This window comes from Hemitrygon akajei, chromosome 1 (assembly GCF_048418815.1).
Source record: "Hemitrygon akajei chromosome 1, sHemAka1.3, whole genome shotgun sequence".
Taxonomy (NCBI): Eukaryota; Metazoa; Chordata; class Chondrichthyes; order Myliobatiformes; family Dasyatidae; genus Hemitrygon; species Hemitrygon akajei.
Genome location: NC_133124.1, coordinates 62,247,323 through 62,535,680, shown reverse-complemented (window position 1 = coordinate 62,535,680; position 288,358 = coordinate 62,247,323). Strand labels below are relative to the sequence as shown.

At 39.9% G+C, this 288,358-nt stretch overlaps 4 protein-coding genes across 11 annotated transcripts; 1 reads left to right on the top strand and 3 right to left on the bottom strand.

Moving 5' to 3' along the window:
* Window positions 1–30,437: 30,437 nt before the first annotated feature.
* Window positions 30,438–46,416, bottom strand: LOC140727039 (carbonic anhydrase 13-like). The gene is made up of 7 exons (XM_073044230.1): window positions 46,263–46,416; window positions 45,481–45,681; window positions 40,765–40,883; window positions 39,050–39,145; window positions 36,477–36,539; window positions 33,274–33,429; window positions 30,438–31,490 (listed from the first exon to the last, which is right to left on the bottom strand). Exons 1-7 carry the CDS (start codon window positions 46,294–46,296, stop codon window positions 31,380–31,382), a joined length of 780 nt encoding a protein of 259 aa, XP_072900331.1. The 5' UTR covers window positions 46,297–46,416; the 3' UTR covers window positions 30,438–31,379.
* Window positions 46,417–108,195: 61,779 nt separating this feature from the next.
* On the top strand, window positions 108,196–124,268 carry LOC140727032 (ribosomal biogenesis factor-like). Of its 2 annotated transcripts, none has more exons than XM_073044214.1 (4): window positions 108,196–108,344; window positions 110,920–111,049; window positions 121,876–121,986; window positions 122,648–124,268. In XM_073044214.1, the coding sequence occupies exons 2-4, from the start codon at window positions 110,936–110,938 to the stop codon at window positions 122,714–122,716; spliced, it is 294 nt and encodes a 97-aa protein (XP_072900315.1). In that variant the 5' UTR covers window positions 108,196–108,344; window positions 110,920–110,935; the 3' UTR covers window positions 122,717–124,268. The 2 variants fall into 2 exon arrangements, with proteins under 2 accessions (XP_072900315.1, XP_072900306.1); XM_073044205.1 differs by having other exon boundaries at window positions 108,207–108,466.
* A 12,615-nt stretch (window positions 124,269–136,883) lies between these two features.
* LOC140727021 (transcription factor E2F5-like) lies at window positions 136,884–154,799 on the bottom strand. 2 transcript variants are annotated; one of them, XM_073044193.1, is made up of 9 exons: window positions 154,595–154,799; window positions 150,500–150,609; window positions 145,836–145,997; window positions 145,008–145,051; window positions 143,817–143,881; window positions 141,327–141,588; window positions 140,935–141,135; window positions 139,419–139,463; window positions 136,884–137,996 (listed from the first exon to the last, which is right to left on the bottom strand). In XM_073044193.1, exons 1-9 carry the CDS (start codon window positions 154,748–154,750, stop codon window positions 137,914–137,916), a joined length of 1,128 nt encoding a protein of 375 aa, XP_072900294.1. In that variant the 5' UTR covers window positions 154,751–154,799; the 3' UTR covers window positions 136,884–137,913. The 2 variants fall into 2 exon arrangements, with proteins under 2 accessions (XP_072900294.1, XP_072900285.1); XM_073044184.1 differs by having other exon boundaries at window positions 136,884–138,029; window positions 154,595–154,797.
* A 955-nt stretch (window positions 154,800–155,754) lies between these two features.
* On the bottom strand, window positions 155,755–287,073 carry lrrcc1 (leucine rich repeat and coiled-coil centrosomal protein 1). 6 transcript variants are annotated; one of them, XM_073044146.1, is made up of 22 exons: window positions 286,984–287,000; window positions 284,901–285,008; window positions 276,304–276,401; window positions 273,351–273,556; window positions 271,881–271,946; window positions 269,957–270,124; window positions 268,481–268,650; window positions 264,618–264,836; window positions 259,653–259,840; window positions 249,293–249,491; window positions 248,457–248,605; window positions 233,697–233,901; window positions 215,114–215,253; window positions 207,201–207,402; window positions 197,853–198,038; window positions 184,431–184,605; window positions 176,327–176,490; window positions 174,122–174,330; window positions 163,794–163,931; window positions 160,515–160,650; window positions 157,215–157,363; window positions 155,755–156,270 (listed from the first exon to the last, which is right to left on the bottom strand). In XM_073044146.1, exons 3-21 carry the CDS (start codon window positions 276,360–276,362, stop codon window positions 157,241–157,243), a joined length of 3,102 nt encoding a protein of 1,033 aa, XP_072900247.1. In that variant the 5' UTR covers window positions 276,363–276,401; window positions 284,901–285,008; window positions 286,984–287,000; the 3' UTR covers window positions 155,755–156,270; window positions 157,215–157,240. The 6 variants fall into 6 exon arrangements, with proteins under 6 accessions (XP_072900247.1, XP_072900228.1, XP_072900255.1 ...); XM_073044127.1 differs by lacking the exon at window positions 286,984–287,000 and adding an exon at window positions 286,707–286,977; XM_073044154.1 differs by lacking the exon at window positions 286,984–287,000 and adding an exon at window positions 286,707–286,977 and having other exon boundaries at window positions 284,957–285,008.
* Window positions 287,074–288,358: the final 1,285 nt, after the last annotated feature.

The window sequence follows — 288,358 nt, the reverse complement described above, 5'->3', positions numbered from 1 at the left end:
GCAGGGATAAGTGCCGGGAGAGAGATGGTTGGTCAAGGGAATCATGGAGGGGATGATCAAAACAGAAAGCAGAGGCAAAGATACGTTTAGTGGTAGGATCCCTTTGGAGATGTCAGAAGATATGAAGAATGATGTGTTGGATGCGGAGGCTCATGGGATGGTAGGTAAGGACAAGAGGAAATCTATACTGTTAAGGTGGTGGGAAAATGAGGTGAGCACAGATGTTTGGGAAATGGGGGAGATGCGGGTGAGGGCAGCATCAATGGTGGAGGAACAAAATTCTGCAGAAGTCTTCAAAAAGAAATGTAAACAGGATAGGTAGGACACTAACCCAAGGGTATGTGTCATATTGAAATTTCTTTCAGTGAATTCTTGTGATTTGTCTGTCAACCTGAGTTACTAATCAACAGATTCATAGCAACCAAGTACAAGGGTCCAATTCAATGAATCAGCCAATGCTTGGCTTGTAACAACCAACAGGTACAATCAGAAAATCAGCCTTGGTGGTGGGGACGTGATGGGGTGAGGGTGGTGAGTTGTTGTGGAGGAAAAGAGAAGAGCGATTGTTTCATCAATCAAACTGTCATTTATGTAATTTTGTATTGGAAAGGAATTTTCAGAGAAAAGTTTAGCAGCTTCTGGGGGAATAGTGGAAAGGATTGATCACCTGAACACAAAATATATTGGCTTCTGAGTAATTGTTGATGTGCACCTATCATCAGGCAGAAGGTACAGAAGCCTAGGTCTCACACCACCCGGCACAAGAACAGCTACTTCCCTTCAATTATTCAGCTGCTGTTCAAAAGAAGCAAAACTCTAAACACTGGAGTTTAGCAGCACTGTATCCACTTCAACCATGTTGCACTAAAATGGACTTGAATTTGCTCTAATTGTGTCTTCTTTTAAAAATTGTGTGTAATTTATGTTTTTCTTGTGAATGTTACATATATGATGTTATGTGCCTATGATGATGACACAAGTAAATTTTTCTTTGTGCCTGTGCATGTAGCATGGTGGAGCATGGAAGCAATTAAGTTAGTCTCTATTAAAGTAGAACATATCATTGTCCCCAATCCTTTTCTTTATCTCACTGAAGACCAACCTCAAACGAGTTGGTGTCATTGACCCAACCTTTTGTCAGCTCTCTTGCCACAATATTATATATCACCTCCAACAAAAATTGTCAGGAATGGAGCTAATTTTCTGAACTAATGGGAACGTATTCAATGCTCAGCAACTACACTCCAGAAGTGAGATTATGCAAATTTCAGTAGTCAAGATACAGAATGCAGAGGATACTTGTATTTGCATGCACTCGGGCTGAGATCCAAGCCATTTCTGGTGCTTCTTTTGCAGCAGTTGAGTGACTAGTTCTTGCACTCAGAATGTGCGAGTGCATTCTGCCACTGAAGTAACTATGCTGTCCAGAGATGGCGCTCTAACATGCTAGAACAGAGGCAAGGCACTTCATGTATTTCAGAAAGTTGGGGCACGTCTGCTCCATAGTCAGATTGACCCCACAGCATTCTGAAAGTTTTTTTTTGCATTGACGATTTTATATCAATGGTTTAAAATCCTGATACCTGAGAGTCCCTCAGCTCAGCTATCTGAGAAGATAATCACAACTGGCACCTGTTGATACTTAGGTAAATTTGAAAATCAATATCTAAAGAAAGATGAGCTCATGTTGGGATTTTCATGCACTTTGTGACCAAAATTACAACAACACACAGACACTGAACAATATTTGAGACTCACACTCAAAAGTCACTCGCTGAGGTTGGTAAAATGATTCCCCTGAAGCCTTAACAAAATAAAAATCACCATCGTTCACTGACTCAAAAATCTCAGATTTTCTGGCAGGTTGTAGGTGCTTTGGAGGGGATTTCAAGGCCATGCCAATTATTAGCATGGGTGGTGGACCTTTCTGCAGGCAGCCCATATAACAATTCACCTGCACTGTTAATGCTTTCTCTGCCACCTCAACACCAGCTAACCTTGAATGGTTAGTGGCAAACTCTGGGGCAATTAAATCTAACACAAATGTTTATACTTCTCTCAATGATCCTTCAATGAAAACCTTTTCCATTTTGTAAACATGTATTCTCTTCCAGTATCGTTATATATTTATCTCTTTTCTATCAAGGATTTCTGGAAAATCTATGCCACCACAGTGTAACCTCCCCTTTCTCTATTCAGGTGATTATAAACTAGTTGTGTTTGGTTGAAATCCTAACCGTTTCGCTCTTTTAGGCACTGGCATTAGGTCAGAAGCAGAGGCTGCTTGGACATTAACAAAGGCATACATGTATAATTTTTGATCATTATCTTTAGGGTGATTGAAGTTACAATGTGGGTCCAGGAAGGTAATTAATACTTTAAAAGTCACACTCCCTTTAACTTCCTTATCAAGCTTGCTTAGCTTGTGCATATCAAGTTGAGTTCAAAAATTTCTAAAGTAAAATCAATACGTGGCATAGAAAAGAGGCATAGAAACGCCTTGAGTACCAAGAACATTCAGATAAGAAACCTTTTAGTTCGCATAAGTTAATATGCAACATGAAAGGTGATGATATCCTATCATAAGTTAATAAGTTAGCTCTTTTGAGTAACTGTAGATACAGAATTTTGTGAAATTCATACACAGTTTATTTAAAATTTCCTATTGTTAAAATTGTAAGATGTGCCTGGTTTTGCTATGACCATATCATATTTAAATAATGCTATACAACCATTAATCAAGGTGGAATATATGTACACAATTGCAGACCAAAAGAGGTTGTAAAATAGAAATCACTAACACAAAAAGGCCCTCAGGTAATTATTATCCCAGAAAAACGATTCTGAAGTTTGTTTTGACTTCCAGGAAAATTAGCAAAAGACATTTGATTTGTTTTGGATGAGTAACATAGAAATGCTTGTATCAATGGTGGGAAAATGTTAGGCTGATTCTTTGGTAAGGATTCTTTCTCTTAGATCTTAGTCTATTACTGAAAGTGCTCTTCTGTTCAGCTAAAGTGGCATGCAGAGGATGAGAATCATTGTCCAGAATTCCCAGGACTTTCCATAGGGTCCTTTGTTCTACCACAGCCTTCAATGTGTCCAGTTTGACTCCTATAACAGAGCCAGCCTTTCTAATCAGTTTATTGAGTCGGTTGGCATCACCCATGTTGATGCCATTGCCCCAGAACACCACCACAAAGAAGATTGTGCTGGCAACAACAGACTAGTAGAACATGCGAAGGAGAGGCCTGCATACTCCAAAAGACCTCAGTCTCCTCAGGAAGTAGAGGCGACTCTGGTCCTTCTAGTACACTGTGTTGGTGCTCCACTCAAGTCTGTCATCCAGGTGCACCTCTAATAACCTGTAGGTCATCACCACATCCATGTTCTCACCATCAATGGTAACAGGGAGCAGTTCAGACTTAATCTTCCTAAAGTCCATCACCATTTCCTTTGTCTTACTGATGTTGAGCTGCAGATGATTCAGCTTGCACCATTTGACAAAGTCCTCCACCAGGGCCCTGTATTCTCTGAGTCATCAGAGAATTTCTGCAGATGACATGACTCAGTGTTGTATCTAAAGTCCAAGGTATACAGGGTAAACAGGAAGGGAGCCCTAGGGTGCCATAGTGCTGCTTATAGTTTTTTCTGACATACATCTCTGAAGCCACTCAAACTGTGGTTTGTCAGTCAGCTAGTCCATTATCCAGGATACAATGGAATGGAGCTTTTCCCTCAGCAATGAAGGCTGGATGTTATTGAAGGCACTTGAGAACTCAAAAAACATGATCCTCGCAGTGTTGCCCTGCTTATCCAAATGGGAGTAGGCTCTGTTCAGCAGAGAGATGACAGTATCATCAACTCCATTGTGCTCCTGGCAGGCAAACTGCAGGGGGGAGTGGGGCAAGGGCTGATCTGACTAGATGTCAGAGGTGAGTTAGGGCCAGCCTCTCTAGGGTCTTCATGATGTGTGAAGTCAGGCCACTGGACAGTAGTCATTCAAGACTTTTGGTTGGCCCTTCTTGGGTACGGGAACACACATGATGTTTTCCACACAGTCGAGACCTTTTCCAGATTGAAGATGTGCTGGAGAACTCCACACAGCTGCTCAGCACAGTCTTTCTGGACCTTGTATCAGATCATGAGGGGCATAGACAGGATGAAAGCACATACTCGTGTTCCAAGCAGAGTGTCCTAAAAATAAGAGGGCATAGACTTAAGATCAGAGATGAGATATTTAAAAGGACATCAGAGACAGCTTCCTCGTGCAAAGAAATCTGCCAAGACAAAAGTAGACTTCTTTCCTCATAGTGATCAGATTTTGTGAAATGCTTCTGTAAACACTTTTCATTCGGGGATGGCATGGTAGCGTAATGGTTAGTACAACAGTTTACAGTACAGGTGGTTTGGGTTCAATTCCCACCGCTGCCTGTGAGGAGTTCGTAAGTTCTCCCCATAACCACATGGGTTTCCTCTGGGTGCTCCAGTTTCCTCCCATATTCCAAAGACATTCTGGTTGGGAGGTTAATTGGTCATTGTAAATTGACCTATGATTAGCCTGAGATTAAAATTGGGGGATTACTGGAGGGCACAGCTCAAGGGGTTGGAAGGGCCCAATCTGTGCTGTATATCAATAAATAAATACATTTGCCATTTTGTGTAGATTAAGTGAGGCCAAATTCTGCCTCATCTCATCTAAATCTACTTCATTTTTAAACTTTGCTTCAGTTCTTATAACTTTCCCTGTGAAATCTGAAGATGTATTTTAACAACTGAATAAAATATTGTAATTATAATGATAATTTTTGTGTTGAAGGATTGAAGGTTATATTTATATTACAAATGTTACCTAAAGCCAGATGTTTGAAAGCTGAACAATATATTTATAAAAGAGCTTTAGTGGACACATGTCCAAAATACTGTTGCAAATTGTGATATAATTTCATCAGATAGGAAATACAGAATATTCAAATAAAAATTGTGGTAATATGTGTCACAGCTAGTGGAAAAGAAATCATGAGAACTATCCTATAACATTGTCAATGAATAATTAATGGGTGCAATGTGGATCATGGCATAATCTGGTACAGTAACAGTTACATTATAACTCAAACCACACACCATATATGACCTGATAATTATTTTATGACAAGGAATAAATACTGTTGGTGACACCATCGAAAAGGCTTCTGTTCTTTGACATAATATTGTGGAATCTTTTATGACAAGTAAAAGCTGAAGAGGTTCAAAGTTCAAAGTAAAATTTATTATCAGAGTACATAGGTGTTACCACATGGAACTCTGGGATCCTTTTTCCTGTGGGCATACTTAGTAAATCTATAAAACAGCAACTGTAAACAGGATCAATGAGCAATAAACTGTGAAAATGCAAATATAAATAAATAGCAAAAAATAATGAGAACATGAAATAACAAGATAAAGAGTCCTTAAAGTGAGACTATCTGTTGTGAGAACACCAGAAATAGAATGAGTGTAGTTTTCCCCTTTTGTTCAAGAGCCTGATGGTTGAGGGGTAGTAACTGTTCTTGAACCTGGTGGTGTGAGTCCTGAGGCACTTGTACCTTCTACCTGATGGCAGCAGCAAGAAAAGAGCATGGCCTGGGTGGTGAGGATCTTTGATGATGGATGCTGCTTTCCTGCAGCAACGATTCAAGTAGACGTGCTCAATGGTTGGGGGAGAGGGGTTTACCTGTGATGTACTAGGCTGAATACATTACCTTTTGTAGGATTTTCCGCTCAAAGGCATTGGTGTTCCCATACCAGGCCATGATGCAGGCAGTCAGTACACTTTCCACCACACATCTATAGATGTTTGCCAAGGTTTTTGATGACATGCAGGATCTCTGCAGACTCCTGGGGAAGTAGAGATGCTGTCATACATTCTTTGCAATTATATTTATATGATGGGCCCAGGATAGGTCCTCTGAGATAGTGACACTTAGGAATATAAAGTTGCTGACCCTCTCCACCTCCGATCCTCTGATGAGTGCTTGCTCATGGAATTCTGGTTGCCCTCTCCTGAAGTCTACAATCAGTTCCTTGGTCTTGTTGACTTTAATTGTTACTCAGCCAAATGTTCAAACTTCCTCTGTATGCAGATTCATCACCACCTTTGATACAGCCCACAATTGTGGTGTCATCAGCAACCTTATAGGGTCTTCCTTATAGTGTGATTCTCCTTCAGTACAGCATGGGAATAGTCGAGCCCCTATAGTGAAAAGATCACCTTCCTTCTTGGATAATTGGGGAAAAATAGAATATTTGTTATAGAGTCACTGAATCACACAGAGTGGAAACCGGCCCTGTGACCATTGCTTATCTCGGAAATCTCATTTTCCTGCATTCAGCCCAATGTGTTTTACTGCACACTTTCTCAAATCCCTTCTGAATTTCCTCTCCAATACATTAAACCAATGTTATACCGTTATGGAGTCAGTTATACAACACGGGAACGGGTCCTTTGACCCACCATGGTGAGCACCAAATACTCATCTATCCAAATTCCAACTTCCAGCATTTGACCCAGAGCCCTCTGTGCCTTGGCAATTGAAGTGCTTTGCTAAATAATTCATAAATATTGTGAAAGTCTCTGCCTTTTCTACCCCGTTAGGCAATGTGTCCCAGATTTCAACCATCCTGTAAGTGGAAAAGAATTCTTCCTCAGATTCCACTCCTTACCATAAACTTATGCCCTTGTTTTCAGACTTTCAGCTTCAGGGAAAGGAGTTTTATGATCCACCCCTATCATAATTTTGTATACTTCTTTGAAGTCCCACTTCTTCCATTCTAAGGAAAACAAGTTTACATATTCTGTCTCCCCTCATGACTGAAAAATTCCATCCCAGGTAATGTTCCAGAGAACGTCCTCTCTGGTGAAATCACGTCCTTCCTATAGTGTGGCAACCAGGAGCACATAGTAATCTAAATGAGGCCTAACTAGCAGAACCATAGAACATTACAGCACAGAACCAGGCCTTTTGGCCCTTCTTGGCTGTGCTGAACCATTTTTCTGCCCAGTCCCACTGACCTGCACCTGGGCTATATCCCTCCATACACCTCTCATCCATGTACCTGTCCAAGTTTTTCTTAAATGTTAAAAGTGAGCCTGCATTTACCACTTCATCTGGCAGCTCATTCCACACTCCCACCACTCTCTGTGTGAAGAAGCCCCTCCCCAATGTTCCCTTTAAACTTCTCCCCCTTCAACCTTAACCCATGTCCTCTGGTTTTTTTCTCCCCTAACCTCAGTGGAAAAAACCTGCTTGCATTCACTCTATCTACACCCATCATAATTTTGTATACCTCTATCAAGTCTCCATCGAATAAACTCCCTAAACTCATTGTGTCAGTAGGCAAAGCCAGCTCAAGTGATGTTTTATGAAGTTGTATAATAAGCTATATTATCTAATATACTGTTAATGAAGGTAACTATCCCATAAATCATATTGTTATAGACAATCTGCTGAGGGGAAGATTTTCTAACCTTCTAACTATATTGGTTGAAAACTTTGACAAATATGAGTAGGTCTGAACAATCTTAATAATAAATCCATTGTTTTATGGTACTATAATACTATTATAATACTATATTAGAATTTGTGAAAATGATTTTCTATAGTTTAGCACTAGAAACTAAAAAAATATGCAGTGTATCATTCATTTTTTCCAGGTTTTCAATATTCTCCTTCTACAATTAATATATGATAAAATATACGAACAAATATCACAAATGACACAAAGGTTGGGGGTGATGTGGATAGAGTGGAGGGTTGTCAGAGGTTACAGTGAGACATCAATAGAATGCAAAATGGGCTGAGAGGTGGCAGATGTAGTTCAACCCAGATAAGTGTGAAGTGGTTTATTTTGGTAGGTCAAATATGATGGCAGAATATAGTATTAATGGTAAGACTCTTGGCAGTGTGGAGGATCAGAGGGCTCTTGGGGTCCGAGTCCATAGGACGCTCAAAGCAGCTGCACAGGTTGACGTTCCAGTTAATAAGGGATACGGTGTATTGGCCTTCATCAATCGTGGAATTGAATTTAGGAGCTGAGAGGTAATGTTGCAGTTATACAGGACCCTGGTCAGACCCCACTTGGGGTACTGTGCTCAGTTCTGGTCGTCTCACTACAGGAAGGATGTGGAAACTATAGAAAGGGTGCAGAGGAGATTTACAAGGATGTTGCCTGGATTGGGGAGCATGCCTAATGAAAACGGTTGAGTGAACTCTGCCTTTTCTCCTTGGAGAGACGGAGGATGAGAGGTGACCTGATAGAGATGTATAAGATGATGACAGGCATTGATCATGTGGATAGTCAGAGGCTTTTTCCCAGGGCTGAAATGGTTTCTACAAGAGGACGCAGGTTTAAGGTGCTGGGGAGTAGGTACAGAGGAGATATCAGGGGTAAGTTTTTTACTCAGAGAGTGGTGAGAGCATGGAATTGGCTGCCAGCAATGGTGGTGGAGGCGGATATGATAGGGTCTTTTAAGAGACTTTTGGATAGCTATGTGGAGCGTAGGAAAATAGAGGACTATGGGTAAGCCTAGTAATTTCTAAGGTAGGGACATGTTCGGTGCAACTTTGTGGGCCGAAGGACCTGTATTGTGCTGTAGGATTTCCATGTTTTCTATGTTTCTATCAAATAGGTAATTCAAACCTTAATAACCCACAGAGTAGAAAGAATAAGGAACTCTCTACAAAAGGCAGTAATTGAGACAAATGCATTTAACAAGAAGATAGATAAGCATTTGAGGAAAAGGTTATTCTCCTGGATGAGGCAGAATAGAAAGAGGATTGAATGGAAAATAGAATTAGTGGCAATCATTATGTCAAAGATTACTGCTTAAGTTCCTATAAGTTTTCTCTTCCTGGTTGCTTTGCACATACTTCATATTTCTAGATGCAGTGCCATAAGATCCAGTAATCACTTATTACTGGAACCATGTAAAACCAGAAAGTAGTAATATCATACTCTACGTGTCATCTTTATTACAGATGTGTAACAATATATTTGTTTAAATGTGCTGTTGAAGTAGAATCTGAAACCTACGGATACATTCCAATCAGCTGAATACTGTCGTCAAGCATTGCCTAATTATAATGTGACAAGAAGCTGTGTTACTATAAGCTGTGATGGCAGTTCTGCATTTTGGCATTGATGAAAGTCTGCAGTAGAAATTATTTTACTGCATTTTAATCTGTATCACCCCACAAGTATAAGTTAAAGGCCTGTAAAAGATGAAATGTAATTTGCAGGGTCCTCAGAACTGTGTGGTTAAGTTGTGTTTGACAGAGCTGTAACTGTATCAGTTTCTGCCCGGCAGTAATCCCATTGCGTTTTTTACAGCTGCTAGCATTGGCCAAGCAGTTGTGACCTCAATAGCCAACTCTTAAAGACACATATCACATTACAAGATGCGCTCTTCCAGTCACTCGTGGTGTTGGCATTTAAGGATTGAATACTCTAACATTAGAAGGAGGTTAGAAGAATGTGCCAAGGGTGGTTAAAGGGAATTAGACAGGGTGGCAAAGAACAATACTCAATGAAGGCAAGGTCCTTGTAAAAAAGAGCTCAAAAACTCAGGGGTATGATGATGCTTGTAGGAGACTGCCAGGAACTATCTGTGAGAAGTGATGTGACGAGTGGTCGAAGAATCCCTTTTACCTGTTCCCATAGACTGAAGTCTGCTGATGACACCACTGTCATTGGCTGAATCAAGGCAGTGACAAGTCAGCATATAGGAGCAAGCTTGAAGTTCCGGCTGAGTGGTGGCACAACAACAACCTTTCACTCAATGTCAGCAAGACCAAGGAGCTGATTATTGACTTTAGGAGGAGGGAAACAGAGGTCCATGAGCCAGTCCTCATATGAGGAGCAAAGATGGAAAGGGTCAGCAACTTAACATTCCTCAATTTTATCATTTCAGACGATCGTCCTGGGCCCAGCATGTAAGTGCTATTACAAATTTTCTAAATAAGATTCAGCATGACATCTAAAACTTTGACAAACTTCTATAGATGTATGGTGGAGAGTATGTTGATGGTGGCATCACAACCTGATATAGAAATACCAATGCCCTTGAAAGAAAAATCCAGCAAAGAGTAATGGATACAGACTAGTCCATCATCAGTAAAGCCCTCCACACCATTAAATACTGGCGTAGGAAAGGAGCATCCTTTATTAGCAACTCCCACCACCCTCGCCATGCTCTCTTCTCACTGCTGTCATCAGGAAGAAGGTACAAGAGCCTCAGAACACACACTGGCAGGTACAGGAACAGTCATCATTAGGACCTCAATCATCAGGCTCTTGAACCAGTGGGGATAACTTCACTCAACTTCCCTCACCCCGTCACTAAAATGTTCCCACAACTTATGGACTTATTTTCTAGGACTCTTCATCTCATGTCCTCAAATTTGTTGCTTATTTATTTATTATTATTATTTCCTTTCTTTCTTTTGTACTTGTACTGTTAATTATCTTTTACACATTATTTGTCTGTCTTGTTGGGTGTGGTCTTTCACTGATTCTATTAGGTTTCTTGGACTTTCTAAATATGCCCAAAAGAAAACAAATCTCAGCATTGTATATGGTGACTTTGAAAATAGATTTACTTTGAACTTTGAACTTTGAAGAGGTAAATATGATCTTCTCTTTTTGATTATTGAAGATTGTGCCACTTCCCCAATGCAGCACTGAATTGTAGTTAGATCTGTCATGGCTCAGCAACGACAGCTAGAAATGATTCTGAAGTATAGAAATTGAGTGTGACCATGGCATTGACCTTGAACTTTGAGGACATTTGTATGGCAATATTTGAGGTCACAGGTTACCACCTATGTCAGTGAAGACAAGGCATGCAGTTTTTTTCATGTTCGCCCTTTATAGTAACATTTCAGGAGAAAGAGGGCTGCAGAGAACTGGTTGCTCTGTGAGAGAATAAGAAGTCAAGCTCGAGAAATACTTTGGGCACTGTATTACTTGTGCTGTCATGTGAAGGAATTTTAAACCACAAGAGAACAATGCTTGTTCAAATGAAGTTTTCATACCAAAAAGTCAGATGTTAAATGTCTAAGACAGACAGAAGTTGATGGAATAGTATCCTACTCCAGGTTAAACAGCACAAACAAAATGCTGGTGGAACACAGCAGGCCAGGCAGCATCTATAGGGAGAAGCACTGTCGATGTTTCGGGCTGAGATCCTTCATCAGGACTAGGGTCTCGGCCCAAAACATCGACAGGGCTTCTTCCTATAAATGCTGCCTGGCCTGCTGTGTTCCACCAGCATTTTGTGTGTGTTGCTTGAATTTCCAGCATCTGCAGATTTCCTCATGTTTACTTCAGGTTAAGTTGATTTTCAGCAGCACAGTATGGCTACTTTGCAAGAAATTTCTGGGCATCTATTTACGTATTTTAGAATGATTCAACAGTACAAAAGAAAAAATCTCTGATTATCAATGAACACTATTACCCAACTGTGCAAAATTTAAAATTGTTTCATCAATTCTAATGTATAAGAATCGGAGCATCTCCAATGGATTTCCAATTTAGACACCATTTGGACATTAATTAAATTATCATGAGTGTCAAGCCGAACAGTTCTCAAATGTAATCTGGTAGATTTGGGTTTATTTTAATCAATTAGAATTTGTGGCCTTAATGAGTAGTAGCTTATGTTAGAACACTCCAGCCCCCATATTCCAGCATTTCTTCCTCAGAAAAAAAATCAGCAAGTACTTTAGGAATAAATAAAAAATGCTTTGCTATTCCATAAAGTTGTTGCATATTTAAAGAAATAAAGCAATCTTAAAATAACAATGGGGTGACACGTGACTTTGCTCACTAATGCTATTCCACTCAGTTGTACCAATATACGTTATCTTTTACTGTCAAAGTACAGCCAGCGTATTCAATGCCAGCAACCAAATACTCATTTCCCTCTTGGTACTGCTGAATGGCGCCTTAAAATTAAGAATATAAAATTAACGTGCATTTACAAGGGGTGATTGATAAGTTCGTGGCCTAAGGTAGAAGGAGTCAATTTTAGAAAACCTAGCACCCTTTTCACCCTTCCCTAGTGTTGCCACCATGTCCTCGTGGACCTCCTTGGGTGATAAGCCCTTGAGACCGAGGTAGCGGATGACTGCACGAAGGCCGATGTCCATTTTCTCAGACAGTGCTTACTTGCAATTTTCAATTATCTGAAACAGAAATACCACAAAAGTTATTAACTTCAAACTTTCTGCATAATCACTCAAAGAGTTGAGTGCATGTTATGAGAGCTGTATAACTCATCTCCTTCTACCTTAGGCCACAAACTTATCAATCACCCCTCGTATATTGTACTCTTAAAATAAATGAAGAGTGCTTGGTAAGAGTAACAGAAAACTTCAGTTATGTGATAAATAGTGGAGAAAGGTTTAAAAAGTGAAGGGAAATATGAGGAGAATTGAGGGCTGGTGTTATGACAATTAAAATCCATGGAAGAGACATTATATCATCTCTTCACACTCACCAAGAATCCCATGTCTGAGACCTGAATTAAAATCAGCCTTGGGGCAGAACACCAAAGGCAGGCTAAATATCTTAGATGATTTTCATCTTAATCTCCTTTTTATTGAATATACCCTGCTGAGGTTATTCTGGTACCAGAGGAACGGGAGTAAATTCAGTCTGAGTAACAAAATGGCTCAGCCTGCTGCTGTATGTTTCCTTCCAGCAAATGGTTCATGAAGAAGATTGAATAATCTGGTACGAATCGCTTTTGTACAGTATTGTTTTCAGCAAGGTGTTGAAGAAGTTGTTGGGGATGTGTAGCATAATCAAATAATCCATAACTTTGCCTTGCAGAGCAACTATTTCCCTGATAGGATTCTAGTGGAACGGGAGCTGCATATTGGCCTTCACAAGAGCATTCTTTTACGTGTTGGTACGTTAGTTTCTGCTCTTGCCAGACATGCCCAACGGCAAGGTTGTGAATCAGGATGAGAACTCCTATGCCTTGAACCTTTTATCCGATGACTCTGAGTTCTCAGTTGCAGTTTCTGAGATAGCCTGGCCACTTCTGAGGGACAGACCATGAATCAGGCAAAACAAATTCTTCCTAATCTATAGGGAGAAGCACCGTCGATGTTTTGGGCCGAGACCCTTCGTCAGGACCTGATGAAGGGTCTCGGCTCGAAACGTCGACAGTGCTTCTTCCTATACATTCTGCCTGGTCTGCTGCATTCCACCAGCATTTTGTGTGTGTTGCTTGAATTTCCAGCATCTGCAGATTTCCTCGTGTTTGCTTTTTAAATTCTTCCTGATAACCACTTACCTTCCACCTTCAGCTGATGAAGCAATCCTCTCTCATGTTGAACTGCTCTTCCAAGGTGGATTATGAGTAGCTAGGGCATGAAATCTGCTCTAGTTGGGGTTTCAAGTTCATCACCAAGATTGATTCTCACAAAGAGCAGGTCAGACAGCATCTATGGAAGGAATTAGACAGTTGGTGTTTTGAGTTTAGACTCTTCATCTGGACTGAAAGAACAAGGGAGAAAGCCAGTCTAAAAGTGTGGAGGGAAGGGGTGGAGCAAGAGTTGGTAGGTTATGGGTAGGTCCTGCTGAGGGGAGGTTGATAGGCAGATGATAGAAAAGATGTCATAAGCAGTGGAGTGTCAAGTTGAAGGGAAATGGGGATGAAGATGATGGAATCAGGTAGGAGATGATCGGGGACCATGAATAAAGGGATGGAGGTGGGGAGACTAACCAGTTGGAGGAGTGTGTGGGTGATGGTCAAATGACAATGAAGGAGGGGAAGCAGGTAGAGTGATGGGGTCAGGTGTATCAAGTGGAGAGAGTAAATTCCAATGAGTACAAGCCCAAAGCTGCCAAGAACTCCTCATATGTTAACCCCTTCATTCCCAGTATCATCCTCATGGACCTCCTCTGGACTCTCTCCAATGACAACAAATCCTTTCTGAGATATGGGACCCAAAGCTGTTGACAATACTGTGAGTGTGGCCTGACGAGTGTCTTATAAAGGCTCAGCATTATCTCCTTGTTGTTATATTCTATCACCTTTAAAATAAATACCAACCTTGCATTTGCCTTCTTTACCACAGACACAACCTGTAAATTAACCTTCTGGGAATCTTACACGAGGACTCCTAAGTCCCCCATACCTCTGATGTTTGAATCTTCTCCCCATTTAGATAATAGTCCGCACTATTTTTCCTTTTACCAAAATACATTATTGTACATTTCCCAACACTGTATTCCATCTGCCGCTTTTTTTTGCCCATTCTTCCAATTTGTCTAAAGTCCTGCTGCAATTGCATTGCTTCCACCTCACTACCTACCCCTCTGCCTATCTTCATAACATCCACAAACTTTACCACAAAGCCATCAATTCCATTATCCAAATCATTGACAAACAATATGGAAAAATAGCGGTCCCAATACTGACACCTGAGAAACACCACTAGTCAATGGCAGCCAACCAGAAAAGGCCCCCTTTATTCCCACTCGCTGCCTCCTGGGTCACTTCTAGAGATCAAAAGGTTGTTTGTGAGTAAGGTAAGCGCCCAACCAATATTCTTTGTTCAGCTTCTTGTCTTCAATGTTTAATGTAAAAGGGAAGCAATAATCAGTGTGGTTAAAACGATAGATTTGCACTGTCTATTGAACACAGGATGCTGGCTCACAGCACCTGGGCTGTTTTCCCAAGAGTTGCAGTGTAAGACAATGCTTTTTTTTATTGGGCTAATTTCAAACTGGACAATGTGGAAAATTATTTAGTTCAAGGAAGCTTGCAGACCAGATTCATACCAGATTAGCACATCAAATAGATGATTTGTCAACAATGATATGGTTTGTATGCTTCAGAGCATTAATTGTGGGAACCTGGGAATTCTGTCTCCAGAAGCCTTTAAACTGTTTGTGTAAAAGAAAGTATCTGAAACAATATCAAAAACATGTGAAGTCATCCAAGTAGCAGAAAATAGTCAGGCTAATTAGGAATGGTCACAGAACATCAAGAAGAAAGACAAAAAGGTGGGGTGTACTGGAATCCATTCTTCTACCTTCGATTTCTGCAATGGACAATTTATTTGTTCATCTGCAAGTTGTTGGTATGTCTTTTTAGATTATAAGAATTGTATTTGTGTTTTGGAATCTTTTGTGTTTTGGAAATCATTTGAAATTTGGAAATCTCTTTTAAGATATAAAATCTCTGAGTTTTAAATGTGCTTTAAGAATTTTGTCTGGATTAAAACATGTATCACTAAAAATAAATGAACTGTGTTTAAGCTACTTTGTTATCTGGATGTACTTCCTTCTTGGTAGGGAAGGGGTACCCACGGTTCAAATAGTGGGTATTGTCAGCTAAACTCACCGTAAAAGGAAAAACAGCAAAGTAGCTTTTGAAGAATAGGTGGCTATAGTATAAACTCACTTCATTGAGGGTACCCATAGTTATCTATATTGGATAGTGCTTAAGGTCTTCATTTGAGTTTAGAACTCGGCAGTCAACAAACCCAATACCACCACAGTAGTTCATATATCTATCAGTTTCCATCTTAAATACCTTCAATACTCCACAACTGTCTATGGTAGATCATTTTGATGAATGAAATTGCTCGTCATCTCTTTATTCTGAAACAATGTACTTGGTTTAGGTACCTTCACTAGGGCAAATATCCTCTCTGCACACTCTCAATCAATACCTTCCAGAATTTAAAATATGTTTCAAATAGATCAACTTTCATTCATCTAAAGCAATGGGTACAGGCTCAACTTGTTCAGCTTTTCTTCAAACATCAGCCCCAAGATTCACAGGAATCAACCAAGTGAATCATTTCCACACTGCCTCCAATGAGAGTCAGCACAGTGACCAAGTTCATCAGTTCCCTATGAGATTGCGTTAAAAAGTCCCTACTCTTGCTGTCCATACACTTGCAATAAAAACTAATATTTCATTTGTCTTCCTAATTGCATGCTGGATCTGCATATTGACCCTATGCATGTCATGCACCAGGATGCCCAGATCCCGTTATGTCACAAAATTCAAGTTGGTCAAACTGAAGTTGAAAGTATTGATGCTGGACAAATTTACTCCAAAATACTTACTTGCAATGATATTTAAATAATAAAACCTGACCACAAATTTTCCAGAAAATGCAGCCGAAGGCAGAACAGGCAAGACTGTCTCAGTCCTGATTCTATTTTAAAATAGTTTATCATCTTTGACTTCGCAATCACCTTGTACAAGCCACTGACAGGTATTTACTTTCAGTTTGATATGGTCAGAAAACATCTGCTGATGCTTCTCTCTTGCCTAGGAGAGCAGGAGAGGCTGTTTTGGTAGAGCTTCAAATTCCCTGGCACTGTCCATTAAGTTGCATATGTGAGACATAATTATGTTTACAACTGTAGTCTAAGACTCACTGAAAATAAAAACCAGTAAACTTAACTACCATTGAATATGGGTTAATCTGTATTTTTTTTCCTTTTTTAAATCTCTATGTGCTAAACCTTAAGCCATGCTGATCAGCTCTGGGATCTGTTAGTCCAATTCTCAAGCCTATCAGTTTGAATTGCCTTGGCTTTAAATTTTCAGTGAAGATGAAGCTGACCATTGTAAATATTTACTTCTGGTTAGGGCAAATTACCTGACCAAATGTAGGGTGATAGCTTGCAACAAATTATGGTCATTCACATACTTACTTGAAATAGAACTGCTTATTTTTGTGATGGTAGAAAATTAACGCTATAACGTGAGTAAAAGGCAAACAGATGACAAATAGTTGGAATATTGTCATAAGAGAGTAAGATTAAAATTTTTTGCCAATTACAAAAGAAGACTGAATTAAGCTGAGGACAGACCATAGGGTAGAGTCCTGTTTCCTCATTTCAGAGGCTGAAACACAACAAATTATGTTGATGCTTCAGTGCCATATTAAGTCTATAAAAGGTGATATATATCATGTTCAGACAGATGTTCAAGCAGACCCATCACTCCTGTTGCTATGGAACTACTGAGCAATGCTACTACATAGTAATATCTGGTGTCATCCACAGAAATTTCTCGCAGCACAAATTGGGCCTCGGCTTGTATAAAACAAACAATGCCTTTTCGCTCCCAAACCTCTAGCACTTTCAAAGCAACTGTGTTGGCTGACAGTTTGAATAGCTCTGGAATCATCCTAGAGCAGTGGTTCCCAACGTGGGGCATACGCCCCACAGGGGGGTAATTTGATTTTTAAGGGGGGCAATTCAAGAATGAGTTATTAACAGTGAATTTTTTCTAGTAAGTCTGTGTGAGTATGAGTGTGTGTGCGAGTTAATACATATGTGTATATAGTATGCATACATAAAAATACTTGTGTGTATGTACATGTGTAATTGCGTATGTACTGTATATATAGTGTATCACCATCATTACAACCATCAAATGGCTTTCATAATTAAATTAATGAATTGACTGATGTAGGAAGGAACGAATGAACAAGTCCAAACGCGTAAGAAACTCGTACGAGGTCGCGCCAATGCTGCTTTTTGCAGTAGCTTTCGGTTCTTGGTGGTGTGAAGGTGTGTACATTGCGTCGTCTCTTTTAAATGGTGTATCTGTCTTTGTATGCTGTAGAAACGAATCAGCATTGTTTTTTTTATTTATTATTATTATTATTTTAATATCACTTAATGTTCTTTTTTTTTACAATTTCTTAGTAATTTCTTCCTCAGAACTTTAACAGTCCTTTGGTTCTTTTATTTTTCTCTTTCATGAATGCCATGTTCTTTGGAAGCTTGTTTAAACCAAGTTAATGGTCTTTTAGGCTTCCTCCAGGTGAATAGGAGTTCACTTTTTGAATAATAAGAATTATATATCACCACAGGGGGCATCAGGATTTTAGAGGTGATTAGGTGGGGCATGGCCAAAAAAAGGTCGGGAACCACTGTCCTAGAGCATTGGGGTCACCAATGTAGGTTTATGTGAATAAAACGGCAGAGGCGTTTTAAATTTAAGGGAAACTCTAACAACTCCTTTATTGTAAACCAAACACCGAACATAAAGTGTATCAAAAAACTTGCATCATTACATCATCATGTCAAACCAGCCAGTTAAAGTGAGCCCCAGCTCAATGCTAGTTGTTGTGAATTATGCATATGTTTCCACCATTGCATTACCCAAGGCTTTGAAGAGCATGCAGAAGAGGTTTGCCAGGATGTTGCCTGGATTAGAGGGCATGTGCTACAATGAGAGCTTGGATTGTTTTATGCCACTGAATGTCCAACAGTGTTTTAGAAAGTTTCCTGGTAGTAAACATTTGAATCCTGTTGTTCCATGAGCTTTGCTACTAAACTGATCTCTCTCCACATCAATACAATAAAAGCAAGGATATAATACTGAAGCTTTAAAAGGCATTGGTCAGACCACACTTGAAGTATCGTGAGGAGTTTTGAGCCCCTTATCTGAGAAAATATGTGCCGGCATTGGAGAGGAAGTTCTTGAGAATTATGCTGGGAATGAAAGGGTTAATGTATGAGGAACATTTGATGGCTTTGGGCCTGTACTCACTGGAATTTAGAAGTATGGTGGGGGATCTTATTGAAACCCTATCGTACATTGAAAGGCCTAAACAAAGTGAGTATGGAGTGGATGTTCCCTACAGCAGGGACATCTAGGGCCAGAGAGCACAGACTCAGAATACAAGGATGCCCTTTAAAACAGAGATGACGAGGAATTTCCTTTAGCAAGAGGATGGTGAATCTGTGCAATTCATTTCCTCAGATGGCTGTGGAGGCCAAGTCATCGGGTATAGTTAAATCAGAAGCTGAATAAAGTTCATGATTATTAAAAGAATCAAAGGTTACAGGAGAATTCAGAGGGATAATAAATCAGCCATGGTGGAGTAGATTCAATGGATGAAATGGCCTGATTCTGTTCCCATGCCTTATGGTCTCATGCTCAATATTACTTTTGTAGTGCCTCCAGCTGTGTCATTGAGTAACGGATAAAAAGTTCATTTTAATTTGAAAAACTGAATGTGATAAGAGAACAATTATATTTTGCAACCTGCTTTTCAAATTGAGCAGTGATTTCCAGTAATCACACTAGGACTGAAATACACTTTAGAACAATACAATGAAATTATAAATGAAAATCACAAAAACTGCAGATGCTGGCAACCTGAATCAGAAAATGCCAGAAAAGCTCAGCAAGTGAGGCAGCATCTGTGGAAAGATAAGCAGACATCATTATGGGTCTAGTCACCTTTTTCAGAAAGAGAATATTGTAAAATAAACATATGTTACACTGTTACAACTGTGCAGAGAAGCAGCTAAAGTACTTGACGGTCATCTGTGAAAAACGAAAACAACATTGCTGTGAAGGTGTCATTATCAGTACAAATACTATATACACAAGAAATTCTACAGATGCTGGAAATCTAAAGCCACATGCACAAAAATGTTGGAGGAGCTCAGCAGGTCAAGCAGATCTGTGGAAATGAACAAACAGTTGACATTTTGGGCCAAGACCCTTCTTCAGCATTCCACTTCAAGATCACCTTCTGTAGAAATAGCCTTCTGTAGGTTGTACTTGGACTTCTCATGTAGTTCTGGATCATCAGTCTTGAATGCCACAGATCTACCCCTTAGCAGACTACAAAGCTCCTGTTTTATCTACTGCTTTTGGATGGGGCATGTCTGATATGTTCTTGTTTCGTAGCCTCATGTGTGGTTCCTTGTCAAAGGTGATCTTGGAATCCAAATACACTACATTTCCTTTGTCTATTCTGCTTACTATTTCTTCAAAGAATACCAGCAGATCTGTCAAGCAAGATTTTCCCTTAAGGAAACCATGCTGACTTTGACCTATTTTTTCATGTGCCTCCAAGTACCCAAAATCACACCTTTTACAATCAACTCCAAAGTCTTCCCAACCATGGATGACAGGCTAACTGGCCTATGATTTCCTTTATTTTGCCTCTCTCCCTGCTTGAAAAGTTGAGTGACATTTGCAATTTTCCAGTCCTCCAGAACCATGCCAGACTTTATGTCCTTAAACACTCCCACCAAGTTGGCACAGGTTTTCAGTTCCCTACCAGATACATTTTCAGGACCTGATATCTTGCGAGGTTTCACCCTCTTGAAAGATGTTCTGATGTTGGACTCCAAGACAGAGACCACAGGGTATCTAGATGCTGCAGGGATTTGCACAGCTGTGGTTTTATTATCCCTTTCAAAGCATGCATAAAAGACATTGAGCTCATCTGGGAGTGAAGCATCACAGCCACTCACGATGTTAGGTTTTGCTTTGTAGGAAGTAATGGCCTGCATACCCTGTGCCAGAGCTGATGCACACCCGATTCCATCTCTAACTTCAACTGGAAGTTTCACTGTTAAAATAGCCTTCTGTAGGTCGTACTTGGACTTCTCATGTAGTTCTGGATCATCAGTCTTGAATGCCACAGATCTACCCCTTAGCAGACTACAAAGCTCCTGTTTTATCTACTGCTTTTGGATGGAGCATGTCTGATATGTTCTCGGAGGCACACATTCATCCACTCAAGTCTTGACGAAGTCGGTCACAACTGTGGCATATTCATTCAGACTCGAAGATGAAATCCTCATGGGGTTATGGGGAGAAAGCAGGAGAACTGGGCTAAGAAGGGTAGTAAATCAGTCATAATTGAATGAAAGCAGATTTAATGGACTGAATTCATAATTCTATTCCCATGGTCTTTTGGTCTAAATTTCTTGACCTCAGGGGTTAGTGAAGCTTTGGGATTCTCTAACAAGAGGGTTGTGAAGGCTTAGATGCTGGATATATTGAAGACTCAGGCTGATCATGTTTTAGATGAAGAAAATGTGGTTAGTGCAGGGAAGTGGTGCTGAAGTAAAACGCCAGTTATGTCAGCTCATTTTTCATTGTAGAATCGGTGTCTCATCTGGTCATAAAATTTCATTCATTGTTTGAATTAATTAGTCCTAGTCATCAATGTTCACAGGAAGTAGTTTTAATGGAGATTACTGAACCATGATAACTTCACGGCAGTGGGCACATGAAAATTCTGTGCAGAGAAAGCAAATAAGTAAATTGCTTCCTTGGATTAGTATTCTCTTTTTTCAGATTATTCAGGTTTTGCTTAATTTCAAATGTTTCTTTAAAAAATCATACGTGGAGTCTATTGGACAGCTGGGATAGTAAAATTGTTCATTTTAAAGTTGCAATGACCTTTTCATTACAACTTCTTGAATTCAATATAATTCTTAGAGGGGTACAGATACAAAATGGTATATGAGCCACATTTGTTTCAGATATTGTGATTAGCCATGTGCTATTCCCTAGACCTGCCCTCTCCTGTGCTTTTGACTAGTTCCATATTTAGAGGATAGTTCACCAGTCCAAAGGCAATAGACAGCATTTCTCTAGAGGTTTTCCTGCTCACTGCTCTAACTTCACTGACAAATTCACTGCAGGGAGGTGCCTGCCTTATTTGACAGGCAAAGTTAGACAATCCTTTCCACACATGAGCTTAAACCAAGGTAACTGATTAATATAAAAGAGAAGTAACATAATGGGAAAGTCAACTAAGCTCAACCTTAAACTCAGGGCTGCAGCTACTTTTTCCTGGAGCTCAATTAAAGTTCATGTTGATGTATCCTGAAGAGTGAAAGCACAAGCCATACACTTTTCTCTTGTGATTTTACTTAAATACTGGCAAAACAAACATACTAGCAAAGAAACTGAGATACAATGATAGAAAGTTTACGTTTGCACCAAGAGTTTATCATTGCTTTTAGTGGTTGTCTTTCCTTAATGCGATTCTGTCCTATGCCTGCATGCACCATTAAAGACAGGATAAATTTCATGGTGCAGTTTACTGTGACCATTTCAGACCAGGGCCTACTGCAGCATGATTCAGTTGTGTCAAAGTTCAACGTCAAAGTACACATGCTGTATGTCTCCTTATACAACTTTGAAATTCAATTACTTGCAGGCATATGCAGTAAATCCAAGAAATGCTATAGAATCAATCAAAACCATAAAAAACAGGATGGACAAACAGCCAATGTGCAAAAGAAAACAAACGGTGCAAATACAAAAGAGGAAATAAAAAAACAAACAAATAAATAAATAAGAAATACCGGTAAATATCGAAACAGGAGATGAGGAGCCCTTGAAAGTGAGTCCATAAGTTGTAGGAAGTTCAGTGATGGGCGAGTGAAGTTGAGTGTAGTTATCCACTCTGGTTCAAGAGCCTGATGGCTGAGGGGTAATAACTGTCCCCAAACGAGGAGGTGTGGGTCCTGCACCTTCTTCCTGATGAGAAGAGATTGTGTCCACCTTCTATTGTATAGTCTGTAGTACTTGAGTGAAAGTTGGTGAGTGTGTTACTAGTTCTGAAAGTTTGGTAAGGAGACACTACCAACTGTCAGGAGCTCACTCGGTACCTGGAATTCATGGACTGGAGCACTTGTATGCCCAGACATCAGAATTTTAGTGAGGAGCAGAATTAGGGCTTGACTGACAAGGGGGTTGAATCTCTAGGTGGTCTTGGGGCTAATAAGCCAAGAAGAGCTATTTTAACTAAACTAAAGGGCCCTAACTGAGTCTGGCTCACAGGACCAGGAGTTCCTCAGAGAAATCCTTCTAACTCACGTTAGTGCAGAGGTAAGAGTCCTACTGAAATATGCTTACTCTAGAATTCACAAATGTCAGGCTCTCCCCAAAAGAATGAAATCTAGATTGCTGTGCAATGCTTGGGAATGACATAATTCTGTATGCAAGCTTTGCAGAAGTAACATCATTGGCATAAGGTAACTAACAACTGGAATTGTCCAGTCAGATATCCACAGAGCCATAATTTAGCCAATAAAATGAATGCAATCAAATTATCTGCAGTAATAAGTTGTTTTTAGAATAATACCACTGGAAAAAAAAGTACAATATGCTTGAATTTCTAGGGCTATGTCTCTTTCAGATTTTGAAACTGGATGGAAGCTCCACAACAAGAAAAACTATGCAAGTAGTGGGAACAATACTACAGTGCACACTTTGGATGGAAGGAGATAAGGATCTACACAAAAAGAACATAAGCTCCACACCCAAGATACCAGGAACACCATGCTGCCCACAAATTTCTGCAGAAAAAAAAGCAGAAAACAAATACACGTATATTCTATGAAAATTCAAATGGAGGTAAATAAGGGCATGGAAAAGCAAAGGGTATCTTGGTCTGTACAAATAGTGGAAACTGTATGCAAATAAACGGATTTGAAACCTGAAAATCTATTGAACTATTGTGTATAGTTCTTGGAAGTATATCATTCAGATGGCACTAAACCCATATGGATTGTGCAGAATAAATCAGCAATGTGTTGCTAGAAAGAAGAGATGATGGATACGAGGAGAAATTTGAAACAGGATAAATTGCACTAGATCAGGGAAGATTAAATTGAGCTGTAATAGGGCTTTTAAAATTATAAAATATTTGATAGCGAATGGCATTTCCTTCAGTTGAAGTGATAATAAATATTTGGCAATTTAAAATTGTTGCTGAGAGAGAGAGATAAGAGTATTTTTTTATCACAAATGGTTTGCCTTTGGGCCTGGTGTAGATGACTGATTGTTTACAGGAAAAGCGAAGATCTATTTAGAACCATGAGATATATCTTTGGTAGGAATAAGCATTGTGGGATTGAATTCAAAACATCAGCAAACAAAGCTGGCCTCATCCTACGGGGTGAAAACTGCTTCAATGGAAATATAAATTGAGTGATATTGAATTAGCAGCCTATTTTATGTACTCTTTCCTCTGTTTTATTGAGATGCGAACTACGGAAAATCTAACAAAGTCTGTTTTGAATTAAGAAGTACATTATTTGTAATTGAAGAGAACTGGTGAAAATCACACAATTTAATTTCTGGTCGCTTTACTTAGGGGACAATGAGAAATTGTTCAGGAAATAGGACATCAAATTGCATTCGCCGTCCAAATCATCCATTCAATGACTTGTAATTACCTACATTGAATGCATCAAAGGTTGCGACTCTGCACCCACCTGACTCTCACTGAACTTGAATAGTGGCCAAGAAGTGAGAAAATTGCTGCCTAGCAATGCTTCAATTCTGAATCTATGATTTGCTGATTTTTGTTATGAACAGAAATACCACGGAGCTGATTGTCGTGTACAAAGGATGGCAAGAAAGGTGCAGTTTGAGGAGTAGCACAGGTCTGCAAATACTGGCAGTGCCATGCCTGTACACATGTTCATCCACGTGTAACATGTGCATTCAGCGGGGATGAGCACTTGCTCAGTAAGTGTGATGGTGGAGGTGAAAACTGAAAAGTATTGATGCATTTTCCATTTTTAAGTGACTGCAGTGATTATGGACTACATTGACAGGATGCACCAGTCATTCTCCTGAACAAGAAACTTCAGAACCTCCACAGAGCAGGCTTCTCCAAATCAAACTAGCCCAGTATCATTTATTAGAGAGATTATGTTTCCTTCTCATTGAATTTTCCTATTTATTGGAGATCTGGACCAAACAGATTAATAGTTTTAAAAACATAATTGCTAGCATGACAGCCAGTTGCCTGAAGCAGATGAAAGGAGGCTCCTGCCTAATTAGAGATAGGCAAAACTGCAAGACTCACAGATTTCCTATTGTCAAAAGTGGGTGATGGAAGACCATAATGATCCAGGACATTTTAGACATGGACATGATAGACTCTAGGACACCAAAGAAGCAGGCATTTTTTAAGCTGGTCTGTTTTTTTCTGGCTTTGCTGACTGGTCTTTAACCTCTTTAAGGTATCCTGTTCTTCCAAAGTTGTATAGCAAGACTTTGGCTGTCAAAATTCCATAAATAGCATTTATGGAGCATGTAAGACATCACAGAATTTAATGTAAAACCAAGATGGTGGCAGGTGAGAATGAGCAGGGATGCAAGTCTTGGGTTTCTGAAAAACGGTTTTAACTGCACAACCCAGGCCAGCACAAAGTGGGAGAAATCTTCCACACCTGCCAGAATTTCCCTATCTAGAAATCTTAGTTGGATCCCATTTTCATTCTGAGCAGTTAGAGGTCACCAGGTAAATGATAAGACCGTAAGACTATAAGGCGTAGGAGCGGAATTAGGCCATCTGGCCCATCAGGTCTGCTCCGCCAATCAATCACGGCTGACCCTTTCTTCCATCTCCTTCTCAACCCCAGTTTCCGGCCTTCTCCCTGTAACCTTTGATGCCATGTCCAATCAAGAACCTATCAATTTCTGCCTTAAGTGCACAGCTGCACAGTGGCAACAAATTCCACAAATTCGCCACCCTTCCGCTAAAGAAATTTCTCGGCATCTCTGGTTTGAAAGTGTGCCCTCTATCCTGAGGCTATACCCTCTTGTCCTAGACTCTCCCACCATGGGAAATATCCTTTCCACATCTACTCTGTCTAGGCCTTTCAACATTTGAAAGGTTTCAATGAGATCCCCCTTCATCCTTCTGAATTCCAGCAAGTACAGAGCCAGAGCCACCAAATGTTCCTCGTATAATAACACTTTCAGTCCTGGAACCATCCTCTTGTGAACCTCCTGTCTGGGCCCTTGCCAATGCCAGCACATCTTTTCTAGAGATGAGGGGCCCAAAACTGGTCACAATACTGAAGGTGAGGCCTCACCAGTGCCTTATAAAGCCTCAGCATCACATCCTTGCTCTTGTATTCTAGACCTCATGAAATGAATGCTAACATGGCATTTGCCTTCCTCACCACCGACTCAACCTGCAAGTGAACCTTCAGTGTGTTCTGTACAAGGACACCCAAGTCCATCTGCATCTCAGATTCCTGGATTTTCTCCCTGTTTGGAAAATAGTCCACACATTTATTTCTACTTCCAAAGTGCATGACCGTGCATTTTCCAACATTGTATTTCATTTGCCACTTTCTTGCCCGTTCTCCTAATCTGTCTAAGTCCTTCTGCATCCTACCTGTTTCTTCAACATTACCTGCCCCTCCACCTATCTTTGTATCATCTGCAAACTTGGCAACAAAGCCATCTACTCTATCATCTAAATCATTTACATACAGCATAAAAAGAAATGGTCCCAACATCAACCTGTGGCAAAAACCACTAGTCACTGATAGCCAACCAGACAAGGATCGCTTTATTCCCACTCACTGCCTCTTACCAACCAGCCAATGGTCTAACCATGTTTGTAACTTTCCTGTAATATCATGGGCTCTTAACTTGGTAAGCTGCCTCATGTGTGGCATCTTGTCAAAGGCCTTCTGAAAGTCCAAATACACAACATCCACTGCATCCCCTTTATCTATCCTACTTGCAATCTCCTCAAAGAATTCCAACAGGTTTGTCAGGCAGGACTTTCCCTGAAGGAAACCATGCTGACTTGTACTGTCTTGTCCTGTGTCACCAAGTACTCCATCTCCTCATCCTTAACAATTGGCTCCAACATTTTCCCAACCATTGAGGTCAGGCTAACTGGTCTATAATTTCCTTTCTGCTGCCTTCCTCCTTTCTTACAGGATGATGACCTCAACATATATCTTGCCCATAGCAACTTGCGCAAAAATGACGATGTAACTGCTACATGAGAGAACCGTGGCTAACAAAACTCAAAGCCAAAGAGAGGGCATATAATAGAGCAAAAATTGACAAGGTGCCATAAATGAGGCTGCTTATCAAGTTATGAGCCCATGATATTACAGGAAAGATTCTATCATTGCTAAAGCAGTGGCTGATTGGCAGGAGGCAAAGAGTGGAAATAAAGGGAGTCTTTTTTGGTTGGTGAATAGTGGTGTTTCACAGTGGTCTGTGTATGGACCAATTCTTTTTACGTTATATATCTATGACTTGGATGTCTGTATCGATGTCTTTGCTGCAAAGTTTGCAGACAATAAGAAGATAGGTGGAGGGGCAGGTAGTTTTGAGGAAGTTGAAAGGCTACAGAAGGACTTTGACAGATTAGGAGAATGGGCAAAGAAGTGGCAGATGGAATACAGTGTCAGGAAATGTATGGTCATGCACTTTGGTAGAATAAATGAAAGGGTTGACTATTCCCTTTATGGAGAGAAAATACAAAAAGCTGAGGTGCAAAGGGACTTGTGGGTCATTGTGCAGGATTCCCTAAAGGTTAATTTGCAGGTGGAGTCTGTGGTGAGGAAGGCAAATGCAATGTTAGCATTAATTTCTAGAAGATTAGAATATAAAAGCAAGGATGTAATGTTGAGATCTTAAAAAGCACAGGTGAGGCCTTGCTTGGAGTACTCAGAGCAGTTTTGAACCCCTTATCTTAGAAAGGATTCGCTGAAACTGGAGAGGGTTCAAAGGAGGATCAGGAAAATAATACCAAGATTAAACAGCTTGTCATATGAAGAGTGTTTGACAGCTTTTGACCTGTATTCACTGGAATTTAGAAGAATGACAGGTGACCTAATTGAAACCTATTGAATAGTGTCAGACCTTGATAGAATGGAATTTTTTTAGCCAATTGTAACTTCAAGGTGCCCCATATTATAACTTAAATCAATGTGAATCTAAATAGATAGTAATGGAAATCTTAGATGCCCTGATTATTACCTTGAAAATTCTTAAATTTCTAGAATGGCTCCTACAAAATGTAAGGCAGCAAATATCACCCCACTCCTTCCCCTATAAGGATTGTTAGACAAGAAAACTGTTATCCTGACAACAATGGTTAACAAAATGTGAAACTGACAATAAAGGTTAAAGTGTTAAGACTTGAAAATTAATAATATAAACAGAGTCAACATAGACTTAAGAAATTGAAATCATTTTTGTCTATTCTTTTGGAATTCTTTGAAGATGCATTTCGTATAGACGATAAGGAATGGATGTGGGGGTTTTGGTAGATACATTATATCTAAATCTTCCACATCAATGTTAAAAGATGACTTCCTAAAAATAAGACATTAATGAAAGAAACAAGAACTCCCTCTAAAACTCAGTATCAGATTATTTCAATGATATTTCTACTTAATACAGTCAGCCTGACTCTGCTGTCAGCTGACTCGGAAAGCATCCAGTGAATCAGTGGATATTTATATGGAGGTAATCCAGGAGCTGCTTGGAATCATGATGGCTCTCCAGAGACAGGAAGGCAGTCAAGTTGACATGTTCAGTCGATTGGTACTTCATCCACAATTCAGATCATGTATTTCCTTCACCACTGGCACAAAGTGGATGTATATCATCCACAAAGTATATTGCAGTTACTTATTTAGGCTGCCTTCCTGGCATCCCCCAACCTTCAATCTCCCACCACCAAAGAAGAGGCAGGCAGAGGGAACATTACCACGTACAGATTCCTCTTCAAGGCATTAGTTATCTTTTGAATATATAGTGCCAAACCTTTCTTGTTGCAGAGTCTAAATACAGCAGTATCCATCCAACAACATTATTCAAGTTGCTTCACCAGAACAACTACAATAATTCAAGGTGACTCAGTACTTCCCTCCCCAGGACATTTAGGAATGGGCAATAAACCAACCTTGTCAGCAATGCCCATAACTTGAATAATGAATAAACAAAAAAAACAATAAATCTGTTTAAGAAATCTTGTTACCTCTCAATGTCAAGGTTAAATGTATCCCATTGTTGCAACTGTAGGAAATGATAAGTAAATATTTGTTCTGGAGCATGACTATCTACACTAACAAATCGACAGAGATATAGGAGCTTAGAGACAGAGTACATCATCACAGGTTAAAATCCGTGACAGAATTTCTGACAATGTGCCAAGCTTCCCAAGGATTCAGTTTGCACTTTTGACTTATGCTTTGTAGACAGTGGTAAGTAAGGGGTAGTCACTGGAAAGCACTTTGAGTGGCATGGATGGCTCATTTTCATGTTGTAAAACTCTTGAGTTGCCTCAGGAAACCCAGCCACTAGCTGTTCTTATGTGACTGCTCATTGTTGACCCTCCCCAGATAGTGGGGCAACTCTGTGAAGGATATGGCATTGAATGTCCAGCCTGGACATTGGGATGACCCAGTGAAGGAAATGGTGTTGAATGTCCAGCCTGGATGATGAGGTAACTCCGTGAAGGAAATGATATTGAATGTCCAGCCTGGACAGTGGGGCAACTGTGAAGGAAATGGCAATGAATGTCCAGCCTGGATGGTGGGGCAACTCTGTGAAGGAGATGGCATTGAGTGTCTAGTCTGGACGGTGGGTTGATTGTGAAGGAAATGTCATTGACTGTCCAGCCTGGACATTGGGATAACTCAGTGAAGGAAATGGTGTTGAATGTCCAGCCTGGATGATGAGGTAACTCCGTGAAGGAAATGGCATTGAATGTCCAGCCTGGATGGTGGGGTAACTCCGTGAAGGAGATGGCATTGAATGTCCAGCCTGGATGGTGGGGTAACTCCGTTAAGGAGATGGCATTGAATGTCCAGCCTGGATGGTGGGGTAACTGTGAAGGAAATGGCATTGAATGTCCAGCCTGGATAGTGGGGTGACTGTGAAGGAAATGGCAATGAATGTCCAGCCTGGATGGTGGGGTAACTCTGTGAAGGAGATGGCATTGAATGTCCAGCCTGGGCGGTCATTGCCTGGTGCTTGTTATCTGAATATTGCTCATGCATGAAAAAGTCCAAGTTTCTTTGAACACAGCAAAAGGCTGCTAAATGTATTGAGGAGCAGCAAATGGAAGTGCATTTCATTCAAAGACCAGTGAATATACCCACACTCAGTGGCCACTTGCACCTAATAAAGTGGCCAATGAGTGTGCTCATGCTCTTCTGCTGCTGTAGCCCATTCACTTCAAGCTTCACACTTTATGTATTCACAGATGCTCTTCTGCACACCCCTGTTGCAACATGCAGTTATTTGAATTACTGTTGCCATCCTGTCACCTTGAACTTCTGACCCCTCTCATTAACAAGACACTTTCACCCAGAACTGCCATTCACTGGATACTTTTTCCTGCTTTTCACACTATACTCTATACACTCTACAGACTGTTTTGCATGAAAATCCCAGATATCATCTGACCACCCAAATCACCCTGTTCAGCACCAATAATTATTTCATAGTCAAAGTCACTTAGATCACATTTCTTCCCCTTTTAATGTTTGGTCTGCACACACCCAAACCTCATGTATTGAGTTGCTGCCACATGATTTGCTGATTAGATATTTGCATTAACAGGTAGCTGTACTGGTGTAGCTAATAAGGTAGCCACTGAGAGTATTTTTGACCTTACAATGAAAGGAAGGTCACTGATAAAGCAGTTACTCACTTGGCCCTCAGTTTTATCCTCAGAGATTGTTTGTACAAAACTTTTAGTCATGTGAATGTTAATAAATGTATGAGGATTCTTTACTGACAGCTCAAAATATATTACTCTAATGATTTATGACATCCCATTAACAAAACAGAGCAGAACAGTTTCTCAAATTAATTTACTCTGTATACACCAAACTTACAATGACTCCACTACTGTTATGGATCAACTAATCAAAGACTTTGTTGATGGCATATGATAAGCAGAAGCTTGACTAAAAACTTATTCCACCAAATGTACAGAAACAGAGGGGAAGGAGAGCAGAATCAAGTTTTTTTTAATCACTTGGGAAGATTAGAGGTTCTATTATTAACTAACTAAACATTTAAATGTTTTAAAGTTAAAGTCAGAAGTAAGAATAATAAGATGTGAGTAATTAGTGAAAGCAGTAGCAGGGCAAATTTAAAACATCAAGAGGCTTGTTTTGGGAATTGTTTTATGCAAGGATAGGCTTTGTCAAAATACTACTAAAGAGTCATTCACTGCCCCACCACAATCCCCATTGGTTGAAAAATATAAATAAAACTGCTTGGTATCAACAAGGGTCAAAAGTGGGAACTAAAGAATTACGGACCAATAATCTACTTTTACCACATGGTGATAATTTTGTTCAAAGATAACAGCACAATGAGATAGTGAAACATTAATTTACTTATTACAATGGCCTATAAGTTATTGCATTGATCAAAATAATTCTATGAATAAGCTCTTCAAAAACATTCAATATAATTAGCATTGTAAATTATCTTGCAGTCAACTCAAAAATACCTTCATATAAACTTGAATATATTCAGTGCTATAGCTTAATCCTCCAATAGATTACTTTCAAGTCTTATTTGAATACAACTGATTGCTTTACATATTGCTAGGTGGCAAGGTTACAGGAACTTTGTCATGGCAGCCAGTCTATGATGATCAAATTTATTCATTTGTGCTTGAGGAAGGCTGCCGATTCCATCTATAGTGCAAGGGAATAATCACTAGCTATTGCTTAGATTTGTTCAGGAAAGCAAGCTGCTGACTGTCTGCAAATCCCAAATCTTATTGGAAATTTCTTTGGACCACCCTGTTGTTCAGAGGCTGGGGAGGTCTGAAGTTGTCCTGCATGAGATTATCTGGTCCCGTGAACTGCAGGGTGCGGAACTTTGCCATCTGGAAAATACGAAGATCAGATCAAGTTAAAGTCTGCCTCAGCCCAAACCTTTTCCATCAACATTCTTTCAATGCAAAGCAACCAAAAGTGGCCACCATTACTTAACAATGTCAAAGTATATGCTCAGATTTACTTTCTGCCGTAATTAAACTTAAAAGCCACAGATTTAAGATGAACGCACGAGAAGTCAATACTGGAAGCCTGTGATTAGTGGTATGCCACAGGGATGAGCACCGAGTCCATTGTTATCATCTGTATCAATTATCTGGATGATAATGTGGTGAACTGGATCTGTAGATTTGTGGATGACATCAAAATTGGGGGCATTGTGAACAGTAAGCAAGGCCATCAAAACTTACTGCTTGATGTGGACCAGCAGAGAAAAAGGGCTGAGAAATGGCAGACTGAATTTAATGTAGACAAATGAGTTATGTATGGTAGGACACTGAGGCGTGCAGTAAACAAAGGGAACTGGGAATACAGATCTATAATTCCATAAAAGTGGCATCATTAGATAGAATTGTAAAGAGCTTTTGGCACTTTGGCCCTTTGGCCCTCAAATCAGGGCATTTAGCATTGTTCAAGCTGTTGGTGAGGCTAGACGTGCAGTTCAGCTCATCTACAGGAAAGATACAAGTTGAAAGAATTCAGAGAAAATCTACCAGTGTGTCTGATGCACCATCAATAACTCACTCTGAGACGCAAGAAGCAAGATATCAGCTTTTATTGACTGGAAGAATGAACAACACTACATCCTGGAGAATGAGGCCGGGCTCAGGCCTCAATCGCCTTTATACAGAGGTCTGTGGGAGGAGCCACAGGAGCAGTCCAGACAGGTATATGCAGTTCACCACAGTGTCAATGGTTAAATGGCTTAGGACCTCCTTCCCTGGAGCACAGGTGAATATGGGAAGATCTTATTGACGTACACAAAATTGTGTGGGGTACAAACAAGGTGAATGCGCGAGGGCTTTTTAATCCCCTGAAGGTGAGTGAGAACAGAACTAGAGGTTTTGGGGAAAGGTGAAATATTTAAGATGAATATGAGGGGAAGCTTCTTCACTCAGAGGGTGGTGAGAATATGGAACAAGCTGCAACGCAGAAGTGGCAGATGGAGGTTCAACTGAAGCATTTAGAGAAGTTTGGATAAGTACATGGATGAAAGGTTTATGGTGGGCCATGGTCTGTGTGCAGGTGGATAGGACTAGGCCAACCAGGGCAGCAGACAAGATCGGCCAAAAGGCCCATTTCTTTTCAATAAATCTGAAATAAAAACATTAAATGCTGGAAATACTCAGAACAGGTAGCTTCTTAAATTTCTTTCCACGATGCAGTCTGACCAGCTGAGCTTTTCTGGCACTATGCTTAGTAGTTGAAACAAATCTCTTAAATGATGACAGTTAAATTACTGTGGCACTCTGGGGGCATGGCTGACTGCTCACCCCAGCATTCCTAGTGGCTAGCGCTACTTATTGTTCTTGTTTTAAAACTTTCTGGTGTGCGTGCTCAGTAGAATTATAGTGAGATGTTCAAGTTCATTTATTTTAGCTCGGGTTATACAGTTGTTTGTGTGCCACCCTGAATGTAAGCAGGGTGTGTAATCATCTCCTCCCCTGCCTGTATGTGACTGAGTTGGTTCTCACTGAGCGATGGCGCTCTGTTATTGAGATAAACAAGCTTTTCCCGTCAGTCATCATGGGCCGAATACTCACCACATTAGCTTGATTTTATTGTGTCCCTGAGTGGTAAGTTTTGCAGACATCATGTGTCTTTTATATTTACCTGTTCTTTGCTAATAGGAATAGGGTCCTTAAGCACAATCCAGATGACACTCTCATATAGAGGAGGAGTTGTCAAGGATCCCAGATAAGTCCAATAACTGAGACTTGATGGCAGCAAAGTGCTAGGGTTGAAGTCTTTGAACTCAATTCTTGAACCCTAAAAAATGGAAGTATATATAGCTGGAATAAATACCAAAGCAGCAATTTAGTCAAATTAATAATGCAGTCATCAACAATGCCTTGTGCTTTTCAGGCATCATTTTTTCCAAGGGTTACAAATAATTACTGCGTGAAGCCAGATGCTGAACGTGTAGTGACTGATCAGTTTTCCCCCCAAACGCCTCAGTACACGACTACATCTTCAACAGGAATGCTTGTCAGTAGCAGATATTGAAAGGCATGGCAATCCTGTTCAAAACAGTTCCTGCTCCTTCATTTAACTATTTGTACCACCCTCAACAGCAATTTTAATCCTATTTTCTTTACACATTTCAAAAAACTTAGAAAATTGAAGCTCTCTCTCTCCTCCCCCCCCCCCCCCACCCCCCGGCTCATTTTTCTTTGTTACATGCATCAAAGCTTGCAGAAAGGAAATCAGCAAGTTCAACTTGAATGATAAAGACAGACAGGAAAGCATAGTCAAACAAACTCTGTAAAACACAGAATAAATACAATCACACTTGTTAATATCTCATTAAGCAAAAATCTGTGATGTAAAAACTTCTCAATGGTGCCATTAATTAACTCTTGCTCGTCAGTAAACTGTTCATGATGCTGCCTTTCCATCTGGTCAGAACCATACCCCACAACTGCATTGTTCCAAACCCATGGGGAAAAATGATTCAAATTCCAGAGAGAAGGTAAATACATGAGCATCACATCAAGGAGCTCGTAGGACTGAATGCCACAGAAATCAGATCACCTTCAAAGTAAAAATAAGGGATTTAGGAGGTCACCCTTCTCAAATTATGAATAGCACTGCATAAATTCCTTAGGATGGTGCCTTAAGCCCAACAGAAAAATAAGTAACCACCAAATAGAGAACGTGAAATGAAGAGTCCTCAAAAGGGAGTCCATAGGTTGTGGGAGGAGTTCAGTGATGGAGTGAGTAAAGTTATCTCCTCTGGTTCAAGAGCCAGGTGGTTGAGGGGTAGTAACTGTTCCAGAACTTGGTGGTGTGGGTCCCAGGGCTCCTGCACCTTCCTGATGGTAATGAGAGGAGAACATGGGCTGTGTGGTGGGGGTTCCTTGATAATGGATGCTGCTTTGTGTTGATATGCCCAATGGTGAGGAATGCTTTACCTATGATGGATGGACTGTATCCACTACTCTATGTAGAATTTTCTGTTCAAGGGGATTGGTATTTTCATACCAGACCATGATACAACCAGTGAAAATACTCACACACATCTATAGAAGTTTGTCAAAGTTTTAGATGTTATACTGAATCTTTGCAAACTCCTAAAGTAGAGGCACCACCAGGTTTTCTTTGCAAATGCACTTGCGTGTTGGGCCCAGGACAGATCCTCTGAAATAATAACACCAAGGAATTGTACCTCTGTTTTCCTTCTCCTGAAAGTCAATAATCAGGTCCTTGGACTTGCTTTCATTGAATTAGGTTGCTGTTGTGGCACCACTCAGCCAGATTCTCAATCTCCCTCCTATATGCTGAATATTCACCACATTTTATTTACCCTACAACAATGGAGTCATCAGCAAACTGAACTAGGAAATTGGAGCTGTGTTTAGCCTTACAGTTGTAAGTATAAGCAATTAGAGCAGGGGGCTAAGCACTCAAACCTGTGCTGGTGACTGGAGGAGATATTGTTGCTTATCTGAACTGACTGGGGTCTGCAAGTGAGGAAGATGAGGATCCAATTGCACAAGAAGAGGCTAAGGGTGTTAAAGATCTAATGAAAATGGATGAAATTTATGTACACCACTGTCTACAAGTTCTGCTCACCCAACAATCCACCTTGGATAAAAGTCGGCATTCTTTTGCTGTGTTAAAATGCTCTAAAGAACCACTACCAAAATAGCACTTTGAAAATGTAGAACATCATCACTTCAGAAAAGTGAAAGAGGGATGGGAATAAATATCAGCTGTGGCATGATAGTAAAATTGGAGAATTTTTAAAATGCAAATATTAAATCATTAGTTTCTACTCAATGTGGACACTAATTTAATGCAAATTTAAAGTCAAAATGCATGTAATTGCAATGAGGGAACTGTGGGCCCTAGTTCACTTATTCCAGTCATTCTTAATTGGAGGGTTAAAAAGCAGGAAATGTTGAGTGGCAGCACAGTATGGAGCTCAGACATCAAACTATCATAAAGAGAAAGGAGAGATCTATGCAAAGTAACTTTCACACCCCCATATGCTATGTTAATAGTTATACAAATGCAAGATATCCAAGACAAGGCTATTTTCTTTACAGAAAGACAGCTGGGTACCAAATGTCACCAACATACAAACTAGCTCCAGACTTCAATTAAAGATTGTTGAAGATAATAAAAATTGGAAAATAACATTCAAAATTAGCAAATAACTGAAATAGAACTAATTTGAATGTGTTGCGATGGAGACCTCTGGTTCTTGGGGATATACTAAAAATGCTACACATGCTAGATTCAAAGTGCTATTATGTGATATGCAAATGTAGTGCATTTCCCCACTGATTTAACAAGGGTTGTTGTCCAAATATCTTAAAACTCATAAATACAAGGACATGTGGACAATCTGACAAATGTTAATTTTTTTTTTAAATCTGAAGATAAAGCACAATAGGCTCTTCTGGCCCAATAAGCCTGTGGTGCCCAATTACACCCATGTGACCAATTAACCTACTGTAACATGGGAGGAAACCAGAGCACCTGGAAGAAACCCATGTGGTCACAAGTAGAACATGCAAACTCCTTATAGATAGTGGTGGCAATTAAACCCAATCGCAGTCACTGTAATAGTGTTACACTAACCACTATGCTACTATGCTGCACAGTTAATTAGTTAATACACAAAGCATGATTTCAATTCTTAACCAACATTATGCCAGATTTCACCTTTGCATAGGATAAAGGCTTACCACAAAGGTAAGTCTTCACTTGGTCTGGAACAATTGCATTGTAATTATAGAATTAAGCAGGTGCCAATTCACATTTCCATTAATACATCTGAAAGTTGTACAAAATGGGATTCAATTTACCTTTACTTTGACACTCTCCAGCGAACTAATAAGTCTTTGCAAGGCTGGATTTTCATCTGATACCTGAAATTCACAAAAAATATTTGATCAGACAACTACCCATCATGATTCCTGTGGTGATTCAGTTCATACCCAAGAGAAGCTGCATCACCAAGAAAGGAACACCACTACCATTATGGCCATGTTTCATTACTCAGCCAGTTTAATTTGCCCTCGCTTACAGCAGATACTATATGCTTTTTTTAAAAAAGCTTTTAAGGTTATTCTTGGTACGTAACCACTCTAAACAATTGTGTTGTTATAATGTCTGGTATTACTGAGCTCAGATGGTTACTCACATGACAATGTACTAAGGAATGCTCACAAGTTGTATAAAAGTTTAAAATAAACTCCATGAAAGAAACAATTATGCTGTGTAACTGAGGATACTGTAAATTTCAGGCAACTTTACTTACAATTAGTATAATATAATTACAAACAGGCCACCGAAAATCTTCAAGTTTCAATATTTAGATTCAAAACATTGATTAAAAAAATTGCAAGTGAAAAGAGTCACAAAGCCAGCATTCAGAGTGCCTGGTTATAGATTCCCATAAGCTGAATGTGGGTCTTCCCAAGTTTCTGTGATGGTGATGGGGAACCAGGGAACACCAAGTTAGATGTAATTGCAATGAAAAATGACAATAGATGTGTTGTTCAGGCTGGTGGGTGTCCACAGCATCAAGGAGGTCAATTGTTTTTTTTTTTATAAAAAAAAGCATTGAGCTTCCTAGCATCGAGAAACTGATTTATTAGAGTTACTGTAAAATAGTTCCTGTATAGCATCCTAGCAATATATATAGCTGTATGATACAAGTGAACAAAATCCATAAAGCATTATTACAAAACTGTCTTGTATCCTAGCTGAATCATTTTTGGTAGAGTGGGTCAGATTCCAATGCCTCCAAGTAAAATAATGAAGTAGAACCACAGGGGAAAGAATATTTAAGTAAACAAAAGTTAGTCTGAAACATTCTAGTTCAGTAAGTGGATTCAAAAGCAGCATTTGTAACAACTAGGTAATCACAGAAGGAAAACATTGGGTTTTGAGGAAAGCAGGGCTAGTGGGTGCCAACTAACAGGTGCAAGCAATATTCTAAATGGCTGCCTGTGCTTGGGCATTCAATGAATTGAACCAATTACTGAAGTTGAAACTAATTAATCACCTCAGTTTATCTGAGAATGGCTCGCATTTGCTTTATTATAGGATAATGAGATGTATAAATGTTCTTTATTTCTGAGTGTTCAGTTTGGTCAGACATTTATGAAGAAAGCATGGCAGCAGCTCTACTTCCTTTGAAATTGACAAAGATTTGGCATGACATCTAAAACTTTGACAAACTTCTATAGATGTGTGGTGGAGCATGAACTGATTGGTTGCATCATGGCCTAGTATGGAAACACCAAAGCCCTTGAATGGGGAATCCTGCAATAAATAGTAGAAATGGCCCAGTGTATCATGGATAAAGCCCTCCCCACCAATGAGCACATCTACAAGGAGCACTATCACAGGAGGCATTCATCATCAGCAAACCCCACCACCCAGGCAATGCACTTTTCCCCAATGCTGCTATCAAGGAAGTGGTACAGAAGCCTCGGGGCTTATACCACCAGGTTCAGGAACAGATATTACATCTCAGTCATCAGGCTCTTGAACCATCAGGACAGCTTCACATGCCCCATCACTGAACTGTTCCCACTACTAATTGATTCACTTTCAAGGACCGATATTTATTGCTTATTTATTTATTTTCTTCAGTGTTTGCAGTTTATCTTTTTGCACATCGTCTTCCCTGTTGGGTATAGTCTTTCATTAATTCTATTATGGTTCTTGGATTTACTGAGTATGCCCACAAGAAAACTAATCTGACAGTTGTATACAGGGACATGCTGTACATTGAAATTTGAACCTGTGATGGTAAACTACTTCAATTGTCGGTGAGTACAAGGCAGGGTCAACTGGTACTGCACAACTCCACTTCAAAAATAAAATCAGAAAAATATCAGGTGCTTTATGTTAAATTCATAACATTTTCCAAGTTATTGGAATGGTTTTCCAATATGCACTGGATGAATGAGATAACAATCTTGTGTGGAACACATGCTTATTGTCTGAGAACAATTTGCCTGCTGTCTTTGCAAAACACCACCTAGTTTCTGCATCTGTATCCATTTCCTGTTTGTGGTCTTTTGTGGATCAGTCACAAGTTCATACTACAGACTTAACCTTTGATGACCTTTGTTACTTCTGCATTGGTAGTTGATTGTAGCAAAGCTAAGGCAGTATGTAGATAACAAGTACAGAAAACTTGCAAATGAACACAGCAATCATCAAAACAGCCACAATATTCAAACTATAGAAATACTGTATATTGAGCAGTTTTAACAAGTGACCGACAAACTTAACTTCTATAAAACCAATTTCACCCCATGTAGAATTCTACACAGTACAGAAATTCCTTGTATTTGGAAAAAAGTTTTGGCTTTTTAAAAAAAATTTAATATAAATTAACATATTGAATATTCACTTTTACCTTCAGGAAGATACCAACTACAGCCAAGCCATCGGGTTCTTTAGCAGCCACTTCAAAACTGGGATATTTTTCTGCATTCCAGTGTACCAGGTGAAGCTGCAAATAGAGCAACAGACTTAGCTGAAACTTGCTTCTGGCAAAGAAAGAATTCACACTTTTCAAACACAATCTAGCTCGAGCATGTTTCATGACGATACCTCAGCCAGGGCTGAGCTGTTGGCTGGTTGAGTGACTAAACCTTACTCAGATGTAATGACGCTGAAAATTCATCATCAGGGCCAATTTATGAAGACCCATGTTAAATCACATAATCACACTGTTCATTTATACTTTCATTTTGGTGGCTTATCAAATATAGCATTGCTGCAGGAATAAACATTTCAGATCTATGTCTTTTCATCACAAGTGGACTTCTGAGATGAAAACCAAAATAAATAGAAGGGAAAGAAAAAACAAGTGCAGTGAAGGGTCAAGATTAATTGTTCCAAGATAAAAAGACTAATGTGGCTCCATATGAAATGGTTACTGGGAGATAGCAGAAGGGAAAGGAAGCAACTCACCTTTCTTCTGCTATTTCCCTATGCCATAAAGACAATTTCTTTGCTAGAGTTACTACATTTACTCATTCTCACCAATTAAATGTGACTTGTACCCTCATCCCACCACTTTCTATTAACAAAATTGCCTGATCTGATTAGTGTTTCCAGCATGTTTTTTTATATTAATCCAGACTTCCAATACCCAAAGCCTTTTGCCTTGACCTCCCCTTAGATTTGACATGTGTTTGCAGTTCAAGTTAATCAAAATCTGGCACAAACTAGTCCCTTAGGTTACAGTATATCCTTACTTGATTTTTTTTTTCTTCTTGAGTACTGACTGTTATGGAGGAAATATAGATACACTGAGGATTATTTACTCAAAGAATGATTTAGTTGCTGTGAAATTCCAGGCTGAGCTTTTAATATATATTAGCAGCAAACACAAGAGGGATTTACTCAATTCATACAGTAACTGCACATTTTGTCAGTCACTATTAAGAGGGGAATTACACTGGATGCCTGTTTTTTTGGAAAGATACCCTGATCCTGTAGAAAATCATTTTATCTTCCCAAAATTATCTTCCAAAAGGTTAATCCAAATATGAACAGCCAAGGTATGGCAGAAATATTCAATGTATACCTCAAAATATATTTATGTTATCAATAGGTTGTTTCTTAATCTCAGACACTGAACAGAGAGAAAGAAGAAACATGAAAACTGAGCAGAAAGAAAATAGAAATTACGAGAACAAACATGTTCCTTCTCTCTGATGTCTTCTTAACTACTATTTTTTTTATAAAATTTATCCATACTACATCTTCAATTTAATCAGCTTGTGTTGAACAATTATTATAAAGGTCAGAATATGGTTTTGCTTCCCCTAGATTCAGTGTTCTAATGTACTCCACCAGCAAAATTAGCTCTGAATACAACTTACAATATCCAGGAACAAATACGATTTTGTCATATTAAAATATTCATGAAGGACTCCTGTAATTCTCAGCCAAACAAAGATACCCTTTTTTTTTTTTTAAACTGATTAGTTTGGCAAATACTGTCTCATTTTAATATTTGTATTTTCAGCTAGCATTTTTAGCAAAGCTCAACTTCTTCATTTCTTATACAAATCAGCGGCACCATTTTACCTACAAGCACAAGCATTTAGGCATACTTACCTCTGCAGAATAAGATTTTCCATCTACTACATGTTCACTGCCATGCTCATCACCGGCTCCCCAGTGCAAGTGGAACTGGCGTAGCCGATATTTACCGCTAATGGGGCCACCTGACAGTACTGAAGTAACAGAGGAATAAGTATTAACAAGATAACCAAAAAACATTACAATATATCTAATTAATTTATCATATTGAAGAACTCATCTTCTGAATAAAAGTATGATACATCCAAATTTAGTTTTTTTTTAAAAGAAACATGAATCAATGGCTCCAGGTGCTTCATGGTAAACTTATCAAATAAAATTTGACACCAAGGACAACAATTGCAGTGGAGACTCAAACAAGAGAAGGAGGTCTGCAAAGAAGTTTGAGGGAGGAACTCCAGAAGTGATGCATTTGGCATCCAATGACAACCTCCAATGGAGATAGATTAGATTCAGGAATGTTTACAAGGCCAAGTGGAGGTGAATGGCACACTCAGATATCTTAAAGATAAGAGGCATGATAACAGAAGGATATGAAAGCAAGGACAATTTAAATTACATTTGGTTGGAAGCCAAGTCACATGGAGCACAGAGGGGAAGATGCATGGAACATGTGAAAAGTTAAAGCTGAAGCAGCAGTTTTGGATAACCTAGCGTCAGGGGCACAAAGTACAGAAAAAGGTCATTAGGACCATGTCAACCATCAAGTACCCATCTGTACAATCCTGTTTATAGCCACTTAGTCCACTGCCAGTTATGCCTTAGGAATTCAGGTACTTGCACAGATACTACTTAAATGTAGCAACTACCTGCCTCTACCGCCTTCTCAGGAGGATAGAATGGTACAGCACACAAACAGGCCCTTCAGCCAACAATATTGTGTTGATCAAATTAAATCACTAATCAAATGGACAACCTAACTAATCTCGTCTGGCTATACAATATTCATAAGGTTCAGTTTTCCCTCATTCATGTACCTACCTAAATGTCTTAGAGAAGCTTCTACCATCACTCCAGGCACCCACCCCCGAATTAAAAAAAACTTGTCCTTCACACCTCCTTTGAAATAACCCCCTCTCATCTTAAATGCATGCCCTTTGGTATTAGGCATTTCAACCCTGATAAAAAGATGCTGTCTGTCTGGGAAACACAAAATTCTGGAGGAGCTCAGCAGCTCAGGCAGCACCTAGGAAAAGGAATAAACAGTTGATATTTCAGGCTGAGGCCCTGCCTGTCTACTGTCTATGCCTCTCAATCTTATAAGCCTCTATCAGATCTTTCCTCAAAATCTGCCACTCAGGACTAAACAACCAAAGTTTGTCCTACTTCTTGTTGTAGCACATGCCCTCTAATCCAAGTAGCATGCTGGTAAAGCTCTTCCGCACACTCTCCAAAGCAGGGCAACCAGAACTGTATGCAATACTTCAGATACAGCGTAACTAGAGTTTTATAAAGATGCAATGTAACTTACCGACTTTCCAATTCAATGCTCCGACTAACAAAGGCAAACATGCCATATGCCTTCTTAACCACCCTATCAACCTGTGTAGCCATGTTCAGGGAACTATGAACTTGGACCCTAAGATCCCACTGCTCATCCTCACCCTTAATAGTGTACTCTTTACATTTGACCTACCAAGGCGCAACACTTTACATTTGTCTGGTTTAAAATCCATTTGCAATTTCTCAGCCATATCTGCAACTGATCTATATTCTACTGTATATGACAGTCCTCTACTCCATCCACACCATCACCAATTTTCATATCATCTGCAAACTTACTAACCCAACCACCTACATTTTCATCTAGATCATGTATATATGCAGAGGTCCTGGTACAGATTCTTGCAGAGCACCACTAAACACAGATCTCCAGCTACAAGTTCCTTCCATAACTACCCTGTCTTCTACAGGCAAGCCAGTTCTGAATCCAAACAGCCAATCCACCATGGATCCCACACATCTTAATCTTCTGAATGAGTCTACCATGAGGGAGCTTATCAAACACCTTAGGGCAACATCCATGCAGAAAACATCCACAGCTCTGTCATCATCAATCACCCTGCCCTGCACAAAGCCATGCTGGCTCTTCTTAATTAGGCCATGATTCTCCAAAGGTTCACAAATCCCTTCCCTCCAGTAGCATCGACTAATGAGACTGTCTATAATTTCCATGATTATCCCTGGTTCCTTTCGTGAATAATGGAACAGCACAAGATACTCACCAGTCCTCTGAGACCTCACCTGTGGCTGGAGAGGACACAAAGATATTGGGCAAGACCCCAGTAATCTCTCATGTCAGACATGGACTCCCCCCCACCCCCCAAGAACAGCTGTTCTCAATTAACTCTCCCTAGTTCCTGCCTGGTGTTCACATAATTTGTCCTGCCGTAGTTCAATACTCTCACATTGGTCCATACTTACCCTCATCTATAACTATCTTAGAACTTAGGGAGTTGTGTTCAATGCTCCCCAACTCTTCATCCACTGAAGGGTTGGTCACCTGGCGAGGCTCATTACCCAACACTAGACCTAGTAGAGCCCCCTCCTGTTGGACTATCCACATATTGATTTAAGAAACCCTCCTGGATGCCCCTAACAAATTCTGTCCCATCTCAACCTCTTGTACAGACACTCAGAAGGTCCCAATTTACACAAGGAAAGTTGAAGCTCCCCATGACAACAGCCCTATTGTCTTTACAACTTTCCTTAATCTGCCTGCATATCTGTTCTTCAATGTTGTGTGGCTATTAGATGGTCTGTAGCACAATACCATCTGAGTGATTACATCTTTCCCATTTGGGATCTACCCATACAGACTGAGTGGCTAAGCCCTCCATTACGTCCCCTCTGAGTGCAGCTGATATTGTCCCTGATTAGTTATGTAACTCCCTCACCACCTTTTCTAGGAGATCGAAACCCTGGGTCATTAAGAACCCATTCCTGTCCCCTGTCCATCCCCCTAACCTCCCAGGGTGACACTACTGCGTAATGGTTAGCACAATGATTAGCAACCCAGCAAGGCTCAAAGGGCCTGCTCCGTGCTGTACAGCAATTAATAATAACTGTTTTGTCTCCTATCACGATCACTCTACCCGACATTACCCTTTTCTGCTGAGTCTCAAAGTTGACCACAGCTTCACTGGCCTGGCTGCTGGCATCAATAGGTCATCCCGCGGCAGTATCCAAAGGGCCATACTGGATGCTGAGGGGAACCCTGCACTAACTGCTTACTCCACTTACTTCTCCTAGTGGTAGCTCATCAGTTATCTGAAGCCTACACGCTGGGTGTGACCAATTCAGTAGAAGTTTCATCTGTAAGTTTTCAGTCACTTGGGTACTTTCAGCTCCAGTTCCTTGACCTTGACAGTCAGGAGCTGAAGCCAGGTGCACCTTTCTCAGATGTAGTCGTCATCCTGAAGTCTCACTCCTTACGGGAAGGGAATTCCGCTGCCCTAACTGCCTACACTGAATTGGGGACTAGGGACTATAGACAACAAAGATGCTCACCTGGTCTTAACTATGCCTGCCCCCTGAAACCTGTCAGTTTCACACTGACCTAGGTCACTTTCACAGCCTCTTCCTGCTGAGCTTCTTATACCTTTAGCTCTAGCTTCTCAACCCTAAGTGCTACAATCAAAAATAAATGACAAGTTACTCAGAAGCACCTGTAGCCTCTGCCTGTTGCCAGCTCCAACAATAGCCCGTTCTGCTTACACCTCCCTGCCATTTAGTGGCTCAAATAAAGTAAAAAACAAAAGGTATTCCAGACTTTACCTACCATTTAGGCGAAAATAGCAGTTTGTCCGATCTCCTGCAAATCTCATTTTAAAATCGATGGCCTCTGGTCTTGGATACCTCTGCCATGGGATCATTTTACTTACTACCTACATTACCGATGCATTTTGTTTTGTATATTTTCAATTGGGTTCCCTAACCTCCCACCCCACCTTCATCCTTGTCAATTCCAAAGGAACAAACACCCTTGCAATTACTCCTCATAAATGAACCTGGTGAAATTCTTCTCTACCAGTGTAACCACATCCTTCCACACTCTTGTTTTGCTGAAGTCCTCTGTTCAAATCTCCCTCAGCATTAATAGTGGTTGGGTTGGGAACGCAGATAGACTAGGACTCTTGTGACCAAGCAGCAGAGGGGGAGCAACGGGGAACTCTAAAGCAGGTGTGTTATAATTTTGCAGGGCAGGCAAACTTTGTTTATAATGAGTGTATTTTTTTTATTGGTTGCAAACTGTTGAGTTATGCCTGGGACAAATCAATTACACACTCAACTTCAAACTCAATTATTTTTCCTCTTAGCAACTGCTGCGATGATCCGAGTCGTTTTCTTTGTTCACCCAAAGCAACTCTGCAACCCCTCTAGGATTCTCTGCAGTCCAACAGAATTGCAGGTACACCCTATCAAAATCGGGCTTCATAATCACTATTCACGCCGTCTACCGCTCGCTACATTCCCGCCCTCAATCATTATGAATGAAGCAAAGATTGGTTTAGTGCTTCCACTGCCCGACTAAATACCGCAGCAGTTAGAAACTATCCGCCAACGTGCTCTTTATTGTGAAATGTACAGGAGCCGGGTTAGAGTTCCTGATGACTCAAACCCGTCCTGAAGGAGCGTTTCACGTCTTTCCTGAATCCAAGACGGCAACATGCAATCTGTCGCATTCTGGTTCGGGAAGCATTCTTATCCAAGCACAACATCTTTACTAACCAGATTGTCCTTTGCTGTCGTCGAAATCCACCTGGACCGACATGCCGCTGTTAACGAGGCTCTTTGCGTTGGATGGGTCATAGCTGGGGCTCAGCTGCTTCAGGCTCGGGTCGTACTTGGTTTCCGCATTCTTAATCTCGATGGGTGACTGCCGGCTGCCTTCCTTCGCCACGGGGAAATTCTCAGCCCAACGGGACGGACCTGCATCGTGAGATGAAAACCAAGGTCACCCACTGCTCCTTGATAGCTACAGCCCGAGTGAAGGAAGAGGGGGCGGAGAGTTTCGATTTTGTAACCGGAAAGCAGTTACGTTTTTTTCTCGTGACTGTGAATCTGCCACCAAATAGTTTGCACTAATATAGTTAATTTATAGAGCGGAAGGCAAATTGCCTCAATGATTAATTCTGATCAGGCATTTGAATTTGACAACAAATATCAAAGTGCACTTTCCTACAATGTTAGTTAATCTTAAATCATTGAACCCTTTACCCCTGATAACAAGATTTCCTTGCAATAAATATATTAACGTTCTTTCTTGTTTAAACGGACATTAACTGTGGAAATTGGCATTTAAAGGCAGGGAGGAAAATCTCAAACAGCGGCTCGCCACTGGAAAGAGATCACAATTCGGCAGACAGAGCGTTTCTTTAAACCTTCCCGGAGCCGGGCCGCTTGGAGGACAGAGCCAGCGGACCGTGACAATCACTGGCCAGATTCGGGCAGCTGCCACCTCAGCTTTGTCCCCGCCGAGGCTGTGCGCTGTCGCGGTGAGCAAAGCTAACCGTTGTCTGCTCCGTAGCCCCAGGTTGCCGACATGGTTGTAGCCGCCGAGTGCGCTGCTTAGCTTGCTCGCTCTGATCACACGAGCTGATATCTGGCGCGCGTCTTGGCTACGGACCAGCTTTTATAGGCTGCACGGTTGCTCGCCATTGGATCAGCGACGTCTGAGGTGCGTTATGTCACGGATGTAATTGGGGAAAAAGGAATCCAGCTGCGATCTTGACGGGTGCGGGATGAGGCTGGGAAACGCGCACTTTTGCTTTGCATTAGGCTTTATCTCTGATCTGCGGCGGAGTGGAATTGTAAGAGTACCGGGTCTCCAAGTTAATCCTTGGCTTTCACTGCAGTTACGAGGGTTTGCCTGGCGCCTGGTCAGGGGACGGTGAAATGTGTGCCTGACCGACAAGTATTAAGTTCATTTCCTTTGCAAACTCTCCCCACTCTGATCCGATCCGGACTTTTGCAGCAAATCTCTGCTACAGGGACCTACTTGAAATGGTTGACAACAATTTGTAAAGGTGCGCTTCGCTAGAAATTGTCAATGCCAAATATAAATTCTAAGGTTCACATTTTCACGTTCAATCGCCAAATGCATCTTCTATCTTTCGAGTTACGTGTTCTGTGGGAAATAGCATTAGTATATTTTGACCTAATATTGATTCGGCTATAGCGGGTACACAAGGCATGCTGGAATCTGGAGCAAAAAAAACGCTGGAAGAACTCACTGGGCCATTTTTGCGCTGGTTATATCGGAGGTAGGGTGGTTGTTTCGCGTCAGGTAACGGGTCACTGTCAACCTAAGTGTTCGTGATATAATCTTGTTCCCAGCTGTACTCTTGATCTGAGCACTAATTACCTTCAACTGATCTGAATGCCCAGTGTCGGACCTGACGTGTTCCAGTACATTTTGCATTTGAGCATTTTGGGGTCCGCCGGGCGAAAACGCAGCGAACTGCTCTGACTACGTGGCCAAGCTGATTTATGGCAGTGTTGCAACTATCGTTCCGGCACGTTCTTCAAAATAATAATAGTGTCAGGCAGCATTGGCCAAAGTTGTGGGTTCTTAGTATTTCAAACGTTAAACTTCAAATAAAACAGTTTTAAAACTGGCTTTCTGACATGGAGTTTCTTAGTTTTGCTGGTAAACCATCCATTGATCATGACTGTTGTAATGTTTAAACTTATATATTCCATGTTTTCTCTATCAGGGCTGTTCATATTAGAAATTTATTGGATAGGATTGAGCAATATAGTATTGTTACAGACTGAACGTTCTGCAGCTTAAACCCTTAGCATAACACGAAGAAGTTTCGGTGTTTAGTTTAGCAAATACTGATCAGCTGGTTGGATACACCATGTCTCAAGAGCAATCACTCAAAAGTCTATAATATGCAAAAATTGTTGAATTTGCAATCTATAAACAGCCATTACTTTACTGCCACCTAGAGGGAGATGACAATGCAAAGAAAATCACAGGGCGCGAATGAGCAATCACGCTAACTTGGCAACATATCTCGAGGGGCTGCTCTGGAGCATTATCGAGGCATACCCCATGAAAAAAAGGCTTTTCAATTACCAAGCACCAATTTACACCAATCCCAGTTTTCACTCTCAGCATCTCCCTCCTCACCCTCAGTTCTACTTCACACCTTCACACTGGGGACAATGTACAATGGATGATTAACCAAACAAACTGCGTGTTTTGTTGGATGCGAGAGGAAAACTAAGCACCCTGGAAAATTCATACGGTCACGGGGCATGCGTGCACACTCCGCATAGAGATCACTCAAGGCCAGGCCAGGGTTTACTTCGCTATGAGGCAGGAGCTGTGCCACTGTGCTGACTTGATGTGGTCCATTCTATTCAATCTCAACTCGTATAAAAACATCCTAATAATTAAAATGATGAATCTTTGATTAAATCTCTCTCAGGCATAGGAACTGGAATTAATACTTACTAATACAAATTTGGTCTCAGCAGATCTACTGTCAAGATGAAGCCACACTCAGGTTGGAGGAACATAACTTTATATTCTGTCTGGGTAGCCTCCAACCTGATGGCATGAACATTGATTTCTCTAACTTCTGTTAATGCCCCTCCTCCCCTTCTTACCCCATCACTTATTTGTTTATTTATTTATCCCCCTCCCTCTCCCTCTCTCTCTCTCTCTCTCTCTCTCTCTCTCTCTCTCTCTCTCTCTCTCTCTCTCTCTCTCTCCCCCCCCCCCCACCTTTTTTCTTTCTCTGCCCCTCTCACAATCACTCCTTGCCTGCTCTCCATCTACCTCTGGTGCTCCCCTCCCCCTTTCTTTCTTCTCAGGCCTCCCACCCCTTGATCCTCTCCCTTCTCCAGCTCTGTATCCCTTTTGCCAATCAACTTTCCAGCTCTTAGCTTCATCCCTCTCCTTCCTGTCATCTCCTATCATTTTGGATTTCCCTCTCCCCCTCCCACTTTAAAATCTCTTACTATCTCTTCTTTCAGTTAGTCCTGACGAAGGGTCTCGGCCTGAAACATCGACAGTGCTTCTTCTATAGATGCTGCCTGGCCTGCTGCGTTCCACCAGTATTTTGTATATGTTGCTCATCAGATTTAGATTATTTATCATATGTACATTGGTAAGTACAGTGAAATGTGTTGTTTGCATTAACAACCAATAAACGGGGCCAGCACATAAGTGCAGTTCACAATCTAGTGCTAACGTAGCATGCCAATAATGTTTATCAAAGAATTGAATTGACTTTATTTCTTACATCCTTCACATACACGAGGAGTAAAAATCTTTGCGTTATGTCTCCTTCTGAATGTGCAATGTGCAATCATAGTAATTTATAATAAATAGAACAGTCAGTGTAATATAGAGTACTCTCAAATCAGCGTGAGTTAATCAGTCTGATGGCCTGGTGGAAGAAGCTGTCCTGGAGCCTGTTGGTCCTGGCTTCTATGCTGCAGTACCGTTTCCCGGATGGTAGCAGCTGGAATAGATTGTGGTTGGGATGGTTTGGGTTCCCAATGATCCTATGGGCCCTTTTTACACACCTGTCCTTGTAAATGTCCTGAATCATGGGAAGTTCACAACTACAGATGCACTGGGCGGTCCGCACAACTCTCTGCAGAGTCCTGTGATTAAGGGGGATACAGTTTCCATACCTGGCAGTGATGCAGCTGGTCAGGATGCTCTCAATTGTGCCCCTGTAGAAAGTTTTTAGGATTTGGGGGCCCATACCAAATTTCCTCAACTTTCTGAGGTGAAAGAGGCACCACGTGAGGTCTTGGTGATGTGGATACTGAAGAACTTGAAACTGTTTACCCTCTCATCTCCAGATCCATTGATGCTAGTAGGGGTTAGCACGTCTCCATTCCTCCTGTAATCCACAACCAGCTCCTTTGCTTTTGCGACATTGACAGAGAGGTTGTTTTCCTGACACCACTGTGTCAGAGAGATGACTTCTTCCCTGTAGGCCACCTGGTTATTGTTTGAGATAAGGCCAATCAATGTAGTGTTGTCAGCAAATTTATTAGCAGATTGGAGCTGTGGGTACCGATACAATCATGGGTATACAGAGAGTAAAAGAGGAGACTCAGTACGCAGCCCTGGGGGACTCCTGTATTGAGAGTCAGAGGGTTGGATGTGAGGGAGCCCACTTTTACAACCAGCTGGCAATCTGACAGAAAGTCCAGGATCCAGCTACACAAGGCAGGTTGAAGGCCGAGGTCTCTGAGCTTCGTGTCGAGCCTGGATGGAACTATGGTGTTGAATGCTGAACTGTAGTCCAAGAACAGCATTCTCACATAAGCTTCCTTCTTCTCCAGGTGTGTAAGGACGGTTTGTAGAGCTGTGGCTATTGTATCATTATAATTGCTACAAATTTTCCAGAGCAGAACTTCATCCTCTGTCGCTTGCATTGGATGTGCATGCTAACATCCTTCTCAAATGTTCTGAAAGCTAACACTATAAATGTATGTTTAGCACAAAATGATGGAGACAATTTGACACTGAACTGCACATGGAGATATTGAAGAAGATGGCCAAAAACCTGAGATAAAGAGGAAAGCTTTGAGGAATGTCACAAAGGAGCAGAGACTGCATCAAAGAATGCGGGTGATTGCCAGCTGAAGATACACTCACTAATGGTGAAGCAATTACCTCAGTCGCCAGAATGAAGGTGTACTAATGTATGAAAAGAAAGCTTTGTAAATAAATATTAAAATTGACAATGTTAAATAATTATCCTGATAAATATAGATACTAACATTCAGTGCTTTCCTAAGGCAGAATCAAAGAATAGGCTTGAAAGGCTGCAGGATTTTTCTTGTAAGAGTGTGTGTTGACTTAAAACTCGACGTATGTAATCGACGTGGAGTGGTAAAGTCAGTCATATGCTCAATGAAATGTGTATGTCATGCAGCCACAAAGCAACAAGTTTTAGTACCATCTGACAGTGATATTAAACCTAATTCTGATTCTGGTACAAAAGTAAAATAGCAAAGATGCAGGAAACTTGAAATAAACACAGAAAATCTGGAGATAAAAATCATTTTACTGCAGTCTATTTCCAATATTTTTGGTACAAAAGAGTAAATGAGGAAAATTGTGCCCATGGATTTCAGCTTCTTATGGATTTATTTATCTTTACTTTGCGTTCTGGCAAAACTAGAATTGTACAGCAAAAATGAAAATGACAGATTGGTGCTTGTTCTGAGCATGGATTTGTCATAACAAATGTAAAATATTTGCAATACTTCAAACAGAATGATAATTAATTAATTTGAAAGTTTTAAACAAAACAATCAACTTATATATCAGTTGTCTTATCAATAAGATTAGAAGAGTACAGAGACAATTTACAAGCAATTTTGAGTATTGGGTACAGTTCTGGTCACGTACCTACAGGAAATATATCAATAAGATTGAGAGTGCACAGAAAATTTACAAGATGTTGCTGTGTCTTGAGGACTTAAGTTATAGGGAAAGGTGGAGTAGGTTAGTATATTATTCCCTGCAGTGTATGAGAAAAAGGGACAATTTGATAATGGTATAGAAAATTATGAGGGCTATTAACAGGTTAAATGCAAACGGTCTTTTTCCACAGAGGTTGGCTGAGCCCAGAACCAGAGGTCATGGCTAAGAGTGAAAGGTAAAATGTTTAAGGGGAATATGAGGGGAGCTTCTTCACTCTGAGGACGTTGAGAATTTGGAATGAGCTGCTAGCAAAAGTGGTGGATGCAGATTCGATTTCAACATTTAAGAGAAGTTTGGATAAGCTCATGGATGTGAGGAGTGTGGAGGGCTGTGGTCCAGCTGCAAGTTGATGCAAGTAGGCAGAATAATAGTTTGGCATGGACTAGATGGGATGATGGGCCTGACTCTTTGCTGTAGTGCTTATGTTTAAAGCAGTAGAAATACGATCATTGATTCCGTTGTCGCTATTACAAGATTAGGTTTCTTTCAAACTCTGTTAACACTTGGGCTGAATAATGGTACTGTCCTATTTTCATAGTGCTATTGTCAAACTAAATAAATGAAGCGAGAGACTTTGCATGGCAGAAGGGCATTTCCCAGTACATTATTCCTCAGCAGGCAATCCTTTAGGATCAAGACTGACTTGCTTTCACACTGAAGTGACTAATGGGATCAGTAAGGAAAACAGCAGATTCTTCAAAGGAGGGAGGATGAGGCTCCTGACAGGACGAGCAGTAAACCTATAAGCTAATGAATTCCTTTCTCTGCTCTTATATGGCTCTGTGTACCCTTGAGGTTCTCTCAACACCATTACAAATGAACCTTCTCCATTTTAAGTGATCATGAGACAGAGGTTCCCAGTAGGCAACAGGACATTAAACTTCCTCAGGAATAACTTGCGTCTTTCTCTGCCTATGTGATAATCTTGATTATCATAATGTGTCTGCTTCTGAACAAGAAACAGAATGCTGGTGGAACTCCATAGGTCAATTATCTGTGGAGGTGTACGTTGATATTTTGTGTTTTGGGTCAAGACCCTGCATCAGTGCTGAGAGGGAAGAGGGAAGATTGCTGGTATATAGCCATGGAGGGGGTTGGGGAAGGGGATTTGAGGCTAGTAGATGGGGGGGGGATGAGCAGGTGAAACCTGGTGGAGGGAGGGTGTACAAGAACAAATTGAGAAGAACAGGTGAGTGTACATTGGAGTAAAGCAGTGTGAATGTGGGTTATCTGAAACTGGAAAGTTCAATGTTCATATCATTGGGCTGTAAGCTACTCAAATGGAGTATGAAATGTTGTTCTTCCAATTTGTGTTTGTCTTCTGAGGCAAAAGGGAAGGCTAAGTATAGATAGGTCAGTGTGGGATTGGAAAGGAGAGTTTGAACGTAAGCTCAAGATGGCCAATGTGAAAGAAAAACCTCCAATAGATATTTCAGCATTTGGTGGGATTGGTGACCCATTGATGATCTGGTAAGTGAGGTTGCAAGAGTAAGGAATAGCATGTACTATGTCTAACATCTTTTTGATTCATTTGATAGATGGCCCCTGGTCTTGCAGGGAAGACAGCCTCTATTATCATCTTATTTGTTCTGTTCTATATTGTCAAATCAGTTGATAAAAAGCAGAACCATTTTTCTTTTTTTTTTAGAAAGAGTAGCTTTGATTTGCAAGAGATGCAGGTTGCTTTTATTTGCTGTAAGTGGATGTGCATGATACGGGGCTGGCCTACCTCATGCAACCCAAGCTAAAAATAATTCATGAATGATATGAAGATTGCAAGATAATTGGAAAATTGAATAGCCTGGTAAGTATGTCATCACAATAGACAATTCTTGGAAATTTTGCAGGACCATATCTTCCAGTGAGTTCACAGGGCAGTTGTGGTAATGACACTAGTAAAGGAGAGTGCTTAACAAATAACAGACTGGTGCTTAACAAACAACAGGTGAGGTAACACACACACAATGCCGGAGAACTCAGCACGCCAGGCAGCACCTATGAATGGCAGCACCAGTCATTAGTCCTGGTGAAGGGCCATGGCCCAAAATGTTGACTGTTTATTCATAGATACTATCTGAACTGCTGAGCTCCTCCAGCATTTTGTGTGTGTTGCTCTAGATTTCCAGCATCAATTTGTAACAAGTAAGGATAGAAAGAGTGGATCTGAGGGCTTGTTTAGCATGTACCTTTCAGATATCAGTGATAAGGACAAAGGAGCAGGTAATGATTAACTGCAAACCTTTCAGGAGCAAGTACTTTAGCCTTTTTTATTGTGACTTTAATATATTTGCATGAAAACCCTTAAGTTCTCATATGGTAAAATAAGCACCCACTCACATCCCTTTCCATAAATGCCAGAAGGCCATGGGGCATTCCTAAAGATCGGATCTTTCCAAGGGATTCCCAGTGTCCGCTAGCAGTTAATCTTCCAAAAATATTTTTGATTTTAATTTGTGAACTCTCTGACTAAACTACCTCAGCCTCACCTTAAAATCTTACAGACCTACTTTAACATTTATGTCCCAAACCAAAGGAAGCCACACACTGCAAGCTAGGGGATTGAAGAAAAAGTGAGTGGTGATTGTGCAGCATCCTATCATTTGTAGAATTACTATTCAAAGTGAGGTTTTAAAGGAGTGAAGAATTTAAATTGACAAGTCAGAAATTGAGAGTAAAGGCCTGTCAGGGTGGAGACATCCATCCAGATAAGAGGCTGCACACAAATGCAAGTACTTAACAGATAAAGCATGAGTTTGAGGTGCAGACATTCTGTAGTTTGAAGGCTACGATGAAGTCTGGTCAAAACTGATTGCCAGTTAAATTTTTCATGTTGTAGGATCTTTAAAAAGGACCATTTAGAAAGGGAGTGCAGAAGCAATATTGGTAAAAGGAAGTTACACCACATTGGAAAGAAGGGATTTCAATTAGGGTGATCAGGCTGTGATCAGAGTTAGTGACAACATTCCATTTTGTGGAAGTGTTGGAATGAGGAATGTTCAGCTATATTGATTATAATTAGGGAGTTGGAGGGACAGAGGGGAAAGCACTGAATGCTAGAAATGTGAGCGAGATGATTCGAATGACTGATTGTCTAAGGTAATTGAATTCATTGTAGATCTGGAAGAACTTGTTGAAAGATGAGGGTCTGTTCCAGAAATATAATGGCCCTTCAACTTTCAAGAAAAGCACATTATGAACACAATAGACACCACTGGCATGGTCAGCCCTCAATCTGAGATAAATCCACCACAATAAAGTAAGAACAACTAATAATAGCCTGACTTTGAATAAATCTCAATGAAAATAATTCCTGAGTTTGAGGTGTATAATAGTTGCATGATGCATTGAGGGCTCCGTTGGTCATGATCAACCTTTGATGTTGTGTCCTAGCTGTCTAGCTACACAAGGCTGATCAGTACGATATGGAGAGCAAACTGTTGCCCATGTAGCGAGCTCCCCCTCTCCATGCATCTGATGAACCCGATACAAACCGATACAGTTTGGTACCAGCAGCGTCGCAGGAGTTGCCAGTCGGCATTGAACCGAACGTAGCACTGCCTTAGGGACTCCAACTCTGGATTTTTCCCCTTGGAGTTTACTCCCGAAGCCTTCCCCATGACTGGGTATAGCCGCAAGGCAGCCGAGGTATGAGATCAGAATTTTCCTTCTCCTAGATGAGCTGCCAACCACGGCTGTCAAGCCCCATCTGCCCGAAGCGTCTGTTTTTAAGGAGTCAGTAAACCTGCCTTTGCCCCTTCTCCTATCAGTAGAAACGGTTTAATCAGGCTTAGTAGCTAAGCCACATGTGAAGGCCAGGAGCTGGACTTGGTTGTCATTGGGAGCATTTAATAGGTAGTGGGAGCTTGTCCCCACTACCACCCCTCCCCCGCTATAACAAGTTTAAATAATCATGCTGCTTTAAGCTCATAGAATTATCTGAACTTGTAACTCCTACAGGAGATTTTTGCTGCAAGACAACTGATCTGTGAAGATTTTGTTCTTTACTTAATTGTGTAAGGGATCAGCATTATCCATGCAACTAGAAGACCATAGTTTCAGAATTTTGGTTGCCTCCTGTCCTGTTTGTGGACTTAGCACGTTCTTTCTGTGATTGTGTCAGTTTCCTCTGGGTACTCCAATTTCCTCCCACATCCCAAGGACGTGTGGGTTGATGGATTAATTGGTCACTGGAAATTGTCCCTAGTGTACAGGTAAGTTGTAGAATCTGAGTTGAATGAAGTGGAATAAAATTGGATTTATGTAAATTGGTGCATGGTGTTTGTCACAGACTTGGTGGGCTTTTTTCATGCTCTGAGATATTCTGATCATGAAGAACTTGATGAACAATGCCATCTATAGGCTGGATGTAGTTGGAAAATAAGCTGTTCGCTATGTGAAATTCACATCCAAATGTAAAAAATAACGATAAAGAGTCAACTGACATCCAAAACTATAAAGAATCCTAACATATGCATAATATATTAACATTTAGTCAACACTTCTAAGTGAGTTTAGTTTGGATGTTTAATTAGCTGTGAAACTCATTATACATCCTGACATTGATTTGTTTACATCGATCTTCTGACATCAAATGTTAGCCAAGGTAACTCCTGCAGAATACTTCCTCCGCTGAGCTTTAGATTATCTCGCATCTGTTTGAAATGCTCTTTCCCTTTGAAGCACATAGAACAAAATGTGAAGCCAGCATCTTCTCATTGGTATTATCATTGAAATGGGTTGGGAAAAGATCATTTTAGGGAGTTGGGGGGGGGGGGTGAATATGAAATCCAAAAGAGGTCCAAAAGAGTGAGAAAATTTGAAGATATATTTACAAACACAAATTGATAATATAGAACATCTTAAATAGAAGGTAGTTCCTCTGTAATATTCAGCTCTTTTAACCAGTCCATTTCTTTGAACAATAGTGTAGCATTGTCTTGCTCTACTTCTGCTGTTCAGCTCACAGTTGTACTTCAGTATTGGCACAACTGGCAACGTTTACACAGTCTATGTACATCTCCCAAACCTTTCATGTTAAATCTTTTAATTATTATGTTTAAATTTATAATGCAAAGAAACGTATGTATGTTGTAGCTTCATAAATTTGTTCTAATTTTACCCAAATCTTTTTTCATAAACGTCTCAGGCTTCTGCCTCCATCTTATCAAAAGTCATTGCACTCACTGTCTGTGATTGTGACAAAGACAATCCAAGTCTTACCATTTTTTTAACCTTTTTGATTCAATTGACCTAATCATTATCAACCAAGAGCCCCCAGCTGTCGCCACTAAAGGTGGGAGTGGACTTGCCTAATTAATTCTTATCTTCCCTTAATGACTTGCAAAACACCAGAGGCTTGTCTTTCTAAATCTGCCTTGTATCCCCAGAAATGGATCCTTAGCCCATCTTATTTCCTATCTGCATGTTATCACAGGTCAGTATTATCTCAACAAACAGCCTCAGTTCCCACATTTTTGCTGATAACTGCCTCCCTTCTAAATTTTGTGATTGCTTATCTGACACCAGTACTGGACATGCAAAAGTTTCCTCCAACTAAATCTGAGAAAGGCAATGTCTGGAAGCATTGCCTGGTTCCATTGCACAGTCCAGACCCCAGCTGCTGACTCAACCCATTCTGTTCACAGTACAAAAGTGAGCCACAGTCCTTAATCTTTGTCCAAGGTGAATGGTGACCTCTTGTATCAACAATAAGCAATGTAATGCTATATAAGTGATAGAAAAAGGAGTAGGCCATTCTTTCCCTTGTGGAGACACAAGAGTCTGTAGATGCTGGAAGGGAGCAATACATAAAACAATTCAGGAACTCAACAGGTCAGACACCATCTATGGAGGGAAATTGACAGTCAATCTTTGGGTTTGAGATCCAGGATATCAGCTATCACCTCCTCCACCATTCAACAGTTCAGGCTGACATTTTATTTCAAAACCACTTTCTTGCACTAACCACATATTCTTAAAACTTGATCAGCCTCAGTTTGAATATACCCAGCAACTGAAGCTTCACAGAATGCCCATGTTGGAGAATCACAAACTTCTGGGATCAAGAAACTTAGACCATAAGACATAGGATTAGGCCATGCACCCCATTATGTCATTTAATCATGGTTGACTTATTATCCCTGTCAACCCATTCTCCCGCCTTCTTTCCATAGCCATTGAAACACTTACTAATTAAGTACCTATCAGACTCCAATTTAAATATACTAATGACTTGGGTCTCCACAGCCATCTGTAGCAATGAATTCCATAAATTCACAACCCTCTGGCTAAACAACTCCCTCCTCAGCTCTGTTCTAAAGGGACATTCTTCTATTCTCAGGCTGTGTCCTCTGGTCCTAAATTCTCTCATTATTGGAAATACCTTCTGCACATCCAGTCGATCTAGGTGTTTAAATATTCAACAGGTTTCAATGAAATCTCCCCACATTCTTCCAAACTCCAATGAGCTCAGGCTCCGAGCCATCAAAGCTGCCCATGTGTTAATCTAATCACAAACAAGAGAAATTCTGCAGATGCTAGATATCCAAGCAACACACACAAAATGTTGGAGGAACTCAGCAGGCCAGGCAGCATCTATAGAAAAGAGTACAGTCGACATTTCGGAGCAGGACTGGAGAAATAACGCTGAGGAGTAGATTTAAAAAGTGGGGGGAGGGAAGAGGGAAACACAAGGTGATAGGTAAAACCAGGAGGGGGAGGGATGAAGTAAAGAGCTGGGAAGTTGATCAGTGAAAGGGATTCAGGACTGGAGAAGGGGGAGTTTGATAGGAAAGGACAGAAGGCCATGGAAGAAAGAAAAAGGGGGGGAGGAGCACCAGAGAGAGGTGATGGGTGAACAAGGACATAAGGTGAGAGAGGGAAAAGGGGGTGGGGAATGGTGAAAGGAGGTGGAGGGGTATTACCGGAAGTTTGAAAAATCAATGTTCATGCCATCAGGTTGGCTACCAAGACAGAATATAAGGTGTTGTTCCTCCAACCTGAGTGTGGCCTCATCATGACAGTGGAGGAAGCCATGGATAGATATATAAGAATGGGAATGGGAAGTGGAATTAAAGTGGGTGGTCACTGGGAAAACCCGCTTTTTCTGGCAGATGGAGTGTGGATGCTCAGTGAAGCTGTCTCCCAATCTCATGTCGGTGAGACCCAGAAGAGATCCCAATGACCCAGAAATCTGAAACAACACACAAAAAATGCTGGTGGAATGCAGCAAGCCAGGCAGCATCTATAGGAAGAAATACAGTCGACTTTTCGGGCTGAGACCCTTCGTCAGAAATCTGAAACCCTGCCCCCTGCACCAGCTCCTCAGTTACACATTAATCTGCTAAATCACCCTATTCTTGCCCTCACTGGCATGTGGCATAGACAGCAGTCAAAAGGTTACTACCCTAGAGGTCCTGCTTTTCACCTAACTCCCTATATTCTCTCTTTGGTTTCTCATCCCATATGGTTGGTACCAATATGTACCATGACTTCAGGCTGCTCACCTTCCCCTTTTACAATACTGTGGACACAATTCTGACATCTGGGAAGCAACATTCTATCCGAGCATCTCTTTCACATCCACAGAATTCCTTGTCTGCTCTTCTAACTATGGAATACCCTATCACTACTGGGCTCCTCTTCTTCCCCAACTCCCCTCCTTTCTGAGCCACAGAACCAGACTCAATGCAGAGACCCAATCGCTGTGGTCCCCCCCCCCCCCCCCCGGTAGGTCTTCCCTCCAATGGTATCCAATTGTACTTATCTGCACTGGCTTCCTATTGTCTTTCCCTTTCCTGACAGTTATGCAGGTACCTGCCTCCTTGTAGCTAATCTATCACCTCCTCATTCTCCTACATGAGCTGAAGGTCATCCAGCACAAAGTTCAAAGTAAATTGTATTATCAAAGTCACCATATACAATCCTGAGTTCATTTTCTTATGGGGATACTGAGCAAATCTATAGAATAGTAACTATAGCAGGATCAATGAAAGATCAGCCAGAATGCAGGAGACAACAAACTGTGTAAATACAAAAATAAATAAGTAGCAATAAGTAACAAGAATGTGAGATAATGAGTCAAAGTGGGATCACAAAGAACATACCACTAACTCTGGATCCTTATTAAGCACACTAACTATGTACTAATAGACAACAAAAGGGAACCTGCCCTTCCACCTTTCTTTGTATCATCTGCAAACTTGGCCACAAAGCCATCATTCAATCATCCAGTTCATTAATATATAACACGTAATGAGCAACCACACACTGACCCCCGTGAAACATCACTAGTCACCAGCAGCCAACCAGAAAAGGCCCTCTTTATTCCAGCTTTATTGAGGAAGAGACGAAACAAACTGGTGAAGCTACAGCAGTGGATGTGATGTATATGAATTTTAGAAAGGCATATGACAAGGTTCCCCTTGGTTGGCTCATTCGGAAATACCCACAGAATATCCAGCAGGGCACAGGATAACCACAATAAAAACTGATACAAAATATTTAGTTTGTCCACCATTTCTTTGTCCCTCATTACTACTTTTTCAGCATCATTTTCCAGTGGTCTGATATTCAGTCCTTCCTCTGTTTGACTCTATATATCTACAAAATTTTTAGTATGCCCTTTTATATTATTGGCTAGCTTATCTTCATATTTTGTCCTTTCTCTCCTTAGCACTTTTTAGTAGCCTTCTGTTGATGTTTGAAAACTTCCCAGCCCTCTAGCTTCCCACTGGTTTTTGCTATGCTGTATGCATTCTCTTTTGCCTTGATGTTGTCTTTGACATCCCTTGTCACCCACAGTTTCCTCATCTTCCCTTTAAAATACTTCTTCCTCTTCGGGATGATCCAATCCTGTGACTTCTGAATTGCTCCCAGAAACTCAAACTATTGCTGTTCTGCTGTTAACCCTGCTAATGTCCCCTTCCAATTAATTTTGACCAGTTCTTCTCTGCAGTCAATTTTACTCAACTGTAATAACAATTCATCTGATACTAGCTTTTTCTTCTCTAAATGCAATGTGAATTTTATCATATTATGATCAATGCCTCCTAAAGGTTCCATTATGTCAGTCTAAACTAATATCATCTGCCTATACATGATCTATGTCCCCCCCCCCCCCACCATTTCCTGCTGTTCATATACCTGTCTCATTTGGCCTAATATAGGATCTCAATCCGGTGAAGTACTTAGGGCCATTTTCTCTTTTCAAGCAGATTTCCCTCAGAGTCTTGCACAAACAGGCTCAGTGTTTTTTCTCTCTCCCCTTATTTAATGCTTGTACATTTAGTTAGTATTCCATAAAATACAACTTATTTCTTCCCTTCATGCAATACTATTCCTGGTGCTCGGAAACATTCCCAACAATATGACATTTTAATTTAAAATTCTCTCCCCATCCTGCAGTTTATTGTTCATTTGCAAATCAAACAAAAGACAACTCCCAAACATCAGCCAGCATTGGGCTTGGCATGAGACATGGGAAAGGGTTGAGAGGAGACGTGAGCAAATAGCTGCTGGATGGTGAAGATACTGTTGCTTGTGTTTGCGTTGGAGGAAGCAGGGACACCAATATCACCTGCTTTCTTTATGCTACTCTCCACTGATAACTGTGCTCGCCTTGGAATGGGGTGGAGGAACAGTTACACATAACAACTTCATCAGATTGTATGCACTTGCTTTATTCCTACTAATCACTGAATTTAATTACATTATTAAATTGAATGACATACTTAATACATAACAATGGAGATACTTAAATCATAAGAAATAAGAGCAAGGATAGGCCTTTTAGTCCCTCATGATAGGTCTGCCATTCAGCAAAAACGTGGCTGATCTGATTTTGATCCTCATTCCACTTTCCTTCCTGTTCAACCTAACTCTTAATTACCACAGAAATCTCAGCCTTTTGTTAATGAATTCTGTTTAGTCACAAGACTCTTCTGTCTATAGTCAGTGGTTTGTTTACTTCTAAGTGTTTTCACCAACATCTCTAATTGCTGGGGCAGAAAGCTCATCATTCATCGAGAATTCACCATTGTTGCTGATGTGAGTGACTTTTCTGGCACACATTCTTTAAATGAGATAGGAGAATTTTTAATGTTAATGATGATCTTTTTGATTGTTTTTCTTACATGAACTGACCCTGGAATACCGCAAAGCCAATTACTTTATTCTCCAACACGAGACTGAGGCTGTAGCTGTCAATGATATTTAACTGATGCTTATTTAAATGTTACCTGGAGTCCTGTCAAAGAGAGAGTGGGTGAATGAGAAGTACTGCGCTGAGAAAGAGGAAGAAGCTTGAAAATTATAGTGCAGCCTTATCTAATTATTGTTCATTTGGAAGGTAACATGACATTCTTCAAGACAAGTTCCTACAGAAGAAAGCATCAAGTTTTACAGAAAAATACAATCCACCCATCCATCATAAAAAATAATGACTAATGAGTAGGTTGTGAAAGGATTAAAAAAATTCCTAAAGGGGTACACCAGGAGAAATGTAAGGAGAACAGAATTGTAATCAAGATTTTAGATGTTTTTTGAATTATATTTAGAAAATAATGTGTGTGTGTGTGTGAGAGAGAGAGAGAGAGGGAGAGAGACAGAAGGGGAGAGAGAGAGAGGCTGGGGTTGTACCTCTAATAAAACAAAATTAAACATGAACTTATAAATGATATTGTGTCAACTTCAACATCCTTAGAAATATAGAGTTGTAACAGAAAAAGATTTCAGTAACCACTAAAGCTAAGATGACACACTGGCCTTAGACCCATTTCTTTCTTGGATACTGCGCTTCATCTAAACTTCTATTTGTACAAGATAGGTTATATACTACTTTTTTTTTAGAGTGATAATTACTTTGGACCCTAGAGTGTGTTTGTGATGTTTCCTAACAGAAGTTATTTGAAAACTACACTTCATAGTCATTCATCCCACTTTTGTAGGTGTCTTACTTTAATTGCTTCTTGGCAGTGTTACGTACCCCGTAACTGGGTGTCTTACCAGCAAAGATAGAAGTATCCATTGGAGCCTGGTGGTACTATTTTCAACAGTGTTTATTAGTAAAATATACAAATCAATATCAATGCAAATATACAGATAATACACATTAGCAATACTAAACCTAAAAGTGTGGGTATAATAATAACCGATAATAAACAAGCTCTATCATTGTCTAGGGGATAATGAATTGTTATATGTGAGTATAAAGTTCAGTTCAGTTCATGCAGGCTGAGGTGGTTGTTGGTTGATGTGTTGTAATTGTTGGAGAGAGAGAGAGAGAGAGGATGATCAAACAGTGACAGCTATTGTCTTGCAAACCTTCCTTTATGATCTTGATCTGTTGATTTGTTTTTGTGGCCATTCAAGTATGACCCCTCTTTCCTTTAGCTAGACCATTCTTCCATGGTGGACTTGTCACCCAGGCAAGGGTGGACACACACACAAGCTCCCACCGGCCTCGCTATAAACACTGTGAGTTAAAATTGACTGATCCGTTCGGTCCCCGATGCCCCACCCTTTCTCATGGGTTTCTATGCTCACTAGTGTGTCTCATGGTGCGTCTGAGGGGTGTCACCTCAGACCTCACTTTTACCCCCACTCACGGTGTCTCCAGTGTCAATCAGGTTTGAATGACTTAACCCATCAAACCAGCCCACTCTGGCTGTCCACTGAGGAATTTTAATGAGCAGGATGGTACCCACGTAAACAGCCCTCTCCGCAGCCATAAGTCTTTCGGGAGTCATAACATGGTGGATAAACATAACTCTCTCTCAGGCTGTTATCAGTAACAGATGTCCTTGCATGTTCTCTTTTGTCTCTCTTACTCTCTTGTTAGCAGCATCGAAATAGTACCTGTTTGCGATTCTCCAAAAAGGGGGGGGGGCACTCTGCACCCTTCTGCCCATCAGAGTTGTTCATCCTTCGTAACACCCCCATCCTTCTAGGAATTTTCACCAAAGGGGAAAATTAACTAATACAGAGTCTTAGAATTACAGAATCTAACAAAATACAGAAGGGTTTTTTTTTACTACAGAGCAATACAGATATACATTCAACTTAGCATCTAGATAAACAGTCAGCGATTACATTGTCACTTCCTTTAATATGTTGTATCTGAATATCAAACTCTTGTAGCATCAGACTCCAATTTAATAACCGCCTATTTTTTTTTCTTTTCGTCAGCAAAAAAAAAAACTAAAGGGTTGTGATCTTAGCTTAAGTGTATATTACAAAATGTGAACCAATACATGTGTGATTATACTGTGGTACATTACAAAAGTTTGTGCAAATACTAATCTCTATTTTACTTTTAACCTTAACAGACAATCTTCCATGGTGTTGTCTTTATTATTTTACATGCTGCGTCAAATTCCCTCAAAACCAGATCCTGTGGCATTTGTCAACCTTTGCCCCTTTTCCACTTAACTCTCACGTGGCTAGCTTGGTCACCAGTGTGGAATAGGCTTTCACATACTCCTTTCATAGGAGTATTCTTATCACCAATGTTTTCCAAACTCAGCCTATTTTCTGAACACAATTCTTTATTTTTAAGCAAGTCATTAATTTTATCTTTAGGACCCTTCATTCTATTAGTTTTCAGTTTAACATCTGCAAGTGATCCCTCTTTGTCAAAACAACATTTTTGTTTCTGTCCCTCCAAATCACATCCTTGAATAACATCAGCAAGTTGTTTATCTTTACATTCCAAAACAAACTGTAATTGATTCACAGGCACCTTGTTAACAAGCCATTGTTCCTTCAGCCTGGTTACTGCTTCTAAAACAAATCCAGACTTTAAATTTTCTTTATTCAATTTAGGAACAACACTTTTCCCTTCTCCTTCAATAATATTCACATCACCACCTTTTATCTCCTCACTAACTTTTAACACACCTTCTAACACAAACAACTGAGAATTCTCACTCTCCACTGGTACCAAGGTTAACCCTTTCTTCACTGAACCAAGTCCATCTGACCCAAAAGGACTGCATTCCTTTCTCACTAAATCAGATATCTCAGACTTTTCCTGGGTTTCATTACTAGGTTCAGTACCATGTGCATCCACATCTTGAACACACTCAAACGGGACATCTACCTCTTCCAGGCTTTCCATACCAGTCCCTTTTTCAAATTCTAAGTTCCCCTGACCCTCCCAGTTACTCTTTGGGCAACTCCCATCCGGAGTAAACTCAACCCTGCAGGTTAAAACAATTTCATCTGCTAACCCAGCAGACTCCTTCAAGGTAATGGCATCCTTTTCATCTAGGACTGCCCTTACATCATTATTGGGAACACATTTAAAATTTTCAACTTCTTCAAACTGCTCTGTCAAGCCAGACAGATCATTCATGTCCAACCCTGGACCTTCTAACAGCCTTATCTGTTTCTCATCTTTACTCTGTGCCTCTATAAAGTCCTTCCTGGCTAAGGGTAGGTCTACCTCCTCTCCTTTACTCTCTTTCACCTCCCTATTCTCCATTTTACCATCCCCTAACCCCGCTTGGTACAGGGTCGGTAAAAATGTCTCAGCCAAGTCAACACTGGACTCATTTAAACTGTCCTCTTTCTCAGCTGCCTTTCTCGACATGCTGCGAGTGATCGCACATGCGGGATAGATCTTAGAATCCAGGGGCGGGTCCTCAGCACTCACAGGCTGGCTCGTCAGCTTCATTGCTGACCACACCTCACCACCTGCTAAATCGTTACCAAGAAGGACGTCCACGCCGTCTCTCGGTAATTCTGACCACACCCCTATTTCAACTGGTCCAGATACCAGGTCACAATTTATAATGATCCCATGCAAAGGTACAGCTTCTGTTCCTTTTCCTATACCTCTTAAAACTACCTCTCCAGTCTCAGGACCAAAATCTAGCACCTTACTTAGGATTAATGACTGATCAGCCCCAGTATCTCTCCAGATTCTCACTGGAACTGGGGTCTCTCCCTCTTTTACAGACGCTGTCCCTTCTGAAATAAATTTCTCACGCCCCTCTCGTATTTTATCTACCTTGGCCTTTCTCGTCGATTTGCTGATCGACTCAAAACACCCTGTAGGGACTGCTGCTTTCCCTTTTCCTGTCTCCTTCTTCAGAGCAAATTGCTTAGATGCAATATGACCAACCTTTCCACAATTATAACAGGTCAAGCCAGGAACCTTCCTGCCAACCTGCTTGTCCTCCTCTTTACCTTTACCACTAGCTCCCAGCTTATTGTCTACCCTAGCCGGTGGACTTTCTTTACCATCCCTACTACCTTTCTGGTAACTCTTATTTGAGGAAAACTTTGTCTTGTGGGTTAGGGCATATTCATCTGCGAACCTGGCAAATTCCGATATAGACTTATTCGGCTTCTCGTTCAGATACATCCGGATATTATCCGAAACACAACCTTTAAATTCCTCAATCAGAATTAACTCTCTGAAACAATGGAAATCCTCTTCCACCTTTTCTGCAGCACACCAGCGATCCAAGAGCACACCCTTTTCATAGGCAAACTCTGCATACGTCTGATTCCACACTTTCTTTACATCTCTGAACTTTTGTCTATATGCCTCAGGTACCAACTTGTAGGCCCGAAGGATAGCCTCTTTTATTTCCTCATAATCTGCAGACACGTCCATGGACAATGCCGCATATGCCCGTTGAGCCTTCCCTCTTAATGCACTTTGTAACAACGCCACCCACTGATCTCTGGGCCACTTCTGATTCACTGCCACCTTTTCAAAATGCAAGAAGTAACTGTCAACATCTGTCTCCTCGAATGGAGGTACTAACTTAAACTCCCTACTAACATTAAACTTCTCCTCTCGGTCTGTCCCTTGGACTCTTCCCTGTTGCTTTAACTTCTCCATGTCCAGCTCATGCTGCCTCTGTTTCTCCTTTTCCTCCCTGTCAGCCTGTTCCTTCTCCCTTTTCACCTCTAACTCCTTTAGCTGGAGCTCATACTCCCTTTTCTTCTGTTCTGCAACCAACCTTAACCTTTCCAACTCTAACTGAACCATCCCAACAACTGGTTTCTTTTCCGGGAACAGATTCAATACCCCAGCCGAAAACACATCCTTATCCATATAATACTGAGCTATGGCCCTTTGTATCTCCCACTTTTTCATTGACGACTTCACCTCTGTGAGATTTAATCCTTTCGCAATATTCACCAAGTCCATCTTTTTGGCATCCTCTAGCGCCTTCAAAGTCGGATTTGCTAAAAGTTTGTCTATATCCATCTTTGTTGGTTTCCCATCTGGTTACCCATGCAACCAGACCAAAGTCTGGACGTATAGCCCGATTCACTGCCCCCCCCCCCCCCCAATTTGGTATCAAATCCCAAATGAGCCCCCAATTTGTTATATACCCCCGTAACTGGGTGTCTTACCAGCAAAGATAGAAGTATCCATTGGAGCCTGGTGGTACTATTTTCAACAGTGTTTATTAGTAAAATATACAAATCAATATCAATGCAATTATACAGATAATACACGTTAGCAATACTAAACCTAAAAGTGTGGGTATAATAATAACCAATAATAAACAAGCTCTATCGTTGTCCAGGGGATAATGAATTGTCATATGTGAGTATAAAGTTCAGTTCAGTTCATGCAGGCTGAGGTAGTTGTTGGTCGATGTGTTGTAATTGTTGGAGAGAGAGAGCAAAAGAGAGAGAGAGAGAGAGAGAGAGAGAGAGAGAGAGAGAGAGAGAGAGAGAGAGAGAGAGAGAGAGAGGGAGAGAGAGAGAGAGAGAGAGAGAGAGAGAGAGGACGATCAAACAGTGACAGCTATTGTCTTACAATCCTTCCTTTATGATCTTGATCTGTCGATGTGTTTTTGTGGCCATTCAAGTATGACCCCTCTGTCCTTTAGCTAGACCATTCTTCCGTGGTGGACTCATCACCCAGGCAAGGGTGGATACACACACAAGCCACCACCGGCCTCGCTATAAACACTGTGAGTTAAAATTGACTGATCCGTTCGGTCCCCGATGCCCCACCCTTTCTCATGGGTTTCTGATGCTCACTAGTGTGTCTCATGGTGCGTCTGAGGGGTGTCACCTCAGACCTCACTTTTACCCCCACTCACGGTGTCTCCAGTGTCAATCAGGTTTGAATGACTTAACCCATCAAACCAGCCCACTCTGGCTGTCCACTGAGGAATTTTGATGAGCACGATGGTACCACGTAAACAGCCCTCTCCGCAGCCATAAGTCTTTCGGGAGTCATAACATGGTGGATAAACATAACTCTCTCTCAGGCTGTTATCAGTAACAGATGTCCTTGCATGTTCTCTTTTGTCTCTCTTACTCTCTTGTTAGCAGCATCGAAATAGTACCTGTTTGCGATTCTCCAAAAAGGGGGGGCATGGGCAACTCTGCACCCTTCTGCCCATCAGAGTTGTTCATCCTTCATAACAGCAGATATTACAAAATTAAGTTTTCATCAGATTTTCTTGGTGTGAATCCCAGCTTCATGTAGATATGGTTTTCAAGCTTCTCCTAATTGAATGAATCTGGGATTTAGTACATGAGCCTCAATGAAGTAATATTCTGTCTTTGTTTATGAGTAGGCAGCATCATGTTCATGTGTAGGCAGTATGAGTGACCTTAGGCAATAGAATTGGACACTGACAAGTCAATGCATTATTGTAATACACTTCATCAAAAACCACTAGAGAAACCAAAATTGACAGGAATGAATAGTTTCTGGCAGTTTTCAGTAAAAGAAGATTATTTGAAGCTTGTCACATTCAATTTGACATTGGGGCCTCCAGTTTAATGAAAGCGGAGGATGTTGGCTAGTGAACAAGCAAATGGCTCTACTCATAGTAATCAAATGACTCATAAGAAGTTTGAGATGGAATTGATGTGTAAATCACCACATCAAGCCAGTAAAAATGCAAAATTTTAAGTCAAAGAAGTGGCAAAAGTACAGATGTTTGGAGTTGATCTTGTTAACAAGTCATTAACAAGTTATATTACAGATTGTTACAAGTTGGGTAATTAACAAGTTGTATTACAGTTTGTGGAAACATTCATTTGATTTGCTTTAGAACATAGCAGTAATTTAAAGTAATTTTTGTTTGGAAATGACAGGATATAGCAATTCTGAAATTAATATTAAACATATTTAATTTCTAGCTATTGGGCTATGGAATAGCTAAACAATTTTTTTCTAAATCAAAGAAAGTTAGAAAGTGTAATTGATCAGAAAATTAGGTGGTAAATATCAAACACTATACTCACAATGTTTAGTTTGGCTTTGGTTAGAACAATGCAATGTATCATAGTTTTCCTTAAATTTTGGAGACAAAAATGTACATTGCTAAGATCTAGAGTCCTTCTTTTCAAACTAGTACCTCATCATTGCTGGATTCATTTTCCAGAACTCCCTGCTTAAAATTACTGTGGGAGTGCTTTCAATTCACAGCACAACTCTACTCTTGAAGGCAGTTCAATGTTCAGAGTAAATTTATTATCAAAATATAAATACAACACCATATACAACCCTGAGATTTATTATATTGAGGGCATACTCAGTAAATCCATGAAAAAATGCATACATCAGGCAGGCAAATAACCAATGTGCAAAAGACAACATACTGGGTGAATACAAAAGAAAAATGAATTTAAAATAGTAAATAAATAAGCAATACATATCGAGATCATGAGATGAGAGTCCTTGAAAGTGAGTTCATAGATTGTGGGTACAGTCCAAGGATGGGGCGAGTGAAGTTGAGTGAAATTATCCCCTCTGGTTCAAGAGACAAGAGGTCTTGAACCATTTCTGCACTGGTTCAAGAGTTAATAGACATGCAGTTATACTAAATGAGTAAAAAAATTCTGGCTTTGCCTGTGGTGTCCACATCGGACTGAAAAAAATCAGTAAAAGCAATGTGTATTACCAAGCAGCTGTCCTAACTATAGGGCTTGTGTTGACAGCACATGAAAATACATTAGGAAGTAAGAGTTATATAGGACAGTCTATCATCATAAGAGATAACTGTAAGCTGCTTACAGCTGACTGGCATTTTCTAGAGGTTGTAGTCTCATATGACTTCACAGTCAGCCACTTGTCTTCTTGCTTGAAGCTTTGAGATTTAAATTTACTGTGCACTTGAACAATCTTCAAGAATGCCCTTAAAATGTTATCATTATTGGAGAACAATGTAATTAATAACTTATATCCAATCTTAGAATTATTACTGGCAAATGAACGCTGAGGAGCACATCAGTGATTTTGCTGTTTTACATAAGGAATATCAGCATTATTTTGCCTTCTCCAAATGAATCAATTGATAATATTTGTAAATAACTGCTTTAGTAATGCACATATAAGCCTCATCTTAAAGTATATTAAACATTATCACTTTTTTATTGAACTTTAGTGATTTAATTCATAAAATATTGATTTGAATTCTGAAGGTACCATTTGCTTGTGGTAAATCAGATTTTTACATAGCCTTTTATAACATTGAATCCTTGAATCATTTGTTTCCAAATACCTGGGCAAAACTAATATCAATTTACATTAACAAGATCCTCATATATTTCTCTCTTTACCAAAAATTGTAAAGCCTTGCAGATTTTGGAAAGAGTACAGAGGGATTTACCAGGATGCTGTTTGGATTAGAGGGCCTGAACTTGTAAGGAGAGGTTGGGCAAACATGGAATGTTTTCTCTGGAACATCAGAGGCTGAAGGAAGACTTTATAAAAGATTATTAAATTATAAGAGATATGGGTAGGGTAGACAGTCAGTGTCATTTTCCCTGAGTAGAAATGTTAAATATTAAAGGGCTTGCATTTAAGGTGAGTAGGGAAAAGTTTAAAGGAGATGTGCAAGGAAAGATTTTTACACAGACAGCAGTCTGGAATGGATTGTCAGGGGTAGTGGTGGATGTAAATAATGATCTGGGATCAGCCATGATGAAAAGGCAGAGTGGACTCTATGGGCTGAATGGCCTGATTCTGCTCCTATGTCTTATGGTCTTATAGTCTTTATGATAGTGACGTTTAAGAGGTTTTTAGATAGGCACATAAATATGCAGGAAATGAAGGGGGAAAGGATCATGTGCTTGCAGAAGAGATTTAGTTTAATTTGGCATTGTACTCAGCACAAACATCGAGAACCAAAGGGCTTGTTCTTTTGCTGTACTGTTCTATGTCCTAAGCGATCCTGAAATGCTGGAACTACTCAGCAGGTGAGGCAGTAGCTGTAGAGCGAGAAACAGAGTTAACTTTTTAGATTAAAAACATTTCATCACAGAGTACTATCAACCTGAAACATAGGCCTTATTGAAACATAGGCTACATCCACAATAGACCGGATAATTTTGAAAACGCCGGTTTCGCGTAAAAACAATAGGTGTCAACACTATGCATTTTAAAAAATATCTCTGTCCACATTGAAATGGATATTTTGGCGAATCTCCTCCTACTGAGCATGCGCTGGACACATCTACCCAAAACAAGCAACATATTTGGTGTCGAATCTTGCTGTGAAAGACGGTGCATGTTTGTTCAGTTACAGTCTAGAAAACCTTAAACAATGGACAGCTGTTGGCTCTTGCACAGGAGGATTTAAAAGTAAAAAAAAACAAATACTGAAGCGTATGGAGGCAACTGACAGGGAGTTCACAGACTGTATGACCCGGCTGACAATGAACTCTGTTGCATTAATAAAGCACCATGTTATAAGAGTAAAACATGTCTGCATCAGTATTATCTTGTATTTCCATACAATGTTAGGCTGTACACATCTATTGTCAGAGAAGTACTTGCATAAATAGGTAAACCACCTTCATACCAGCACGGACAGAAAACAGGGCAAAGTGAGTACAGTATACTTATTTATTCAGTAAGTTATGGGTCTAAGTATTTGGTGAGTACATTTCTAACTTCTCTGACTTCAGTTTCGTTGCCGTCTGTTCTGAAATTGTTAGGTTGCGTTCAAGAAAACAATGAAATAGCGCGCTGCCGTCTGACAGCGTTTTCAGATTTCTCTGGTTACCTTGTCCACACTAATCTGCCCAAGCAATGTTCTCAAAAATACACACCCTGGAAAGCAATTCTGAAAAGCTACGGTTTCGGGGGTCGAAAATGCAGTTTTAGTGTGGACGGAGAGTAAGAACGAAGAGAAAAAGCTTCGGTTATGGATTTATCTGGTGTAGTGTGGACGTAGCCATAGTCAATACTTTTCAGACAAAGATTATCTCTCTTTAAATGGCCTTAGGAAACTGCTAATGTCACACACTGAGCTCACTGTGATGCAGGATCTGGGTTTTAATCTTCTTTAAATAACATGGTAATTTTGAACTGGCAAAGAATGTTAAGAGTGACCAGGAATGATGTGCTCATGTGCTATGTATACAGAATCAAAACTAAATCTGATTTAATTAATTATCCTTTAACATTGGCAGATCATCTTTTCATGCAGCCGCATCTGAATCTGTGATTTTGACAAGCTACTTTGCTGGTCAAAAATGCAATGTGCTATGGCAGTTACTGCAAGACAATTATTAGATAGCTGTGCAGTATCGTAGGGCAAAATACAACAGCAGTGAATACAGATTCATTCCTCCCCAGCAGTGAATCAACCGTTTCAGTGTGAAGAAGTGTCAGGCAGAGCCGCATTAAGCATGAGTCAGTTTTGTGGATTTTTTTAGCAGCTAATTTGGAGCCTGAGTGAAGCAGAGATGCTGTGAACTCTCTTGCCTGTAATTGATGCATTACCTTCAGGAGAGAGTGAGTTCATCAGAAATTGCAATTTGCTTTGTTAATGATGTGGACAATGCTTCCACCTCACTTTCAAAGCTCCCTTATTTAACTGTCTATCACCTAATTAATTAATTGGCCTAATTTTTCACAGCTATGGACTTCAAAATGTAGAACAAAAGATTACAATTAATGTTAACCTTTTATTTTACAATAGTACAATCTTCCAGAATTTTTAACTTTCAGATCAGAGGAATCGGATTTAATATCACTGGCTATTTTTATGAAATTTGATGTTATGTGGCAGCATCACATTGCAATACATAATAAAAAGAACTGTAAATTACAGTATATATATATATATATATATTTTAAAAGGTCAATAAATAGTGCAATAAGAGAGAAAATAAAGTAGTGAGGTAGTGTTTGTGGGTTCAATGTTCACTCAAATTGGATGGCAGATGGGAAGAAGTTGAGTATGTGTCATCAGGCTTCTTCCTGATTGTAACAATGAAAACAAGGCATGATCTGTGTGATGGGGGTCCTTAATGGAGGATGCTGCCTTTTTGAGGTATTGCTTCTTGAAGATGACCTGGATATTGTGGAGTTGACCAGATTTACAACTCTCTGCAGCTTACTTCAATCCTGTGCGGTAGCCCCCCCCCCCCCCCCCCCACATCCCCCCATACCAGTCAGTGATGTAGCCAGTTAGAATGGTCTTTATGGTACATCTGTAGAAATTTGTGCGTGCCTTTGGTAACATACATAATCTCCTCCATCTCCTAATGAACTGCTGTGTCTTCTTTATAATTGCATTGATATATTGGGCCCAGAATAGATCTTCAGAGATGTTGACACCCAGGAACTTGAAATTGCTCACCCTTTACACTTCTGTTCCCTCTATGAAGATTGGTGAATGGTCCTTCGTCTTATCCTTTCTGAAGTACACAATCAATTCTTTGGTCTTACTGATGTAGAGTGCAAGGTTGTTGCTGCAACAGCACTCAACCAGTTCATCTATCTTGCTCCTGTCCGTCTTCTCATCACTATATGAAATTATGCCAACAACAGTTGTGCTGTCAGTAAATGTATAGATGGCATTTGAACTGTGCCTGGCCATATGGTCATGGGTGTGGAGAGAGTAGAGCAACATCCTTGAAGTGCCGATTATCAGTGAGGTGACGATGCTATTTCCAATCTGCACAGACTGTGCTCTTCACCAAATGTCATAGATTTAGTTTAAAACTCAAAGAAAATTTATTATCGAAGTACATATATGTTTCCATATACAACCCTGAGATAAATTTTTGCTTTGCTGATATTGTAAAAATAATACAGGAGCATTTAGAACCAAAACATTTGCTGATTGAAGAAAGCTTTACATTTCATAAGTTGAGTCAAAAGGAAGGGGAGTTTCAGCTTACAAGGCTGAATTTAAGGAGTTGTCTGAGCATTGTCAGTTCAGAAATTGGTTTATTGATGCACTGAAAGAACGTTTAGTTTGTGAAATCTCACAAGAAAGCATTCTAACACTGCTCCACTGAGGGATGACTGACATTTAAAAGAGCAGTTGAAATAGCTGTATCAATGGAAACAGCAGGCACTAATGCAATTAATTTGCAGTCAGGAATGAAAGTGACCATGGACAAAATTGCAACATCTAAACTGAAACCTGCCTGGCAGAACAAATTGTGTTACTGTTGTGGCAGGGGTTTGCATACACCACTCAATGCAGGTTTAACATAAGAACATAAATAGGAGCAGGAGTCGGCCATCTGGCCTGCCAAGCCTGCTCCGCCATTCAATAAAATCATGCTGATCTGACCATGGACCCATCTCCACCTACCTGCTCTTTCCCCATAACCCTTAATTCCTCTCCTCTGCAAAAATCTACCCAGCCTTACCTTGAATATATTTACTGAGGTAGCCTCCACTGCTTCAAAGGTGAAACTCATAGAAAATGCAACAAAGTAGGATATATACAAAAAGCATGCCAGGCAGACAAAAATAAATGGACTGCACAGAGAAGAGCAAAAGATAAAAGATCAAGTTGCAGTTTCGAAAAGCGCATTAATCTGCATTCTGTTGATACAAAATCTTATAATGATGAGAGTGACACAGGGCTTACAATGGAAAAACTAACAATAGACAAGCAATATGGCTTACACCAGCAGTGAGTGGAAAATTAATTAATTGGACACAGGCTCGGCTGTTTCAGTCATTCCACAAAATGAATTTGAATGGCATTTCAAAGATATTAAGCTGAAGCCTACAGGTATCCAATGAAGAACTTACACTGGAGACAAGAAAACTCCTGTGGGAAGGACATTCAAAGGGAAATACAACCAGCAAACTACACTGGGCTTGAATGTGGTAAACTAGGAGGGGCATCGTTGTGGGTTGTGATTACCTGAGACAAATACAACTAGATTAGAGATCCATCCACCATTTGCGTGCCACAGGCCCTGCAATACAGTCAAATGAAAGTGGATTGAGAAAGGCACTGGATGAGGCCACAACAGTGTTCAAGGACAGCAATGGAAAACTCAAACATATCGAGGGTAAAATAGTGTTAAATGAAAATGCTGCATCCATTTTACAAAGCCTCTAAGGTCCCCTATTAAAAGCACAATTGGATACCAAATTGGCAGATAATTAATACTGAGGAAGATAGCAACAATAATGTATATTTTCCTTTAATAAACATACAGAATGGACAGATAATCACAAGTGAAATTGAACACAGATAAATGAAATAAGTTTGGTGGAAAGAATAAAGAGATTACATCACTTGCAAGCTGTAAGTTTAGTCGGGGTAGAAGGTCAAAGGGATCTTGTAGTATATACACAATCACTGAAAGTTGCACTATAGCTTAGCAAGTCCATAACAAACCAACACAAATATCAGAGTTTATTTCCAGTTGGATAGAAATGAAAAGCAGCTAAGTTGTGCTAAATCTTTAATAAATTTTGCTTTTTAATGTAATAAGGATGTAGAGGCACTGAAGACTTTCCAGGGATGAATTACAAGTATGATACTAGAAGTATCCACCTATCAAGAAAGGATAAACAAACTCTTCTTACTTTAAAATAAAATGCTGAGTGATGAAAAGGTCTTTAATGAGAGACTTTGATGCAGTAAGAATTTTCACCTTTTGTGGGAAGTAAATGACAAGAGGTCATGAATATAAAATAGAGATAGGGAGTTCAAAATAGACTTCTTTACCCAAAGAGTGGAAAATGTGGAATTTAGAATGTTGAATGAAAATGTGGAATTACCTACGACAGGACATGGTTGGATTGAATTGTACAGATGTAGTTAAGAGGAGGCTAGGGAAGTACGTGAAGGGAGCAGGTTGGAGGATTTATGAGGAGGTTCAGGTGAAACAATGTCAGGTTTAGTAGAGCTGAATGGTCTTCTGCTGTACCATAGATTCTCCTGTATATGTCAGCCTGACAATTTTAAAATGTGAAATTATAGGAGAATACTGGAAGGATAGATTCCAAAGTTCCATTAAAAACTGAGTTCAATGAAATTCATTAAAAACACCAAGAACATAGTTTGATCACAGGTTTTTAAAACGGTTCTGTACCTAAAGTGTCACTCACAAATGTCATATTGCAGTTATATTAAAAGGAAACCAGATAGTATCAATGAATGACTGAGCAATGGATACTACTTGGTTATATCATTCAGCAATTGTGGGAAACTGCTTTGATCATTTATGCAGTACTGAGCACAGAGCAAAATATCAATGTTTCATTTTTCCAATTCTAATGGCTTGAGTGTTGTTTGTTGGTTTGAAAATTTGCACAGGCACAAAACTAATGACTTGGTTGTGATTGGTCACATGATTTTAATATATTTGCAGATACATTTAAAAAATGTCACAATGAAACTATACAATGGCACATAGTGTGATTTGAAGCGGCTGGTGGTGTAGTGGCATCTGCACTGGACTTCGAAGTGAGTGGTTCCGGGTTTGAATCCAGCTGGCTTCCTGTATGCTTTCCATCTGTGCTGGGTTGAGCACTGAGCTAGCAACTCAGCCTCGTAAAAAACAGACACATGCTAAAGAAACAGCAAGGTTGCTGCCCGATGCACTACAAGGCACGGAGACGAACAACAACACAACACAGTGTGAATAGTTTATTTGGTAATCTGAGGTTCTTCTCTGCTTCACAGCAAAGCTAACTCTTCTACATTAGCAATGAGAAAAATTTCAAACTAGTAAATTAAACCTTTTTATTGCCTTATTTTGTGGGTTGTGTTATAAAATCAGGACAAATAATAGATCAGGAATGGAGGAGAGATGTATAATTTTATTAAGAGGAAATATTTACATTTTATGGTTAGATATTTGGCAAATCATAAAAGAAGTCCACTTAGTAGCATTAAGAGAGTTGATTCACTTATGAATGAAACTTCTTCCATTTTTCACTTTGTTGCTATAGATGCATACAGTGTGGCACCATAATGTTTAGCCTCAAACTTAAGGATAACTAGAGATATAGAGAAATTAATGAGCAGATCTCAATGGTTTAAATATGTCTCAAACAACGTGGAATGAATCATCTAAATAAACAGGTATCTCCAGTGGCTATTTTTTTGGAGAGTGTAAATACTGACAGTGGACACTAAGCTGGAAATTGCCTGATAAGAGGCTTGTATGTGGGTGAGGCTATGCTTTTGCCATCTATGTGAAGCACAGCCACGTTCAGTCACAACTAAAATGAAAAGGAAGATATCGCAGAAAACATGCTTTATATATATCAGACCAGCAGATCTTCGAATATTTGGGGCCAATCCAATGGTTATTTGTTTTCATGTAGTCCCTTTGACACCACAAAGCGTCGCCAGGTATTGTTGAGAGGAGAAATGAGTCTTGTTTTGAGAAGGCTTTTAAAATTAGATTGAAATCAAATAGAAAGGCTGATAGATATCGAGAAGCTCTAATAAGAAGAATTTAGGTGGCTGGAAGTTTTCTGATCGATGTTGGGACACAGTAAACATCTACAGGATGCGAGAGTCAGATAAACATGTAGCATTAGAGACAACATAAGGTTGGAGTAGATTATCATTTAAAAAAACATGGTGGAAATCTTTGAAAGGTTCACAAATAAAACAAAAACTTAAAGCTTTAAACAGTCCGTTGAGGACAAGGGCACAAGAGTAATTCAAATTTAAATGATAATTGGGCATGTGGACGTTATTGTAGATTAATGTTAAGTGATTGGATATTTTGGAACTTCAGCAGGTTACAATTGCTAAGAATATCATGAATAATTGGAACCTGAAAGTCCCAAAAGTGGAAATAAACATTCTGAATAATGTAGGGGTCGAGGGGAACCATTTTGTAGAAATGGAATTAAATAGAATTTATGTTCGACTTGAAATCGATCTGGTTCAGAAACTTTCTTTTCTAATCTTTTCACAAAGCTTGCAAAGTGATCTGGACCACCAGGGAAAATAGGCTGAAAAAACGGCAGATGGGATTTATGTATTTATTTATTTAATTAATTTAGAAATACAATGTGGAACAGGCCCTAATGGCCAGCAACCCATCTATTTAACCCTAGCCCAATCACTGGATAATTTACAATGACCAATTAACCTATTAACTGGTACTTCTTTGGACTGTGGAAGGAAACCAGAGCACCTGGAGGAAACCCATGCATTCTGGATGGTGCCAGAATTGAACTTGCACTCTGTCACCCCAAGCTGTAATAGCATCCACTAACTGCTATGCTACCATGGTGCCCACAAGTGTGAGGTGCTGCACTTTGAGATGACAAACCAAGGTAAGAATTACTCAATGAATGAATGGATGGTAGGGCATGTCTAGGTAGGGCTTGGAGTCTGTGAATAAACAATGAGAATTAAATATACAGGTCCATAATTTATTGAAAGGGCATCACAGGTAGATGGGGTTAGAAAGAGAGCTTTTTGCACAATGACCTACATATATTAGGACTTTAAGTACAGGAGTTGGCATGTTATGTGGAAGTTGTTTAACACTTTGTTGAGGCCGAATATGGAATACTGTATGCAGTTCTGGTCATCCACCTACAGGAAAGATATCAATAAGCTTGAAAGAGTGCCGAGAAAATCTACAAGTATGTTGCCAGTTCTTGAGGACCCAAGATATAGGGTAGAATAGAATAGGTTAGGACTTTATTCACTGGAGCACAGGAGAATGAGGGGAAACCTTACAGAGGTATATGTAATCAGGAGGGTATAGAGAAGGTGAATCATCCAGGTTTTTCTCCCCTCAGGCTGGGTGAGTCCAAGACCAGAGGTATAGATTTACAGTGAAAGGCAAAATACTTAAGGTGAACTTGAAGGGGAACTTCTTCACACAAAGGGTGTTGCATGTGTGGAATGAGCAGCCAGAAGAAATGGTAGATGCAGGTTCAATTCTTACATTTAAGAGAAGTTGGTTTGGATAGGTACCGTACATGGATAGGTGAGGTATAGAGGGCTATGGTCCAGGTCAGGCGATGGGACCAGGCTGGCAGTGCTGTCTGACTGTATGACTCTAGGGGAGCAGGGGACATCTTGGTATTGTCAGGCCATTTTGATTCAGAACATTATATACTTTCCCATTGTTAGCGAGCTCTTGATATCTTTCAAAAAGTAACGGATCAGTGGTCAAATACCCAGCGCAATTAGAAAGACAGATCAGCAAAACCAGGTATGTTCTCACTAGCATTTCCATGAAGACCAGAGTAAAGTGCTTATCATGAACAGCAGTACATTTTACTGTACATAGCATCTGCCACATCTTAACTTTCATCATCCACCCTTCATAGACTGAAAGATGCGAACTAGCTTCTCCCTGGTTTGTCACACTCAGCACATTGTGCTGTCATATTTGAACAAGTTGCAACTGCCCATCCAGTTTGAGGAGATTCTCCTCCATAATATTGCTCTTCTTAATTTTTAAACCTCCCTAATTCATACTCGACATTCAGTACAATTAAATACAATGTACATAGCTTTCTCATTAATTATGAGACATGCAGTCCATTCAGTCTACACATCCTCTTTGTACGGCAATCCAATCAGTCCCTTACCCTGCTCTTTCTCTAGAGTTCTGCAAATATTTTCTCAAGAATCCGTTCAAATTCCTTTTGAAGGTCTTTATTGACACTATATCCATCAGCTATTCTCTCAGCAAATTCCAGATCCAACTTTATGCATGGAGATGGAATTTCTTAAACTTTCCATTATATTTTTTTGTCTGATAATTTGAGGTAGTACACCCTAATCCTTATACCAACGGAAGCAACTTCCCTCTCCCTCGGTCCTGACACACTTCAATAAAGTCTAACAAGGCACTCTCATTTGTACCGCAGGCGGCACAGTAGCGTGGTGGGTTAGCGTAATGCTGTCCAACATTACAGACTTGGGTTCAATTCCCACCGCCACCTCTAAGGAGTTAGTACATTCTCCCCATGAATGCGTGGGTTTCCTCTGTGTGTTCCAGTTTCCTCCCACAGTCCAAAGACATATGGGCTAGTAGGTTAATTGGTCACATGGGTGGCGCAGGCTCATTGGCCAAGAAAAGCCTTTCTGTGCTGTATCTCCGGACAAAATAAACAAAAATACCTTAACTCTTGGAGTCCAGTTATCATTCTGATAAAGTTAACATTGCATTTACCATCCATCCTTCACACATAGATTCCTATTATCCTTGCTAAGGTATGGCGTCCACAACTACTGATTGTACTACTCATTGATCACCTAGGCAATGTCACCTTTGCATAACCTTTACATCCTTGTATTCCAGTTCAGATACAAAAGCCTTTTTCATTGTTCTCCATACCTGATTATTAATCCAACTGATGCATGTGGACCTCTCTGTTTGCCTGAACCTAAGCTGCTTTTAAATTTTCACCATTTATAGTCTGCTCTTTGCTACAGCTCGAAAGTAGGTAGTCTCACATATCAAAGTTCAAAGTGAATTTATTATCAAAGTATGCATATGTCACCATATAGCACCTTGAGATTCATTTTCTTTTGGGCATTCCCAGTAGATACAAAGAACCACAATAGAATCAATGAAAAGCTACATCCAAAGACCGACGAACAACCAATGTGCAAAAGAGGACAAACTGCGTAAAAACAAATAATAAATAAATAAATAATAGTTTAAAAAAACATTGAGAACCTAAGTTGTAGACTACTTGAAAGAGGTTCTGGCTAATTGTGTGTCTGATTAACTCAGGTACATTTTATAACCATATAACCATATAACAATCACAGCACGGAAACAGGCCATTCCGGCCCTCCTAGTCCGTGCCGAACTCTTAATCTCACCTAGTCCCACCTACCCGCACTCAGCCCATAACCCTCCACTCCTTTCCTATCCATATACCTATCCAATTTTACCTTAAATGACACAACTGATCTGGCCTCTACTACTTCTACAGGAAGCTCATTCCACACAGCTATCACTCTCTGAGTAAAGAAATACCCCCTCGTGTTTCCCTTAAACTTTTGCCCCCTAACTCTCAAATCATGTCCTCTCGTTTGAATCTCCCCTACTCTCAATGGAAACAGCCTATTCACGTCAACTCTATCTATCCCTCTCAACATTTTAAATACCTCGATCAAATCCCCCCTCAACCTTCTACGCTCCAATGAATAGAGACCTAACTTGTTCAACCTTTCTCTGTAACTTAAGTGCTGAAACCCTGGTAACATCCTAGTAAATCGTCTCTGCACTCTCTCTAATTTATTGATATCTTTCCTATAATTCGGTGACCAGAACTGTACACAATATTCCAAATTTGGCCTTACCAATGCCTTGTACAATTTTAACATTACATCCCAACTTCTGTACTCAATGCTCTGATTTATAAAGGCCAGCGTTCCAAAAGCCTTCTTCACCACCCTATCAACATGAGACTCCACCTTCAGGGAACTATGCACTGTTATTCCTAGATCTCTCTGTTCCACTGCATTCCTCAATGCCCTACCATTTACCCTGTATGTTCTATTTGGATTATTCCTGCCAAAATGTAGAACCTCACACTTCTCAGCATTAAACTCCATCTGCCAACGTTCAGCCCATTCTTCTAACCGGCATAAATCTCCCTGCAAGCTTTGAAAACCCACCTCATTATCCACAACACCTCCTACCTTAGTATCATCAGCATACTTACTAATCCAATTTACCACCCCATCATCCAGATCATTTATGTATATTACAAACAACATTGGGCCCAAAACAGATCCCTGAGGCACCCCGCTAGTCACCGGCCTCCATCCCGATAAACAATTATCCACCACTACTCTCTGGCATCTCCCATCTAGCCACTGTTGAATCCATTTTATTACTCCAGCACTAATACCTAACGACTGAACCTTCTTAACTAACCTTCCATGTGGAACTTTGTCAAAGGCCTTGCTGAAGTCCATATAGACTACATCCACTGCCTTACCCTCGTCAACATTCCTCGTAACTACTTCAAAAAATTCAATAAGGTTTGTCAAACATGACCTTCCACGCACAAATCCATGCTGGCTACTCCTAATCAGATCCTGTCTATCCAGATAATTATAAATACTATCTCTAAGAATACTTTCCATTAATTTACCCACCACTGATGTCAAACTGACAGGTCTATAATTGCCAGGCTTACTTCTAGAACCCTTTTTAAATTTTAAGTTTGTTTACCATAGTTTTGCCTCATTGTAAGTTCTATTCATGCTGCTTATTATGTCATGGCCTTTGTATCATAGCCAGTATGAACTCGTAAGTCTTCAATGCCATTACTCATGTTTGTTTTAAATGTTGTGGCCCATTACCCATCATTGGTTCTGTGGGAGATTAATCACTCCCTGCCATTTTGAGTGCTGGTGCCTTATTACTTTCCTGTCTCCTGTCATAAAGACAATTTCCTGGCCAGATCGCTACATTGCTTACATTTCCTTGAACTTTATTCTTGATGATAAATCTCTTATGTAATATTTTACCAACTGGAAATCGTGTTCTGGAATTACATATGAATAACAGCCATAAAATATCCCTTAATGTCTAACTTATCCAAAAATAATTCATTTAGGCTTGTTGTGCAAGCCCTTTCTTGAAATCACATGGGTTTAAGAATTTAAGAAAACAGGGAATGGGGCTGAATAGATAGATAGATAGATACTTTATTCATCCCCATGGGGAAATTCAACATTTTTTTCCAATGTCCCATACACTTGTTGTAGCAAAAACTCATTACATACAATACTTAACTCAGTAATAATATGATATGCATCTAAATCACTAACTCAAAAAGCATTAATAATAGCTTTAAAAAAAAAGTTCTTAAGTCCTGGCAGTTGAATTGTAAAGCCTAATGGCATTGGGGAGTATTGACCTCTTCATCCTGTCTGAGGAGCATTGCATCGACAGTAACCTGTCGCTGAAACTGCTTCTCTGTCTCTGGATGGTGCTATGTAGAGGATGTTCAGGGTTTTCCATAATTGACCGTAGCCTACTCAGCGCCCTTCGCTCAGCTACCGATGTTAAACTCTCCAGTACTTTGCCCACGACAGAGCCCGCCTTCCTTACCAGCTTATTAAGACGTGAGGCGTCCTTCTTCTTAATGCTTCCTCCCCAACACGCCACCACAAAGAAGAGGGCGCTCTCAACAACTGACCTATAGAACATCTTCAGCATCTCACTGCAGACATTGAATGACGCCAACCTTCTAAGGAAGTACAGTCGACTCTGTGCCTTCCTGCACAAGGCATCTGTGTTGGCAGTCCAGTCTAGCTTCTCGTCTAACTGTACTCCCAGATACTTGTAGGTCTTAACCTGCTCCACACATTCTCCATTAATGATCACTGGCTCCATATGAGGCCTAGATCTCCTAAAGTCCACCACCATCTCCTTGGTCTTGGTGACATTGAGACGCAGGTAGTTTGAGTTGCACCATATCACAAAGTCCTGTATCAGTTTCCTATACTCCTCCTCCTGTCCATTCCTGACACACCCCACTATGGCCGTGTCATCAGCGAACTTCTGCACATGGCAGGACTCCCAGATTACAATGCTGGGAGCTGGCATGGACTGGATGAAGTGTATAACTTGCTTTTGTGCCTTTGTGACCCCTAATGGCTTGTTATGTGAGGTTTATTACTGAAGTCCTGTTCACTGCTGAACCATCCCTGTAGGTCTGCAGTTGGGTCACGACTCTTCTACATTTCCTGTCGGAATGAGTAAGCCAATGATTGACCCAGCACAATGTGCTTGCCTAAAGGAAGTTGCCTGTTGAAAGGAGCACATGTTCTGAAATTAGCAGGAAACTATTGACCGTCTGCGTGTCACTCTCAATACATCAACTCAGCAACAGTCAGCCTCCTCCCTTTGAGCTCTGGATTCGGGCGCTCAAACACTTCGATGGATCCCTCTCCCAGTGCCACAACTGCCTGTTGAAGTGCATCTTACATTTCGAGCTCCAGCCATCAATCTGTTATGGACCGAGCCAACATTGCCTTCATCATCTTTCTCTTGACTAGGTGAGCTGTGACCTGGACCACCACTAACTGGGACAATAATGCCATCATTTGCAATAAACGCGAAGAATTCACCACCGAGATGTTCTGGGTTTTTGACCATTGGAAGTGGACGTGGGGCAGCAGATTGGATATGTTGGCTGGATGCTTGGTGCTGGATTTCACCGTGGAATTCAGGACCCTAGTGGTGCAGTATGGCTGGGACTTAGAGGTGCTCTTGGCCTGTTGCCATTGTGGCCGCTAGGAGCACTTGAAGGATGAGCTGTCTACCCGGGAGTTGTCCACTGACCTTGAAAGCCTCATCACTCTGGCCCTCTGATTGACAAGTGTCTAATGGAATAACCCCACCCCCCACATCCCCAGATTATCAGCCAGAACAGCAGTTCTGTTCCCAGAACCATTTCAGGCTGCAGGACCGTTATCATCAATGCCTCCAGAACTCATGCAGTTGGGGAGAGCTGGATTAAACCTCCAAGAATGTGAGTGTCAGTGGAGAAACGGCATGTATGTGTTACTGCTGATCACCCACACAGCAAATGCCCACTGTGTCTGAGAGAAAGGGACCACCAGATAGAGACGAAAGGCCTTCTATCTCGTAAGCTACTGCTCCCCCACCATGGCCTCTTGTTCCAGCACCATGGCCCGACTCTCTCTCTGTCCTCCTCTGCCCCCTGATGAGTCTATGCACACAGGAGGCCCTGCTGGATTTTGACGTGGGTCATTTTCTGGAACAGACTGTGTGTGCCTATCAAGCTTATCTCTCACACGTTCTGCTTCACAGCCACTGACAGTTGTCCCTTGGGGTCTGTGATGGTTAGAGCGCTTGCCCGAGTATCAGAGCACCGCTAGTCCATCCGATTCTTCCCTATCGATTCACCCAACATTCCTCTCATCTTCGGTTAACCATGGCTCTTCACTCACAACCCTCACTTTGCCTGGTTGTTCGGTTCATAGCTGAGGTGGGGAACTACCTGCCGGACCATCTGCCTGCAACCTCAGCTGTCTTCACCCCATAAACCTGTGGAGAATGAGGAAGTTCTCGACCTCACCAAACTGCCACGGGAATACCATGACTTGGTCATCACCACCTTCAGTAAAATGGAAGCCAGCACTCTGCTGCCTCACAGACCCCATGACTACATGGTTAACCTCTTCCTGGGCATCGGCCCTCCCCGAGGTCATCTGTTCTCACTCACTCCTCCTGTGACCCAAACCATTAATGTTTCTATTGAAGCGTTACAGCACAGTTTCATTCACCCATACCAGTGCCCAGTGTGCAGGATTCCTCTTTGTCAAAGAAAAAAATGGGGTCTTTGTTCCTATAATGGACTCAACAAAATCACCATAAAGAATCGCCACCCTGTCTCCTTGATGGACAGCGCATTTAAAACCCTCATTAGGGGCCATATCTTCACTACAGATCCACATCCTCCAGGGGGATGACTGGAAGATGCCGTTCATACCACCCACTGTCAATGAGTTGGCCCTAACCACGTTCCCTCAAACTGCTTCTCTCACCTCCCTCACCAAATCACCTACCTCATGGTAACTTTCTCTGCTGCCTTGGAACATGCTTTCAAGGAGCTTAAAAGATGCTTCACCACCACTTCCATCCTAACCCCTCTGGACCTTTTATGGTAGAGGTGGATACATCTGACATGGGCACCAAGGCCATCTTCTCCCAGTGAGGATTGGACAGGAAGACAGACCCTTGTCCTGCCTTCTCAACTCTACACAGTGTCTTTATGGAGTAGGTGACAGGGAGCTACGTGCCATCAAATGGGTTTTTGAGGAATGAAGGCTTTGGCGATTAGTAAACAATGAGTTCTTCCTGAACTGGACTGATGACCAGAACCTTATTCATACAACAGACCTGCCAACTCAACCCACATCAGGCTCCCTGCGCCCTCTTCTTTGGAGCAATTCAACTTCATCACCTACTGACCCACTTCCAAAAGCACTAAGCCAGTTACCCGATCATGTAGGACCTTGGAACCCAGATCCACCAGGCCCTCCAGCACGAGCCTGCTCTGGCCAACACACCTGATAACAGCATGTATGTGCTGGCAGTTGTGTGCTCTGAGGTACTCCAGTAGGCCCACTGCTCTCCCTCTCTGGCCATCCAGGCACACGGTGAAATCGGGATTTTCTGCAATGCCATGATTGCAGATGTAAGTCAGTTTGTCGCTGCCTGCTGTCAATGTCACCAGTCCAATTCCTCTAACCAGCAGCCCTGCTGGACCCTCAAAGCTGTGGCCTCACATTGTCATGGATTTCATCATGGGGGCCATGGTGATCGTGACAGTAATGGATGGCTCTCCAAGGTGGGCCCACTTCATTGCTGTCCCAAACTTCTGTCTGCTACTAAGATGGTGGATCTGGTTCTCCAACAGGTGGCTCACCTGCCTGGCTTCCACAGGACACTGTCTTGGACCAGGACCCACAACTGATCACCTGCTTCTGGCGAGCCTTCTTTTCCCTACTCTGCACCTCAGTGTTAGAAACATAGAAAATAGGTGCAGGAGTAGGCCATTCGGCCCTTCGAGCCTGCACCGCCATTCAGTATGATCATGGCTGATCATCCAACTCAGAACCCTGTACCTGCTTTCTCTCCATACCCCCTGATCCCTTTAGCCACAAGGGCCATATCTAACTTCCTCTTAAATATAGCCAATGAACCAACCTCAACTGTTTCCTGTGGCAGAGAATTCCACAGATTCACCACTCTCTGTGTGAAGAAGTTTCTCCTCATCTCAGTCCTAAAAGGCTTCCCCTTTATCCTTAAACTGTGACCCCTCGTTCTAGACTTCCCCAACATCAGAAACAATCTTCCTGCATCTAGCCTGTCCAATCCCTTTAGAATTTTATACGTTTCAATAAGATCCCCCCTCAATCTTCTAAATTCCAGTGAGTATAAGCCTAGTCGATCCAGTCTTTCTTCATATGAAAGTCCTGCCATCCCAGGAATCAATCTGGTGAACCTTCTTTGTACTCCTTCTATGGCAAGAATGTCTTTCCTCAGATTAGGGGACCAAAACTGCACACAATACTCTAGGTGCGGTCTCACCAAGGCCTTGTACAACTGCAGTAGAACCTCCCTGCTCCTGTACTCAAATCCTTTTGCTATGAATGCCAACATACCATTTGCTTTTTTCACCGCCTGCTGTACCTGCATGCCCACCTTCAATGACTGGTGTACAATGACACCCAGGTCTCGTTGCATCTCCCCTTTTCCTAATCAGCCACTGTTCAGATAATAATCTGTTTTCCTGTTCTTGCAACCAAGTGGATAACCTCACATTTATCCACTTTAAATTGCATCTGCCATGAATTTGCCCACTCACCTAACCTATCCAAGTCACCCTGCATCCTCTTAGCATCCTCCTCACAGCTAACACTGCCGCCCAGCTTCGTGTCATCCGCAAACTTGGAGATGCTGCATTTAATTCCCTCGTCTAAATCATTAATATATATTGTAAACAACTGGGGTCCCAGCACTGAGCCTTGCGGTACCCCACTAGTCACTGCCTGCCATTCTGAAAAGGTCCTGTTTACTCCCACTCTCTGCTTCCTGTCTGCCAACCAATTCTCTATCCACATCAATACCATACCCCCAATACCGTGTGCTTTAAGTTTGCACACTAATCTCCTGTGTGGGACCTTGTCAAAAGCCTTTTGAAAATCTAAGTATACCACATCCACTGGCTCTCCCCTATCTACTCTACTAGTTACATCTTCAAAAAATTCTATAAGATTCGTCAGACATGATTTTCCTTTCACAAGTCCATGCTGACTTTGTCCGATGATTTCACCTCTTTCCAAATGTGCTGTTATCACATCTTTGATAACCGACTCTAGCATTTTCCCCACCACCGATGTCAGACTAACTGGTCTATAATTCCCCAGTTTTTCTCTCCCTCCTTTTTTAAAAAGTGGGGTTACATTAGCCACCCTCCAATCCTCAGGAACTAATCCAGAATCTAAGGAGTTTTGAAAAATTATCACTAATGCATCCACTATTTCTTAGGCTACTTCCTTAAGCACTCTGGGATGCAGACCATCTGGCCCTGGGGATTTATCTGCCTTTAATCCCTTCAATTTACCTAACACCACTTCCCTACTAACATGTATTTCCCTCAGTTCCTCCATCTCACTAGACCCTTGGTCCCGTACTACTTCCGGAAGATTATTTATGTCCTCCTTAGTGAAGACAGAACCAAAGTAGTTATTCAATTGGTCTGCCATGTCTTTGTTCCCTATGATCAATTCACCTGTTTCTGACTGTAAAGGACCTACATTTGTCTTGACCAATCTTTTTTCTTTTCAAGTATCTATAAAAGCTTTTACAGTCAGTTTTTATTTTCCCTGCCAGCTTTCTCTCATAATCTTTTTTCCTTTTCCTAATTAAGCCCTTTGTCCTCCCCTGCCGGTCTCTGAATTTCTCCCAGTCCTCAGGTGTACAGCTTTTTTTTGCTAATTTATATGTTTCTTCTTTGGACTTGATACTATCCCTAATTTCCCTTGTCAGCCACGGGTGCACTACCTTCCCTGGTTTATTCTTTTGCCAAACTGGGATGAACAATTGTTGTAGTTCATCCATGCGATCTTTAAATGCTTGCCATTGCATATCCACCGTCAACCCTTTAAGTATCATTTGCCAGTCTATCTTAGCTAATTCACGTCTCATACCTTCGAAGTTACCCTTCTTTAACTTCAGAACCTTTGTTTCTGAATTAACTATGTCACTCTCCATCTTAATGAAGAATTCCATCATATTATGGTCACTCTTACCTACTGGGCCTCGCATGACAAGATTGCTAACTAACCCTTCCTCATTGCTCAATACCCAATCTAGAATGGCCTGCTCTCTAGTTGGTTCCTCGACATGTTGGTTCAGAAAACCATCCAGCATACATTCCAAGAAACCCTCTTCCTCAGCTCCCTTACCAATTTGGTTCACCCAATCTATATGTAGATTGAAGTCAACCATTATAACTACTGTTCCTTTATTGCACGCATTTCTAATTTCCTGTTTAATGCCACCCCCAACCTCACTACTACTGTTAGGTGGCCTGTACACAACTCCCACCAGCGTTTTCTGCCCCTTAGTGTTATGCAGCTCTACCCATATCGATTCCACATCCTCCAGGCTAATGTCCTTCCTTTCTATTGCATTAATCTCCTCTCTAACCAGCAATGCTACCCCACCTCCTTTTCTTTCCTGTCTATCCCTCCTGAATATTGAATATCCCTGGATGTTGAGCTCCCATCCTTGGTCACCCTGGAGCCATGTCTCTGTGATCCCAACTATATCATATTCATTAATAACTATCTGCACATTCAATTCATCCACCTTGTTACGAATGCTCCTCGCATTGACACACAAAGCCTTCAGGCTTGTTTTTACAACACTCTTAGCCCTTATACAATTATGTTGAAAAGTGACCCTTTTTGCTTTTTGCCCTGGATTTACCTGCCTGCCACTTTTACTTTTCACCTTACTACTTTTTGCTTCTACCCTCATTTTACACCTCTCTGTCTCTCTGCACTTGCTCCCATCCCCCTGCCACATTAGTTTAAAGCCTCCTGAACAGCAGTAGCAAACGCTCCCCCTAGGACTTTGGTTCCAGTCCAGCCCAGGTGCAGACCGTCCTGTTTATACCGGTCCCACCTCCCCCAGAACTGGTTCCAATGCCCCAGAAATTTGAATCCCTCCCCCTTGCACCAATTTTCAAGCCACGTATTCATCTGAAATATCCTCCTATTTCTACTCTGACTAGCACGTGGCACTGGTAGTAATCCAGAGATTATTACCTTTGTGGTCCTACTTTTTAGTTTATCTCCTAACTCCCTAAATTCACCTTGTAGGACCTCATCCCATTTTTTACCTATATCATTGGTACCTATGTGCACCACGACCACTGGCTGTTCACCCTCCCATTCCAGAATGTCCTGCAGCCGCTCAGAGACATCCTTGACCCTTGCACCAGGGAGGCAACATACCATCCTGGAGTCTTGTTTGCGGCCGCAGAAACACCTATCTATTCCCCTTACAATCGAATCCCCTATCACTATAGGTCTCCCACTCCTTTTCCTTTCCTCCTGTGCCACAGAGCCACCCATGGTGCAATGAACTCGGCTGCTGCTGCCTTCCCCTGATGAGACATCTCCCCCAACAGTATCCAAAACAGTATATCTGTTTAGGAGGGAGATGACCTCAGGGGACTCCTGCACTACCTGCCTACTGCTACGCTGTCTATTGGCCACTCCTTCCCTTTCTGCCTGTGTAGCCTTTACCTGCGGTGTGGCCAACTTACTGAACGTGCTATTCACGACTTTCTCAGCATCGCGGATGCTCCAGTATGAATCCAATCACAGCTCCAGACGCTCAATGTGGCCTGCCAGAAGCTGCAGTTGGACACACTTCCTGCACACATAGTCGTCAGAGACACTGGAAGTATCCCTGACTTCCCACATGCTGCAGGATGAACAAACCACGGGGCCGATCTCAGCTGCCATGACCTACCCAATACTTGCCTCAACTTTTGAAACTTTCTCCTTTGAAAGGAACTTACCCGGCCTTACCTCACTTGGAGTGAAGCTGGTCCTCAGCCTCTTCTCGTCGAAGCCTCTCGAGTCAAAGCCTCAAATCTCCACTCCTTCACTGGCCCACTCACTCACTCTGTTGTCCTCTGGCTATCATCTGCAGACTAACGGGCAGTCAGAAAGGGCCAATCAGCAACTGGAAGTATCTGTGTTGCTTCACTGCCTCTAATCTTTCTACAAGGGAGAATTATCTGCCCTGGCATGAACTGCTCCACAATCTACATGTCACATCTGCCATGGATATGTTGGCTTTTGAAGTGCTTAATGGCTACCAATCCCTGTTGTTTTCTGCAGAGGAGTCAACAGTAGTGCCCTGTTCAACAGGGGCTCTGGTTTGCTGCTGCCAAAATGCTTGGTGGAGGGCACAGAGAGCCATCCGAGCAGTCAATCATGCCTACTAATGCCAGGCTAACCACTATTGAAAGCTAGCCAGACTACTCTAGCCTGGGGACGGTGTCTGGCTGTCCACCCGAGATCTACCTTTGCATATCAACTTCCACAAGCTCTCACCCCAGTTCATTGGTTCCTTCAAGATTACCTATTGCATCAATCCAGTCACTTACTGTCTCCAGTGGCCACTGTCCCTCAGGATCACATCTACCTTCCACGTGTCCCGCTTCAAGCCCATTGTCCATGGACCCCTCAGCCGAACTGAGCCTGGTTGATTGGACTCACATTGTCGTGGATGGGGTGTGCAGTACCTTCTGGTTTAAGATGGTGCTGGTGAATCTCAGAGACTTCTGGCTGGTGGCTAATGAGACAAAGAAAACAATTAAATTATTTGTTAACCACACTTTTTCTGGCAAATAATCATCGCAAGTAATGGATTGGAATTTCCCTTAGGACTTGGAGGCAACTCAATGTGGCACGGCAGCAGGCCTGTCACCGAGATTGATTTATGCACTGTGCTGAATTGGAAAGGTCGGGTATAAGCCAAATGGAGGCCGCAGGGTCCAGTCCCCAGAGTGCATTCAGGTGACTGAATCTGATGTTTGGATGTGCTGAGCCAGATTGAAAAGGTCAGTGTGTCAGGGCCTGAGACGAGGGATGGGCTGGTTGTGTGCACTGCTCCACTATGTTTACTTGGCTCTGTGCTGAACTATGGATCTTGGACTCTCTTAATGGACATCAGTCAGAATGCCATTTGCTTGTGCCATTGTTTGCATGATTTGTATTTTTTCCTTTATGCACATTGCATGTTTGACAGTCTTTCTTTATGGGTTATTTTGGGTTTCTTTGCTTCATGGCTGCCTGTTGGGAGACAAATCTTAAGGTTGAATAATGTATACATACTTTGATAATAAGTGTACTTTGAATGTTGAATTTTGGTCAGCTGGGAAGGGTGCGGCTTGAAGGACAGATCCTGCGCCATCTAGTTACATCTTGGATGTAACACTCATGAAGGTATTCCGTCAGACCCATACGGATCATCCTGGGCAGTCGGAGACTAGCCATAGTGTGGGGGGAAGGGGGTGGTGGTCCTATCAGGCCTGCACATAAAAGCTCCTCCTAGTCACCTGCCTCTCGTTTTCAACACATCACCTGCAGCCTATTTAAACTCAGTAAACCCCGTTCTCATTCACAATCCCTGTTCACTCATTCGAACTGGCCAGCATCAGCTACCGTTGCCTGTGAGTTTAGTGTCTGTTCTCTCTTATTTTGTGTCCCCCTGCCCCCCCCCCCACCACCCATGGCTTGTGATTTTGTGTTGATTATCGCTCTCTGCTAAATTGTCCACACTGCTGTGCTTTTGGGTCAAGCATTCTTTATATTTCCTAACAAAGGGTTCCTCAATACTCCTGATCACCAGCTTTTAGCTGCAAAATATATTCTAGAGCTGCATTTTTGAATATATTTCTCTGCCATTTTGTCACTTTTTGCTTTAACAGATATTTACAATGGACAGCCTCCAAAATTTTAGATGAAAATAATCCTTAACTAAATCTGGAAACCTACTAGCCTTTTCAATCATTGCTTTCTACTTGATCATATTATTATCAGCAGTAGGTAAATGTTTCTGCTTTTTTGGGCTGTTGACTCTAATTGACTTGTTAGTCATTATTCAATCTAAAAATGGGGAGTCCAACATCTGCTCTCTCTGAACAACAAAATGTACAATCACAGTGACATAGTCGGCTTAGGGAAATCTGTGCCACCACTGTGGATACAAGCGCACAAAGGCCTATTTAATTAATTTTGCATCTGCAAAGTTTGCATCTCGAGTTAAAAATCATTTAGCCCAGTTGAAGTTGCCCTCACATCTGAGAAGTTCATTTCTCAAAATGTTGCAAATAGCCCTCTTATGTCCTGTGAGTCTGATATCTTCATAGAAGCATTTTTTTTACTTTGTAAACTTCTCATTGGAGAAGACTGAAGATTGATCAGACATCATAAGTTTTGTCTATGGTTTCAGAATTAGAGGCAGCTGGCTTTACAGAAGAAAGTATTAACTTTTATCTTGAGAAATGTAATTCTAAATTACTAGTGAAAAACCTGCATTTTGCACATTTGTTTAGGAGACTGGTATTTCTCAATCAACTTACTTTCTTGTGGTAAGGCTGATTTTAGCTCTTAACTTCTGGTGAACAGTTTCCTGTGATATCAAAACATGTATAACAAGAGTATTATAATTTACTTTGAAAATGTAAATTTGATTTCTCACCAAGAGTTCTATCTGTGTCACTGACTAACTGTTCAACTGAAACATTAAAGTGCCACATGCTACAAGGGAGCTATTTGTGCATATGTCACCATTTTAGAAACTGGCACCCAGGCATTGCCTTCAGTTCTGCACAAAGACACCCTAGACACCAGCTTTTACAGTGACCAATGGGGAAAAAGCTCATTGTCTGTCTCTTGATAGCACTAATGTATGTTGTCAGAGAAAACTATGCTGAAATTGAGTAAGTACAGTGGATTGTGCTTAATTGGAGCAGCCGCTTAATTGGGACATTGTGCCTCTGAACAGTTTCTAACTAGTGTCAGTTGCATACATATCATGTGGCGATTAAACAGTACACTGTGTTTAGAGTGAATAATTTTAAATAGCATGTCTTGTGTGTATTTGTGTTCAAAAAGTGGTGAATTTTGTCACTGATGGTTGGCAAGTATTAAGCAGTAAGCCAACACAGAACTGTTTTGCTCACTGGTTTCAAGCATTCAGGCTCGGTGGTGCCAGGAACAGCTGGGAGTGAAAATGAAACTATTTTGCTATATCACCAAATTAGGAACCATATATAACCATATAACAATTACAGCACGGAAACAGGCCATCTCGACCCTTCTAGTCCGTGCCGAACGCTTACTCCCACTGACCCGCACTCAGCCCATAACCCTCCATTCCTTTCCTGTCCATATACCTATCCAATTTTACTTTAAATGACAATATCGAACCTGCCTCTACAACTTCTACTGGAAGCTTGTTCCACACAGCTACCACTCTCTGAGTAAAGAAGTTACCCTTAAACTTTTGCCCCCTAACTCTCAACTCGTGTCCTCTTGTTTGAATCTCCCCTACTCTCAATGGAAAAAGCCTATCCACGTCAACTCTATCCCCCTCATAATTTTAAATACCTCTATCAAGTCCCCCCTCAACCTTCTACGCTCCAAAGAATAAATGTAATATGTATTCTGGAATAAGTATTGGGTACTAATACATAGTTTTATGTATTAGAACTATTAGAAAAGTATTAAAGTACTTTTGTACTGTTTAATGGCCACATGATGTGTATGCAACTGACACTAGTTAGAAACTGTTCGACATGTCTCCTGTCCCAATTAAGAGGCATGATGCAGAGTAGTATTTTTGGTAGTGTTCTAATTTATTTTTTATTTCATTTAAATACAGTGTATCATTTGTTACTCAGTTAAATGGTAGTTTGTTATACATTTTAGCCATAATCCAGTGTATATGAATATTTTTATCAATAACTTCCTCACAAATAAAAACATTCATTACAATCAATTCACATTTTTATACTAAGCTCACCGAGCAACCAGCTGAATGACCAACTCATACACTGAATAGGTACATGTATATTTAAAACAAACAAATATACATTTTTATTAATTTTAACTAAAATGTTGTGTGCTGGGGCAGCAGGCTGAGGGTAGCAGACACCAACAGAATCAACAAACTCATTCGTAAGGCCAGTGAAGTTGTGGGGGTGGAACTGGACTCTCTGACGGTGGTGTCTGAAAAGAGGATGCTGTCCAAGTTGCATGCCATCTTGGACAATGACTCCCATCCACTCCATAATGTACTGGTTAGGCACAGGAGTACATTCAGCCAGAGACTCATTCCACCGAGATGTAACATTGAGCGTCATAGGAAGTCATTCCTACCTGTGGCCATCAAACTTTACAACTCCTCCCTTGGAGTGTCAGACACCCTGAGCCAATAGGCTGGTCCTGGACTTATTTCCATTTGGCATGATTAACTTATTATTTAATTATTTATGGTTTTATAGTGCTATATTTCTTCACTATTCTTGGTTGGTGTGGCTATAACGAAACCCAGTTTCCCTTGGGATCAATAAAGTATGTCTGTCTGTCTAAAATGGGAGGTTGGCTGCTGATTTCATCAGACAAAAAAATCCCAATAAAGTTGTTACTAACAAAGTCCTACTCTAGATATTCTACAACAGAATGTATGTTGACAACATTTCCGTTTTATTTTGGTTATTTCAAGTCAAGTCAACTTTTATTGTCATTTCGACCATAACTGCTGGTACAATGCATAGTAAAAATGAGACAATGTTTTTCAGGTCCATGGTTTACATGACACAGTACAAAAAACTAGACTGAACCACTTAATAAAAAAAAAAACACAGAGAAAGCTACACTAGACTACAGACCTACACTGGACTGCAATATTTGTAACAACAATGAGTTATAAGCAATAAATGCATAAAATAATCAACAATTCCACTGCCTTAAATGTTGGCAGAATAAAATGAAGATAATTATGGAAATAAATCTTTGAGCTTTGCTATTTTAAGTTTGCCAAAGATGACTATCAGATTTTATTGCACCTAATCTAGAACCTTATTTCATTCTATTCAATGTTTTGCATGCTATACGATTATAAAACCTTTTAAATTCCATAGTAAAATTTTGCACAATACATCATTTCAATGTTTTGCATGTTTGCATGCTATACAATTATAAAAGCTTTTAAGTTCCATAGTAAAATGTTGCACAATGCATCATTTTGATCTGTATGTTTCTATGGCACTCTGTTTTTCTGACCATTGATGCTGCCTTATCTGATGAATATTTCTAGCATACAGTGTTTATTATATTTTCAGTTTCCAAGATCTGCACTATTTTATTTTTTGAAGGTTGCAACTCTTGTTCACAAGGAGAATCATAAAATGGAAACAGTAACACATTTGAAAAGTTTTTTTTTAATTGGATTGAATTTATTTAAATCTTACATCAGTCCCACAATGTGAGGGAGTAAAAATCTTTGCATTATGACTCTGTCACAAAGTACAGACATGTGAATTTATAAGTCTAATGGCTCATAGAAAGAAACTGTCCCGTAGCCTGTTGGTCCTGGCTTTAATGCTGCGGTACCGTTTGCCAGACGGAAGCAGATGAAACAGTTTATGGTTGGGGTGACTGGTGTCCTCAGTGATCTTCCAAGCCTTTTCTACGCACCTGCTGCAAATGTCCTCTATGGAGGGAAGTTCACATCCATAAAGCGCTGGGCTGTCCGTACCACTCTCTGCAGTGCCTAGTGATCAAGGTTGGTGCAGTTCCCGTACCAGGCGGGGATACTGCCAGTCAGGATGGTCTCAATGGTGCCCTAGTAGAAGATCTTGAGGATTGGGGGTTCATGCTAAATTTCTTCAGTGCCCTGAGGTGGAAGAAGCGCTGTTTTGCTTTTTTTTTTGCTACATAGCCGGTGTGTCAAGGTATTTTGATGACAAGAAGAATTTGGAGTTTTACAATACTGTATTTGCTGCAGAGCACTGAAAGTGGGTGCTAACAGCAAGAATGAACAATTTTTCATTCAGTGGATATTTCAAAATACCGCATAGTGTGTGGCTCTGCATTGAAAAGATAAGGAATCGGTTGATTAATTAGACTATTAGACATCTACTTTAAGGGGATGTAACGATTTCAGCCGTAGAATAGCGGAAGATTTTACAAATATAGGTTTGGATAATAAAGACAGTCAGGAAGAAGAAGATTTACGCATATGCTGCCTTCTGCTACTTAGCCTGAACACTTATCCACATCATATATTAGTTTTGCTAAATGCGTGATTGGAATTGACACAATATTTGAGCAATCTGGTCCTGAGGCTTTCTCTTTGCTGGTTTATGCAATAAATCATTGTGAAATTAAACAAACAAATTTGTTTATTAATTTATCTCAGTTGCAATATTGAAAGATAGGACAACCTACATCCAAAAGCCAATTCCATTTTATTCTTCCCTTCACCTGCTCCTTGACATCAAGAAAGGGGGCAATGTACAGGCTCCTGTTTATATCAATGGTGCTGAGGTCGAGAGGATTGAGAACTTAAAGTTCCCAGGAGCGAACATCATTAATAGACTGTTCTGCTCCGACCATGTAGATGCCTTGGCTAAGAAAGCTCACCAGCGTCTCTACTTCCTCAGGAGGCTTAAGAAATTTGGTACATCCTCTATGACCCTTCCATAGAAAGCATCCTATCTGGATGCATCACAGCTTGGTATGACAGCTTCTCTGCTCATAACTGCAAGAGACTGTGAAGAGTTGTGAACACAGTTTAGCACATCACAGAAACCAGCCTCCCCTCAATGGACTCTCTCTATAATTCTCACTGCCTTGATAAAACAGCAAAAACATAATCAAAGACACCCGCCACACTGGACATCCTGTCTTCTGCACTGGACTTGGAGATACAAAAGCCTTAAAACATGCATCAACAGGCTCAAGGACAGCTTCTATCCTGCTGTAAAATAAATATTGATGAGTCTACTATTATGAGCTGGACTCTTAACATAACAATCTACCTTGTTATTGACTTTGCACATTATAGTCTATCTGCACTGCACTTCCTCTGGACTTGTAACACTTTTTCTTTTACCTTGAACTACCTTAATGTATTATAGTAATGAAATTATCTGTATATAGACAGTATACACATTTTCACTATACCTCAGTATCTGTGACAATAGTGCACCAATTTATGAAAAATCTTTATTTACTGAACATGTTCTTTCCAGTCTGTGCAGTTACATTTCTACAAAATGGGCAATGTTACAAATGAAGTACTTTCTTAATTTAATTACTAGAATCAACACAAAATCCTTTACCTGAAAGTACCCTTGAATTTCAATGAAAAACATATGCCTTTACATACAAAATAATGTGGGAAGTCAGTAGCTGACTTGTTTTATTGTTAATATATATAATGGAAATAATACTGAAATTCTCTTAATCTATATCTGATGGATAGTAAAAATCTGGGAGATTATTAAAATCAGGCTGAAAAGTATTAATTAATTTCAAGAAATGGGACAATCAGTTACAAAAATAAACTATGAAGGTATTATTTATTGCAGACTACACAGCTGCTATTAAAGTATCAGGATTTCCAATTAATTACAGATTAAGATCAGGGAAGTATGAAAATAGAATCATGCACTAATGTTAACAGTTCTAATTTAAATCCCAGTGTTTAAAATGAATTCTTTGTGAGTAATCATGATATTAGAACTACATAGCTCACATAAAACCACATGAATATAAAAATGGAATTGGCCTATTGTTACATATCAGAATCAGATTTAAAATCACTGGCCTATATTGTGAAATTTTTTAACTTAGCAGCAGTAGTACAATGCAATAGATGATATAGAATATAAATAAGTCAATTACATTAAGTATATATGTATATTAAATAGTTAGATTAAAAATAGTGCAAAACAGAGATAATATGAATAAAAAGTGAGGTAGTGTTCATGGGTTCAATGTCCATTTAGGAATCGGATGGCAGAGGGAAGGAAGCTGTTCCTGAGTTGCTGAGTATGGTAACAATGAGAAAAGGGCATGCCCTGCTTGATAGGCATCTTTAATAATGGATGTTGCCTTTCTGAGGCACTGCTCCTTGATGATGTCTTGGATACTATGGAGGCTAGTACCCAAGGTGGAGCGGACTAATTGAACGACTTTCTGTAGCTTCTTTCGATCCGTGCAGTAGCACCTCCTCCCCTTTCTTCTTTCAGCCATGACTCAATGATACACAGGCCATACCTGCCAATCTCTATTTGCACTAAAAGAGCATCTACCTTATTCTGTATACTGTGTACATTCAAATATAAAACCATCACTCCTTTATTCATCACCCTTTTAGATTTTGTCCCCATGTTACTCTTCAACTCATCCTACTGACTGCAATTTTGCCCAGTGAAGTTCCTGTCTTTCCCCATGGTCTCACTATACGTTTTATGTACTTGTGTACCAACTGACCCATCATAGCCCTATATTCTTCTTCCCATCGACCTGCCAAATTAGTTTAAAGACTTCCCAACAGCTCTAACAAACCAGCTGGCAAGGATATTTGGTCTCCCTTGGCTTCAACTGTAATTTGTCCTTTTTGTACAGGTCATACCTTCCCTAGAAGAGATTCCAATGATCCAGAAATCTGAAGCTCTGCCCCCTGCATCAGTTCCTCAGCCACACATTCACCTGCCAAATCATCTTATTCTTATCCTCACAGCAATCCAGAGATTACTGCCCTGGAGGAGGTCCTGCTTTTCAGCTTTCTATTCAACTCTCTACATGATCCAATAGGATGATTCTTTTCACCCTCCTGCTGAAGTTCCAACCATAATGGAGAGCATAGTTTGATTCATTTTCTCTGTAAATGCTATTTGCCGTAATGCCATGCTGGATTTGGAGCTAAATATTTCTGACCCCAGAGACAGATGCCAAGCAGTTCCAGTACAGCTACAATACTGGCATCTGTCCTGTATTGTAATTGCTTTGGCTACAAAATGCAAAGCAAATCTCAGATTAATTACCATCCCAGCAGCCAACTTTCCAGGGGTGACGAAAGGTGTTGTCAGTCAATTGCAACTTGCACAACTGATGCTCTGTTGGCCTGCTAAAATAATATAGTTCCAGGCCTCATTAGGTTGTTAATCCAAATGGATAAGTGAGTTGAATTCTAAAGGTGGCGAAGCGAGACATAACGTCCCAATATACACCTTATTACATACCTCATACACCTAATAAAGTGACCACTGAGTGTACATTCATGGTCAGCTGCTGCTGTAGCCCATTCAAGGTTCTGATGTGTTATGCATTCAGAGACGCTCCTCTGCACACCACTGTTGTAATGTGTGGTTGTTTGAGTTACTGTCACCTTCCCATCAGCTTGAAATAGTCTAGTCATTCTACTCTGACCTCCCTCAATAACAGGGCACTTTTCCTCACAGAACTGCCACTCACTGGAATTTTTTTTTGTTTTTGCATCATTTTTTGTAAATTCTAGAGACTGTTGTGCATGAAAATCCCAAGAGATTAGCAGTTTCTGAGATACTTAAACCACCCGGTCTGCACCAAGTTCAATTACCATTCAACCATACCAAAATACCCATAACTACAGCCAAACAGTGTTCCTCTAGAGCCAAGGTGCAAAACACCAACAATTATTCCACAATTAAAGTCTCTCAGATCTTGCTTCTACCCCATTCTGATGCTTGGTCTGAACAACAACTGAACCTCTTGACCACGTTTTATGCATTGAGTTGCTGTCACGATTGCCTGATTATATATTTGCATTAATGAGCAGGTGTACAGGTGGGGTGTACAGGAGGGATAATAAATCAGTTATGATGGAATGGCAGAGCAGACTCAATGGGCCAAAAGGCCTAATTCTACTCCTATGTCATATGGTCTTATGGAACCTAATAAAGTGGCTACTGAATGTAAAGACAGCATTCAACTGATTATGAACCATGGTTAACTTGTAAAAGGAAAGAGGACAACAAACTTCTCAGAGATGAATCACTATGGAGGAAGATACTTCTGCATGTTAGAAAGCAACAAGTGATTTATTAGTATAATATTCTAGCCCACTCCATATCTGTAGACATTTGTAAGAACTTTTGGTGACATACCAAATCTCCTCAAATGAAGTAGAGCTGTTGACATGCCTTCTTCATAAGCGCATCAGTTTGTTGGGCCCAAGATAGATCCTCTGAGATGTTGATGCACAGAAACATAAAGCTGCTCACCCAATCCGCTGCGGACCCTTCAATGACTAGTGCATATCTCCTGACCACCATTCCCTAGGGCCCACAATCAATTCCTTGGTCTTGCTGACATAAGTGTGAGATTGTTAATGTGACACCACTCAACCAGCCGATCCATAGCACTTTTCTATTCCTCCTCTTCACCATCTGAGATTTACCAACAACAGCTCCTGCCACAGACTCAGTCTGGCAGTGATGTTCTGAAGGATTCAGTCAGTTGTGGTACGAATGAACCATTCTTGGTGAGGTAGACTGAAATTCTGTATCTAGAGTACACCTTTCAGCGGGAGTTAATGTTTGTCTCCAGGGAAGACCCAGAGCACACGGCTGTTTGTGATGAACTCTGATATGACATTGCCTCCTGCCGTCTGGGAAAAGGCTCCGAAGCACTTGGGTTCTCATGACCAGACTATGTAACAGTTGCTTCCCCCAAGCTATCAGACTCCTCAATACCCAGAGCCTGGACTGACACCTTGCCCTATTGTCCTGTTTATTATTTATTGTAATGCCTGCACTGTTTTTGTGCACTTTATGCAGTCCTGTACAGGTCTGTAGTCTAGTGTAGCTTTCTCTGTGTTGTTTTTTTCATGTAGTTCAGTCTAGTTTTTGTACTGTGTCATGTAACACCATGGTCCTGAAAAACATTGTCTCATTTTTACTATGTACTGTACCAGCAGTTATGGTCGAAATGACAATAAAAGTTGACTTGACTTGATCTCTGTGTTGACAGATGTAATTCCAGAAGATGGATAATGTGGTATTGTGACTCCAACTGTGCTTGAAGGATCCAATTAGATTTTATAGACTGGTAAGCATGGTGTTGTTTGTTTTAAAATTATGGTGATGAAGAGTTTTGCCATATTCAGGAGTCACCCAATAGGATTGGTATGTCCTTTTCTTACAAAACCTCAAGGACATCAAGTGTAGAACATTACCTGATTGATTTGTCTTTTTTTTTTGCAGAAACTTTTACTTATTTATTTTATAGCCTTGGGACAGCGATAGGAACAGATGGTATGGGAAAGTATTTAATTAGGGGAGGGTGAATTATGATGCCACGAAGCAGGAACTTGGGAGCGTAAATTGGAAGCTTATGTACTCAGGGAGGTGCAGAATAAATATGTGGAGGTTGTTTAAGGAGCACTTGCATGGGATTCTGGATAGGTTTGTCCCACTGAGTCAGGGAAAGGTGAAGGAACCCTGGTTGACCATAGATGTGGAACATCACATCAAAAGGAAGAAAGAAACATTTAGGATGCAAGGATCAGAAATGGCTCTAGAGAGTTAAAAGGCAGCCATAAAGGAGGTTTAAGAATAGACTTAGGAGAGCTAGAAGGGTAGATGAGAAGGCCTTGGCGAGTATGATAAAGGTAAACTCCAAGGCTTTCTACACAGATGTGAAGAAGAGGAGGATGATTAGAATGAGGATCAGGGTAAAGAATGAAACATGTGCCTGGAGTCAGGGGAGATAGGGACAGTCCTTAATGAATACTTCAGTATTCACTAGCGAGTGGAACCTTGACAAATGTAAGGACAGTGTCAAATAGGCTGATACGCTGGAACATGTCAACGTTAAGAAAGAGGATGTGCTGGAACCTTCGAAAAACATTAGGATTGTTAAAAGTCCCCAGGGCTGGTGGGTTACCATGGGAGGTGAGGGAAGAGATTGCTACACCTTTGGCAATGATCTTTGCATCCTCACTGGCCACAGAAGTAATACCAGATGATTGTAGGGTGGCAAATGTTATTCTCCTGTACAAGAAAGGTGATAGGGATAATCCTGGGAATTATGAATTATGAATGAATTACCAATGAATTATACCTAATTGAAGAAGATTCTTAGAGACAGGATTTATGAGCACAAGTGTAGTCTGATTTGAAACAATCAGCATGATTTGTGAGGGTCAGGTCATGCCTCATGAACCTGACTGAATTCTGTGAGAAAGTGACAAAACAAGTTTGTGAAGGTAGAGGAGTGTATATGGATTTTAGCAAAGTATTTGACAAAGATCCCTATGGTTGGTTCATTCAGAAAATCAGGAGGCATGGACTCCAGGGTAACTTGGCCGTGTGGATTCATAATTAGCTTGCCCACAGAAGGCAGTGGCTGGTAGTACATGGAGCATATTGTAACTGGAGATTGGTGACTACTGGGGTTCAGCAGGCATCTGTTCTGGGACCCACACTCTTTGCGATTGCTACATATGACTTGGCTGAGGAAATGGAAGAGTGGATTAGTACATTGGTGGTGTTGTGGATGGTGTAGAAGATTGCTGTAGGTTATCAGTTCATCTCCCAGAGAAGGAAGGATTCAAAGGGGGGAAAGGGGCCACAGTGGTTGACAAAGGAAGTCAGAGGTTGTATAGCATTAAAAAAAAAGGAAGTATGACAGAGCTAATGTGAGTGGGAGGACAGATGATTGGGAAGTTTTTAAGGAACAACAGAACTTAACTAAAAAGGCAATACGGGGAGAAAAAAATGAGGTACGAATGCAAGCTAGCCAGGAATATAAAGGAAGATAGCAAAAGCTTTTTTAGGTATGTGAAGAGAAAGAAGATAGTTAAGAACAATGTTGGGCCCTTGAAGAATGAATTGGGTGAAATTGTTGTGGGAAACAGAGAAATGGCAGAAGAATTTAATGAGTACTTTAGAACTGTTTTCACTAAGGAAGACACAAGCAATCTCCCAGATGTATGGATGGGCCAAGGACATAGGGTAACAGAGGAAATGAAACAGATTGACATTAGGAAGGAAACCAAACGGTGATGAGAAGACTGATGGGACTGAAGGCTGACAAATCCCCAGGTCCAGATGGTCTGCATCCTAGGGTACTAAAGGAGGTGGCCCTGGAAATTGCGGGTGCATTGGTAATCATTTTCCAATGTTCCTTAGTTCCTGAGGATTGGAGAATGGCTAATGTTATCCCACTTTTTAAGAAAGGAGGGAGGGAGAAAACAGAGAACTATTGACCTGTCAGCCTGACATCGATGGTGGGGAAGATGCTAGAGTCCATTATAAAGGATGAAATAGTGGCATATCTAGATAGCAGTGATAGGATTGGGCCGAGCCAGCATGGATTTACCAAGGGCAAATCATGCTTGACTGATCTGTTGGAGTTTTTCGAGGATGTAACCAGGAAGTTAGACGGGGGAGATCCAGTGGATGTAGTGTACCTCGATTTTCAGAAGGCATTTGATAAGGTCCCACATAGGAGATTGGTGGGTAAAATCAAAGCTCAGGGCATCGGGGGGAAGACATTGACATGGATAGAAAACTGGTTGGCAGATAGAAAGCAAAGGGTAGCGATGAATGGGTGTTTCTCGGAATGGCAGGTGGTGACTAGTGGAGTGCCACAGGGCTCGGTATTGAAACCACAGCTGTTTACAATTTACGCCAATGATTTAGATGAAGGCATTGAGAATAACATCAGCAAATTTGCTGATGATACTAAGCTGGGTGGCAGTGTGACATGTGATGAGGATGTTAGGAGAATTCAGGGTGACTTGGATAGGCTGGGTGAGTGGGCAGATACTTGGCAGATGACGTTTAATGTGAATAAGTGTGAGGTTATCCACTTTGGGAGTAAGAACAGGAAGGCAGATTATTATCTGAACGGTGTAGAGTTAGGTAAGGGAGAAATACAAAGAGATCTAGGAGTCCTTGTTCATCAGTCACTGAAGGTGAATGAGCAAGTGCAGCAGGCAGTGAAGAAGGCTAATGGAATGTTGGCCTTTATTACAAAGGGAATTGAGTACAAGAGCAAGGAAATCCTCTTGCATTTGTACAGAGCCCTAGTGAGACCACACCTGGAGTATTGTGTACAGTTTTGGTCTCCAGGGTTAAGGAAGGACATCCTGGCTGTAGAGGAAGTGCAGCGTAGATTCACGAGGTTAATTCCTGGGATGTCTGGACTGTCTTACGCAGAGAGGTTAGAGAGACTGGGCTTGTACACGCTGGAATTAAGGAGATTGAGAGGGGATCTGATTGAAACATATAAGATTATTAAGGGATTGGACAAGATAGAGGCAGGAAATATGTTCCAGATGCTGGGAGAGTCCAGTACCAGAGGGCATGGTTTGAGAATAAGGGGTAGGTCATTTAGGACAGAGCTAAGGAAAAACTTCTGCTCCCAGAGAGTTGTGGGGGTCTGGAATGCACTGCCTTGGAAGGTAGTGGAGGCCAATTCTCTGGATGCTTTCAAGAAGGAGCTAGATAGGTATCTTATGGATAGGGGAATCAAGGGATATGGGGACAAGGCAGGAACCGGGTAATGATAGTAGATGATCAGCCATGATCTCAAAATGGCGGTGCAGGCTCGAAGGGCCGAATGGTCTACTTCTGCACCTATTGTCTATAACAGGATGCAGAGATGAGCTGAGGAGTGGCAGATGCCGTTCAATCCAGAAAAGTGCTAAGTGAAAAACTTTAGAAGGTCAAACTTGGAGGCTGAATACAGGGTTAATAGCAGGATCCTTAGTAGTGTGGAGCAACAGCGGGGTCTTGGGGCCCATGTCCATAGATCCCTCAAAGTTGCTGCACAAGTTGCTAGGGTATTTAAAGCGGCTTATGGTGTGTTGAGTTTAAGAGCTGTGAGATAATGTTGCAGCTCCATAAAGCTCGGGTTATACCATTGCAATATTGTGTTCAGTTCTGGTCACATCATAATAGGAAGGATTTGGAAACCTTAGAGAGGGTGCAAAGGATATTTACCAGGATGCTGCCTGAATTAGAGAAATTATCTTATGAAGATAGGTTGAGCGAGCTAGGGCTTTTCTACTTGGAGCAAAGGAGGATGAGAAATGACTTGACAGAGGTGTATAAGATAATAAGAGACAGAGTCATAGGGAAGTACAGCACAGAAACAGGCCCTTTGGCCCTTCTAGTCTGTGCTGAGCCATTTAAACTGCCTACTCCCATTGACCCATACCAAGACCACAGCCCTCCATACCCTTACCATCCATGCACCTATCCAAGCTTCTCTTAAATGTTGAAATCGAGCTCGCATGCACCATTTGCGCTGACAGCTCATTCCACACTCTCACGACCATTGGAGTGAAGATGTTTCCCCTCTTCACCTTTCACCCTCAGCCCATGACTTCTAGTTCCAGTCCCATCCAACAATGGAAAAAACCTGCTTACATTTACCATGTCTATACCACTCATAAATTTGTATACCTCTATTAAATCTCCCCTCAATCTTCTAGGTTCCAAGAAATAAAATCCTAACCTGTCAATCTTTATTTATAATTCAAGTTCTCCAGACCCGATAACATCCTTGTAGATTTTCTCTGTATTCTTTCAACCTTAATCACATCTTTTCTGTAGGCAGGTGAACAAAACTGCACACAATGCTCCAAATTTGGTCTCACCATTGTCTTATACAACTTCCATATAACATCCCCTCTTCTGTACTCAATACTTTGATTTATGAAGGTCAATGTGCCAAAGCTTTCTGGACAGCCAGAGACTATTTCCCAGGGCAGAAATGGTTAATACAATCAGGCATAATTTTAAGGTGACTGGAAGAAAATATAGGGGTATGTCAGAGATAGGTCAGTGTTAGGTGCGTGGAACTGCCAGGGGTGGTGGCTGAGGCAGATACATTAGGGGCATTTAAGAAACTCTTAGATACTGTAAACACTTGAATGAAAGAAAACTGAAGGGCTATGTGGGAGGGAAAGGTTAGATTGATCTTAGATGAGGTTAAAAGGTCAGCATAACATCATTGGCTGAAGGGCCTGTATAGTACTGTTCTACGTTCTATTTACCACACAAATGTTATATGCTAAATGAATGAAATCTGAAATAAACCAGATAATACTCAAGAGGTCAAACAGTATCTGTGGAGAAAGAAACTTCATATCTCAATGAATGTTTCATGAGCTGATGTTGAGAAGTGCTTGCATTTCTACATTGTCTGCCATTTCATTCTCCGGAAAAGTTAATTCTGCTTCTCTCTCTCTGCACAGATATTGCTTATCCTCCTGATTATCAGAGTATTTTCTTTTTTTTTAACAGATTTACAGCATCAACACTTTATGCGTTTTGATCATCACTCGTTGCCCCGAAGAGCTAGCTGCTTATCTTGCTGCCTGACTTCTTGAGAATTTACAACAAATTTTATCACACATTGACTAGAGTGGTTAAAAATGGCAGATTTCCTGACATCAGTGGAGAGAGAAAAAATAGTGAACATATCTGGTCAAAGATTCTTCATCAGAACTCAACATGGAAATAGGCCCATTGGGCCAATGCCAAACATTAAGTATTTACCCAAATACTACCCAAACACATTTTATTCTCCCCACAAACCCATCACCTCATCCCAAGTCCCTGCTTTCACCTACACTAGGGGCATTTTACAATGACCAATTAACACCCCTACACATTTTTGATGTGAGAGGAAACTGTAGTATCTAGAGAAAATGTACCTGGCCGTGGTTAGTGTCTGAACTCCACCCACAGTGATGGAGGTCACAACTGAATACAGATCAAACAAAACAAACAAGCAAAAGAGATGGTTGTTGACTTCAGGAGGGCACGGAGCGACCACTCCCTGCTGAACAGCGACAGCTCCTCGGTAGAGGTCGTAAAGTTCACCAAATTTCTTGGTGTTCACCTGGCAGAGAATCTCACCTGGTCCCTCAACTCCAGCTCCATAGCAAAGAAAGCCCAGCAGCGTCTCTACTTTCTGCGAAGGCTGAGGAAAGTCCATCTCCCACCCCGCCCCCCCCCCCCCCATCCTCATCACATTCTACAGAGGTTGTATTGAGAGTATCCTGAGCAGCTGCATCACTGCCTGGTTCGGAAATTGCATCATCTTGGATCGCAAGATCCTGCAGTGGATAGTGAGGTCAGCTGAGAAGATCATGGGGTCTCTCTTCCTGCCATCACGGACATTTACACTACATGCTACATCCGCAAAGGAAACAGCATTATGAAGGACCCCATGCACCCCTCATACAATCTCTTCTCCCTCCTGTCATCTGGGAAAAGGCTCCGAAGCATTCGGGCTCTCACGACCAGACTATGTAACAGTTTCTTCCCCCAAGCTATCAGACTCCTCAATACCCAGAGCCTGGACGGACACCTTGCCCTATTGTCCTGTTTATTATTTATTGTAATGCCTGCACTGTTTTTGTGCACTTTATGCAGTCCTGTACAGGTCTGTAGTCTAGTGTAGCTTTCTCTGTGTTGTTTTTTTCATGTAGTTCAGTCTAGTTTTTGTACTGTGTCATGTAACACCATGGTCCTGAAAAACATTGTCTCATTTTTACTATGTACTGTACCAGCAGTTATGGTCGAAATGACAATAAAAGTGACTTGACTTGACTTGAGATCTCTGGAGATGTAAAATCACAAGCATGAACTGCAAGCCAGTACAACCTACACCTCACCTCACCTCAGTCCATCGATCACCTTAGAACCCTTTCTCACCATCTCCCTTTTCCTCGTCCTTTTGCACCTTCTTGTTCACCTGCACTGCACTTTCTCTGTACCAGTTACTTTATTCTGCGCTTTACCTCAACGCACTGTGGAATGATCTGATCTGTGTGAACAGCAAGCAAGACACACTTTTCACTGATCTCGATAATAAATCAAGTCCAATTCTATCTCGCCTCTCCACTCTCAGTCCTTTCCTTCCCACAGAGCCTGCTCGACCTGCCGAGTTCTTCCAGCAAGCTGTTTATTGCACGTCAGTATTATCTGGTGGGGCTGAATGGCCCGTTTTCACACAATTACAAATAAGCTGATACAAATTTTAAACCTAAAAATATTATATCTTGTCACATTGTGTACAATTAACCGCCCTGGCTCCAGCTGTTGCTGCTCGTTTCCTGCCAATTTTTCTCCTCGGTGCTGGCAGTATTGCGGGCAGTCCGAGGCTGGGGGCTTTTCTTTGGTGAGCGGCGCAGTTTGTGACACGAGGAGTCGGTGGCCGGGTCTGGGACCAGGCGGTGCACCGGTCGGTCCGGTTCATCCTGCGAGGAGGAGTTGCGGTTGTAATCGTCCCGTCACGGTTTCACTCAGCGACTGGTAGGAGCCAGAGTCAGTAAACGTCGGGAAACCACAGGGACGTGGTGGCATTACCCACAGAATCTGCCAAGGAAAGCGGGGGTCTGTGCTGAAAGTGTTCCTTCAAGCCCGTTTAGATTGGGGTGAGATCAGATTAGAAAATTACTTTATATAAATGTAATTATCTGACCCCTTCCATCAACTCTTTTGCATTCTAACCACGTCCATTTTGTGTAACTTTAACTCTTAGAAAATTGGACACGACTGTTTTTTCGCATACTGCTAGGGATGTGAACCTCAAACAGTTAAGTACGGAAGCAGACCCCCTCTGCCCAACTGGTCCGTGCCCACCAATATTCCCCCATCCAATCTAGCCCCATTTATCTGCGTTTAATAACGTTTCTGTATTAAGTAGCTATCCGATTGTCTTACAAAAATCGTTAATGCACACAAAATGCCGGAGGAACTGAGCATGCCAGACAGTATCTATGATGCCAGGCTTGCTGAATTCCTCTGGCATTTTGTGTGTGTTACTTTCATTTCCAGCAACTGCAGATTTTTTCTTGTGCGTGTTACAAAAATTGTTATTGAGCATACTTCACTCATTTCTTCTGACAGCTGATTCATTTCAGAATCCTTTCATAAATTATTTAGCAAATCTTGATGCAGTTTGGAATCCTACATAAAAGTGGTGTTTTTGCTTTAGCTTAATGAAGTGCATGTTGCAAGATATCTTATTCTCATTTCATCTCATTGTATCAGGTTAACATTCCTTATGCAAAATGAGTGTCAAATTGAAGGGACTGTCTCTGAACACTTTAAAGAATACTTTCACCCCGCAGCCCATAAGACAGCAGAATCTGGCCATTTAGCCCATCAAGGCTGTTGGACTACTCAGTCATGGCTGATTTATTTTTCAGTGTCAGTCTGATTCTCCTGTGTTCTCTCTGTAATCTTTGACACCCTTACTAATCAAGAACCTATAAACAGCAGAAAGGAAATTATAGACCAGTTAGCCTGATCTCAGTGGTTGAGGGGATATTGAAGTCAATTGTTAAGTATGAAGTTATGGAATAGTTGGTGACACAGGACAAGATAGGACAAAGTCAGCATAGTTTCCTTAAGGGAAAACATTGCCTGACGAACCTGTTGGATTTCTTTGAGCAGATGACATGTAAGGTAGATAAAGGGGATGCAGTGGATATTGTATATTTGGATTTTCAGAAGGGCTTTGACAAAGTGCCACACCTGATGGGCTGCTTACCAGGTTAAGAGCCCATGGTATTACAGGAAAGTTACTAGCATGATTACAGCATGGTAGTAGGCAGTGAGTGGGAATAAAAGGATCCTTTTCTGGTTGGCTGCCAGTGACTAGTGGTGTTCCGCAGGGGTTGATGTTGGGACCACTTCTTTTTATGCTGTAAATAAATTATTTAGATGATGGCTTTGTTGCCAAGTTTGCAAATGATACGAAGATTGGTGGAGGGGCAGGTGGTGTTGAGGAAATGGGTTGGATGCAGAAAGACAGATTAGGAGAATGGACAAGAAAGTGGCAAATGAAATGAAAGTGGAAAAGGTATGGTTATGCACTTTGGTAGAAGAAATAAATGTGTGGACTATTTTCTAAATGGGGAGAAAATCCAAAAATCTGGATGGAAAGGGACTTGGAAGTCCTTGTGCAGAACACTCTAAAGATTAACTTGCAGGTCGAGTTGGCGGTAAGGAAGGCAACTGTAACGTTAGCATTCATTTCAAGTGGTCTGTAATATAAATGCAGGGATGTGATGCTAAGATTTTATAAAACACTGGTGAGGTCTCACCTTGAGTATTGTGAACAGTTTTGTGCTCCTTACCTAAGAAAAGGTGTGCTGGCATTGGAGAGGGTTCTGGCGAGGTTCACAATGATGATTCCATGAACGAAAGCGTATCATATGAGGAATGTTTGATGGCTCTGGGCCCATACTTGCTGGAATTTAGAAGGGTAAGGGTGGATCTCATGGAAATCTTTCAAATGTCAAAAGGCCTAGACAGAGTAGATTTGAAAAGGATGTTTCCCATGGTGGGGGAGACTAGGACGTGAGGGCACAGCCTCAGGATAGAGGGGAGTCCATTTAAAACATAGATGTGGATTAATTTGTTTAGCCAGAGGGTGGTGAATTTGTGGAAATTGGTACCACATGCAGCTGTGGAGGCCAGGATGTTGGGTGTATTTAAGGTGTTGATTGATAGGTTCTTGATTGGCCATGACATCAAAAGTTGCGGGGAGAAGGCCAGGCAGTGGGGCTGGGAAGGGATGAATAATGAGTGAATGGCGGAGCAGACTTGATGGGCCAAATAATCTAATTCAGCTCTTATGTCTTATGGTCTGTGATCTATTTAGACAAGTAGAATTTCTGTATGTTTTATATATTGCAGTGGAGTATCGGAAAACTATTTCTGTCAGGCAACTAGCTAATGAAAAGAACAAATAAACTTAGCTGTTATTAACGAGGATTCTCTCATTTTCTCCATGGAGGCTGGGAAATTGTGTTTTTTTTGTTTATTATTTATGGGTAAATATAAACAGCGATTGATTCTGTTAATGGTTATTTTCCAGAAAGTATTTGAAAAGGATGGCAAAGAACAAGTCAAAGGCACAGAAACACAAAGATGTTTTCAAAGTTGCCAACAGCAAAAATATAAAAGCCAAAAGCAAAACTAGACCTGTAACTACAAGTCTGAAGAAGGTCAGTCTGTACTTCAATGTATTGTCAAAGAAATAACTTGTAGCTCTTGCATTAGTAAATTGGTGCAGCAGGACAAATTGAAATGTTTCAGTTTTTCTGATTGATTTGCACGTTTTTGTCGCTGTCTGGATACTATTTAGGCTAGATTGTATTCTGTCCAATCCACTGCTGGAACGTTATCTAACCTCCTGCGGCCACACAGCTGGCAGCTTCCGGGGCTTTATTCTGTGACTATTGGGAGTTGGTGACGAGATTCTAGGTGTCACATGCTGAGATCTTGTCCCATTGAACATTGTCCTGACATCCGTTAATGTTCCATGCTGTCAAAGATCTTCTTTACCGTTTTTAAGTGTTTCTGATAGTTAGAGGGTTCCTGAAGTTTGTTATAGTCAGGAGTGGTAGGGAGGATAAGCTCTCACTACCTATTAAATGCTCTCAATTGTGTGCATCTCAAATATCCTCTGACAACCAAGTCCAGTTCCTGGCTTTCACTTGTGACTTAGCCACTAAGTCTGGCAGAACCATTTCTACTCACATCAGTCTCTACTCATCAGCCATGGTTGGCAGTTCATCTGGGAGAAGGAAACTGTGATCTCAAACCTCCACTGCCTTGCGGTTATACCTACTCATGGGGAAGGTTTTGGGAAGAAATCCTGAGGAAAATCCGGAGCTGGAGTCCGTAAGGCATTCCTATATTGAGTTTTATGCTGACGGTCTCTGCCATTCCTTTGTATCTATCAGCTGGGGGCTTGGTTGCTAAGCCACAGCTGAAGGCCAGGAGTTGGACTTGGTTGTCAGAGGCTATTTGAGGTGCTGCTATTGGGAGCAATTACTAGGTTGTGGGAGTTTGTCCCTACCACCACCACTCCCAGTTGTAACAATCTTAGAGAACCAATTCAAAATGAAGAGCATACGTTATCCCTGAAATCATAAGGATTGGCAGTGGAGATGATGCATTCTAAATGGTGTGGAGAATCATAAGTCCATGTGTTTGGAAAATATAGAAGCTCTGTGTAAATGGGAGGAGCACATCATCTCGTAGAAGAGTCTAGTTCCTTCTTTCACCTCAGACCTCACAAAACTGGACTAAGTCACTAAGTGATCCTGTATTCCAGAGGACTGCATAAAAATGTGAGGTGATATTAACCAGCTTACTCGACACAATTATCCTTGCTACCCTGGATGTTCTAGCCTCTAGAAATGGAATTCATTTTGTATGAACATCACTTCCTGTACGTAAGCTTTTTTTAAAATATCATTTCCTGTGCAGGTTAATTTGGATTTCAACTTGAGCATGTGGTGTTGAAAGACATCCATCTCCATCCCCTCCTTACTTGCCCTTGAACTAGCAATGTCTTTTTACAAGTAATTCTCATTGAAAACCCTGAAGAAAGCTTCCGATGGATAATTTTTTGAGGTGGTGTTTTGAGGTCAATCAGATGGAGGATTGGGGTGCAAGGAAACAGCAAACACTATCTGCATCATGCATAAATAAGATATGTGGAATAGTCATCTGCAATTTTTAAGAGCAGTTCAGCAAGAATCTCTAGAATTTCAGTAAATAGGAAGAATCCCTTAAATCTTGGTGAACTTCGAATAGTCTAATACAAATTTTGTTTAAATAATATGAAATATTAGCTGCAATTTGCCTATTGCTACAGTAGGCGAACAGCAGATGAAATCACACTGGTTTTCCATTTGACCCTGGATCACCGAGACAATAGCGATACTACATCAGGCTGCTGTTTATTCATTATAGCTTCGCGTTCAATACTATCATTCCCTCTGTACTAGTCAACAACATCCAAAACCTGGACATCTGTACCTCCATCTGCAGCTGGTCCTTGACTTCCTCAATGGGAGATTGGTCAGTGCAGATGGGAAATAGCATCTCCTCACCTCAATGATGCGTGCTTAGCCTGCTGCTCTACTCACAGCTTCAATACCATCTATAAATTTGCTGATAACACAACTACTGGTGGCAGAATTTCAGATGGAGACGAGGAGGTGCACAGGAGCAAGATCGATCAACTGGTTGAGTGGTGTTACAACAACAGCCTTGCACTCAGCATCAATAAGACCAATGAACTGATTGTGGAGTTCAGGAAGAAGTCGTTAAGGGATAAGCAATGGAAAAGGTGCACAGTTTCAGGTCCCTGAGTGTCAACATCTCTGAAGACCTATCCTGGCCTCAACATATTGATACAATGACAAAGAAGGCAGGCCAACAGCTATATTTCATAGTTCATATATAGTTCACCCATAGTTCAGACCCTCCTTAGCTACATCTGGGATACATCCCATGCCTTCCACTTCTTCAATAACTTCCAGTTCCCCAGTCCTGACCGCTTCATTTTCACCATGGATGTCCAATCCTTATACACTTCAATTCCCCATCAAGAAGGGCTCAAAGCCCTCCGCTACTTTCTGGACAATAGACCTCACCAGTTTCCCAACACCACCACACTCCTCAGGTTGGCAGAACTGTAACCTGAGGAGTGTGGTGGTGTTGGGGAACTGGTGAGGTGAGGTACTCACCACTTAATAACTTTTCTTTTAGTTCTTCCCACTTTCTTCAGACCAAGGGTGTAGCTATGGGCACTCGCATGGGCCCTAGCTATGCCTGCCTCTTTGTGGGTTATGTGGAACAGTCTATGCTCCAAGTCTATATTGGTTCTGTTCCCCAACTTTTCCTTCGATACATTGCACCCATGCTGAGCTCGTCAATTTCATCGACTTGCCTCTAACTTTCACCCAGACCTAAAATTCACTTGGTCCATCTCGGACACTTCTCTCCCCTTTCTCGATCTCTCGGTCTCATAGAAACATAGAAAATAGGTGCAGGAGTAGGCCATTCAGCCCTTTGAGCCTGCACCGCCATTCAGTATGGTCATGGCTGATCATCCAACTCAGAACCCTGTACCTGCTTTCTTTCCATACCCCCGATCCCTTTAGCCACAAGGGCCATATCTAACTTCCTCTTAAATATAGCCAATGAACCGGCCTCAACTGTTTCCTGTGGCAGAGAATTCCACAGATTCACCACTCTCTGTGTGAAGAAGTTTTTCCTCATCTCGGTCCTAAAAGGCTTGCCCTTTATCCTTAAACTGTGACCCCTCGTTCTGGACTTCCCCAACATCGGAAACAATCTTCCTGCATCTAGCCTGTCCAATCCCTTTAGAATTTTATACGTTTCAATAAGATCACCCCTCACTCTTGTAAATTCCAGTGAGTATAAGCCTAGTCGATCCAGTCTTTCTTCATATGAAAGTCCTGCCATCCCAGGAATCAATCTGGTGAACCTTCTTTGTACTCCTTCTATGGCAAGAATGTCGTTCCTCAGATTAGGGGACCAAAACTGCACACAATACTCTAGGTGCGGTCTCACCAAGACCTTGTACAACTGCAGTAGAACCTCCCTGCTCCTGTACTCAAATCCTTTTGCTATGAATGCCAACATACCATTTGCCTTTTTCACCACCTGCTGTACCTGCAAGCCCACCTTCAATGATTGGTGTACAATGACACCCAGGTCTCGTTGCATCTCCCCTTTTCCTAATCAGCCACTGTTCAGATAATAATCTGTTTTCCTGTTCTTGTAACCAAAGTGGATAACCTCACATTTATCCACATTAAATTGCATCTGCCATGAATTTGCCCACTCACCTAACCTATCCAAGTTACCCTGCATCCTCTTAGCATCCTCCTCACAGCTAACATCGTCGCCCAGCTTCGTGTCATCCACATCTCTGGAGATAGACTGTCCACTGACATCTTCTGTAAACCCACTGACTCCCATAACTACCTTGATTATACCTCTTCCCACCCTGCCAAATGCAAAAATTCTATTCCCTATTCCCAGTTCCTCCGTTTCCGCTGCATCTGCTCCAAGGATGAGGCTTTCCGTTCCAGGACATCCCAAATGTCCTCTTTCTTTAAGAATCGTGGTTTCCCTTCTGTCATCATCAATGATACCTTCACCCGCATCTCCTCCATTTCCCGCACTTCGGCCCTCACCCCATCCTCCCGTCAGCAAACCAGGGACCGTGTCCCCCTTGTCCTCACCTACCACCCCACTGCTAAGGACATCTTTCCCTCCCTACCTCTCTGCTTTTCGCAGGGGTCGTTCCCTCCATGACTGCCTGGTCCACACGTCCCTCCCCACAGATCTCCCACCTGGCACTTATCCCTGCAAGTGTAAGTGCTACACTTGTCCCACACCTCCCTCCTTACCACCATTCCGGGCCCCAGACAGTCCTTCCAGGTGAGGCAACACTTCACCTGTGAGTCTGTTGGGGTAATCTATTGCATCCAGTGCTCCCGGTGCGGCCTCCTCTACATCCACGAGACCCAACGCAGATTGGGGGACTGCTTTGTCAAGCACCTACGCTCCGTCCGCCACAACAGACAGGATCTCCCGGTTGCCACTCACTTTAACTCTCCTTCACATTCCCATTCGGATATGTCCATACATGGCCTCCTTTACCGCCACGATGAGGCCAAACTTCGGTTGGAGGAACATCATCTCATATACTGTCTGGGTAGTCTCCAGCCCCTTGGTATGAATATCGAATTCTCCAACTTCCGGTAATTCCCTCCCTCTCCCTTCCCCCATCCCACCTTCACTCTGTCTCCTCTTTTAGCTGCCTATCACCTCTCATGACTCTGCCTTCTTCTACTACCCATAGTGCTTTCCCCTTAGATTCCTTCTTCACCTCTCCTGTCTATCCCCTTCCCCACCCCTTGATCTTTCCTCTGATTGGTTTTCCACCCTCCCCCACCTTCTTTATAGGGCTCCTGCCCCCTCTTTCTTTAGTCCTGACGAAGGGTCTGAAACTGAAACGTTCACTGCTGCCCGACCTGCTGAGTTCATCCAGCTTTTTTGTACGTCTTGATTTGACCACAGCATCTGCAGTGTATTTTGTGTTAGCTATATTTCATTAGGAGTTTATGGGGACTTGGTATGACAGCAAAGACTCAAATTTCTACAGCTGTACCATGGAGAGCATTCTAACTGGTTGTATCACCACCTGGTATGGAAGAGCCACTGCACAGGATCGGAAGAAGCTGCAAAAGTTTACAAACTCAGCCAGCTCCATCATGGGTACTAGCCTCCCTAGCATCAAGGACATCTTCAAAAGACGATGGCTCAAAAAGGTGGTATCTGTCATTAAGGACCCTTTTTCACCCAGGACATGGTCTCTTCCGGTTGCTATCAATGAGGAGGTGCAAGAGCTTGAGGAAAGCTAATGGCATGTTGGCCTTCATAACATAGGGAGTTGAGTATAGGAGCAAAGAGGTCCTTCTGCAGTTGTACAGGGCCCTGGTTAGACCATACCTGGGGTATTGAGTTCAGTTTTGGTCTCCAAATTTGAGGAAGGACATTCTTGCTATTGAGGGAGTGCAACGTAGGTTCACGAGGTTAATTCCTGGGATGGCGGAACTGTCATATGTTGAAAGATTGGAACGACTGGGCTTGTATACACTGGAATTTAGAAGGATGAGAGGGGATCTGATTGAAACATATAAGATTATTAAGGGATTGGACACGCTAGAGGCAGGAAAAATGTTCCTGATGTTGGGTAAGTCCAGAACCAGAGGCCACAGTTTAAGAATAAAGGGTAGGCCATTTAGAACGGAGTTGAGGAAAAACTTTCTCACCCAGTGAGCTGTGTACCTGTGGATTGCTCTGCCTCATAAGGCAGTGGAGGCCAATTCTCTGGATGCTTTCAAGAAAGAGATAGAGCTCTTAAAGATAGCGGAGTCAAGGCATATGGGGAGAAGGCAGGAACGGGGTACTGATTGTGGATGATCAGCCATGATCACAGTGAATGGCGGTGCTGGCTTGAAGGGCCGAATGGCGTACTCCTGCACCGATTGTCTATAAGACACGCTTAATGTTTTAGGAACGTCATCTTCCGCACTGCCATCAGATTTCTGAATGGATAATAAACCCAAGTACATTACCTATTTTTTAAAATGTTTTTTCTTTTAACTTATTTCTTTTACATCTTATTGTAATTTATAGTTTTTTTTATAACGTATTGCAATATACTGTTGCAAAACAACATATTTCACAGCATGCACCAGTGATACTAAACCTGATTCTGATGATGAGGGGAGAATTAGTTTTATGTTTTTTAAGCAAATTTAAAAAATAAATTGCCATTGCTTAGATGAAAGCTCTTAAGATAAGCTAGGGAGAAATAACTGGATTTCTAACTATTGTGCTTTAAATATCAAAGCAAAAGAAAAATGTTGGCTTTACTCAGTAGGTCTGGCAACACTTCTGGGAAGTGAATAAGTTTACATTTCAGAAAGTGGGAGACGTGTAGAGAATAAAGTTGTTGGAGAAATGAAATTAAAGAATGCTGGAAATATTTTGCTGATCAGGTAGCATAAACGGCAGGAAAAAAAGTCTGACAATGCTCTGCATGGATGACCTTGATTCGGACCTTGTGCATTTTGACATGAACATTGTTAAAGTTAGTTTTTGGAAATAGTTGAGTTTCAGGGGCTGAAATGTAAGGTCAGAAGATAAGTTGCTGTTCTTTTAGCTTGTTTTAAAATAGCAGAAAAGACCAAAGTCACAGAGAATAAATCAGGAGTAGGATCTGCATTGATTAATTTTCTGGTTACAAGGCATGAGTTGGGAGGATAGCTGGCTAGTGTTTAAAGCAAGAATAAAGGAGAGGGGAGTGTAGATACAGATCAGTCAGCCTAGCATTCATAGAATTGTAGAGCATAGAAACAGGCCCTTTGATTCTCTGATGTTTAATGCTTGTACTAATCTTACTTGCCTGCATGTAGCCTAACCAGTTTTTATTCATCTGCAAAGCTTTGACTAATCTGTTAATTACTGTGAAAATGCTGGAATCCATAATAAAAGTTGTGACGGTAAGGTACCTTTTTTTTAAAAAAGGTATATGTTTAATTAATTGTTTAAGGCCAGAATTAATTCAGTAAATTTTGACCAAACTATGAGAAATCATTGAAGAGGTATTTCATTCTTTAATTTTTGTTGGGGTATGGGCATTGTCGATAAGAAATATTTATTGCCCAAACCTAAATTCCCTCAGAAAGTTAGATGAGTTGCCATCTTGAAATTAATGCAGTCTTTCTGATGCAGGTTTACTTACATTGCCATGTGGTCCTACTATTTAGACCAAGAAGCAAGATTGTCAATTATATTTCCAAATCAGTATGGCATGTAACTTGGTGGAAACCTGCAGATGGCAGTGATCTTGCAAACCTTGTCCTTCATGGTGGTGGAGATGCTGTCATAGCCAGAGTAAATAAGAGGGAACCAGTGAATACCAGTGAATGTAGTGCATTTGGATCTTCAGTAGGCTGGTTAACAAACAGGAAACAGCAGGAATAAATCAGTCTTATTTGGCTTAATACTTGAGTCACATTTGTTCAAGACCTAACTCAAAAATTTGGCTGAGAGGTCTGACCAATTGTAATATTTCTTGTTTGACAGTATAAAACTAAATGGGAAGGTGCAAGGTTGGGGGGATACAAGGAAGATTCCAGAGGATATATCACAGGAATTGAATGGGCAACAACGTGGAAAGGTGATAAGTACTGATGTTCAAAAGACCTGCCTGTCCTTATATAAATGCCCTTGAAAGCTAACAAGCAGTTGGAGTGTGCGTTTAGAAAGGCAGATGGTATATTGATATAAGGTTTGAATATAAGTAAAGACATCTTACTGCATTTAAGTAGGGCCTTGTTAAGATCACATCTGGAGTATTATGTACAATTTTGCTCTCCTTACTTAAAGTTATAGTTGTTAATAAGTGTGAGTACCATGAGGATTTACCATACTGGTTCCTGGATTAACAGGTCTATGTATAAGTAGCTTTGTGTTCTCTAGAGTTCAGAAGAATGAAAAGCAATCTCATTAACATGCAATTAATCATGAAGGGGCTTGACAGGTTTGCTGCACAGAGGATATTTCCCCTGGTTGAGAGGTCACAGTGTTAAAATAGAAAGTACCCCATTTAGGATGATGAACCAAAGGTTGATGAATCTTTGGAATTCTCAATGCTGAAGAACTGCAAAGATTGAAAGATTTCTGAATTTAAGGAGGAGTGTGAGCAGTGCACGAAAATAGTGCTAAGAGTAGAATATCAGACATTTCCAGTTGAATGGTGGAACAGGCTTGAGGGTCAAATGACCTTTTCTTATCTTTTATGTTCATGTGGCCAATTTAAATTTCACTCTTGCATGGTTTGCTCTGATCAATGAGCCTATTTAAGTTTTAGAGAGAGGGGGGCATTACTTTTCTTGCATTTCAGATTTGTCATTTTTTACTCTGAAGTTAGTGTAGTGCTTTACAGTACCTGCTGTAAGATTGGAGATCGATTTCTGCTGCTGTCTGAAAGGAATTTGCACATTCTCCCCGAGGCTGTGTGGCTTTCCTCCAGGTGTTACAGTTTCCTCCCACATTCCAAAGTCGTTAGGGTTAGTGAGTTGTGGGCATGTTATGTTGGTGCTGGAAATATGGCAACATTTGTGGGTTGCTCAACACAATCCTCACTAATTTGATCTGACACAACACACTTCATTGTATGTTTCAATATACAGGTGACAAATAAAGCTAATCTTTCATCTTGATTGTGAACCGTTCCTTCCAATATAAAGTTTACTCCTTGACTATAAGAGAGAATATCAGGAGTGGCAGCATGGTGTATTTAGTACAGCTGAACCTCACAAATTGAATGAGTTCTGTGTTTTCTCAGCTTTTTCTGCAATTTCGAAGATTGTGGTTTGTGATATTATTCTGGTGGCTGGCTGACTAGTCCATTAAGAAATTACAGTTGTAGCAAGCAGTTTCCATTTAGTTTTGGCTGACCACTATAGTTTGTCTTCTTGTAAGTGCTCTGAGTGAGCCTAGATGAAATTTGCCAATGATAAGTAACACTTATTTTTAATCAGAGTGTTGAAGAGTTGATGCTAATGGAATGGAACAATGAGTGGTGTTGTTTCAGTTACTGCCTGATTAAGCTATAAAGAAATGTCTTTCACTGCATGTGAAAGAATAGCAGGATGTATTTTCAAGATTTTATGTTAATTATTTGGATGAACCCATTTCATGAGTCCTGATAACGAGAATCGGCCCAAAACATCAACTGTGCTGTTTTCCATAGATGCTGCCTGGCCCGCTGAGTTCCTCCAGCATTTTGTGTGTGTTGTTTGGATTTCCAGCATCTGTAATTTTCTCGTTTGTGACTAGTCCAGTTCATGAGTAGTTCTTTAGCAGGTACTGATCTACTTCAGGAAGAAGAGATCATATCTGTCTAAGTCTTTGAATATATTTTTCTTTGGTTGTATTATTGAATGATTTACTTAAGGATTTTTTTTGGTATTATAGTAGAGAGTTTGAGATGGTAAAGTGTTGATATTTGACGTAGAGTAAGCATGCTAGGTACTAAAATACAAACCAAGCTTCATAACCTGGAAAATTTTTAAGGGGTTTTTTTTCAGTAGGTTGACATCTGTAATTAATTTCTTGCTTGTGTTTGAGTATAGTCTATACTGTTCAGATAAATATCTCTGGACTTGCCAAGTTGGTTTGATCTAATTTTGGAGGGTTTAGTCATATGGCATTTACGCAGTCTACACAGTTACTCTCTTAATAGCTTTGTAACCAGTTTCTTAAAATTATAGTTTTAGAGCACTGTAGCATAGAAACAGGCCCATCAGACGATCTAGTCCATGGTGAACAATTATTTTGCCCAGTCCCACCAACCTGCACTCCAATCCCCTCCCATTCATACACTTACATGTTGAAATCTCTCTTAAATGTTGAAATCAAACCACACATCCCCCCCCCACCTCTACTGGCAGCTCATTTCACACTGTGAGTGAAGAAATTGCCCCGTTCCCTTAAGCATTTCACCTTTTAACCTATGACCTCTTGTTTCAGTCTCACCCAACCTCAATGGAAGAAGCCTAATAGCATTTACCCTATCTATATTCTATATCATTCTGCACTCCCGGAAGTAAAGTTCTAACCTATATTCAATCTTTCCCTATAACTCAGGTACTTTGGTCCAAGCAACATTTTTGTAATTGACACCATTAATTGGAGCAAATAGTGTACAGGTGATTAGTGCTTATCTTTGAAAAGCTGAGCACTGTCATTGTAACAATATTTAAAATGCAATGGTTGGTATCTACTGTGAAATTCTATAAATTCATAATGAACACACTGTGACTGGCATAGTGATTTTGCAGGCTACATGTTGGCTGAGATTGGTACCAAAATCAAGGAAAGTATTGTTTTTTTTCCAGGCTGTATGTCAAAACATGTCTTAGAAGCCAGAGCTATGTTGGTAATTAGTTGCCATTACAAAGAAGATTTGGAACCCACAAGATATTAAAACCAGAATTTCAAAGGGCAAATGAGGTACAACAGGCAAGCATTGTGGGGTAATTAGGAGTTTGCTCTAGCTGAACTTTGAAGGTACGGTCACATGAAACTGCAGTGATATATTACACCTGGCTTCAGTTCATGTCATTGGAGATGTACAGGAGTGAACTGAAAAGAATACTCATCTTCCACATTGCCAGCTGGAGTTTCTCAGGCATTTCAGGAATCTTGCCAGCTTTAGCTAGATATAATGCTCCTATGGATTTTTTTTAATGTTGGTGTTTGAATTAACAGAGGAGTTAACTGCCTTTTGTTCACACCTGAGTATCTCCACTGTAATATTTTCTGAATCTAGTACATGCATCTCCTTGTGAAAATGTTAGTAGTGTAATATTAATGCTGCACTGTTTAAACAGAATTTTAAATGCTTATCTTTTCTGAACAGATCAACATTATGAATAGTGAAAAAGTTTCTAAAGTCAATAAAGCATTTACTGAAGTACAAAAAGAGATCAAGAACTTATCCAAAGACACAACTTTAAAGAAACCACTGCAGGTAATAATTTGTAAATGGCTTGGCAGTTTAAAAAAAAAAACCTGCTTTTCTGATTTTCACTACTAATATTTTTAATAGTTTTAACTAACTTCCCTGATATGAAATTTTAATCCCTGCACAGTAAGCAAAGTACATTTATTTGAAATTTCCATTTCTACTTTCTTATACACCTACAATTCTGGTAAAGTACCATAACAACTTGCGATTTAAAAGTGTAAAAATACACACTATTAGTGGCTTCTTTACCCTCCACATCTTCTGAAAACATTGACTTATAGCTAGGATATAGTTCAGTGGGTGTTGGCTGCCTTAACATATTTGGCCATGATCTTACTTGTGTTGGAACAGGCTCAATATGTTAAATAGCCTACCATGAAATTCCTGAAGGGTTCACTGGAGAGCAAAAATCTTCCTTGAGCCATGGTTCTTGAGACTGTTGGGCCTCTGATATTAAGGTTGTTTGATTTTCCATATACTTATCTATTCATTTAATACATGTTTGGTAGACAAAGCAACAGAAGGGAATATTGTATCTATCCTATCAAGATCAACTTGAATTGATCTTTTATAGTTTTAAACTTCAAACAAATCAGGATTGTAACAAAGTTCTACATACAAAATTGAACATTGAAAACTGCTCTAATTTTTGTTCTTGCTGCAGATTTCCAGACCTCCTCCGGCTGAGCTGCTGAACGTGGACGCTACAACTCAGTTGTTTTCTCAGTTATGAAATTCAAAAGTTGCTTTCAGTGGACATTAACCTAAGTAGTGTACAGTACACACGAGTACAAAATAATTTTAATGTTTTACATTTCAAGCATCTATAGTTAGTTTTCTTTGGTATACAAATCAACTGGAAAACCTAATCAGCTGTACCAAAGGAAATGAACCAAATGCACTTGCCTTCAGAAAGTTCAAATTCAAGATTTGATCAAAATTTGACAGAAGTAATTGACAATCATTTCATTAGATTACATTTGATAAACTCTACATGTTGTATATTTTTGTATTGTGTTGGAGAAAATAAGGTAAATTTGGAATGGTATTTAGAGCAATAAATATGAAAAAATAAATGTATCTGTTTTTGCTTTCTGTAGTGTCAGTCACTGACGTGTGCTGCAGTCCTCTTGTTTTCAGCACCTATTTTATATTAATAAGATATCAAGCTGAATGTGTTTAGTAAATTCCTTTAGTCAATCTCAAAGTTTGAACAATAAGGACGGTTTAAAGAAAGTGCAGTTCATCAGTAGCAATAGATGCAATCAGAAGAAAAAGTAATGTTTGTTTGGAAATGGCAGTGGGAAGAGAATTTTCCCCCATATTTCTTGAATGAGATAACTCAAAGGAGGGGCTTATTATGACTGGGAATTTCTTTTCCAATTTGACAATATCCCCACATTTGTAGAAGCAAATGCTGGATGTAAGTAGCTCCAAGACTGTTTTTGGGTTTGATTGCAAGTAGTTTTGAAAGAAGCTGTCAGAGGTCTTTGTGATTTGTTGGTACTGCTGGAATTATCAATAGCTGCTAAAGATCATATACACAGTGGCAATTTTTTGACTCTGTATGAGTTGCCGCTACACAATTGGCCAGTTAGATATTGCTTAATGAGCAGGTGTACCTAATAAAGGAGCCACTGACTATAAATATACACTGATTAACATTTATGATGTTTAATATTTCCAGAAATGCAAATTGTTACTTTAGCTCAATCAATCACCATTAGAGTTAAATAAAAACAAGCATCCGTGGAGGGAGGTGGACAGTCATTACTTTGGGCTGAGACCCATTATTTGGACTGGATGAGAGAACCATTTACTGTCACCCATTCTATCCTTTTTTTTAAAAACAATTGTCAGGAATTAGCAATTCCAAGGCATTGCTAATTTGACGCACAAAATTTTGTTCAGACTGATGGAAAATACCAACTTTATTTTTAAAGCATCAGTCCAAATTCTGGAACTATTTAGCCAATAGCACAATCCCTGATGTACCAAATGTACTGCAAAGTTTCAAGGTCTACAACCAAGTAGTGTTGGTTGATAAATTCAGACCTTGCTCCTGAGGCCCCCATCATGAAAATTGTTTTAAAACAAGTACATCCCAAGTATTTTACATAATCAAGAAATGTGAATACAGCTGATTTCTGTTAATCTTTGAATTAATGTAGATTTATTAAAATATTTTGCAATATTTAATTGATGTCAACAGCAAATTTTTCTATTTTCTAGCTTTTGACACATTGTAAAATAGATTTATGAATAAAGTGAGAAAAATTTAGTGATTTGTGATGTTCCTATTGTTATTTTTCAAGTTGAAGTTCTTATTTTGACTTGTTATTTATTGTAGAATAATGAGATAAAGTACAACAACTTCAGACAACTGAAGAGGAATTTCTTTAGTCAGAATGTGTTGAATCTGGAATTGTGGACTGTGGAAGCCAAGTCCTTGGGTGTTTAAGACAGAATTTGATTGGTTCTTGATTGGTAAGGGGGTTAATGGTTATGGAGAGAAGGTGGAATAATGGGGCTAAAAAAAATCAACCATGAGCAGACTTGATGGGCCAAATGACCAAAGTTTGTTCCTATCTTTTATAGTACTTATGATTTAATTGGCTGTTGGATAGTTTTTGCAAGATGTTAAATATTACCCATGCAGCACTGCAGTGCTCTTGAATTAGGAAAAATTGTTTGAAGCTGCTTCTGTTTTGGTCGTGGTGATGACATACCTGATAAAAGTTAAAACATCAACAGTATCTGAAAAAAAGTTTACCAGATGCAGGTTAGTAATACTTGGGTAGAGGTCATGATTTCATGTTTACCTCTAGTATTTGCTAATAAATCAAATCTGACGTGGTGGCGTAGAGAGCAGAGCTGCTGCTTACAGTGTAGAGACCAGGGTTCAATCCTGACTCTGGGTGCTGTTTGTGTGGTGTTTATATCCTCCCTGTGATTGCATTAATTTCCTTTGGGTGTTCCCACATTGCAAAGGTATCGGGGGTGGTAGGTTAACTGACCAGTGTAATCACTGCTAGTGCATAGATGTGAGTTGTAGAATCTTGGGGACAGTTGTTGAGAATGTGTAGAGTAAAATAACACTAGAGAGGTGAAATTCACAGTGCATCCATGACTGTCAGGGTTATTTAATAACTTACAAAGTAGGGAAGAAGCACAAATACATCTTGACTAACTTGTGTAACACACACAAAATTGGTAGGACCCATTAAAGATGGTGGAGGTTGCAGAGAATGATGTGCTGGATGTGGAGTCTTGTGGGCAAGGACAAGAAGAACTCTTCCTTTTAGGTGGGGACAAAGATGGGGTGAGGGTGAATGTCTGAAATGGAAGGGAAACTCTTGAAGGAGCAGGACATCGCTGATGTTCTGGAATGGAAAACTTCAGTCTGAGAACAGATGTAGTGGTAGACAGGAACTGAGAAAAGGGAATGGCATTTTTACAAGCGACAAGGTGTGAAGTAAGTATAGTTAAGATAGCTGAGAGTCAGTACATTTATAGAGTCATAGAACACTACAGCACAGAAACAGGCCTTTCGGTCTATGCTAAATTATTAATCTGCCTAGTCCCATCAATTTACACCCAGACGACAACCTTCCATACCCTTCCTATTCATGTACCTAATCCAAATTAATCTTAAATGTTGAAATTGAACCCGCATCCACCACTTACGCTAGCAGCTTATTCCACACTCTCCTCATGTTCCCTTAAACATTTCACCTTTCATCCTTAACCCATGACTTTTAGTTCTAGTCTCACCAAACCTCAGTAGAAAAAGCCTGCTTACATTTATCATCTTTACCCCTCATAATTTTGTATACCTCTATAAAATCTCTCTTCATGTTAGGGAATGAAGTCCTAACCTATTCAACCTTTCCCTATAACTCAGGTTCTCAAGTCCTGGCAGCATCCTTGTAAATTTTATCTGTACTCTTTCAATCTTATTTACATTCTTTCTGTAGGTACGTGACCAAAAACTTCACACAATACTCTAAATTAGGTCTCGCCAATGTCTTATACAACCTCAATATAACAATCCAACTCCTGTACGGAGTGGTTTGATCCGATTTACCTATGATACCACTTTCAAGGAATTGTAGATCTCTATTTCCAGATCCTACCACACTGTTCTACTACACTCCTCGGTGCCCTACTGTTCACTGTAAAACCTACCCTGGTTTGTCAAAGAAACATAGAAAACCTACAGCACAATACAGGCCCTTCGGCCCACAAAGTTGTGCCAAATATGTCCCTACCTTACAAATTACTAGGCTTACACATAGCCCTCTATTTTTCTAAGCTCCATGTATGTATCCAAGAGTCTCTTAAAAGACCCTACCGTATCCGCTTCCACCACTGTTGCTGGCAGCGCATTCCACGTACTCACCACTCTCTGAGTAAAAAACTTACCCCTGACATCTCCTCTGTACCTACTCCCCAGCACCTTAAACTTGTGTCCTCTTGTGGCAACCATTTCAGACCTGGGAAAAAGCCTATGCCTATCCACACTATCAATGCCTCACATCATCTTATACATCTCTATCAGGTCACCTCTCATCCTCCTTCGCTCCAAGGAGAAAAGGCCGAGTTCACTCTATTCTCATAAGGCATACTCCCAATCCAGGCAACATCCTTGCAAATCTCTGCACCCTTTATATGGCTTCCACATTCTTCCTGTAGTGAGATGACCAGAAATGAGCACAGTACTTCAAGTGGGGTCTGACCAGGGTCCTATATAGCTGCAACATTACCTCTCGGCTCCTAAATTCAATTCCACAATTGATGAAGGCCAATACACTGTATACTTACTTAACCACAGAGTCAACCTGCGCAGCTGCTTTGAGTGTCCTATGAACTCGGACCCCAAGATCCCTCTGATCCTCCACAATGCCAAGAGTCTTAACATTAATACTATATTCTGTCATCATATTTGACCTACCAAAATGAACCACTTCACACTTATCTGGATTGAACTCCATCTGCCACTTCTCAGCCCATTTTGCATCCTATTGATGTCCCGCTGTAACCTCTGACAACCCTCCACACTATTCACAACACCTCCAACCTTTGTGTCATCAGCAAACTTACTAACACATCCCTCCACTTCCTCATCCAGGTCACTTATAAAAATCATGAAGAGTAGGGTCCCAGAACAGATCCCTGAGGCACACCACTGGTCACCGACCTCCATGCAGAATATGACCCATCCACAATCACTCTTTGCCTTCTGTGGGCAAGCCAGTTCTGGATCCACAAAGCAATGTCCCCTTGGATCCCATGCCCCCTTACTTCCTCAATAAGCCTTGCATGCAGTACCTTATCAAATGCCTTGCTGAAATCCATATACACTACATCTACTGCACTTCCTTCATTAATGTGTTTAGTCACATCCTCAAAAAATTCAATCAGGCTCGTAAGGCACAACCTGCCCTTGACAAAGTCATGCTGACTATTCCTAATCATATTACACCTCTCCAAATGTTCATAGATCCTACCTCTCAGGATCTTCTCCATCAACTTACCAACCACTGAAGTAAGACTCACTGGTCTATAACTTCCTGGGCTATCTGTACTCCCTTTCTTGAATATCGGAACAACATCCACAACTCTCCAATCCTCCGGAACCTCTCCCGTTCCTATTGGTGATGCAAAGATCATCGCCAGTGGCTCAGCAATCTCCTCCCTCACCTCCCACAGTAGCCTGGGGTACATCTCATCTGGTCCTGGCGACTTATCCAACTTGATGATTTCCAAAAGCTCCAGCACATCCTCTTTCTTAATATCTACATGCTCAAACTTTTCATTCTGCTGCAAGTCAGCACTACAATCACCAAGATACTTTTCCATAGTAAATACTGAAGTATTCATTAAGTACCTCTGCTATTTCCTCCGGTTCCATACACACTTTCCCACTGTCACAATGATAAGTCCTATTCTTTCATGTCTTATCCTCTTGCTTTTCACATACTTGTAGAATGCCTTGGGGTTTTCCTTAATCCTGCCCGCCAAGGCCTTCTCATGGCCCCTTCTGGCTCTCCTAATTTCCTTCTTAAGCTCCTTCCTATTAGCCTTATAATCTTCTAGATCTCTAACATTACCTAGCTCTCTGAACCTTTTGTAAGCTTTTCTCTTCTTGACTAGATTTATTAAAGCCTCTGTATACCACGGTTCCAGTACCCAACCATAACTTGCATCTCATTGGAACGTACCTATACAGAACTCCACACAAATATCCCCTGAACATTTGCCACATTTCTTCCGTACTTTTCCCTGAGCACATGTTTCCAATTTAAGCTTCCAATTTCCTACATGATAGCCTCATAATTCCCCTTACTCCAATTAAATGCTTTTCTAACTTGTCTGTTCCTATCTCTCTCCAATGCTATTGTAAAGGATATGGAATTATGATCACTATCTCCAAAATGCTCTCACACTGAGAGACCATGACACCTGACTAGGTTCATTTCCTAATACCAAATCAAGTACAGCCTCTCCTCTTGCAGGCATATCTACATACCGAGTAAAGAAACCTTCCTGAATACACCTAACAAACTCCACCCCAGAATTTGGGAAATTAAAATCTCCCTCATGACAACTCTGTTATTATTATACCTTTCCATGATCTGTTTCCCTCTCTGCTCCTCGATATCCCTGTTACTATTGGGCAGCCTACAAAAAACACCCAGTAAAGTTATTGACCCCTTCGTATTCCTAACCTCCACCCACAGAGACTCCGTAGACAATCCCACCATGACGTCCACCTTTTCTGCAGCCATGACACTATCTCTGATCAACAGTGTCATGCCCCCACCTCTTTTGCCTCCCTCCCTGTCCTTTCTGAAACATCTAAAACCCAGCACTTTAAGTAACCAGTCCTGTCCCTGAACCATCCAAGTCTGTGTAATGGCCACCACATCATAGCTTCAAGTACTGATTCACGCTCTGAGTTCATCCGCTTTGTTCACAACACTCCTTGACACATCTCAAACTGTCCGTCTGAGTGCGTCCCTTCTCTATCACCTGCCTATCCTCCCTCACACACTGTCTCCAAGCTTTCTCTATTTGTGAGCCAACTGCCTCTTCTCCAGTCTCTTCAGTTCGGTACCCACCCTCCAACAATTCCAGTTTAAACTCTCCCCAGTAGCCTTAGCAAACCTCCCCGCCAGGATGTTGTTCCCCCTGGGATTCAAATGCAACTGGTCCTTATTGTACAGGTCACACCTGCCCCAAAAGAGGTCCCAATGATCCAGAAACCTGAATCCCTGCCCGCGCTCCAATCCCTCAGCCACGTATTTATCCTCCACCTCATTCTATTCCTATACTCACTGTCACGTGGCACAGGCAGTAATCCTGAGATTACTACCTTTGCGGTCCTGCTTCTCAACTTCCTTCCCAACTCCCTGTAGTTTTTTTTTCCAGGACCTCTTTTCTTTTCCTACCTATGTCATTGATACCAATATGTACCACGACCTCTGGCTGTTCTCCCTCCCACTGTAGGAAATCTTGGATGCGATCTGAAACATCCTGGACCCTGGCACCTGGGAGGCAAACTACCATCCGAGTTTCTTTCCTGCGTCCACAGAATCGCCTGTCTGACCCCCTAACTATAGAGTCCCCTATCACTACTGCCTTCCTTTTCCTTCCCCTTCCCTTCTGAACCACAGGGCCAGACTCTGTGCCAGAGGCACGGCCACTGTTGCTTCCCCAAGGTAGGCTGTACACCCCAACAGTACTCAAACAGGAGTACTTATTGTCAAGGGGTACAGCCACAGGGGTACTCTCTGGTACCTGACTCTTCCCCTTCCCTCTCCTGACTGTTACCCAGTTGTCCTCCAAAGGTGCCACATTAAATTCCATCTGCCATTTCTCAGCCCATTTTTCCAGCTGGTCCAGATCCTGCTCGAGTTTTGATAGTCTTCTACATCCCCAATCCTGGTGTAATCTGCAAATTTACTGTTCCACTTATCACATTATCATCCTGATCATTGATTTAGATGACAAACAACAATAGGTCCAGCACTGATCTCAGTGCCACAGCCCTCCAGTCAGAGAAAGAACCATCTACTACCACTCCCTAGCTTCTCCCACAAAGCCAATGTCTAATCCAATTTTCTACCTGATCCTGAGTGCCAAGCAACTGAACCTTCCTGATGAACCTTCCATGGGGGACCTAGTCAAAGGCCTTGCTAAAGTCCATACAGACAACATTCACTGCCTTGGCTTCATCAATCTTTCTGGTGTCTAGAAAGATAGATAGATAGATAGATACTTTATTCATCCCCATGGGGAAATTCAACATTTTTTCCAATGTCCCATACACTTATTGTAGCAAAACTAATTACATACAATACTTAATTCAGTAAAAATATGATATGCATCTAAAATCACCCTCTCAAAAAGCATTAATAATAGCTTTTAAAAAGTTCTTAAGTAGTTTACTTAAATACATTGAGTCCTAACCCCGGCACTTTAACATATCTTACTCCTGGCGGTTGAATTGTAAAGCCGAATGGCATCGGGGAGTATTGATCTCTTCATCCTGTCTGAGGAGCATTGCATCGATAGCAACCTGTCGCTGAAACTGCTTCTCTGTCTCTAGATGGTGCTATGTAGAGGATGTTCAGGGTTTTCCATAATTGACCGTAGCCTACTCAGTGCCCTTCGCTCTGCTACCGATGTTATACTCTCCAGTACTTTGCCCACGACAGAGCCCGCCTTCCTTACCAGCTTATTAAGACGTGAGGCGTCCCTCTTCTTAATGCTGCCTCCCCAACACGCCACCACAAAGAAGAGGGCGCTCTCCACAACTGACCTATAGAACATCTTTAGCATCTCACTACAAACATTGAATGACGCCAACCTTCTAAGGAAGTACAGTCGACTGTGTGGCATCTGTGTTGGCAGTCCAGTCTAGCTTCTCGTCTAACTGTACTCCCAGATACTTGTAGGTCTTAACCTGCTCCACACATTCTCCATTAATGATCACTGGCTCCATATGAGGCCTAGATCTCCTAAAGTCCACCACCATCTCCTTGGTCTTGGTGATATTGAGAAGGTTTTAAGGACTTGCTGATGGGGAACAGAAGAGTACAGGGAGTGGACATCCATAGTGAAAATTAGGCAATTAGGGCCAGGGAACTGAAAGTGGTTGAAGAGATCAAAAGCATGTGAAGGAACTGAACCAAAGGAGAGATAAAATGGAGTCAAGGTACCCTAAACACCTCATTCTCCTTTTTCTTCCTATTCCCCATTCTGACTCCCCTCTTACCTCTTCTCATCTCCTCCCAAAACCTCCCTCTGGTGCCCCTCCTCCTTTCCATTCTCACCTGGTCCACTCTCCTAGTACATTTGTTCTTCTTCAGCCCTTTACCTTTTCCACCAGCTTCCAAACTTCACCCCCATTCCCCACCCACCTACCTTTCTCGTAACCTGGATTCAGCTATCATCTGCCAGGCCAGCTTATACTCACTCCTTCCCTTCTCTCACCTTCTTACTCTACTTCTTCTTCATTCCCTTCCAGAAGTTCTTGACGTAGGATCTTGGCCCGAAATGACAACTGTTTAGTTCTCTCTATAGATGCTGTCTGTCCTGTTGAGTTCCTCCAGCATTTTGTGTGAATTATAGGAAGTGGTTATAGAGCGCTATGGCACAGAAACATATCCTTCAGCTATGCCAACTTTTGGCTTATCTGCAGTACTTAGATTTGCTGGTGCTCTGCCTGTTCAAATGCCTGTCTAAATGCCCTAAATTTAGTGATTGTATCTGATTCCACCAAATTTCCAGCAAAGAATTCCTGCTATTCTGCGTAAAAAAAAAACTTTCGGATCCCACTGAAACCCGTTCCTCTTACTTTAAACCTATGCCCTCTTGATTTTGATGCCTCTACCATGGAAATAGTTCTTACTACCCTATTCTTTACCTCAGTGTTAATATACAGTACCTCTAGACCCAGAAAACTACAGTGGAAATGAGTCACATTTGACAGGCAACCTCAAGTTTGACTTGTCACAGACTGAGGTACACGTAACTTGACATTGCTATTTCACAGTTGATAGATTTCAAAAATATTAAGCAGTCAGCTGTCTGAAAAAAATATCTATTGAGGGGTTATTTGCATATTTAGTACTCTTAAAAGTACAAATTAGATAATGCTATCATTTCTTTACACAGTTCGCTGGTAGTGATATTAAAACCACACCCTTATAATGCAAGGTCAAATATTGTGCTTATTTTTCATTCCTTCGAGAAATTAATCTTTTCTGTGCGGATTGTATTTCTAAGCTTGTTTACTCAATATTGATGTTATTAATTGTCTTTAACTTGTTTTAACACAATATGAAAAGAAATATCCTTAAGGGAAACTTCCACTATTTTAAAGTTAGGTGGTAATTTTTACAATATTGGTCAAATATTGATTTTATCAATCTACATTAAATAGTGCTACTTAATGGTAGGGCTCAGAACAACACACCCTAATTGTTAATGTTTATTTAGCATTTCATAAATCAACTTCAAAGTAATATTTGTGTAAACAAAATTGAAAACCAATTTTAAAAATCCGTTTAATGTAATATCTAATCCACAGAAGCATCTTTTCATGGAACCTTTTACCATTTCTTACTGCAATTTATAATAAATTTCACAACATATGTCAGAGATAATAAACCGGATTCTGAACTTTAGCCTGAAATAAATCCCCATTTTGCTGCTTTGACTTATAATATTTATTACAATTTACTGTGCAGCTCACCTAGGTTTACTTTTTATAACATCTTTTTACATTGAGAGCAGTAGAGAAAGTTTAGTGGCTGTTCTGCCTGTAATGGTTTTGAGTACTATGACTAAGATTATAGCGTGGTTATAAAATTTGTTTTATTGGCATTGTATAGTTGCTGAATTCTTCTGAAATTGACCGATGGAGCCTTGGAAGTTGCCTTGCAGTCTGAAGGTTAAACTGCATCCTTTTCGCTTCCTGATGGGAGGATTTTAAAAATGCCGTAACTTGTGCTAGATATAGGTTTAGCATTTAAACAGTAATGTTGAACATGTATAAGGTTATTGATATTAAATAGAGAGATTGATCTTGCCCCCACTTATATTGTACCCTTTAGCTGACAGCTAGCTGGTTAAAATTCAGAGGTATTCCAAGAGAAGAACCAATGTTTCCAACTTCAGTTGCAGCAAAAAGGCAGGGAAGAGCAAAGTAGTGTTCGATGTCAAGGTTGAATGGTCAGAGAAAAGTACTTATCTGACTGAAGCAAACCTACTCATTCAGAATTGACATCAATGAAGAAAATATTTTCTGCAACATCAATGATAGAGATGAAGTAGCACGTACTATGTATGAAGCATTTTCTCAGGTTAAATATTGGAAGAAGTAAGGGAATATTTGCATCTGTTCAATGTGTGTTATTGAAAGTTCACATAAGATAGTGCTATCATTACACATTTTGTATGTTTTACATTTCAAGGGTGTGGTTTTTAAGTATTAAACCATGTAATTTGCTTACTTATCTGGCATGTTTGCATTTAGTTTTTTTTCCAAAACAATTTAAGGAAATAAACGTTTGACTTGAGCCAATAATTTTTAGTTCTGTTTTACTTTTATACCGGTAAATATTTTGTTGACTAATAAAACACCATTTTAACTGATATAATGGAATGCTTTACATTAATAAGTCCACCTAAAACTTGTAACAATGTTCTAAATTACCAGTGAATTAGATCTTCCTTGTTCAGATTACTTGATGAATCTCAGTGCCAGGTCGGAGTTTATTTAGATATTTGCACCATCATAATTAGTCAACACGTATTTTAAAATCTCCCTTTTAAATAGTTATATTAAAAATATTGACAAGATGCCAGTGATGTTCATATCACGTGAGTGAATAAAAGTAGATTCCCTTCAGAAACATAATTTTTAAAGTCTATAGTGCCACCCAGTGGTTAAATACTGCACAATTCAATTTGAATTTCAAAATTAATCTTCCTAAAACAATTTCTATATCATGATATCAATTACATTTCAGTGGAAAATTATTCCAGTTTAGATACTCATCATCATTATACATGATCCTCAGCACTGTGGGTGACTCAAGCAGACAATTATCTCCAGCATACAAGCCCCTCTGAAAATGTTAGTGTGCTTTCTTACCTCTGGACTCAGTTATTCCAATACTCTCCTGTCCAGGTTGTCATCCTTGGAGCAGAATTGTGCAGACGAAATCTGAAACAAAAATGCTGGAAATACTCTGCACGTCAGACAGCATCTGTTATGAGAGAAATAAATTGTTTCAGTCATCACTTTTTAATGTTTCAGAAGTCACCTCTTGTTCATCTCTCCAAAGATGTCATCTGACCTGCTATTTCTGGTATCTTCTGTTATTTTTCATGCTGTAACTCCACTTAGTCTGGAACCCTTACGCCCATATGCTCATGTATATAATCTATAATAATGAATTGACTTCTAATCTTTGTTCCTGACCTGAAACTCTTACACAACTTCTCTTCATCCCTCCCCTTCCCTGTGGCATTTATGGCTTCAGTCACCATAATTCTAATTTTGGTTTAACACATATTTATAAGTCTTAATTTAATGGGACACATTTCTGTCCCAATCTTACTATTCAGTTGCAAGTTGCTGATATTGCTGTACACCAGCTTCTGAATTTACAATTCAGTCTCCAGAATCAATGTGATGTTATTGTGCCTTGGTTCACATAATTTCAAGATCAATTACTCTTTTGTGTAATATATCAAAGTCTATTCAAGGTACTCCTTGGGAGTCTCACTGTAAATTATTCTAAAATCTGAATCATACAGGTAGATATTACCTTTATAAATTGAGATGTTACAGAATGGCAAGTTTAAATACTACTACTTTTTACTGATTAATAGCTGTAGATTTAGCAATAGGCCACAGATGACGTTAGTTTCTCGTTTCCAATTGTCCAGGTTTTAAACTTCATGGCTCAGTGCCTCCATAATCATTCGCTTCCTCATACTGTTTTTAGATCATCCTTACAGTTTTATGTCCAAATATTTTAGAACTTAAACCAAAGGTTTTGACTAATCAGATTATAGAGGAGCTGTTTGCTGTCTTGAGGCAAAATAGGGTGACTAAATTACCAGGGCCTGACAAGATGTTTCTCTCAGACCCTGTGAGATGCTAGTAAACTGCAGGAGTCCTAGCAGAGATATTTACAACATCCTTAGCAATGGGTGAGGTGCTGAAGGATTGAAGGATAGCTAATGTTGTTCTGTTGTATATGGAAGGCTCTAAAAATAAGCTGGGAAATTATAGACTGGTAAGCCTGACACCAGTAGTGGGTAAGTTATTGGGAAGTATTCTAAGGAAGCAGATATATAAGTATTTGGATACACAGGGATCAATTAGTGATAGCATGACAGGTCGTGTCTAATCAAATCTTAAGAGTTTTTTGAGGAAATTACGAGGAAAGTTGATGAAGGCAGGGCAGCAGATGTTGCCTGCATGGATTTTAGCAAGGCTTTTGACACGGTCCTGTATGGGAGGTTGGTGAAGGTTCAGTCACTTAGCATTCAGGATGAGGTAGTAAATTAGATTAGATGTTGGCTTTGAGGTAAAAGCCAGAGTGGTAGGAGATGGCTGGCTCTCTGACTGGTGGCCTGTGACAAGTGGAATACTGCAGGGTTTGTCTCTATCAACAACCTGGATGATAATGTATCACGAAGTTTGTGGATGGCACCAGGATTGGGGGGCATAATGGACAGCGAGAAAGGCTATCAAAGCTTGCAGTGAGGTCTGGACCAGTTGGAAAAATGGGCTGAAAAATGGCAAATGGAACTTAATGTAGATAAGTGTGAGGTGTTGGACTTTGGGAGAACAACCCAAGGTAGTACACATAGTGAGCAGTAAGACACTGGAAGAATATGGTAGAACAGTGGGAGCTTGAAATACAGATCCATAATTCCTTGAAAGTGGTGTCAGAAGTAGATAAGGTTGTTAAGAGAGCGTTTGGTACATTGTCCTTCATTGATCAAAGTACCGAGGAGTTGGAATGTTATGCTGAAGTTATACAAGAAGTTGGTGAGGCATAATTTGGAGTATTGTGTCCATTTCTGCTCACCTACCTAAAGGAAATATATCAACAAAATTGAGAATGCACAGAAAATTTACAAGGATGTTGCCAGGACATGAGAATCTGAATTAAAGGAAGAGATTGAATAGGTTAGGACTTTATTCCAGGGAGTTTAGAAGAGTAAGGGGAGATTTGATAAAGCTATACACAATTATGAGTACAGATAGGGTAAATGTATGCAGACTTTTTCCACTGAGGTTGCCTGAGACTAGCACTAGAGGTCATGGTTTAAGGGTGAAAAGTTTAAGGGGAACTTCTTTACTCAGAGGGTAGCGAGAGTGTGGAATAAGCTGCCAACAGAAGTGTTGGATTTGGCTTCGAGTTCAACATTTAAGAGAAACTCGACTAGGTACATGGATGGGAGTGGTATACAGGGCTATGGGACTAGGCAGACTAAATGTTTAACACAGACTAGATAAATGGCCCCACTTCTGTGCTGTAGTGTACTATGACTAATATAGAAAACTGCAAGCAGAATTATCACTGGACTATATTTGAGGGCTATTTTGATTTGACAGAGAATGAGACAGATGAACTATCCATCATTTTAAAAGGAACTTATATGCATTATTATTGGACATTAGAAGCAAAATGAAAGTTATAACACTGTAAATATATCAGCTATGACAAATGATTTTAACTTATCTGGACCATAACATAGAGCTGAAATACTAAAATTCTTGTCCACTGTGTGATACCAGTGACAATGGTAATCCTGTGCACCACTGTGATTCTTTCTAAAAATGGACTACGATTCCAAAAGCAGAGAATGAAAGTTTTATCTTTTATTTGAAAAAAGAACACAACTTTGGTCAATAAAATACTGAGTAATACAAAGAACTTCCCTGCTTGTAATTCTATGTTATAGGCACTGCAATGGACAACTTTATCCATGTACAAAATGCAAATGTAAACATTTTGCAAGATGTAGTTAAGCCCAAACAATCACTTTAGATCAACTAGTTATCAAAGTTATTTCACAAATCCAACCGAAAACTGGAGGAGATAGGCCAAATTTGAAGTTATTTGCATAATTAGCAATAAGCTACTAAAACACAAATCTATTTATTCCATATTTGTTATAATCCAATCACTGATTAATCATATTGACATGAATCCTACTCACCAGTAGAGTTTAGTGTAAGTTGTGGGAATGAAAAACATTCCAGATGGTTAGTGTTAGATCTCGTGGGCACATTCAGTTTTCAAATATCTTGCCCTAAAACATACTCCTCCTCTGATCTAAAAATGCGCTGGATTAATAGAAGTATAGTGAAATTGGTCTAAGGTCTTGAAGAGAAAACACAGCTTGTGGTCAACTAACAGCATATTAGGAGACTACCTATTTCAATTCTAAGATAAGGCAGGTTTCCCTGTCCATTATTACAAAACAAGAATTGCTCCTAAAGTGCAAGAATCAAAAGGCACTTAAAGTGTGCAGTGTATGAAAAAAAATCACTTCTTTCTGCTACCCTATTTAAAAGGGTAGCAGAAAAGTCATTCGTGAAGCAAATACTTTTGTAATAACATAAAGGACACTATTCCTTGGCAGTATTACATTCAATTGTAAGAGATTCTATTGTGCGCCACCTGGCAGTGTTATAAAACAAACTGAACCACTGTATAAAAATGTCCACGTAAGACTTAAACATATAAAAGGACACAATTTCCGGAACCTTAAACTTTTTGTCTTGAAAATGCTATACAGAACTTCACAAGTTGGATAATGTAGTTTCTGAAGGATGACTGGTGGTCTAGAGGTAGATTTGACATCTTAGACTGTGTGTGACGTTGGTTAAAATCGACAATTCAAAATCTGCACATCAAAAAGATCACAGACACCTTCATTTTCATCCAGGTTGAAACTGTATTCATCAGCTGGTGGAGGAGAAAGTCGAAGGAGAGGAAACACTGTCAGAAAAACAGAGCTCATTATTGGGGGAAAACCAATGTTTAAAAGTCAATTCCAAACGTTAGTCACCTGTTGTAAATAACTCCAAAATATTAAGATTTTTTTTGCTTTATTTCTTTCAATCTGGGGTATTTCTGTTGCAGAATCCTAAAAGTTATTTGCCCGCATGGCCAATATTAATTTTTGAGTCTCATGGATATACACAGATTCAGCATTTCTGATGTATTTGAGCTGGACCTTGTAATTCCCAAATTCCATAATTCCATTACACTCAGCTGGCTTAATTTGCTTGGATGCTACTACTCTCCCTTTGAAAGGAATGCAGGTTGTAAATATTAAATAGTGAAAAAATTATTGAAGGTTGATTAGAGTATGGATTATACTGTGACTCCAACGGTATCTCTGCTCAGCATTGTTGTTTGCAGCCACTTAAGTAGGAGGATCTATCCCTAACAGTGATGGCTACTAAAAATGTATAGCATTCCCTAAGGGTGAAGGTCACAGTGATCCACTCATACAAACATTAGAATTATGAGCAAAAGTAGGCCACCTTGTCCATGAGCCTGTCTCACTATTAAATAAGATTACACCTGATCTATTTACACATTCTTGCATCCCTACTTTTCATTCCTTTTACTAAGAACCAATCTACCATTCCCTTAAAAATTCTTCCAAAGATTCTGCTCCCACTACCCTTTCAGAAAGAGCCTTTGAAAAAAAAAATCCCACTTAATCTATGGTTTAAATGATTAAGCTCTTATTTTCTGAAAAGTAATCACTGGTTCTAGATTCTCCCACAAGAAAAACCATTATCTTTGCATTGCATCAAGACCCCTCAGAATGTTATACATTTCAAATGTATGGCGGCATAACTGGTCCAACCTTTTCTCACAAGGCAAGTCAGTTAGCTCCAGCTCTTCTGAATACCAAACTAGTTAGTCACATTCCCCAGTTCTTTCCCTGTATTTGAGAATTGTTTGTATTTCATGATCTGGACTATTTTGGTATGTAGAGGTTGAACAAATGAGGTCCTCACCGTAAGTTTGGATTTGAAAGGGAACAGAATAATTGTATACATCTGATAAATCCTCATGGTTTCCTTGAATGTAACAACTTGAAGTTGTCCCATGATTTGTATCCTCATGCTTTTGTTCAATGAGTCTCATTCTGACTTCCCCTTGCCAAGTACACTGATTAAAAAATTACATCTTACTAACAACAGGGTGGATTTCATTTAACTGTTACTATTAAAAATTAGTTCTTTTTGGTGTATTATCTTGCTGAGTAATCAAAAATGGAATTTGGAGAATATTATTTGCTAAAGTTTATGATGACCTTTAAAACAGGAAAGCCAAGTTTCATGGCAGTAATCAATAAAATAAACTTACCATCTGATGATATAAATTCATCCATTATATCTCCATCAAGAGTAGCTAAAATAAAAATATAGCTTTTCAGGTATTGTGAAAAACGAAGTATAACAGCAGAGTAACTGTAAGTTTCCAATGGCAAAGAACTCTCAACACATTGTATTTTTACACCAAAGGATTCTTTCCCTCAACACTTAGCTCTCAGGGTTAGGACAAGTTTTGTCAAGAATGATTCTCTATCACAACAGTCAGCTGAAGTTAATGAAGCTGGCAAGATAGGCCAAAGTAATCTCTTACATTCGTACTCTAAATCTCTTAAAGTAATTTGGCACTCGACAAATTTAAAAACTAAGAGGCAGAAAATAGAATAAAATTGAAAAAAACTTTCACTTGGATGCCATGAGTTGCACACATTTCAATACTTTGAAAGAAAAAGGCTACCAACAGTTGTAAAATTAGTCATCATTGGTACTAGCCTCTGTAGTATGCGATACATCTTCAAGGAGTGGTGCCTCAGAAAGGAGGCGTCCATCACTAAGGACCTCAACCACCCATTACATGCCTTCTTCTCATTCTTACCATCAAGGAGGTACAGAAGCCTGAAGGCACACACTCAGTGAATCAGGAACAGCCCCGAGATCCAATTTCTAAATGGACGTTGAACCCATAAACACTACCTCACTACTTTTTTCATTACTGTTTTTGCCCTACTTATTTTAATTACTTGACATAAACATACTTTAATTCTTTTTCTCTATATTTATCATGGATTGCATTTTACTGCTGCCGCAAAGTTAACAAATTTCACGACATACGCCAGTAATAGTAAACCTGATTCTGGTTCTGATTAAAAAAAAGATATTGTCCTGAATTTAAATGCACTTATCTGCAATATCACAGACATTCACACTTACCTACAGGTAACAAATTAGAAAAATCTAATTTGCAATTTGTACAGCTTGTACTATGGAAGCTAATGTTAACTTTGACAATAGCACCCAGCTATTGCCATCAAGCCTGACTAGCATTGGGAGCAGCACTGTCATAAAAAGCCAATTTAATACTAATAATCAATACAATTTTTCTAGTATATTTACTGAACAACCTTGAGGATTGCAACTCCTACTGGGTATTTCACAGGTGCTGCCTATTCATCAATATTTTGCAGTTACTTCTAGTCAGAGCCGGTGAACAACAGAAGATTCTGTGCCAGCCAACACATCCTCAGCCAGCAATCTCTTTAAAGGCATTAAATAATTACCATCAGTGGTAATTCTTTCATTGTGGAGGAAAGTACATTTGTTCCTATTCTGTTTAGATTAATGCATGAAGTTCTTATGTTTTTTGCAGTCTAAGAACATGAACTGGTTACAACTTTTGCTAAACCTCTGAAGTGGAGCAAAGATGATGTTGAGACATTCCTGACAGTGAAAAATCAAAGCAGAAACAATCAAACAGCAGTAAGTTATAGGCACTATTTGTGCTTCACATATCTCATATTGTGAATGCCACAACACCTTATTGTTTTTCTTACCATTTGACTCTCCCATCTTTATTTGTTCACATGATGTTGAGGGATATTTGAGAACATCTATTGGAAGAAGTGACTGCAATCCATTTTGCTCCCGAATATTCTGTAGTGATTCAGTTGTCATCCCTCTGTAAACCTCTGGTGTATCTGGCAGGTTCAAATATGGGGCTTCCGGTGCAATACTAGGTAACTGGATGCCACAATCTGATTTTAAAAGTTATAACATTTAAATCAACAAACAGGAAAAATACATAATTTTTCCTTAACACAATGAGGCAACTAATTCAGTTTTATACTGAAAGACACAAGACATATCCAAATGAAAATTTTTATTTTTGAAGGTTTTTATTTTTGTACATATAACTAAAACATGGCACTAACAATCTACCACTTACCAGAAGAAGGCCGAGATAATGGAACCTGAGCAACGTTTGATTCCTTTAATGAGGCAACTTGGTTTGGAAGTGGGGTCCAAGGGAATTTTTGTGAGGTTGAGGGCATTCCAGGACCTTGCTGTTGCTGCATTAGATCATCTGGTGGAGGAACTGGAAACACAACAGGCTTCGAGCACTTAGACTCTTTATTAATGAGAACAACATGAATGGGTCCTGATTGACTCTTCAAATTAATCTGGTACTTCTTTTCTCCGTTTGGTCCCTTTTATTAGGAAAAGAACATAAATTTTTAAATTAAATTTAAAAATACATATCTTTTTCAATTTTATACACCAAGCACAAAAAAGAGGTGCTGGTTAAATCTTTTGTGCATCTGAAGACACCAAAGCAAGCTTGATGCTTACATCATCTTTGAATAAGCCCATCACTCTAATAATCTTAGATGATATATTTATCACATATCCAGTGAAAATGGGTCATGCATTAATCTAATCTGCAGAAGCAGAACAGTATTAAAAAATATTTGCACTGCTCTCCTATAAACAGACTGTTAGTTGAAGGACTCAAAGATACCAAAAGGCATTTTTGAAGCAAATGATAAAGGACTCTGTTGCATCTATTAAACAAAATCTATATCAAACAAATTCGGGAATCATTTAACTTTGATATTGACATTAATTTCTTTTTAAAGTTGGACCTTAAATGATGGTGGCATCCGTCGGTCTTGAGAGACCATGGATCTGTGCCTGGAGTTTCCAGGGCGCAGGCCTGGGCAGGGTTGTATGGGAGACCGACAGTTGCCCAAGCAGGCCTTCCCCTCTCCACGCCACCGAAGTTGTCCAAGGGAAGGGCACTAGGACCCATGCAGCTTGGCACCGGTGACGTCGCAGAGCAATGTGTTGTTAAGTGCCTTACTCAAGGACACAAACACGCTGCCTCAGCTGAGGCTCGAACCAGTGACCTTCAGGTTACTAGTCTGATGCCTTGCGCACTAGGCCACGCGCCAACTTTAAATGATAATGCAACATATAAACACAAAATACTTTCTCCATGCTAATAATCTATCTTTACGAAGTTTCATGCTTCACCATCTATTACTCAGCATCCACATCACTGAGGACCTCACAACCTGTACACACCAGCTGTGTGGTGAGAAAGGCACAACAGTGCCTCTTCCACCTCAGACGGTTGAGGAAGTTTGGTATGGGCCCCCAAATCCTAAGAACTTCCTACACGGGCACAACTGAGAGCATCCTGACTGGCTGCATCACTGCCTGGTATGGGAATTGTACCTCCCTTAATCGCAGGACTCCTGCAGAGAGTGGAGCGGACAGCCCAACACACCTGTAGTTATGAACTTCCATTACTTCAGGACATTTACAAGGACAGGTGTGTAAAAAGGGCCCGTAGGATCATTGAGGACTCAAGCCATCCTAACCACAATCTATTCCAGCTGCTACCGTCCAGGAAGTGGTACTGCAGCATAAAAGCCAGGACCAACAGCCTCTGGGACAGCTTCTTCCACCAGGCCATCAGTCTGATGAACTCACGCTGATTTAAGTGTACTCTGTATTACATTGACCGTTCTATTTCATAAATTACTATGATTGTGCATTGCACATTTAGATAGAAGTAACGTAAAGGTTTTTACTCCTCATGTATGTGAAGGATATAAGAAATAAAGTCAATTCAATTTGAAGCACTTTAAGAAACAATGTACATTTAAAAATATATTTATCAGCATCTGACTTCATTTCCAGAGTCTGACTACAACCAATACTGGAGTTGTGCTGATACAATGTCAAAATAAAACTTAAAAACCAATATTCATTTTGTTCCTAATGTGCTTCTACATACACTTCCTTATTCATAAATTGAGCCAAACTGTGGTTCCCTCTTTAATAGTAAAACTGTCCCCACAAACTCATAATGCAGAACTTAGAGCAAGAGTTATGTCTCAGCATGCAAAAGGAATGGTGTGAAGGCCAGCAAATCATGCAAACAGTAATATGACAAACAGCAAGATAATGAGTTTAATGAGGCTGGACTAAGAAAACTCCTTCAAATAGTCTCGTGGGAACTTAACATTCACTGGATCAGTTACAAAAACAAGAGATCAACAGCTCATTGGAAGAATAGTACATTTGAATTTATGATTTTCTGGCCCATAGACAAGCAGGTTATTCAGGTTTATACAAATTAAACCTGTAACAGTATTTCACAAGGAAGCAGATGTTATAATTTGAGTTATATTAAAGAAAACATTGTGACTTATTAAAGTAGCCTGGTAATAATGAAGAGACAAATAAATCAGGAATAAACAAACAGGAAATTTAACTTCACATTGCCTATTATGAAGTGTGTCCTAAAAATACTCCTCATAACATAAAAATGTAAAAACCAGAATACATATTGTTGCCACCCCACCTTAAAACTTTAATGCAAATGCCTACAATTAAAAGAGAAGCACTTGACTACGATGAAACATACCACTTCAGGAGTTGGAACTTCTAGTTGTGTACCAGAAGGGGCCTGGATGGCAAGAAGTGTATCACCTGTTATGAAACCATGAACGAATTAGTACTTTGTTTCTTATGAATTCAGTGTCTGAATCAAGCTTCTACTATACCTATATAAATACTGTAGATAAAAAGTTTATTAAACACGGTAATTTAAAACTACTCTACAAAGGTTTGAGAACTTCCACTTAGACAACAAAAACTTTGTGAATGTCACAAAATTTTTTAAATATTTAAAGGAATAAAATAAAATTGGAAGGAATACAGACTTCATCTATCAATTCTAAATTAATTAATTCTTAAATTTCCCAAAAGCAAAGTCACTCCTGTGAACTACAGGAGGATTCAAGCATTTCTCTGCAATATCTTTTCCTTTTTTTTTAACTTCAGATTCTTATGTGCCATCCAAAAAAAAACTTCTGCCTGTGTTTCAAGGAAACATAAAAATAATGAATGTTTCGATTCCTCCAATGTAAGCCATTTGACCCAATTACCTCAAACTACTTAAATATGCACAGAAATTACATTTTAAATGCACTTCTGTATTTCATAGTACATTATTGTATTAGTACTATTAGACTCTTTAAACTGAAGATCTTGAAAATAAAGATCTAAAAGCCACAGAACTTGTTCTATTTGCCAATGAACTTCATTGCTATCATAATTAAATTTTGTGGGATTGAAGAGTTTGGAAAAGATCTCTAAGTGCTTCATTACCGCCAAAACCTTAAACTTCAAGTATTGACAAGATTTAGACAAATTAGAGAAATAATCTATTTTTTGTTCCTATAGTTAAAACCTTTTTAGCCCACAAAGGTAAAACTCTTGAAGATCACTTACTAATATAGTAAAAAACTGTAGCTGAAGGGATAAAAGTTACCAATACAGATGGCAAAGTATGATAGCCATTCATTCTGTTAGTATTCACATTGGTTTTGCAAAAGCACTGTTCACATAAAAATCCAACAGTACAGGGGTGATGCTCAGGGGAATACATATCTCCTAAAAAGGCATGGAGGAAATGGGAAGTGGTCCCTGGATCATTACCACCATGGCACTGCTTGGGAACATGCTGAACAAGTACAAGCAATGCTCGGCAGGAAATGGAGCAGGTGGATGGGGAAGAGATTGGGATTCTCAGGATAGCAGAAAATTAACGAACCTTGAAAGCAATTGCAGACATCTTCATGAGTTGTATATGCCAATGTAAAACAGATAAGGAAAAAGATAAATGATAATCACAGTCATAGAGCCATAGAGCATGGAAATAGTCCTTATTGCCTACCAAATCTGTTCCATCCAGTTATACTAATCCTACTTTATTATTTTACTTTACTTATCTTTATTTAGAGATACAGCATGGAATAGGCCCTACTGGCCTTTTGAGTCATGCCATCCAACACCTGACAACCCCCGTTTAACCCTTACCTAATCACAGGACAATTTACAATGACCAATTCACCTATCTGATATGTCTTTGGTCTGTGGGAAGAAACCAGAGCACCCGGAGAAAACCCAGCACTCCACGGGGAGGGTGTACAGAGACTCCTGGGATTGAACTCCCGACAACCTAAGCTGTAATAGTGTTGTACCAATGACTATGCCACTGTGGTGCTCATAGTATTCTCCCTACATTAACACCAACTGTCCCCAGATTCTACCACCAATCTACATTAGGCCAATTTACAGTGACTAAATAACCTACTAACCAGTTTGATTTTGAGATGTGTGATTACAGGAAGAACATGCAAACTCCACACAGGCAGCACTGGAGGTCAGGAATAACCCTGGGTTATGTCACTGAGACAGCAGCTTTACCAGCTGTGCCATCCTATCTTTAAGTAAGATACAGGTAGAAGTATCTTCCTGCTATACTACTAGTTTCCTAATCTGTTTCAGATCTCAGATTATCTGTATAAAACATAATTTAAGATCTAATATTAGTCTCTATCATTACTAATTTAGAACTTATCTCAGAAAGAAAGGATATCTATTATTATGTGTACTGTCAGTTATGTTCTCAATACTCTGCTGTAGCCACATTTTCTGTTGATCTAGTTCTTTCTCCTTTGATTCCAGTTCTTCAATTTCTGCCTTTAGGTATCTCAATCGATCAATGACTTCCTTAGTATTGCAACCAGGACCAACACCCCTATTAAAAGAGAAAAAAATATTTACCCTGACTGCAGCTGATCATTGATTTTATCACATCTGTGAAAGGTGTACTTTCATTCAACACAAAAATTTATAATTACACTGTACTTGTATTAGAAAATGAACTTTTCAAATTAATGTCATCATTGACAATCTAAAAGACAAACAAATGTTAATTACACATACTTGTGTATTGAATCCCGCAACACATAATGGAAAATTTATTACAATTGTGCTCACTTATAAATATTGTTTAATAAATCAAATAAAAGAGGAATCACCCATTAATCTGAATAAATAAGCAGTATACACGTTTCCAAAGTTACCAATTATACATGTTTTGAAACCAGTTTGCATTGGCAAGCTGGAGGAAATGGAGAAAATATATATTTGTTACATTTTAGGATTTTCTGACTCAATGAAACTTCTGAGTTACATTCCATAATAACAAATTAAATTCACAGAACAGTTTGGTTGATGTTTATATGCTCAGGTGGAACATGTAAATGTCTGAATCAACATCCTAGATTGGTAGATTCTACTCCAAGGGACAGTCAGATTTGACTAAAAGTTAACACCGTAATCAGGTTTTAAAAAATAAAAGAATAGCTAAAGGTGATGGCAGCCAGTCAGCAAGTGCCACAAGAAGGATTAAAGGCAGAACTGATAGGTGAGATGTTCTGCTTTAAGTGGCAGATGGAGTTCAACTCAAATAAGTGGTTCATTTTGGTAGGTCAAATTTGAAGACAGGATATAATATTAATGGCAAGACTCTTGGCAGAGTGGAGGATCAGGGAGATCTTGGGACCCCTGTCCATATGACACTCAAACCGGCTGCACAAGTTGACAGTGCTGTTAAGAAGGTGTATGGTGTGTGGCCTTCATCAACCATGGGGTTGAGTTCAAGAGCCGTGAGGTAATGTTAAAGCTATACAATACCTTACTTAGACCCCACTTGGAATACTGTATTCAGTTTTGGTCACCTCACTACAGGAAGAGTGTGAATACTACACAAAAATGGCAGAGGGGATTTACAAGGATGTTGCCTGGATTGGAGAGTGTGCCTTATAAGAGTAGGTTAAGTGAACTTGGCCTTTTCTCTTTGGAGCAATGGAGGATGAGAAGTGACCTGATTGAGATGTATAACATGAAGAGAGGCATTGATCATGTGGATAGTTAGAGCCTGTTTCCCAGTGCTGAAATGCTAACACGAGGGGGAATAGTTTTAAGGTGCTTGTTAGTAGGTACAAGGGGGTTGTCAGGGGTAAATTTTTCACACATAGTGGTGGGTGCATGGAATGCACTACCAGCGATAGTGGTGTGGGCGGATAAAACGGTGTTTTAAGAGATTCTTAGATAGGTACATGGAACTTAGAAAAAACAGAGGGCTAAGCGGTAGGGAAATTCTAGGTAGGTTATATAGTTGGCACAACATTGTAGGCTGAAGTGCCTGTAGTGTGCTGTATATTTCTATATTCTCTTACTGTTGAAAATAATGTACACGTTACTCTGTTTAAATCTGAGATGCAAAGGGACTTGAGAGACTCGTGCAACCCTAAAGATTAACTTGCAGGTTGAGTCGGCAGTGAGGAAGGCAACTGCAATATTAACATTCATTTCAAGAGGTATAGAATATAAAAGCAGGGATGTGATGCTGAGGCTTTATAAGGCACTGGTGAGGCCTTACCTCGAGTATTGTGCACAGTTTTGGGCTCCTTATCCAAGAAAAGATGTGCTGGCATTGGAAAGGGTTCAGAGGAGGTTCACAAGGATGATTCTGGGAATGAAAGGATTATCATATGAGGAATGTTTGATGGCTCTGGGTCTGTGCTCATTGTAACTTGGGATGATGGGGGAATCTCACTGAAACCTTTCAAATGTTAAAGGCCTAAACAGGGAACAGTGATTATTGTAATTCATTCGTGCACTCTTCAAATATTGCCACTGGCTATCCACTGTATAAGCTGCAACATTGCCCAATCTATCACAGCCAATTTGTAATCAAAAGCAAAATACTACAGATGCTGGATCTCCAAAATGAAGAGAAAATAGAGGCAAACCTCAGTAATTCTAGCAGCATCATTTCCAGTTTTCTTATTTGTCCAAGTCCTTGAAATTCTTGCTAAAGCTGATAAACCACCTAATATCCTTGCTTTTTTACTTCATCACTAAATATAAACCACTACATTCCTTTCCCTTTTAAAGCCTTAACTTGTCTTATTATTCATACATTGGTTTAATTTTATCAGTTTACATTTTCAAAATCTGCACAAACTACAAACAATGCCCTCTGAATCCAAATCTAAACTATAGGAGTAACTCAATGGCATAATTAGTAAAACTACTGTCTCACAGGATCAGAGATCCAGGTTCAACCTTAGTTTTGGGCATTGTTTGTGTGGAGATTAAATGCTTCTGTTTCCTCCTATAGTTGTGTAAGCTAATAGGTTTATAGGTCATTGGATATTGCACCTGGTATGTCAGTGAGTGGTAGAATCTGGGAGACATAATGTAGACCATAACATATAGGAGCAGTATTAGGTCATTTGGCCCATCCTGTTTGCTGCACCATTTGATTATGCCTGGTTATTTTTCCCTCTCAATCTGAGACTCTCCCACTAATGGAAACATCCTTTCCATATCTCCACCATCTTGGACTTTAAATATTCAGTAAGCTTCAATGAGATCCTCCCTCATTCTTCTAAACTCCAAAGAGTACAGGCCAAGAGCCATCAAATGCTCCTCAGGTAGTAGCCCTATCAACCCAGAATCATTTTCATAAACCTTCTGTGAACTGTCTCCAATGCCAGCACATCTTTTCTTAGATAAGGGGTCCAAAACTGCTCATAATACTCCAAATATGGTATGACCAATGCCTTATAAAACTTCACCATTATTCTCACTTTTATATTCTAGTCTCCTCAAAATGAGTGCTAAAATTGGGTTTGACTTCCTTATCACTGACTTAACCTGCACTAGAACTTCAAAGTCCCTTTGCACTTCCAATTTCTGAATTTGCCTTTGGTTTAGAAAATAGTCTATGCATTTATTCCTTCTGTTGGAAGTGCATGCCATACATTTCTCTGCACTATGTTCCATCTGCCATTTTGTTGCCCACTTTCCTAATCTGTCCAAGTACTTCTGCGGACTTCCTGATCCCTCAGCACTACTTGCCCCTCTACCTACCTTTGTATCATTTACAAACTCGACCATAAAGCTATCCATTCCAATGTACATATAAAAGTGAAAAATTGTGGCCCCAATACTGACCCCTGCTAAACACCACTAGTCACTGGCTGTTTTATCATGTGCCTCCAAATACCCTGAACCTCAACCTTAATAATGGACTCCCAACATATTACCGACCACCGAAGTCAGTCTGACTGGCTGATAATTTCCCGTTATTTTTGCCTCCTTCTTAAAAGAGTGACATGATATTTGCAACTTTCCAGTCTTCCAGAATCTTATGATTCTTGATCATTACTAATGCATCCACAATTTCTTTACATACCTCATTCAAAACTTAAGAGTGCAGTATATCTGGTCCAGAAGACTTACCCACTTTCAACCCTTTTAGCTTCCCAAGGACCTTCTCTTTAGTAATAGTGACTACTCTCACTTCTATCCTGATACTTGAATTTGTGGCGAGCTGTTGCTGTCTTCCACAGTGAAGACTGATGCAAAATACTTATTGAGTGATCCACCATTCTTCTGTTCCCCATTACTACCTCCCCAGCATAATTTTCCAGTGGTCTGTAGTTCACTTTTACCTCTCGACTCCTCGACTCCCTATTTATCTGAAGAAAAAACTTTTGATATCCTCTTTTACATTAATGGTTAGCTTACCTTCATATTTTATCTTTTTTCTCCTTATTGCTTTTTAGGTTGCCTTCTGTTGGTTTTTAAAAGTGTCCTAATCCTCTAGCTTCCCACTAACTATTGCTATAATGTATGCCCTCTCTTTTGCTTTTATGCTGTCTTTGACTTCCCTCCTCAGTCACAGTCACCTTATTCTTTGGGTAAATCAACCCTGCATCTTCTGAATTATTACCAGAAATTTAAACTATTGCTGCTGTATCATCATCCGTTAGTGTTGCCTTCCAACTAAATTTGGCCACCTCCTCTCTCATGCCTCAGTAGTTTCCTTTACTCAACTGTAATATGAATACATCCAACTTTAGCTCCTTCCTCTCAAGCAACAGGGTGAATTCTATCCATTTTATGATCACTGCCTCCTAAGGGTACCTTTACCTTAAGATTAATTACACTCAACTCAGTCCAGAATTGCCTGTTCCCTAGTGTGTTCGATCACAAGCTGCTCTAAAAAAGTCAGTTAAAGGGAACATGGGGATAATTTTAAAAATGGCTGTAATGTAGGATTCGTGTAGATGCATGGTTGATGATTGGAGTGGATTTGGTGGATTGAAGAGTTTGCTTCCATGCAATGTCTCGCTATGACATTATTTAAAATATAGAATATATTTTGTTACTTTAACCCACTTCCACTGGATGCTGTTTTTTGATTTCTTCTCAATTAAGCCAATTCCTTCTAATACATTGGTGATGTCATAGATTCTTCTTTTCTGCCTTACTGCAAGTATATCAGCAGCCTGTAAATAAATATTAAAAACATGGTTATCAAAAATACTTGGTGGTTCACTTGGCATCAAAATAAATTCAACAGGGAAATATTTATCAGTAAACAACATAATACACACTGATACTTTAGAAACCCAAATATAAATCAAAGTGGAAAATAAACATATCAAAGATAAGCAAAAGGTAAGCACTGGGCTTATGAACTGGACTTTATTAGACTTAAAATTAAGATCCATACACACCTAAATTCCTACATGAATTGCAAAATGAATTGGTACGAATTGTAGGTTAGTCAAATAATAAAAATATTAATAGAAAATCTGGAAATAGCTAGCCGATCAGGCAGCATATGTAAAGTATGTATATTATTTTCAAATCAGTAACAGTAAACTGTGTGAACTATATCAAAACATCCTTCATGCTAAAAGTTAATGCTTCAAGTTGTTAATACTTCACCCGTGGCAAAGATTAGTGATGCTAAAGTCTTTATGCAAGTAAAGAAGCAAGGGAGAGGAGTGGATGGGTGAAGAGGGGAGAACAAAATGCATGATTTGTGATCACGTAGAAGGCCAGAGTTGTATCTCAGAACTGTCCAGAGTAAAAGAGAATAAATTTATTAGCAACAGCAACTATCTGGAAAAGAATGCAAACAATGGTTGTGATCTGCAAAAAATGAGTGGGTGGAATTGTGCTTAACCCAGTCCATGTCTTGTGTTCACCTCCTACAGGATTCCACAGCACCTAATCTCCTGGACGCGTTGCTGCTGCAGCCATTCTACAGAATGTCTGTGAATGGCACATAGGCTTCAGGCAGTCAAACAAAAATACATCCTAAGGTTGTCCTGATGACCTTTTGGCAGCTGATGCTAATGAAAGACTTTTTTCATCAAATAACTCAGTTACAGAATGTCAAGTGTCATGTGACACCCATGTTCCTGCTGGCCATCAACTAACCATCTCGAATAATCCCTTACTTGGTCAGCTGCCTTCTCTGTTCTGGCAATTCAAATACTCCTCAATATACTTAAAGGTTTTGAGTCTCTTCCTCCACCTGTCCCTCAGACAATGTGATCTAGATTCCAATCATCTTCTGGGTGAAAAAGTTCCTCCTCGGTATTTCTAGCAAAACTCCTAATCCTTACCCTAAACCCAAGCCTTGTAGATGGAAAAAAACCTCAGATTGGTTCAAGAACTTGATTGGCAGTGGGGAAGCAGTTACAGTTGAATCTTACAGTATGGATCTTCAGGTCTCTGTGCCTTCTGCCTTGATGGTAGTATTGAAAGGAAGGCATGGCCTGGATGGTGTGTGTGTTTGATGATGGATTTACCCACCTGAGACTTTGCCTCTTGTTGGTGGGGAGAGCTGTGTCCATGATGGAAACCAGCTGATTCCTGAATTATGAGTGAATGCTCTCAAGAACCATAAGACATAGGAGCAGAATTAGGCCATTTGGCCCATCAAGTCTCCTCTGCCATTCCATAATGGCTGATTTATTATCCCTCTCAACCCCATTCTCCTATCTTCCCCCCATAGCCTTTGATGCCCTGATTAATTAAGAACCTATCAACATTTGCCTTAAATACACCCAATGACATAGTCTGCACAGTCTGTGGCAATAAATTCTACAGATTCACCACCCTCTGGCTAAGGAAATTTTTCCTCATCTGTTCTAAATCAATGCCCCTATATTCTGAGGCTGTGCCCTTTGGAGTCTCCCACTACAGGAAACATCCACATTCACTCTATCTAAGCCTTTCAATAGTAGAGTTCTATTAGCATAGAGTATACCAAGTCTTGCTAACCAGATGCTCAGGAGATTTGCAGTGTGCTGAGGGCCAGAATGCGGTATAGAGACTGGTGATCCAGAATCCTACAAGAAGTCCAAGTATGGCTTATGGGAGGTCATTGTGAAAGTGAAAAAGGAATTTAAAGTGAAGCTTGAGACACAATCAGATGTACAGCAGGGCTTACATGCTTTCACTTTCGAGAAGGCAAAATCTAATTGTATAACTGTTAGTGATGCTTCAGTCCTTGACAAGCTCAATGTATTTTATGCATGCTTTGAAAGAGAGAATAATATTGCAAATAGTGACCCTGTGATCTCTGTTTCAGAGACCAGAGCCACAACATCTTTTAAAAAGATGAACCGTCACAAAGCATCGGACCTTGTTGGAGTACCTGGTCAGGCACCGATGCCATCACAAAGAAGGCACACCAGCGGCTCTACTTCACTAGGACATTGAGGAGATTTGGTAGGTCACCAAAGAGTGTAAAGGGGTTCTAGCATACGGCCCTGAGTTGAAGCTGTGTTGAAGGTCACAGAAGAAACGAAGAGGACTCCGATCTGCTCTAAACGTGGTTTCTGAGTAAGAAGTCAAATATTCAATTGCAGAGGGCCGTATAGATAATACGTTCTGGATCTTGATCCCCAAGATCGGGATGATCTGAAAACATTGTTGAATTTGGTGTGGTTCAGCCACACAGCACAAACGCAGGTAAGTCAACGCTAAGCACATTCTATGCTTCTGCCATTGCAGTGCATCAATGGAGATGTAAAGAATGTGCAGTTTTGGTACTGCAACCAGCTGGCAGGGCAGCTTTATTTGAAGAGAATAAAGAAATGGAAGAAGAATTGAAATTCTAGGTGACATAGCCTGTGTACAATGTGACCATCTGAAAGGGACTTATATTTCTTAGTAAGGAACAGATTGCTTTGTGTTGGAAAATACACAAAACTAATGCTCTTCAAAAGCGAGTCAGTCCTTTTAGTGTCACACGTTGTAGATTTGTAATAAACGTGGTAGTTACAGTGGAGCATCTGGAGCATCTGGAACCCTGGACAGGGGAGGTAATGAAAGAGCCCATTTTGCAAATTCCGTACTGGCTTGGGAAGGTGCTTTGGGAAAAGTGTTGGGAGTAACTGGAGATGATGTGATAGAGTGAATAATTTTGAAAAGGAGAACATGTGTTCAGTGGTGTAATTGCACCGAAGGAGTAAGATTTAGCAGCTGCAGAAAGAGTGGGTTTTTATTGGTTTGCTCAACATCAACAATTATCTCTCCTGGAAGGGCACACTATTGACTGCATTCAAAACTGAGATCAACAGTGGAACCAAATGAATCAAAGGGTTTGAGGTAGAAGATCAACCAAGATCATAATAAATGGTAGCACAAGTTTGACAGGGCAAATGAAATACTGTTTTTGTTATGATTTGTATCATCAATAGTTCTATCAAACTGCACTTACTCCAAAACTTGTTCAGCAAAAGTTTGTGTTTTGCCAGGTCCACTCACACCAGATATCATTACAGCTTGTACAAACTGAATTGAAGAGGTGACAGTGTTGGGGAAATGAAACACTCCATCTCCTATCTACCTTCAATCCGTAATCAGCTATGGAGATTCTGCAATTTTAGAATTCTATTCTAGATCCTCCCAATTAAAGCACTACTCATGCCCAAACTTTTGGTCACCCATAATATCTAAGCTCTGTCATCCAGTGTGTTTAATCACACACTTTTCAAATGTTTTCTTTTGTAATACTGAGTACTTTGCTACACAGATGTGCAAGGTATAATGACGTACTTCAATGAATCTGGTTTTAAGAGGTCGCAATTTCTGGAAGCCGGAAAACAAAGGCTTACAACTCTTCACCATCTTCCATATTATGTATGCTTGCAATTCAATAATGCTGACCCTTCCCTGTTTACTTCTCAACAGCCTGCTGGTAATACACGAAGTGGCGTGACTCTCACTGTACCTATCACGTTTATTTCGAATCTACAACGTGTGACACTAAAAGGACTGACTCGCTTTTGAAGAGCCCTACAGTTTGCAACGATTAGCATCCCGTGCGCAGATATGAAGCAATTAACGAATTTAGGCTGGAGGGAGCTGGCACAGCGTTAAGCGGGGCAGGGGCGGCGAGCTTCTCACCCAGGCCCCGCCCCCGCCCTGCCCAGGGGCCGGGCCTGACCCGTCCCGTCACGACCTGACCTGCTTGAGGTCCAGCACCCCGTCCTTCGCCTCTTGCAGCAGCGACACGAAGCGCGTGGTGAGCAGCCCCAGGCTCTTCTCGTGCCGGCTCGAGCCCGAGCCCCTGCCGCCGCTAACGCCGTTCCAGAGGCTCGCGTCGCCGCCAGGCTCGGCCATCGTCGCGGACGGCTGTGACGTTGCCGCAGCTGCACGAGCAACCAATCAACGGCCCCTGGGCCCGCCGGGCTCAATTTAAAATGCAGGAAGTGACGTACATGGCAGTCTACCGGGAGGGTGGGGTGTAGAGCAGCAGGTGGCAGAAATAACTGCGGAAGTTATAAAAAGCTCGCAAACTCCAGTAGTTTGTTAATTCCTCCGAAAACACCGATATCTGATTCAATTCAGTGTAGATATTTTTGCTGAAATACCTTTCTGAAGTGACTCAGGCTATTTTACAATGTACTTTAGGGACGTCTTAAACCTGTCCATCTGATGTAAAATATTTGACACATAATAAAAATGTGTGAAATTTATGAAACCTTGCGTGGTAGTGTCATCTTTTTAAAGCAGTTCCTTGCGGTGAGGATGACTTGCTTCCATTCAGGCTTTGAGGGTTTTGGGATTCCCACTGAAACCGATGTGGGCTAGTCTTCCAGACAACAGATGAGTGGTGTACTGCGTTGTTTGAAATACCCAAAACCCGAAAACATTTTCTGTATGTAATTGTGACACAATGACAAAACGGAGGGGGGTGGTGGGTGGGAATCAGAATCAGATTTATCACTAATGTGATATGAAATTTGTTGTTTTATGGCAGCAGTACAGTGCAAAGAGATAACATTTCCATACTGAAAAGCAGTCTAGTTCTCTAGCATTTCAAAATTACTTGTAAGGAAAGTAACTAAATTTCTTGAATGTAACTTTATTATAACTTACATTTAATTGAAAATTGTAAAAAATATTCTTGAACTCAATTTATATGTACAAATATATTTATGAACATTAAACTAACCCAGTGAAAATAAATTATGAGTACATTATTCCCCCAAACAACTTTACTAGAAATAACAACTTAGCCTAACGTATTGAATTACACTTGATTTTTGTCCCTCCCTCAACTGAATACTTTTCTTCTTTGCAGGTGAAAACAAATCAATTATCTTGGCCAGGAATTCAAAATCTTTCATTTCTTTATAGCCTTGCATTTTATTGTAGGATAACACTGTCTTACAAGTAGTCAAGTGGATGATTTAATTTCCTTACACCAAAATTGAACAATATGTTGTTTAAATGGACATGTTTAAACAAGATTCCTTCCCACTGATCTCCATTCAAGCACTTATCCTTGCAAATGTGCTAAGTGTTACATCTTCTGCACTTCCTCCCTCACCACCATTAAAGGCTCCAGCAGTCCTTCCAGTTGAGGCAGCACTTCAAGGTGAATCTATCAAGTTATATATTGTATCTGGTATGGCCAATGCTACGTTAGTAAGACCTGAAGCATATTGAGAATTGTTTCAATGAGCATCTTTGGTACATCCTTCAAAAGAGACAGGATCTCACGGTGGTCAACTATTTTAATTCCACTTCTGCTTGCCACACTGACATGTCTGTCCACAGCCTCCTCTAATACCACATTGAGGCCAGAGGTAGCTTGGAGGAGCAATATCTCATATTCTGTTTTGGTAATCTCCAACCTGAGAATTAGAATCAGAATCAGGTTTATTATCACTGGCATATTACGTGAAATTTGTTAACTCAACAGCAGCAGTTCAATGCAATACATAATCTAGAAGAGAAAAAAATAATAAATAAACAAGTAAATCAATTACAGTATATGTATATTGAATAGATTTTAAAAAGTGCAAAAACCAGAAATACTGTATATTAAAAAAAGTGAGGGAGGCATCAACATCGATTTCTCTAACTTCTGGTAACCACCACCCTCCGTTTCCCACCCCTCTTTGTTTTCGTTCATCTTTCTGACCCCTTTACCTCTTTCTTCTTCTTCTTCCCCCTACCCCCACAAGCTGCAGATCACCCACACCTTCCTCCCCTTTATTCCATGGTCTACTGTCCTTTCCTATCAGATTCTTCCTTCAAACCTTTGCCTTTTCCACCTATCAAATTCCCATCTTCTTATATCACTCCCTTTCCCCTCTCCCCCACCTTCCCTATCTTACCTCCCCACTTCAACTGGATTCACCTACCACTTGCCAGCTACTGCTCCTCCTCCTCCTCTACAACCCTCAGCCTTTTAAATTCTAGTTTCTATCCTCTCCTCATCTACTCCCAATGTCTTAGCAAAAAAAATCAATTTTTCATTTCCCTCCATAGATCCTGCCTGAGCTGCTGAGTTCCTCCAGTGTTTTGAGTGGATGCTAATTCTCTGCCTGCTCTTGAAGTAATGCAGATTTTGAAAGTAATGTTTGTTTCCAAACTCCCTGATCAAAAATAATTAACTGAGAGCAAGTCAAGATTGTTTCCACTAACCTGGACCCACAGTAGGGTACAATCAGAATAAGAGTCACCCCATTTATTTTTGGTGTTTTCCAAACAGTAGGATTTAATAATTTTGATGCATTACTTAAAGAAATCAATTCAGTTTTCAGTCACTTAATAACTAGTGTAGATTACATACATATTGGGAAGTTGTCTGTGACAATCTCACAGTTCTTGCTTGATATCATTAAGAGCACTAGTGAGTTTGCGTATCTTTTCTTCCATGTTTTTCTTGCCATATGCTGTCTCTCGAAGAAGATGACGCATTTCTTCCTCTACTTGATAGACCTGAAATAATTAAAATACTACATATAATAGTGCAAAACAAAGCTATAACATATTTGAATGTATTGATTATGTAGTTATGTGCATGAAAAAAGACCACCTAAAATGAAAATAAAACACATCTTAAATTCAATTTATATTTAGGACAAATTTTGCAATGTGAATTAGTTCAATTGGCAAGTAAAATTATAGCTTTTTTTTTATTAGTTTACAATATGAAAACAACTTGCATTTCAAAGATCTGGATTCATTTTAAAGTGCTCTGGATATTTATATTTTGTAACTAAACTTATCCTTTACACTCACTTGAGAAAATCTGCAGATGCTGGAAATTCAAGCAACATATACAAAATACTGGAAGGACTCAGCAGGCCAGGCAGCATCTATGGAATAGAGTAAACGTCAACTGGAGTAACTCCAGCATTTTGTGCATGTTGCTCGATCTTTACATTGGTATTTTAACATTCACAATCTAGACCTTTGTTGTTGTTGTTTCACTCCTCATGACTGCAATATGATGCAACTTCACAACTCCAAATTCCAAAGTTTGAGCTTGATCTCAGTTTATAACAGAGTTGAGTACGTACGTCCTCTCCATAAAAAACATGGAATTCCTACAAGTATTCCAGATATTACCATTGATTCGTCAGAGCATCAAAGGTTACAGAGAGAATGTTGAGAGGGATAATAAATCAGCCATGGAATGGCAGAGCAGACTCAACATGTCAAATAGCCTATTTATTCCTAGGTCTTAATTTCTTATTAATTATGTCTGCTTCAATGGAAGCTTATTAATAATGCTTTCTTGGCTTCAAAATTGGTAGATTTAGTTCCAAGCCTTGAAGTGATATGAATAGGATCTATTATACTCAGCGATAACAGATGTTGGGTATAATTGAGAATTGTGAATCAAATATCTTTGAACCGACAAGTTTTCTACCAATTAACCCAAATGAGCAAATGTTAAATTAACCAATGTTTACCAGGACGAGATTTTTACCAATTGGGCTTACTTCACTTCAAGGATGTAATATGGCTGTTAAGGAAAAAAAAGGGATAAACTCATCTGTTTTCAGTTCTAGGGAGCACGTGTGTCTGGATGTATGTGTATATATCACACATACACACACATAAAAATAAGTACAGTACTGTGACCTGGTGATGGGAGTCCTTAATGATGGATGCTGCCTTTATGAGGCATCACTCCTCGAGATGTCCTGGATGCTGGGGAGGCTAGTGGCCATGATGGAGCTGACAGAGTTTACACTTTTCTGCAGCTTATTTCAATCATGTGAAGTGCCCCCCACTTCATACCAGACAGCGATGCAGCCATTTAGAATGCTCTCCATTGAAAATCTAGAAATTTGCAAGTGTTTGTCATGACAAACCAAATTTACTAATGAAATGTAGCCACTATCATGGCCTCTTTGAAACAGCATCAATATGTCGGACCTCTCAAAACACTTCATCGCTGTAGATGTGAGTGCAACTGGACAAAACTCATTAAGGCAGCTCTGCCAACACTTCTAGGGCACTGATATGATTGTTGCCCTTTTAAAACAGGTGGGAAATTCCAAATGTAGCGATGAAAAATTGAAAATGTCTTTGAACACACCCTCCAACTGGTTGGCACAGGCTTTCAGAACTCAACCAGGTCACCAGATGAAGCAGGTATCCTCATAGCTATAGTTTTATTCACCATTTCAAAGCATTCTTAAAAGGCCTTGAGCTCATCTGGGAATGAAGCATCACTGCCATTCATAATGTTAGGTTTCGGTTTGTAGGAAGTAATGACCTGCAAACTCTGTCAGAGTTTATGCGCATCCGATTCCACTTCAAACCACAATCAGAATTTTTTTTTGCTTTTGAGATAGCCCTCCGTAGGTCATACCTGGCTTTCCTGAGTCCTAGATCACTAGACTTGAATGCCAGATCTAGTCCTCAGTAGACTATGAATCTCCTGGTTCATCCACACAGGTTTTAATGAAGTCAGTGACAACTTGGCACAGCTATTCAGACTTGATGATTACTGTCCAGTCCAGATTCAAAGCGCTCTTTTGCTTCCTTTGACAATACCTTCTTTGTCCTCTCTACTGGTGCTATGGTCTTCAGTCTCTGCCTACATTCAGGGAGAAGTACAGCCAGGTGATCAGTCTTTCCAAAGTATGGGTGTGGGATGGGATGGGAAATGTTCCTGATGATAGAGTAACAGTGGTCCAGAGCTCCTCTAGTTTCACAAGTGATATGTTGGTGATAATTACTTAGAGACCTTTTCAAGCTGGCCTTGTTAAAATCCCTCAAAATGATGGGGAAGGCTGTTTCTGACAGTTGATTATGTTGCTGAGTTTGATAGAGGCCTAAAGTGGAGTGCACACTGCCACCGAGGTGATGGCTAAAAGCTCCAAATGGACGACCCTCAACATTCCAGGTAGGGTGAGCAGGACTGAGACAGAACTGCTGTATTTGTGCACTGAGGAGCTAATCATAAAGCATACTCCACCTCCTCTGCCTTTGAAAGACTCTGCAGTCCTATCTTGGCAGTGAATCATGAAGCCAGCGAGCAACATCGCAGACTCTGGAATGGTGGAGGAGACAAAAACTCTGTGAAACAAAAAACACAACAGTCTCCCATGTCCCTCGGGTGCAACAATCTTGCTCTGAGGTCTTTGATTTTATTTCCCAGTGATTGTATGTGTGCCAGCAGAATAGATGGCAGTGGAAGTCAGAACCCTCTTCTCCTTAAAAGAACTTTTAATCCAGCGCAGCATCCTCTCTTCCACCATCTTAAAGGAGAACTGCACTTGCACCCGGAGACTATTGTCCAAGATTCATCATCAACTTTGAGTAGTGGTAGCTTTTTTTAAAAAAACGCCTTAAAATGATGTTGCTTACTGTACTGTCCATGACTGTAGCTGTGGATTTCAGCTAAAATGAAATCTAAAATGGGAATATTTGAAGATTTCCATTGAAGCTGCTCGCATAAGTCGCTTTTTTAAAGGCACTACCGGTTATATTTGTAAGAGAGTGCTATGCATAAACAGATTGCCACATTTGCTTAAGTAAGAACAGTACCAATGCTTAAATTGCATTGTTTGCAAGATATTTTGTGATGAAGTATTATGTAGATTATTGTGTACAAGGAAGAAAATGTTACCTTTTGTTTTGCTGTTTCAATTTCCTTTTCTTTTTCATTGGCTAACTGCAGAAGTTGGGTCTGGTGAGATACCTGTATAGCCTCAAGCTGGTGCCTGAATGCATCATCCATGGAATGAAGTTTTTCTGCTGCAGCTCTTGGCAATTTTGGACAAACACACATTAAAATATTTTAAATATATTTAACATTGCAAAAAATCTATTATTTGTACATGAAAAATAAAACTCGAGCAAACTTTAGTCATTTTCTGCAGATGAAAGTAATAAGAAACTATGAATTTATGCACAACTGGATGATTTATAAAAAATGACAAAGCAGAAGTTATTCTGAGAATTAACACATTAAAAAAGGAATTGTGATCATTTTAGATAGCTCCTCCTACCCCATCAGGATAAAGGATGACTTGCTTCCAGACCATTTCTATAGCTTTGAGATAAATGTGGGATTCACAAATCCTGCTACAGGTAGGGCAGGAGTGCTTGAAAGAGCAGACTATAAGATAGTTTAGAAGGTATCTTTCTTCTGTGGCTTATATTGGGATTCTGTGTGGTACTTCCAAATAGATTCAAAGTATTCAATGCCAAACTCCATTTTGAGTGGGATTGTTACTCTTATTCCAAGTGAAAACAAAATGTTATTTTACAATATGTTCTGTATAAATAATGGTGGAGATTAGATAAAGAGTACAGGATTTCAAAGAAAAAGCAATTTAATCAAGCTGTAAAATCAATGAGATTTGCGTAATTTGGCCAAGAAATTTGTAATTAAGAAAAAGAATAAACCTTAATTCTTGATATTTTTGAGCATAGTTTGCTTAAGAGGAATGTCATTTTCTTTAAATCATAGTAAAATATTGAACATCATCTTACTTTCTTACAAATGTCTGAGAGGAATTCCTAATGGTAAAATTTTACATTTCACTGTTAGTCTTTTTTGAGTCAACTTTTTAATTATAAATGACCATACCCATATTCAAAATTAAAACTAAAACTAATTAACTTGCCAGTGTCTAAATGCACATTAGGCCAGGTGGTGGCATTGTAATACTTTTAATCCCAATACAAGCAATTGTTTTACTGTCTTGAAATTGGATCTATTTGGACATGCTTTTTTTGGCATTTCCTGATTCAGTTTTAATAGAAAGTGAAATGTAATTGAAAATTGGGAATCGTGTACAAAGTCTGCAAGATTAACTTTGGGGTCCATTAGGCATTTGATGCATAGAAATGTTGACATTTTCATTTACACACGAGTAGCATGTGCCATCTACACATCACTCAGGCCGAGGACTTTGAAATTTGCTGCCCTGGTGCCCTGACCTAAAGAAACATCATACCTTCCAACTCAGTTATGAACTCCCTTTAACCCACCCCACCCTACTCCGTTCACTATCCTTCACAGCCAACTTTTGTTCCAAGTCCTCTACACACCAATTCTGATCCAAACTATTTTATTTCCTTTGTTTAGAGATACTGTGTGAAACAAGCCGTTCCAGCTCAATGAGCCGCAAGCCCAGCAAACCACCTTTTTAACACTAGCCAAATCACAGTTCCATTACAATGACCAATTAACCTACTAACTAGTAGGTCTTCAGTCTGTGGGAGGAAACCCGAGCTCCTGGAGGAAACCTCTGCGTTTCATGGGGACAATGTGCAAAGTCTTTACAGATGGCACTAGAATTGAACACTTAACTCCAGAACATTCAGACCATTGCTCTGAAACTCTACTCTCCAGTCCCCCTGTTGGGCCTTGCTTCCTGTAATCCATCTCCACAACCAACAGGGTTTAAATAATTTCTTTATTTAGTCTGCAACAGCAAAGAGCAAAGGAAAGCCCTTTAGATGCAGAAGGCCTGTTCGGTAGAATAAGCTACCTTGGGCCTCACACACTAATGAATTTGAGTGGTGGATCCATAAGATGTTTGACTAGCTAAGACAGACTGTTTAAATCACAAGATTTTTTTTCCAGATTTGTGGCAATACAGGAATCACATTTTCCATGTTTTGACTAAGATTAAGCAAAATTTAAAAATAACATTGCATTTATCCATTGCATTTTATCTTACATTTTTAATAAAAGTCATTTTCCTCAGATTGTGAAATGTTTCTCCAGGGACGATTTAATTTCTCGACTCTAATTCTGTGAAGCATGCCCAATTTCTCAATACTATAAAATGTAAATCAGTTAGACTGACAAATCATTTTAAGGTTCTTGCAGTTGAAATTGAAAAAATCTAGAATCAAATTTTCAGCAGAGTTCATACTTAAGTTAAATTGTTAATCTGGGCAAATATAAAAAAAACATCCATTAGAACATGTTAAACGAATACTGATAAAGTGTATGGGATTGGGATAGCAGTTGTGAAAGCAAACATAACATCGAGACAAACAAGAGAAAATCTGCAGATGCTGAAAATCCAAGCAACACACACAAAATTCTGTAGGAACTCAGCAGGCCAGGCAGCATCTATGGAAAAAAAAGAGTTGATGTTTCAGGCTGAAACTCTTCGCCAAGGACTGGAGAGAAAAAAAGGTGAGGAGTAGATTTAAAACCTTGAGTGGGAGGGATGAAGTAAAGAGCTGGGAAATTGATTGGTGAAAGAGACAGAAGGCCATGGAAGAAAGAAAAAGGGGGAAGGAGTACCAGAGGGTGGTGACGGGTGGGAAAGGAGATGAAGTGAGAGAAGGAAAAAGGGGATGGGAAATGGAGAAGGGGGGGTTGGGGGGGCATTACCTGATGTTTGTGCCATCAGGTTGGAGATTACCCAAACAGAATAAAAGATGTTGTTCCTCCAACTTAAGTGTGGCCTCATCATGACAGTGGGGGAGACCATTGTTGGACATATTGGAATTAAAATGGGTGACCACTGGGAGATCCTGCTTGTTCTAGTGGTCGGAACATAGATACTTGGCAAAGCAATCTCCCGATCTACGCCGGGTCTCACCGATGTACAGGAGGCCACACCGGGAGCACTGAACACAGTGAGTCAACCCAAAAGACTCACAGGTAAAGTATTGTCTCACCTGAAAGGACTGTTCAGGGCCCCAGATGGTGGTGAGGGAGGAGGTGTAGGGGCAGGTGTAGCACTTGCAAGGGTAAGTGCCAGGAGGGAGATCAATGGCGAGGGAAGAATGGACAAGGGAGTCGCGTAGCAGAAAGTTGGGGGGGGGGGGGTCGGGGGAAAGAGAGGAAAAGATGTGCTTGGTTGTGGGATATTATATTATTAGAACAAGTAGAGTAGCTAAAGTGACAATACTTTTTATTGCTGCCAAAACTTACTTTTGGGATTCTAAAGCTTTGTCTCTTTCTTCAACAAGTTTCCTTTCTCTGGCATCAAAGGATTCTTTCATGTGTTTGACCTGTGTTTCCAATACAGTTAATATCTCTGCCTTATCCTGCCACTTCTTGTTTACAGCACTACAAATACAAAAGACAAAAACAAAACATAATAGATATTACAAAGGCAAAAATTGCTATACTCAGTTTTGAAATGTGATTATCCTAAAACCCTATTTTTCTCTCTCTGCATTTACAACCTGAACTGAAGTATTTCTTACTATCTTTATTATACTTCAAGGAAAACAATTGCAAATGTTGTTCCACTCTTTAAGAAGGGAGGGAGGCAGACAAAAGGAAATTATAGACCAGCTAGCCTGACTTCAGTGGTTGGAAAGATGAAGTAAAATATTAAGGATGAGGTCTCAGGTAATTGGAGGTGCTTGATTCCGTAGGTCAAAGTCAGTACAGTTTCCTTAAGAGGAAATCTTGCTTGACAAATCTGTTGTAATTCTTTGAAGAAATAACAGGCAGGATAGACAAAGGAGTGTCAGTGGATGCTGTTTACAGGTGTCCCGTTTTTCGAACGTTCGCTTTACGACACCTCGCTGTTACGAAAGACCTACATTAGTTACCTGTTTTTGCTAACAGACGGTGTTTTCACTGTTACGAAAAAAGGCAGCACGTGCCCCGAGCAGCCAAGCTCCTCCCCCGGAACTGCATTCTAGCCGCTATTGTTTAAACATGTGCCTGTGAGCATCTGTGCTTTATGTCTATTTACTTTGTGCATCTGTTAGCAAGATGAGTTCTAAGGTATCGGAAAAGCCTAAGAGCGCGTAAGGGTGTTACACTTAGCGTAAAACTAGACATGATTAAGCATTTCGATCCTGGTGAACAAATTAAGGATATAGTGAGTTTGGCTATAAGGATATAGTAAATAAGGGTCTGTGAAAGTTGACGAAGATGATGTTGAAGAGGTTTTGTCATCCCATGACCAAGAATTGACAGATGAAGAGCTGATGAAGAGGAAAGGATAACAATTGAAAACTAACATAGAAGCAAATGGCCCGAAAGTGAAGTCGTCCAGGAACTGAACGTGAAGCAATTGTGTGCGATTTTCGCTGGGATTGACAACGCTGTAATGTTTGCAGAAAAGTATGACTTTAATTTTGAAAGGATCTGTAGGTTTAGGGCTTATTTGCAGGATGGTATGAGTGCTTGCAAAGAACTGTATGATAGAAAAATGCGCGAGGCTAAGCAGTCAAGCCTACTGTCGTTTTTCAAGCCTTCCACATCAGCCACAGCAGGCGACGAAACTCGACCTTCAACATTGAGGCAGGCAGACATAGAAGAAGGTGACCTGCCTGCCCTGATGGAAACAGATGTTGAGATGACACCCCAACCTCCGACGACCTCAACCTCCGACTCAACCTGTCAGCCTAACATCAGTAGTGGGGAAGGTGCTAGAGTCCATTATTAAAGATGAAATAGTGGCATATCTGGATAGCAGTGATAGGATTGGGCTGAGCCAGCATGGATTTACCAAGGGTAAATCATGCTTGACTAACCTATTGGAGTTTTTCAAGGATGTAACCAGGAAGTTAGACAAGGGAGATCCAGTGGATGTAGTGTACCTCGATTTTCAGAAGGCATTTGATAAGGTCCCACATAGCAGATTGGTGGGTAAAATTAAAGCTCATGGCATTGGGGGGGGAAGACATTGACATGGATAGAAAACTGGTTGGCAGATAGAAAGCAAAGGGTAGCGGTGAATGGGTGTTTCTCGGAATGGCAGGTGGTGTCTAGTGGGGTGCCACAGGGCTCGGTATTGGGACCACAGCTGTTTACGATTTATGTCAACGATTTAGATGAAGGCATTGAGAATAACATCAGCAAGTTTGCTGATGATACTAAGCTGGGTGGCAGTGTGACATGTGATGAGAATGTTAGGAGAATTCAGGGTGACTTGGATAGGCTGGGTGAGTGGGCAGATACTTGGCAGATGACGTTTAATGTGAGTAAGTGTGAGGTTATCCACTTTGGGAGTAAGAACAGGAAGGCAGATTATTATCTGAATGGTGTAAAGTTAGGTAAGGGAGAAACACAAAGAGATCTAGGAGTCCTTGTTCATCAGTCACTGAAGGTGAATGAGCAAGTGCAGCAGGCAGTGAAGAAGGCTAATGGAATGTTGGCCTTTATTACAAAGGGAATTGAGTACAAGAGCAAGGAAATCCTCTTGCATTTGTACAGAGCCCTGGTGAGACCACACCTGGAGTATTGTGTACAGTTTTGGTCTCCAGGCTTAAGGAAGGACATCTGGCTGTAGAGGAAGTGCAGCGTAGATTCACAAAGTTAATTGCTGGGATGTCAGGACTGTCTTACGCAGAGAGGTTAGAGAGACTGGGCTTGTACACGCTGGAATTAAGGAAATTGAGAGGGGATCTGATTGCAACATATAAGATTATTAAGGGATTGGACAAGATAGAGGCAGGAAATATGTTCCAGATGCTGGGAGAGTCCAGTACCAGAGGGCATGGTTTGAGAATAAGGGGTAGGTCATTTAGGACAGAGTTAAGGAAAAACTTCTTCTCCCAGAGAGTTGTGGGGGTCTGGAATGCACTGCCTCGGAAGGCAGTGGAGGCCAATTCTCTGGATGCTTTCAAGAAGGAGTGAGATAGGTATCTTATGGATAGGGGAATCAAGGGATATGGGGACAAGGCAGGAACCGGGTATTGATAGTAGATGATCAGCCATTATCTCAAAATGGCGGTGCAGGCTCAAAGGGCTGAATGGTCTACTTCTGCACCTATTGTCTATTGACTCAGCCTAATACACCATCATCAGTGTGCTCACTGTCTTCCTGATTCTGGTAAGTGAAACTACACTGGACGTACATTATTTCTACTTTATATAGGCTATGTATTTTTATGTGTTACTTGGTAGCTTCATAGCTTAAAGGTTACTAGGAAGAGTGTTTCTGCTGGGAACGCTTGCGCCGTGTGTTTCTGCCGCATGTGCTACAGAGAGCGCTTGCGTGAGATTTTCGCTGCAGTGGACAGTGCTGCAATAATTGCAGAAAAGTATTCCTACATTATATAAGCTGTGTATTTATCAGATCATTCCTGCTTTTACTATGTGTTACTGTTATTTTAGGTTTTATGTGTTATTTGGCATGATTTGGTAGGTTTTTTTTGAGTCTGCAAACACTCACAGACTTTTCCCATATAAATAAATGGTAATTGCTTCTTCACTTTATGACATTCCGGCTTACAAACCATTTCATAGGAACGCTCTACCTTCTAATAGTGGAGGGAACCTGTATTTTCTAAATGGTGAGAAAATTCAAAAATCAAATATGCAAAGGGACGTAGAGGTCCTAGTTCAAAGTTCAAAGTAAATTTATTATCAAAATACACATGCTACCATATACAACCCTGAAATTCGTTTTCTTGCAGCATACTCAATAAATCTAAGAACCATAATAGACTCAATGACAGACCACACCCAACAGTACGGACAAACAACAAATGTGCAAAAGAAAACAAACTGTGCAAATATAAAAGAGAGAAAAAAAACAATAAATATCGAGAACATGAGATGAAGGGTCTTTGAAAGTGAGTCCATAATTGGAGAACAGCTCGATGATGGGGCGAGTGAAGTTGAGTAAACTTATCCTCTTTGGTTCGAGTGCCTGATGGTTGAGGGGTAATAACTGTCCTGAACCTGGCAGTGCAAGTCCTCAGGCTCCTGTACCTACCTTCTTCCTGAGGAAGTAGAGGCATTGGTGTGCTTGCTTCATAATTGCAGTTGCGTGCTAGGCCCAGGACAGTTCCTCTGAAATGATAACTCAGAGGTCTTTAAGACTGCTGAACCTCTCCACTGTTGATCCCAAGATGAGGAGCATCCTCTGTTGTCCTCCTCCTGAAGACAACAATCAGCTCCTTGGTCTTGCAAATATTGAGGAGAAGTTGTTGTTATGCACCACTCAGCCAGATTTTCAATCTCCCTGTGATAAGCAGATTCATCACTTGCTTTGATTTTGCCAACAGTGGTGTCACCAGGAAACTTTCCTATGGCATTGGAAATCTGCAGATGCTGGAAATCTGAGCAACACACTCAAAATGCTGAGGAACTCAGCAGACCAGGCAGCATCAGTGGAAAAGAGTACAGTCGACGTTTCAGCCCAAAATGTTGATTATGGCATTGGAGCTGTGCTTAGCCTCACAGTCATAAGTGTAAGGTGAGTAGATCAGGGGGCTAAGCACACAGCCTTGTGATGCACCTGTGCTGATGGAGATTGTGGAGGAGATGCTGTTGCCAATCCAAACTGACTGATGAAATCTAGGATCCAATTGTAGAAGCAGGTATTGAGGCTAAGGTCTTGAAGCTTTATGATTAGTTTTGAGGGAATGATAGTATTGAATGTTGAGTGTAGTCAATAAAGAGCATCCTTATAAATTTCTCTGTTGTCCAGATGTTCCAAGGTTGAATGAAGAGCCAATGAAATGGCTTCTGCTGTGGATGTGTTGTGCCAGTAGGCAAATTGGAGTGGATCTAAGTCGATTCTCAGGCAGAAGTTGATGTGTTTCATCAACTCCTCTCAAAACAATTCATCACAATGGATGTAAATGTTACTGGACTATAGTCATGGAGGCAGATTACCATATTCTTCTTAGGCACTGATATGACTGGGGTCTAATTGAAGCAGGTGGGTATGTCAGACTGTTAAGGCATGAGGTTAAAGATATTAGTGAACAGTCCACCAACTGATCACCCCATCTGGGCTGGATGCTTTCCGTGGGTTCACCCTCAAGAAGTATGTTGTTTCAAAGACTGAAATCACAAAGTCATCAAGATCTGTGGTAGTTCATAAACGTTCCTCCATGTTTCGACAGTCAAAGCGAGCATAGAAAGCACTGAGCTCATCTGGAAGTGAAGCCCTTTTGTCGCATGTCACTTGCTTTCATTTTATAAGAGATAATAGCATTCAAGCCCTGCCACAGTTGTTGAGCATTCTTCATTGATTCAAGTTTAGTCTGGAATCCTTGTTAAGGATTCCCTAAAGTTAACTTTGAGGTTGAGTTGGTGGTAAGGAAGGCAAATGCAATGTTAGTATTAATTTAGAGAGGACTAAAATATAACAGCAAGGATGTGATGCTGAGGCTTTATAAGGCATTGGTCACAGCACACTTGTAGTATTGTGAGCAGTTTTGAGAACCTTCCCTAAGAAAGATATGCGGGCATTGGAAAGAGTCCAAAGGATGATCATGAGAATGATTCAGGGAACAAAAGGGTTAACGTATGACAAGCATTTGCTGACTCTGTGCCTGTACTCGCTGGAAATTGGAAGAATTGGGGGTGGAGGGATCTCATTAAAACCTATCAAATATTGAAAGGCCTATATAGAGTGGATGTGGAGAGGATGTTTCCTATAGTGGGTGACTCTAGCACCAGAATACACAGTCTCAGAACAGACAGATGTCCATTTAGAACAGAGCTGAGAAGGAATTTCTTCAGCCAGAAGGCGACAAATCTGTAGAATTCAGACAGCAGTTGAGGCAAAGTCTTTGGGTGTATTTAAAACAAAGGTTAGTCAAAGGTTATGGGGAAAAAACAGCAGAATGGTGTTGAGGGGGATAATAAATCAACCATGATGGAAATATGGAGCAGACTCGATTGGCCAAGTCTTATTCTGCTCTTATGTCTTATGGTCTAATTTGAAGGAAGCTGAATAACTTCACTTGACATGATGCATCTGCTAGTTCATTAATAACCCTTATCAAATATGTATAGAGTAACTTTGTAATTCTTGGATTTTAATTAATGTATTTCCCTATGGTTTCACAGCAATTTTGTTAAACAGGCTGGATTACTTCTGATCAAGAGACTATACCTCCCAATAAGTAGAAGTGTGTATCTTGAGAATTAACGATTACGCTATTTTTAGTAATATGCTCATTGAATTAATGTTTTCGCCAACAATGTTATTATAGTCACTTAAGCAGCCTGATTAAACAGACTAAAATTTACTGATTACAAAGGTAATAATTTTTTTATAAAACTGTGATAGAAAGCTCACTTGACAAAGATTACAATATACAGTATAAACTGAAATACAATGATTAAACTAGAGTTCATTTCCTAGAAAAAGAATTGTGTGAAAAGAATATTTAGTCTGTTCTTAACATTTAAACATATCTCGACCACCAAAGACAGTGCATTCCAGATACCCACCACTCTCCGCAAAACTTTGTTTTACATGTCATCCATATGAAAGTATAAGTACATCAAGGTAGTGCAAAGGAGAAGGCAAGGACCTTTTATTCCCTCAGATGGACTTAAATTCTCCTATGACACTATTTGAGACAGAGTATGTTGTGCCCAATATACTTAAAACTTGCCCCTCACATCTCCTTTGAAATTAATCCCTCTCAGCTTAATTGCATGCCCTCTGGTATAAGACATTTCAACCCTGGGGAAAACAGTATTGTCTATCTACACTATCTATGCCTCTTATAATTCAAGATTCAGGATTGTTTAATGTCATTTCTTCTACACAAGTGTAAAGCAGAACAAAATAATTATTTCAGAATGTGATGTAGTACAAAAAACAAGATAAAGAATACAATAATAAAAATCCACAATAAACATTATAAGATTGTTTATATACATAGGTTGATTGCATGTCCATAGAGTGATGATAGGCTGTACGCAATGACAGGAAATAATAAAGCAGTGGTGGAGTTAAAGGTGTTGACCAACCTTACTACTTGGAGAAAGTAACTGTTTTATAGTCTTGTAGTTCTGGCATGGATGCTATGCAGCCTTCTCCCTGATGAGAGTGGGTCAAACAGTCCATGAGCAGGGTGAGTAGGCCCTCCCTCACCGACCCCCGATTCAATCATAACCTATTCACAAGACACTTTACAATGACCAATTCACCTATCTGGTACATCCTTAGACTATGGGAGAAAACCTAAGGACTCAGAGAAAACCCACACATCCACAGGGAGGATGTAAAGAAATTCCTTACAGAGGACACCAGGTTTAACTCTGAACTCCGACGCCCAAGCTTTAAAAGAGTCATGCTGAACGCTAAACTACTGCGGTGCCCATACTACATCCTCTCCAAATCCTCAACATCCTTCCTATAATGGGGCAATCAGTATTCTGTGTAATTCCCCAGATGTGGCCTAACTAGAGTTTTGTAATGCACAACATCACTTCTTGACTTTTGAACTCAATGCCTCGACTAACAAAGGCAAGTATTCCAATTGCCTTTTTAACTACCCCATGGTTAAGAAAGAAACTTCCAGAGAGCTATGAATTTGGACCCCAAAATCCCACTGCTCAGCAAAATTATTAGGGGTCTTGCTCTTAACAGTGTGCTGTCTCTTTACATTTACTTACCAAGGTGTAACAAGACACATTTGGCTGGCTTAAACTTCATTTGCCATTTCTCTGCCCTGATATGTAACTGATCTATATCCTGCTGTGTTCTTTGTCAGTCTTCAAAGTTATCCACACCAGCACCATTGGAAAACCATGGCCTAATTATGAAAGCCAGCATGGCTTTCTGCGAGATGTCATAATTTACTAATAGAACATAAAATAGTATAGCACAGGAATGGCACAAAATATTGTGCTGAACTAAATAAATTAAAATCAAGTGGCCAACTAGTCCCTCGCTCTACTTATACTCTTGCTCTTGATCAATGTGCAGAATGCCTTGGGATGCTCTTTAATCCTACCTGTCACGGTCTTTTCATGGTCCCTTCTGGCTTTTCTAATTCCCTTCTTGAGTTCATTTCTGGCTTCTTTATAATCTTCAAGAGCTGTTTGATTCTTGCATCCTAAGCTTCACATGCTTCTTGCAAACATTTATTTAACAACCTGTATTTGTTACCTTCACATTATTATTATGTAATTTTTCTGTGATTTCTTATAGTCAATACTGATTTCAGATGGAATCTTGGATATCAAAATGGAAAAGCTTCAACAGAAGTTGTTCATTTGGAAGCATTGCACATTGACCACAAAAAATAAGTAAAATAATATAAAATTGTGTATTATATAAAATTATATAGAAACATAGAAAACCTACAGCACAATACAGGCCCTTTGGCCCACAAAGTTGTGCCAAACATGTCCCTACCTTAGAAATTACTAGGCTTCCCCATAGCCCTCTATTTTTCTAAGCTCCATGTACCTATCCAAAAGTCTCTTAAAGGACCCTATTGTATCCGCCTCCAACACCGTTGCTGGTGGCCCATTCCACGCACTCACTACTCTCTGAGTAAAACACTTACCCCTGACATCTTCTCTGTACCTACTCCCCAGCACTTTAAACCTGTGTCCTCTTGTGGCAACCATTTCAGCCTTGGGAAAAAGCCTCTGACTATCCACACTATCAATGCCTCTCATCATCTTATACACCTCTATCAGGTCACCTCTCATCCTCCGTCACTTCAGGGAGAAAAGGCTGAGTTCACTCAACCTATTCTCATAAGGTATGCTCCCCAATCCAGGCATTATCCTTGTAAATATCCTCTGCACCCTTTCTATGGCTTCCATATCCTTCCTGTAGTGAGGCGATCAGAACTGAGTGCAGTACTCCAAGTGGGGTCTGACTAAGATCCAATATAGCTGCAACATTACCTCTTGGCTCCTAAATTCAATTCCACGATTGATGAAGGTCAATACACCGTACGCCTTCTTAATCATAGAGCTGCTTTGAGCGTTCTATGGACTTGGACGCCAAGATCTCTCTGATCCTCCACACTGCCAAGAGTCTTAACATTAATACTATATTCTGCCATCATATTTGACCTACCAAAATGAACCACTTCACACTTATCTGGGTTGAACTCCATCTGCCACTTCTCAGCCCAGTTTTGCATCCATTCAATGTCCCGCTCTAACTTCTGACAGCCCTCCACACTATCCACAACACCTCCAACCTTTGTGTCATCAGCAAACTTACTAACCCATCCCTCCACTTCCTCATCCAGGTCATTTATAAAAATCACGAAAAGGGTCCCAGAACAGATCCCTGAGGCACACAACTGGTCACCGACTTCCATGCAGAATATAACCCGTCTACAACCACTCTTTGCCTTCTGTGGGCAAGCCAGTTCTGGATCCACAAAGCAATGTCCCCTTGGATCTCATGCCTCCTTACTTTTTCAATAAGCCTTGCATGGGGTACCTTATCTAATGTCTTGCTGAAATCCATATACACTACATCTACTGCTCTTCCTTCATCAATGTGTTTAGTCACATCCTCAAAAAATTCAATTAGGCTCGTAAGGCACGACCTGCCCTTGACAAAGCTATGCTAACTATTCCTAATCATATTATACCTCTCCAAATGTTCATAAATGCTGCCTCTCAGGAACTTCTCCATCAACTTATCAACCACTGAGGTAAGACTCACTGGTCTATAATTTCCTTGGCTATCTCTACTCCCTTTCTTGAATAAAGGAACAACATCTGCAACCTTCCAGTCCTCCGGAACCTCTTCCGTCGCCCATTGATGATGCAAAGATCATCGCCAGAGGCTCAGCAATCTCCTCCCTCACCTCCCACAGTAGCCTGGGGTACATCTCATCTGGTCCCGGCGACTTATCCAACTTGATGCTTCCCAAAAGCTCCAGCACATCCTCTTTCTTAATATCTACATGCTCAAGCTTTTCAGTCTGCTGCAAAATATATTATAAAATAATATAACAGGCAGTATAATATTGTCAGGACACAGGGAACAACACTATTCTTTTTTCAAAAGGCTAAATACTTCACTGGGGCAAGTAGTGCAGCCTAGGTTATATACTGGTGTCTTTGCGATGATACTACGAGCAAACTTCCAACTCAGCGTTGACAGCTAGCCAGAGCCAACATACGAGGCAAAAGAAAGGTACAGGTAAAGAACTAATTAGCTGGGTATGGAAAAGCTGCAAGAAAGAATTAAAGGAATCCATTCAAGTAAAACAAAACTTAATGATTGGAGCCAGAAGAACTTGGGAAAGATTAATGGGTGGAATTTTTCCAGCTTATACATAGCCATTCAGATACGGCTCAAGCACATCACAATAATTTAATGCAAGAAATTAATGACAGCTAATATGAAAAGACAACTGGAAGTATAGCATAGTAGTATATATTATAATAAATCAATTGCCAGCTGTCATGTAGGTGATTTGAAATTAAATGTAATTGGTCTATTGTTAATAAACCACTAAGAATAATTACTTTTCAAATCTAAAATGGACCAGTGGAGCCACATGCAATTGAAAACATAATTTTTAATGTCAAAATAGTATATTGACATTTACCTGAATGCATTGTTTCTTTCCTCCAGCTCAGCTTCTTTTTCTTCAAGCTGCTGCTTTAGTTCACTTTTCCGCTCTGAAAGCCTCTCAATTTTATCTTTCAGATCTTGTGATATTGCAACTTCATTCTCTAACTGATCCTGGAAGTTTCTTTGATCTTGTAGGTTTTTCTCCCGAATTTTCCTAATCTGTTCATCTCTTTCTTGTAAACCCTGTAAGGACAAACATTTTCAGTGTGGAATGATCAATTTTAATCCAGAGTGCATGTCATTTCTCGTGTAAAACCTCTTAGAAATCATGCTTGGACACTCTAGGGAACAAATAAATCATCTCAATTTCATCATCATCGTCGTCAGCATCCAAAGACAATGGTGTGACACTTTCCTGATGGTTCTTGGGGTTATAAACTTGGGGCTATTTGCACTTTCTAGAGTGGCTGTACAGTCCCATTCTCGTTCACAACAGCAGCAGGTGAAGGAGGAAGGTGCTCTGGGAGATGCAGCTCTGGCTTTTCTTCTGGCTCACTTGATAAGCATGTTGGTCCTTGCTGTCTCAGCATGTTGTGCACTGCTTTTGACTGCGGCTCTCCACACTGTCTGGTCTTCAACTGTTTTCTCCCATGTGTTGAGGTCGATGCCTGCCAGCTTCATGTCACGCTTTCAGACATCCTTGCCGCAGAGATATGGTCTTCCTTGTGGGCAGTAACTCTCAGTCAGCTCACCAACGAGCATGTCTTAGGGCATATATGTCAAACTCAAGGCCCGCGGGCCAAATCCGGCCCACGGTGGAATTATCTTTGGCCCGTGAGATAATATCTAATTACTATTAAAGCTGGCCCCAGTAATCGAGGCGCCTATGGCGTATGATATGGCTAATGCTGAGTTTATTCAGGTACCAGGTTTTCAGGGTTTTTAGTGTTTATTCGGCAGTCTTCTTCACAAGAAACGGAATTTGTAAAGTGAAACACTTTGTAGTTATAGCAGAGACTGAGACACATGAGAGCAGGCTGAAAAAATGGAGGCAACGAAAGCTGCGTTCGCACGAGTCCGACTGATCCGGCCCGCATGAAGCTGCATTTTGCTCAATCCGGCCCGTGACCTAAAATGAGTTTGACACTCCTGTCTTAGGGATTGCATCCATTTGACATGGCCTAACCCTCTGTGGCATCTGTGGCTTTGTTGAACGTGGTTGCTGATGGTGTCAGCCCACTGCAGAACCTCTGTGTTGGTGATTTTGTCCTGTCAGGAGATGTGCAAGATGAGCAAGTAGGTGGATCAAGCTTAGCCTCTTCTCTTGGCTGATGTATGGCATCCAAGCCTTGCTTGTGTAGAGGAGTATGCCGAGCACACACACACAGGTGTCAGCTGTCTGTTGTTCTACACTCTCTTGTTCAGTCTGGCCATGACCGCTGAGGCTTTGGCAATCCTGCTGTTCACCTTTGCTTCAAGGGACAGGCTGCTGGTGATAGCCAACCCAAGACAGGTGAAGGAGTTGACTACATCAAGTCAGCAACCAATTTAAACCTGAACTGTTAGGTTAACTCACTTACTTAGCTTTCATTGCTCTAATTCCACTGCACCATCCCCACTAACATCTTCTTTCATGTCATCCTCAATCCCTTCCTTGATGCTTATGTTTCTAACACTAATCTACCAAACGCAACATTCTTCAATCCGGTCACCTGAAAATTCACCTGCTCACCAGATCAAAAATCAAAATTTAGACCAGGGTATTAGTTAATATTGCACATATTTTTGTGTGAATGTGCCCTTTAAACTGCCTGTATTAGAACATCCCCATTCAATGGAATGTTCAAAGAAAATCTGTACTCTTCTCGCTTTCTGTTGTTCTGTTGTCTTGAGCAATTCCAAACCAGTGGATACATTTTAGAGGTCAATGTCATAATGTTTAAAATTCTATCTCTATACCTCTGTCTTTTCCAAATATGTCATAAAACCTACTCCTAAACAACTTTCAATCACTCAGTATAATAGCTACTGACAAGTTTTATTTGATAATTTTCTTGTCAATCACTAACTTCAATTATTTTTGTTAAAATGACTATACTTAGCACTAAAGTTCAAATTTATTCATGCTTTGGAGTTAACTACTTTATTAAAATATTACTTTTTCCTGAGAAAGTTGTATAACAGCAATAATTTGCTTCTTAATATGCAGATTGTATTTTTTAAACAATGAGAAACTCACTTCTTTAAGTTTTCTAATAGTATCAGTTTGATCATCCAAAATCTTTGTTTTGATCTTCAAGGCATTTATGTCTTGCTCATTTTGTCTTTTAAGGGATTCCAGCTCTGAAGTCAACATTTCAATCCTTGCCTCCAGTCTTCCTCTGTCTTGTGCCAAAGAAGACCCTGTGTAGTAGAAGCAGTATACTCATAGGAGACACTCAGAGATGCAAAGTTATACAAGATTAAGTTATTTGAATTACAGTAAGCATGGAGGCCAATTTTGCACCACCAAGCCTAATTTATAGAACTCAAGACCAGTTTTAAATCATGTTTACCAATACATTTTGTGCATCTTTAAACTGAGCCTGTATTGATCTTTATGGTCATTACATGAATAAAATTTTAATATTCAAAACAGCTAGCGAAAATAATTTATTTTATTCGTTAGCATATAAATGCACTAATCCTTTAATACTGCTACTGATTTTCACCATCTTTAGTGTTCTTACCTTTTTTATTAAAATATTCCGAATCTCAATTTTAGTTCAGCTTATCTAGATTTTGAAAGCTAAATTCATATCCAAATTTTATTGAAAAATCCAGTGCTTTATACTTAATGTTTATAAAAAGTTCAAAATACATTCATTCCGATCAATTTATGAAGAATAATGCTCGTAATTATAAAGTTATAATGAAAAAAAGAATGAGGATGAAATGTAACCTACAGAAAAATGAAAACCTTAAATGCAGTTTAAGAGGAAAAAATATCAAAGTACAAAGCAGTGGTTGAAATAAGTATGCGCCTGACCTGCAGAGTACTTCCAATATTTTCTCTATTTCTGGCATCAGCAATATTTTATTTTTGCAAGTTAATGTTTAGTAAGGTGTGCTCACAGGAGAGGCATATCAATATGTGGGCAATCCATAAGGTGTAGTAATTTCTTTTTTAGGTAAGTATCTGTAAAAGTTACAGGTATTTATTGAGAAGGATAGCAAAAAAGGTCATTGTAAAAAGGTGAGCAGTACTACCATAGAAGTGGAAAATTGGCTAAGAGGAGGAAGAATTTCAAAATGCTATAAGTTATATCTCGGAGTCCAGAGATGGCTGATTGAGTAAAAGGATTGAAGAATGCAAGGCAGGTATATTTGTAATTTAAACATAATTTTATCACATAGCAAACTAAAAGTAACACAGTTTACTGTAACAAGCATAGGTTACAAAAATGGTATTCATGCGCACAACTCTCAGAATTATTTGAAGGCAGGATGGGGAAGAATCACATAATGCAAGTACGATGTTGTGGGAATAACTGAGACATGGCTTCAAGTGGACAGGACCTGGGAAATGAATATTCAAGGATATACATCTTATCGAAAGGACAGACTGACTGGCAGAGGGGGTGGGGTGGCTCTGTTGGTGAGGAATGATATTCAGTCCCTTGCAAGGGGGGACATAGAATCTGGGGATATAGAGTCAGTATGGATAGAACTGAGAAATTCTAAGGGTAGAAAGACCCTAATGGGAGTTATCTACAGGCCCCCAAACAGCAGTCTGGATGCAGGGTGTAAATTGAAAGAAGAGTTAAAATTGGCATGTCGCAAAGGTAATGATACGGTTGTCATGGGGGATTTCAACATGCAGGTAGACTGGAAGAATCAAAATGGTACTGGACCCCAAGAAAGGGAGTTTGTGGAGTGCCTCTGAGATGGATTCTTAGAACAGCTTGTACTGGAGCCTACCAGGGAGAAGGCAATTCTAGATTTAGTGTTGTGCAATGAACCGGATTTGATCAGGGACCTCGAGGTAAAGGAACCATTAGGAGGTAGTGACCATAATATGATATGTTTTAACCTACAATTTGAGAAGGAGAAGGGAAAATTGGATGTGTCAGTATTATAGTTGAACAAAGGGAACTATGGAGCTATGAGGGAGGAGCTGGCCAAAGTTCAATGGAACAATACCCTAGCAGGGAAGTCAGTGGAACAAAAATGGCAGGTATTTCTGGGAATAATGCAGAAGGTGCAGGATCGGTTCATTCCGAAGAGGAAGAAAGATCCTAAGGGGAGTAAGGGGCGGCCGTGGCTGACGAGGGAAGTAAAGGGCAGTATAAAAATAAAAGAGAAGAAGTATAACATAGCAAAGATGAGCGGGAAACCGGAGGACTGGGAAGCTTTTAAAGAGCAACAGAAGATAACAAAAAAGGCAATACGCCAAGAAAAAATGAGGTACGAAGGTAAACTAGCCAAGAATATAAAGGAGGATAGTAAAAGCTTCTTTAGGTATGTGAATAGCAAAAAAATAGTTAAGACCAAAATAGGGCCACTGAAGACAGAAACAGGTGAATTTATTATGGGGAACAAGGAAATGGCAGATGAGTTAAACAGGTACTTTGGATCTGTCTTCACTAGGGAAGATACAAACAATCTCCCAGATGTAATAGTGGCCAAAGGAACTAGGGTAAAGGATGAACTGAAGGAAATTTATATTAGGCAAGAAACGGTGTTGGATGGACTGTTGAGTCTGAAGGCTGATAAGTCCCCGGGACCTGATGGTCTGCATCCCAGGGTACTTAAAGAGGTGGCTCTAGAAATCGTGGATACATTGGTAATCATTTTCCAATGTTCTATAGATTCAGGAACAGTTCCTGCTGATTGGAGGGTGGCTAATGTTGTCCCACTTTTCAAGAAAGGAGGGAGAGAGAAAACAGGGAATTATAGACCGGTTAGCCTGACGTCAGTGGTGGGAAAGATACTGGAGTCAATTATAAAAGAGGAAATTACAACACATTTGGATAGCAGTAGGATCAGTCTGAGTCAGCATGGATTTATGAAGGGAAAATCATGCTTGACTAATCTTCTGGAGTTTTTTGAGGATGTAACTATGAAAATGGACAAGGGAGAGCCAGTGAATGTAGTGTACCTGGACTTCCAGAAAGCTTTTGATAAAGTCCCACATAGGAGATTAGTGGGCAAAATTAGGGCACATGGTATTGGGGGCAGAGTACTGACATGGATTGAAAATTGGCTGGCTGACAGGAAACAAAGAGTACTGATTAATGGGTCCCTTTCGGAATGGCAGGCTGTGACCAGTGGGGTACCGCAAGGTTCGGTGCTGGGACCACAGCTGTTTACAATATACATTAATGATTTAGATGAAGGGATTAAAAGTAACATTAGCAAATTTGCTGATGACACAAAGCTGGGTGGCAGTGTGAAATGTCAGGAGGATGTTATGAGAATGCAGGGTGACTTGGACAGGTTAGGTGAGTGGGCAAATGTATGGCAGATGCAGTTTAATGTGGATAAATGTGAGGTTATCCACTTTGGTGGCAAGAACAGGAAGGCAGATTACTATCTAAATGGAGTCACATTAGGAAAAGGGGAAGTACAACGAGATCAAGGTGTTCTTGTACATCAGTCAATGAAAGCAAGCATGCAGGTACAGCAGGCAATGAAGAAAGCTAATGGCATGCTGGCTTTTATAACAAGAGGAATTGAGTATAGGAGTAAAGAGGTCCTTCTGCAGCTGTACAGGGCCCTGGTGAGACCCCACCTGGAGTATTGTGTGCAGTTTTGGTCTCCAAATTTGAGGAAGGACATTCTTGCTATTGAGGGAGTGCAGCGTAGGTTCACAAGGTTAATTCTCGGAATGGAGGGACTGTCATATGTTGAAAGATTGGAGCGACTGGGCTTGTATACACTGGAATTTAGAAGGATGAGAGGGGATCTGATTGAAACATATAAGATTATTAAGGGATTGGACACACTGGAGGCAGGAAGCATGTTCCCGCTGATGGGCGAGTCCAGAACTAGAGGCCACAGTTTAAGAATAAGGGGTAGGCCATTTAGAACAGAGATGCGGAAAAACTTTTTCATGCAGAGAGTGGTGGATATGTGGAATGCTCTGCCCCAGAAGGCAGTGGAGGCCAAGTCTCTGGATGCATTCAAGAGAGAGTTAGATAGAGCTCTTATAGATAGCGGGGTCAAGGGATATGGGGAGAGGGCAGGAACGGGGTACTGATTGTGTATGATCAGCCATGATCACAGTGAATGGCGGTGCTGGCTAGAAGGGCCGAATGACCTACTCCTGCACCTACTCTCTATTGTCTATAATGTTATATCATACAAGAATGAAGGAATCCACTAAAATGCAGAACTTCACAGGGGTAGATAATTGTGCAGGGGTTAAAGAGGTTGCAAATTGTTGGAAAAAAAAATGAATTCAAGTTGAGGACAGTTTTGCAGAATGGTTCAAAGTGTCCTGCTAGGTTAATTCCACAATGGTGTACCCAATCATAATAATTCTAAAGTGCACACTGTGTACATTATTTATTTTCATAGAGTCTTAAAGAAAGTGGATTTGAAGTCCTACGAAAAATCAAACTTCCTACAAAAAATGAAGTTGACTACAGACTTTACTAAAATGAGGATATGGATTAAATGGCTGGTGAAATTACAAGTCAGTACGTTAAGTGGAAAACATAATAGCAGCAAGTTTTCCTTGACCAGATGTGCAAAGGTTCATTTTCTGTAAAGCCTCTAAAAATTAAAGTTGTTTATAAAACCACAAGATGGCAATACAATGTTAAACACACACACAAGCTTACTAACTGCAGAATAATCAAAAAGGCTCTTAAAATACATTGCAGTACATCAAATAGATTAACCATAGATATATAGCATATTCTACATTAAACTCAACTTGATTCTGCATAAATCTAATTACTTTTATTAATTATTTTATCACTGTTTTTCCTGCTTTCCTCATTGATACCCCTAGAAAATCAAAGTATTATTGAGTAAGCATTGAGTAATTAACAAGTTACTCTATTTTATGGTAAGTGATGCTCTATGTAATACAAATGTGTTAATAATGTCATTCAAACAACCGTGAGGAATTTGATGCAACCTTACTGATTATAATAGAAATGGCAATAGTAATTGCCCTTGATGCAAAATTCAATGGATGATGATTTTAAAAAAACACATCAAGTACCACTGCCTTCAAGTTTCAAAATGGTACGCTAGATTTTTTTCTTAAATGGCTTACTTTACTTAAATTCCTAGAGAATTAATTTTAGGTAGCTTGAATTAGATTAAAGAAAGCATTGATTATATTGATAAAAATAAGAGTATATAGTTGTTTAACACCTTAAATTATTAAGACAATAAAGCACACATAGGATGGGTTGTCTAGCTTCAGTCAGTCTGAAATTGCCCACCTTATCCTCTTGGACAATCTGGTGAAATGGCACTGACAGGATTTCATTTTGCAAATCTGTTGGATAATTAGATTGCCCTTTCAGTGACAGGCAGAATGGAGCAGAAGGTGGAGCAAAGTTACAGGGTGGCCTGTTCATTCCAAATGAGAACATTAGCAGAGCTGAATATAGCTGCTTCTTCAACAGAATGACCTTCATTCTTTATAATGGATAATTATAAATAAATAGTATTGGCAGTATTTCAGAGTCTTGGCATTATTTCAGTATAATGTGTTTAGCAGTATTAATGACCAATATTGCAATTCTGAATGTGCTTATTGTAAATAATTGCATTGCAGCTGCAAAATCAAACCCTGTCATTTTTTTACTTCATCACAAGAAATGTTACTGTCTAATACAGGGCGAACTTATCTAGGTTTAAAGAATCCATTAGTAGAAGTTTCTCAATTTCATTTCAATCTTTCTAATGAATAATCTATTTATATGCAAATTAATGCAAATGACAAGTAAAGTAATTCTATTTACAGTGTAGTGGTTAGAATTACACATGTGAAGTTCACAGAAGAGCAGAAACTTCTTACATTATACAAAGTGCCTCACCTTGCATTGCTCAAACTACCCATTTCAGTGACCCCAATCATCCTTGAGAAATAAATCTATTTGCTCTAAAGTGAAGCAGCAAATTGCAAAAGACATACAGCCTCTTGATCATAATTTATCAATGAGAAGCTGGTCCGTCAGAACCAACAGAACTATTGGCAAATTGCGTCCTTGACATCCAAATCATTGAGTTAACAACTATCCGTTGGACATAGAACGGTATCAGGAACACTGTATATTAGAATATGCCTTAGCTATATAGGAGTAAGTGCTTTGTATGCTGCTAATAAAGATCACCAATTAGAAGTTTCTGTATCCATTGCTACCAGGGCAAGATACAGTTTGATAATGGATCAAATGAACACAAACTAAGCTTGATAATTCAAAGGCTGTTGGGGCCTTTGTTAAAATTACTCAGTTCTGGGAGGCTCTTCAAGAAATTTAAAAACAAATAAAACAACAAATGCTGGAATATGAAAAACAAACAGACATGAAGGAAGAATTCAGTGGGTCAAGCAGTATCTGTGAGGGATCCTTTTGTTTTAGGGCAGGGATCCTTCCTCAAAACTGGGGAGTGGAGGTTCTACAGCTTTTAAGAGACAAGGTGGGAAAAGGTATGAGCACAATACAAAAGATTATATACAGACATTGGTTACAACAAATCAGGTCGTCAGTGCCTTGTCTACTGATTGTTCATGAGGAGATACAGGGTGAAGCAGGGGTATATGCATAACAGAAAATGATGACAAAGGAGTTCACCTAAAGTCAGAAATTTAATTGTGTTACTCCTGGGGTTGCAACTGCATTAAAATAAGATGACACTCCCCTACTTTATGTTGGCCTTACAATAGCAGGCTACAAACAGATAGGTCAGAAATGGAGTGGAATTGACAATTAACATGGAAGCTCAGGATCAGCCCAATCTGCATTTGGTTTCTCCAATGTAGAGGGACCACACTGTGAATTGTCAATGCCATGGACCAGATTATAAGTTCAAGTGCTTCACTGTTTCACCTGAAATGATTGACTATTTCCACCATCTTCGATTCTCTGCATTGTACATGGACCGTTCAGTTCATGACTGCTTGAGCTATAGTTTTGCATCGATTTGTGGCTTTGTTGCAAGTGTCAAAATGACTCCCACTCCCCATCTCACAGCACATTGCCATGCAACCAAGTCCAGCACGTGTTTATTTACATCTTCCTTTCCCACCACCTTGGGACCCAAACAATGACTACAGGGGAACTAGTAATTCACACACTTCTTCCAGTCTAGTGCACTGCATTTAGCACAGGTTCAGTAAGGAGCCCGGTTCCATTCTGTAGAACCAGCACACTCCGGTTGGATAAGAAGCAATCATCTATCTGTTTTTGCTTTAATTTGTGTTCCTCATTTAAATTATAGTTTGCTTATAAGAACAGGGTAAGAGTGAATTAAAATAATGATATTTCAAATTTAGGTCTACATCCAACTGATGAATGAGGTCTATACTTTGCCAATTCCAAAGGTCCATCATAAAGTGGACCTTGACTACAACAGTAAAGCCACAAATGGCCACAAACACAATGGAAACCCTTAACGCCCTGTGTTCTTATATCTGACTAAATAACTAGTTATATAGTCAAGTATCAGAACAAAACCAATCATCTTCCTTAGACAAGGATAGTAAAGAAAGTTCATTAAGGGGTCAAGCTGCCTATAAAATGCCATGTGTAGGAGGTACAGTTTCATTAATATGACTCAATAAAACAAATATGAACAAGACAGTTCAGCAACACAACGGCTATCTGCCTGCCTAATGGTTGACTGATGAATTGGTTGAAAGCCTGAATAAAAAATCCTAGTATCCTAGTCAATCTCAGTTCCTGATAATCTTGTAAATCAATACACTAACAATGGTTCAAACTGGTCTAGCAGTGGGAACTCAATATTTTCTGTAACAACCTTGCCGTACCCTTACATAATCAAGTGATTCCAAATGCGTCAAAGACAACAAATTAAATTTGAATGTTCATTTTAGTTGACACAAACCCAAGGACTGTACATTCCACCAAATAATGTACAACTTATTTGCACAATTGTTTAATGCCTTTTACTTTTGGGAAGTTTTATAATGAAAAACAGAGCTGTAAAAACTATTTTGTTTCTTGACAGCGATTAAAATAATGCTGCTCTCTTGCATTTTGCCTTCACAGTTATTTTAAATTGTTAGGTTAACAATTGAATTTAAAGTTAACATAAATGAGTGAATATTTATATACACATTTTTTCCAATTGATCTAGTTAAGTAAAACATTCACCTTGTTGAGCTAACTCTTGTCCCCAGATCCTCTTTTCAGCTCGAAGTCCATCAATCACAGACTCCTGTGCAGTTAGTTGTGAAATCAGTCTAGATTTTTCCTGCTTAAGTAGCTCAATCTGAACTGTTTTTCTCTTATCTTCTTCAGCTGTATGTTCAAGTGCTCGAAACCGGCTCTAAACCAATATAAAAGAGAATTTCAAATATTAAACTGTTTACAGTAATCCTAATAAGACAATTTCTGCAGTTTTCTCATTCTATGTAACCTCAGCGGCAGGATCACAAACTCTTCTTCTGCAGTTATTCTACTAAAATTACAGAAGTTGAAGTAGTTAGATCACCCTATGTGGAAGTTCACATCCCATGCCACTTCCAAGGAAACTATGAAAAGAATTCCACATTATTTTGCTAATGCACAATAGAACTTCTAAGAAAGTGAGCAGAAACTGAAATGCAAGATGATTGCCATATACTTGTCACCTTATACAAGTGATGACCACTGAATTACAAGAGCATGTGGTTCAGATAGTACAAGACTAGATAATATCCACATGTGCAAAGTGCTTAACACCAAGTTCTATTTTCCTATCCTCTTCACACACCTTGCATGAATTGACAGGCAGATAAAACTCCATCCCCAATTACTCTATACTGAGAAAGATGTTCCATGTTGACTTTCTTTAATGTAGCAACTGGCAGTAGGGTAAAAACTGACAGAAAGGAAAAAAACATAGTCAAAAAAATGTCCATATGCTAAGTACAAGTATTAAGTATACCATAAATGATACAAAATAATACACAAGATACTGGATACAAATAAGTTCCAAATATATAAATAGATAGGCTACTGGTAAGCATGATATAGCTACATACAATGTATCTTATGCACATTTTCTCACTTACAAGCTAGCCAGGTTTACACATTATCAGGATTCAACTTAATGGCTTGTTTTTCTGTCAAGTGATTTCATTCTCAAATGCAATACAGGTGCATGTTGTTACTGAAGCAGTCAAAACTTTGCAGGTTTTTATACAAGAATAGTACCTTTGCAGAATTTATGCTGTCATTCACCTTTTGAAAACATCCCTTTTTCCCCCACAACTGCTCACTTTATTTCAAGCCAAAATAGGGTATCCAGACCAACAATTGCCATAACATTCTGGAATCAAGGAAATGTAAGCCATGGCTGCCCACAGCATATTGGGAAATCTGTTTTATATGTAGCTAAATATCTTAAACATTTAGTTTAAGCTCTTGGAACTTTCTACATTTGTGAATGATTAAATTTAATTTGTTCTCAGCTCTAATTAGCAGCTAAATAACAAAGTCCAGGTGCAAATATCCCACCATGAACCTTTATTTCTTAAAGCACCAATGCATTCTATGCCATTAGGATACTCATAATCAATTTACCCCCTAGCAAACACAATTACCTACTCTTACTGGAAGTGGTCAAAAAAGTTTCACAACAATACTTACATTGAAAACACCTATGAGATTTATTATTTAAAAAGGGGAATTTGATCTTTACAAATATCATCCCTTTCAACCTTGAATAATTAAATCAACTGCTGATTAGTGATGCCTATTACCTATATGGGTACCTTAAATCTCCTTGCTTACCCAGCATTCCATAGAACTTTAAAAGGCATTCCTAAAAACATAAAATATCAAACAATGGCAATGATACTGCCAAGAAAATAATGCCATTACCAAAGAGGCCTACAAAAATAATACTATTTAGAATTAAATGGCTCCTTGTCAGGTTGTATTAAATCCCTTTTTTTGTCTGTAGGAGCATGTGGCCCACATGAAAACTCTATCTGTATTTTTATCTGCACACAAACTGTTCAAATATCTCTGATTTGTGAAAATATACATATACATCAATAAATGATAAACCCAAAGGTTACTTTTACATATTGACAATGATCTGAACATCAGGATGACAAGGCATGAGTTTCCTTCAGCTCTAACATGGAGAACTGCTTAAATACCTACTGATGAGGTCATCAACTAGAGACACAGATCACATAACCTAAATGACTGCTATACAAAACCACCAGCAGAGGGTGCTAAATAACAAATAAAAATAACTGACTACTGAGGCAGCACATCGATTATATCCATCAGTATTTCAATATGATAATAATCAGTTTTAATTGCTTAAAATAGAATACTTTATCAAACATGTTGGCTTTACAATTGTGATAAGACAGCACAGAGCACAATAGTTACACGGATCAAGCTTAAGACTCATGAACAACAGTGACTGAATATATGTTGTGAACTACAGATGTTCATGACTTTTTATGATACGCATTTGTATCCTTCACCCTTACTCAGAAACTAATAGGATTCTTGCTCACTAAAAGGGCAACCTAATGATAAGAAAAATGAAATTATTGTCAGATAGAGCCATTCATAATCAAACAATAAATGGTCTAAATTGTTGCAGATAACTTGCTTTCAAAATAAAACAAAATTAAAAACTGCAGACACTGAAAACCTGAAATAAAAATGGAAAATAAGTGTTGACACTCTCCAGAGCCAGCAGCATCTGAAGAAAAAAATGGAAATGTTAATTCTGTTTTTCTGTCCAGACGTGCATTTGGTTGAAAGTAATGTATTTGCATCTGTTCAATACACCGTCTTTACAATATGCTACCTATTACTCTGGGTTACTCATTTTTCATCATCTGTTCCTCCTCAGACCTATTTTATATACAAACCCCATTTCCAGAAAAGTTGGGATATTTTCCAAAATGCAACAAAAACAAAAATCTGTGATATGTTAATTCACGTGAACCTTTGTTTAACTGACAAAAGTACAAAGAAATGATTTTCAATAGTTTTACTGACCAACTAAATTGTATTTTGTAAATATACACAAATTTAGAATTTGATGGCTGCAACACACCCAACAAAATTTGGGACAGAGTTAAAATAAGATTGAAAAGTGCACAGAATATTCAAGTAACACCGGTTTGGAAGACTCCACATTAAGCAGGCTAATTGGAAGCAGGTGAGGTATCATGACTGGGTATAAAAGTAGCGTCCATCAAAGGTTCAGTCTTTGCAAGCAAGGATGGGTCGTGGCTCACCCCTTTGACAATAGACAATAATAGACAATAGACAGTAGGTGCAGGAGTAGGCCATTCAGCCCTTCTAGCCAGCACCACCATTCACTGTGATCATGGCTGATCATACACAATCAGTACCCTGTTCCTGCCCTCTCCCCATATCCCTTGACCCCGCTTTCTATAAGAGCTCTAACTCTCTCTTGAATGCATCCAGAGACTTGGCCTCCACTGCCTTCTGGGGCAGAGCATTCCACATATCCACCACTCTCTGGGTGAAAAAGTTTTTCCGCATCTCTGTTCTAAATGGCCTACCCCTTATTCTAAAACTGTGGCCTCTAGTTCTGGACTCACCCACCAGTGGGAACATGCTTCCTGCCTCCAGCGTGTCCAATCCCTTAATAATCTTAAATGTTTCAATCAGATGTGCCAAAATTCATGAGAGAATTGTTAGTCAGTTCAAAACGAACATTTCCCAACGCAAGATAGCAGAGAATTTAGGTCTTTCAACATCTACAGTACATAATATTATGAAAAGATTCAGGGAATTCAGAGACATCTCAGTGCGTAAAGGGCAAGGTTGGAAACCACTGTTGAATGTGCGTGATCTTCAAGCCCTCAGGCGGCACTGCCTAAGAAACCGCAATGCTACTGTGACAATTATAGCCACCTGGGCTCGGGAGTACTTCGGAAAACCATTGTCACTTAACACAGTCTGTCGCTGCATCCAGAAATGCAACTTGAAACTGTATTACGCAAGGAGGAAGCCATACATCAACTCTATGCAGAAACACCAGTGGGTTCTCTGGGCCTGAGCTCATCTCAGATGAACCAAAAGACTGTGGAACCGTGTGCTATGGTCAAATGAGTCCACATTTCAGCTAGTTTTCGGAAAAAACGGGCATCGAGTTCTCCGTGCCAAAGATGCAAACAACCATCCTGATTGTTGTCAGCGAAAGGTGCAAAAGCCAGCATCTGTGATGGTATGGGGGTGCATCAGTGCCCATGGCATGGGTGAGTTGCATGTATGTGAAGGTACCATTGACTCTGAGGCTTATATTAGGATTTTAGAGAGACGTATGTTGCCATCAAGGCGACGTCTCTTCCCGGGACGTCCATGCTTATTTCAGCAGGACAATGCCAGACCACATTCTGCATGGACTACAACAGCGTGGCTTTGTAGACACAGAGTGCGTGTGCTTGACTGGCCTGCTGCCAGTCCAGATCTATCTCCTATTGAAAATGTACGGTGCATCATGAAGAGGAGAATCAGACAACGGGGACCACGAACTGTTGAGCAGCTAAAGCCTTATATCAAGCAAGAAAGGACAAAATTTCCAATTGCAAATCTACTACAATTAGTATCCTCAGTTCCAAAATGATTAAAAAGTGTTATTAAAAGGAAAGGTGATGTAACACAATGGTAAACATGCCTCTGTCCCAACTTTTGTTGAGTGTGTTGCAGCCATCAAATTCTAAATTTGTGTATATCTACAAAATACAATTAAGTTGGTCAGTAAAACTATTGAAAATCTTTTCTTTGTACTTTTGTCAGTTAAATAAGGGTTCACGTGAATTAACATATCACAGATTTTTGTTTTTATTGCATTTTGGAAAATATCCCAACTTTTCTGGAAATGGGGTTTATAGAACTGTCTGTTGAAGGCAATTTATATTATGGATGTTCAGTTACAACCTGATACTTTAAACTACATTAGAAATTAGGATAGTGATTTTCACAATTTTAGGAAAGTTGGTTTAATCTCTTACTATCTTTCCATTCAGTTAGTCCTGACGAAGGGTCTCGGCCCGAAACGTCAACAGTGCTTCTCCCTATAGATTCTGCCTGGTCTGTTGTGTTCCACCAGCATTTTGTGTGTGTTGCTTGAATTTTCAGCATCTGCAGATTTCCTCATGTTTGTTTAACCAATACTTGCTTCTAAAAGCTTAACTTTCTGACACATACAGTACTGGTCATTTTCATGGAATGAATGGGTTCCACTTTCAGACATTAATATATTGATCTTGTCCACAAGTCAGAATACAAAAATTTCTCAGTATAACCACATCTCCACAGAATTAGCATCAAAAGCACATACAGTAAGACTGTAAAAATGAACAGTTGCTAAAAATGAAGGGACTTTTGAAATTAATTATATCATGGGAGCTCATTCATATGGAGGTAGTATCCATCAGTTGGACTTCATATCTGGTGACATCTTGAAAATACAGTCAGGACATGCCATTTTCCTTATTAAATCTGCCAAACAATTTAATTACATTATATTGTAAGGGAATGTATTAATGCTTCATCCTTAAACTCTGTACCAGAACAACGGGGAGCTGTTACTCTCTCATAAACCAGTGATGGCAGGATCCTAAACTATGGTCCTTCCTCACAATGCCTTTCTGATGGCTGCACAGCTCAACAGGTACTCCTGTACCTTGGAAACTGCCCATCATCAGCAGTTAGCTGCAGATATCACCTGGTGTGCAAGGCCAACAAGTTTTGGGCAAGCCAAAGCACATCTTTCACTGACTTGACCTTCCCACAAAAGTAAATGTTTATCCCTGCATGAACCCCTCAGAAAAACCCATAGAGCATAGAATCCAGTGTTATTTGCATTCAAGTTTGGCAAAGACATTTGCAGATCTTCTTGGCAAGCAAAGACCATCTGTGCCATCTTGCGTATAGCAAGATAGTTCGCCCATACAACCCAAAACTTAAAAGCAGAACAGGTAACAAAACTTCGGTTTCACACCTACAACCTACCAAAGGGTAATAACCATTAGTGAATTAGCAGAACAGTGTGCCAAGCTACCTGTATATGCTACTAAGGTTACATTTTACTGTAGTTGCTTAAAATGACAGCTTAGGTTTTTACAAAAACTATTACAGAGTATGGTGTGAAATTATGACAAATGCAATCCATACAGCTTGTAGGTTATGCTTAATTCACACAATGCTTATTTCATAGAATTTTGTCTTCTTGGAATTTTAAGATTTTCTATGAAAAAAATGTGATCCATATTAACAAAAACACAATTTGTATCTTTCACATTAAAATGCCATAGGCGCTCATGTTTCTCATAAATTAATTTTTACTTTCCTGAAACAATTTTTGTATAATATAAGCAGAACATACTGGAAATATTCAGTAGGTTAGCTACAAAGTTAACATGCTTATCTACAGCGGTACCCTAATTTTTCTCCATTTTTCCAGCATATTTTGTTTTTAGATTTCTAGCATCAGTAGATTTTTAAACAATATATAAATGTACATATATTCATCAAATTTTTTGTACTTTTGAACTCTGCAATTAAACAGGGCCTGGTGAGATGGAACATGGAATCGTGTACAGATCTCGTCTCCCACCCAGGAAAGTATATACTTGCAATGGAAGTTTCACTAGATTGATTACCGGAATGGAATGATTATTCCATGAATGTAGATTAAGCTGACTAAGTCTTTACCCTTGAGAGCTCAGAAGAATGAGAGATGATCTCATTAAACATTCCTTTCTGCAGAGGGGAGTGAATCATTGGAATACCTTCTCTGAGAGTGGTATGGAAGATCAGTGACTGAGCACAGCAAAATCAGTACATTTTCAGACATTAATGAAACTACACTATATGGAAATAGAAGATAAGAGTGGCAGAGATCAAAGGTTATAAATTTTTCCAAATGGCAAAGCAAATACTAGGAGTCGAAATGCCTACTTGTATGCCTTTACATTTTCCACATGCATTGTCGTGATATAGGTCCTAATATTTTTTTGTACTAAATTCACAATTTGCTCTTTGAAATTTACAAATGACCCCTGCATTATGGCTATTTGGCTAATGGAATTCACAAACCACTACTCAGAAATTTGAGATACAGAATAAAATTGTCTTGTGTGGAATTAAAAAGTAGATTAACATGGGCAGTTGATGAGTTGGAAGTATTTTTGCACTTTGATTTTACAGTACCTTGAATTGAACCACATAGAAATACAGGTGAACCTTGCAGGCACCATGGTAGCAAAGCAGTTAGTGTAACGCTCTTAGCGCTGGGTGTTCTGGAGTTTGGAGTTCAATTCCAGTGCCATCTTCAAGGAGTTTGTACATTCCCCTCTTGAAAAGCTTGGGCTTCTTTCCACAATCCAAAGATGTGCCAGTCAGTAGGTTAATTTGTCATTGTAGATTGTCCTGCAATCAAGCTAGTGTTAAATAGGTGGGTTGCTGGGCAGCGTGGCTCGTTGGGCTTTTTTCTAGCTATATCTCTAATAAAATTTACTCCGGAGACACAAAAGGCTGCAGATACTGGAAACTTAACTGCCTGTCTGCCATCTAACACCCCTTCTCAGCTCACCAATCGCTGCAGAATCTTTTCATGCTACCCCTCTTCACACTGACCACCTTGCCTCTTGATTTCCAGTTCCTATGCAAGGTTCCAATCTGAAACGCTGAGAATTCCTTTCTGTCCACAGCTGCTGCATAACCCATTAGTTGTTCCAGCAGACTGTTGCACAAAATTTATTTCATTCAACTTGCGTTTTCCAGGAATGCAATGACAGCCACCCCCCCCCCCCCCCACCCCCCAACTCCCTACCACTTCATGAAACAGAAGGTTCATCTGCATTTCTCTATGGCTCAATTCAAATCACTGTATCATTAAAGTGCAAAAATATTTCCAACTCATCAACTGCCCATGTTAAGATTTTAGATATCTGACTCAACCTTGCATCAAAGAAAATACACGTGAAGCTATTTTTGCTTATTTTCATTGGATGATAGGGTCTTTGATGTACAGTTAAACATTGAACTGCAGTGTTATCATCAATGATTCCCTGTTCCTCCACAGTCAACACTGTTTAACAATCACCCCCAGTGTAATCAATCTGTCAGTGAATTGACAACAATTTGAGGCAGTTCTCATTGTGAAATCCTGCAATATTGTAATGCTCGGCTGTGTGAACTAGGAACTTCCAAATTATACATTAGGTCATAAATACTAGTGTACCAAGAATAACTGAAGTTTATATAAACACAAGAGATTCTGCAGATGCTGGAAATCCACAGCAAGAAACACAAAATGCTGGAGGAACTCAGTGGGCCAGGAAGAATCTATGGAAATGAATCAACAGTCAGTGTTTCAGCTGAGACCCTCCATTGTGACTGGAAAGGAAGGGGAAAGATGCCAGAATAACGTGGGGGGAAGGGAGGGAGGACAAGCTAGAAGGTGGTAGGTGAAGCCAGGTGGGCGGGTGGAGGAAGAAATAAGAAACTGGGAAGTGTTTAGTGTAAAAGGCAAATGAGCGGGAGAAGAAACAATCTGATTAGAGAGGAGAGTGAACCATGGGAGGAAGGGAAGGAGGAGGGGCACCGGGGGAAGGTACTCAGCAGGTGAGAGAAGAGGCAAGAGGCCAGAGTGGGGAATAAAAAGGAGTTAAAAATTACCAGAAGGAGAAATCGATGTTTGTGTCATCAGGTTGGAGGCTACCCAGAGAGTGGCCTTATTGTGACAGAAGAGGTAGCTATGGACCGACATGTCAGAATGGGAAGGGGGTTAGGAATTAAAATGGTTGGCTAGCAGAAAATTATGCTTTTAGCAGATGGAATGGAGGTGCCCAATAAAGCAGTCCCTCAATTTAAATTGGGTCTCACCAATGTAGAGGAGGCCGGATACTGTGGATGACCCTAACAGATTTGCAGGTGAAGTGTTGCCTCACCTGGAAGGACTGCTTGGAGCCCTGAATGAGATGAGGAAGGAGGTGAATGGTAGGTGTATTCGCTTGTACAATTGTGGAGAGAATGATCCCTGTGAAAAGTGTAGAATAGGGTGGGAAGGCGGTAGAGAGAAGTAAAGATGGGTTTGACGGCAGGGTCCCGTTGAAGATGCCAGAAGTTGCAGAGAATGATGAGAATGATGTATTGGATGCTGAGGCTCATAGGGTGGTTTATATACCTGAATTACAAGCCCCTCAGAATTCAGCTTCTACCTTAGTCACATATATATTATAATCTTTACTTCACACAATATTTATATAATAGTGCAAGAATTTTTCAACTGCGACAGCTATCTTACAATGTTTTATGCTGAACGTCTGAGATCCACTTGAACTGATGCCTGGAAACAACCAATAAAAGTCAGCTTTCCCCAAGATCAATACTGAATGACAAAACTTTGTTACCTACTACACAATCCAGACACTGGATATCTGTTCTAAAACTGAAGAGATTGTGATTAATAAAATACATGCACAGTATATAGTTTAATCCAGACTTTTGATCAATTTAAAATGCATGTAATTCAAATACAACAGATTGAGAAAGTCCGTATGTTTCCAAATATGCTACAATTAAACAAAACTACAATCTTCAGAATTTTAGTAGAAGACGGGAAATATTTATAAATGTTTTATATATACAATTTAGTTTAGAATTTAGTGAAAAAAACAATATCAGCTAATAAGTGAATCAGACAACAGAGAGATGTTGTCTTAAACTTCTGGTTTAAGATGGCGCCTGAAGATGTGCGACAGCTTACTGGTAGAATGTAAGGCAAGAGATTGGACTAAAACATTACTTATTGCATCTTTTCTGAGGCTCAATGTGTTCCAGCCGGGGTCGCAGATGGAGCTTGCACCACTGCCGGATATGGAGTGAACGATTTGAAGAGTTCTGATGCCAGTCCACCTAACCCGGGTGTGAAGATGGATTGCTCCAAGCCAACTTGGTGAAATTGAAAACCACTTCGGGCTTGGCAGCCCATGCGTATCGTGGCACTGGGGTCAGCCCGGTGCTTGGACAACCTAAACAAACACCAGCGTGTGGGCCAGGAATGGAGGCGAGGGTTGGGCTGATATCGCTCGCTCTCCCATGAATATTCATTTTCTCTCTGTGGCGCCAAGGCTGTGAACTGACGCCGCAGGTGTGATGAACTGGGACCAAGGTTTGGGGCTGCTCTGGGGACTCAGTCTGGTTTGGAATGCGTCTTTCTCTGCGCAGTGCTTTTTGGTCTTTTTTTATAATTGGGTTATTCACATTTCTTGCTTTGTGGCTGCCTGTAAGCAGACAAATCTCAAGGTGTATAATTTATACATTCTTTGTCAATAAATGTGCTTTGAATTTTTGTTAAAACTCAAAAGTCAGGAACCAATAGGTAGAGCATGGTGCGACTAATGTCTTGAACAGCACATACTTCAATGCAAGAAGTATTGTAGAAAAGGCAGGTGAGCTCAGGGGATGGATCAACACATGGAATTATGTTATTCTAGCCATTAGATAGATACTTTATTGATCCCAAAGGAAATTACAGTGCCATGGTAGCATTAAAAATGCACAGATATATAAATATTAGAAGAGAAACAGAAAGAATAAAAAATAAGTTACCTCAAACAGTCTAACAGGAGGGAGTCATCACTTCCCCAGCTATAGGTTGACTCATTATAGAGCCTAATGGCCGAGGGTAAGAATGACCTCATATAGCGCTCTTTGGAGCAGCACAGTTATCTTAGTGAGATTTGATTGCAGGAGGGGCAGGAATGGCAGCTCAATAGTCAGGGGTTCCATTGTTTTGGATGCAGTGGAGCGGGAGGGATTAGAGGAGGAGGGGTGGCATTACCAGTCAGGGAAAATGTCACTGCAGTACTCAGTCAAGACAGACAGGAGAACTCGTCCAGTGAGGTTTTTACGGGTTGAACCAAGGAAGAAGAAAAATGAGTAAGTTAATGGGGCTATAATTACAGACCACCCAACAGTCCGAGGGATCTAGAGGAACAACTTTGCAGAGAGATCGTAGACTGTTGCAAGAAACATGAGGTTGTTATTATATTGACTGGAACTCCTGTACTGTAAAAGGTCTAGATGGGACAGAGTCTGTCAAACGAGTTCAAGAAAATTTCCTTAATCAGTACACAGAAGTCCCAGTTAGAGAGTGTGCGATATTTGATCTGCTATTAGGGATTGAGACAGGGCAGGTGACAGAAGTTTGTGTAGGGGAACACTTTGCACTTAGTAATCAAAATGCCATTACTTTCAAAGTAAATATGCAAAAAGATAGGTCTGGTCTGCAGGATAAGATTCTATATTGAAGAAAGACCAATTTTGATGGTATCAGAAAGGATCTGGAAAATGTGGATGGGACAGGTTGTTTTCTGGCAAAAGTGTACTTGGTGAGGCCTTCAAAAGTGAAACTTTGAGAGTGCAAAATTTATATGTGCCCATCAGAACAAAAGGTAAAGATAACAGGTTTAGAGAACCTTGGTTTTCAAGAGATATTGAGGCCCTGATTAAAAAAAGTGTATAGCAGGTACAGGAAGGTAGGAACAAAAGAGGTGCCTATGGAGTAAAAGAAATGAAAGAGAACACGAAAGATACCAGGAAGGCCTAAAAGAAGGCATGTTGCCTAGCAGACAAGGTGAAGAAGAATCCTGAGAGATTCTACAGATATGTTAAGAGCAAAAGGTTTGTAAGGGACAAAATTAGTCATCTGGAATATCAGAATGATAATCCATGTGTGGAGCCAAAAAAGATGGGGAAATGTGAAATGAACTATTTTCATCTGTATTCACTCATGAGCAGACAGAGTCCACAGAAGTGGTGTAAGGTGGCATCAACTTCATGGACCCTAAACAGATTTCAGAGGTGTTTGCTGTCTCGAGGCAAATTAAAGTGGATAAATTTCCAGGGCCTGACAAGATGTTTCTGTGTGAGACAAATACAGAAACTACCGGGGCCCTAGCAAAGATATTAAAGTCAACCTGATGAATGGAGGATATCCAATATTGTTCTGCTGTTTTGAGAAAGGCTCTAAAAATAAATCAGGAAATTATAGGCCGGTGAGCCTGACATCAGGTTATTGGAAGGTATTCTAAGGAACCAGATGAACAAGTATTTGGATAGGCATGGACTGATTAAGGATAGTTAGCATGGCTTCGTGTGTGGTAGGTCATGTCTAACCAATCAGAGTTTTGAGGAAGTTACTAGAAAAGCTGATGAAGGAAAGGCAGTGGATTTTGTCCACATGGACTTTAGCAAGACACTTGACAAGGTTCCACCTGGCAGGTTGGTCAGGAAAGTTCAGTCACTTGGGATTCAAGATGAGATAGTAAATTGGGTTAGATGTTGACTTTGTGGGAGAAGTCAGAGAGTGGTAGTAGAGGGTTGTCTCTCTGATCGGAGGTCTGTGACTAGTGGTGTGCTATGGGGACTGGTGTTGAATCTGTGCTGTTTGCATCCATATCAATGATCTGGATGATAATGTGGTTAATTGGATCTGCAAATTTGCAGATGACACCAAGACTGGGGGGTGCAGTGGACAGCAAAGGCGGCTAATGTGGCTTACAGTGGGATCTAGATCAACTAAAAAAATGGGCTGAAAAATGGTAGATGGATTTTAATGCAGACTATTAGCAGGTGTTGCACTTTGGTAGGACCAACCAGGGTAGGTACAGTGAACAGTGGGGCACTGAGGAGTGTGGTAGAACAAAGGGATCTGTGAATAAATGTCCATTGAAAATGGCAGTATAGGTAGATAGGGTCATAAAGAAAGCTTTTGGCACATTGCCCTTCATAAATCAAAGTACTGAGTACAGGAGATGGGATGTTATGTTGAGGTTGTACAAGACATTGGTGAAGCACAGTTTGAAGTATTGTATGCAGTTATGGTCACCTACCTACAGGAAAGATGTAAATGAGGTTGAAAGAGTACAGAGAAAATTTACAAAGAGATTGCTGTATCTGGAGAACCTGAATTATAAGAAAAGGTTGAGTAGGTTATGATTGTATCCTTTACAACAAAGAAAATTGAGAGGGGATTTGATAAAGGTATACAAAAATTATGAGGGATATAGATAGAGTAAATGCAAGCAAGCTTTTTCCACTGTTGGGTTCTACTTCAACAAGAGGTCATGGGTTAATGATGACAGGTGAAAAATTTAAGGGGAATATGGGGGAAACAACTTCACTCAGAGGGTTGTGAGAATGTGGAATAAGCTGCCAGCACAAGTGGTGCACATGAGCTCAGTTTCAATGTTTCAGTGAAGGTTGGATAGGTACATGGATGGTAAAGGTACAGAGGGGTGTGGTCCCAGTGCTGGTCAATAGACGTAGGCAATTTAAATGGTTCAGTAAGGACTAGATGGTCTGAAGGGCCTGCTTCTGTGCTATTTCAAGAGCAATTGACCTATTCTGCAATATATTACAGAGGGTACATGAACAAAATTACTAAATGCATTTTCGTTCACCATAGAAAAATGGAAGGGTGAGTACAAGATGCTATCAATGCAAACACATCTCCATTCCATTATTTTCAGTATCTGCTGAATACCTCAAACTATTCATAGTCTACTTTACCTTTAGTTCCGAAATTGCTTCATGTTTGGATTTTGCCAACTCTGCTATCTTTGCTTTCTGCTCTTTCACCATGGTGGTCAATTCCTGAACCAAAGTCCCCAGTTGTTTTTCCTTTTGCTGTGATTGAGCAAGTGCCTGGTTATTGTTTGCTAGCTCTGCAGTCACATGATCAAATCCACTTTTTACCTGTATTTAAGAAAAGATTATACAGAAAAAGGTATTGTTAATTCCTCTTGCAGGTACCTCAAAATTTTTGTTCAAAATAATTTACCCTTGAAGGCAAGGCAGAAATACTGACTATTTTTGCATTGCATACCATCATATTTTTCCAAGCAATCTGAAGCTCTGAGAACAGAATGTAGCTTGAATATTGAGATTTAAACTTCTATTGGTTGATATTAGCTGATATATTTTGGTACAATTTTACAATTATTATGTAACAGCCTCTTACAATATAGATTCTTTAGATTAATATTAATTTTTTTTACATACTACCACAAAATTCTGGAATAGCAGGGTTCCTTAATGACAATTTGCAAAGATCCACTCTAAGCAAGCAGAGAGAATTAGGTTCAGTTGTATTAGTAGTAGACATATTTGATCCTAACTTTAAAAAAAATGAATTACTATCCCTTTAGCCAGCACTGAATTTAATCTTGAGCAACAAAAAGGGATATGATATGCAAAAGATATGTGAAAAACTTTTAAGGAGGCTTTACCATGTAGATGCCGAGAACGTGACTCCAATTGTAGAGTAGGCAAGCAATTTATAAATTCGGCATTTAGAGAATTTCTTATTTCAGAAGATCTCTAACACAAACAATTGCAGAGGATAAGTCAAAGAATGTATTCAAAGCTGAGGTAAAGGTTTTTAAAATATAGGAAGTCAAAGATTAGAGGAAACTGGCAGGAGAGTGGAGTTAAGGTATAGATGAGGTCAGCCGTCCTTATTGAATGGCAGAGAGCAGGCCTGAGGCACCACATAGCCAACACCTGCTCCACCTACTAGTGTTTTTATTTTATAAAAATCAAAGTAAACAATAGAATACAGTTTCAAGTCACTAAAAGTAAAAGTTAAGAGTAATATCAGTAAGTTATCCATACAGAGGGATAGACGCATAGTATGGTATCAAGACAAAACCCACAATAATTTAACAAAGAACAATTAAATCTTGGATGAGGGGACTGCAGGAAAATGGATCACAAAGCCTCCCTTTCATGACCCTGCAATATAAAAACATTCATGCATTTTAAATATCAGAATGTTTTGAATGCTTTGTTTACTTTGCTGAAATATTCAAGAAGTTCACTTTCTAGAAGCATAGGAGGTTCATTAGCAAAGAGGTTCTATTCATCTTTTTTTAAACTTTTAATTAGAAAAATACAACTCGAGCATGGCAAAATCAAGAGGATGAGTGTTAAGAATTTAATCTAATACACAAGGTAATTCTTTTCTCAGGCAAAACTTTAATTAGCTCATAAGTTCCAATTAGTGTCATATGCCTTTCCTTCTCCTTTAACCTCCAAATGGGCTTCTGTTTGAATTATTTATCCACTACCTTTTAATTGAGGTTATTATTAACTTTGCTTCTCTTTTATATCTAATATCTGCATAAAATAACCCCCAACTTTTTCCTCTGACTTTAAAGTTCTCTCCTTAATTTACTAAATCCTCAAGAACAAAACTAACTGTTAATAAACTCTTCTCAGGCTTCAAACCAGGTACAGGTATCGATTATAACTGACAGTTTGATGACAAACTGCCATCTTCAGGGATGATGCCTGGGCCTGACTGACTTTGACGGCATATGGCTTTTGGGACGCCTGGTAAAGGAACCCATTGAAATAAAACTAGAAGAAAAGAATTTTAACAATAGTGAAGGTCTCACTCTAAGTAAGATCTGGAATTCAATTGTAAATAAGGTGGGAGAGGGGGAACCTGATGGAATGAGGACTAACAAACCAGGATGGACAGAATACAGGGGTACAAATACCACTAGACTACACATGACCAGGCATCATCCCTGAAGAAGGTGGTAGAGTTCATCATCGAAACGTCAGTTATAATTGATACCTGTACCCGGCTTGAAGTACAAGAAGAGTTTATTCATCATATACACCAGGAAAGCACTAGATCCTTTTTCAGAAATAACTGTTCTTAATGAATCATTTCACAAAATTTTGGGTGGCTGAACTTCTACTGTCCCAGCATTACTGATCTTTTGTGCTGGACCATACAATTTCTTCCAATGTGTTCCAGAGAACAGTTTCAAAAGGACAATCAGAACATGGTACAGCTTTAATGGCAGATTTTCTACACAACTGGTCAGCTCACTTGAAAGGCTGACTGGTCATGAATGCAGTCACTACTATTGAATACTCTGGAATGCCTTTAATATTTCAAAAGCATGAAGACCTCTTAAAAATATAAGTTCTAAAACAAAACGGCCATAAGCACAAAAACATTCAAAGGAAATTAACTAAATGAAATCTCACTTTTAGCAGTTGATTTCTCCCGTTTGTTATGATGGGCATGGAGCAGTTTCACCTGTACTAGGAAACTAATACCGTGCTGTGTGTAGCACAGGTGTCCCACAGCAAGTGTAAGATTGTGCTGCAGCATCCCCTCTGGAATAGCTCGATATGAACTTATCCACCGGTTGATTCACATGGATATCAGCAGAGCACTGACTCCAGCAATTCTGAACATCTCACTGGTTTTTGCTGTAATCTTTTATAGAAGCCAGATGTGCTCAAATTGGCTGCTGCTTTCTGCATTACAAGTAAGTAAACTTTATTTGTAAAGGACCTTGAGAAAGTCTACAAAAAGTTTAAATTGTGCTTTGATCACTTGGTTCTTCACTCCTTGAACTAGTTTTAATGCTTCTGTACTTTAATACTTGTTCATACTCTAATTTTTGACAGTTCTCATCAGAGGTCATGAAGTTCAAACATTGCTTTTCTCTCTGTGTGTTTTACCTGAAAAGAGTATTAACAGGAGGATATGAGAATTTTCTGCTTCTGCATTACATCTATCACAAATAGGGCATATATTAGGAAAAATATGCGCCAATTTATCTTTGGACATATCTTTGTACTATCTTAAACTGAATTAAAATATGGCGTGCGCAGATAGATGAATTACTAACTAAATAATAAATTTTACTCTATTGGTTATCTGAGAGTGAATGTTGAAGTTCTACTTCCCAGGAGCGTTAGACCCTATCATTAGGCGATGTGCGAGCATTCATTAACTGTTTATAAATGATAGCTATTAATCATTTTTGAAAAGGTTTAAACTGAAAAATAACATAAGCCACATTTGAAGAGCAGATCAAGGGGTAATTTGGTAAAAAATCATGTAAGAAATTCCTAACCTGTAAATACCTGAAAAAATGTGTATTGGAGATACCATTAACTATGAAAAAGACATTAAACAGTCTTGTAAAAACAAATCTAAATAATTTTATATTCCCTTAATTTTCCATGTTAGAAAAGCCTTATCCAAAGTTGATGGTTTTAAAAAGAAATTAGAATAAATATTACTAGAAAGTAAAATTTATATAAAGCATATTTTTCCTAATATATGCCCTATTTGTGATAGATGTAATGCAGAAGTGGCTACTCTAACCCATATGTTTTGGTCATGTGTAAGTTTAAATAATTTTTGGAGGGATGTGTTTGGAATATTATCTAAAGTTATAGATATGGATGTTCAACTTAATCCACTTACAGCAATTTTTGAGATTTTCCCAGAGGAAGCAAGCAAAGTGTCTGCCTCCGCCCAACATGTGATAGCTTCTTCAACTTTACTGGCTAGGAGAGCTATTTTGCTACACTGGAAAGAATCTAACTCGCCTACTGTTTTCTAATGGCTCTCCTCCATCATGTCATGTTTAAGCTTGGAGAAAATTAGAAGCCGGATATTTGATACATCTTTTGATTTTGAACAAGTCTGGCGACCCTTTATTCAATATTTTCACATGATTTAATTTATCTTTATTTATTTATTTTTCTTTATTCTCTTTGGAGAATATCCTTGTCCATGAAGGTTCGGAGATGACTGGAAGGATGTGTTTTTTTTTCTCTCTCTTTCTTTTTTAAGTTTATCCTCATTTGGACTGCCCAATCTTTCTTTTTTTTCCTTTCTCTCTTTTTTGTTTTAGTTTAGTTAGTGGGGGTTTTCTTTCTCTATCAATAAAATTTCCAATTTTTTTTTACGATTGCTATGAGGAGTTGTAATTTCTCTCTGACCGTTGTATATATAACAGCATAATATATTACCTATTTGAGTTTGATATTATATGCTTTTTGTCTTTAATATTGCTGTTTATATGTCTTGTATATTATCTACTTGTTAAACTCCTCTTTCGATTTGTATTTGTATATTCTTTATTTGAAAATCAATAAAAAAAAGATTGAAAGGAGAATTTTCTGCTTTCATACCAGAAATTGCATAAGGTTCTGCATCATTTGTTCATTTTGCTAAAATCTAGATTAAAAAATATGTTTTTATAAGGCTCTTCTCCCACCAACCCTGGTCTCTCAGGCTCCGCTCTACTCTTTGCTCTCCCTTCATTCCTGTGAGACCCCATCTTCCTCCCACCACACTTTCCCTGAATACGCCGATCCTCCCCTCTCCTCCGACCTCCTCTTACCCCAGCTCAAATCCCTGCTGTGTTTTCACCGCCCTCTTCTGGCCTTCCCCTCGAAGCAAATGTTTTCTACTCAACAAGGGCCTTAGGCGTTGCCCACCCGCACTCGCTATGATGTTGAGCTCTCCTTTCCTCTCCAAGCTTACTTCGACTTGCCCACTCTGCACCAATGATGCCTTCTCCCATCTTCAATCTTTCTCTTTTATTTGGACACTCCACTCTGGCCTGCAGTCCATTCCAGATATTTTCATCTCTACTGTTTTGGCTTCAGTAGTTCCCTCTCCCATTTGAATCCCATGCTCTCTGAACATGCTCTCTCCACAGCAATCTGACCTCTACCTTGCTGAAGCCAGGTGGCAACTCTCCAACACCTCTTCTTACCGAGAAAAGGACTCTATAAGCTGCATCAGTCTACTGTCTCCTGCACCACCACGAACCTCAATCACTCTGGAGATCTCTCATTCACTGCCACTAAACTCAGTTCCATTACCCCGCACTGCTCATTTCCAACTCCTACCCGAGATACACAAACCTGACTGGCTGGGTAGAACTATTATTTCTGTCTGGTCCTGCTCCATTGTTTGCATAACTCGACTCCATTTTGTTTTCCTTTCAATTCCACCTACATCCATGACACTTCACATGTTCTCGATCTCTTGAACCACTAAGTTCTCTCGCCCCAATGATTTCATTTTTACCAGAGGTGTCCAATTCCTATGCACTTCCATCCCCTATCAGTAATGCTATACCTATGCTGTCTGGTGGAAATTGCCCTCACCCTCAACAAGCAGGACCTCCAGGTAGTAATCTCAGGATTTCTGCCTGTGCCATGTGCTAACATGCGCAAGAATAGCATGATCAGGCATATTAATGTGTGGCTGAGAGACTGGAGTAGGGGGCAGGGCTTCGGGTTCCTGGATCACTGGGACATCTTCTGGGGGAGGTACAACCTGTACAAAAAGGACGGGTTACACTTGAACCCAAAGGGGTGCAATATCCTTGCAGGCAGGTTTAATAGAGTTGAGGAAGGGGAAAACAGATAAATCAAAGGTAGCGTGCAACAGAGATGATAGGCAGGATATGCAACAGGCAGGAGATGAGGCATAATCACAGCCAGTGGGATGAGTTACAGAGCAACAGAGGCATTGTGCAGTTAAAACAGAAAGCAACAAATACTGGACTGAAAGTGTTATATTTGAATGCATGCAGCATAAGAAATAAAATGGACGATTTTGAAATTCAGCTACAGATTGGCAGTATGACGTTGTGGCCATCTCTAAAACTTAGCTAAAGGCTGCCATTGGGAGCTGAACGTCCAGGGATACATGGTGTATCAGAAAGATAGGTTAGTAGGCAGAGGGGGTGGTGTGGCCCTGTGTATAAGATATAATATTAAATCATTAGAAAGGGATGACATAGGATTGGAAGGTGTAGCGTTTCTATGGGTTGAGTTAAGAAATGGCAAGTGTAAAAGGACCCTAATGGCAGTTGTATACAGGCCTCCAAACAGCAGCCAAATGTGGATTACAAATTACAGCAGAAAATAGAAAAGACGTGTCAGAAGAGTAATGTCATGATAATCGTTGAGGATTTTAACATGAAAGTAGATTGGGAAAACCAGGCCAGTATTGGACTTCAAGAGAGAGAATTTGTAGAATGTCTAAGGGTTGGCTCTTTAGAACAGCTTGTTGTTGAGCACATTAGGGGATCAGCTGTGCTGGGTTGGGTGTTGTGCAATGATCCAGAGGTGATAAGGGAGCTTAAGGTTATGGAACACTTAGGGAACAGTGATCACAATATGATCAAGTTCACTTTGAAATTTGAGAAGGAGAAACCAAATTCCAATGTGTCGGTATTTCAGTGGAATAAAGACTGACAAGTGAAGTCAGAGCCAAAGTAAAAGCAAAACAGAGGGCATACAAGGAAGCCAAAGCCAGTGGGAAGATAGAGGATTGGGAAGCTTTTAAAAACTTGCTGAAGGAAACTAAGGTCATTAGAAAGGAAAAGATGAATTATGAAAGGAAGCTGGCGACTACTATCAAATAAGATACTAAAAACTTTTTTAAGTCTATAAAAGGTAAAAGAGAGTTGAGGGTAGATATAGCATCAATAGAAAATGACACTGGAGATATTGTAATGAGAGACACAGAGATGGCAGAGGTACTGAATGTGTATTTTGCATCAGTCTTCACAGTGGAAGACATCTGCAGTATACCGGACATTCAAAAGTGTCAGGGAAGTGAAGTTTGTTCAGTGAAATTTACAACTGAGAATATGCTCAGGAAGCTTAATGGTCTGAGGGTAGATAAATCTCCTGAGCTGATGGAATGCACCCTTGGCTTCTGAAGGAAGTAGTTGGAGAGATTGCAGAGGCATTATTAATAATCTTTCAAGAATCGATAGATGCTGGCATTGTACCGGATGAATGGAAAATTGCAAATGTTACTCTGCTATTTAAGAAGGGTGGGAGGCAGCAGAAAGGAAACTATAGACCCGTTAGCCTGACATCAGTGGTTGGGAAGTTGCTGGAATCGATTGTTAGGGATGAGATTACAGAATACCTGGAGGCACATGACAAGATAAGACAAAGCCAGCATGGTTTCCTTAAAGGAAAATTCTGCCTGACAAACCTACTGCATTTTTTTTTTGAGGAAATTACAAGCAGGGTAGTCAAAGCAGATGCAGTAGATGTGCTGTACTTGGATTTTCAGAAGGGCCTTTGTCAAGGTGCCACACATGAGGCTGCTTAGCAAGGTAAGAGCCCATGGAATTACAGGGGATTTACTAGCATGGGTGGAACATTGGCTGATCAGCAGAAAACAGAGTGGGAATAAAGCTATCCTATTCTGGCTGGCTGATGATTACCATTGGACCAGTTCCACAGGGGTTGGTATTAGGACCACTGATTTTTACAATAATGTATGTCAATGATTTGGACTAAGTGATTAATATGTGGCTGAATTTGCCGATGATAAAAATATAGGTGGAGGAGTGGGTAGTGTTGAGGAAACAGAGATCCTGCAAAGAGACTTAGATAGGGGAATGGGCAAAGAAGTGGCAAATGAAGTATAATGTTACCCTCACCCCACCACCTTATTCCGGCATCTTTCCCCTTCCCTTCCAGTCCTGACAAAGGGGTCTTGGCCTAGGACACCGATTGTTTATTCCTCTCCATAGATGCTGCCTGATCTGCTGAGTTTCTCTGGCATTCTGCGTGTGTTGCTCTGGATTTCCAGCATCTGTATAACCTCTTGTGTTTATGTTTTTAAGTACCATAGATGCCGGATTATAAGCCGCTACTTTTTTCCCACGCTTTGAACAGCTTTGAACACTGCGGCTTTTACTACGGTGCGGCTAATGCATGGTTTTTTTTCATGCCGCCAAAAACATTTTGCCTCGTAACAGTAGACCAATAAAATTGATGAGTAGTTCACAGAGGTCCAATGAAATTGTACGATAAATCAAGCGCACTTTCACAATTAAATTATTGTAAATCAGTCATTTGTACTCACCCTCATCAACATGGAAAACACTCGAAGAAAAGCATTGTGCTGCCTTTATGGCAGTTATTTAGTTTATAATATTTTCGCTTAGTAATTCATTTGTTAGTATTTTCTAGTTAAAGTTAGAAGTGTTTTAACTATATTTGTTTTCTGTACTACATCCCGGGATGCTATGACGTCACATCCGGTTTCGCCGCGTCTTGTGGGAAATACCGGTTTGCGATAAACGGAAAGGTGGGGGGGGGGAGCGCATTAGACCCGCGCGAGAACGCTGCTTTTAAGTTAAAGGCGATCAATAACTTTTCCTGGTAGGCTGCAGTATATATATTTTTTTACCAGTCGTTAGGAGATATTGGAATGTTGTTCGTGCACTGTTCAGTAAAAAAGTATACGCAACGTAATTTGTGTGTTACCGATACGTATGTATATTTAAAAGTAGCCGTGTTACAGGCACGGTTTGAAAAAAAGCATTTGCAATATGTATTTGTTTATGTTACCATACGGATTTAATTAAAAGTTAAAAAATCCTCACGTGTAATATCTTTCTGTGTAAATATCTCATATTACAACGTGGGACACCTGCGGCTTAAAATCCGGTGCGGCTTGTACAAGTACAAAATTGATTTTCTTTCTAAAATTAGAGCCTGCGGCTTTTAATCAGGTGCGCTCTGTAGTACGGAATCTACGGTAGTTGCTTTGTTTTCTCAAATTTGTTAATATTTGAATCCTTTAGTCTATTGTCTAGCCATTTTAATATTTACTAAAATACACCTGTATACAGGAGTTAAATCAGTTTTTGATTATTTAAAGGGAAACTGAATTTATGTATCCAGCAGTTATAAAGAGGCAAGTCATAGCTATCAATCCTTACCTCTATATTTAGATTTGTTGGCTGAAATATGCTCTAACAACATTGTCAACTGCCCTCAGTATGTGGATGACTGAAGGAATCTGGGAGAGGGGTGGAGGGAAGTTAATGACAATTTGACGATGCTGCAAATGAGTGCTTGATGTTTGGCGTAGACTTGATGGATCAAAGGACTGCTTTCCATGCTGTTATCTCTCTACAACTCTCTATGTTTTAACAATCTTTAAACGTGATGGTGGTGGGTGTCAGTGATTTAAATTGAACAAATTCTTATAAGCTCAAGATAAGTTTATGTAAAAATATAATCATGCTCGTTAGTTACCTCTTTAAATCGATTTGCTTCAATAGCTAGAGCCATCCGAAATTCATCCTCCAAAGAATTATATTGTTGCTTAGATAGATCAATTTTTTCTTGATATCCTTTCAATTCCTGAGCATGTCTTTCTTCTACCTTTGCTACTTCTCGAGACACAGCATCTTGGAACTCCGGCCCATTTAAAGTAACTCTGGACTTTACTTCTTTTCTGTGGAATAAACACATTGTCATTTTACAATGCTAATAAAAACAGTATATTTTGAAACTACAAGCAAGAGAAAATCTGCAGATGCTGTAAATGAAGGACTCGGCCCAAAACAGCGACTGTACTCTTTTCCATAGATGCTGCCTGGCCTGAGTTCCTTCAGCATTTTGTGTGTGTTGTTTTGTTAATCTAAAATAAAACAAAATATACTTACTTAAAATAAGACTGCAAGACAACTTAGGAGCAAGAAATGAATTTTATGGCCTAAGATTATCTTCAGAAAGGACAATAATAATGTTTCATGACATCAGCAAAGAAAAGAGCATCAGTTGTAACTGATTTTTGTGTTGCTTCCCATGTCATGGGTCCATAGAGAAAACAATTGTATCCTCTATGGAAGCTGCAACGTTATTGCACACAAAGCTTGCTTGTTTTAAACTAATTGTGTTTGAAGAAACCAGCGACATTCTCAAGAGTAGCAGAAAATCCAGGGAAACAATTGTAGGATATAGATATGGCCAAGTGAGAAAGTTGGAAGTGAGAACCGGAACAACTGGCTAACTATTGTAACTTCTCAAACTTACTATCTTTCTTTATTCATATTTCTTTGCCTTTTCATTTTGCTTCCTTCTTTATACCAGCTTATGGAGATCCCGATAAGGCTTGCTAAAGACAAAAGGTCCCTAGGATGATAAACAGGAAGAAAGGTTCATGGTGCCAGCTGTTACCATCTGTCTCAATATTGTTTGTTCCTGTTGTGTTATAGTGCTATAGTCAGAGGGTATTTAGTTAATATAGGAATCATTGATATAAAATATAACTGCATAGTTGATGTGTTCTAGTCAGGCATGGATACCTAGTAAAAGCAATCCTTCTCATTAATACAATAAAGTTCTGAACTCTCCAACACTTTTAAATCTAACACTGTGTTCAAACTGTTTTCTCTACATTACAGAAGTTTCTTCCTAATTAAACACATTTGGAGTGTATATTATTTGATGCTATCCTGCGAAGGGCATAAAATATTCTTTTAACTAGGACTCTTCCCTTTTAATATTGATAGTGTTCAGCAATGCGTCAGTTTGTTTACGGAGGTCACATTTTCACCTTGTTTTCTCAGTCACAATGTAGCTGTCTATATTACCATTAGGGATATTGGTACCAAGCAGCATGCAGACTAATAAGCTGAAATTTCAAATATTACTTAATGAATGGCAATGATCTTACTGAAGTTAAGCTAGCAGTAGTAATTGTTCATTTATTAGTTAGATAGTAAGGTAAGCTTCAACAACTCCTTGAAGGTTTAGAGAATTGGTTACACGTTGTGAATATCAAACAAGAAGCATATCTTAAATCCTTCCAATCATAAACATGTGAGAATTAGAAGTATTTAATTCCTTTGTGAATCAAAGTTGGAAAGAACCTGAATCAAAATCAGATATAATTAAGAACATACAGTAGGGCAATTAGCATCTCTAAGATGATAATGCAGGTCAGTACTGAAAGCTGGAAGATAAGCAAAGCAATAAAATTAGAATAAAATGTTCATTAAATGAAATAGCCTACTAGTTTCTAAAACAAAAATAATACACTGACTGGAGACCAGCCTACACATGCCCATTCTCTTGGATATAAAAGTGTTTGCATGTATGATCCTTGTTAAAAATGTTAAATCACAAATGACTAGACAGCATACAAAACAGAGCTTCCAGAAGTACCCAGCTAAAATAATCAATATTCAGCAATGTGCCTGCTTTTTGTCCAAATGTTCTCTCAAGGGATGTTTCCCAATGAAGAGCACAAAGTCTATAGTGCCTCTTATTATTCTTTATTCTCTGAACAGAACTTCAGCACCCAATTTTAGATGGAGATAACACTGAACAAATAGAATACACAAAGATCACAGGGACCACAAACATGAACTGGCCATTCAATCCTTTGATCCAGTTTTGGTAATACTGATTGAGAAATGAATTTTGGGCAGAATACTAAGGGAAGTTTATTAAGTGTCAGGAATAGCATCATGATTTTTTAAAATAATCATTTTAACAAACATTTTTTTAACCATTCACTCAAAGCAATGTGGCAGACCTTCACTATTGCACTCTCAAACTGAAATTTAACACATGTATCCTTGAGACTGAACCAGTTAACTTCTGACAACGTAAATAGATTGCCATCAATTAACCAAATAAAGCAGCATAATCCCAGATAATTTTGGGTATCAAATAGAATGTGATAGATACAGTATTTATGATTAATACATTACTAGAGATGGGCAACAGTAGAACATTAGTGACAAAAGGAAGCAGTAGAGATGAAGATGAGGTTTGTGTGCAATGGATGGAGAGTTAATTGCTGAGATCAGAATGAGAATATGAAGAAGCATCTGGGGTCATCAATGATAATGGCAGAAGTTAGGAGTAGAAATTACTACGAGTGAAAATACCAAAAATGTGTCTGCATCCAGAACAGAAATTAAAATTAATTATTTTCATATAAACATTTACTGAAAATATTCTAAGCACTAAATAATGAATAAAATTCAAAGCAAAATTAAGAGGCAAAAATATAATTGTTTCAATATACAGTACTTCAATAATAGAACAAAAATCCTAGTGCCTATTCTTTCCTTCTAAAATAAAGGTAATAAATAACATTAATCATTTATTTTGTGTGCAAAATGATGGATGATATATAGAAGTAATTATTTAAACTGCTATTCCTATTTACTCGAATAGTATTCATTTTCATGCATTAAGTAAAGCAAGCAGCTAAATGTAATCAACTACTTGGCAACAAATATTCAGTGACCCATTTAAATCATTCTACCCAACTAAGAAACTGCAGCAGTTGATTAAAGATGCACTAAAATACCTCATACGACATGATGCAACCAAATTATAACTAGTTATTTAATATATTTGTCTAACTTTGAGTATAATGCAAGAATAAAATATGCAAGAGAAATAAATCAATGTTGCAAAAATTATGTGCTACCTATTTAATTAGAAGCAAGTTGAATTACAAACAAAACATTAACGTTTGATCAACTCTGATTGTGATGAACTTGTTTCTTAGTGAAGCCACTTCCACTCAATGAAATGGCACGGGATATACTGACCCTAGGAATACTTACTCACTAGCACCGTGAACTTTGTGGAACAATCTCATTTGCCACATCTGGGAGTGCTCTTACGAGATACTGTATTCGTGACCATTTTCAAGGAGGGCATCAAGTCTGACTATGGACACTAGCAGATGGATCACCATGCTATCTGCCACAGGGCAAGTCAGTTTTAGGATACTCTTCAACCACAGCCTTCCGGTGACCAAATAGCAGCTCCCTGAATGGTAGTGCATATTCAGTCCAACTGGAAACACAGGGATATGATCTTCAACTCTGAGCAAGAGGTACTACACATGGTCTATCGACCTCACCAAAAGCCTTGACTGTAAGGAACTATGGAGCACACAGAAATTTGTTACATTATGTTTGCTTCATAATGATATACAAACAATGATCTAGTCCAATGAGTTTGAAAACTGGTGTAAAATAAGCTTATTCAGGGGCCAGGAAATTTCTGTCTTTCTTGTCGCAATATTGTACCTTGTATCCAACAAACTGCTCATGGGAATGAAGCTGATCTTTTGAACTAATCAGAAATTAACCAACCTATGGTGACTACACCAAAACTAAAATTACCCACCTATCAGGAATTGAACTATGGTATGCAAACAGTACTTGTGTTTGTGTGCTCACAGGTTAAGCTCTAAGACAACTGATTTTTTCACTGAACCATACAAGGGGGGGGGAGCAGGAGTTGGCCCTTACTCTCAACCTTCACACAGAAGTCCTCTACCAACTTACTTACACTTGTGCAACACTGTACTCTAAGAATTAAAGTGAATGGAAAGACCTTGGAAAACATGGAAATGGTATTGGTGCCCTTAGGATGCCTGCTGCATGTAATCTGTGTACCTAAAGCACACTGGGGGTGAGGGCAGCAATCACTGATAAGTGGTGGAACAAGTTTTGTGCCACATCTGAGGTGCTGATTTTGAAACACCATTTTTATCAGATCTAATAAAGTTTAAGTTGCTTCTTTGAAAACAACAATGAAGTTTGTCATTGATATTTGATTTCACCAAAGGTATGGCAAATGGTCCATATTTCCAAGCTCTCACCATGGCCTTTTAATATTGGAGGCAGTTTTAGAGAGGAACTTTGCCTTGTGAATATTAAGTGCAAGGCCCATTCCCTTATACAGTTTAGTGAAGAAATAATGATATCTTGGAGCTCACACCCCACTCTGAGCGGATAAATAGAAGCAGTGTAACTATTGAGATTGGGGAAACTTTGGGTTAGGAGTATAACTGAAGCTCAGCTCCACTCCCTAAAGGTTGAGGTAACAGGGAATGTTAGACCTACAAGTTGTGACAGAAAACTTTGAGCAAAACATTGTTTTCACACGAGTCTTTACTCTGTTGTGGACCTATCAGTTAGAATCATGGCTTAAGAATTTCCTATGCACAGTTAAAATTGAGGCAGGCACCTCACAATGATCAATGGGTCAAAGACTTCAGTGAGATTCAAAAAGGCCACATGTAGTATTACTCACTGCATATTTTTAAAAATAACATTCATGTAGTTAACATCATGTTTTAACTTCACTGAAAGAATTAAAAAAACTAACATCAGCAGACTCTCCCAAGCTAACATCCCCACTACTGAGGTCCTAACCACAATGTTGACAATGTTCGTCAGGTCACATCATTTGCTTGCCAGACATCAGACTTCTGAAAATGGGGTTATACTCCAATCTCTGTCAGAGGAAGAAAATTCTGTTATCAGAGAACAAGATTCAAGGAACAAAGCATCCTTTAAAAAAATGTGCAATATTCCCACAGACTCTTGGGAATTCGTGGAGAAAGGGTAATTAGAATCCATGCATCTTGAGTAAATGACAGGAGTGCACTACTTTACAAAGTACTGACTTGTCTGCTCCTGCCCCATATGCTGCAGTTACCACAATGACATCACTCAGAAGCCACAGAAATGGAGTGGAAGTCACCACCTATCTCAAGAGACTGTCTAAGGAAGAAACAACCTTCACAACACAGGCCACATTGGTTCAAGGCCATGGTCTTCTCAAGGGCAAATTAGGATATACAATAACAGATAGGTATGGTAACAAACAGTCATAGCCTATAAATAAAATATTCCTGCTATGCTTCCAGCTAAATACAACAATGAACCTTTCCAAAATTAATTCTAATGTAAAACTTATTTTTGTCATTAACAGGCAGATCATTCCAAGGCAGAAAATATTTGCAACCATAGTATTTTGCACAGCATGTTCAACTAAAGGAAAAGTTTGCTCTTTCCTTGCATTTTTATAGGCATCCTTCTGAAACTTAGATATGCATATCACCTTTCATGAGCACAAAATAAATTATGACAAAAGTCACTGTACAAGGTGAACAGAGCATGCATTGAAAACTAAATCAGATATCCAACTTTTATGCAAAGAGAACCACTAGTTTCCAATATGCATTACCCGCACCGTGCATACACATGGTACGAACAGCTGCAGGTATTAGGTGTCATGCTGAAAATATGCAAAACAAGCAGATTATGATAAGTGATTGTGGTGGAAGGAGTAAATGTTTAAGGTTGACAGGTGAGGTTAACAATCAAGTGGATTAACTGTTACTTGAATATTATCAGGCTTCTCCATTATTGTTGCAGCAGCATCTATCCAGGCAAGTGGAGAATATTCCATCACACTGCTGACTTTTGCTTTATGGATAGTGAAAATACTTTGGAGAATTAGGTGATTCCCTTGCCATAGGAAATCTAAACTGATAGCCACACTAGCTTGTCTAGCCTACCTTCTATCGGATGGTGATTAGTGGCAGTGCTGCTGTGGTGAAGTGTGGTGGTGGCGGAGGAAGAGGCTTGAAGGGAATGTGATTAAACGGCAACAGGTGGTAACTAAGATCTTTCACGTGGGAGATCATGAGTCCATGCTCAAATGTTGCCCAGGTATTGTTACATGTAGTTGCTTCATTATATGATTTTCAAATTGAATTAGTAGTGTGCAAACACTAACAAACATCCCCTTTTTTGACTTTACTACTTATGTTTTCAGAGGTTTGTCATGAGGCACATCAAGACCCTGTTGCCCCCCTCACTGGACCCCCTCCAGTTTGCCTACCATCCCAAATGCTCAACAGACGATGCCATTGCCATCACCCTCCACCTGGCCCTAACCCACCCGGACAAAAAAGACACGTACGTTCGAATGCTGTTCATAGACTTCAGTTCAGCATTCAACACAATCATTCCTCAGAAACTGATTGGAAAGCTGAGCCTACTGGGCCTGAACACCTCCCTCTGCAAATGGATCCTAGACCTCCTGACTGGGAGACCTCAGCCATGGGGGCTCCAGGGCTGTGTGCTCAGTCCACTGCTGTTCACTCTGCTGACCCATGACTGTGCTGCAACACACAGCTCGAACCACATCATCAAGTTCGCCGATGACACGACCGTGGTGGGTCTCATCAGCAAGAACAATGAGTCAGCATACAGAGAGGAGGTGCAGTGGCTAACAGACTGGTACAAAGCCAACAACCTGTCTCAGAACGTGAACAAAACAAAAGAGATGGTTTTTGACTTCAGGAGGGCATGGAGCGACCACTCCCTGCTGAACATCGATGGCTCCTCAGTAGAGATCGTTAAGAGCACCAAATTTCTTGGTGTTCACCAGGCAGAGAATCTCACCTGGTCCCTCAACACCAGCTCCATAGCAAAGAAAGCCCAGCAGCATCTCTACTTACTGCAAAGGCTGAGGAAAGTCCATCTCCCACCCCCCATCCTCATCACATTCTACAGGGGTTGTATTGAGAGCATCCTGAGCAGGTGCATCACTGCCTGGTTCAGAAATTGCACCATCTCGGATCACAAGACCCTGCAGTGGATAGTGAGGTCAGCTGAGAAGATCATCGGGGTCTCTCTTCCCGCCATTATGGACATTTACACTACATGCTGCGTCCGCAAAGCAAACAGCATTATGAAGGACCCCACACACCCCTCATACAAACTCTTCTCCCTCCTGCCATCTGGGAAAAGGCACTGAAGCATTCGGGCTCTCACGACCAGACTAAGTATCAGTTTCTTCCCCCAAGCTGTCAGTCTCCTCAATGCCCAGAGCCTGGACTGACACCAACTTACAGCCCTCTATTGTGCCTATTTTCTTGTTTATTATTTATTGTAATGCCTGCTCTGTTTTGTGCACTTTATGCAGTCCTGGTAGGTCTGTAGTCTAGTGTAGTTTTTTTTCTGTGTTGTTTTCATGTGGTTCAGCGTAGTTTTTGTACTGTTTCGTGTAACACCATGGTCCTGAAAAATGTTGTCTCATTTTTACTGTGTACTGTACCAGCAGTCATGGTCAAAGTGACAATAAAAAGTGACTTGACTTGACTTGAAAGACGAGTCAATGTTATAAACTATTTAACTGAAAGTACAAAGTTTAAAAATTCTTTAATTGGTGTTTCAGTTCTAAGTTCAGTTTAAAATTAGATATAACTGACCGAATTACCAGTATCCATCTATTAGTATATGATAGCTTCAGGCATGGGTAGTTACCAAGAACAGTTTTATTCAATTATGTAAATGAGAATCAACCTTGTAGTCATAATTTCTCCATACCTGTGCTCTTGCTCTCTGCAAGTGAGGAGCTCCTGCAGTTGCTGCACTTTTTCTTTTTGTTGACGGAGGGAGACGTGTAGTAAGTCTACTTCTTTTTGGGCTGCTGAAGCTTTCAGCTCTGCTTCTTGAATTCGTTTCATCTGCACACAATAATCATTATGTCCATTAAGGCTGAACAATGAATCAAGGTCAAATTGCATCAAACCCTAAAGGTTTATTAATAATTTCATTAGCCATCCACTACTGGCATCAGTAAAAATTAAGTGCCCTGCATATCATGCAGAGGTGGCAATGGCACCAGATACATTTCTCAGCTTGAGAACTATAGGACAAAATGGCTAAGGGCCTTTATTTATAAAACATAACTAGAAGAACATTTGGTCTTTCAATAAGATCAGACAGCACCACCTCCCCGAACCAACTCAGTATCAGTTAATTCTCCAAATATCCAAAAATCTAATCTAATCTTGCTGATATACTCAGCAAGTGAGTTTCCACAACCTTATTGAGCAGAGAATTCCAAAGAATTCATCCTTTGGATGGAGAAATATTTATCTCAGAGCTGAAAGGCAAATCTCTTATTTGAAGCTGTAACCCATGGATTGGAACACTTCAACCAGGGAAATACAATTCCTGCCATTTACCCTGCATAATAATTCTTCAGAACTTGACTATAGATCCAACCTGCTTAATCATCCCTCACATATTAAACTTGCCATCCTTGCAATCCATCTCTTGCAAGAATGATGGAGATCAGATCAAGACACAATATTTTAGATCCATCCTCAGAGACCTACATAATTGCAGTGAGATATTTTAAAGTTCAAAGTAAATTTATTATCAAAGTATGTATTGTCACCATACCTTGAGATTCAATTTTGCGCAAGTATTCACAGTAGAACAAAAGTATACAAAGAGTCAATGGAAAACTACACACAAATAGGAATGAGAAACAACCAATGTGCAAAATAAAGCAAATTTAGCAAAGATAATTAATTAATTAATTAAGTAAGTAAGTAAAATTGAAAACACGAGTTGTAGAATCCTTGAAAGTCAGTTCACAGGTGTGGATTCAGTTCAGAGTTGGGGAGAGTGAAGTTATCCACACTGATTCAGTAGCCCGATGGTTGAAAGGTTAAATAATTGTTCCTGAACCTGGAGGCGAGAGACCCGAGGCTCTTGTACCTCTTTCTTGATAGCAGTCGCAAGAGGGAGCATGGCCTGGATGGTGGGGGCTCCTGATGATGGATGCTGCTCTCTTGTGGCAGCACTCCTTGTACATGTACTCAATGGTGGGGAGGGCTTTTCCTGTGTGAGACTGAGCTGTACCCACCACTTTCCATTCTTGGGTATTGATGTTTCCATACCAGGGCGTGATACAACCTGTTAGGATACTCTCCACTGTGCAACTATTGAAATTTGTCAACGTTTTAGATGACAAGCCGAATCTGCACAAACTTCTAAGAAAGCAGAGGTGCTATTGTGCCTCCTTTGTGATAGCACTTACATGATGGTCCCAGGACAGATCCTCAGGTATTATAATACTTATAATAATACCTGAGGATCTATATATTATATATTATAATACCGATCTTCTCCACCTTTGATCCCCTAATGAGTATTCTTCCTCCTGGTTTTGATGACATTGAGTAAAAGGTTCTTGTTTTGTCACCACACAACCAGATTTTAAATCTCAGTCCTACATGATGATTTGCTACCACCTTTGATTCAGCAACAACAGTGATATTGTCAGGCAAACACGAGGAAATCTGCAGATGCTGGAAATTCAAGCAACACACACAGCATTGTACTTAGCCACCAAGTTATAGATATAAAGGAAGTAGAGCAAGGGACTAAGCACATATCTTTGTGGTGCACCTGTGCTGATGATGAGTGTGGAGGAGATGTTATTGCCAATCTGTACTGACTGGGGTCTGCAAAGGAAACTAAGGATCCAGTTGCATGGGGAGGTATCGTGCCTTAGGTCTTGGAGCTTAGTGATTAGTCTCAAAGGGATGATAATCTTGAATGCTGAGCTGTAGTCAATGAAGAGTGTCCTAATATTTGCATTTTCATTGTCCAGACGTTCCAGAGCTGAGTGCAGAACCAGTAAAATGGCATGTACTGTTGACCTGTTGCGACAGTTGACAAACTGGAGTAGATCCAAATCACTCCACAGGCAGGAGGTGATCAGCTTCATGGCCAACCTCTCAAAGCACTTCATCTAAGTGGATGCAAGTGCTACTGGACGATACTCATTGAGACAGGCTACCTCTTTCTTCTTGGGCACTGGTTTGATTGAAGCCTGTTTGAAGCAGGCAAGTACCTCAGACTGCCAAAGCGAGAGGTTGAAGATGTCCTTGATACTAGCACTCAAGTCCTTTTCTAATAAGTCAACACACCGTGCAATTTCCTAATTGCTTGCAGTTTGTGCACGTAAACTTTCATTGATTTATATACAAGGATATCAAGATCCCTCTGAAAACCTGTCAGCCTCAACAGTTTAAAAACAGTCATGCTTTCTATCCAAGGATGACCTCATATTTTTTTCCCCATATTACATTCTATCAGCCACACATCCAATTATTTGGACTGTAGGTCTCCTTGAACTTCCTCTGTTTCATCCTCTCAACTCATAATACATCTAGCTTTGTATCACTAGCAAGTCTGGTACAGCAGATAAAATGTGGCTGCTGTCAACAATACTTTAAAAATTGCTTCTGCATGCATGTAGGATGAGTGGACAGAGAGCCAACAACGGAAGGGAGTATCAGTTGGAGGATCACTGGCAGGGAGAATAGGGACCACAAGGTTGTGCTGGAGGGACTCACTCAGGAATCTTTTAAGTCTCAGTGAAATCAGCCTAACATCTGTTGTGAAAGCCTGCTTCCAGATAAATGACTGGTCTAGCCAACAAAATCCACAAATGTAACTGAATCTTGCAGGAAAAGCATCCAACTACATTTCACATCCAGTGGCACTAATATTTCTAGGAACCTCCGTGTAAAGGCACATCATTAATCGATATCCTGAGCAAATTGGTGCAGAAAGCACTGCAAGAAGCTTTGTGATTGAATTCCACTATGTACTGACAAAACTGATGATCTATTGTTCAGCATTTCTAGCTCATTATTTTTTAAACAAGGCAATAAAGAGAGTGGTCAAAAATATTTCACAGCACTGGAGAAAAACCCAAAGTCTTTGCAGCATCCTGGTCAGTTTTTAATCTCTCGAGCAAATCCAATTAAACTCAGATGTCAATACCTTATTGTTCTTTCAATGAAGATTAATACGTGTGCATCAGGTGTTGCAATAATTAACTTCCTACAGCACAGAAGGTCTACACTTGCCAGTTCCCATCAGTCCCACTTGCCTTCTCATTTTCAGCTCCCATGGTGAAAAGAACATGCAAACTCCACACAGGCAGCATCTGATAAAAACCAAACCCATGTAGCTATGAGTAGCAGCAGTAGCTCTAACTGCCTCAAATGACCTACATTTAATTGGATAAGGTGTTTGGGACTTTTCCATAACCTCAAAAATACTGTTTAAAAGCATACATTTCCTTCTCTCCAGGCTGCCAGTCAGCACCTTCACCCACACATCAACCTTCATCCCTTCTGTTGGATTTCTGAAAAGTCAATGAACTGCTTTGTTAATCCTTTCTGTTTGTACTACTTTGCAATTTATAATAATTTTGGCTTTGCACTAAACTGCTGTAACAAATTTCATATAATCCAAGTAAGTGATAATAAATCTGATTTTGATTCTCCACGGAATACTGGAGGAACCTGAAGCTGAAATGCAAGCCATGTCTTTCATGTTGGATCTATCCGAGCTACACAAGACATGCAAAATAGTATGGCTGAAGAGAACCTTCGATTGAAGCAGATCACAGCTGCCCAAGCATAAGGTGGATGTTATTGGCCACATCTGTTCCAAGGCAATAAATGAAATAGTTTATTCTTTGAACAACAGCTTGACAAATATATTAAATACAGTGGACCGACTCAGGTTAAAAAAAATCACTTAGTAAAACAATACCTTGGTTAAGCAATTCTGTCCGCAAGCTTAAGAGATCATGCAGAATAGCTGCAAGAAAATGGGGGAGAAAATGGACTAGAAGTCCTCCATAAAATTTTCACGGAAAATCTAGCTTTCTTTAATACTACGATAGCTCTGCAAGAAGAGCCTATTTTTCCAATATTACATAGAATAGTAACTGAAAAATATTGTTCTCAACTATAAACCAGCTGTTGAACCCTGCCCCAACCTTGTCCACAGTCAAGCGTCTGCCACAAAATGTGAGGAATTTGCAATATTTTTTATTCAACAAGACTACTTCTATTAGGGAGAGTATAGCTACAGATACTGGTAATGTCTGCAGCCAGTCTCGTGAAAAGATCTCACACCCATGTTAAAATTCACAAGTACAGTATTTCCAATTCAGAATTCTGCAAGATTGCAACGAAGAGTAAACTGTCTACTTGTCTCAACCCTGTCCCTACCATACTTCCAAGGACTCATTTAATAGTGTTTTCAATTCTGTTAGAAAAATTATTAACACATTCTTTGAAACTGGAATTTTTCCCAGATGCCTTCAAAATTGTAGCTGTCAGACACTTACTTTAAAACCCAAACCTTGACAGAGGTATCACCTAATTTTATGCCTATATCAAATCTTCCCTTCCTGGGTAAGAATCTTACTCAGGAAGGGAAGTCATTTTCAACCAACTTAACAACTTTCTGAATGACACCAATGTTCTAGAAAAGTTTCAGTTACATTTTAAAGCAAACCACAGTACAGAGATGGCCCTTACCAAAGTTGACAGCTACCTTAGGCTCAACACTGATGCCAGCAGGGTCTCAGTTCTAACTCTCGTAGATTTAAGTGCTGACAATAGACCTCACGTTTGGGTGTTATCCTCGAGCAAGATTTGAATTTTAATTCCCACATAAAAAAGTGACCAGAGCAGTATTTCTACACTTAAGAAACCCATAATTTCTTGAAAGTCGTATCACAGGTAGATAGGAACATAAAGAGAGCTTTTGGCACATTGGCCTTCATTAATTAAAGTACAGGAGTTGGGATCTTATGTTGAAGTTTTATAAGACGTTGATAAAGCCTAATTTGGATTATTGTGTGCAGTTCTGATCTCCTACCTACTGGAAAGATATCAATAAGATTGAAAGAGAGCAGACACAATTTATAAAGATATTGTCAAGTCTTGAGGACCTGAGTTGTAGGTCAGGATTTTATTCCCTAGAGCATAGGAAAATGAGGGGCGATTTGATAGGGGTATACAAAATTATGATGGGTATAGACAGGGTAAAAGTAAGGAGGTTTTTTCCACTGAGATTGGGTGAGACTTGAACTAGAGGTCATGAGTTAATGGCAATAGGTGAAATGTTTAAGGGGAATATGAGGGGGAACTACTTCCCTCAGAGGGTGGTGAAAGTGTGGAAAGTGCTCTATAAATGTAATTAAGAAGTTTTACATAACCAGCTGCTCAATCATAGATCCCCAAGCACAATCAACAAATGTGAACAACTGAGACAGTCATTGCTGCCCAAGGTAACTGAAGGTGAGCAGGAAATCAGAAGTGGGCTCTCTCACTGCCCAAGCTCAATTATCACATACATTTGGTCATCCTAAGCTGTTTCTCAAACAACGTGTGCAGTTTTGGTCTCCTAATTGCAGGAAGCATATTAATAAGGTTGAAAGAGTGCAGAGAAGGTTTACAAGGATGTTGCCAGGACTTGAGAAACTGAGTTACAGAGAAAGGTTGAATGGGTTAGAACTTTATTCCCTGGAGCGTAGAAGAATGAGGAGAGACTTGATAGGGGTATATAAAATTATGATGGGTATAGATAGTGAATGCAAGCAGGCTTTATCCACTGAGGCTAGGGGAGAAAAAAACCAGAGGACATGGGTTAAGGGTGAAGGGGGAAAAGTTTAAAGGGAACATTTGGGGGGGGCTTCTTCACACAAGAGAGTGGTGGGAGTGTGGAATGAGCTGCCAGATGAAGTGGTAAATGCGGGGTCACTTTTAACATTTAAGAAAAACTTGGACAAGTACATGGATGAGAGGTGTATGGAGGGATATGGGCCATGTGCAGGTCAGTGGGACTAGGCAGAAAAATGGTTTGGCACAGCCAAGAAGAGCCAAAAGGCCTGTTTCTGTGCTTTAATGTTCTATGGTTCAATCACATGCTGATTTTTTTAATATTTGAAATTGCTTTTAAATGGGGAAATTGTAATGCTGATGGATTTTTGAGAATTGAACAATACCATTGAAGACATTTTCAGTTAAAGTGGGGCATTTTCAGTTTAGGGAAAAAATAAATTGCATAAAAAGTTGTACCACTGAGAACTTTATAAATGACTCACATTTAGTTCCTAACCAACTTCATAGTTACATCTGTGAAGAGGAAAAAACAGAATACATTTCCAACATCCACAGATCTTTTACTGAAATTGCATCGTGTTGTTACAACTGGAGCACTGCCATCCAGAATGGCTTCATTTGCTACAATTGAACCAGTTTATTTTTTGTTGCTGCATCCTATTGACTAAAGGGTTTTTGAGTGGTTTGCTACTGAGAAGTTTATGCACCTATACTCTCATTGTTCCTTTCGAAATGTGTTATGTTTCACTATTTTATTAAAAGAGATTTGTTTATTGCAATCAGGCCTGCAGTTTTTGGTGCTTGTAAAGAAAGCAAACCAGCATTACTTGTTTGAAACTTTCTAAAGTAGTTCATTCAAATAGGAGATGATGGTGGGATGCTTCTGAAAATGAATTGGAGGCCAGTGATCCCAGTAACCAAACCAACAGTGATTTTCTATCACTCCATTCCAAATGGTCACCTCATTTTGGCCCAGGTACTGTATGAAAGAATCCCAACTCACTGTATCACTAAATATCAGATTGGTACTTGTTACAAAAATGTTCTATTTGTTAAAATACCTCATTTTAATTTGCACTAAAATGTGTTACTCATATATGCAAACTCACCTACCACACAATCACTCATTTACAAGTCCAATCAATGTTCTCCTTTGGTGAGAGATGAGAGCCCATGGTATTACAGGAAAGATACTAACATGGATTGAAAGTTGACTGACTGGCAGGAAGCAAAGAGTGGGAAGAAAGGAGGCCTTTTCTGGTTGGCTGCCAGTAACTAAATGGTGAACCATAGAGGTTGGTGTTGGTATCAGTTCTTTTCACACTATATGTCAACAATATGGATTTCCAAATTTGCAGATGATAGGTGGAGTGGCAAGGTGTTGAGAAAGCAGGGAGTCTGTGAAAGGACTTAAACAGATTAAGAGAATGGGCATAGAAGTGGCAGATGGAACTTAGTGTAAGGAGGTGTACAGTCATGCATTTTGAAAGAAGGAATAAGGACTATTTTCAAAACGGGGAGAAAATTCAGAAATCAAAGGTGCAAAAGGACTTGGAAGTCCTTATACAGGAGTCCCTAAAGGTTAACTTCCACGTTGAGTCATTGGTAAGAAAGACAAATGCAATGCGAGCATACATTTCAAGAGGACAAGAATATAAAATAAGGATGCAATGATTAAGTTTTATGAGGAATTGGTCAGACCACACTGGAGTATAGAAAACAGTTTTGAGTCCCTTATCTAAGAAATGATATGCTGGTATTGGTCAGAGTTCACAGAGATTTATGAGAATGATTCTGTGTTGATAGAGTTAACGGCTAAGAAGTGTTTGATGAGTTTGTACTCTCTGGAATTTAGAAGAATGAAAGGGGGAATCTCGTTGAAACTTATTGAATATTGAAAGGGCTAGACAATGTGGAGGAGGAAAGGACGTTGCTATTAGTGGGAGAGTCTAGGACCAGATTGCATGACTTGAGAATTAAATACGTCCCTTTAGAACAACAATGAGGAGGAATTTCTTTAGCCAGAGGTTGATGAATTCAGCCATGATGGAATGTTGCAGATATGATGGGTTAAATACATAATTCTGCTCCTATGTCTTATGGTCTCTGACTTATCTCAAGTCTGATTAAAGGCCATGACTTGAAACAGTAACTCTTCCCTCTCTGCTGGCCTGACTGGTTGCATCTTGGTTTGGTATGGCTATTCAAAAGCGCAGCAACAGAAGAAGCTGCAAACAGTAGTAGACTCAGCTCAATACTTCATGGGCTTATCTCTGCCCACTATCACTTGCATCAATAGTAGGAATGCTACAATAATGTAATAGCTGTTATCAAAAATCCTCTCCATACTGTGTACGCCATCTTCTCACATCTACTGTTAGACAGAAGCCTGAAATTTCACAGCACCAGATTCAAAAACAGATACTTCCCTTCAACCATTTGGTTTCCCAACCAGCCAGCACAACCCTTATCACTACCTCAGCATAGCAAGACAAATGACCATTTTATACTACAGTGGATTTTATCTATTTTAGAACTAAATAGGTTTTAATTTATATTGTGAATAAAGCTGTTGAAAAAGATTCTTAGAGATAGGATCTATGGGCATTTAGAGAATCATGGTCTGATCAGGGACAGTCAGCATGACTTTGTGATGGGCAGATCATGTCTAACAAGCCTGATAGAGTTCTTTGAGGTGGTGACCAGGCATGTAGATGAGGGTAGTGCAGTGGATGTGATCTACATGGATTTTAGTAAGGCTTTTAACAAGGTTCCACACAGTAGGCTTATTCAGAAAGTCAGAAGGCATGGGATCCAGGGAAGTTTGGCCAGGTGTATTCAGAATTGGCTTTCCTGCAGAAAGCAGAGGGTCGTGGTTGAGGGAGTACATTCAGATTGGAGGGTTGTGACTAGTGGTGTCCCACAAGGATTGGTTCTGGGACCTCTACTTTTCGCGATTTTTATTAACCGCCTGGACGTGGGGGTAGAAGGGTGGGTTGGCAAGTTTGAAGACGACACAAAGGTTGGTGATGTTGTGGATAGTTTAGAGGATTGTCGAAGATTGCAGAGAGACATTGATAGGATGCAGGAGTGGGCTGAGAAGTGGCAGATGGAGTTCAACCCAGAGAAGTGTGAGGGGGTATACTTTGGAAGGACAAACTCCAAGGCAGAGTACAAAGTAAATGGCAGGATACTTGGTAGTGTGGAGAAGCAGAGGGATCTGGGGGTACATGTCCACAGATCCCAGAAAATTGCCTCAAAGGTAGATAGGGTAGTTAAGAAAGCTTATGGGGTGTTAGCTTTCATAAGTCAAGGAATAGAGTTTAAGAGTCACGAGGTAATGATGCAGCTCTATAAAATCCTGGTTAGGCCACACTTGGAGTACTGTGTCCAGTTCTGGTCGCCTCACTATTGGAAGCATGTAGAAACATTGGAAAGGGTACAGAGGAGATTTACCAGGATGCAGCCTGGTTTAGAGAGTATGGATTATGATCAGAGATTAAGGGAGCTAGGGCTTTACTCTTTGGAGAGGAGGAGGATTGAGAGGAGACATGATAGAGGTATAGTGGACAGCCAGCACCTCTTCCCCAGGGCACCACTGCTCAATACAAGAGGACATGGCTTTAAGGTAAGGGGTGGGAAGTTCAAGGGAGATATTAGAGGAAGGTTTTTTACTCAGAGAGTGGTTGGTGCGTGGAACACACTGCCTGAGTCAGTGGTGGAGGCAGATACACTAGTGAAATTTAAGAGACTACTAGACAGGTATATGGAGGAATTTAAGGTGTGGGGGGGGGGGTTATATGGGAGGCAGGGTTTAAGGGTCGGCACAACATTGTGGGCTGAAGGGCCTGTATTGTGCTGTACTACTCTATGCTCTAATATTGTTCTAATATTGTGTATCTGATGCTGTATCCCAAGACACTTGGCAACATGTCACATTGGCTGAAACAATAAAAACTCATAGTTTCCAAGGTAGAATGGCAATCTACCTCCAAATATGATTCAGTGGCTGACAGTTAAATGATTGGGATGCTGTAGAATAGGATTTCACTTTGTTTTGTCCTATTTCTGATATATAGGAATAAGGACTTGAATGTCAAAGCAACAATGAAAATAACTAATATTACAAAAATTGCACATGTGCTCCAACATAAGAAAGTAAGTTTTAATGTGAACTAAGATAATAGCAGACTGGCTGGGGGGGGGGGGGGGGGCAGAAAAGCGGAACTGTTACTGGAACACAAAATATAAGAGCACTGAGTCACACAAGAAACACATTGTGACCCACATCTAATATATGACAACAGAGAGGGTTTGAAGAAGTGAAGATAGGGTCAAATTAGTTCCTGAGGATTGGAGGGTGGCTAATGTAACCCCACTTTTTAAAAAAGGAGGGAGAGAGAAACCGGGGAATTATAGACCGGTTAGCCTGACATCAGTGGTGGGGGAAATGCTAGAGTCGGTTATCGATGGACTTCCGGTAAGATGGCGACTGCTTAGCGGCTTCGAACTTTTGCTCCGTCATTCTTTCTATCTTTGCACTACATGTCTCCATTCTTAAACCTTAGTTAGGTATTTTATTGGGTTTCTTTCACTTGCCTGCGAACACATCTATCTTATAATGTCTAACAAATGTGCTAAAACTGGGAAAAAAGAAATTGCTACGACTTTGCCGGTTGACATTCTCGCTGCGTTGGAACAGCATCGACAAGATATTTTAAAGGAATTTAGAACTTATTTCAACCAGCTGGATGCCAAATTGGATCGGATCAACGCTAGAGTGGACGAACACGCTGAACATTTATCTCGCATCGACTCAACTTCTGAAGATTTAAAGCACCGTGTTCTTTATCTCGAGACTCTATGCTCCAGCCTAGAGGAGAAGAATTGTAAACTTTTTTCCAAAATAGTGGATCTTGAAAACCGTAGCAGACATTGTAATCTACGAATTCTTGGTTTGCCAGAGGCCACCGAACAGGGCTTTCCCGTGGAATTTTTTTCCGATTTTCTCTGTGAGATTTTTGGGAAAGAATTTCTTCCGATTCCACCTGAGCTTGAAAGGGCACACAGGATCTACGTTCCCCATGAAAAACCGTTTGATTATGGAGGCACGCCGCAGAGGTACTTTTGCGTTTCAAAATACAGTCATTCATTTTGTGGAGGATTTTGCCCCCCAGGTTCTGAAGATGCGTGCTGAGTTTAAAGGTGTAATGAAAGTGCTTTTTGATCGTGGTTTCAGACCCTCCTTTCGTAATCCAGCCGACCTGCGAATTACGCTTACTACTGGAGAATATAAGTGGTTTAAATCAGTGAAGGATGCTGAGGCATTTGTTGGAAGTCTTCCGGCCAGCCCGTCTCATTAGGAACCCGGTCTGACCTGGATAAGTACTTCTCGTAGTAAAGCTATTTTTTTCCGGACTCAGACTTTTCTTGAATAATTCAGACATTATTTATTGAAATTCTAAGGGCTGTAGACAATCTCTCCCTGGACTTGGTGCGTTTTTTCTAAATAGATAATCCGAGTTTAATGTTCCCCTGCGGACGTTTAGATTGTACGTGTGTAATCCATTTTATTCTTGTATAACTTTATCTATAGAGATCTACAAGCGACTTTAACTTGTTTTGGAGGTTTGGAGTTTTTATTGAAGGCCTCCCTGTTGGTTGATTCATAGTTTAAGTTTTGCTCCCTTTTTTTTCTGTAAATGGTTGATAAGTACTCTCTTCGAATCTACAATTTCCCCCTTTTCTCCCTCCTTTTTTTTCTTTTAATCTTCTATAATTTTTCACGGGTAGGTTAGTTTTGGTTTTCTTTTGATTTTCTTTGTATTAAGTCTTATACTTCTGTTGAAGTTGTTCCTATTTGTAATTATGTTTTCTAGTGCATAAACTAGCTACCATTTGCTATAGTATTTATACGGAACTGTTGTTAACGACACAGAACTGGAAGTCATACTTGGGTTAATTTTTTTGGTAGAGCTAGCTGCTTTTTTTGGTAGCCGTCTAGTTTTGGGTTGTGAGGGTGGGGTGGGTTGTGAGGGTGGGGTGGGTTGTGAGGGTGGGGCGGGTTGTGAGGGTGGGGCGGGTTGTGAGGGTGGGGCGGGTTGTGAGGGTGGGGCGGGTTCTCCAGTTCCAACACTACTCACTGTTTCCTTTGCTTTCCTGTGTTACTCAGGACATGTTTCTGTTTTGATTCTACGAATCTATGTTTACATTTTTGCTCCCAGACTGTTATTGTACTGCTTGACTTTTTATATGCCTGCTGCCTTCTACGCACTAACAATTGATAATGGTTAATACACTTAAATTTGTGAGCTGGAATGTAAAGGGATTGAATCACCCATATTAAACATCTCAAAGCTGACATTGCTTTTCTTCAAGAAACTCATATTCGTTGTTTTGATAACTCCTGGCTTTTGTCAAAGTGGGCGGGTCAGCATTTTCATTCATCCTTTGCCGCCAAAGCTAGGGGGGGGGGTCTCCATCCTTACTAATTCAAATATTCCTTTTGAACTCCATAATAAGATATCTGATACAAATGGCCGCTTTATTATTGTTTCTGGTAAACTATATAATACTAAAGTTGTATTAGCAAACCTGTATGCCCCCAATTTTGATTATGTTAATTTTTTTGAACGTTTTTTCTCCTCACTACCAGACTTAAACTCATACTCTCTTATACTGGGTGGTGATTTCAATTGTTGGTTAGATCCTAATTTGGATCAATCGTCCTCTGTTACTAGACCACCTACTAAATCGGCCTTAGCTATTCAATCGTTTCTCTCTAATTATGGTATCTCTGATATATGGCGTTTCCTTCATCCTACTGAGATAGATTATTCTTTTTTTTCACATATTCACCATACCTTTACTAGAATTGACTACTTCTTACTCGATAATCAACTCATTCCATTTGTCTATTCTTGTGATTATCAGAGTATACTGATTTCTGACCATGCCCCAATTACTCTGTCTTTAAATTTTCCTGGTCTCCCTCAGAGGAATAAACACTGGCGGTTTGATTCAACTTTATTATCGGATGATGATTTTCTAAAATTTATAAAGGATCAGATAACCTTCTATTTTAACACCAATACATCACCTGAAGTGTCATCCCAGATTGTCTGGGATGCCATGAAAGTAAATTTGAGGGGCCAAATAATCTCCTATACAGCAAATCTTAATAGAAAGTCCTGTGCAGATCGATTAGACTTCATTAATCAGATTAAAGATTTGGATCAACTGTATGCTCAAACTAAGAACCCTGAACTATACAAGAAGCGTGTAGAACTTCAAGCTAAATTTAACCTCCTGTCTACTCAACCTGTCGAACGCCAACTTCTTGAAAGTAAGAGTCACTTTTATATCCATGGCGACAAATCTGGTAAATTTCTAGCCAATCAGTTGAGGCGTTCCAAAGCCAAACAACATATTACAAAGATCCGGAAGGAGAATGGTGACCTTACATCGGATAACCTAGAAATCAATGACGCATTTAAAAATTTCTACTCTCAACTTTATTCCTCTGAATCTTTGAATGACAATATCTCTGTTGACCATTTTTAAAATAATCTGAATATTCCTTCGCTTTCATCTGATTTTAAAGCCAAACTTAATGCGCCTATATCATCAGAAGAAATATCTTTTGCAATTTCTGCATTGTCTTCAGGGAAATCTCCTGGACCTGATGGGTTCCCCGTAGAATTTTATAAATCATTCTCTTCACTTCTCTCTCCTCAGTTACTCTCAGTATTATCTGACTCGTTTAGGTGTGGCCAATTGCCACCCTCCTTTAATGAGGCATCTATTATTCTTTTATTAAAATAGGTTAAAGACCCAACAGAGTGTTCCTCGTATAGGCCGATTTCTTTGCTTAATGTTGATGTTAAAATCTTGGCCAAAGTCTTGGCTTATAGATTAGAAACTGTTATTCCCTCTATTATTTCCGATGATCAAACTGGTTTTATTAAAAACCGTCTCCTTTTTTTAACATGCGACGCTTATTTAACATTTTATATTCACCTCCAACTGGGATTCCTGAATGTGTTATTTTCCTCGATGCGGAGAAAGCATTTGATCGTATAGAGTGGAACTACCTTTTTGCAGTTTTAGAAAAATTTGACTTCGGTCAAAGTTTTATCTCTTGGATCAAATTGCTGTATTTGTGTCCTACGGCCTCCGTTTTAACTAATTTTCAGAAATCCCAGTTATTTAACCTCAAACGTGGCACCCGACAGGGATGCCCTTTATGTCCCTTTCTCTTTGATTTGGCTATAGAACCCTTGGCGATAGCATTTCGAAATTGTCCTGAACTAACCGGGATTTGGAGAGGGGGTGTTGAGCATAAAGTTTCTCTTTATGCCGATGACTTATTACTTTTTCTTTCAAATCCGTCTACATCCTTGCCTCCAATGTTTTCACTTCTTGACCAGTTTAGCCAGCTCTCTGGATATAAACTTAATTTACATAAGAGCGAACTTTTCCCAATTAATAAAGAAGCACAAGAATTAACATTTCGTGATCTCCCTTTTAAAGTAGTTCATAACCAATTTACTTATCTTGGGATTACAGTCACAAGGAAGTTTAAAGATCTCTTTCGTGAAAATTTTGTCAATCTTTCATATACTATTAAACAGAGTCTGTTACAATGGTCACCTCTTTCTATGTCTTTGGTAGGTCGTATTAATGTTGTTAAAATGTATGTTCTCCCTAAACTTTTATATTTATTTCAATCAATCCCAATTTTTATTCCTAAATCTTTTTTTGATTCCTTAGACTCTATTATTTTGTCATATCTGTGGAAGAATAAGTGCTCTAGAATTAATAAAGGTTATCTCCAAAAATCTAAAAAAGAGGGTGGCATGGCTTTACCTAACTTTCGTTTATATTATTGGGCAGCCAATATACGTTGTGCTACCTTTTGATCTTTTTTTCATGGCCAACCCAAGTGCCCTAATTGGGTGGCAATGGAGTTGAGCTCCACTAAAGAATTATCTATCTCTGCACTTCTTGGCTCTGTACTCCCTAGTAATTTGTCCAGATTGATAGTTAATCCTCTTGTTAGACACACTCTGCGTATATGGGCTCAGTTTAGGAAATTTTATGGTTTCCATGGTTTTTCCTTTTCTAGCCCTATCTTACATAATCACCTTTTTTTACCTACTACGTATGACTCAGCATTCCATGATTGGTATAGGAAGGGCATTAGACATTTTGAAGATCTTTTTATTGATAATCGCTTCGCTTCTTTTCAACAGCTCTCTGCTAAGTTCAATCTGCCCAATGCTCATTTTTTTAGATATCTCCAAATTAGACACTTTATTACTCCTTTAATTCCTAACCTCCCTGAAATGCCTGATAAAAATGTTATGGACTTATTTGTTTCTATTAATCCACTAGGTAAAGGTTTAATATCATTTATTCGTGATAAATTAGCAGCCTTACGACGTGCCCCTGTGGATAAAATTAAAATGGCATGGGAGCATGATTTAAATACCTCCTTATCTGATGAGACTTGGGACTCGATTCTCAAATCGGTTAATTCAACCTTTCTTTGTGCTCGCCATTGCCTTTTACAGCTTAAGATTGTTCATAGAGCCCATATGTCTAAATCTAAATTATCTCGATTTTACCCTAACATTAGTCCGCTTTGTTATAAATGCAGAAGGGGCGAGGCCTCTCTCATTCATATGTACTGGCTTTGTCCTAGCTTGGAGAAATTTTGGAAAGATGTCTTCATAACGCTATCGCATATTCTGAATCACCACCTAGAACCTACCCCTTTAATTGCTTTGTTCGGTTTCTGGGGTGAGACAGATTTACGTCTGAATTCGACTAAGTGTCGAATATTATCTTTTGCCTCTCTCCTGGCTAGACGTTTAATCCTCCTTAGATGGAGAGATGTTGCCCCGCCCACGCATGCTCAATGGCTTAACAATATTATGGCCTGCTTAGACCTTGAAAAAATTCATTATTCAGTTCTTAATTTGGATTTAAAGATCCATAAGGTCTGGGGACCTTTTATTGAGTACTTTCATAACCTTCCTCTTGACTAGGGGTTTTTTACGGTCCCTTGCTTTCAGCTCATTTTGTTTGTTGGTAGTAGGCATTAATATCTTCTGTTGCTAAGTGTATTTACAGTTTTGGGGGTTTGATTGTCCTGATTTATATTCTCTATATTGTGTTGTGGTTGGTCTGGAGTTTTTTTGTTGCGGGGCTTGGGGAGGATACTAATTTTACATGTCTTCAATTTGGGTGCTTTCTCAATTATCTTTCTTTGTATTATATTATTATTGTATTTTATTTTTGCACTGTATCAATGTTCATTTTGATTTGGGTTTTTTTTATCTGTAGCTATGTAGAAAATGTATAAAAAAACTAATTAAAAAAGTCGGTTATCAAAGATGAGATAACAGCACATTTGGAAAAAGGTGAAATCATTGGACAAAGTCAGCATGGATTTGTGAAAGGAAAATCATGTCTGACGAATCTTATAGAATTTTTTGAGGATGTAACTAGTAGAGTAGATAGGGGAGAACCAGTGGATGTGGTATATTTGGATTTTCAAAAGGCTTTTGACAAGGTCCCACACAGGAGATTAGTGTGCAAACTTAAAGCACACGGTATTGGGGGTATGGTATTGATGTGGATAGAGAACTGGTTGGCAAACAGGAAGCAAAGAGTGGGAATAAACGGGACCTTTTCAGAATGGCAGGCAGTGACTAGTGGGGTACCGCAAGGCTCAGTGCTGGGACCTCAGTTGTTTACAATATATATTAATGATTTAGACTTGGGAATTAAATGCAGCATCTCCAAGTTTGCGGATGACACGAAGCTAGGTGGCGGTGTTAGCTGTGAGGAGGATGCTAAGAGGATGCAGGGTGACTTGGATAGGTTAGGTGAGTGGGCAAATTCATGGCAGATGCAATTTAATGTGGATAAATGTGAGGTTATCCACTTTGGTTGCAAGAACAGGAAAACAGATTATTATCTGAATGGTGGCCAATTAGGAAAAGGGGAGGTGCAACGAGACCTGGGTGTCATTGTACACCAGTCATTGAAAGTGGGCATGCAGGTACAGCAGGCAGTGAAAAAGGCAAATGGTATGTTGGCATTCATAGCAAGAGGATTCGAGTACAGCAGCAGGGAGGTTCTACTGCAGTTGTACAAGGCCTTGGTGAGACCACAGCTGGAGTATTGTGTGCAGTTTTAGTCCCCTAATCTGAGGAAAGACATTCTTGCCATAGAGGGAGTACAGAGAAGGTTCACCAGATTGATTCCTGGGATGGCAGGACTTTCATATGAAGAAAGACTGGATTGACTAGGCATATACTCGCTGGAATTTAGAAGATTGAGGGGGGGATCTTATTGAAACATATAAAATTCTAAAGGGATTGGACAGGCTAGGTGCAGGAAGATTGTTTCCGATGTTGGGGGAGTCCAGAACGAGGGGTCACAGTTTAAGGATAAAGGGGAAGCCTTTTAGGACCGAGATGAGGAAAAACTTCTTCACACAGAGAGTGGTGAATCTGTGGAATTCTCTGCCACAGGAAACAGTTGAGGCCGGTTCATTGGCTATATTTAAGAGGGAGTTAGACATGGCCCTTGTGGCTAAAGGGATCAGGGGGTATGGAGAGAAAGCAGGTACAGGGTTCTGAGTTGGATGATCAGCCATGATCATACTGAACGGCGGTGCAGGCTCGAAGGGCCGAATGGCCTACTTCTGCACCTATTTTCTATGAATCTTAGTCGTGGAGATTGTTTAGATAGGGTTTGATATCTCTGCAACAAAGGAAGCAACAGGAAGTTATAACAGAGGGACATAAAACAAAGAGAGACTGAATAGACTAATTAGGAAGAACCTATTTTCTTCATTTGAGGTCAAAAGGAATGTTAAAAGACTAAAAGTATCTGTTACATGGATTTCAGGGAAAGAGGATTTTTCCACTGCAACAGTAGGGGGAATGTGGAATTCACTACTAGAGGAGAGGTGGAAGCAAAAACCCTCATAACATTAGCACTTGAGGAAATGCCGTGATGTAATGCATAAGGTTGTGGGTCAGTGAGCAGGAAAGCAAAAAGTTCTTTTTTCCAGCTATCAAAGACACACTATACAGCAGTTCCTTTCTGTGCCATACATTTTTCCAGGGCTTAGTGCTAGGACAGTATGTTTAAGTGCATTAATAATAAAGGATATGATTTCATAATGTATTGACAAAACATAATTAGGAAGCATATTAAACAATGAAAGATTTCTGGACACAAGATAGACTTTACAAGAGCTTCTATAATGAAAAAGTAGATGAAATTCCAGATTAAAATGTGTGAAATGATGCACTTTGCTACAAAGAATGACAAAAAGCACATTAAAGTAAATTGGACAACTTAAAGAAAAGTTCACAACAGAGAGACCTTTGCAGTATTGGAAAAAAAGCCACCAAGGAGGCACATTATTTCAGGATAAATGGTCAGTCATATAAAACGGAGATGCAGAGAAATTTGTTTTTGCAGGTGGTGGTGCATCTCTGGAGTTTTCCATGTCAATGGGTTGTGGAGGCTGGATCATTAGCAATAGTATAATTTTGTGATTCATTACATCATTGATGTTTCATGCAATTCTACAATGGTCACATAAATGTGACATTATTTTTTTTTAAATCACCTTATATAATCAATACCTCCATAGTCTGTTGTTGAAGCCTTTGTGTCTCAGTCTTCAAAAGTGTTTCTTCAAGAGATTTCAGGACTTTACATTGATCCTCCTCAGTACACTTCATCTTCCTCAACTCCTCTGTAAGAGCTCTTACTTTCTTTTTTAACTCAGAAACATAAGCTTGTAAATGGCTTTTGGCTTCTTTCTCTTTCACAAGTAACTCTTTTAGCCTGGAATTATAATTAAAATAGAACAGAAAATCAAAATGAATAACAGGTTTTCAACAACTCTGAACAAATTTTAGAACCACATTGTAAGCTATAATGCACCCAAAAATCAAAATATCAAAATATTATATTGAAGGAAATGTACTTATTAAATAAAATTCACCTCATTGACACGCAGTTAATGCATCACTTGAGTAATCAGTTCCAATACATTAAAAAGATGCAGCTTTCTCATTTTATAATACAATGTTTGAAAAAATAGAATTCTCAATGTTATTTTCAAAAACAAAAATGGAACATAAAAAGAAATGTTATAGGCATTTTCTTATACTGTATCCAAAATAAAAATCCCAACTGTATATTTTAATAAGTGTGATTCAGCGATTGTGAATTATTTTTGTGAAACATTTGTTATTATTCCATATAGAATGTGTTCAAAATATTTTCTTTCAGTGCTCATTTGGTGAATAATTTTCAACAATGTCCTATCAGTGTAATGAGGTATATTCAAATAGCATCAATAATTAAACAATACTGTATTCTGTAGGCAGAATACTAGACAATATTAATGGATTTATCTCTGTAGAATTTTGGATATAAATATACTTGACTAAAGTAACAAAAGTGTTTTAAATTAACAAAAATGTGCAGAATTCTATTCTTTGGGGTATTTCAAAATATCATAATTTTTCCCAATTTATATATGCTTGCAACCATTTATTAGTACCAACAAAAAATATAAACCATATATGTAAGTAGTTAAAGTAAAATAAACATTTAACTGCTCATAATAACCCTGCTTCCCAAATGCATTATACAACAGATTAACTCATTTATCAAGGCTCTGATGACAAGGCACTGTGCTATTACAAAAACACTGAAAGAAAATATTTTGAACACATTCCATACTGAGTCACAACAAAACTCTATTAATAAAGTAATTGAAACACTGAATCATCTGTTTAAAAATATTTGGTTTTCAATGATACAAGGTCATAAAATATATTTTCTCCACTGATTGTATCTCCTTCAAACTGCACTTTCATGATAATCAAATGTTACTGTTCTTAGTCATTACAGAAAAAAGGCAAAGTCAGATGTTAAAAATCAGCTACAGAAATGCAAAGGAAAATGTATCCAATAAACTGTTTCTCCAATTCAAAGCTAAGTGGATTAACAAAATAACATGCACTAAATCACAGAGACAGTAACCAACAGTTAAGAGCTGTTGTTTGTCCTGTGCCTATACATAGGATACTACCAATATATCACATTATGCTTGCTTGCTTATCACACATTTAAAAGAAAATCCAAACACCTATTTGCCTTGACAGAAACAAAAACATATCATACTATCAGGAATTTGTTTTCTTCCGTTTGATTGTATATTATCCTGCAGTAAATTGTCGACTTAAAAAAAAACATAAATGAAGATGCTGATGGGTGTGAACAATGTTTATTATTTAAGAGTATTAAAATGCATCTACCTTAGTGTAACAATTGTAGATAATAGTTAATGAATCTTCTTAGTTTACTGAATTGATTAATAATATGCAAAGTACAAGATTTCAAAATTTAACAGCTACTTATTTTCTGTTCTTCCAGAAAATCACAGCAGAGTAAGAAATTGCCTACATATTGTTGGGTCAGCAAAAACGGGAAATCCAATCCAATGATGTCCGTCTTTTCCCAAAAAGTCACAATGTGATAAAAGATGTTGTTCACTATGCTGCCAAGCAGTGTTTGTTCATTCATGCTATCTAATGCAAAGTCTGATTTATAGCAGAAGCACCTACTCAAATCTAACTGCAACTTTGGTCAATTGTGGACAAAAGAAACAAATTTCAGATGATAGGTAGCAATGGCAGCTCTTTAACACCAACATTAACAGATGGTAATTGACAGAACATTTTTCCAGATAACGTTAACTGCTAAATCTAGTCAACATTCAGGTAATATCCACACCACAAAAATGGCAGTCAACAACCATCTCCAAACCTTTCTTTAACATTCAACCACTTTGTTGAATATTTTAACACCAACATCTTGGAGAGACACCACTGTCAAGTGGTCAAAGAGAGATACAGCACAGAAATTGGCCCTTCAGCCCACAGTTGCCACCAACTATCCATTTGTAATAATCCCACATTAAATCTATTCACCCCCTCCCCACATTACATCGAATCTACTAATCTCCTGCACACTAGAGATAATGTAGAGTGGCCAATTAACCTACCAAACAACACAGTTTTGGGCTATGGGAAGAAATTTGAGTACTTGGCAAAAAGTCATGTGGTTAACAGGGAGAACATGCAAACTCCACTCAGACAGCAACAGATTTTACCCAGGAGTTGGGTGGCAGTTCCTCTACTAGCTGTGTTACAGTACCACCCAAAGACTTAAATGGACTAGAAATGTGAACATGGCACCTAGCAGAGCAGATCACATCATATTTCCACATCTGTATGGATGGAATGTAAAACAAAGCTTCACATTGTACCTTGGCAGATGTGCAGTAATAAATTTCATGACATCAGTACACTCAGTTAGGAAAATATAGAACAGTAACAATGCAGAATAAATTGTCTTACAGAGAAAGAGCAGTACAGGCAGACAATACAGTTCAAGGTCATGATGAGGTAGATTGAGGTCAAGAGTCCATCTTATCATATTTGGAAACTACTCAACAGATTTATAACAGCAGGATAGGCATTGTCCTTGAACCTGGTGTTACATGCTTTCAGGCTTTTGCATCCAGGGCCTTTTGCTTTATCAATGCAACAAGAATGACACAACAGTCAAGAACAATGACGAGATGGAGTATAGAGAGGAAGTGGAGCGGCTGGTGGATCGGTGTGAGAAGAACAACCTAAGCCCGAACATGAAGAAGACAAAGGAAATCGTTGTGAATTTCAGGAAGGTGCAGACAAACTATCCCCCTGGATACATGGTACCTCCATAGAGAGACAGTTAAGTGCACAAAGTTCCTGAAAGTTCACGTCATGGATGACCTCACCTGGTCCCTTGATATCACCTCCCTGAACAAGAAGCACCTCCACTTCCTAAGATTGAGAAAAGCAAGGCCCCCCCACCACCTCCCTACCATCTTAGCAGCATTTTAAAGGAGCACTGTTGAGAGCATCCTGACAAGTTGCATCTCCATCTGGTGTGGGAGCAGTCAAGCAATGGACCAGAAGTCCCGACAAAGGACTGTGAGAACAGCTGAAGGGATCATAGGGACCTCCCTACCATCCACTGGGGACATTTTAACATTGGAAAGTTTTTGTCAAGAATAGGCCATTTAGCCTAACAAAGCTTACCAAATTCCTATTCACGTAGATGGATTAATTTTGAAGTAACAGATGGCATCCACTTACTTATACACTTAATGATTTTGAACACTTCTATCACACCCTTCTTATTCTACTTAGGTTAAAAAAAAATAATTCTTTCAATCTTTCTTCACAGCTCATACCCTGCAGACCTGGAATGAGTCTTGTTGCCCTTCTCTGAACGTCCTCCAGTGCTTTCACATCCCTCAGAAAAGATGGAGATCAAAATTATACACAGTATTCAAGGTGTGGTCTCACAAGGGCATTATACAGCTTACGGAGAATGTCTGTAGACTTGAACTCCACTGAATGCATTATATAACTCAACATTCTATTAGCCTTCCTAATTGTTTCTGTGCATTGTCTAGTTGTGGATAGGCAGTCTCCCTTATTATTGACCACCAGCACTCATGGCACGCTCTTTTCTCACTGTTACCATCAGTTAGGAGGTATAGAAGCCCTAAGGCACACACTCAGTGATTCAGGAACAGCTTCTTCCCCTCTGCCATCTGATTCCTAAATGGCCATTGAAGCTTTAGAACCTACCTCACTTTTTTTTTAATATCCAGTATTTCTGTTTTTGCACATTGTTAAGAATATATTTAATATATGTAATTGATTTACATGTTTATTTATTATGTTTTATTTTATTTATTTATTTTTTCTCTCTGCTAGATTATGTATTGCATTGCACTGCTGCTGCTAAGTTAACAAGTTTCATGTCACATGCTGGTGATAATAAACCTGATTCTGATGAGTCTACCAACACCCAAGTCCTTCTCATACAGTACACTGTCTAACTCAAGGCTCTAATCTGCTTGTATCTAATATTTCTACTTCTTATTTGTAATATTTTACATTTACCTTCTTTACATTTACCAACAATGCCACATACCAAAAGAATTGAACGCATTCATTTGAAATATTTAGTTTTTAACATATCATTATGTGAGCTTTGTGGTACAAAATGCCTGTGGCTTTTCCTATTGCAGTCATTAACTTAGAAATGATTAATTGGTTATTAAGTTTTTTTAAACCATCTGAAGATATGAAAAATATTTTGGATTTACATGTCATTCTGCATAAATATTCTCATATACTCTCATATATTCTCATATGAGTGAGCTCAGAGTATCAAGAGCCTACAGAAATTTTTATTCCAAGAGAGTAAAGGAAGAAACTGTTCTTCACACAACTTCCATTTATACCGCAACGTAGTAACAAATTTACCTGGGTGCTTCACGTGAGCTTCATCAACACAATTTGAGACTAAATTATTTATTGGTAATAGGGCAAATAACCAAAAGCTGTGAAAAAAAATTGACTTGCTATAAAGATGAATGGTAGACAAGAACTTTTGTATCTAGGCAAATGAACCAGGACCACAGGTCCACAGCAGATGCCATCTCATTGGCTCTTCACTCAACCCTGGACATCTGGACAGTAAAGAAGATCGCATTTAATACCATCACACCCTCAGAACTAATCAATAAGCTTCAAGACCTTGGCCTCAATACCTCCATGTGCAATTGGATCCTCAATTTCTCACTTGCAAACCCCAGTCAGTTTGGATTGGCAACATCTCCTCCACAATCTCTGTCTGCACAGGTGCATCACAAGGCTGTGTGCTTAGCCCCCGATCTACTCACTTTACACTTATGGCTTTGTGGCAAAGCACAGCTCTAATGCCATATTCATATTTGCTGATGACACCATTGTTGCAAGCCAAATCAAAGGTGGTGGTGAATCAGCATATTGGAGGAGAGTGAAAATCTGGCTGACTGGTGCCACAACAACAATCAGAGGCTTCATGTGCCATTCCTAATCGGAGGATCAGAGGTGGAGACGGTCAGCAAATTTCAATTAGGGTACTCAAATTTATCATTTCGGAGGACCTGTCGTGGGTCCGGCACACAAGTACAATCATGAAGAAAGCACAGCAGTGCATCTACTTCTTTAGGAGTTTGCAAAAATTCAGCATTACATCTTAACCCTTGAGAAATTTTTATAGATGTGTGATGGAGAGTATACTGAATGGTTCTACCACAGCCTGGTAAAGAAACACTAATGCCCTTGAACTAAAAAAACAGTGGATACCATCACTGGTAAAGCACTCCACACCACTGAGTACATCTGCACGAGTGTTGTTGCAGGAAAGCAGCATCAGGAACCCCATCACCCAGATCATGCTCTCTTCTTGTTGCTGCCAACAGGAAGAAAGTACAGGTACCTCAGGACACATACCACCAGGGTTAGTAACAGTTATTACCCCTCAACCATCAGGCTCTTGAACCAAAGGGGATAACTTCACTCAGTTTCACTTGCCCCATCATGGAAATGTTCCCACTTACTTTCACGAAATCTTCATTTCATGAAGAGTTTTTGATATATACTGCTTTTTTATTTATTTACTATTTAGTTCTTTTTGTATTTGCACATTGGCTGAATGCCCAAGTTGGTGCGGTCTTTCATTACAACTATTATGGTCATTCTTTGATAATGGATTGAGTATGCCTGCAAGAAAATGAATTTCAGGGTTGTATATGGTGACATATATGTATTTTGATAACAAATTTACTTTGAACGTTGAGGCAATGAATTAATGTTGGGGAGTACAAACCCTTGGTTGTCTCCAACTCAACAGGAAAACTTTCATTTTTCTAACTTTTGGTAACTTCTATTCTCTGTCCCATTCCTTTGCTTTTCCTTATCCTTCTGGTCTCTTTATCCCTTCTCTTTCTCCTCCCCTGCTTTCATGATCTGCCCATCACCTACACCTTCCTCTCTCTGATTCCCCATCTTCCTCCTTTTATTCTATGGTCTACTGTCCTTTATTATCAGATTCCATCTTCTTTACATCTTTGGCCTGCCGGCTGGTGGCACAATAATATCAGCACCGGACTCTGGAGCAAAGGCTCCCGAGTTCGAATCCAAGTCGGGCCACCCCTGAGTACGCTTACCATCAGTGCCGGGTTGAGCGTCGAGCTAGCCACTCGGCCTCGTAAAAAAAAAAACAAGAGTCAAGTCAGGAACATTCATGTCGTGACCCGGTTAATCCGAAAGGAGACCAATCCTGACACCACGCGCCAGACAAGAATGGCTGACTGTCTGGTGCGACACCCTAAAAAAAAATCTTTGGCCTTTCATCACCTAGCTTCTCACATCATTCCCACTTCCTCCCTACCCACCTTCTCCCTCTCATTGAATTCACCTATCACCTGTCAGCTTGTCTTGCTTCGAAACCTCCCAACCTTTTCTTCTGTCTTCTGCCCTCTATCTTTCCAGGCCTGCTGAAAATTTCCAACCCAAGTTATCAACTGTTCATTTCCCTCTATAGATGCAGCCTGACCTGTTGAGTTGCTCCAGCATTTTGTGTGTGGAGGCCAAATTGTATTAAAGTTTATTCCTTTACCTGCAGATCAGTCAGGTCACACTCAGGGTTGAGACCATGCCTTCCTGAGACCTAAATAAGCTCTCCAGGAATAACAAGCATCAATTTCTCCTGAGATGCTCCAAAGAGTGCTGAGGAATAACGTCACCCATGTGGCTCTGATGTGGAAATAAACACTAATGTGTGACCCAAAGTGCCCAGTGAATTTACATAGTTGATGGGATTTGACTCAGAAATTGTAAATGCAATTTACTTTAGGTCCATTCAGTTTTGAAATACATAACACTGAAACAGTACTGCAACTGAACTTCAAAAAAAAAAAGCCTACATTGAATTAAAACAGCAATTTTTAACCAGTATTGCTGTTATAAAACATTAGTTAAAAAAAATCCCAGTTCAATACTTTCTCAACTGACACGTTCAAATATAGAACTGAATTAATGTTTGAAAGGGTGCAAAATTTTCATAGAAAATTTCCTTTGAGAGAAGAACACAGGCAGTTAGAGGAGCCATTCAAACACAACCATTGCAATACCAATATCTCTAAAATGTGATCTAAATTTATCAGAACGGTAGTTGATAATAAGACCATAAGATATTGGAGCAAAATTAGGCCACAGCCCATCAACTTTGCTCCGCCATTTCATTATGGCTTATCCATTTTTCCTCTCAGCCCGTCTCCTGCTTTCTCCCTGCATCCCTTCATGCCCTGACCAATCAAGAATCTATCAAACTCTACCTTAAATATATATAAAGATTTTGCCTCCACAGCTTCCTGTGGCAATGAATTCCACAGATTCATCACTCTCTAGCTAATAGCTCTAACCAGTCTTGTCTTGTGATGGGCAGTGAAGAATAAAGTGCTGACCTTAAAAGTAAACACAAGTGATAGATAATTCTCATCTGTCAATTAGAAACATTATTGACATTCAAATAGAAGATGCGGATAAGAGTATGGAAGGAAGAGAGAGAGAGAGAGAGAGAGAGGGAAAGAAACACTGGGAGATGATGAAACAAAGTCAAGGGGACAAACAAATTATTCTAGGACCATTGGGCAATCATTAACCAGCTGCTCTCAAATTGTGGCTTTTGTGAAAGTCTGTCAAAAATTCATGATGTCTGCTGCAGCCGCTGTGGCAGTCTCACACAGGGCATTTGTACACCACAGCACCAAGTTATCAGTTTTGGCACTCTACCATGGAATGCGACTATCCAGATGAGCTTAAGAGCTGAGCCAGAGCTTAATAGACCTGGCAGCCTGATTCCAACCAAACAGGCAGGAATGGGACAATTTATTCACCAGCTTTTGGGGAAGGTAGGGGCAAGAAGTCTGATATCCTTAACCAGTAGTCAAAACTTGTAGCTGTCCAGAGTTCCAAGGACCTTGCCTCCAGGCTCAAATAAATCTACCTAATTGCCAATTGCCATTTCAACCATAGGAAAGGTGACCGAATACCCAATTCTAATGAAAGGTCATCAACCCAAAATAAACCCTCTTTGCCCACAGATACTGCCTGACTTCCTGTATTTTTCAGGATGTTCTGATTTTAGTTATGATTTCTAGCTTCTGCAGAATTTTTCTTTCTGAGATTCACAATAATTTTAATAAATATTAAAATATTTTAGTATAATAAAATATTTTAGTATCTGGGAGTACAGTTAGACGAGAAGCTAGACTGGACTGCCAACACAGATGCCTTGTGCAGGAAGGCACAGAGTCGACTGCACTTCCTTAGAAGGTTGGCGTCATTCAATGTCTGTAGTGAGATGCTGAAGATGTTCTATAGGTCAGTTGTGGAGAGCGCCCTCTTCTTTGTGGTGGCGTGTTGGGGAGGAAGCATTAAGAAGAGGGACGCCTCACGTCTTAATAAGCTGGTAAGGAAGGCGGGCTCTGTTGTGGGCAAAGTACTGGAGAGTTTAACATCGGTAGCTGAGCGAAGGGCGCTGAGTAGGCTACGGTCAATTATGGAAAACTCTGAACATCCTCTACATAGCACCATCCAGAGACAGAGAAGCAGTTTCAGCGACAGGTTACTATCGATGCAATGCTCCTCAGACAGGATGAAGAGGTCAATACTCCCCAATGCCATTAGGCTTTACAATTCAACCGCCAGGACTTAAGAACTTTTTAAAGGCTATTATTAATGCTTTTTGAGATAGTGATTTAGATGCATATCATATTTTTTTTTACTGAGTCAAGTATTGTATGTAATTAGTTTTGCTACAACAAGTGTATGGGACATTGGAAAAAAAGTTGAATTTCCCCATGGGGATGAATAAAGTATCTAATAAGTATTTTTCTCCAGTTCTATTTCAAAAAAACATAATTCTAAAATGCAACAAGCTACCTACTTGTTTTAGTAGGGATTAATCCAGAATGATAATTTGAATATTATGTAGAATGATTATAGATATAGATATTCATATAAACATACACTAATACACATATACTTCCTACTTTTCATATCAATACCTGTGTTTATAGCAATTAAGCAGCATCAACAGGTAATGGATATAGAGCATAAAAACATTGAAAAGCTACAGATCAATACAGGCCCTTCAGCCCACAATGCTGAAACAAACATGTACTTACTTTGATATAACCTAAGGTTACCCATAGCCTTCTATTTTTCTAAGCTCCACGTACCTATCTGGGAATCTCTTAAAAGATCCTATCGTATCCGTCTCCATCACCGTCACTGGCAGCCCATTCCACGCACTCACCACTTTCTGCATAAAAAACTTACCCCTGACATCTCCTCTGTACTTACTTCCAAGCACTTTAAAACTGTGCCCTCTCATGTTAGCCATTTCAGTCCTGGGAAAAAGCCCCTGACTATCCACATGATCAATGCCTCTCAGCATCTTCTACACCTCTATCAGGTCACCTCTCGTCCTGCACCACTCACAGGAGAAAAGGCCGAATTCACTCAACCTATTCTCATAATGCATGCTCCCCAATCCAGGCAACATCATTGTAAATGTCCTCTTCACCCGTTCTATGGTTTCCACATCTTCCTGTAGCGAGGTGACCAGAAATGAGCACAGTACTCCAAGTGGGGCTTGACCAAGGTCCTATATAGCTGCAACATTACCTCTCAGCTCTTAAACTCAATCTCATGGTTGATGAAGGCCAATGCACCTGCACAGCAGCTTTGAGTGTCCAATGGACTCAGACCCCAATATCCCTCTGATCCTCCACACTGCCAAGAATCTTACCATTAATACTATATTCTGCCATCATATTTGCCCTACCAAAATGAACCATCTCACACTTATCTGGGGTGAACTGCATCTGCCACTTCTCAGCCCAGTTTTGCATGCTATCGATGTTCCGCTATAACCTCTGACAGCCCTTCACACAATCCATAGAACCCCCAACCTTTGTGTCATCAGCAAATTTACTAACCCATCCCTCCACTTCCTCATCCAGGTCATTTATAAAAATCATGAAGAGAAGGGGTTGCACAACAGATCCCTGAGGCACACCACTGGTTACTGACCTCCATGCAGAATATGAACCGTCTACAACCACTGCTTGCTTTCTGTGAGCAAACCAATTCTGGATCCACAAAGCAAGGTCCCCTTGGATCCCATGCCTCCTTACTTCTTCAATAAGCCTTGCATGGGGTACCTTATCAAATGCCTTGATGAAATCCATATACACTACATCTAATGCTCTTCCTCAATCAATGTGTTTAATCACATCCTCAAAAAATTCAATCAGGTTCGTAAGGCATGACCTGCCTTTCATAAAGCCATGCTGACTATTCCCAATCATATTATGCCTCTCCAAATGTTCATAAAACCTGCCTCTCAGGATCTTCTCCATCAACTTACCAACCACTGAAGTAAGACTCTCTGGTCTATAATTTCTTGGGCTATCTCTACTCCCTTTCTTGAATAAGGGAACAACAACTGCAACCCTCCAATCCTCCGGAACCTCTCGCGTCCCCATTGATGATGCAAAGATCATTGCCAGAGGCTCAGCAATCTCCTCCCTCGCCTTCCACAGTAGCCTGGGGTACATCTCATCCGGTCCTGGAGACTTATCCAACTTTATGCTTTCCAAAGGTCCAGCACATTCTCTTCCTTAATGTCTATGCTCAAGCTTTTCAATCCGCTGCAGGTCATCCCTACAATCGCCAAGATCCTTTTCCATAGTGAATACTAAAGCAAAGTATTAAGTTTCCCTGCTATTTCCTCTGGTTCCATACACATTGTTCCACTGTCACACTTGATCGGTCCTATTCTCTCACATCTTATCCTCTTGCTCTTCACATACTTGTAGAATGACTTGGGGTTTTCCTTAATCCTGCTTGCCAATCATGGCCACTTCTGTCTCTCCAAATTTCACTCTGAAGCTCCTTGCTGCTAGCCTTATAATCTTCTAGATCTAATCCTATTAATCTTCGTTACCTAGTTTTTTGAACCTTTTGTAAGCTTTTCTTTTCTTCTTGACTAGATTTTCAACAGCCTTTGTACACCATGGTTCCTGTATCCTACCATCCTTTCCGTCTCATTGGAATGTACCTATGCAGAACGCCACGCAAATATCCCCTGAACATTTGCCACATTTCTCCGTACATTTCCCTGAGAATATCTGTTCCCAATTAATGCTTCCAAGTTCCTGCCTGATAGCTTCATTTCTCCTTACTCCAGTTAAATGCTTTCCTAACTTAACTGATCACCATCTCTAAAACGCTCTCCCACTGAGAGATCTGACGCCTGACCAGGTTCATTTCCCAATACCATATCAAGTACAGCCTCTCCTCTTGAAGGCTTATCTACATATTGTGTCAGGAAACCTTCCTGGACACACCTAACAAACTCCACCCCATCTAAACCCCTTGCTCTAGGGAGATGGCAATCAATATTTGGGAAATTAAAATATCCGACCATGACAACCCTGTTATTATTACACCTTTCCAGAATCAGTCTCTCTATCTGCTCCTCGATGTCCCTGTTACTATTGAGTGATGTATAAAAAGCACCCCGTCAAGTTATTGACACCTTTCCTGTTTCTAACTGCCACCCACAGAGACTCAGTAGACAATCCCTCCATGACTTCCTCCTTTTCTGCAGCCATGACACTATCTCTGATCAGCAGTGCCACGCCCCCACCTCTTTTGCCTCCCTCCCTGTCCTTTCTGAAACATCTAAAGTCTGGCACTCTAAATAACCATTCCTGCCTCTGAGCTATCTAAGACTCTGTAATGGCCACAACATCATAAGTCCAAGTACTGATCCACGCTTTAAGCTCATCCGCTTTGTTCATAATGCTTCTTGCATTAAAATAGACACATCTCAAACATCTTGATCTAAGTGCATCCCTTCTCTATCACCTGCCTATCCTCCTTCTCACACTGGCTCCAAGCTTTCTCAACTTGTGAGCCAACAGCCCCTTCCTCCATCTCTTCAGTTCAGTTGCCACCCCCCAGCAATTCTAGTTTAAACTCTTTCCAATAGCCTTCGCAAACCTTCCTGCCAGGTCCCCCTCAGATTCAAGTGCAACCCATCCTTTTTGTATAGGTCACGCCTGCCCCAAAAGAGGTCCCAATGATCCAGAAATCTCAATCCCTGCCCCTGCTCCAATCCCTTAACCACACATTTATCCTCCACCTCACTCTATTCTAGTACTCACTGTTGCATGGCACAGGCATTAATCCTGAGATTACTACCTTTGAGATCCTGCTTCTCAACTTCCTTCTTAACTCCTTGTAGTCTGTTTTCAGGACCTCTTCCTTTTTCCTATTTATATCGTTGGTACCATGACCTTCCCACTTCAGGATATTGTGGACGCGATCAGAAACATCCCAGACCCTGGCACCTGCGAGGCAAACTATCATCTGCATTTCTTCCTGTGCCCACAGAATTGCCTGTCTGACCTCTAACTATAGAGTCCCCTATTACTCCTGCCCTCTTCCTTTCCCTACCCTTCTGAGCCACAGGGCTAGACTCTGTGCCAGAGGCGCGGCCACTGTTGCTTCCCCCAGCTAGGTCATCCCCCCACCCCCCACCACCCCCAACAGTACTCAAACAGGAGTACTGATTGTTATGGGGAACAGCCACTGGGGTACTCTCTAGTATCTGCCTCTTTCCCTTCCCTCTCCTGATTGTTACTCACTCAACTGTTTCCTGAGGCCCTGGTGTGACTACTTGCCTATAGCTCCTCTCTATCACCTCCTCACTTTCCCTGAGCAGATGAAGGTCATTGAACTGCAGCTGCAGTTCCCTAACCCAGTCCCTAAAGAGCTGCAACTCGACATACCCAGCACAGATGTGGCCTTTTGCGAGGCTGGGAGTCCCAGACTTCCCACTTCTGACACCCAGATAAGAACACCTGCCTCAAAGACTTACTTCCTGTTTCTATTCTTCACAAATAACCTACCTGGCTTCGACTCATTATCACTGACGCCCTGTTGAGCCAAAGCCTTCCTATTCTGTCCCCAAGCATCCATAGACTGATACTCAAGTGAACTATACTGGTTTCCTCTGTGTCTCTAAGATGTGTTGGTAGCTTAACTGTTATTGCTATAGGTAAGTGGCAAAAACAATCAAAGAGAAGAATTGAAATAGAAATAAAAAGAGTTGATGGAATTCAATCAAAAGATTGTTGAAATTGCTCTGCTGGGAGTCAGCATGGAACACGTCTCCTTCTGCAATACATAAAACAAATTTTACTGATTTATAACCCATTACTCAATTGATTTTAAATTCCATCTCTTCTTTCATATCCTTTATTTTCCATCCTTGTATTCTTTCATATAATTCTACAACTTCCTCCAGTCTTTTTTACCTTCCAAAATATCTGTATTCCACTAATTCTGATTTCTTTCCTCTAATGGCTTCATCCCTTCACTGTCTACACCCCAAGTTCTTGAATTCTCCTCTTAAACTTATATTCTTTCCTTCTTAAAGTTATTCCATACAACTTCTGACCAGGAATTGAAGCAATTATTCTTTAAACTTCTTGCAGGGTTTGGTTGCAAATTTTATGTGATAATGTTCTTATTAAGGGCCTTAGTTGCTTCATGTTAAAGGTACGATTTAAATACAAATTGATGGAACAGTGAAGGCTTGGAATTTGCATTTGTTATGCTTTATTACCAAAAAGCTGTGCAAAACTGACTACATGGAAGCATTTACTCAAGGGTTTAAGCTGTAGTTTATTAGTTGTATTTTCAGTCAGACAGTAAGAAACTAGCCCTTCAGTGTACCAAATATTAATCAAATACTAAGCATCCATTTAAACACTAATCCAATTTTATTCTCCTCACACTCTCATCAATTCCCACACAGACATTAGGGGGTAACATAGCTGTTTGTTAACCAAGCAACCTGTGTATCTTTGTGATAGGGTAGGAAGGTCAAACACTTGAAGCAGTTAAAGGGAGAACAAGAATTCCATGCAAACAGAAGATAGGTGGTCACTGGAGATACGCAATGAGTATTTTTTAAAATTATAACAACTATAAGTTATGTAAACTGACCTATTTCAAAAACAGTCATAAGACATTTATTATCTGACCATTTTGAACAGGAACCACTGTATTACAAAATCATTCCAATTGAAGGTGCCATCAGAACTTAAAATACTTCCTGAAAATTTTTTTTGGCTGGGCTGAAGTTAAACTATGTTCTGTAAGAAAGCAAGTTATATGCTAGAACATGTCAAACATCACTTCTTACCCAACTCTTTGTTCTCATCTGCTCTTGTATCAGGTCATTGATTTGGTCGTAAGTTACACACATAGTATTAATATAAAAGGTAGCTAAGTGTTTCAGCATACATTGCAAATTTGAGAGCAAGTATTTAATGATGATTCAGTTACCTGTCTGAAGTATGCACAGCCATGTCTTGAAAATTCTTTTTTTCATTAGCCTGGCTTTGTAAAGTTTTCATATGGTCCATTAGTTGTTTCACAGTTTGCTCTGCCTTCCATCTTGTCTCACGCTCTTGGTCCAACTCTTGAATAAGCACCTAAAAATAATTACACTGGATTTATATTGGAAAGGGTTAAATTTACATGATTTGGTTCTATAGAATAAATTTGCACTGATATTGCATTTTTCACATCTAAAAGCACCCAGAAAGTTATAAATTATTTTTATACAGTGTATTACTAGATCTTACAACTTCTTAGGATGACATATGGACAGTTAATGAATCTGTTTTGGTGGCATTTTGAAGATGTGGCATGGATATAATCTCAGGGAAACTACTTTTTTCTTTAAATAACAGCATTTCTTCTCTAATCAACTTCTGTGTGTTTTGTTGTGCAAGAATGACCTTGATTTAATTTGTCACTTGAAAAGCACGTGTACAGAAATTGTGTAAAGTCCTTTAATTACCCCACAACCAAGATTACATTCCTGTACAGTGTAGCTTGAATCTACACTTTGAAACCAGAGATCCAAGTCCTACCGTGGAGATATTTTAGAAGTATTGTATGGTTATCAGAGAGCATTTCTGTATAAATGTGGAATATAATTTTCACATAAATATTTAAAATTTATAATTCAAGCAATCTGAAAGAACCTACAATGGGATACTTTAACAGTACTGAATGTTGATATATTAACTATTGACTCAACATCAGTCAAGCTATTCAAGATAATATACATTGAGAACATCTTGATTTAAAAACAAAATTAATATTTCTATTACCCTGTATGTGGACTCCTCGGTTACATTTGTTTCCTTATTGTCTTGCAACTTATGTTGAGATTTTTGCACTGAAGCATTCCTGAGTGTGTTTCCTACTATTTGAAGTTCACCAGATTCCACGGGTGAATTGCTGGAAAAATCTTCACTATTTGGTTGTTTGACAGAGGTTTTTAATTTTTGCTTACAAAGTTGTCCAACCCTGGGTCAAAAAGCAATTATTTGCATTACAATGTTGTAAAATGTAAAACAGCAGAACATAGAGCACATTATTTGCAATAGTTCATAGAAGTCCTTTGCATCCATATGACCTTTCTCCAGATACTGTTAAAATATTCTTTATAAAACTGTAGGATTGCCTTTCCATCAGTCTGATGCTTTTATATTGATGTTAACTAATTTCTTATCATTAATGTCTTATCTGCAAATAAAAGTGTGAAGATAATTAAAAGTATACATAAAATATAACATCAGAAATTTTCATACCAGTGTTAACAAATTCATGAATAATTGGCTTACACATTAACCACAAGACTGACAATGTAAGTGATGGGAACCACTTCCCCTGTTCACCCATTTTCACCTCATACAATCTCTTGCAATCACGGAATTCTTCAAGATTCAAGATTATTTAATGTCATTTCCAGTACACAAGTATAAAGGAGAATGAAATAATTTTTACTCCGGACCCAATAAAACACAACAATAATAAAAAAAACACAAGATACATAAATACATAGATAGCTGAGATACGCAGATTGATTGTAGGTCCATAAAGAGATACTAGACACAGGAGCATCTGTACAGACAAGGTAACTGACAGGAAATGATAAAGTAATGGTGGTTGGGAATGTGGAGGGGTAGGTTAGTGGGTGAAGGTGCTGATCAGCCTTGGTGCTGAGGGAAAGTAACTGTTTTTGAGTCTGGCAGTCCTGGTGTGGATGCTACGTACCTTCTCCCTGAGGAGGTGGGTGACATGATTCAGGATGTCATTGGCCCTTTTTTGGCACCTTTCTGTATATGTCCCTGCTGGCAGGTAGGCCGGTGCTGGGGATGCATTGGGCAGTTTTGACTAACCATTGTACAGCCTTCCTATTCGCTGCAGTCTGGTTTCTTCACCATGCAGTGATGCAGCTAATTAGGACGCTCTCTACTGCACACCTGAAATATGGCTTTTGTGTTTTATATTTTCAGGTTTTGATTTTTTTTGTTTTTGTTGCTTTTTGTACTTTTTTTGTACATGGGGGGAGTGGAGGTGTACGATGTTTCTCTTTGAACAGGTTGCTTCCATGGTTTTTCTTTGTTTCATGGCTGTCTACTTGTGGGGAGGATGAGTTTCAGTGTTGTATACTGCATATGTACTTTGATAATAAATGTACTTCGAACTTTTGTTGGTATAGATGTGTATATTCCAGTTTCTTTCAGCCTCTTCAAAGTAGAGGTGTTGGTGAGCTTTTCTGATTGTGTGGAATGTGTTGGGGACTATGATTGTGCAATATATGCACTCCCAGGAGTTTGAAACTGTTCATGGTTTCCACTGCTGTGCCACCGATGTAAAGAGGGGTGTGAGTTGTACAGGTTTTCCTGAAGTCAATAACCATCTTCTTAATTGGGGAATTTTCCACTGGCCAAACATTTTAATTCCCATTCTGACATGTTGGTCCAGCTTCAGGGTGGAGGAACACCTTATGTTCTGTCCGGGTAGCCTCCAACCTGATGCATGAATGTTGATTTCTCCTTCCAGTAAATAAAAAATTCCCTTCCTCATCCCCTCTTCTTCTATTCTGCACTCTGGCCTCTAGCTCTTCTCATCTGCATATCACTTCCTCCTGGGTCCCCTTCTCCTTCCCTTTTTCCTATGGTGCATTCTCCTCTTCTATTAGATTCCTTCTTCTCCAGCCTTTTATCTTTCCTACCCACCTGGCTTCACCCATCACCTTTTAGCTATCCTCCTTCCCCTCCCTCAACCCTCCCCCATTATTCTGGCAGCTTCCCTCTTCCTTTCCAGTCCTGAAAAGGTCTTGGCCCGAAACATTGACTGACCTTCTGATTTCCTTCAGCATTTTGGATTTTCTACATCTGCAGGCCTTCTCGTGTTTAACCATCTCCTTTGTCTTGTTAACATTGAGGAAGAGGTTATTTATCTGGGACCAAACTTCAAGCTCTTCCACCTGCTCCCTGTAAGTCATCGCATCGCTGTTGGTGATGAGCCTCACTGCTGTCGTGTCATCAGCAAACTTGACAACGTGATTATTCAGGTGGCTGGCCATGCAGTCATATGAGCAGACTGTACAGCAATGGTCTCAGCACACAACCCGGGGAACGCCTGTGTTGAGGATGACGGGGAGGGAGGAGCAGTTGTGCATCCGGACTAACTGAGGTCTATTGGTTAGGAAGTCCAACACCCAATTGCACACCAAGGAGTAGGAGTTTGTTCAAAGTCTGCGGAACAACAGTGCTGAACGCCGAACTGAAATCCAGAAACAGCATTCTGGCACAAGTATTCTTGTTTTCTAGATGCGTCAAGGTCAGGTATATGACAGTTCTGGTAGCGATTTTTTTTTTAAAGATGTGGCATGGATATGATCTCAGGAAAACTTTTTTAATTAACAGCATTTATTTTCTAATCAGCTGATGTGTTTTTTTTGTGCAGGGAACAGTGACTTTGATTTAATTTGTCCTTGATGCTGTGAGCCCTTGTCCTTGAGTGACCTCGATGTTGTGGCATCTGTCATGGAGTAGTTTTGTTGGTAAGCAAAAGTGAGTGTCCAATGTGGCAGGAATGGAGTTCTTAATATGTCCCGTTATCAGCTGTTCAAAACACTTCATGATGATTGGTGTCAGTTTTGTTCTGAAGGTGTAGAGTTCTTTGGTACAGGGATGATAGTGTCTGATTTGAAGCCTGTGGGGACAGCAGTTTGGATGCTCGAAGTGTTAAAGGTGTCCGTGAAGATGTCAGTGAGTTAGTGTGCACACTCTGAGTATGTGGCCTGAGTTGTCTAGCCTAACTGCCTGACGGGGTTGAGACTCTGCAGAGTCTTATTTAATTTGCTGCTGTTTCAGACAGTGGCTGCTCACTTGGAAGGAGGGTAGCTTTTGTGGCCAGCATTGTGTTGCATGCCTCAAAGTGTACATAAAAGTTGTTTAGAGGCTAATATCTTAATGAAATTAAAAATATGTTTACTTATTCAATCATATATGGGGTTCAAAATCAAACAGTTGAGGCAGTGAAATGAGAAAAAATGGAAATTATTGCAGTGGAACCAAAATGTTAATTCAAGCCTTCGGAATACAAACACTGGGAAAGTCAACTAACCATGCATCAGGTCATGTAGAAGTACTTAAAACAAAAGGCAATTATACCTCACCATGGCACACAACTGTAATCACTTTACATTAGAGAAATGGAACAAAACAGGAGCACAATCATGTATTTAAATATTCAACCAGATTTGTTTAAAATAAAACTGAAGTACTACATTTTTGATCCTTTATGTACACATCCTTCACATGTGTATTATCAGTAGAGAAACTACTACCGTATACTATTTTATAAAGTGTAACTGTTTTGCACATATTCAAAATGAAACTTCAAATGCAATAAATGCATACCAAAATAACATCGTCTAGTTCATTTTTCATCAAGGTGTTTTTTTTTAAGTTCATAACTTTGCAGTTTAATAACATACATAATTAACTTTCAACATGCACAGGAATGAACAGAACAGGCTAAAGATGAAAGATTCTCTTACAACTCACATCCCATTCTCTAAATATTTCTTATGGGATTCATAAATTACACATTCAAAAGATATGCTGAAACTGCATATATTAAGAAATGGAAATGAGTATTAATTCTGAGATACAATCTTCCTTCAAAACCAGTACTGTATTGCATTAACTAATCCATTTGTAGCAATCTCAATGGAATGGCCTCTGATTAATAGGCAAGATTTATAGCTTCACCCAGGCATAAATCAATTGCAATTAATGTTTAAAAAAAATTAAATAATACCCAAAACCTTTCCCTCGGAAAGGATATCAGGATAGCAGTGTCAGTTGCAATCTATTAGAATTTCAGAAATTATTAAAGTTAATATCAACATAATCAAATCTCTTCATGTTATTCTACAAGTAGGGATTTTCTGTCAGTAATACAAAAGCATAACTGGAAATAACTAGTTAACCTTTCGAAACTAGTCATACAGCCACAGAGCATTACAACCCAGAAACAGACCCTTCGACCTATCTAATGTTCAGAAATACACAGAGAATACTTTTTCACCCCTTATGGGTGGTGGGTGGTGGGTGGTGTTTATGTGTATTTTTCCCCTCAACCTCTGGTCCTCTACCAGAGGCCTGGGAGTTTGAGGGTTTGGTGCAGTATCCTTCTGTTCCTAGTACTGCACTCTTCTGGAACAAGATCTCAGATGTTGTTCTAGGGATGTGTTGGAGCCATTCTCCCAGTCTAGGTTCACAGCTCCAAGTGCTCCTATCACTGGGATTATTCTGGTTTTAACCTTCCACATCCTTTCTAATTGGCCTTTCAAGCCCTGGTATTTCTTCAGGTTCTTTGTTCCTGGTGCTACTGTCATTTGGGATTACCGCATCAAATACGATTGCCTTATTCGGTTCCTTGTCCAGTCTTGCTCTGCCTGGTTGATTGGCCAGTACCTGCTTATCAGTCAGCATTTGGAAGTTCCACAGGATCTTACTCTGTCATTCTCCACTACCTTCTCGGGTGTTTCCCATTTAGACTTGGAGTGTCCAATCCATACGCAGTGCAGATGTTCCTGTACACAATTCATGCAACTTGGATGTGCCGTTCAGTGTATGCTGTCACTGCCTGCATCTTGCACCCTACTAATATGTGCTGGATGGTTTCAGCGGATTCCTTGTGCAGTCTGCATCTTGGGGCTTGTCTGGTGTGACAGACCCCGCTTCTATTACTCTTGTGTTCAGTGTCTGTTCTTATGCAGCCATGAGCAGTGCTTCTGTGCTCTCCCTCAGCCCTGCCATTTCAATTGATTCTGCATTTGTACTGGATAAAATGTGTGCAATATCTCAAACAAATTCAAAGTTCTAACTGTCCTACATTACTGGAAATAGAACAAACCCAAGTCAGTGTCAGCTCTTTCAAAAACATTCCAAGTAGTGTTTTACTATGCAGCTGCAATTATTTTGTTTCTTCAAGGATAAACTAAAATAATCCAAGCACCATGAAGCAAGATATACTTTTCTAATGTTCAGTCACATCTATGCAATTAGCTGACTTTGCAACTTACATGCATTCCCAATTAAGCTGCTTCTAGTCTTCTAAGAAAGCTAACTATTTAACACAACAATACAAAGTTATTAGCCTTCATCTATTGCACTTTGATTCATTTCATTCTGAAATGTGGTAAACCTGACAACAGATTTTTCTGGAGAAAACTTTTTTTGTAGCCTGATTGTTTCCAATATTTCATCGGCAGATATTTTAGCAAAAATTGGATTCAATCCTGTTTCCTTTAATTTATGCCAAGGACTCCATCCTGGTTTACAGAGATGACCAAGATGAGGACAGAAAGAAACAGGTATACGGGTGAGCGAATAGGCTATCCACAGAGTAAAAGTAAAAACCAAGCAGGGCCAATGATTTTTTTTCTGAATAATTCTTTTTGGTTGGTTAGTGTAAGATGAGCTGAATGGTCTGTCATAAACTTCCACGATTATTCAAGCAAACTTATGAAGGGAAAGAACACTTGCAAAGCAAAAGTTTAAAACTAGTTTTAATAGTTGTCATTATAATTTTCAGACAAACTAAATGGGATATTCAAAATTGAATTATAAAATCAATCACAGTGACTGTAACCTTAAAAGAAAGTTCATGACAATATCTGCAAGATTATATGTCATCAGATATTGCCCACCCTTAGTCTCAGAATCTGCTATGAAGCAATGGCAAACCAATGATTATCTGACACATTGCAATTTATATCACAGAAATACTTCTGGGAATCAATATGCAATTTTGTCAAAGAAAGCTGAAAAGAAGAGGAAAGGGAAAAATCAAAGCTTTTCACGTGAAGAGTGAGCATTAAAATTTTGTGCAAAGGCATGATGCCAAGACCATTAAGTGTATTAAAACTGCACAAGCAGATGGAGTCATTTTATTTTCTATTAGTAAATATTACATTTGGAGTAACAAAAAAAATCCCATGGCACTTTCCTGGAAATAGTCAAACTAAAACTGACACTGACTCACAAAGTGGAGATATTGAGATAGAAGTTAAAAACTCAGAAAACACAAATATATGAGAATTTTAAAGCAAAACAAAAACAGAACTGCTGCAATAACTCAGTTCAGTAACATCTGTGAAAAGAAATCAGTAAGTGACCTTCCTTGGAACTGAGGGAAGAGTAGAAGCTCTAGTTTTCAAAGTAAAGCCAAGGGAAGGGAATGAGGTGCAAATAAAATAAAATGGAGATAGGTTAAGACAATCAGATGATAAGCAGCATTAACTACCGACAGACAGTTAACAAGGTACTTAAAAAGAAACAAGTTGGAAAGAAACACAAATATGCTGATGGGAAACAACGAAAGAACAGTTCCCTTGAATAGTAAAACTCAATGTTAATTTCAAAAGATAGAAATAGATAGGATGTTATTCTAGTTTGCAATACGCCTCACTCTCACTATAGAAGTGGAGGAGGCCAAAGATAGGTTGGAATAGGAGTGAGAATGAGTATAACAGTGCTATACAACAGGAAGACCAGGATTGTAGAAAAACATAGAACATAGAAAACCTACAACACAATACAGGTCCTTTGGCCCACAATGCCGTGCTGAACATGTACTTACTTACATCCAGGACTCTCTTAAAAGGCGCTATTGTATCTGCCTCCACCACCGTTGTCGGCAGTCCATTCCATGCACTCACCACTCTCTGTGTAAAAAACTTACCCCAGACATCTCCTCTGTACTTATTTTCAAGTACCTTAAAACTATGCCCTCTCATGCTAGCCATTTCAGCTCTGAAAAAAAAAGCCTCAGACTATCCACATGATCAATGTCTCTTATCAACTTATACACCTCTATCAGGTCACCTCTCATCCTCTGTCGCTCCAAGGAGAAAAGGCCGAGCTCACTCAACCTATTCTCATAAGGCATGCTCCCCAGACCAGGCAACATCCTTGTAAGTTTCCTCTGCACCCTTTCTATAGTTTCCACATCCTTCCTGTAGTGAGGTGACCAAAACTGAGCACAGTACTCCAAGTGGGGTCTGACCAAGGTCCTATTACTTTCTCAATAAGCCTTGTGTGGGGTACCTTATCAAATACCTTGCTGAAATCCATATACTGCTCTACCTTGATCTACGTGTTTAGTCACATCCTCAAAAAATTCAATTAGGCTCATAAGGCATAACCTACCTTTGACAAAGCCATGCTGACTATTCCTAATCATATTATGCCTCTCCAAATGTTCATAAATCCTGCCTCCCAGGATCTTTTCCATCAACTTACCAACCACTGAAGTAAGACTCACTGGTCTATAATTTCCTGGGCTAGCTCTACTCCCTTTCTTGAATAAGGGAACAACATCTGTAAACCTCCAATCCTCTGGAACCTCTCCCATCCCCATTGATGATGCAAAGATCATTGCCAGAGGCTCAGCAATCTCCTCCCTCACCTCCCACAGTAGTCTGGGGTACATCTCATCCGATCCCAGAGACTTATTCAACTTGATGCTTTCCAAAAGCACCAGCACACTCTCTCTTGTAATGTCTATGCTCAAGCTTTTCAATCCGCTGTAAGTGATTCCTACAATTGCCAAGATCCTTTTCTGTAGTGAATACTGAAGCAAAGTATTCATTAAGTCTCTCTGCTTTCTCCTATGGTTCTATACACACTTTTCTACTGTCACACTTGATTGGTCTATTCTCTCACACCTTATCCTCTTTCTCTTCACATACTTGTAGAGTGCTTTGGAGTTTTCTTTAATCCTGTTCACCAAGGCCTTCTCATTGCTCCTTCTGGCTCTTCTAATTTCCTTCTTAAGCTCCTTCCTGCTAGCCTTATAATCCTCTACATCTCTATCATTACCTAGTCTTTTGAACCTTTCGTAAGCTTTTCTTTTCTTCTTGATTAGATTTTCAACAGCCTTTGTACACCATGGTTCCTGTACCCAACCATCCTTTCCCTGTCTTATGGAACATACCAATGCAGAATATCCCCTGAACATTTGCCACATTTCTTTTGTACATTTCCCTGAGAACATCTGTTCCCAATTAATGCTTCCAAGTTCCTGCCTGTTAGCTTCATATTTCTCATTACTCCAATTAAATGCTTTCCTAACTTACCTGTTCCTATTCCTCTCCAATGCTGAGGTAAAGGAGATAGAACTGTGATCACCATCTCCAAAATGCTCTCCCACTGAGAGACCTGACACCTTACCAGGTTCATTTCCCAATACCAGATCAAGTACAACCTCTCCTCTTGTAGGCTATCTACATATTGTGTCAGGAAACCTTCCTGAACACACCTAACAAACTCCACCCCATCTAAACCCCTTGCTCTAGAGTCTAGGTAGATGCCAAATCAATATTTGGGAAATTAAAAATCTTACCATGAAAACCCTATTATTACTACACCTTTCCAGAATCTGTCTCCTTATCTGTTCCTCAATATCCCTGTTACTATTGTGTGGTCTATAAAAAACACCCAGTCATGTTATTGACCCCTTCCTGTTTCTAACTTCCACCCACAGAGACTCAGTAGAAATCCCTCCATGACTTCCTCCTTTTCTGCAGCCGTGACACTATCACTGATCAGCAGTGCCAGGCCCCTGCCTCTTTTGCCTCCCCTCCCGTCCTTTCTGAAACATCTAAAGCCTGGCACTCTAAATAACCATTCCTGCCTCTGAGCCATCGAAGACTCTGTAAAGGCCACAATATCATAGCTCCAAGTATTGATCCACGCTCTAAGCTCATCCGCTTTGTTCATGATGCTTCTTGCATTAAAATAAACGCATCTCAAACCATCGGTCTAAGCATATCCCTTCTCTATCACCTGCCTATCCTCCCTCTCACACTGTCTCTAAGCTTTCTCAATTTGTGAGCCAACAGCCCCTTCCCTCCATATCTTCAGTTCGGCTGCCACCCCCCAGCAATTCTAGTTTAAACTATCCCCAAAAGTCTTACCTCCCTGCCAGGATATTGGTCCCCCTCGGATTCAAGTGCAACCTGCCCCAAAAGAAGTCCCAGTAGTCTCAGTTATCATTGCAGATTGAGTGCAGGTGCTGAAGAAAGCAATCACCCTACTTGCATTTGATTTTTCCAATGTAGAGAATGCCTGGTGCAAATACAGAATGTAGCTGGCTAGATTGGAAGGGATGCATACAAATCACCTAGAATGATTGTTTGGGTCACTGATGGCTGCACAGATCTGGAGTGGCGATGCCATTAACAAATATGATACAAGAATACACTAAAATCCAATGCCAGCTAAAAAGCATAACAGTGATGAATGCAGACTAGTAAACTAATAATAGGATTTTAGGTGAGTTGAACTAAGAAGAATGGACAATTTGAAAACAGACTCTGAAGGGTAATTGGTAATATTGGGCATAGAGAAAAAAAATGAGGGTCCCAACAGCAGCTGAAGTCATTAAATATTATTACCAGGTACAATACAATTATACCAATGTTTCAATCCCCTTAATCCAATGATTAACTGTCACTTTCCTTGTGTATTCCTCCAAAACAGTCAGACCAGCATTTTCTATTGCACATTAGACACAAAATTAACAGTTGACCAATTCATACCTAAACCACCTATCTTTCTCCCACTGGCCTCTGCCTTTCGTCCTTCACCCGCCATCTACCAGCTCCCCACTGCTCCTTATACTGCCTGTCTTCCCTTTTTACTCTCAATCATGAAGCAGTACTTCTACCTGAAATTTTGACACTTTCTCTCCCCAAACATTTCCACTCCAGACAACAAACTGGAGGACCCTTCGTCAGGTCTCAGCCCGAAACGTTGACTGCTCACTTCCACGGATGCTGCCTGACCTGCTGAGTTCCTCCAGCTTGTTGTACTTGTTGATTTGACCACAGCATCTGCAGTGTACTTTGTGTTTCCCACTCCACAGATACTGACTGCTCAACTTATTAAGTTCCTTTATGCTTTGCTTAAAACTATTATGCTGTTTAAATTGGTGTATAAAACGCATTTGAATATTTTTCACACCTGACGAACTACAGAAGACCCTTCAACACAAGGTGAAATTGGAAAATCCTCTAAGTTGCACTTAAAATTTTAAGGAAATGAGTTCTCTGTTAAGAGGACAATAAGTGAAATTCTCACACAAAAAAAGAAATACCTCTCAGATTTTTTATTTTTCAACTGCTTGGCACTTCGCTGCTTAGAAGATTCAGTAACTTGTCGGTGGCTTGGAAGCTTTGTTCGTCTAGCACCCTTCCTGTGATTCTCTTTACAGCTCTCACTTTCACTCTCAGATGTATGATCAATATCTCGTTTTGCTTTTACTGTCGTTGAAGCAGCTGGAACCTTAAAAATTAAGAAATCCAGCATGAGATGCATTTCCTCTGTTCCACAAGTATTGATTGCAAAAAGCCAATTTAAGTGGAATTAGCCTTAATAACTATGCAACTCTTTACTGTAAAATATATTTAGGTCACAGCAAAATCAATAGGAACTCAATGATTTATAGGAGAGTTAAATCTGCAACCAGAATGTTAATTTTGGCAGAATCAACTTTTGTCCTGCACTCATCCTTATAAGATTGCGGTTTAGTTTGTTTTCCCGCAAACCTGTTTCAAAAATGCAAAATAATACTTGTGACTTCCACATGCGACAGCCAATATATATTTGCAATTCAGCATTAGGTTTAAAAATCCTCTCAGATAACTGTTATCAAAGTTAAATCAGGTAACTTCTCTACTTTTTTTTAAACCAGAAGAAGAGTTTACCAGCCTGACTGTTTAAGCATAGAGTCAAAGAATTGCTATAAAACAGGTAGCAGGGAACTATTTTACAGATGCTTAATAACTTCATTCTTTCTCAAAATTAAGTGAACAAGTCAATAGTGACTTTGAGCAGAGCCTCTAAATGTGTATGAATGTAAGCAATGACTACACTGGATCAATGAGAAAGTTGCAGATAACTTTATTCTGGAGTGAAAATAACTGTTTTTCAACCATTTGCAACTTAATTTATGCTTTTTCAATGCAACGTGCAATGCTGCTTTGAGAAAGATGGTGGGAAGATTGGTGTAATGACAAGGACATCTGATCCCAGCCTGCACTGGGATTAACCTATACTTATTAATATTGTATGAAATATTCAGTCTTTATTCTCTGTACTCAAAAAATAAATCCATTACTGCTGCAGGTGAGGGTAGCATCAATGGTGGAGAAAGGAAAACCCTGTTTTTTTGGAGGAGGGGAAGACATCTTTGATGCCCTGGAAGGGAAAGCCTCATTCTGGAAGCAAATGCGGCAGAGACAAAGGAACTGAGGAAAGCAAATAACTGTTTTACAGGAGACAGGGTGGGAAGAGTATAGTCAAGATAACCATGGGAACTGGTATATCTATAAAAAATCTTGTTAGACAGTTTGTCCTCAGAGATGGAAACAGAGAGATCAGGCAAGTGTACGTCGGTCCCTTGGAGGACCAGAAGGAGGAATTGATATTGGGTAATGAGCAAATGGCAGAGGCTTTGAATTACTATTTTGTGTCGGTCTTCAGGGTGGAGGACACAATGGGAAGTGAGGACCTCGATACAATAGCTATCACTAAAGAGATAGTGCTGAGCAAACTTGTGGGCCTGAAGATAGACAAGTCCCCTGGTCCTGATGAAATGCATCCTAGGGTGATGAAAGAAGCGGCAGAAGTAATAGTAGAGGCTTTGGTAATAATTTACCAAAGTTCTCTGAACTCTAGACAGGTCCCAGTGGATTGGAAGATTACGAATGTCACACCGCTGTTCAAAAGGATGTAGGCATCTGGAAAGAAATAGATCCATTAGGCAAATGCAGCATAGATTCAGCAAAGGGAGGTCCTGTTTGACAAACTTACTGGAGTTCTTTGAGAATATAATGAGTGCAGTGAATAGAGGGGAACAGATGGATGTTATTTACTTGGATTTCCAGATGGTTTTTGATAAGGTGCTGCATAAAAGATTTATTCATAAGATAAGGATGCATAGAGTTGGGGGTGATGTATTAGTATGGATAAAGAATTGGTTAACTGACAGAAAACAGAGAATTGGGATACATGGGTGTTACTCTGGTTGGCAATCAGTGGTGAGTGGTGTGCCACAGGGGTCGGTGCTGGGCCCGCAACTGTTCACGATATACATTAACAATCTAGAAGAGGGGACTGAGTGTAGTGTACTTAAGTTTGCTGATGATACTAAATTCAGTGGAAAAGCAAATTGTGCAGAAGATACAGAGAGATTATAGATAGGTTTAGTGAGTGGGCAAGCATCAATATTGGCAAATGTGGAGATCATCCACTTTGGAAGGAAAAATGAAAGAGTAGCTTATTATTTAAATGATAAAAATTGCAGCATGCTACTGTACCGAGGGACTTGGGAGTGTTTGTACATGAATTACAAAAGGTTGGTTTGCAGGTGCAGCAGGCTATCAAGAAGGCAAATGGAATGTTGGCCTTCATTGCTAGAGCAATTGATTTTAAGAACAGGGAAATTCAACTGTAACTGTACAGGGTACTGGTGAGGCCGCACCTGGAGTACTGTGTACAGTTTTGGTCTCCTTACTTGAGGAAGGATATACTGGCTTTGGAGGCATTGCAGAGGAGTTTCACCAGGTTGATTCCAGGGATGAAGGGGTTAGTCTATGAAGAGAGATTGAGTCACCTGGGACTGTACTCACTGGAATTCAGAAGAATGATAGGAGATCTTATAGAAACATATTATGAAAGGGATAGATAAGGTAGAAGAAGAAAAGTTGTTTCCACTGTTAGGTGAGACTAGAACTAGGGGACATAGCCTCAAGATTCGGGGGCGTAGATTTAGGATGGAGATGAAGAGAGTGGTGAATCTGGAAAATTCTCTGCCCAATAAAGCAGTGGAAGCGACCTCAGTAAATATATTTAAGACAAGGTTGGATAGATTTCTGTATAGTAGGGGAATTAAAGGTTATGGGGGAAATGGCAGGTAGGTGGAGATGAATTCATGGCCAGATCAGCCATGATCTTATTGAAAGGTGAAGCAGGTTTGACAAGTCAGATGGCCTACTCCTCATCCTATTTCTTATGTTCTTATAGAGGGAGGTTGTCAGAAATGGACCAAGTGAACTTGAGTGGAGGGTGGAAGTTGGAGGCAAGGTTGATGAAATTGACAAGCTCAATGCAGTCGTCAATGAGCGCAGGAAGAATTGGAGAACATTACCGGTGAAGGCTTGGAACATAGACTGTTCTATATAGCCAACAAAAAGGCAGGCATAACTGGGGCTCATGTGGGTGTCCATTGCTATCCTTGAATCTGAAGAAAGTAGGAGGAGCTAAAAGAGAAATTGTTGAACTGTTTTGTTAGCAAAACCAATGACTTGAAGAAGGGGGTGGAGGCAGCGCGCACTCTCCCGCTTACATCAACAGTACTGAGGTCAAGAGGGTTGAGGTTCTTAGGAATGAATGTCACCAACAGCCTGTCCTGGTCCAACCACATTGTGCACAGCCAAGAAAACTTGCCAGCATCTCTATTTCCTCAAGAAGCTAAAGAAATTTAGCCCATCCCCTTTGACCCTTACTAATTTTTATGGATGCAACATATGCATTACAGCTTGGTATAACAACTGCCCAGCCTGCAACCACAAGAACCACCACAGAACTGTGGACACAATTCAGTGGTTCATAGAAACTAGCCTCCCCTCCATGAAGTCAGTAAAGTAGCCAGCATAATGAAAGACTCCAGCCAAGATGGACATTCTCTTCTCCCCCTCCATGGGCAGAAGATATAAAAGCCTGAAAACATTTACCACTAGGCTCAAGGAGAGCCTCTATCTCACTGTTACAAGACTAATGAATGGTTCCCTAGTACAATATGATGTCAACTTGACCTCACAATCTACCATGTTATGACCTTGTTATGATCTTGCACCTTATTACCTACCTGCACTATACTTTCTCTGCAACTGTAACACTATATTCTGCACTTTATTGGTTTACTTTGTATCAGCTCAATGCATTTTTGTAATGAACTGATCTGTATGAACAGTATGTGAGATTGCTTTTTCACTGTAGCTTGGTACACGCAACAGTAATAAACTGATTTACCAATTCTGTGTTCCCTCCTAGCCACTAAACTGTCTCCAGCTTTACCCTTCCCTCCACGCTACCTAGCTCCATTTTCCTTTCACTGTCTGCCTTCACCTCTCCCAACTCCAGCTCCTCGCCCTCATTCTTTTAAATTCTACCAAGCATAGGCCCAAAGCCATCAAATGCTCTTCATATGATAACCTTTTCATTCCAGGAATCATTTTCATTAACCTCCTTTGAACCCTCTCCAAAGTCAGCACATCCTTTCTTAGATAAGGGCCTAAAACTGCTCACAGTACTCCAAGTGACACCTCACCATTACATACTTGTTTTTTTTTCTTCCAGTCCTTTTGAAACGCCTTCCTCACCACTGACTCAACCTGCAAGTTAATCTTTTGAGAATCCTGCACGAGGACTCCTAAGTGCCTTTGCTCCTCGGATTTTTGAATTTTCTCCCCGTTTAGGCAATAGTCAATGGTCTTATTCCTTCTACCAAAGGGCATGACAATATACTATCCGACACTATATTCCATCTGCCACCTCTTTGTCCATTCTCCCAATCTATCCAAGTCCTTCTGTTTCCTCAACACTACCTGCCCCTTCACCCATCTCATATTGTCTGCAAATATGGCCACAAAGCCATAAATTCCATCATCCAAATCATTGACATACAATGTGTTGCTTGATATTCTATTATGTGCGGTCTTTTGGGTATGTACAAACAGGAGAATTTAACCCAAAAAAGGCAAACCTTTTCTGTGTGCTATAGATGCAAATTGCAATACTTTGAGCAGTTAATTTTAACCAATAAGAATTTTGCCTAAAAAACTCTGGTTTATACAGACTCGGAAGTCTCATAAGATATTGTTTAGATTACATGTTATACACATTACTATATATAGTTCAGCTTACAACACTATAATTGGTGCCTAAAATGTTAATTATGTGAGCTTTCAGGAATAAAAAAACAAGTCAAGCCATATATTCAACATAAAAACCATGGCATTTTCTTTATTCCTTCATGTCAACCCACTTCAACCATCACCTGCTGCAGCAGCTGAGAAATCTGTCTTTCCAGGTTCTTTATTCTCATTTCATTGAGTATTTCAACAGTGCTTTGAGTCATCCTCTGCCGCGTTTCTGGTGAAGAACTACCTTCTGTGGCAGATGCTAGAGTAGCAGGATCAGAATCTGTAATACGACGGCGATAATTTGCAAGCACCTTGTCAATCTGTGGAGTGACCACAGGGAATCCATGCGAGGCCTATATTTATGACAGGAGTTGGAATGAACACAAAAATAAAACATAAAGCGTTGCCATCTAATGCATTAGCACCTCAAGTTAAAGATCAGCTTTTGCATGAAGTTAAAACAACTGGCTATGTTATATCATCCACAGTACACTCTATTTCATTTAAATTCAAGGATTTTTGCTAAACCTTTCAGCAGCAACCTTCCACATTAAATGTTTCATAAGATTTTCAAAAATTGGATTATATACATTAAACTGAAAGCATTTGTAAAATATAAGAATTAAATAGCATCCAACCACACATTTTGTTAGTCACTCAGATAAATATATAGAGTGTTAAAAATGAAAATACACTATCCAGTTTCATCCAACATCTTAGAACTTTAAGGGTATCTAGCACTACTTCCATTCCAAGTGGTAGTACTTTATTGATGTGCTTAGAGCATAGAATGGTGTAGCGCTTGACTGGCCATTTAGCCAACAATGTTGTGCCAACCTCGATACCAATTTATAATAAATGTCCTCTGCTGTGTATCAACCATATCCTTCCACCCCCGTGTCTTAAAAGCATGTTCTCAGGTGTTTGACATTTCTATGCTGAGAAAGAGATTTTAACTGTTTACCCTGTTTAGCTTTTCATAGCTTAAAAATAAACCTATATCACATCTCTCCTCAGCTTCTGGAGCTCTAGGGAGAACAATTCAAGTTTGTCCAGCTTTTCGTTTCAGCTCACACCCGGGCAGAATACTCTTAAACCTCTTCTGCACCCTTTGCAGATCTTTCGTTTGATGATGCAATCAGAACTGCACCAAATACTCCTAAGGTATTCTTTGTGGTAAAGTTTTAACCTGCCTGCCTTCAAAAACAACAATGATACCTCATTACTCAAAGCAATCTGCACAGCAATTGTCAAAAATCCTATAATAACAGATGGCAGCTTTCTACATTGCAAATAGCAGATTTACAATTAGTCTTTATACACGATTTAGCTAGTAAATTGAAATACAAGGGTTAAACAAGAAATCATGACTTAAAGCAAATATTTTCTCATGCTTATGTAAAAAAATCTGTTCACTCTTGATCTAAAATTTCAAATCACCAAGTCCTTGTCCATTCCCTGAAAAATGTGTAAAGGATAAATTGGCGACACATTGACAATGATTTTTTGATAGTATACAAACTTTTCTTTCTCACCAAATGAGCATTTTTGGAGGAATTTAAGGTGGGGGGTTATATGGGAGGCAGGGTTTGAGGGTCGGCACAACATTGTGGGCCGAAGGGCCTGTAATGTGCTGTACTGTTTTATGTTCTATTTCATAACGTTTAATAATGTTACTTCATTGTCTGTGTTACCTAATCTAGTTCACATCCAAGCAAACATAATTAGCATTTAATATTCTCCTCGCATTGCGGCACATGATACCAAACTGCCTTCTACTTTACCCCTCTCCCAAACTTTACTGCACTTTAAAAATACATTAAGTTATATACTAAATGTCGGAATTATTGAGGTCCATTGATCTGTTCTCATCTTGATTTTTTCTTTAAATAAGATACTCAAATGATCTGGGATGGCATTGAACATTGACATCAATTCACCAAATCTTCAACAGGTATGTCATTGTTCAAAAATAAATACAAGCTATTTGCTGAATTTCCCTCGAACTACAGTAAACAGGGAAAGTGGAAATGCAGATAGAAATGGTCATCTGAAGTACTGGACAAATTAAATTATTCTCATAGAACATCTTCCCATCCAGGACAAGACATGCAGTAACTACCTGTTTACACTATTGTCTCACAATCCAGGAACAAGATTGGTCTTCCAGGTAAGAAATTAATTGTACTATTTTCAATTTAGAGTATTGCACCTGACAATCATAATGTAGCCTTCCCTACAATCATAATGTAAGCCTTCCCTACAGCAGATAAACCAAATGCAAACTGAGTGACCGTTTTGCAGAACGCTTCCACTTCAAGGAAAATGTTAAGCTTCAAGTTGCCCATCTCCTTAATTCCCTAAATAACTGTCATTCATTTTGTTGTCCCCTCCTATATTGCTCCAATGATAGTCAATGCAAACTGACCATTTGGCACCTCATTTTCTATCAAAATGTTTCAGCCCTCAGGACTCAATAAATTTGACAGTATCAAGTACCATTCTTTTCTGCTCCTCTCCAGTGATATGTCTGTGCTTTTCTGATTCAATTTATTTCTTTCTCTTACATCTCCAACTGCTTTTAAAGAATAGAACAGTCAACATTTTGGAATGAGACCTATCATCAAGACTGGCTGTAGGATTAATATGGAGAGAGTGAATGGCACTCTGCATTCTGGGGCCAGTTGTGTGAAAGGGTTTAAATATATGAGGGGAGTGGTAAAGTCAAGACGGTAATATCACATTGGCAGTTAGAGATGAAAGATCCAATGCAGGCAGATGGCCAGACTGGGATGTCCAACGTGAGATGGTGGGGGTGTTATTGGTGGGGTTTGGGAAATCTTTGGGGTTCGGGAAGGCCCAAAGGTGGAAACGACAGAAAAAGAGCTCAATGCAAACACGCAACTCACTGAGGCTAGGGTGTAGGGGAACAAAGATAAAGGATAAAGTTCCTGCTGGGAATAGAACATTATAACACAGGGGGATGGTGAAGATATGGAAGGGGGTTGGAATTCAGGCAGGAGAGAAGCTGGTAGGAGGAGTCAGCATTAATGACATGGGGGAAGGATTAGAGCTCAGAGGAGTGAAGGGGGTGATGAGGAGCAGAAGAGAACTTGAAAGACCAAGGGTGGGTAGGGAGTAGTGGTGGAATAAGAGCATTAGGTCCCAGCAGCAATGGGAAAGGAATTGGCCTAGAGGTAGCAAGGCCAAAATTGGAGCTGGAAGTGGTGAGGACCGCAGCCTAGAGGCAGTCAGGGTCAAGGTCAGAACCAGTCCTGATGAAGAGTCTTGGGCCGAAACACTGACTAATCATTTGCCTCCTTTGATACTTACCTGCTGAGCTCCTTCAGCATTTTGTGTGTGTTCCTCAAAATTTCCACCATCTGCAAAATCTCATGTCTCCATTATTGGCATTAGGTCTATTCTTTCTAGCTTCCCACTCTCTGTAACTTAAAAAGAACCTTTGCGCATTTTTACAGTTTTGATGAAGGAACTTTGATCCTAAATGTTGACTGTTCTTTTTTTCCCTGTGATGTTTTTTTCATCCTTTTAGTGTTTCTAGCAATTTCTATTTTTGTTTCAGATTTCTAGCATTTGCACTTGATCAGACACATCAATTTCCAGATCTTTCTCACACTGGTTGTTCAACCATAAGGAACGGAGCCGTACCACACAATTATTTGGTCTTCACAGCATATGAAAACAAATATGAAATTAAAAAACATTTATATTTATGTGCATTTTTCACAAGCTGAAGAAATAGAGTTAAGGAGTTCTGCTTTAGGATTTTTCAAATAACATGATGGTACTAAAGGTAGATTATTTTTAAATTTGTTGATAGGCAAGTTCAGAATAAACAGACAAGCTAAAAGTTAAATACAATTATACAATAAAGTTACTTGGGTTTTATCATTTGGACTTTTACTACCCAAAAGAAAAAGCTGAGGTGATCCAGTTTGCATGCTCCTGAACAAGAGTGGAAAAAGAAAGAACAAACCTTTTCTGCATTTAGACTTGAGTCTGATGATACCAAATACTCCATGTAGTCTTCTAAACCAGGTATATCCAAGGGGGCTCCTTGACTTTCGTGAATAAACTCACCAGATCGCCTTATTCCATCTAATACGGTCAGCTGATTTAGAGACTGAAGTATTACTTCTCTGTATCCTGAAAATAGTTCCAAAACCATTTTCAAACATATTAACTCATGTTTTCAGTCAAACCAGCTTATAATAATCTAAACATTGAGACAAGTTACTAAAAAGGTCTTTTTGTGTTTCTTTTTCAAGTGTCAGATTTCTTCTAAATATATTTATCTATAGTAAACAGCTCATTTTAAAATGCTTGGAACCCACTCAGCATATGGCTTTATTTAAAAACAGGTCTGAAAATACCTTTGCTTTCTCTCTTAAAAGATCTCAAGTTGTTACATAGATTAAAGTATTGTTTTATTCGGCATTCAAGGCGAAAGTCCCTATATCACTGCTGGCAAAAATATCAGACGATTATTACAATCTTCAACGTTACAGGATCTCAATGCAAAATTGGTTTTAAATACAGATATGAAAGCTGAGAAAATGATATACAACCAAAAATATTGCACAGTATGTATTTGGATGAGAACATGTGAACAATTTTCACCTCAGTCCTTACACTCCTTTAAGTGAAAGGCCATTTATCAGCTTTGATTTTGAACATGTAGTTTGGAAATAATAATAATTACTAACTAATCAATATTGTTGATAATAAAAATACAAGAACATTTTAACATTAAACCATTTGACATTATACATTTTAAACATTTAATGCAAATGCCTTTCAAATTTACTTCAAAAATCTTAAGATCTTTAGAATATCATCCACATATCACAATAATTGCTGAAGGAAGTTTGCCATAATACCAAATTAGCTTTTCATAAATCTGATTGCATACATAGCAAATCCTTTATTAGATTAGTAAAGGGTTATGTAATCTATTTTATACAACAGAATAGTTAGCTATTAAAATCATACCATTAAAACACCTTTAAATGCCAACAGGCCACATCCATATAATGTCAACAAGTTGTAACTGTCATCACATAAAGCAGTCTTGTATTGTTCTAACTGCTTCATCTATTTGCTTAGTCTTTCTATATAAACAAGTAGGTATGCCCTGAAATTTTGCTCAGAAGTCTTTGAGTCCTTGTCACATTGAGTTATGATTTGACAGTTTGTTACACATTACATAAAATTGAGAACAAAGGTCATACAGGACATGCATTATTTTAATGCAGCCTCATGGCAAGACAGCATGAAATCAAAAGAGTAAGACTCAGGTGGAAAAGTTAGTTTAACTGATTAAGATATTTTCAGCAGTGAAGCATCCTCTGTGTTAATTATGATTATTAAAAATTAAAACCAAAATACATGTTTGATTCCATCTCCAAGAATGTATCTCTTGTATATTAGCAACACTATATGGATAAAGTACCTGCTGTTTGACATACTGGGTTGTCTCTTCCAACTTTTGTTAGAGTCAGATCCGTTAAGAAGCAGAGCCCCACCATACATTGCAGCAAATGTTTTAAGTTGCTGATACAATTACTATGAAGATCTACAAGACTTAATTTATGACCAATACCATGAAGGTGTGAGAAGCCTGTATCAAAGATAAGAAAGAAATAATAAACAGAGAATCATGAAATGTTACTATAAAGAAAATCCCTGTGGGCCTTCTGCTTAAGAGTTTTCTTTGCATGTTATTTAACCCTCTTTCATTCTGATTATCAATTTTTATTTCAATTTCAACTGCATAAATCAAAGTACTGAGTACAGGAGTTGGAATGTTATGCTGAAGTTGGTGAGGTCTAACTTGGAGTATTGTGTGCAGATTGAAAGAGTGCAGAGAAAATTTACAAGGATGTTGCCTGGGCTTGAGAACCTGAGCTGTAGGTTAGGATTCTATTCCCTAGATCATAGAAGAATGAAGGGAGATTTGATACAGGTACACAATATTATAAGGAGTATAGATAGGGTAAATGCAAGCAGGCTTTTTCCCACTGAGGTTGGGTGAGACTAGAACTGCAGGTCATGGGTTAAGGGTGAAAGGTGAAATGCTTGAAGGAGAACTTCACACAGAGGGTAGTGTGAGTGTGGAAGAGTTTCCAGCAGAAGTGGGGTTTGCAGGTTTGATTTCAATATTTAAGAGAAATTTGGATGGGTACATGGATGGGAGAGATATGTAGGACTATGGTCCAGGTGCAGGTCGATGGTACTAGGCATATTAATAGGTCAGCATGGACTAGATGGGCCAAAGGGCCTGTTTCTGCACTGTAGTATTCTATATATTTCCTCATGTACTTGTAGCTAATTTATTATAATAGGATTTATGAACTATTCTGTCAAGCCATGATGCAAAAGTATATAATTACTTTATAATCGATTTACATACTTGGATAGATTCCACTGGCAGTTTGTAATTTACCAGCTACAGTATTATTTGGCAATAAGCAAAATGCATCAAAAAATAAAAGTTAGCCCTATTTAATAGCTTCTTAGATGTCAGAGAGAACATTATCAGGAGAAACAAATGGAGAGAACAAAGTAAATTAAAAAGTAATGACTGTATAATAATAATAATAATAAGCTTGAATTACAAAAAGCTGTAGGAACAACTGAAAAATTAACTTGAAAAACTAAAGGAAATGCCAATGCATTCTCTGCTACTCACTGTGGATATAATGTGCCATTGCATACGTTATCTACTGTTGTTATTATGCTATGATTTAAGAAGTGCCTTTGCAATTGATAATGATACATGGTCATCATCATTTGGCCTGATTTTACAAGTAGTTAGATAAATAGGATAATGTGCTAGGGACTTTATAACTTTAAAACAGTTAGGATATAGAGATATAATTATACAAAACTGAAAATGAATCTTTCATAAAGAAAAGCAATAATAAAGGGTTCACAAAGGAAAGGGGAAACATACCAACTTTAAGCAACAAAGTACGAAATGGATTGCATTTAAGAATAAGAGCTATACTATACAAACTTTTTTTTAATAAGTTAAATCCCTGTACAGCAATGAAATTTGCTCAAGATTTTCCTGTAAGCAGCAAACACAAAATTCTGGAGAAAATCCAAGTGTTTCAATTAGTCATCACAACTAACATTTTAAAATCCAAAAAATAAAAACTAGTGAAGCGGAGAAACAAAATATTCATGGTTCATCCACAACACTTCTAACAGAGCATTTTTTTTAGATTAGAAAGCAAGCGAATTAAGGACAAATGAGAAAACATGATAAACCACAATTCAATTGAACTTAAAATGAAACCCAAAACACAATGGCAATATCTGTCAGTTAAGGTTATAATTGAGTTTGACTTTGCAAGAGAATCCTTACTTACCACTTAAGTCTGTAATGCGATTGTATGACAAATTTAATCGAGTTAAATTGATAAGTCCATTAAGTCCTAAACACAAAACATTTTTCCAATTAATTCAAAGTTTAATGCACTGTTCAGCACAAATATTATTTTCAGGGAACATTCATTTGAACTGTATTTTATATTTTATAAACTGGAATTCTTGGCTAAAAGTTCAAAACGTTCGAAGTTTAAAATAAAATTTATTATCAAAGTACATACATGTCACCACATACAATCATGGGATTCTTTTTCTGCAGGCATACTTAGCAAATCTATAGAACAGCAACTGTATACATCAGGAACTGTATAAACAAACTGTGCAATGCAGATAATAAATAACAAGCATGAAATAACAAGATAAAAGAATCTTTAAATGAGTGCAGTTATCCTCTTTTGTTCGAGTGCCTGATAGTTCAGGGGTAGTAACTGCTCTTGAACCTGTGAGTCCTGAGGCACCTGTACCTTCTACCTGAGGGCAACAGCGAGAAAAGAGCACAGAAACATATAGAAACATAGAAAGCCTACAACACAATACAGGCCCTTCGGCCCACAAAGCTGTGGCGAACATGTCCTTACTTTAGAAGTTACCTAGGGCTACCCATAGCCCTCTATTTTTCTAAGCTCCATGTACCTATCCAGGAGTCTCTTAAAAGACCCTATTGTATCCCTATGGGCTCCTCCACCATCGTCGGCAGCCCAATCCATGCACTCACCACTCTCTATGTAAAAAACATACCCCTGACATCTCCTCTGTAACTACTTCCAAGCATGTCCTTGTTGATGGATGCTTCTTTTCTACAGCAATGTTTCATGTAGGTATGCTCAGTGGTTGGGAGTGTTCTACCCATGACGTACTGGCCAAATGCACTACCCTTTGTAGCATTTTCTGCTCAAAGGTATTGGGGTTCCCATACCAGGTTGTAATGCAGCCAGTTGGTACACTTTCCACCATACAACTGGAGAAGTTTGCCAAGACTTTTGATGACATGCAGAATCTCTGCAGACTCCTGAGGAAGCAGAGGCACTGTTGTTTTCTTCCCAATTGTATTTATATGACGGGTCCAGGACAAGTCCTCTTTAGATAGTGACACCCAAGAATTTAAAGTTATTGACCCTCTCCACCTCTGATCCTCTGATGATTACTGGCTCATGGACCTCTGGTTTCCCTCTCCTGAAGTTTACTATCAGTTCCCTAGTCTTATTGACATTGAGTGAGAGGTCGTTGTTATTTCTTAAAAAGTAATCCCTTCTCTGGCATTATCTCACACCCTTTTCTCCCCCAACCACCCCTCAGCAAAAAATCTCAATTCTGTAAAGAGGTGCTCAAAAAACTCGTTCAGTTTTTTTGAGGTGTCCAAAAATTTCATAAAATAAGCAAACCAAATTAGCACATCTCAACAATATATTAACTGCCAAAAAAAAGTATTTCAGTATAGCACATTTACAAACCTTCTACTTTGGTTATTAAGTTACAGGACAGATTTAGTGTACGTAAGGCTACAAGAGTCTCCAATCCTTCAACACGAGTAATCTGATTCGAGGAAAGATCAAGATGCTGCAACTGCCATAGATGTCCGAGGCCCTCAATTCTGGAGATCTGATTGCAGTGAACATTCAATGTTCGAATCTTTGGGCTTAAAGGTACAGCCAGCAAGCTATAGAAAAATGAAAAACAATTTCATTAAAAATATTTCCTTCATATAGCAAATGCTACAAACAGACAAACCTATCAGCATGTGACCAAACACATTTTTTTTTAAGTCATCTGCCTTTTTTCCTACAAATTTTATACCATTTTATAGATGCATTCATTGGCACATAATAAAGCCAGATTAAAACATAATTACTGACTGTGACAAAGGTATGCTGTACTTCATTCTTTTTCACATATCCCAAACTTATGACAGTTTATTACTCTTCTCCTTCGACAATGCCTTGTTGCTGTCACTTCACTGGACTTCACTCACATCATTGTGCTCTTATCCAATTGTTGCAAGTGAATGCTTCCACTAGCCTGATGATTAATTTGTCAGTGAACAACACAATAATTAAACACAATGTATTTGCTTCTGGCCCATGGACTCAATCTGACAGACCAGGAAGAACTTCAAAGAATCAGAGTTCATCTGGGAATTCAGAACACTTAAGTTGGATTTCAATTAGATTGCAGAATATCATCTTTCGAAGAAGACCAAACGATGAAATGGGAGGTGTTAATTGAGCAGATACTAGAAGAAATAGCTCTAGTCAGACATACAGTGCAGAACAGACTCTTCAAGCCACACCACCAGCATGATTTAACCTTAGCCTAATCACGGGACAATTTACAATCACCAATTAACCTACCAACAGCTAGGTCTTTGGATTGTGGGAGGTGTTATGCCCACAGCCCCCTCCTTTGTGAGAATCGCAAGAGCACAAGGGGGGGTGGGTCAGTGGACCCAGGAAATGGGAGAGAGACGTGCCGGATGCCTCGTTCCCCGGCGATGCAAAATAACGCAACATTGGCCATTGTCTCTTGGAGACACATTTGTGGATTGGGGACTAGGCTACGTGCAAGCCCTCGGGCAAAGTGGGCTGGTTGAGAGAGAGATTGCATCACCCCCAACCTGATTGACATCTACTACCCTGCGAGTCAAGATAAAAGAGGGGCTGTAGAGACGGCCCCTCAGACGCACCAGAAGACATGCTAGCGATCCCGTAATAGCGGGCAGCCATTTGAAGGAAGCCACGTGCGTTTGGTTCCCTTGCCTGGGAGCCGGTGGCGGGTACCACAGAAACGATTTTCTTGAACTAACAACGGGGAACCAACTCCCCCGACTCAACGGATTGGCCTCATCAAAAGACCCGGGCAAGTTTCTTTTCTCACAAATCTCTCTCTCCAACAAGTGAAAACCCAGCGGTCCCCAAAGGCTGAAGCCTGCAGGAACTGAGTGACTTTTATATTTCCATCGGACAATATATTATCCCCTAGACAAACGATAGAGCTATTTCTTATTGATGATTATTACTATACCCGCGCTTTTAGATTGAGTATTGATGATGTATATTATCTGAATGTTTGTATTAACCTTACTTTTGTGCCCCTTTATAAATAAAGACTTTTAAAAATAGTACCATCAGACTTCAATGGACCTCTCTATCTTTGCTGGTAAGTGACTCAGTTACGGGGTACGTAACAGAGGAAACTGGAACACCTGGAGGATAAACACATTCCACAAGGAGGACATCCAAACTCCTCACAGAGGACACAGGGATGGTACTTTGATGCCCCAGGCTGTAATGTGTCACGCTAACCACTAAGCTACCATGGTGCCCATGCTACCTTGCAACGTTCATAGCGAACATGAAAGATACTGATCAGTGTCCAAGCCTTTGGCATAGTCTTGTATGATAATATAGTCAATGTAGTATATTTAGATTAGTGGTTGAAGGAACAGTCTATGAAGAAAATAGAAGACATATAAATCTGCAGTGGGGTATATAAACTTACTCACAAGATCAATATTATCAAGGACATATTTAAGCTCACAGATTTCAGCAAGCCTGTATGGGAGCTCTTTGAGAGGGAGGTCAAAAGATTGATGATCTTGAAGGAAATAAAAAATAATTTTGAGATAATTATACCAAAGTGGTAAAAAGAAAGCAAAAAAGGAAAAATTGAAGCTGGCATTCACATATTGCAAAGCAAAATGTTTTGCAAGATACTTAACCTAATTTCAAGACTAAGAGTGTTAATGAGCTCAATATCATCTTGGGGAGGAGATACTGGCAGATGGGAAAATCTTATTAAAGGCTGCACGAAGATTACAGCTGATAGTCTAAAAAGTCTGACTAGAATTTAGTCTATCAAAATAATGGTAGGATGCACAGCTTGTTTTAAGCAAGAGAAACTGGAAGGTAAACTCTCATCTAATAGAGAAAGCAGTTCTAAAGACAGCATCACTTCCACAACCATTTATGAAGAAAGACCAAGACCACCAACATGCTCTGAAACTACATATTCACTGCATTAGTTTGATTTCCTGAAGCCACCTGAATGGTTTATAAATTTTATTTAGATTTTCTTCTTAAACTTGAAATCAACCAAATGTGCATTCTGTAAAGCACATTACCTCAAAATCTGCATTGTCAACAATAATGTTTGTGTGGCTTAAATGTTGCATCAAGTCAAAGAAAGCTAGTTTTCCTTTAAACAAATTGATTCAAATACATATTTGGCAGTGAGAGTACCTATCTTAGCCCACACAAATACATATCTTATCGTACACATGGTCTAAAATTTAGTTCCACTGACCAGCAGCAAAGTTGCTTTAAAGTACAAGAAACTCAACTGAATTCACAGACTTAATTCCCTTACATCCAAGAATCTCTACATTCATTTAAGAGTTTAGTAATGTACCTGGTGATGGCTCTGTCAATTAGGCACAGCTCGTGGGATGCTTGATCACCTTGTGCCATTTGCCTTCATTATTTGGCTCACACTCAGTAATTTGAGACCTAATGAGGAAAAGAGATAAAGTTCAGTTTAGCTGAATTGAGAAGTTTCATTTCATGGTAGTATTGGATGCCTCGAGTTTGATCCCCATGTTTGTTTTGCCTCATTAGGAGCATAGACCCATAGAGGTTGTGGGTTTTGGTAACTGATATATAATCAGGAGTTCAAGTTCACTGTCATTCAACTATATACACGTATACAGTACAGCTAAATGAAACAAAGTTCCTCTGGGATCAAGGTGCAAAATACAGTAAATATATCACATAAAGTAATACTACACATTAATATTAATAGATAAAAAAATTCTATAGATGTACAAGTTCACATAAATGCATGCAAGACATAGTTAAATAAACAACAACAAAATGCTGCTGCCACTGTCATAAATCATGTGTACTGGGTGGGAGCAGGGTACTCAGGTTCTCACAGCCTGGGGAAAGCTGTTAACCAGTCTAACGTTCTTACACTGTGGTACCTTCTGCTTGATGGTAAGGGGTTGAAGAGATTGTGGGACGAATGGGAGGGGCCCTTGAAAATGTTGAGGGCTCTGAGAAATGCAGTACTTCTGGTATATGTCCTGGAAGGGGGAGGGGTGGGGTGGGAGAAGAGAGACCCTGATGATCCTTTCAGTAGTGCTCCCAATCTACTGCAGGGTCTTACAGTTAAATACTGTACCTTACAATTCCCCTATCAGTGGCAATACAGCTGGTCAGGACACTCAGGAATGCTCCCATACCATAAAGTGTGGCTTCTAACACTAGATTTAAACTCCATAAGGTCTCATGATAAAAATGTGAACAGTCAAAGGTTCCAGCTGATGAAAGAAAAGGCATGCAACAAAGCAAAAGTTAATGGTAAGACGGAGGATTGGGGAGCTTTTAAAAACCTACAGAAAGCAAATAAAAGAATCATTAGGATAAAATATTAAATATGACAGCAAGCCAGCAAACAATATCAAAGTGGATAGTAAAAGCTTTTTCAAGTATGTAAAAAATAAGACATGAGAGTGGATATAAGACTGCTAGAAGAAATGATAACAGGGAACAAGGAGATGGCAGATGAGCTAAATGAGTATTTCACTGCGGAAGACACCAGCAGTGTGCCAGATGTTGGAGGGTGTGAGTGCAGTTACTATTACAAGAGAGAAGGTACTCAAAAAGCAGATAGACATGAGGGTACGCAGATGAACTGCTCCTTAGGGTTCTGAAGGAAATAAATGGTAGAGATTGTGGAGGCATTATTAATGATCTTTCAAAAATCATTAAGCTCTGACATGGTGCCAGAGGTCTAGAGAATTGCAAATGTCACTCCACTCTTTAAGAAAGGAGAAAGACAGAAGGGAAATTATAGAACAGTTAGCCTAACCTCACTGTTTGGGAAGATGTTAGAGTCAATTGTTAAGGATGAGGTTATGGAGTACTTGGTGACACAGGACAAGATAGGACAACGTCAGCATGGTTTCTTTAAGGGAAAATATTGCCTAACGAACCTATTGAAATTCTTTGAGGAGATTACACGTATGATAGATAAAAGGGGTGCAGTGGATGTTGTAAATTTGGATTTTCAAAAGGCCTTTGACAAGGTGCCACACAAGAGGCTGCTTACCAAGTTAAGAGCCCGTGGTATACAGGAAAGTTACTGGCATGGTTAGAGCATTGGCTGATTGGTAGGAGGCAGCGAGTAGGAATAAAAGGATCCTTTCCTGGTTGGCTGCCAGTGACTAGTGGTGTTCCGCAGGGGTCAGTGTTGGGACCATTTCTTTATATGCTGTATATCAATGATTTAGATGATGGAATAGATGGCTTTGTTGCTATCTTCGCAGATGATATGAAGATTGGTGGAGGGGCAGGTAGCTTTGAGGACAAAGACAGGATGCAGAAGGACTTAGACAGATTAGGAGAATGGGCAAGAAAGTAGCAAATGAAATATGTTGGAAAATGTTCATTTCAAGAGGCCAAGAATGCAAGCGCAGGGATGTGATGCTGAAGCTTTACAAGGCACTGGTGAGGCCTCACCTTGAGTATTGTGAACAGTATTTAAGGCAGAATTTGTTAGGTTCTTGATTGGACACGGCATCAAAGGTTATGGGGAGAAGACCGGGGAGTGGGACTGAGGTGGTGAAAGAAAAGATTAGCCATGATTTAATGGCAGAGCAGGCTTGATGGGCCTAATGGCCTAATTCTACTCCTGTGTCTTAAGGTCTTATGATTATAACCAACCCTCTCTGCCCCTACACCAAGATGGACCTTGGTGCTGCTCATTGATCCTCCAGCCAAATATATCAAGCAGTACTACTTGATCAAAGTAGCTAAGATCCATCTTAGTGAGGTGACGTAAGAATTGAGAAAAGTCACCTCCTTGTTCTTGCATTCTATACTTCAGTCAATGACAACAGAAATCATGGATGGCTGAATCACCTCACTTTCCTATCTTCAGGGAATCTGTGATTAACAGCAGGCTTAAGAGGGAAATTCAAAGTACATTTATTATTAAATTATGTATGCAGAATACAACCGAGATTCATCTTCCACACAGACAGCCATGGAACCCGTTCAAAGAAAAACATCAAATCCCATGTGTAAGAAAAATAAATCGAGCAAAAAGCACAATATAAAACACAATCGAAAGAGTCCAGGCATATTCAGTTCAGCTTAGTGAATTTCTGCAGGCCAGCCCGATTTAAAGTTGCAAAAAAATAGCAAAAACAAATCAATGTCCAGAAACTAGAAATGCATTATAACGTGAATATACAGAATCCAATCAATAAACTGCATCAATTAAACCTTGCCAAGAACTCCAGCACCATCTTCCAAAAGCATCAGGAGAAAAGAGAGGGTATGAGATGGGTTTGTCAAACAGGGTTAAAGATAACCCCAAGAGATTCTTCAGTCATAGCATCAGTAAAAGACTGACTATGCCCTCTTAAAGACCGTCAAGGCTGCTTATGCATGGAGCCACAGGAGATGGGTGAAACTTTATTGTCTATTTCTCTTTTGTGTTTACTAAGCACATCATGGATTTCAAAGAAATGGCAATAATAGTGAGGTTTTTGGATCATATGTATATGAGGAAAGGTATTTGCAGCTTTGGAGCATATTAAAGTAGACAAATGCCCAGGGCTGGACCAAGAGCTCCTCTGGGCCTGGGAAGAAATCACAGAGGCCCTTGTGAAGATATTTGTTTTACTGTTACACTGAAGTTCAAAAAGGCTGAAGGAAGGCTAATGTTGTTCCATTATTCACGGTGTGATGGAACTATAGGCCAGTGAACGAGACATAAGTTGTAGGGAAGTTAGCAGGGTAAGATTTTCCATTACCTGGATACGGAAGGCCTGATCAGGAATAGTCAGCATGGTTCTATGAGAGGTCACATCTGATGAATTTTCAGTTCTTTTGAAGAGATAACCAAGGGGATAGATGAAGGTATGGCAATTAACGTGATCAATATGGATTGAAGAAAAGCCTGACAAGATCCTGCACGGCGGGTGATCTGGAAGATTAGGTCATGTGGAACTCAGGGGTAGCCAGTGAGCTGGATTCATTACTGGCTTGATGTTGTTCAACTTCAGCTCAACATTTAACACAATCATCCTTCAGAGGCTGGTGGGTAAACTGTCCTTGCTGGGAGTTAACACCTCCCTCTGTAACTGGATCGTGGACTTCTTGACGGAAAGACCCCAACCAGTCCAAGCTGGGGGAAACATCTCAAGCTTCATCAATGGTAGCCCCAAGGCTGTATGCTCAGCCTGCTGTTGTTCATGTTGCTGACTCATGAGTGCACTGCCACATCCAACCCAAAACGCAACCAAGTTCACTGACGATACAACAGTGGCTGGTCTCATCAGCAGCAATGATGAATTAGCATACAGAGAGGAGGTAGAGAGGTTTGTCAAATGATGTGAGAACAACAACCTGAGTCTCAACATAGACAAGACAAAAGAGATGATTGTGGACTTCAGGACAGTGCAGGCTGACAAGTCAGCATCGCATGTTAATGATTCTGCTGCAGAGAGAGTGAAGAGCACAAAGTTCCTTGGTGTGCACATAATGGACGACCCAACCTGGAGCCACAACACCAGAAGGCACAGTAGTGTCTGCACTTTCTGTGGATATTGAGGCATGTAAGGCTCCCCACCCTCAATTGAACAACTTTCTACAAGAGCACCATCCAGTTGCCTGTCTGGCTGCATCATTGTGTGGTATGGAAGCTGCAAGATATCGGACCGCAAGACCCCACAGAGGACAGTAAAAATCGGAAAAAGAATCACTGGGGTCTCCCTCCCCTCCTATTTATGACATTTATTGGGAGTGTTGCATACGAAGGGCCCAAAGCATTGTTGAGGATCCCTACCACCCATCCCACAATCTCTCTGACCCACTACAATCAGGAAGGAGGCACAGGAGCATCATGACTAGGACTGCCAGGCTAGATAACAGCTTCTTTCCTCAGGCTGTGAGACTATTCAATACCTTGCCAGCTCTGAGGTGTGTCACTAGGACAATGAGCTGTTTACCTATGCAGTGTACTACATGCATTTTGAATTATATTTTAGTAACTTATTTGTATTTTGTTTTATGTGCTCTGTGTGATATATTGCATATATTGTGGGTGAATCGTGGTCCAGAGGAATGTTGTTTCATTTAACTGTGTATATGTACAGTCAGATGACAATGAACTTGAATACACTCTTTTCCCCATCCATGTGGAGGCCAAAACCAGAGGCCAGATACAAGTGGGGAGTGATTTAAATGATAACAGATAGGTAATTTGTTTACAGAGGGTAGTGAACACCTGAAGTATTTGGATAAGACACTTACAATCACAGGAGAAAGTATAAATTCCACACAGACACCATTGGAGGTCAGAGTTGAACCCAGATCACTGTGTCTATGAGATAGAAGCTCTATTAGTTGCATTAACAGGCCATAAAAGTCTGTCATAGATAAATACTATTCAGATCAAAGTACCTAGAACTGAGTCCTGGAGCATTCCACAGAAAATAGCTTCACAAGTCATTAAAATGCTGACCCTTTTCTCCATAACACACAGAAACAGAATTAGGCCATTCAGCCCATTGAATCTTCTTTACCATTCAATGATGGCTGTCAGGAAATTATTCTCCAGTCAAAAAAACTAATTCTCAATCTAGCTTACCATTTCCCCTCTGATTTTAGTGGTGTTTACTCTCAGTCTGCCAACTGTGACCTCCTCAAAGTGATTACTAAAGGCCAAGTAAACTTTATTAATTTCCACCCTCAGCAGCCGTCACCTTCAAACAGTTATGTAGACTTGATTTCCCCGACAAGAAATAGCAAGTTTATAGTTCTGCAATCCACCTGCATCCAGCCAAAAGAAGAGGGTGCCATCATGCATGATAACACAGCACAGAATGCAAGGTGCAAAAAGGACAAAAACTGAAGTCTCTGCAATCAGCACACCAAGTTCTACACTCTCACATGTATCACTTTTTCCACACAAAAATCAAGAAGGAAATAGGCACACTGGAAACAAGAGCTATAGGATCCTTATTCAAGCTGACAGTGTAGGCCCAACACAAATATCTACAGGACAAGGTGCAACATTGTCCAGGTATTCCTTCTACAGGAACAGAGGTGGAACATTGTCTAGGTATTCCTTCTACAGGAACAGGGCATGCCCAATCTAGCCAATTACTGCTAATTTCCACCGACCTTGCAATATTGCCGCCATATCTCTGCCTACCATTTCCTCTGCACTTCTCAAACATGCTGCTTTCCTTTCAAATTCACACTCACTTTCCCAGTTCTAGCTGTTTACCCTTGCAGCACTGTTCAAAGGCTCTGAAAGTCACAAATTGCACCTCTGCAAATATCAAAAAAGAATCAGTTTCCACACTTGCGTGCATAGGATCGAAAGAGGCTACAAAAGGTTGTAAAATCAGTCAACTCTGTCATGGGCATTAGCCTCCCCTACATAGAGGGCATCTTCAAAAGGTGATGCCTCATAAAGGTGGCATCCGTCATTAAGGACCACCATCACCCAGGACATGGCCTCTTCTCATTGCTACCATCAAGAAGGTGGTACAGGAGTCTGAAGACACATACTTATCGCTTTAGAAACAGCTTCTTCCTCTCTATCAGATTTCTGAATGGATATTGAACCCGTGTACACTACCTCACTTTTTCTCTATTCCACTATTTTTAATTTTATTGTAACTTAGTGATTTTTATGTCTTGGCTGTACTGCTTGTACAAAGCAACAAATTTCAACATATGTCAGTGATAATAACATATTCTGATATGTCCATCCACTTTAGAATTTCAATCTGTTTGCCCAAAATCAAGATCAAGAAAGTATTCCCCTAAACTATTACCACATTCCCGCCACAAGTAGAAACCCTTCTTTATCAATCAGTTTATTAGTTAAATAAAAAAGTAAATATATAAAAACAAGAGGAGAATTTTCACAAATATCTATATCAATAACAGTTTGAATAAAAGGAAAAATAAACATTATCAAGATCAAATATAATATTAATCTAATAGTATATAATAAAGAGAAAGGTAATTGATTCTCCTCTTATCCATAAAAAGAAAAAAAAGGATAAAGACACTTTTATAATTGAAATGTACAGGAAAAAAACCTAAAACACAAAAAAAACGAAAAAAAGAAAAAACTGGGCAGCTCAAACTGAGAGTGAAAGCAAAAAAAAACAAGGAAAAACTTTCTGATCGAATCCAAAACTTCAAAAAGGTAACTGGAAGGGCCATAAGTCAAAGCATATGAAAATATTGAATAAAAGGTTGCCAAGTTTCCTCAAATTTAGAGGATGTGTCAAATGTCCAACTTCTTATTTTCTCTAAACTTAAACAGGACGTAATGGAGGTAAGCCAATAAATAACAGTAGATGGATTAGAATCTTTCCATTTAAGCAAAATGGCTCTCCTAGCCAATAAAGTTATAAAAGCTATCATCCATTGAGTGGAAACAGGAATATCTCCTGCTTCCGATGGAATGATCCCAAAAATTGCCATAAGTAAATTCAGTTGTAGATCCAAATTCAGAACCTTTGATAAAGCTTTAAAGACTTCTTTCCAAAAATGATCTAACTTGATACAAGACCAGAACATATGTGTTAAAGTAGCCACCTCAATATTACATCTATCACAAATAGGATAAATATTAGAAAAAATACGGGCTAATTTGTCTTTTGACATATGCGCCCGATGTACTACCTTGAACTGTATCAAGGAGTGACGGGCACAAATAGAAGAGGTATTTACCAAATGAAAAATTTTATCCCATTGATTGTCTGAAAGCGACTTTCAAAACTCCAATTCCCACGCAGCTTTAATTTTATCATTAGGTGACATATGCAAATTCAGTAACTATTTATAAATTATAGTTATCAGTCCTTTTTGAAATGGTTTGACCTGAAAAAGAGTACAGTATCAATAATATTGGGTGAATAAGCCAAGGGAAAATCTGGCAGTAAATTACGTAGAAATTTTCTAATTTGTCAATATCTAAAAAAGTGTACATTAGATAGGTCATATTTATCCACTAACTGAGTGAAAGACATTAGACAATTACCCATGAACAAATCTAAAATAGTTACTATTCCAAAAGCAAACACGAGGAAATCTGCAGATGCTGGAAATTCAAGCAACACACACACAAAATGCTGCTGGAACACAGCAGGTCAGGCAGCATCTATAAAGAGAAGCACTGTTGACGTTTCAGGCCGAGACTCTTCATCAGGACTAACTGAAAGGAAAGATAGTAAGAGATTTGAAAGTAGCAGGGGAAGGGGAAAATGCGAAATGATAGGAGAAGACCGGAGGGGGTGGGGTGAAGCTGAGAGCCGGAAAGGTGATTGGCAAAAGGGATACAGAGCTGGAGAAGGGAAAGGATCATTGGACGGGAGGCCTAGGGAGAAAGAAAGGGGGAGGGGAGCATCAGAGGGAGATGGAGAACAGGCAGAGTGATGGGCAGAAAGAGAAAAAAAAGGAGGGGGAAAAGTACTAAATATGTCAGAGATGGGGTAAGAAGGGGAGGAGGGGCATTAACGGAAGTCAATGTTCATGCCATCAGGTTGGAGGCTACCATTCCCCTTCTCCAGCTCTGTATCCCTTTTGCCAATCACCTTTCCGCCTCTCAGCTTCACCCCACCCCCTCCGGTCTTCTCCTATCATTTCGCATTTTCCCCTCCCCCTCCTACTTTCAAATCTCTTACTATCTTTCCTTTCAGTTAGTCCTGACGAAAGGTCTCAGCCCGAAACGTCGACAGTGCTTCTCCTTATAGATGCTGCCTGGCCTGCTGTGTTCCACCAGCATTTTGTGTGTGGAAGTTACTATTCCTTTGGTTTTCCAAATTGAAAAGGTCTGATCAAAAATTGGTTTAAAAAAATAATTAAGATGGATTTTACTAGAAAGAACAAAGTTATTAAAGTCAAAGGATCTACGAAATTGAAACCAAATTCTTAACGTATGCTTAATAATAGGTATAAAATCTTGACTACCGATCTGAGAGAGCAAAAAAGGAAGAAGAGCTCCCAATAAAGAGGCCAAAGAATACCCCTTCACCGAGTTTTTCTCCAAATCCACCCATTAGGGACGATCATGTATATCTGAAAAATGAATCCAAAAAGCGATATAATGAATGTTAATTGCCCAGTCGTACAATCTAAAATTTGACAAAGCCATACCACCATACTTTTTAAATTTCTGCAATAAAAGTTTACTCAATCTAGGATTTTTATTATTCCAAATAAAAGATAAAATTTTAGAGTCTATTCTATCAAAAACAGTTTAGGAACAAAAGAGGGGATTGCTTGGAATACATATAAAAACTCTGGTAACACTATCATTTTAATAGCATTAAGACAGACAGACAGACAGACAAACTTTACTGATCCCGAGGGAAATTGGGTTTTGTTACAGTCGCACCAACCAAGAATAGGTAGAAATATAGCAATATAAAAACCATAAATAATTAAATAATAAGTAAATTATGCCAAGTGGAAATTAGTCTAAAACTAATACGGCTAATTAATGATAATATCATAGGAGACCATTTAGAAATTACTTGCTGCATATACTCAATTAATGGAAGAAAGTTGTATTTATACAGGTCATTAAAATTTTCGGTAATTTTAATACCGAGTTAAGTAAAGTTATTTTTAGCAATACTAAAAGGAAGTTGGTCATATTGATCAAAATAATTGTTAATAGGAAATAACTCACTTTTATGCAAATTCATATCCAGAAAAACTACTAAATTCAGAAAATATAGATAACAAAGTAGGAATCGATCTCTTAGGATCTGAAATACAAAGTAACGATCCATCTGCATACAATGAAACCTTATCTCCTCTCTTAATACCCAAAACCTCATTGGAGTCCCGAAGAGCAATAGCGAGAGGTTCTAGAGCCAAATTAAATATCAACGGACTAAGAGACCTGCCGGGTATCTCTATAGACAAGTCAAGTTGCTTTTTATTGTTATTTCGACCATAACTGTTATATACAGTACATAGTAAGAATGAGACAATGTTTTTCAGGACCATGGTGTTAAATGACACAGTACAAAAACTAGACTTGAACTACATAAAAAACAGAGAGAAAAAAAAACAACTACACTAGACTACAGACCTACCCAGGACTGCATAAAGTGCACAAAACAGTGCAGGCACTACAATAAATAATAAACAGGACAATAGGGCAGTAAGGTGTCAGTCCAGGCTCTGGGTATTGAGGAGTCTGATAGCTTGGGGGAAGAAACTGTTACATAGTCTGGTCGTGAGAGCCCGAATGCTTTGGTGCCTTTTCCCAGACGGCAGGAGGGAGAAGAGTTTGTATGAGTTTATATAACCTAAAATAAGAATATTTTTGATTATTAGTTATAACTGCTGCCAAAGGGGCTTGATAAATAAATTTAATCGCAAGTAGAAACCCTTGTTTAAGAACTTAGTTTTCCTTATCATTCACACTCACTTTCCCCAAGCCTTTCAATTTTGGTGTCATAGCCAATCCAAGAAAAACTTTAATTACATTCTAGTATCACTCTCTATTACAAACTGATACTAACTTATCTGTTGTTGAAATGCTAACGCCTGCCTTTGTTGCTTACAATTTACATTTCCTCAAACTACTTAGCAGACAATTAATTCTTAAATCTTACACAGAAACATCAGCACCAGAGAAGATCCTGCTGATCAAACTATGAATTTGCAGAACACATACAATATTGCATTTTAGCTGCTCTACAATTTACAGAGCTGCAGTCGGTGGTAGCTCTCCAAACAGGATAGTTAACGAATATTTACTTAACGTGGACTCCTCCAAGTTCCTTCTGTTGATGCCATTAAACAGTGAAAAGGTGCCTTACTCCCGTATAACTCCAGACAGCTAATCCCAATATGTCAAAGGACGTGAAATAACCATTGACCACTTGGAGTTGTCGACCCGACTAGAGATTAAATGACCGAACGGCCGATGTTGGTACTTTCGGTTTCACCCGCTTCCGCAGCATCTCCATCGCAACCGCAACGCGCAGCCGAACTCGGCCATCGCGGAGAGACAGACCGAAGGCCCAGCCCCTACCTTCCCGCTTCAAGTGTTCAAACTCGGCGCCTCAATTCCCTTCCCGTCCGCCTGCTCCAACCGTCCTCCGAACCCCGCAACCGGTAATTAAGTTCCACCCAGACCACGTCCTGGTTGCCAGTTGTTTGTGATAAGAAATCGCAGACGACTGAGGTCTGGAGAAGGTACTCAATATTAACATACTTAAGATATCGATTCCTTCTAAATTAGCTTTGCTTGAGCATAGGAGGAAACAGTACAGCATAATATGGACCTTCTGCCCACGGTGCTGTGCCAACCTATTTAAAGGTACTGCTCGATAGATCCTGCGCATCCCAAAATTCTTCATTTTTCTTACGTGCCTATTTCTTATATGTCCTTATTGTATCAGCCTCTTTATTGCAATCCCCTGCCGTGCATTCTAGTCACCTACCTCTCTAAATTGCCTCAAAGTTCAAAGTAAATTTATTATCAAGGTACATCTGCAAGCTTACTAGTCCACCCCTCCATTTCCCTGTTCATTTATTATTTTTTAAATCACAAAGTGCAACGGTCCCAGAACAGATCCCTGCAGATCTCCAGGGAGAATGTGCTGCATTTACCACCACTTTATGCTTCCTGTGTGGTAGGTGAGTTACTATGCAGGTGAGCTTAGGACCCTCTGGATGCGCCTTTTACAGAGAACTTTGTCAAACATCTTAGTAAAATCCATATACTGTCTGGAAATGTAGAGGAGGGTTGACCTAAATGCAGAGCAGCAGAGGCAATTTAGCGGTGCGCAATAGTTTTAATAATTAACTATTAATAACAGAAAGCTCACCAGAAGTGGGAGATGAGTTTGAGGCCCTGGTCTGACACAATATCCTGAGGGAAACCATGGAGGCGAACTAAATGTTAGAGAATCCAATCCGCTGTCTTTGCAGTTGACATTAACTTGGGGAGGGAAATGAAGTGGGCTGCCTGGGAGAACTGGTCCACCAATGTGATGATCACCATGGCCCCATCAAAAGGTGGCAAGCCAGTGATGAAATCTATGGCAAAGTGGGAACGTGTGTCAAGGAATCAATAGGGGCCGCAAGAGCCCAGAGCTTGTTAGAGGAATTGAACTGGGCCCATTGAGAGCAGGCAGTGATGAACTGACATACATCTGCAGTCATGGTGGGTCACCAGAACTGGTGTTGCAGAAATACAGAGTCTTGTGTGCACCTGTATGACCAGAGAGGGGTGAGGAGTGAATCCATTGCAGACTTTCTCATGTTTAACAAACAAGCTAGTCAGCAGAGCCACATCCACTCCAATCATAAGGGACTGGAGTCAGGATAGTGTGAATATGTTACTTTGTCATCAGCTCCCAGGAGTGTCAGCTAGACACAAGCAAAGACTATGGTCAGTTGAA

What these genes read in the sequence shown, in the direction of transcription:
- LOC140727039 (XM_073044230.1), bottom strand. Translation starts at nt 46,296, where the DNA reads ATGTCGGCAACCTGGGGCTACGGAGCAGACAACG. An exon ending in TAGTTGGTATCTTCCTGAAG is followed by an intron (nt 36,540 to 39,049) that starts GTAAAAGTGAAT and finishes TGTGAATTTCAG; the next exon opens with GTATCAGATGAAAATCCAGC. An exon ending in TTCCTATTAGCAAAGAACAG is followed by an intron (nt 31,491 to 33,273) that starts GTAAATATAAAA and finishes CGTATTTTCCAG; the next exon opens with ATGGCAAAGTTCCGCACCCT.
- LOC140727032 (XM_073044214.1), top strand. Translation starts at nt 110,936, where the DNA reads ATGGCAAAGAACAAGTCAAAGGCACAGAAACACAAAGATGTTTTCAAA. An exon ending in TAACTACAAGTCTGAAGAAG is followed by an intron (nt 111,050 to 121,875) that starts GTCAGTCTGTAC and finishes TTTTCTGAACAG; the next exon opens with ATCAACATTATGAATAGTGA. An exon ending in CTTTAAAGAAACCACTGCAG is followed by an intron (nt 121,987 to 122,647) that starts GTAATAATTTGT and finishes TTCTTGCTGCAG; the next exon opens with ATTTCCAGACCTCCTCCGGC.
- LOC140727021 (XM_073044184.1), bottom strand. Translation starts at nt 154,750, where the DNA reads ATGGCCGAGCCTGGCGGCGACGCGAGCCTCTGGAACGGCGTTAGCGGC. An exon ending in AAGTTCCAACTCCTGAAGTG is followed by an intron (nt 141,589 to 143,816) that starts GTATGTTTCATC and finishes TCCTAATAAAAG; the next exon opens with GGACCAAACGGAGAAAAGAA. An exon ending in ATTATCTCGGCCTTCTTCTG is followed by an intron (nt 141,136 to 141,326) that starts GTAAGTGGTAGA and finishes TTTTAAAATCAG; the next exon opens with ATTGTGGCATCCAGTTACCT.
- lrrcc1 (XM_073044173.1), bottom strand. Translation starts at nt 276,362, where the DNA reads ATGGCACAAGGTGATCAAGCATCCCACGAGCTGTGCCTAATTGACAGA. An exon ending in CAAGTCTAAATGCAGAAAAG is followed by an intron (nt 264,837 to 268,480) that starts GTTTGTTCTTTC and finishes TCATAAATATAG; the next exon opens with GCCTCGCATGGATTCCCTGT. An exon ending in TTCAACAACAGACTATGGAG is followed by an intron (nt 215,254 to 233,696) that starts GTATTGATTATA and finishes TATTGTGTGCAG; the next exon opens with ATGAAACGAATTCAAGAAGC.